The sequence below is a fragment of the Taudactylus pleione genome, unplaced genomic scaffold (genome assembly GCF_031769625.1).
Source record: "Taudactylus pleione unplaced genomic scaffold, aTauple2 ptg000086l, whole genome shotgun sequence".
Lineage (NCBI taxonomy): Eukaryota > Metazoa > Chordata > Amphibia > Anura > Myobatrachidae > Taudactylus > Taudactylus pleione.
Window position 1 is genome coordinate 28,909,638 of NW_028284488.1, and position 288,358 is coordinate 29,197,995.

Sequence of the window (288,358 nt, forward strand, 5' to 3'; positions counted from 1 at the left end):
GTTGCAGGGTAAATTTTAGTGCAACCTTTCTTATGTAATGTTATTTTGATCTTGCCTGTTTAAAAGATAACAGGTAAAACCCTACTTTATGTGAACAGTGGCATTTCATATTCATGTACAAGCATGTTTGTTAAATTAACCAATTAGCAGGGGCGTATCTATAATGGGTGCAGGGTGTGCGGGGAACACGGGCCCCAGGGTCCAGGGGGGGCCCGCACTGCACACCCTGCACCCATAATATTACTTACCTCTCCGGAGTGGTGGTCCAGCGCTGTAAAACGACTGGAAAATGGCTGTGGCGTCCATTTTCTTGTCGTTTGCGCATGCGCAGTACAGAGAAAATGGCTGCTGCGGCCATTTTCCCGGTGACCTGTGTATACATTATAGATTCTGGGCACACTCTAGTGCCCAGAGTCTATAACTCCGGCGCTGGCCGCGCACAGCTCGGTGCGCTGCCGGCCGCCGGACGGAGAGGAGGGGGCACGTGTCGGAGACTGCACACGGGCCCCCTCCTCTCTAGAAACGCCCCTGCCAATTAGTATCCACAGTTTCCATGATTGCTGTTCACTTGGATGCAAGGAGTATACAACTTGTTCCAGTAAAATAAAACTAAGAGGCACTGTACGTCTAACATAAGCTAATATGAAGGGAAGCTAAAATAAATAGTACTGTCAATATGCTCCTCCTGGCATCAACACCAATAGAAATGACTATGTTGGACACACTTTTTAAATTATTGCAGATACATTTTTAATTTCAGAAACACATGGGCTGTGTTATAAAAGCCAGACAGTAAGATACTTTACTCCTGTAACTACTGTATGTGTCTCTACAGTGTCAGAATGTTGAAATTGAGTGGTTTAAAATTAAGGGGTCAATTTACTAAGCAGTGTAAGGAGACAAAGTGAAAAGTGATAAGGTGCCAGCCAATCAGCTCCCAACTGTCATTTTTCAAACACAGCCTGTGAGATGGCATTTGGGAGCTGATTGGCTGGCACCTTATCACTGACATCACTTTTCACTCTGTCTCCTAACATGGCTTAGTAAATAGACCCCTAAGTTTTAATTTCCCACAATGCAAAGCTACATTTAATAATGAGTTGCAAAACATGTGAACATTTAGTGTACATTTTTATTGCAGAATTTCCTAAAGATTGATCAACTGTAGTTTTATACCGTTTTTAAACACATCTATCTAGCTGCCATGAGACTATTTCTATCTTCACATTCATGCCAATAGTAATATGAGTTTTGGAAGCAAATAGTTATTACAGACAACCCTGTCTATTCACCAGAAACATATTGCAACATCATTATATATTCTTGTGCATCCAGCCATAAAGATGAGAGTTTATTAGTCAGGTATAATGTAATGTTTGTTCTTTATATATACTACTATTGTGCTTTGTATGTTTGAATACCCTTGAAAAGAACGTTTTTTCGTTGCAGAATTCTGAGGTAACCGCTGGTTTGTTCTTGGAGTCAGAACTGCACCTATTGCTATTCAATGCCCAATGTTTTAATGTACAGGGAACTTGGCTATATTTCAAGTCATTCAGCATAAAAGACCTAGATTATGTGATTGTAACCAAACCTTAATTACTTAGTAATAGTAGTACAGGTTAATACATTCACTTTTGTATGTATATTTGTCTTTTCAGAAGTGTTTTGTTAATAACTGTTTGACTTTTAATCCAATTGTATTAGTTGTTTATTCATTATAAACCTCAAGGTCTATGAAAGGACTGAACAGAGTAAAATGTAAAAATAATCAAATACCCATGTACTATGCTTAAGTGACCATGGCAACTTCAGAGCAGCATCATATACAGCATCTACCACAAACAAATTGCTTATTGTCCTTGGTTTTAGGAAATGAGCAACAATCATCAAACACACAATCATATGGTCAGTCATCCTATTACAATAACATTTTGTAAGGAAATGTTATTATATATAATAGATTGGCTCTTCAATTTTTAAAGGTCACAATGAGGAGGAGTATAGGTAATGTAACAAGTCAGCGGACAAAGGCCCTCATTCAGACCCACTCGCAAGCGGGCGCACGTACGTTAGGCGTACGTACAAAAATATTTAAATTCAATGGCTCGCTCGTATTTTCGTTCGCATCTAAAATTCCTCCCTAAACTCTGACGACCCCTCCTCTAACTAACGAGCGTACGAAATAGCGAGCGTACATCCCCGAAATGGCTTGAAAGGAACGCACGCACAAGTATAAACAGGAAGTGGCCTTGTCAGATGTCGATTACCTGCTCCTTTATTCTGCCTACCTCCCTCAATCGTATCATGCCAATCAATGTATCAATTAGCTTAATTGTTTGTTTTTTTCAACACAATGCAAGAAACTTTACTCTTGTCCGTGTTTGTGTTTACCCGCAGAATACGTACGGATGAAACATTCGCTTTTATTGTTCAAAAAACATGTGAACCACAATTAAACAATTGTACTATTGCTGTGGATCCCCGCATATTTCCCTGGGTTCATTTCTTTATTTAAATTTGCTTACGCATGTCACTGCATCAAGCCTATCATAACTCTCCAGAGATTTCTGGCCCTGTCGAACACATGACTCATACACTAACCAATAAAATTGCTCCTGTTAATTTCCAAAATAAATTAGCCAATCAGTAAATTTTTACACACTTTATCAAAAATGATTTTTAAGAAAAACACCATTGCCATCATGAGAGCCTCCGCATTCACCAGGCGCGAGCTGCTGGTGCTTACGGAGGTCATGGATCGCCGGATCACCAGCCAACCTCAACCCATGACCAACCGGCAGAAGCGCTCCGCGTATGCGGAGGCACGGTCCCGCCTGCGGTCCTTCGGCTCACGCCGCAACATCGGGCAGCTGGAGCGCAGGTGGTCCGACCTGCAACGGCGAACGCCCCGCTTGCTGGCATGCTTTCGCATGGAGATCCTGGAAAGTAAGTGTTATGTATTGTGGTTTTAATGTTTGTGTTTGTGGGGCAAACTGCGTGTGCATGTTTTCCTGTCTGTCCTATTTCTTATTTGTACTCATATCTGCGTGTGCATGTTTTCCTGTCTGTCCTATTTCTTATTTGTACTCATATCTGCGTGTGCATGTTTTCCTGTCTGTCCTATTTCTTATTTGTACTCATATCTGCGTGTGCATGTTTTCCTGTCTGTCCTATTTCTTATTTGTACTCATATCTGCGTGTGCATGTTTTCCTGTCTGTCCTATTTCTTATTTGTACTCATATCTGCGTGTGCATGTTTTCCTGTCTGTCCTATTTCTTATTTGTACTCATATCTGCGTGTGCATGTTTTCCTGTCTGTCCTATGTTTTATTTGTACTCATATCTGCGTGTGCATGTTTTCCCTCTATTTCTGATTTATTCATTCTACTCCTATTTGGCTTATTTTTTGTTTTTGTTTTTTTTTTTAGTTTTGGTCCCCGGATTTGTCCATAAACTAACCGCAATTTCTTTGTCATATTTTAGGGGGACAGCCAAGACTCCGCCGTCACCGTCCGTCCAGACGGCGTTCCCGGCCACTATCCCCAACCCCCAGCCAACACTCCACCCCAAATCTTTCCCCTATTCCCCACTCCTCCCCATCCTTCCCAGACCCTCTCCCGGAAATGTCGGGCCTCCTTCCCCTCCGTCCCACTTCCCCCTCTCCTCCACCCACCCCTCTTCCAATTACCCCCTCCCCGGAGTCCATCATAACTCCTCCCCATTCTTTGGGGAATGACGGATCCTCCGAGGAGGATCATGGAGGCATTTCCGGAGCTCCCGTTTTGGCTCCCGGTATGTTTTTATTTTGTTTTTTTTTAAAGCACAAACTGTTTGTATGTAATCATGTGTCGTGCCTTTCTTCGTGTTTTTGTGGCTTGACTTTTGGTGATTTTGCAGTTTGCCTTTACCTCTTCCTGGTGATTTCAACATACACATATCACACCTGTGGGAATTTGTACATAGGCCTTGTATTTTTGCCAGCACCCCCTTTTTTTTTTTTTTTTTTTTAGGTTTAGGAGTGATTTCGTTGTGTTTTTGTTTTTTTAATGTGGATTCCCTATTGTTGTATTAACCCACACACTTTTCTCACCCACAGAGGAACAGAGGCGTCGGCAAGAGGTGGCAACATGTAATCGGCATTCTGGTGGCCCTCGACCGGCTGTCTGGCCTCCTTCGCCAGTAGTTTTTTTTTTTTATGTTCACGTTTATAAATAAATTTATTCCGACAAATATACGTTCTGGCTCATTTTTAAAATCCAAAACCAAGATAGTTTAGCATGACATAAGTAGACTGTTCCTGCAAGGATTTCCCTTTTTTAAAAGTTAGATTGTGTTTTGTCTTTGTATGTCAAACAGACACAAGAAACACAGAACAGTAACAATGTCATTTCCCTTTTTGGGTGTAGTGTCAATTACATATTTCTACATTTTACAGGTTCCTAGTTGGTGCGCAAGCTGCTTAGGCCAATCTTACAAATCCCAAGGTTGGGCCAGGCTTCCTTTTGGTGTGGGTTGGGAAGCTGAAAACATATTTCAGTTTAGCTCAACTGGCGTCAGTACTGGATTACCCCTTAGTCAAATGTAACTTGTGTTAACCTGGTTACACTTGCTGTTAACGTCCCAAAAAAGGAAGACCATTTCACTCTCCAAACATTTATTCACAACATAACAGAGAAAACAAAGTGGTCACTCCCAAAAAAAGAACACAGTGATAAATTCAAATACAACACATACCAAGAAATAATTAAATTAAAACAAAAAATCAAGAACTGGTTGACGAAGGACCATGCCAACATGATTCCACAAACATGGCGTTGCAATATGGGTTCCAGAATATATGCCCAAAAGGACCAGATCCAGGTTTGGTAAGGGTAGCAGGAAGTAGTGAGCGTTGGAGTGCCAAAGATTATGTGACCAAACAGAAGATGGTGAGAAAAAAAACACAAAATTAGATGTTCGCAAACAAACACAAACACATTAGGTATAAACACTGTAGTTTTGTTACAACTTACCTAAAAAATCTGGCCACCACATCATCGCGTATGGCCCCCCCACATACTGACCTACGACCAACCTCGGGGGGGCCATCCTCAGGTAAGGCATCCTCTGGCTGCATTGGGACACCACTCCTTATGGCAATGTTGTGAAATATCCCACACAGGACCACAATTTTAGACACCATATCCGGCACATACATGAGCTCGCCACCAGAGTGGTGGAGGCATCTGAATCGACCTTTTAAAAGGCCGATACAGCGCTCCACCACTTGCCTGGTGGCTGTAAGTGCGGAATTATACGCACTTTGTGGCCCTGGTGTGGGAGCCAAATAAGGAGTGAGCAGCCAGGACATGCAAGGGTATCCACTGTCTCCTGTGAAAAAATATAGCCAACATCAGGAACACTGTATCAAGCGTAACATTGTTATGTACTAAAGGTCTCCACTTACCCAGAAGCCACGCATCACCAGCTTGTAGGTTGGTTAATTTCTGCCATATCCCTGATTGCCGGATGACGAAGGAGTCATGAGCACTTCCTGGTAATTTAGCATTCAGGGACAGGATCTGGAGGGAGGCATCACATACCACCATTACATTCAGGGAGTGATAGTGTTTACGGTTTCTAAATATTGCCTCCAGCCGTGCTGGAGGCTGAAGTGGTATGTGAGTACCATCCACAACCCCTATGATGTGTGGGAAGCCAGCTATTTGGTAAAAATTGGCCTTGGCCACACTAAGGGCACCCATATCCAAAGGCATTTTAATAAAATGATGGAGGTGCTTGAAAAGTGCCTCCATCACTGCCCTCAGGATCCGGGAAAAGGAGGATTGGGAGATGCCCGCCACTATTCCCACCGTTGTTTGAAACGATCCTGAGGCACAGAAATGTAACACCGCCATAAATTGCGTCAGTGGTGGTATTGCTGTTGGACTGTCAATTTGCCGCTCAAGATCACTTTCTATTAATGAGAGAGTGTCTATGATGATTTTGGGAGGTAGACGGTAGCGTCTTAAAACCTCATCATCGGGCATTCCAAAAAGGGTGACACGTGTTCGAAATATCTGGGGCCTTGCATGCCTACGATGCCTACGCCTGGGACGAGTTTGAGGTTGGTCGTCTTCCGGGAGCAGGGCCAGAACAATTCGCCCCAGATCTACCTGAAATTCAAAGTTTACAATGTAAGGCTTTTGAGCCACCCCAAAAGTAACATAAAACAACTTAGCTTTATGATACCATCCATAGCTGCTTACATGCCGGGGTATTGTCATGATACGTATAAACTGTAAAAAAGCCAAAAATGAGACATCAAAAATTTAGAGGGTGATTTTTTGTTTGTCAAATTGGTGCAAGCCAACACATAAAATAGGCGAAACACACATTTGGCCATCGATGAAAACGACATTGCACACCGTACGTCAAATAGGTGTCAAATGGACCCCAAAAATGGAAAAGGGAAAAGCAAAACTGGTTTACATGATGAATAAGCCTCGAAAAATGCGTTAATTATTTCGCAAATGCAAGTCACTACACCAACAGTCAAAAATGCGTTAATTAGTTCGCAAATGCAAGTCACTACACCAACTGTCCAAAATGCGTTAATTAGTTCGCAAATGCAAGTCACTACACCAACTGTCCAAAATGCGTTAATTAGTTTGCAAATGCAAGTCACTACACCAACTGTCCAAAATGCGTTAATTAGTTCGCAAATGCAAGTCACTACACCAACTGTCCAAAATGCGTTAATTAGTTCGCAAATGCAAGTCACTACACCAACTGTCCAAAATGCGTTAATTAGTTCGCAAATGCAAGTCACTACACCAACTGTCCAAAATGCGTTAATTAGTTCGCAAATGCAAGTCACTACACCAACTGTCCAAAATGCGTTAATTAGTTCACAAATGCAAGTCACTACACCAACTGTCCAAAATGCGTTAATTAGTTCGCAAATGCAAGAAAAAAAATGGACTTACCCAACTCGAATATATAAGATTTCCAACAAAAAGGTCTTTGGGTCCGAAAGCCAAAACAAACTAAAATAGATGAAATTAGTGTCAAAAAAAAAATATAAAACCAAAAACCAGAAGTAGACACCAATTGGCCACAAATTAGACTGCACAAAACTTACCAAATCAGGAAACGATGGAAAAAAATCAACCAAAAAAATGCGAACGGAAAACCAAAACAACTGTAGCAAAACCAAAAAAAAACAAACTCCGCCAAATCCTCCAACCGCAAACAACCAAATCCAACCACCTTAACCGCCAACAAACCAACAACGCAACCTCGACTCCACACACACCAAGCCATAAATAGTGTTTATTTTCCCGCACAAATTAAGGATGAATCATAGGGACGCACAATCAATGACGCGGCCGCAAACCAAGGACGCATGTATAAATACGTCACGAAATCACATTGAATTTCTGGTTGATTTCATTCTGGAAGCAGAGACATGGCTTCAGACCAGGGAAACAATGGCCAAAAATCCGGCGGTAAGGCCTTCATGCATTTTGTCTCAATGATTCTTTTTAAACATAATATTGGGCAAGTTGTGAAGTGGCTAAATCTGCATATTTACCCAAATAGGTGAGGAGGATGACATGGAAGAGACTGCTGGCCCCAGTCAACCCGCCAAAGCTGCCAAAAAAAAAAGGCAGCCACATTTCACAAGCAAGGAGATGGAGGTTTTGATCCAGAAGTGCGTTGACATCCTGCCCCAGGCAGCCAGGAATATGAGCCAAAGCCAGAAGTGGAGAATGTGGGAGGAGGTCGCCGTTGCTGTCAATAGGGTGGGTGATTATGTCCGTCTAGCCCGGGATGTCAAACGGCGGTAAGTAAACACTTTCCCATCCTATAAACAAACCCCATTGTAAAAAAAAGGATAATGGTTCCAATTTCATTCCACAGATGGGCAGACTTCAAATATCGTCTCAAGCAAAAACTTGCCGACAGGGCTAGGCATGCAAGGGGGACAGGTGGGGGTCCCACCCCTGTGTCATTGGAGTTGACAGACTTAGAAGAGCTGGCACAGGGGTGTGTGCAGGCTGTGGAGGTGTTTGGCGTGTCCAACATGGATACGGACATGCCAGACTTTGCGGCTCCTCATGTTGGCCAAGGTAAGTCTTGTGATGTCACCAACTCTGAAATGCTATTGTGCCAATATGTAGATTCTAATGTGAGTCTGTTCGCATTTTTCCTAACAGAGACAGAGGCGGATGAGTCTGCTCCAGAGGGGAGCCTTGGCCGCAGAATTTCTGCTGGCTCTGCAGGGGAGGAACCAGTACATCCGGCTGAGGACCCTGCAGAAGCCAGTCCAGGGCGTGCCCCCTCGCAGGCAGTGGGCCTCCTCACAGAACTCAATTTTAAATCGGATTTCCATACGGAGATTCTGCAGAGGATGGACGCCAGTCTGATACGGGTGGCTGAGGCCCTGGAGCAAAATGCTGCGGCCAACGTGACCATTGCTCAGGCCCTGGCGGAAAATACCAGGGCCAACATCCGCATCGCCGATGCCCTGGAGCAGCTCGTTCGCCAGCACATGGTGGAGCCGACCTCCCTTCCTGCCGGAACATCCGGATCCTCCACCTCTGGCACAACATCAGCCAATCCTCCAAATGTGCCTAGCCCTGTGCCTAGTCCAGAGGCCACAACATCTGCCTCTGGACAGGCCAGCCCGATGGCATCCCGGACCCGGTCTGGCGCCCACCCTCACCCAGCCAAACGGGCGAGAAAACGGTGACAGCAATGGCGACTTTTCCCACACTCCTTCTGTGCTTGGCTCATATTCCTTTCTGGTCAAAACTTCCCTCTCCTTTCTTGTGAAATTTTTTTACATTTGGTATTTACGTTTATGTTACCAGTTATGGCTTTTTTTTTTTTTTTAACAAATATCTTTGCCACAAAAAAAAGGCAACAAAATATTAGGCCAATTTGTTTGTGTTTAAACAATAAATTTAAAACAAAAAACTGACATTGTATTGTGACATTATTGTACAAATGGGTTACATTTAATCCTGGCCCTAAAGGCAAAAACTGACCCTCTTAAAAAAAAAAAAAGGCCTCTTTAAGGAACGTTTAAAAAATCACATAGCGATGCAAATTCCACAGTAAACCAAAAAAAAGGGGAGCTAATTAAAACATGATGACATTATTGTTACAATAGGCCATAACCAACAAATTGTGGCCAAAATAAAACACCAAAAATGTACGCTAATTGATTGTGTAATCATGACATTAGCAGCTCTGATTTCCACCTGCGTACGCTTTTGTGCTATCCCAATAAACTGCTTTCCAAACACATACCAAGCCGGTTTTCAATCCAACACTAATTACTTTACTGACCAGCCGCGATTAATCGCAGCACCATCCTTGAGTCCAGGGACGGAGGAGAAGGCCATCGCCAATGTGGTCGAGTAATCCTGACCCTAAGCTGTGCGAGCATTTTGAAGGGAAAGCGGATGTTCCAGTGACGTATGAGACGGTCCGAACACATTTGACGTTCGCATCTGCTAATGTATGTACGCCCCAAAAACGCCTCGCCACGCCTGCGTTTTTTCATCTCCACCCCCGTCAACACCCAAAAACGCCCTGTTCTGTCAATCACATTTGACATGTCACTTCCTGTACGCTATTTTAGGAACGAGAGAAAAAAAACTCGCAATCTGCCGTACGCACATGCGCAGTGTAACACCGACGCATGCGCGGTTAGTCAACATCGGAACGCAACGAGCGTACTGTTGTTAACGTGCGGCTCTGAATGAGGGCCAAAGTTGCAAGGTGTCTTATTTATTCATAAGTAAAACAACCAAACAACACACGAAAATGTAAGTAATACACAACAAACACCAATAATCACATTTCCCTTAACAGCTACATTGTGAATGGGAAGGTTGGAATAGACAAGTTGTTGAAAGTAATATAAACAGATTGATTTAGTTCATAGGATTTTTAATATTTATTTTATTACTAACTGGGATACCTGAGTTGAAGACTGGACCTTGAAGTACACCTGCAGCCTTTATTTCTTTACATTGTCCTCACATATAACCCCACTCCATTAATCCTGGAAAGGACCCCACTGTTTGTTAACATGCATGCAAACAGTGGTGTAACTACCGAGGGTTTGAGGGGTGCAACTGCTATGGTGCCCAAGCTGCCTCTGTGGCCTGCTGCTCCCCCTGCACCCAGTCACGCACACAAGGTTAGCTGGTCCAGTCAGGGCCACCGAGGGAGCGCCAGTTGTCAGCAGTGTTGATTTGGTGCTGGCCCGCCAGCTGATTACAGCTGGCGCACTGGCAGGCAGACACAGAGAGACAGTGACGCCGGTTGTGAGGCAGTCGGAGCTTGCGGACCAGCAGCCAATCAGCAGTGGCAGCTCCTGATTAGGTGATGGACCGCAAGCTCCGATTGGCTCACGACCGGCGCCAGATTCAAATTGAGCTGGTGCTGTCTGTCCATGTGTGCCACTGCCTGCTGGTACGCCAGCTGTAATTAGCTGGCAGCCCGGTACCAAATCCACACCTGCTGGCTGCTGATGGCACACAGGGCGATAGGCTGCCTGATAGACATGGGGAGGTGAGTTGCGGGGGGGGGGCATAATGTGTAATAGGCATTACTGTATGGCATAATGTTATAAGGGGTATTACTGTGTGGTATAATGTGTAAGAGGCACTACTATTGTGTGGAATAATGTGTTATATATGGCACTACTTCTATGTGGTATAATCTGTAAGGGGCTTTACTGTGTGGTATTATGTATAAGGGGCACTACTACTGCGTATTATAATGTGTATAATGGGTACTACTGTGTGGCATAAGCTGAATGGGCTCTGTGTGGCATAAAATGAATTACCTCTGGGGTCCCTTTTAAGATCTTGCTATGCGGCCCACAAAGTTCTAGTTATGCCCTATCATGCAAACCAGATGGCTGACTAATATACAGGTACATGGTCACTTTAAATAGAATTAAGTCTGGATTTAATATGAACTTGCATGAGTCATAAAGTTTGACACTTGCTCAGACTGAAGTTAAAAGGATACTTTTGTAGCTTTCACACAGGTTTTTGGCAGACTGCCAATTTCAACTGGAGCCAGCCTTGAAACCTGTGTAATTTAAGTGTCTACATTTTAAGGGATTGTGTGACAGTGTGTGGCCATGATGAAGTTCAAACTTAGGCAAAAACCTAATCCTGGTCAAACTACACCGCCATGCCAAATTTGGTAGAGCTAGGTCTAAAATTCTGGCCATGCATAAAAGACAAACAGACAGACAGACAAGCTTTCTCTTATTATTATTATTATTATTATTATTATTATTATTATTATTATTATTATTATTATTATTACTGGGACTGGCTGTTTTTGTTCACCATCCAGACCTTAATAAATCTCTTTTGTGGTCAGTACCCCATACAAGACTTTGTTGTGTCCCAGTTGTCCCAGTTTTAGAATGTCCTAATAGCAAAAAGTGCAGGACATGCTGGGATTTGTAGTTACACAGCAGCTGGAGTGTCACAGGTTGCCTACCCCTGATTTGACAGATAGTAACAAATATTAAGCTGGGTACACGTTTAACTGACACAATGGCTGACTTGCTGTCACGCCGACCGAGTGGTCAATTTGGTAAGCTATACACACTTATCAATCATCTGTTCTATATGTCTGGTCAGAAATCACAACTGGGTGAACATTTACATTTTCCTGCCCAGTTGTTATGTCAGTGTTGGCGGTCCCTGCAGCCAATGTATGAGCGGTCAGTGGGTCGCCCGTACACATATGGACATACACCAATATATCTGCATGATATATCTACATCGGTTGTGCTGCAGGTCCGACTTGATATGTCTGTGAATGATGTTGTTCACAAACATATCGGGTGTGTACAGAATGGGATTGAAATGCCGGTGTCTGTTTAGCCACCGGTTCAAATCCCGACAGCGTCAGCCCGAGAGGATGAACTCCCGACAGTGTCAGGTAAGTAACCTAACCCTCCCCTCTCCCCCTAACCCTAACCCTCCCTTAGGGGTGCTTAACCCTAAACTCCCAGGGTGGTGCCTAACCCTAAGTCCACCCTAGGGGTGCCTAAACCTAACCCCCCCTCCCCACACCCTAAGCCTAACCCTCCTGTGGGGGGGCCTAACCCTAACCTCCCCCCAGTGGTGCCTAACCCTAGCCCTCCCCCTAGGGATGCCTAACCCTAATTCCCCCTCCCCAAACCTAACGCTTACCCCGCTAGAGTCCCTAATCCTGACCCTTCCACCCCCCTGCGGCTAACGCTAAGGGTGCCCTGGACTTACCTTAGTTTGGGCTGGCGTCCTCGGCATTCTGGCATTGTGATTAACATAGGCATCAGTATTTCGATGCCTATGTTAAATCCCTTGCTGGGATTCCGCCGTCGGGATTGAGACCAGCGGGTCTCATAACTACATCCTGTGTATACACCCACCGATGTGCTACCGATATCATTTATCATTCGAATGAATGATATATCTGCAAATGTGTACCCAGCTTTAGAAAGGAAGAAGAGAGCTACAGCAATTGTTATCTTGCTACTTGCTACGTTATTGCTAGAGAGCACTTTTGCAATCTTACTAGCTGCTTCCAACAGTTCTATTGACGTTTTTGTTTTCTCTGTTTCAGAGAGGAGTAAGATTAGAGTTAGGCTGCTGTGGTGGTACAGTATTTAGGGAATGAGCTCCTGTAGTATGTCAGAGTCAGCTGAGCGAGGGATTTACCTGTTAAGAGTCAGATGTGAGTTCCACCATCTTCAAGCAATTGCTTACCATGAAATGAGCTGTTTTTTCAAGGGAATTGCCTAAACTCATGATAGCTACATGCCCGTGTATATTTTGTCACATATTTCATACTTAGATATCAGGAAGAGCCACAAAACTAAATAAATTTGACCCATTATTGACCGAGAATCTACACTCTTTACATGCAATTCTGATAACTGGTAACTGGTTTGTTGTAGGGACCAGGCTTCACCTTATCTGCAACATTTATTTCTTCAAAGAAGTACATTTGATTTATTTGTATTGGTATCAATAAAGCATGTGGGCATGTGTGACAAGAAAAGAGCAAAGTTCAACAACAAAAAATAAACTTTGTTAGTAGATTAGTGAAGGTGATAAGGAATAATATTAGAATATGACAGGCTAGGTAGAGTGCAGTAATGTGTGACAGCAGCTTGGACATGAAAGCAATGCTGTAGAGAAAGGATCAGAGCAAAAAATTGTAAGCACAACAAGCATCTTTTAAATGCAAAGCAACATCTATGATGGTAGCAATATTACTTATTATCACCATAATTGTAAACACATGTAACCTTTTTCAATATTAATAACCCATGAAGCATCATAGCAACAAGCTTTGTGTATGCTGAGATGCCAACGAGTAATCAAAAAATTGGAGTGTTGTCTTTGTCAGAATATTTCCAAACCTCATTTAATGATTTTGGTAAATACTTGTTCAGCTGTGTTGGCTGGTTTAATAGATGCAAATGGATTAAGTTAATTTCATTGAATCTGTCATGCTCTATGTGTATCAGTTGTGAAATATGAATATTATTTTCTCCCAAAAACAAACAAAAAACAAAATAGTACTATTGGGTATGCTTAATTACTTTCAGTATATACATTGTTACATAGAGCCTTATTATATCAGAGGAGCACTCTACACCTCTTCATACTTTATAGGATGATAAATATTTGATAAGGTTTTAATGTAATAGTTATGTTAAACCTGAGATGAAAATAGTTGTGTAATGTTTGCAATTCTACTTTACACCTTAGCTTGTTTCTATACTACATTATATACTTTATTGGACTACTGTACATTGAATAACACTTTTTAATTATTTATATTCTGTCTTTGTCTGAAATGCTTTACTTGTACAGAATGAAATATGTGAATATGTGCTAAAATGAAATAGTGACCTACTCACCTAAACATGGATAGTTGTTACATGTAGTTTGTCTATGCTTGTGCTCTACAAACATTTCTTATTTCTCTAGATGAAGCACCAAACATTGAATGTTTATTATATATTTTAGATAATTTAATATGTCAGCAATGTTTCCATTATAGATTGTGGATATGTAAGGGAAACACATACGGTATTCATGAAAATGGCTACTGCTGGTTTTCAAATTCATCTCCAAACCATTTTGTGATAGAAGCCCCACTGTAACAAAAAATGAACAAAAGTAAACTGAAATACTGTATTGTAACATACAGTAATGATACATTATGAATATATATTAATAACCATTTTAATTAAACAATTGGCAAAAACATTATAATACTTAAGATGACTTGCATTGAAAGTTTGATATACCACACCATAAACAGGTAATAAAGTAGTTTATAATTCTTTCATGTTACACTGTTGCTCTCTTTCATTACAGATCTGCCTGGAAATGGGCATGGTGTAAAAAGGAACATTATTATTTAAAGTTTTGCATGCTACTGTCAGTTTTGCCCAATGTTTGCCTTAAATGAATCATTAGAGTAAGAAAATATTGTGACTACTGTATCTACTTCTTGTTTTGCACATTTTGTTTTAATTGTGAGAAACAATTTTTGCACCTTTGGAAATAAAACTTTGGGGCATATTTATTAAACACACAATACAATCTGGTAAAGCGCAACTAGTTGTTGGGGTTATAGTTAGACCAATCTTCGTGGTTTCAAGTTCAATCTGCAGAAAACAAACCACAGATAAATGACAAAAGCAGATAAAGAACACACTTCTGTGTAGTAACCACTGCACTCAATAGAGATATATCTTAGATATATCTATATCTTAGATCCTATTCAGAAAAGTATCTTTCATCTCAGCATATCAAAGGCCTTTAAGGGTCTTAAATTTTCAGTCCCCTTACCGGTAGTTTCAACTAAAACAGAGTGTACTCCTCATAGTGCAGTAAGATCAGTGGCGTAACTAGGGCAGGGTGAACAGGGTGTGTGCCCTGGGTGCCGTGGGACCGGCAGCGTAGGGGGGCACCACCGGCAACGGTCCGGCCCGCCCTAGTTAGCCACCAGTGAAGCGCCGACCGCAGTGAGTGCGGTCAGCGCTACACATTTACACAGGACTGGCGCTAGGATTCCAGTGCCGGTCCTGTGCAGCACAGCTGAGCCCGTTCCCTCCCCCTGATGGCTTGCCCAATAGCGCCAGGAGGCGGGCTCAGGCTGTGCATAACACACACATCGCCGCCAGCGCTGGCGGCGATGCGTGTGTTAAACAGCAGCCAATGAGAGTCAGATAGACTTCCGTCCGGCTCCTGCAGTGGGTAATGGGACAGACATCATGACATCATGATGTCTCTCCCATTATGCTGAGTGCGCCAGCCCGGGAGGACTGGCTGGCGGCAGCGGCGGTGACGGGAGCGGTGTCGAGCAGCAGCGTGGATTCCAGTAAATATGTTTTTATATATATATATATATATATATATATATAAAAAAAAAAAAAACCTGTCAGCACTACTGGGGGCACAATGGGGGAGGGGGGTGGCTACTACTGGGGGGACCTCTACTGGGGTGGGGGCACAACAGGGGGGGTGGCTACTACTGGGGACACCATTATTGGGAGGACCTCTACTGGGGGGGCTATTACTGGGGCATCATTATTGGGAGGACCTCTACTGGGGGGGGCTATTACAGGGGGCACTTAATTGGGAGGGGAAACCTCAACTGGGGACTACTACTGGGGGCATTATAAAAGGGGCCTACTACTAGGGGCACTGCACTGGGGGGACCACAACTGGGGGCAATAACAGGAAGGACCACTACAGGGACCACTGGATGGGGGGGTCACTACTGGGGGCCTGCATCAGGGGGACCACTACTGGGGGCACTGCATGGGAGGGGGGACACTACTGCTGGTGGCACTATATAAGGGGCTTACTGCTAGGGGCACTGCGGGGACCACTACAGGGGGCACTAGATAGGGGGGATCACTACTGGGTGCCTGCATAAGGGGGACCACTACTGGGAAAACTGCATGGGGGGAGTACTGCTGGGGGCACTATATAAAGGGCACTGCATAGGGGGGACTACTACTGGGGGCACTATATAAAGGGCACTGCATAAGGGGATACCACTACTGGGTTCACTGCATTGTGGGGACTGCTACTGGGGTCACTGCATAAGGGGGAACATTACTGGGGGCACTGTGTAAGGGGAACTAATTGGGGGCTGTATAAGGGGGACCACTACTGGGGATACTGTATAAGGGGCACTACTATGGGCCTGCATAAGAGGGACCACAACTGCTTACTGGGGGTACTGTATAAGGGGTACTACTGGGGTTAAGGTGCATATGGATATTAATGTTCAGCGTGAAAATAAAGAGGTGTGTCTTGTTGACACGCCCCATTTTTAAGTGATCACGCCCATTTTTTTCCGCGCGCGCCGAAGGCTAATTTTTGTACATGCAGCACAGCACTAATTTTGCCTGATGTGGATGTAAAACATACCCTGCTCTCCCAGTGGCATTATAGAAGCATTATAATAAACAGATGGTGTATTTTCAGGTGGATTATATATGACTTATGATTTAAATGCTAATAGAGACACATACAATCTACCATATTTATTTAATTTATTTTTAAGTTTGTAATGATGATATTGACAGCATATTTCACTTCATTAAAGTTTTATTTTTTTAACAACTGAAATAAAAGTTACATTTTATAAGGATTTATTAGTGCACCAACAAAGAGGACATCCTCGTTCTCTTTTTTCCTGTTAGTTAAACTTGGAACCTAAGTCCCTGGTATTGGACTCCTTTCCCGGGTTTAAATAAGGTGGACCACAAAGAAGGGAGGTCTCTGGATCACTTGGTCATGGATGCAGTCCACAGCCCTTTCCACCAATGCGTTTCAACGGATTCCCAGTCTTTCTCAAGGTGTAAGTGCATGGTGGGTGTCCCCAATTTTTATACTCAGGGGACTTAGCAAGGGGTGTTTATTTTTTGCTAAGTCATATCCTTAATGGATATAAAATAATATAAAATATCAAACACATGGAAAATATCATTACAATGATCCAAAATATACATTAAAAAGCTTTTGATAGAAATAACAAAGTGAAAATGAAAACAAAGATTTCAAATCAGAAGTTGTGTCATGCGTTCTGCATCTTGGAATGCAAGATTTCCGCTTTCTGGTTTATATAAACCTATAACTGAGTCCTCCACTTGACTAAAAGTAACATACATATGAGACAATATTAGGCACCCCTTAATTGATTGGGAAAACACAAATGTATATGGAAGATCTGCAGCTGGGTGCTCCTGCCAGTGGGAATGCTGGTCCATGCACCCAGGGCCGGCCCTAGGCATAGGCATAATAGGCAAATGCCTAGGGGCACCTGGAATGCCTAGGGGCATCCCAAGCCTAGGGTGGTAGATTTTCTTTTCCTTTGGTTGGCTCTGTCAGTGATCGCTAGCATAGCGATCCCAGCCACCCAGGAGGAGATGTCAGGACGCTGCAGCAGCAGCACACAGAGCGGTGCTCCGACTCACACAGGCAGAGAGTTTTACTTTCATTTCTGCCTGATTTGATGCTGAGCACTGTGAGCATCTGCAAGATAAGACAGGCAACGCTCCTGGAGCTGCAAGACCCTGCCCTGCTCCAGTTATTTAGAATAAAGGTAAGAGCTGGGTGAGGGGAAGGTAGATGCAGATGGGAAGTAGGGGCTCATGACAATGCAATGGGAGTGGGATGCAGATACATATGGGGAGTGGGGACTCAGAGGGACATGGGGGTTATGGAGCTCAGGGTTGATGACAGTCCTATTGGGGTGGTGGTACATGAGGCAGAGACACATGGGTAATCAGGGTTGGTTCTATAATTATCTAGAAAAGGGGGCCCTAGACTGCACACCCTGAATATATATATAATGTGAGGTGCTACCTGTGGAGACTATTGTTGCAAACACAAGAAGAGAAAGTACAAGTGCACAACTCCAACAATACTAATTATATATATAATACATTCATTATGCAATAGAATTTTGCAATACATAGAGGTTTTAGCATAATCATGGCCATGGTTATGGGCCTACCCACTACTCCCAGGTAACCTCTGAGGGTAGGTCCCTAACCTACTAGGGTTGAAATCCAGAGCACAGGACACTCCCAAACAGGCCCAGCTGAGCCACCCCAGGGCATCCCTCTAATGAGAGAAGGTGAAGTGTAAGAAAGTGTAAGATAGATAACTGCAGCTAATGCTGCATATATAAGAAGGTAAAAAATAGAGGTTTAAAAATAATACATATATATTAAACAAACAATAAAGGTGCTAAAAGTGCAAAAAGGAAAATGTGTTTATAATGTGATGCCCTGAAGCAGCCCAACCAAAGCAATCCAGGGGACCCATGCCCCAAAAATCAACCCATAGCTGCACTGCAGTATAAACATTTTTAGGACTTACCTAGGATTGTGCCTTGTACTAAGGTGCAGTCAAAATGCCAGAATCCCTGCTTAAAACCAATGGGGGAGGGGTGCTAATCTAGGCTGAAAGGATCTCAAACCTTCAGGTGTGCATGGGAGCACACTAAATAGAGTATCTAGAAAAGGGGGCCCTAGACTGCACACCCTGAATATATATATAATGGGATTTATATAACTGGATTTCAACCCTAGTAGGTTAGGGACCTACCCTCAGAGGTTACCTGGGCGCGGTGGGTAGGCCCATAACAATGGCCATGATTATTCTAAAACCTCTATGTATTGCAAAATTCTATTGAATAATGAATGTATTATATATAATTAGTAATGTTGGAGTTGTGCACATGTACTTTCTCTTCTTGGTTCTATAATTACGCATGGTATGCAGCGGAGGAGGGAGCGCTAGCTGCAACCATGTTAATTTATTATGTAAGCCACAACAAAGCAGCCAGCAACTGAGGTGGGCCACGGGCAAACTGTCACTGTGTCACAGCTGCACTGCACTTGTAATGAACCCTTTGTTTGTAGGGAGCGACGTGATGTCATGCTGTCACGTGGCAGCACAGCACACAAACAGTGTTGGGGCTGGACAATGTAGTATGAGAGAGGGGGACAGGAGCCACCACCCTTGTCTGGGAAAGGATCATTGGTGCTGGCGGCCATCTTCATGTTGTCAGTGCGGCAGGCTGACACAGCAGCACCACCCTCCTGGGCTGCCCATCACCGTCAGTAATAAAGTCCCTCCTAGCCCTGGGATGGCTGAAAGGCTGAAAAGTTGTTAGCACACAGTGTGTCAGTGACAAACGTGTCTGAGGAGTCTGACTCAGAGGCACTGGGCTTATAATGATAATGGTGTGTTTTTACTATATATTACCCCTGTGTGACAATGTCAGACTACTGTGTGTGAGAGAGAATGGGTGACTACTGTGTGTGAGAGAGAATGGGTGACTACTGTGTGTGAGAGAGAATGGGTGACTGCTGTGTATGAGAGAGAATGGGTGACTGCTGTGTGAGAGAGAGAATGGGTGACTGCTGTGTGTGAAAGACAATGGGTGATTGCTTTGTGTGAGAGAGAATGGGTGACTGCTGTGTGTGAGAGAGAATGGGTGACTGCTGTGTGTGAGAGAGAATGGGTGACTGCTGTGTGTGAGAGAGAATTGGAGACTGCTGTGTGTGAGAGAGAATGGGTGACTGCTGTGTGTGAGAGAGAATTGGGGACTGCTGTGTGTGAGAGAGAATGGGTGACTGCTGTGTGTGAGAGAGAATTGGGGACTGCTGTGTGTGAGAGAGAATGGGTGACTGCTGTGTGTGAGAGACAATGGGTGACTGCTGTGTATGAGAGAGAATGGGTGACTGCTGTGTGTGAGAGAGAATGGGTGACTGCTGTGTGTGAGAGAGAATGGGTGACTGCTGTGTGTGAGAGAGCATGGGTGACTGTGGGTATGTGAGACAATTAATGATCTGTGTGTATGTGTGTGTGACAATGGGTGACTTGCATACACCTGCATAGTAGCCATATCAATCCTCACTAGAAAAAAAAGCTGGGTAGCTGCATTGAGCAAGCGGCGAATAAATGCTGCGCCGCATTTATTCACTGGAGAGAGGGACTGGGAGCATGGGCAGCAGCTCCCGGAGTGCTGGGCATGCATCCAGCATGTCAAAAATGGGGTGTGGTTCGTGGGTACGGCTTTACTCACGAGATCATGCCCCCTAAATTTTTTTGGGTGCACGCCTTAGGCATGCGCAACAATACACCTAGTGGTACCAGTAAATATATTTGCTTACCAAATAAACTTGGCTAGGGCCGACCCTGGAGGTGGTGGCTCAGGGTGCTAATGACACTGCTATGGGGGGAAAGGAAGACATATTGGTTTTGGATCCCAGGGGGATATGACACTGCTATGAGCATGGTGCTGTGCTGGGATAGGAGTGCTGTGCTGGGAGAGGAGTGCTGGGTGGGGTTCGCTGGGCTGTAATCTGTGCTATGAAGGGTACTGTGAGAGGGGTGCTAGTTGAGGGGTGATGTGCTTGGCGAGGTGTACTGTGTTAGGAGAGGGGTGCTGGGTGAGAAGTGACGTGTTGGGTGAGGGGAGCAGTGAGGGAAGCATGTGCCCTACAGAGTGCATTCTGAGGTGGGGGTATAAACCACTTTCCTCCTAAAACCTGTCCCTTTTTTCTTTAGTTACAGCAGCATGCTGTGCAGGAGAGCCTGGTATTATCTGCTGGGGCACCAGCCAAAATCTTGCCTAGGGCACCAAATTGGTTAGGGCCGGCTCTGCATGCACCTCCACCAGTGTCACTTCCTGTTCCCCAAACTTCTGGTCTCTGGCTTGAGTTCCAGTCAATTGGAATGCAAGCCACTTCTGGTGCATCACTGGATGAAGGAGCAATGTTTGGGGTTTTGGTTAGCAGCCACGCTAGTCTAATCACCCCTGCCCACCTCACTCTCAATTCTAACATACATGTGGTATGCGTACCACCATTTGGAATGTACCCTACTTCCGGATAAAAGTAACAATGGGTACATATGAGTAAAATATGAGAAAAAAGTAAATAAATACAAAATAGTTATACTATAACTTGGCATTGGTAGAAGGAAATGATCATGGCAGATATATGGGAATATTGTACGTAGAAGTAAAAGATCATAGTAAAGTCAGAAAAGACCATAATAGTATTAATTAAAATAATATCAATATAGGGCAAAAAATAAATAAATATAAATACATCAGCAACAAGGCTAAAAAGGTATTAAGACTGGTTATGTACATATAATATTAAATTATAAAAACAAGGATAAAAAAATGACATTACGGCTAGTTACGCACATAAAATCCTTCATTATTAAAACCATTTCAATTTGAAGTCACAGTTCAGGCCATATGGAGAAAGGGTTCTGGCTTTGTGCATGAATTCCATTTCTGATCTTGCTACGGCTGTTTCAATCCCTTCCTTTCTCCGATTAAATTCCACTTTCTTAATACCGATGGCAAATTTAATGGAGTTCAAAGTGCATTTATATATTTCTCCAAAATGATTCAACAAGGAGTGCTTGTCATAACCTTTTTTTTATATTTCTTATGTTCAGATCATCATCTTTTAATGACATGGAGGTTCTTCCAATGTACTAAAGGATACACTTACATTCAATCAAAATTATACAGTTTCTGCTGTTGCAAGTGATAAATTATTAGCTCTTAGCTATCTGTTTTGTTGTTGAAAAGGTGCAGGAAGCTGATGTCTATGCTATATAGTGAAATGTGTGTCCCTGAAACAAATAGGGGACAGCAGAAGTGATCACACTGCCCTTAATTTTGTTCATATTACTTTAAACTTATAGCGGTTGACAACATTGTCAAATATATGGTTACTCACAAATAATACCTTAGATCATAAATAATAAATATAAAAATACTGGTCTGTGATGTGACTAATTTTATTAAGTGTATTTGTTCACATTTACACATTTTTCACCTTTTAGTCATATTTCGCCACTTTGTTTTCACTTTAGCACAAAGTTTGTTGATATCTTATGTTGGTCTTGTTTTCTGTATACTTCTTATTACAGAGGTGGTAGAGGTGGTAGTTATATACTAATAAAATTTATATTTTAACCTAATAATAATTGCAAATTAAGTGTGCCCTGAAAAGTGAGTACTTTGGTTCTCCTCCTAAAAACAACTCACAAGGAGCACCAACAGACATTTATATTAACAAATATTTTCTTATCTTTTGAATGTGGTTTTATACCAATAGTCCAGGGATGAAGGGATGGGGGAATATTTGCTCCCTTCCTGGTGTCCATAAATTGAGGGGCGCTAATAATTCTGAGAGTGGTGTCTACTCTTTGAAATTATATATAGCGGGGACCACTACTGGGGGCACTGTATAAGAGGAACTACTGGGGGCACTGCAGAGGGGGGCACTTATGGGACATAATTGTTTGAGGATGGGGGCAACTATCTGACAAAATTAATGGAGGAGGAGGGACAGTTATGGGGCGTAATTATAATTGTGGGAGGAGGGGTCCATTCTGGAACCAAATTAAAACTGTAGGAGGGGGCAGTTATGGAACATAATTGTGTGAGGAGGGGACAGAGTCTAAATACTGCAGTATAGCTGAGTGGCCCTCGGGCTTCTTTGAATTTTTAATGTGTCCCACACTGTCTTAAAGGTTGAAGACCCCTGCCTTAGATAATAAAAATAAATATAAAAATACCGCTATGTGGTGTGACTAATTTTATTAAGTGTATTTGTTCACATTTACACATTCTTCACCTTTTCTCCATATTTTGCCGCTTTTTTTTCACTTTAGCACAAAGTTTGTTGATATCTTATGTTGGTTTTGTTTTCTGTATATTTCTTATTACAGAGGTGGTATTTTTTTTTAAAGTTATATACTAATAAAATTTATATTTTACCCTAATAATAATTGCAAATTAAGTGTGCCCTGAAAAGTGAGTACTTTGGTTCTTCTCCTAAAAACAACTCATACTGAGCATCAACAGACATTTACAGTATATTATCAAATTTTTTCTTGTCTTTTGAATCTAGTTTTATACCAATACTCAATCAATCATCTCATTAAATTGTTGCTTTCATATTCTATGCGGAAATCTATATTTTGTCTCTACTAATTAATAAATATAGTCCTTAGTACCATTTAGCAATTTGCTTTCTTCAGATTAACTTTGTTCTTGAAACAGTCATTCTGATTTATTTTCAAGTGTGATTTTAGAATATACAAATTAGTAAAAGCTAGTTTTTATATTTTTGTTTTGTGCTTCCTTCCAAAACAAGCTCCTTCTAAATATTTAAATGTTTTAAATGTAGCTATCTAATAGCTTCTTCAAAGACTGGGACCTGTAGAATACATGAAAATAGACAAGTAAAGGAACACTTTATTTACAAAAAGAAATAAAATGCTTAGTTACAGAAACTACATAATTAAAAATTTTACAGATTACATAGACAAACGTGTGTTGCAATTTCAAAATAAAAAGGTAAAACTTACACAGAATTACACTCCGCTTATTCTTGGGGGCACAGCAGGAAATTCAGGTCCCCTAGCTGTGGCATTACACCACAGCTGGATTTGAATCCAGTGCTATTTTTAAAAATAGGGGGACCCCTACACAATTTTCCCCCCAGATTTTTAAAACCAGTACTGGTCAGCAGCCATTACCCTATTTGTTTCCCCCCATATTTTTAGGGACCAGAACAGTCGCAGGAGCCCAGGGCTGGTTATGCTTTTTTTGGGGGGGGACCCTATGTATTTTTTTTAAATATAAACCCTTTAGATAGTTTACATGCAGAAACATACACAAATCACACTGATCTGTGTATGTTTCTGCCAAACTCGCAGCTCAGGAGGTGATCTATTTGAAACTTCTAATTAGCTGCGAGGTTGATACAATTACATTGTAATCTCGTTTATTAGTAAATTCTCAAGTTGTATCTTTTTTGTGAAAAGTACTGTACTTCAGAGTTTGGCCGATGGTGAGTGTATTTGAGTTACCGATCTCACCTGAATTTATCAGTGAAAAGAGAGAAATCTCACTTGAGTTTGCCTTTAGTAAATTTGCGAATTGAAAAAAATGCCTAAATTTACCTGAGATTGCAATCTTGATCAAACTCGAATTTTTGTAAATTCAACCCTAAGGGGTATATTTACTAAAGTGCAGGTTTTTAGAAGTGGAGATGTTGCCCATAGCAACCAATGAGCTTCTACTTCACATTTATTTAGCAGCTTCTAGAAGATAATAGCTAGAATCTGATTGGTTGCTACTGGCAACATCTCCACTTCTAAAAACCTGCACTTTAGTAAATATTCCCCTAAGTGTTTAAATCAAGATGGCAAAAAATAGCAAATGAAATGCTTCATCATTTTCAAGTGCAGATTTTGTTGTGAAAATATACATATAGAATCCTGCTGTTTGAAATTCTAGAACAGTGGATTAGTTTTGAATCACAAAATATTTCTATGTGGTGTCTATAAAAATAAATCAAAAAGAAAATCACAAAAATGGGTGGTTTTGTGATTGCGATTGGTAAAAAAAACAAAAAAAAACAGGGATCCACAAAGTACTGTATGTTTGTTTATTTACTAATCGCTGTGGGATGCCGGCGCTTGGGATCCTGGTGATCAATATCCTGACGCCGGCATCCCGACAGAGTTAGGATACTGGCACCTCCCCACACCCTAAACCTAATTAGAAGCATTCTATATTTATGGAAAGTTACTGTTGCAGGCTTGGATTAGGTGATCCACTGGAAAGCATTACAATATTCTGATAAATGGCTGATAACCAGGCATTCCAAAACAATTTATCACAGCAGTGCAAAAGTCTGACAAGCAGTAGGCAAAGTGGTGGCATTTAATCACTATAGTTATGCATATATTTTTAATTTACCGTTAACTTAGAACTACATTGATTATTTAACGTTAACTTGTTTTCTCTAAATAACAAGAGAACACTGCACCTAGGGAACATAGCAACTACAGAGTAAACAAGAATGAGCCAAGTGTTAAGTATATATTTTCTAATTGGATGCTATCAGTAATCATGTACACACTTATATGTTTGCTTTGGCTCAATGTGAAAATATCAGCAGTGTGTCTCACAAAAGGGAGAGGAAGAGTAAGGAATCTCCATCATTAGATATACTGTACTGGATGTGCAGCTTGCTATCTACAGGATGAAAATGGTGACTTCAAAGAAGATTGCTACTGCTGTTTTCTTTTTTGCAGGTAAATTGTTGTCTACTAACATGTATCTTAAATCTACTGACATTGTGCATACCTGTAATTTGTAAACACATCTGTACACACATACATTATACATAAACTACTACTTAGCGACATGCAGGGGTACATAGACATTTGGTGGTTCAGCAAAAGCATTACTGGAATCTGCTTATGCCTTTGCTGTAAAAGTCTAATTTAACAATTACTACATTTCAAACAAGAAGATCTGCAATATGTAGTGTACACTACACTTACACAAATCGCTATTTGGAGTTGAATAAGCAATGAAAGGGGGTATATTCAGCTGTGACATTGCTCCCCTGAAAGGCTACAAAATGATTATAATCAGAAATCATTAGTTTAATTTAACATACCAGACAAACATTGTGGTGTCAGGCGCACAGCTCATACTGTAGTTCGCTATATTAGTGGCACACCTATGTAGATATTGCATTAAGTGGACAGGAGGAGTAGAGCATTTTCTCCACATCATGCAGTTTGTATAAAACAAACTTACAGCTACTGTAGCTTATAAACATAATCATTGTATACATCTGCAAAGTCTGTCAATTGATGACCAAAAACAAAAACTATTCATGGAAACATGGAAGATTGAGTTTTCAGAGACAGGAAAATAATAAATAATATACCGTAAGTTGCAGGAATATATGCCATTTACAGCAGTTCATTATACATTGGAAATATTCAGTGCTTTTTATTCTGGGGGTAGTCAGAGGTAAGCTGCCGAGATCTTTTTTTGGGTACGTTTTTAACTATTATAACTAGTTCTAGAAACAATGAGAAATCAGTGAAATCATTTAATAAATTAAATAAGCATCTGAACAATTATGGAAGCTACTATAAATCTTGTATCAACTTGTAAAGTTAGGAGAGTTCCAGCTCCTTTTTCAGATTAATGGTACCTTTTTTCAAAGGAAAAAAAATCATTTATGTAATATGAGAAACAACAGTCATCACTAATTTAAATTGATTCTCTCTCTTAAGGTGCGTATCCACTACGCGATTAAACAGGCCGATTGAATGATAACGACATCGTTATCGTTCAATCAATTGTTAATCGTCCGTAAATTGGGCAGTTTAAATTAAAAAATGACAAGTGATGCTCGTGCTCGCTAATTGACATCTATCATCGCCCGAACATGCTGGTCAACCTGACGATATCGTCAGGCTCAGCATGTACGGGGATGATTGATGTGCCTACACTGACTGACTGATTGTTCAGTGTAGGCACATCACAGACTGTGAAACGACTGCACGATTACAATGTTATAATCATTCTCTCGTTTCACAGTCGGCAAGTGGATGTGCGGCTTTAGTTAAAAAAATGTTTCTTACTTTTTGTCACAAGAGTGAATATAGATATATCTAATTGTATTTTCTATGCTGAATTCAAGCATTGTTTTAGAATGTCTCTATCACGTAAGGATTTTGAGTGACACCCAATTAAATTTTACAATATTACATTTATTAACAATACATAGTAAATTATGAACTCACTTAAAATGTAGAAGTGTATAATTTTTTACTGTACAGTATTTTGCATCAGGAGCATCCCTTTAAGAGTCCAATAATAGTCAGCAAGCATACTTGGACTCCACTTACTCCGATAATACTTTTCCAATATGGAAATATCCTGGTGGAACCGTTCACCATGTTCATCGCTGACTGCTCCAAGATTTGCTGGGAAGAAATCCAGGTGCGAGTCCAAGAAATAGATTTTCAAAGGCAGGTTACATCCCATGGTCTTATCAGATTTTAAAAGGTAATTATTTGCCTTATGTTTCTCTAAGAAGTTCTGGCAAATGCTCTTGAAGTTGACCTTTTCAGCCTGATTCAACTGACCATTGAAGCTCTCATCTTGAATCAATTCTCTTATTTGAGGTCCTACATAGATCCCATATTTGATCTCTAAATCACTGATCCTCTGGATTTTTTGTGTTAAGGGCCTGATTCAGACCCGGTCGCTAAGCTGTGCTCGCTCACTAGGGGCGATTATTGCACATCTGCGTATGCATATGCTTCAAAGTACGCATGCGCGAACCAGTCACTGTGGCCGGGAATCGTGCACTCGTAGTACACAGACTGGATGCTACTTTGAGCGCCGTTTGTGGGTGGTGACAAGGGAAAGTGCTTGTGAACGGGAGAGTGGTTGTGTTAACACAGGCGTGTCTGAGCGTCAAAACGGAGTTTAATGGGTGTGCATAATTAGCAAAGTAGCGTCATTGAACATGTCACTTCGTTGTATTTGAGCCTGAACTGATCGCACTGCTTGCGGTGGGGTAGGGGCTACCTCAAGGGCTGCGAGCAGCTCCGATGGCTCTCGATGTTACCGATTAATCAGACACTTCATGGAGAGAAAGGTGGACAGCTTTATATACCTGCGTGTGCTAACTGCCATCGCTCACTAAGACATAGAGGGCGTCCTTGAGCCACACAGTGCGATCGCGGAATTTGCATACCCGGCCCCTTTTGGCAGCGAGCGATCACGGCTTAGCGAGCAAGCCTGAATCAGGCCCTAAGTACAGATGTGTCTTTGCTCATCTATCCTCAAAGTGACATGCAGCGAGATATACCTGGCATGAGTGAACCACCAGGTCCCATGCAACTCTGCTTTTTGTCAAAACGTGTCTAAGTTGCAATATGATGTGACAAGGATGCACCAGAAGTCTGTGATAATTAAGTTGATATGCAACACTTGTATATCTGTGTGAGACTGTTTCTGTAAACAGAACTTGAGGCCTGATTCAGAGATGGATGGAATTGCACAGCTGCACACAAGTGGCTGTGCAATTCCATCCATTTAAAATGCAACTGCAAAAGGAGGTGTCACACACCTCCTTGCTGCATTTGCGTGATCTGAGCGCTGCGACCCAGGTCACAGCCTGGGGTCACCATCGAAACAATCACGACCATCGGTTGCGATTGTTGTCGATATTCCATTGGCCAGGCTGCGGGACCTAGGGCTTCCCACAGCCTGCCCAGGTCCTGGCAGCTTGCGACGCCAGGAAGTCTGCGTGCACCCATGGACACCCTGGCCTCGTCCCTCCCAGAAAATGGGGGCAACACGCCCCCGTTTCCAGGAATGCTGCCTTCCAAATGCAGCTGGGACACACTGCGAGTGGGCTCACAGTTGGAGGGCTGCACATGCGCAGTCCTCCAAACATCGGAGATGTACGCTAACCATCAGGTTAGAGTACATCTCTGAATCAGGCCCTTGGTGTGGAATAAAGCTGCGACCATTGCATCGTAACACTTTGCATGCTGATTCAGAGACTCAGTCGCACACATATATACAAGTGTCACATATCAAATTAATCAGCACAGTCTCCTGGTACGTCCCAGTCACATCACATTGTGACTTAGATGCATTTTTGGCAATCAAAAATGCCCGGTGCTAGCAGAGTCTCACGGGATCAGGCACGCCTAAAGAGGCTGTTTGGAGCAATAGCAACAAAGATGAGTGAGTACACATGTGTATGTAAATCTAAGTCCACTTCAACTCATTGCCTTAATAAAGTTCTTCATAAGATCAAGCTTTATATTGAGTGGAGGTTCAGTAGATATACCTTTTCTGGATCAACAAGTGGTGTATTGCCAACATTCTTCTTTCCTGGGGTTAGTGATGTTTGCTTTGACCCCTTCTTCTGAGCGTAATGATTTCTCCAGTCTCTGCTTTCTCACTCACAAAGAAAACAACCATACTTTGTGAAACCAAGTTGTAGTAAAATAGAAGAGCAATGACTTTTAAGTCACAACAGATAATTCATTTGTGTCCTTCATACTTGATTTTATCCAGCAGGACTTCGTACTCTCATATATTTCTTTCATATCAGCAGCATGAACTAGTGGTACTGATGGAAACTTATTTCCATTGTGGAGAAGACCAGCTTTCAAGTGAATGTTAGAGGAATTGATAAACAAATGCCAATCCTCTGTTTTCTACTCATGACCAAGTGCTTCCATAACAGAATTAACATCATTGCAAAGTCCATCTTCAGGAGAAAATAAATCCTTAAAGACACTATGCCTACTGTATATCTAAAAACACATACTTTTGTTTCGTTGTGGAGGAGATTTCAGCCTTTCAATCTGTAGCCTAAAAACTCCTCCTAGCCTAAAAACTCCTTGGATAGGTAAATGTGGTTTAGAAGACAAACAGGAGGCTTCAAAGGTTGGATCAAGCCTTACATGATAATCACCATGCTCTACAGGCTCTATTTCTTTTTCATTATAATGAAGTATGACATTTTCTGGAGGCTTTGGCACAGGCAGTTCTTCACTATGAGGCACAGGCCTTATCACAGATGGTAAATTAGGGTCAGTGTGCTTTGACTTAGAACTGATGCCTGGAATGTTTGACAAAACAATCTGTACAGTGATCTTTTGGTTCCCACTAATAATTGGAACAGCAAAATTCATGTGCTGTGAACCCTTTGACAAACCTGTGAGGAGTCTGACACAAGTGATTCAACAATTATGAGGGGTCCAAATTTTATCTTGGTCTCTAACTTTGCATCCAAAGTAAAGCTTATAACACTTCTTAATCCCTTACCTGACAACGTGGCATGTGATGCGACCGAAGCCAGCGGTGCTTCAGCTGCCACGGTCACATCACATGTGACCGCGCTACCCTGCTCTGGGCCCTGGCTTTAGAAGAGAAGATCTGTTCTGCACAACTGCTGTATGGATCTCCTCTGACTCCCCAGACCTACAAGAGTTGATGCGGTAGTCTGTGACCATTGACATCACTTCTTGAATCGCACCCCAGAATGCAATGCGAACGGCACTCTGGGGACATGAACCAGTGATCACAGTGCAAGGAGAGGCACTGCCTCCTAGCACTATTTGACTGACCAGAGATCAGTTTCAGCAAGGGGGACTGATCATCACTCCCCCCTGACACATAGTCTGCTGCACTCTACTCATAGGGGAGATGGGGAATCTAGTATAAGTTGGGCTGGGAGAGGGATAAAATAAAGTATTATGAGGTTGGAAGGGGGTAAATTAATTGTAAAAAAAAACTGGTCACAGGGTAGGAAAAGGAGGGGAGGTGCAAAAAAGTTTTTTTTTTTTTTTACAGGGTGGTGGTTTATAAAAAAGGGATTTATTTTAATATTAAGAGTGTGTATGTGCGTCTGTGGGGGGTAATGATTCTAGGATTTATTACCACTGTGGGGTCTATTACCAAAGGGGCTGGGAATTTATTTTATAATGGTTACCTATGAACATGTAGGGTTGGGTAGGTGGGTGCAAAGCACCATTTAGATACAAAAAAATTAAATAAAATATTTGAATATATTATTAAAAATAATTTTTAAACTTTATTAAATATTAAAAAAACCTGACAATTTCTGAGTGGTCGTGTGGGAAATAAATTGTCAGTTAAATGGTTTGGTTTGGGACCGATGATGATGAATTGCAGTACTTTGTCGGTTTGGAACCAATGATGGAAGTATTGGATAGTTGGAGGTATCGTCTGGAACCGATATTGGTTAATGTTACCAAGTCTCTGTGGTAAAATCAGACTGGAATGTTAGATGGAAAAGGAGACTTGATAATCAGACTTGGAACTGGAACCATTCAGATACAAAGTACCTGGGAGCTCTGGGCCTGTTTCAGAGCCGCTCGTAAGCGGCCGCTCGTTCGCTCCGAGCGATGTTCGCACAACTGCGCATGCGTATGGGTTGTAATACGCATGCACAAACCATTCATTGCGGTCGGAAATTGTGTGCTCGCAAAATAGCGAATGCCTGCTAATTTGAGTGACAGGATGAGGCGTTTGTGGGTGGTAACAGGGGAAGGTGCTTGAAAACAGGGAGTGGAGATCTGAACGCAGGCGTGCCAAAAGGTCAAAATGGGCATTTTAAGGGTGTGCATAATTAACAAAGCAGCGTCATCGACCACGTCACTTGGTTGTTTCTTAGCCTGAACTGTTCGCATGATTGCGGTAGGAAAATCCAACCACAAGCACTGCGAGCAGTTCAGATGCCTTTCGATGTACTCGATTAATCTAATAAATAGCGGAGATGACATAGGATGCGAGCGGCCAGGGGGCGTCTTTACAAAATAGCGAGCGCATATTTCATTCGCTCACTCAGACATAGAGGCATCAACAGACCGCAAAGAGCGAGCGCTCAATTTAAATAGCCGGCCCCTTTTTCTGAACGAGCGAGCGCAAAAAGCGTCAGGCCCTCAGTACAGAGCTGTAACTTCAGCAGAAGTGACTTTGTACTGGCAACAGAGGCCAGTCAGGAAATGGAATTTATCGGGAAGGATCCCCAGGGATTAGATGCTGCGATCGGCTTGTCTGGGAACAGCGTTTTGAGTGGAGGAAAAGCATCAGGTTACAGAGTCCAACATGGATGTGCCTATACTGTAGTTTAGGAAGGAACTCTGGCATGCAGCTTGTGTGCCATCATGCTGGGAAGACACTCTGTGAGCAAGGGCTGTAGAGAGCCATCTCCATGCTCAGTGACAGGACACTGAGCGGACAGGACAGGAGCAGCACAGACAGACCTCAGCACCAGCCAGGAGTGATGTTCAGCATGAGTGGACCTTTTTAAGGGCCAAAGCTTGACACTAATCCTGGTCAAACTACACAACCATGCCAAATTTGGTGCAACTACCGTAAGTCCAAAATTCTGGCCCGTGCATAAAGGACAGACAGATAGACAGACATGCTTTCTCGCTTGTTATAAAGACCCCTGAGGAAAGTTGATGGAGATCAATTGAAACAGCTGTTGGGTATCTGCCCTCCTGTCATTGCCTGTATCATAATGTTATACTGAAAAAAGCCTTCCATTATCTACTGAAACTGTGAGTGCTTGTCATGCAGTTTGTCTGTGAGGGATTGTTATGATGTGAGGCAATCACCAACAGTGGTAAAAGTCCTGAGGAAATATTTGGGAACTTGGAGAAGGTTTGACAGCAGAACTATGGTCCAAAGTACAGGAGCAGCCTTGGGGGCTCGAGATGCTCAGCAAGGTGTGGCCTTTGGGCCATGTAGAAGCCTAGAAGGCAGGAAGTGCTTAGGCAGATTAGCTTTTGGACACTGTAGCAACCTTGAGGGCTGGAAGTGCTAGGCAGGATGGGGCCGTAGGCCAAGTAGCTGCCTTGAGGGCAATAGGTGTTAAAGGCAGATTGGCCCTAGGGACCCATAGCAGCCTTCAGGGCTGGAAGTGCTTGGCAAGATTTGGCCATAGGCCAAGGGGCTGCCTGGAGGGCTAGAGGTTTTGAGACAGATTGGCCTTTAGGCCCTGTAGCAGAATTGAGGGCTTGAAGTGCTTGGCAAGATGTGGCCATAGGCCAAGTAGCAGCCTGGGGGGCTGGAAGTTTTGAGGTAGATTGGCCTTTAGGCCCTGTAGCAGCCTTGAGGGCTGGAAGTGCTTGGCAAGATGTGGATTGTGCCACCGAGATGTCACAAGAGACAGTATGCTGGATATTGTAGGCAGGAAGCACGATAGTGCGGCCTATGCCGCCGAGATGACACAGGTGGCAGTACACTGGATTGCGTAGGCAGGAGGCACTGAGGTGCGGCAATACACTGGACACAACACTGGAAAGGATGCAAACCACCGGAACCAGAAACACATAGCAACACTATCACCGGCACCTGAGCATCCTTCATGCAAAATAGAAGACCACAGGAGCCAATCCGGTCACAGCAGGAATGACGGACAGCAGGTAGGAGGAGTTCAGAGATTGATCGCCTGGCATTCGCATCTCCCAGCAAATTGGTAGCTTGTGACAAGGATGAGGTAAGTGTTGCCGTACTTTTGCTTATAGACCGTGCATCACTTTTATCACACTACTGTGAGTTCTGTCTCAGACTATATATATATATATATATATATATATATATATATATAGTCTGAGTACTATGTAACTCATTCCAAAAGCTGGTGCCTCTGCATTGACAAAGATAAACTGTTTATCCAATGATTTTGGCAGGCTAATTCCATGATTATCTATGGCATATATACAGTATAACATAATGAAGGCCAAGCATGTGATTTCTCATAATTTCCTGATACGAAGCAGATGATAATTTGAAGAAAAGTGTTTGCTGCAGGGTCTGGTGACAATTGGTCACTATCGTCCTACTGAATAAACGAGGGACCAGAAGTGTTTTTCTCCCTAAAGATCCCATACTACATGCCTACATATTAGGGCAATACAGTATGCATAATGTATTCATGTGGTGCGTGTCACATATCTCTTAACAATATTACACTATTGGGCGCTTGTTTCCATCTTTTGTATTTTCATGTTTTATGAGGACCATACAGCAAAGGTCACATCTGGGAAACTTGGAGCAGCCACCTTCAGAACTGGGGATATAGGGCCTGATTCAGACCCACTCGCGAGCGGCTGTCTGCTCGCAAGTGGGTCGATGTTGTGCACTGCGCATGCGCACGATGGCGGGAGCTCCGTCATGCGCATGCGCCAGACGCGACGAGCGAAGGACTTTCCTTTGCTCGTTGTGTCTGATCACAGGGGGCGTGCTGTCGATGTTGATTGACAGCACGCCCCCTTTGGTGGGCGTGCCGGGGGCATGCCTCCCTGAGGGGGCATTCCCAAGGGAACGCCTACCGTCAGAAGCCGGCCCACTGACATCACTAGTGATGTCAGTGGGAGTGATTTTGGCTCTGATAGAGCCAAAATCACTCCGGGCCTTGCGGTTGAAAACCTCAACCGCAGGCTCCGGCTCGCAGTGGCGATGGTCGCGATGGTTAAGACCATCGCGGCCATCAAACTGCACGCTCGTATAGGCTGTGGGTGGTGACCCACAGCTATACGAGCGTCCAGGAGGACGCTCCATAATTATGGAGGGCGGCCCTCATTCAGAGCGTGCGCTCTGCTCAGAGCGTACGGCTCTGAATGACTGAATGAAGGCCATAGTGTATCAAAGAGGATGTGTGTTATCAGAGATGGTTCTCTGGATTGAATACCCTATTTCGGACAGCGCCGTGATCTGTATTTGTACTATATATATATATATATATATATATATATATATATAGCATGTAAATCAGGCGGCACTCAGTGCAGACATATCACAGGAGACAGGTCTTGCCAACGTTTCAATGTTTATGTAAACATTTTCGTCAGGGCTCAAAAGTACAAAAAAACAACTCACCTATATTCCCCCACCGGACCGTCCATGCTGCCGTCTGCACGCGGAGTCCCACGAGTAAATGTGACGTCACTGGGAGCGCCTGCATCAGCATCACGGAGGGGCCGGACCACGTGACCACTAAACACCAATGGAAAGCACAAGCCATTAGATCACCTAGCAACCGGCAAACAATATCGTACATGCCACTGCCGGACAGAGTAAATACTTAACAGCATTTCTTACAATATAAGACAAACAAACATATACACAAACATGGAAAAAATAGCAGCCATAAAATGTGAAGCATTACAAATATAACTATTATCATGGAATAGAACAAATGCAATGACAGCAAGTCAATCCTATCTAATACTCATGTATATTACCAAGTATTAAGAGCTCAATATAAATGCGCCAGAAAGGGCTAAATTACTTAAGACTACAATCATAGATATGCTTGGTATGTCAGGGATATCAGAAAAAGAGTTATCGCTCAAATGGACATAGATACAAGTGAAAAAAATGCTGATGTCACATCTATTTTCATAACATAGTTTCTTATGTTGCGACCACGTTTATAAGCCGACATCAAGCGCGTTCCAGACAATTGGCTTAGTTGGGTATCTGATTGTATAATAGGCCAATATGATTTACTAATACAATTAGTTTGGCTACTATTAGTGTCAAAAGTATTAACCAAAATAAATCGATTCTCTTTGTTCTTATGGTCTTTACTTGAAGATTCCAGCGCTTGTGATCTAGGTATTTTGAGAACTCGCTGTTTGATCTTATTAAGAGAGGCTCTATCATATCCTCTAACAACAAACTTATTGATCATAGTGTCTAAGGCTTGATTCAGGGACAAATCATCACTAATGATGCGGCGTACCCGCAGCATCTGTGAGTATGGAAGCCCACTTTTAAGGGCCACAGGATGATGACTTGTTGCCAAAAGGATATTATTACGATCCGTTGGTTTAGTAAACATTGTAGTGTGGATCTAGTTATTACAAACTGTAATGGTGACATCCAAATAATTTGCAGTCAATGTATCCATGTGATATGTGAATTTAACCGGAGAGTTGCAAGAATTGTGGGCTAGGTTCAGATTTTCAAGCACATAGCGAGTTCCATTCCAAAACAGCAGTAGATCGTAGATATAGCGTAAACAAAGTAGGATATTAGAGCTGATTTCAGGTTTGCCAAAAAATAGTTCATCCTCCACGCCATACATAAAGCAGTTTGCAAAGGATGACGCTACATTCGATCCCATGGCACAACCTTTCTGTTGCAGGTAAAAGGAACCATTTAACATAAAATAGTTGTGCTGTAACATTAATTGTAGTAGAGTTAAAAAGAACTCGATATCGAGACCTTTATATAATGCATTGTTGGTAACTACAGACCTCACAGCAGCCAATCCCTGTTGATGGGGTATGCATGTATACAGATTTTGTACAACTATAGTAGCTATAATGCAGCCTGTAGGGACAAAATCAATCTCCGCTAATTTGCTAAGTAAAGTTGTAGTGTCCTTTAGATAACTGGATTTTGCCTGTACGCAAGGCTGCAGAATGGAATCCAAAAAAATAGATATTGGTTGATAAATAGATCCCCTGCAGGAGATGATTGGCCTCGCAGGTGGATTATGACAATCTTTATGTATCTTAGGTATAGAATACATCAAAGGAGTGACAGGAGATGTAGTATTGAGGGATTCAGATATTGTTATAGGGAGAACACCATCATTGACCGCCTGTGATAAAATACCATCCAATTCTTGTTTATAAAGAGTTGTAGGGTCTTTAGACAGATGGCAATATGTATCTGTGTCATTTAGTAGTTGGTTTATCCCTGATACATAATCGGATAAATTTTGAATTACAATGGCCCCGCCTTTATCAGCGGGCCGTATTACTATATCACGATATGTACTTAAGGACTTCAAAACTTGCCATTCATCTTTAGTAAGGTTAGAACGTGCATATGTCTGTTTTGTAGCTGATTATAAAACATCATGGTCCACCATACGACAAAATGTCACAGATGACACAGATACATATTGCCATCTGTCTAAAGACCCTACTACTCTTTATAAACAAGAATTGGATGGTATTTTATCACAGGCGGTCAATGATGGTGTTCTCCCTATAACAATATCTGAATCCCTCAATACTACATCTCCTGTCACTCTTTTGATGTATTCTATACCTAAGATACATAAAGATTGTCATAATCCACCTGCAAGGCAAATCATCTCCGCCAGGGGATCTATTTATCAACCAATATCTATTTTTTTGGATTCCATTCTGCAGCCTTGCGTACAGGCAAAATCCAGTTATCTAAACTACAACTTTACTTAACAAATTAGCTGAGATTGATTTTGTCCCTACAGGCTGCATTATAGCTACTATAGATGTACAAAATCTATATACATGCATACCCCATCAACAGGGATTGGCTGCTGTGAGGTCTGTAGTTACCAACAATGCATTATATAAAGGTCCCGATATCGAGTTCTTTTTAACTCTACTACAATTAACGTTACAGCGCAACTATTTTATGTTTAATGGTTCCTTTTACCTGCAACAGAAAGGTTGCGCCATGGGATCGAATGTAGCGCCATCCTTTGCAAACTGCTTTATGTATGGCGTGGAGGATGAACTATTTTTTGGCAAACTTGAAATCAGCTCTAATATCCTACTTTATTTACGCTATATCGATGATCTACTGCTGTTTTGGAATGGACCTCACTATGTACTTGAAAATCTGATCCTAGCCCACAATTCTTGCAACTCTCCGGTTAAATTCACATATCACATGGATACATCGACTGCGAATTATTTGGATGTCACCATTACAGTTTGTAATAACAAGATCCACACTACAATGTTTACTAAACCAACGGATCATAATAATATCCTTTTGGCAACAAGTCATCATCCTGTGGCCCTTAAAAGTGGACTTCCATACTCACAGATGCTGCGGGTACGCCGCATCATTAGTGATGATTTGTCCCTGAATCAAGCCTTAGACACTATGATCAATAAGTTCGTTGTTAGAGGATATGATAGAGCCTCTCTTAATAAGATCAAACAGCGAGTTCTCAAAATACCTAGATCACAAGAGCTGGAATCTTCAAGTAAAGACCATAAGAACAAAGAGAATCGATTTATTTGGGTTAACACCTTTGACACTAATAGTAGCCAAACTAATCATATTAGTAAATCATATTGGCCTATTATACAATCAGATACCCAACTAAGCCAATTGTCTGGAACGCGCTTGATGTCGGCTTATAAACGTGGTTGCAACATAAGAGACTATGTTATGAAAACAGATGTGACATCAGCTGCACCTGTACAACAGGGACCTGCACAATCCATATTTTTGAATGCTGGACGTAATGGATGCTTCCGATGTCTTGGATGCACCACCTGCAGCTATTTGATATGCGGAGATTCGTTTTATCATCCATATTCGGGGAAGAAATATCAAATTCGACATCGAGTGACATGTTCCACGAAATATGTGGTGTATTTAATTAGTTGCCCTTGCGGTAAACATTATGTGGGTAAAACAGAGAGGGCTTTCAAGGAAAGGATGGCAGCTCATAAATCTTCCATCAGGTCTGCTTTACAAACTGGCAGATCTGATCAACCTGTGGCCCGCCATTTCTTAGAGGCCAAACATAGTTTGGCTGTATTACGGTATCGGATTATAGATCATATCAAAATCCCGATACGAGGGGGAGACCGTGGCCTGCTATTATTACAGGCAGAATGTAGATGGATTTTCCGCTTGGACACTCTGGCTCCAAGGGGGTTAAACGAACATCTGGGACTTAGTTGTTACTTGTGATTCATCTGATTCTTAGAATTACGGATAGTTTTTGCTATTTGCATTTGTTTTATCTGCATTTTTTTCACTTGTATCTATGTCCATTTGAGCGATAACTCTTTTTCTGATATCCCTGACATACCAAGCATATCTATGATTGTAGTCTTAAGTAATTTAGCGCTTTCTGGCGCATTTATATTGAGCTCTTAATACTTGGTAATATACATGAGTATTAGATAGGATTGACTTGCTGTCATTGCATTTGTTCTATTCCATGATAATAGTTATATTTGTAATGCTTCACATTTTATGGCTGCTATTTTTTCCATGTTTGTGTATATGTTTGTTTGTCTTATATTGTAAGAAATGCTGTTAAGTATTTACTCTGTCCGGCAGTGGCATGTACGATATTGTTTGCTGGTTGCTAGGTGATCTAATGGCTTGTGCTTTCCATTGGTGTTTAGTGGTCACGTGGTCCGGCCCCTCCGTGATGCTGATGCAGGCGCTCCCAGTGACGTCACATTTACGCATGGGACTCCGCGTGCAGACGGCGGCATGGACGGTCCGGTGGGGGTATATAGGTGAGTTGTTTTTTTGTACTTTTGAGCCCTGACCAAAATGTTTACATTGAAACGTTGGCAAGACCTGTCTCCTGTGATATGTTTGCATTGAGTGCCGCCTGATTTACATGCTGTACTAACGTATCCCAACGTGCTTGGTTTATGTGAGGAAGGCACCTGCGTTGTTCTCAATAAGTATTAGTGAGGAGTGCTGTGAGAGTGAATTATTTATATATATATATATATATATATAAATATATAAACCTAACCTCCCCCTCCCCACACCATAAACCTAACCCTTCCCCACTAGTGCCTAACCCTAACCCCTGACTTTAATCCTCCCCAACCCCACTACTTACCATCAGGATGTCGGCGGTCAGGATGGTGGCACCGGAATTCCAACAGGCGTTGGGATTCCGGCACTGGTATTCTAAGTGTCGGCATCCACTGCGCTGGGATACTGAACATATACCATCACAATATATATATATATATATATATATATATACAAGCATACCTGGTATTGCCCGGATTGAAGACTGGACCCTGAAGTATACCTGCAGCCTTTATTTGTTTAAATTATCCTCTTCTATATCCCCATTTCATTAATCCTGAAAAGCACCCTACTATATGCTCACATGCATGTAAACAGTGACGTAATTACCGTGGGTGCAAAGGGTGTGGCTGCTATGGTTCCCGCACTGCCTCTGTGGCCCACTACTCCCCTTGCACCCAATAATGCACACAAGGTGGGCCGGTCCAGTCAGGGCCATCGAGGGGGGGCACAGGTTTTAGCAATGTTGATTTGGTGCCGGTACGCCAGCTGATTACAACTGGTGCACTGGCAGGCAGTAGTGGAGAAACAGTTCTGCCTGTAGTGAGGCAATTAGAGCTCGCAGTCCAGCGTCAGATTCACTGTGCGCCAGTGCTGTCTTTCTGTCTGCCACTGCATGACAATGTGCCAGCTGTAATTAGCTGTTGGCTCAGCCCCAAATCCACACCAACTGGCTGCTGATGGCACACAGAGGAAGGTGAGAGGCTTCTGGAGGGACACTGGGAGCAGTCACTGGGTGGGGCATAATGTGTAAAGGGCACCACTATTGTGTGGAATAGTGTGTTATATGGAACACTACTACTATGTGGCATAATCTGTAAAGTGATTACTGTGTGGTATAATGTGTAAGGGGCAGTACTGTGCAGTGTAAGGGGCATTACTGTGTGGCATAATGTATAAGGTTAACTACTACTGCATGGCATAATGTGTATAAGGGGTACTACAGTATGGCATAACCTGAATGGGCTTAGTTAGTTTTAGGTAGTCTGCTTTCATTGAAGTGACGACCCTTAGCTTTGATAAGCGCTTTGCATATTCTTGGCATCCTATTTACTAATTTTTCCAGCTTTTGGTGATCCATTCAACTTTAGCAGCTTTGAAGAGCCTCTGGCATCTGTTTTTGGACTTCCCTGTCTAGTTCTTCCCACAAAAGCTTGATGGGTGAAACATCTGGTGATTGAGGTGGCCGTTCAATTTTTGTTACGACTTGAGCATCTTCTTTCTTTTGCAAATAATTAGTACACAACTTGGACATATGTTTGGGATTGTTATCTTGTTGGAAAACGAAGTTCTGATCCACAAGTCGCCTTCCGGAGGGAATCACATGACGCACTAATATGTTGTTGATCCATTATTCCGTCTATTCTGACTAAGTCACCAACTTAGTTGCCCGCGAAACATCCCAAACCATCACATTGCCTTCTCCATGCTTAACTGTTGGTGCTACACAGTCTGGGAGAAAGCGCACACCTGGACGATAGATGCACAAAAGACCGGTGATGCGAGCCAAAAAGTACAAATTTCAATTTGTCAAACCCAAATCACCCTCTTCCACTGTTCCTCAATCCAATTCTTATGCTTCTTAGCCCATGTGTACCTTTTTGCTACGTTTGTAGCACGTAGAAGTGGTTTTCTTACTGCAACCGTACCACTAAGGCCATATTCCTGCAAGCGCCTGGCCACCGTCCTATCGGACACACGTGAATATAAAAAGCAGCTGGTAAATCAAGTACTGTGTACAATGTACCAAGGTTCGGTAGTTTAAAATGATATTTTAATTATCAATAGCAGAACAATGAATCATATACCTCTGATTGTACATATATTATAAAATGAACATTGTAACATAGCAAAATCTTGACATTTAGTTCTGTGTCTCACACAAACAGTATCCTCAGTATATTTAGTGGGTGTAATTCCAAACAAGTTCAAAATGTATAGCTATATGCACAAGGTTACCATATACACATAAATAGACATAACAGTTTAGGACAATCCATGGTCCGTCTATAGAGTGTGATTTTTTTATTTCATTTAATGATAACAAAATGTATAAAAAATGTTAAAAAATTATTTTTCTTATGTGCATAAAGGAATGCTGGGAGAGCCTTTTTCTGTGATTTTAAAAATACCATATTTAAACTTGAGTTTCAAAAAGAGTGCCCCCACAAAGGAGTCCTTCTTTCTCTCTCTTTTATGTCCTTTCTTATACTAATCTTTCCAGAACAGTGTAATTAAAGAAACAATGGAATTTTACTGAAGGAAAAAAATCTCCTAAACGTTCTATAAATGGGTTATATATCATAATATGTATTCTTAAAAGGGCATAACTTTAAAACTATGAGTGATTCTAAAATCTAAGATGATTTTTGAAATCAGCATAGAAAACATATATATATAATACCACCTTAGGTGCCATGTGACAACATCTTTGTTTCCAAGTGTAATCTTCCATTTTTTGTTATCTCAAGCCTTACATTTTTTGACTGTAGCTTATAGTGAACATTAATGCTGTTTTCTATTTTCAGGGATATATCAAATTACAGCTGTGATCACATTTAACAGAGAATCTCCTGTTCGCATAAATGAAAGCAAAACGGCAAATATAGAAATTGCTACAGCTACTGGAGCTGGTAGTAGAACATACCGTATTCGTGACACTACTCTACCTTTTATAATTGATCCAAGTAAGCATAAATTTGACCTTCTTTTGATATTTATTGACACATTTGCTACAAGTTATTGACACTATTTACAATTATTGTGCAACTTCAAATATAATGTTTTGATGCAGCCAGAGTGTAAGGTTGTTTCCACAGCAAAAATAGATCAGTCAACATCATAGTGAGGACTGTAATATGTTTGCACTACAGCTTGTGGTTGGCTCCCACTAAAGCAAAGAGACAACAAGTGTGGGGCCCCCTGCTAAATAGATAACCAACACCAGGCTTCACAGACTTGGCAATATCACACTGTAACAGACAAGCCCACCGTGTACCAGCTTCAGCTTGTTTGAATGGGGCTGTAACTTTTGGGGAGACCTGACAAAATGTGCGATTAATCCCATCAATAATCTTCAGGTGCTTCAAGTAAATTTTTATTAAATTGTATGCCCCTCTGTTGTGATAAAATGTCCTCTATCAATATGTTGGCTCCTACACTAATAATGCTATCTACTTACTTCTCTCTTGAACCTGCTTAATAATGCAGGATAAGAATGTAAGAGCACACTTGACACTTAAAATATACTAATTACAATAACAAACAACTATCCTTTCAATTTCTTAAAAATAGCCTAATTATAGATAATATTTCAGTACATAGCCAATTATTGAATCGCGTGATAATGCTTATTATTTCCACTCCTAACACTGAGGGTCCTAACAGTGACACAAAATAGTAATAACTGTTCTAGTTCATTATTGGGATATGATGCAATATTTTTCTCTTTATTCTTTACATTTGTTATAGCGACACCTGTAACTGCTCTTCTGATCTTAAGGGGCCAATTCAATTAGCTTAGGGTTCCATGCCCTATGCTTGCGGGTTAACATTACATGCATTTCTCTGGGTATTTTTATGATGCTCCCAATTCCCTTGCAATTCAATTAGTAATGGCAAGTCACGGTTATCACATATTAATTCTGCAGTGTGCAAACTATGTGAAGTGCATGAAAGTGGGGAATCATCCTGAACCCCCCAAAAATGACAAAAAATCTAGGACAGTGCAGAAGAATGTTAGTGGCCATAAGCAAAGTATTGCAGGTAGTTAAATAGTGTAAAATGGTTTATTTTTGCAACTTGGAAAAATAATAGCCAATAAGTATAATTCAGCAAATAAAAGTGTCTAGACTAGTGTTTTGGTGTACATTAAAGTGTCTTTATAGTGATTTTTTTTTAAATACAGTAAATTCTTTATTTTCAAAAGTTTACAATAGACTATAAACAGCAAATGTCAATAAAGGAGGGGAAAAGGCAATATAAAGTAATCAATAGATTCACAAGAGGCAAACACAAATGTCCCCGGTATAACATCACAATGTTTTGCAATACACACATAGAAGGCAAACAGAACAAGAACAGGAGACAGGAGTAGAGAAAGGTAAGAGAGGAATAGAAATAGAGGAAGGAATAGTGATCCAGAACAGGCAAGATTTCTATGCGATTCAGGAAAGAGCATCAGCCAGGCTAAGTGACCTGGAGAGAAAAAGATGACCTAATGCTACAGTCGAAGAGAAAGGTGGGTGCCCAAAGTAATAATAAAAATGTAGTTTGTGGACTTGAGAGATAAATACTATGAAGTTAAAGTAAATCGCCATGACCATCGAATATCTATCTGATGCTGATAGAAAAATGTTATCCATAGTAATGCAAAAGTCTAGGCCCTGACACTTATCTTGTGCCAAGGGAGAGGGGAAGATATGGGAGTACCAGTGAACCCCCAAAACTGCCCTTTTGTACAAACCTCTGGCCGCATATAAGCAACAATTATAAGCAACAATTTTTTATTATGTAGCCAAAGGTATGTACGAAAGTAGCCAAAATTTGGGACCCTACGGCGCAGGGTAACTTGAAATCTCTGAAGCCAACCATGATTTTAGTCCTAAAGAGGAGCCCCACAAAATATGAAATAGAGAGCCTGATTTCCCTGAATATCTGATTCCCTCCAGCAGAGAGGGGGCACCATGTGAATGTATTTGTGCATTATGTCAGGGCAACTATACCATTTAGTTAGCACCTTATAATGGGTCTTAATCTCAAACCTCAAATCTAGAGGAGCAGATGTTGGTTGTTATCCTTAAAAAACTAGTCTCAAACCATCTTCCCTCCTCAAAGATAGGTCTCTGTCCCATAATCACGTATTGTAAGGAGAAATAGTAAATGGGGTTTGCATGAGGATTATGTCAATATCAGAAATCATGTGAGTAGGAGCCATCTTATGTGTACACATGATTACAAATGAAGTCAAATCATTGCCAGCTGCAGGTAAGCCACCTATAGAAACAAAAAATATAGATCTAGAGAATTCCTAATAGTCCTTCTTTTGTAAGGAGTGTTCAACTTGTTTTTCCACAAAGGTTTACATTTTTAACAACTAGGTGTACCACTATGTCCAAATCTGCAGCTGACCAAGTACTGGTATGAAAAGGGGTTTGTAAAGAAAGGGAGTGAGTGGTGAGACTACAGAAGAAATTACATTCTTATAACCCTACTAAGTGTTATAGCCTGATAATATGTCAATATCATGGGAAACTGCTTACCACCCTGAAGCTTATGGATTTCCTACCTCCCCACACAAAGTGTCGAATGAGTTTGAGTATCATCCAGAAAACTGGAAGGAGGCCATACAGGCATTGTTTGTAGTCGATAAAATATGCACAGGAGAACATTCATTTGTTAAATTTCATTCTACCCATCCAAGAAAATTAATGTGAGGACCACACTTCCAGCTCCCTGAAAATATTGCATTTGCATAATAGTGGGGCATGGTTAAGGGGAAAAAGTTGGTTAATGTGGTGTGTCTGAAAAATTACCAAATATTTTATTCAAGAAGAGGCCATCTGAAGGGGAAACACAAGACAGTAACAACTATCTGAGGAAGTAATGTTTAAGGCTGGTGGGATTAGCGATCAAAGTGGGAAGCCCTATTTGGACCCCGGAAATGTTCGGGTTTAATCTGGCCTCTATGCATAAAATAGTAATGGTGAAAGAGGAAGAGTCTCATATGATATATATTCTATCCAACAAATTGTTATTTAACTTCACATGAGCTAAAGAGGCCCGATAAAAGGGCTAGGATTATGTGGAGGTGGCAATTGCCCTGACCCAGTTGCTTCAGAAGAGCCCTCATGAAACTCCAAAAACTGTATCTGATTGAAAGCCTTCTCAACATCAGTGGAGAGGAGTATCATGAGAACAGATTATTTGGATACATGATGCAGTAAATTGATAACCTTCACTTGCCTCCCCAGCATAAAGCTCAACTGATTGGAGTGAACCAATGCTGGGAGGAGAGACTTGAAGCAATTAGTTATGAGTTTAGCAAATAACTTTACATCTACATTGAGTTGAGGTATGGGGCAGCAACTGGAGAAAACTGTCTGATCCTTTCTTTCTTTCAGAATGACTGATATATGGGCGAAAAGGGACTGGTCTGAAAATGTCTTCCCCTCTGCAATAGTATTAAAATCCTGAAGTAGAATCGGGAGGGGTGTAGTCTGAAATGTTTTGTAATATGTGAGGAAAAAACCCATCTGGCCCTGGGCTTTTGACCAAAAGGGATGACTAAAGAGCATCTCAGAGCTCTGGGGGTGATTCAGCTTAGGATGGAATTGCAAAGCTGCAAGCAGGCAGCTTTGCAATTCCGTCCTTGCTAATATGCAAATGCAGCAGGAGGTATATAACACCCCATGCTGCATTTGCAAACCCAGCACTGTGACCGAGGTTGCAAGCTGGGATCACCATCACGACCATCAGTCGCAAAATGCCATAACTTGTGGGTCAATGGGGAGGAGTGAGAGCCAATATGATGCATTTCTATTAGAATTGCATCATTTTGGCTGCACCCCCACCCGATTAACATGTGAATCATGGCATTTTACAGCTAGGGATAGGGGACTAATGATCTGGTGCCTAGTCCTGCCCCCATTTACAACCGACAGCAGCTGCAAAGTAAGTGTTTGTAATATATGTGTGATATGTACGTATGTGTGTATTAGAGATGAGCGGGTTCTCTGTGTACCGGACCCACCTGAACTTTGCGATCCAGGCAGGGATCAGAGTCCGGCTCAGGTTTTCCCACCTAACTCTGATCCCAAAATGAGGCAAAACAAAATGTCATCATCCCGCTGTCAGATTCTCACGGGTTTTGGATTGTATATAGCTCCCTCCCCATGGTGATAGGTGCCATTTGCTTGCTGAGTCCTGGGCTGTCAGGACTGTGCTTCATCTAAGGGGGGCTGTGTTGTCCAATGCAGGGGTGCACAGTGCTGGGCTGTATAGTCCAATACAGAGATCTGCTGTGCTGGGCTTTATTGTCCAATCCAGGTAGGGTGTGTTGTGCTCTGTCCAAGGAGCTGTGATATTTATCATTGCTTTCCTAATCCAGGGGTGTGCTGTGCTGTCCATCAAGGTGTGTGCTGTCCAGGGTTGTGCTGTCCATCTAGTGTGCTGTCCATTAAGTGTGCTGTCCATGTATGGGCTGTAAAAAAATTAGTAACTAAAAGTTTTTAAAAATGTAAAATATAATAAACAAATATTTTTTTTGTCCTGTACCCCACACTGTGACGCTGTATGCCGTACTTTCCCCCAGTGTATCCAAAACACTGTGACGCTGCTGGTCATATTGTGAGTGATACTGTGGGTTCATCATACTGCAGTGTATAATTCATAAAGTATTGTGAGTGACGCTATCTGTCAATAATACCGCAGTGTAATATTATTCATAGAAGTATTGTGACACTGTTTGTCAGTAATATCGCAGTGTAATATATTCATAAAAAATATTGTGACACTGTAAGTGGATACGCAGTGTAATATTCAACACATATTGTGACACTAAGTGGTAGTGCAGTGTATTCATAATTTTTTTTTGTCACACTGTAAGTGGTAGCGCAATGAATTCATAAAAAATATTGTGACACCGTAAGTGGAAACGCAGTGTAATATTCAACATGAATTGTGAGACTGTAAGTGGTAGCGCAGTGTATTCATAAAAAATATTGTGACACTAAGTGGAAACACAGTGTATTATTCATAAAAAATATTGTGACACTGTAAGTGGAAACACAGTTTAATATTCAACACATATTTTGACAATGTAAGTGGTAGCGCAGTGTATTCATAAAAAATATTGTGACACTAAGTGGAAACGCAATATAATATTCAACATGTATTGTGACACTGTAAGTCATAGCACAGTGTATTCATAAAATATATTATGACATTTGTACTGCCCCGCACTAAGGGGGTCATTCAGACCCGCTCGCGAGTGGCAGTATGCTCGCAAGCGGGTCGATGTTCCCCACTGCGCATGCGCAGGACGGAGGGAGCTCCGTCGTGCGCATGTGCGAGAAACCTGACTGCGACAGCCAAGCTGTCACTCCGGGTCTCGCACCAAAGGGGGCGTGCTGTCAATGTTGATTGACAGCACGCCCCCTTTGGTGGGCGTGCCGGGGGCGTGCCTGCCAGACGGAGGCATTCCCATGGGAACGCCAACCGTCTGAAGCCGGCCCCACTAACATCACTAGTGATGTCAGTGGGAGTGATTTTGGCTCTGATAGAGCCAAAATCACTACAGGGCTTGCGGCAGCGAGACCCTACCGCAGGGTCTCCATCGCAAGCCCGATGGTCACGATGGTCTAGACCATCGCGACCATCATCATGGACGCTCGCTATAGCTGTGGGTGGTAACCCACAGCTATGCGAGCGTCCATGAGGACGCTCCGAAAAAAGGTAGGAGGGCCCTGATTCAGAGTGAGCACTCTGGTCAGAGCGTTCAGCTCTGAATCAGGCCCTAAGTGTCTGACAAATTTGGAGCAGCCAGCATAACCAATACTCTATCTTCCAATAATCCAGTCAGATGTGATCTGAAGAACTGAGTTTATTATTCGATAGAGGAACTTGCGTGGATGTACACAGATCGATGCGTATAAACAAGTGTGCACGTGTGTGCGCATGTGTGATGTGATGAGTGATTATAAGTAATGATAAGTGATGGTAAAACTGTAAACAAACAATGAAAAACAATAACTATATGTACATGGGAATGCAAGACAAACATATACATAATATGGGATATGCAAACAACATAAAATATAACAGTATGCAAAGTATAGACTGTAGTGTCACATAGTACAGCTAACATGCATAACATAACTGGCTAAGCAGATCTACAATATGATGGCAAAATTGAAGCTTAGAACTCACCATCGGATGCTGTACCAGGTTGAGCATATGTAATGATGACTGTCTGGGACCATGTGAAAAGAAAAATGGCTGCTTACAGCTCCTTCGGCCCAGAATGCATTGCTAGACTGCTATGGAATGTTGAGAAGGACAAAATAGATCAGATTTAAACTGCTGCTGTCCTGACCACTAGGTGGGGTTGCTAATGTGAATTAGTGTAACATAACAAACCCTATGCTGAAGGCATGACAACACTGTAAGTGAAAACTCAGTGTAATATTCAACACGTATTGTGAGTCACTGTAAGTGGTAGCACAGTGTATTCATAAAAAAGTTTGTGACACTGTAAGTGGTAGCACAGTGTATTCATAAAAAAAATTGTGATACTGTAAGTGGTAGGAAAGTTTGTGACACTGTAGGTCATTGATACCGCAGCTTAATATTTAAAATTGATACAAATTTACGTGTGCTATACCCCACTTTGTTTGTGTTTGTTGATATGGAGAATGATCAGTTGAGAGCAGAGCAGGAACCACAACAAAAAAACATCAAAGGAAAAGCTATCTGCAGAAAGATATAATATTGTCAATATGCCTTTCACCACATGAAGTGGCAAGGAAAGGCATAAAACAAAAAAAGCTGCTTCTTGGAATCAACTCTACCCAAATACAGACAACAATTGTCAAGCCATCTTTACACATTGTCATGCCAAAGTAAGTAGAGGTAGGGACTTTAACCATCTAGGAACCTCCTCCCTGTTACATCATCTACAGCGCATCAATCCAACGTGTTTGCAAAACTTTGGCTAAAAATGAAACAACAATCATCTTCACCACCAATACCTTCATCAAAAATATCCTCAATTATGATCGGAACTAGTCCTGCATCCTTTTTAATAAGGCTAACTCAGTCCTCCCCTATCCTGAATTCCTCAGAAGAATCCTTGAGTACTATGGGCCTGATTCAGAGCTGAACGCTCTGACCAGAGCGCTCGCTCTGAATCAGTGCCCTCCTCCATGAAAATGGAGCGGCCTCCTGGCCGCTCGCATAGCTGTGGGTGACCACCCACAGCATATGCGAGCGTCCATTATGATGGTCGTGATGGTCTTGACCATCATGACCATCGGGCTTGGGACGGAGACCCTGCGGTAGGGTCTCGCTGCCGCAAGCCCTGCAGTGATTTTGGCTCTATCAGAGCCAAAATCACTCCCACTGACATCACTACTGATGTCAGTGGGGCCAGCTTCAGACGGTAGGCGTTCCCATGGGAACGCCTCCGTCTAGCAGGCACGCCCACCAAAGGGGGCGTGCTGTCAATCAACATCGACAGCACGCATCCTTTGGTGCGAGACCCAGAGCGATGGAGAGCCCATCGCTTGCCGGGTCTCGCGCATGCGCACGACGGAGCTCCCTCCGTCGTGCGCATGCGCAGTGGGGGAACATCGACCCGCTTGCGAGTATCCTGCGCTCGCGAGCGGGTCTGAATGACCCCCTATGTTTGTTGCTGCTGCTGGGAGTGGATCTTTATCCTAGAAGGGGACCAGGAAGACTACTAGTAGTAGTTAAAAAAAATAACTATCTGTTAAAGAATCCTTTGCACAGGGGAGCAAGTATGACAGCAGTCACCCAGTTGCACAGCGGATCGCTGATGCCATAACATCTATGCTGGTATTAGATGTGCGTCCGATATCTGTCATTTGTGCAGTGGGTTTTAGACAGTTAATTGAGGTCCTGTGTCCCTACTACCAAATCCCATCTCGGTTCCACTTTAATTAGTGTCCTCCAAAATGCCATTGTACCCACTGTCCACTTAACCACAGATATGTGGACAAGTGGAACAGGACAAATGCAAGATTATATATCACATAAAAATAAGCAGTGCTTGAGGCATTCAATCAATGGGGAAAAATCTATTTTATTCATAAATTGATCAAATATTTTGTATAAAATGACAGATAAAGTTTCTGAAGCACATATAAAAAGAGGAAAAGTCCCCACATTTAAGAAAATAAATAAATAAATTAAAAATCACAGCCTATGCTTGTAAATATAGCACTGAAGGGTGTATGCTGTTTAGAAAGAAGTTTGCATTTGTTCAGTTTAAAGTAACATTTGTGACAAATTTATGTCCAAAAAGTTTCAGAAGTAATTGTATCAATCTCTGTTTGGCAACAATAGTTGTAGTGAGATTAGGTGGAATAAACTCAAACAAATGTTCCGATATTAGTAAGGACCAGATGGAATGAGATATAAGTAGATGGGATCACTGTAGTTTGCCCCGTACCAGCTCTCTATTTTACAGGTTATTGCTGTCTCATATCCAGGTGAGGGGGTAATCCCCTGGGGTAAATACCTGTATGGTCCCTGATGTTGTCACCGGGTGGAGTGGGTGGGTGAAAGTCCTAGGGTGCTTTACAGTCAATTATGGTGGTCTCTGCCGTGGGGGACAGTCTCTCGTGCTGGGAGATTCCGCCTGCCCCTGGACTCCGTGAACTTGTGGCGGCAATCAACTCCGGGTTGGACCCAGATCACGTGTCTCACGGTGCAGCAAGGCTGGGTGCAGGGTAGTGTTCAGCAGCTGCAGTCTGCGGAATGACCTACCTGGAAGGAAAGTCTGGTGGTGTGCGGCTGGAAGCACCACATGGACAGCAGGCTCCCCACTCCAATTGCTCCACTTGGACTCTGGATTTGTGATTTCTGACAACGTCACCAATATTGTGAGCATTACAGCTGGTTGAATTCCAACATGTACTATGTTTGCTTACACAATCAACTTGGTGGTACAAGTTTTATATAAAAATTACAGGGCCTTGTAGGAGATGCTCTCTGTGACCCGCAAAATTTCTGGACATTTTCGCCTTTCAGCAGGTGCATGTAGAAGATTGCAGCAACTGCACTAATTGTTGAATTTGCCCTGTCACCAGCTGAAGCAAGAGGTAGTTACAAGGTGGAACTCCACCCTTTATATGCTTCAGCAGATGGAGGAACAGCAAAAGCCAACAAAAGCTACACAATGCACTATGACATAGGAAGGAAAGGGGGAATGTACATTACTGAAGTCAGTGGAAAATACTTTCTGCATTGTGCAAAGTGGTGAAAACCTTCGAAGTAGTCACCTGTGAACTGAGTTCGACACTGCCAGCTTGAGTCAGGTAATTCCCCTAATTAGACTGTTGGAAAAGCAGCTTGAGAAACTGAAGGAGTAGCTCAAATGAAGTGATTGGAATGTCGGACTTGTAGATCAATTACTTTATTTGCTTCGCCAGAATCCAAGGTTTGCCAGGATCTTACAATCGGATCAATACATTTTGGTGACTGTGCTGGATCCTAGGTTTAAGTCATATGTCGTGTCTTTCTTTCCAACAGACACAGATCTGAAGAGATGCAAAGAGCTGTTCATAAGGAAATTGTCAGCTCAAGCAGCATATTAGGCTTCGATGGCTCCTCCTTCAAATTTTCCTGCAAGTGTGGCTGCCAGAAAAAAACTAAAACCAAGTTTTGACATCTTGTTTGGTCTAAAAGTATTGCTTACAATTAATGAGACTACTATCGTGAATCCATCTGATATAGTCACCATTCAAAGAATGGTTGAGGACTATTAGATAGCATCCAAATAGGCATGTCAGACAGTCAGTTTCACTACTGGCAGGGAAAAAAAGGCAATTTGGAGACCCTTGCAAACACTGTCTTTGCTTTAATTGAGCTGCCCACCCTTCAGTGTGTACTCTGAAAGTGTTTTCAGCACAGCCGGGAACCTTGTCAGCGATTGGTGTAGGAGGATACTTCCTCAAAATATGGAAAAGATGATCATCAAAATTAACTACAAATTTCTAGAGGAAGACCTTTACCGTTAATTACATCCAAAAATTACAGAGGCACCTGAGGCTGTAATGGTGGATTCCAGTGGGAACTAATTAATATTGCGTGAATATGATGTACACACTAATGAGCATGAGGAATCGGATGATGATGGCCACAATATCTTGCCTCTGTAAAGCCAGTTTGTGCAAACAATGTCAGCTGCCCAGTGGTAGCTTGTTTTGTGGGGGCCCAAACAAACCAATCACTTCAGCCACAATTGGCAGTCCCTGATTGGTTTGTTAAACTGTACATGTCCTGTTTACTATATACAACATACAGTAAGGGTGGGTGGATGGGCCCAAGGACAATTCCATCTTGTACCTATTTTCTTTGCGTTATGTGCTGTTTGGTGCATTGCTGCCTGACATTTTTAATTTTATAGTTTATTAAACCACCATCTGTCTGCCACTGCAGTGCCACTCTGTGCCATGTTGGAAGATGAAATTCCACATGTTAGTGCTGCCCACTGCTGTTGCTTAGCTTATTCTGCCAGCTAACTCAATGCAACCTTTGGGCCTAAACTGGATGAAATCAATATTGTGAGCTGTGAGGTGGTCAAATTTGACTGGAAATTACTGGAAATAAATGTTATTGAGGTTAGTAATACTGTAGGAACAAAAACATAAAAAAATTATGTGATTTCAGCTGTTTTTATGATTTTTTAGAAAAAATACAGATCCAAAACCAAAACACACTGGGATGGTTTTGTAAAACCAAATCCAGATCCAAAATCTTGAAGGAGATACCGATCCAAAACCGGGGGTCAGTGCACATCCCTAGTGTGGATACATGTATGTGTGTGTGTAATGTTTATGTGTATATATGCAAGTGTATATATGTATGTACAGTATGTGTGTAGGTAATGTGTAATGTATGTGTGGCATGTATACGTGTGTGTATTTATGTGTAGATATGCATGTGTGTAGATATGTATCTATATATATGTATATATATAATATTATATATATATGTGTGTTTGTGTATGTGTATATACGTGGCAGTATCACCAGAGATGGTGCTGGTGAGCATCAGATTCTGTGTGGGGCAGGAGAGATCCACCCACACAGGGTAGAAATACTGCCACACCTTATGGCTGCCTTTTGGAGAGAGCTCAACTGATGGCTAATGAGGCAGACCTAAAGTCAGGCTACATGTGGAAGAAGTACAAGGAGGACTGGCCGCTACAGAGCCCAGTGTGCCTGGAGGCCATTGGGGGCCCAGGGTGCCTGAGTCCAGACTTGCAGGAGTCAGGGAGGACTGAAATACTCCAAAGACTGTAAAAACAATAGTTGTGCCTGTGCTTGAAAGATGGTGAGGTGGTAATGAGATAAATGAATAGAGATAACTAAGTACAAATGGTGAGTATTTTTTTTATTTATAAGTTGCAGAGTTATTAGCTCCTTGTCTGCTAAACACTTCTGATGCAGGGTGGGAAGGGGGGAAGGTATAGGGAAGGGGGATGATGAATGATGCCGGATGGAACACGAAGGTGTCTAGTGCCAAAATGGTTGGGACTATTAATTTTTGTTAGAGGGGGTTGTGTGCGTATAGCACACTGTATATGATCATTGAGGGTGGGTAATTGTCACATGGAGCATCCCAATAGATAGTGGAAAAAAAGAAAAAAAAATTGGAAAACATTAGGATGAAAGATAGATAAAAATGATAGAAAAAAATTCTAGGTAATGGCGCTCTGGAGGGGCAGCATCCCGTGCCCTCCGGTCCGTCAGCTTACCCTATTTCCTGTGAAACACCATGATCCTCCATTGTCCTTGGTGGTAATAGACCCACTGCCTGCTGCTTGAGTGTGTGCCGCGTTACACACTCGCTGTGGTTCCTTCCTGTTAGCCGGCCACGGGTACATCTGACAGAGCCCATGCTTCCTTGCGGTAATGTGGTCCTGGCTGACTGATGACGCGGCCGGCTTCTCGACCCACCAGCCATTGTGGAGACTCAGGAATTGTAGTTCTATTATGCAGCTCCGGGTGTGCACATATGCTGTGTGCTGGACGAATTCAGTGGGTTCGTTGGTGGATTTGCTGGCAATAAATCAATAAAGATGATGGTGTGTGTAAGACTGTCTCTGTCCAATGCATAGCAGCTGGTTAGCCTTCTGCAGGGACTTGAAGTAAGTGAGTTGGTAGTTCCTTTATAAGGGGAGTGCTCATGATGTGAGACACGCACACAACCCCCTCTAACAACAATTACTAGTCCCAACCATTTTGGCACCAGACACCTCCGTGTTCCATCCGGCATCCATCATCATCCCCCTTCGCAGATAAGGAGTACTGTGACTCCATAATAACTCTGCAACTTATAAATAAATAAAATACTCACCATTTGTACTTAGTTATCTCTATTCATTTATCTCATTTACCACCTCATCATCTTTCAAGCGCAGGCACAACTATTGTTTTTACTTATGCTAATTAGGAGTGGGGATTACTCCTAGTGCCTGCTGCTCATACTACTACCCCAAGAGTAAGCGCAGGTAGTATTCTATTTCTAGCCATCCTAATTTTTAAATCCCGACTACCCGCAGCAATTCTCAAATGCAACTGACAGATATTAGACTCAACAGAAATGTTAGGGCACAACAAATGTTCCTAGATCTCGACACATCAACAAATGCACAAATCAAGGGTGGGAAGTTTTGTGATACTTTCTTAAAACTAGAGAAACTCATACAAAAGGAAACTAAAACGTGGTGGGATAAAAGAACACTAGAATGGTATCTTGCAAACAATCTAGTACCCAAGGGTTTGAAAATTAAGAAACATTCCACCAACAATAAAAACAACACCAACTCTATGCAAAAATGGGAAACCATACTACATGAATGCTCCAAACAACTCACCCGTGCACGCAGGGGGGTTTCTGAGTACCTAGAAACCCCCCCTGCCCGTTGCTCCATCGCCGACGGCCCGGCGAGCAGCTGAACTCTATTACTTTTTTTTTTTGTAAGGAGACACTGCCTGGGCTGGCTGTAGGGGGAGCTGCAGCACGCAAGCCCCTCCCGGTCAGTTCCTACAGGGGCCCTGTGACCGGCAATGTGAGAGAGCGCCTGCCGCCGGGACACTATGAACTAGTGCCAGCGCAGCGAGTCCCAGAGCCGCACGACGTAGGTGGGGGTGCAGGGGGGATAATATTTGCTAGAACGACTGCTGTATGTACATGCCGACGGGGGGGGGGGGGTGCAGGGGGGATAATATTTGCTAGAACGACTGCTGTATGTACATGCCGACGGGGGGGGGGGGGGGGTGTCGGGGAGGGAAGGAAAGGGAAGGAAGAGGATCTCATGACTGCTGTCTGTATATGCCAGGGGAGGGGGAAGATAATATTTATGAAATGATGCCAGATCAACTGCTGCATGTATTTGCTGAGGGGTGGGTGGGATAATATTTATGAAATTATGCCAGATCAAATGCTGCATGCATTTGCCGGGGGGGGGAGGTAATATTTATTAAATGCTGCTGTTTGTATTTAATTACTTGTATTTTGGCTCTGCATTCGTGTTTTTTAGGTGAGCGCTGCGTTGTGTGTAGTCTTTGTAAGTTTGTGTGTGTCAGTGTGCAGTCTTTGTCAGTGTGTGTGCGATGTGTAGTCTTTGTCAGTTTGTGTGTGTCAGTATGTAGTCTTTGGCAGTGTGTGTGCGTGTCTGTGTCATTGTGTGTACATTGCTGAGCTGTCCATAAAAAATATATATATATATAATCTCTCGATCAGTTTGGAAACCCCCGTTTCAAAATCCTGCATTTGCCACTGCAACTGATGCATTTAATTATTGACACACATACTGAAACACTTACACAGCTAGAAGGGGAGTTAGACCTAATTAATAGCCAATTAGATGAGTACAAGAAAGATAAGGAATAACTACAACTTGAAACAATTGCTCTGAATAAACTGGCTAAAAACGAAGGCTCTATAATTACTACTAAACAGTCAAAATTATTAGTATCTTGCGTAAATTTCATTAGTTGGTTCACGCTCTAAAGGGTATTGATCAACCTCTAGCAGCTTATCACACGGTAGGTACCCCCAACCTACCACAATTGTACAATAGTGAAAAAATATTGTGTAAGCGCTCTGATGTATTCTTACTTTTTATATATATTTTACTATGTGTTGTTATCAATCTCTAATTTTTATATATATATATATATATATATATATTAATATAATCCTGGTGTTATCCACCTAGATGTTTCTGTGGGATGGGTGTTCTTTGAGAATAAATGTCCAAATTTATACCAACATGTCCAGACTCTATTTTATCAGTGTGCAAAAACTGTAGGCTGGATATTCATCTGTATAGATAGTCTCTTATGGAACAATCACTAATCTCTGTGTGCCAAAACGTAGTGTTTCCTTATGTCCATTTGTAACCAAGTGTTGATAGACGTCACTCCACCTCAAATCACAACAAAGAAACCAAGTATCAGGTGCTAGAAGACACTATATTGCAGTGTTTTAGGTAAGATGTGCCAACTTACACGGATGTAGATATCCACTGCTGGTCCTCCTGAACAACCTCGTATCTGTTGTTGATGTGTGTAAGTATGTGGTGCGGTCAAAAATATTAAGAGACCGATTAGGCAGGAATAATCCCCAAAAAACAATAGATACAAATAAGAATTCCAAAAGGAACAAACATACCCATCAGCTACACAAGGAATACACAATGAATACACTAGATATAAACTTCCTAAACAAGACCAAGCAAGACCTACAACTAGTACAAACAGGGGCACAAGTAGTGCCCCAATTTATAAAAAACTTAACCTCACATACCAGCAGTTCAGTACTTACATAACAGAGACCATAGCAGAGAGAATATACAAACAAGGAAATAGAACAACCAACACAGGAAGACCAGACATTCAATACCAGTATGACTTCATCCTTCTCTACATATTGTATAAAACATGAACCTGCTTACAAGCAATTAGCTAGACTCTCAATATATGCAGGTCTACAGACATACATAGACACCTCCTTAGCAGTCCCCACCATCAATCTCTGTAACACAAACAGTGACGATGCACAAGAATGGGGCCAAGTTTTTTTAGACATAGCGGCAGGCCTACAAGCCTGCCAGAGATCACACACCCCAGGAAAGAGAAAACTAGAAACTTTAGAAGGGGGGGTAGAGGAGGCAAACACTCCAATAACAAAAAAAAACCAACACAATACAGATACAGCAAGAATCGAAGGGATCTTTAATCTAAGTACAAACACTCTGAATGAAACTCACATACAAGTACTCAATAAAGGCCTCAAATTTGCTCCACATAAACATATGAACAAGTTCGAAACGTATCTAGATTTAAACAGATTCATTAGGAAACTCACACTACAGAAGTACTTTAGAAATGACAACAGACTAGAATACAAACCCAAAACAGATACCCTCGACTACCAGCACTCAGAAATAAAACCAGCCTCGAAGTTCTACCCACAACATCTACGTGGTCCATTTATTGACACATTTGCAGCATTGGTGACCAAAGGCCTGGACAATCATAAAAGCAAAAACAACAATAAAGTAAATCTTATTCAGCTCTACATGAACTGATGAACAACACAAATCTCATAATCAAACCAGCAGATAAGGGAGGTGGAATTGTCATTTTGGACAAATCAGATTATTTGGAGAAATGCAATCGCATTTTAGGAGACACAGACACATACACAGTCATGGATGCAGATCCCACAAAACAATACCTAATGCAACTACAAAACCTACTTAGGGCTGGCCATGATAGAGGCATCTTAACCAAAGCAGAACATCAATACCTAGACATTCAATACCCCATAATACCTGTATTTTATTACCTCCCCAAAGTCCATAAAAACATAAACAAACCACCAGGTAGGCCCATCATCTCAGGGATTAATTCCCTGACAGCCAATCTATCTCAATATCTCGATAGGTTTCTACAACCATATGTCAAGCAACAAAAGTCATATCTAAAAGACACATCAGATGTACTCAAAACCGTCAAAGACATACAATGGGAACCCGAATACTGGCTATGCACTAGTGACATTACATCACTATGCACAGTGATCCAGCACGAATAAGGTCTACTAGCCATAGAACAAATCCTAAAAGCAGACAAAGACTTACAGATAGATCAGACAGACTTCATAGTAGAGGTAGTCAGATTCATATTACAACACAACTACATTTGGTTCAATAACAAAGTCTACAAACAAACCAGCAGTACAGCCATGGGGACTAGATTTGCGCCAAGCTGCGCAAACATCTTCATGAGCATTTGGGAGGACAGTACCATCTGGTTCCAAGACAATGAATTTGGTGAAAATCTAGTCCTCTGGTGACAATATATCGATGATATCCTCTTTATTTGGAAAGGGACGAATCTTCCCTAAACACATTTTTGATCTACATCAACAAAAACGACAAAAACCTAGCATTCACCACAGACTATAGTCGCAATAAAGTTAACTTCTTAGACCTTACAATATTCATTCAAGATAATCAACTACTAATGAAAACATACCACAAGACAGTAGATGTCAATAGCTATATTGTATCAACTAGTGGCCACCACCCCAACTGGTTAGGGAGCATTCCCATGGGACAATTCCAGCAAATAAGATGAAACTGTACATTAACACAAGACTACATTGAACAGGGCAATGAAATGAAGAAACAATTCAGATCTAACCAATATGATTCCAGAGTAATAGAGGAAGCTTAGAACAAAGCTCTACTAACAGATAGAAACAAGCTCATCATGCACAAACCAGAACTGCCTACTAGCAATGACAAATTTAAATCATGTATTGTGACACAATTCAGTCGTGATGCACCATCTCTTCAAAGGATCATGAAAAATCACTGGAACATCCTCCTTTTCAAAAAAGCCCTGGACCTCAACTCTAAGCTTAACAAAAACCATATTGCACCCACCAGTCTAACACAAAGAACACTGACCAACCACAAATTGGGAGGTTTTCTGTTCTGTGGACACTGCTCCTACTGCCGTTTGCACAATAGTACCACTAAACGCACAACATCCTTTAAGTCCAACCAAACCAAACAAGAATACCAGATCAAGGAACAAATCACCTGTGACAATACAGGACTCATATATCTAGCAGAGTGCCTTTGTGGCCTACAATATGTGGGAAGAACTATGAGGAAACTATGTGTAAGGACTGCAGAACACATATGTAACATCAGAAAAGGCCTAGATACCCACAGCCTCTCAATTGTGAGAACATCTGTGAGATTGGAACAGACACAGTAAATAGGAGAATACACAAGGATACACCTTGACATACAGTGTATGATGAACAGGATGGACTTTTGATACATTACTCCATAAGGAATGTGATTTTTTTCCTTTGAACTCTAATTGATACAGGTCTTTGTTTGCGCTAGTGGATTGGCACACCTTTTTTTTTCTTGCATTGTTTATTATTTTCTGTTTTCTGTTCATTTTTGATTCTTGCTGAGACATAAAGCTCCATTTATTATATTTTACAACAGAAGTTGTGTGTTGACCCTCATTAACAGGGCTGGCAACAGAAATTGTACCCTGTGCAATCAGTTTTTTAGGGGCCCCCATCCCCAGGTATATTGTGCCAATGTACTATCAGGTGTCGCATTGACAGGTTGCCTAATGTGTACCCAGCCTTAGGGCCTATCAATTTTCCTTTTTATTATCATTCTCACATGTAGCTACCTCTTCTTTTATCCCCAGCATCTCCTGGCTGCCCCAGGAGTACCCGATGCTCTCTCTGGCACAGGGCACCAAAAATTCTAGTTACGGCTCTGCTTTCACCGTAGTGCCTAACCTTAACTCCCCCTAGTGCCTAACCCTAACCCCTAACACTAATCCTCCACCTAACCCCATTACTTACAGTTGGGATGCCAGCACCAGGACTCGCCACCATTCTGCACGCTGGCATCCTGACAGCCAGGATTTCAACTACATACTGTCCACACACATAACAGTAATACTCATACATTCACCCACATTCCATCAATACTCCTACATACACACATAACAGCAATACTCCTACACTCACCTACATTCCATCAATACCCCTACATACACACATTACAGCAATACTCATACATTCACCCACATTCCATCAATACCCCTACATACACACATAACAGCAATACTCCTACACTCACCAACGTTCCATCATTACCCCTATATACACACATAACCACAACAGAAACTCTCCACACATATACATTACTACATTACCACCCCCACACACAAAACCACACACACACACACACATTACAGTTATTTGTGTAACTATTACATACACAAAATTTGTACTTTGGAACATTGTTGATCACTATATTTTATTCAATACGCTACCTGGTAAAACTTTTGTCATGCTGCTCTGAGGTGAAATTGTGCCAAAACTCACCTGCCAGGGGCAACCCTTCTTTGCAAGTGAAGCAGCAGAAGAGCAGACTCGTCCCTCAGCAATTTTGGGTATTTAGCCCACTTCTTACTCCTCCACAATGTGCGCAGCCTGTAATATTGTGGAGGAAGTATCCCACGGACTGCATGGCTTCCGCCGGCATTTCTCCTTCTCTGCACCACCCCAGCCACCGGGTACCAGATTACATTTCTGAGGCACATCAGAGGTGGAGCTATGAAGGTAGTCATTGGGATGACAAAAGAAGAGGCATGCAATGGGTGGGGAGGGAGAGGAATAGATAGATGTAGCGCGGTCATTGGAGCTAGCCAGGAGGCTTCCTGTGGGCTGCTGAGGCAGAGTCGCACTAACTGATGCATGCTGAGGCTGTCAGAACAACTCTGCTCAGCCTCTGCAATGCTCCAGTCCTGATTAATGAAAGAATCCACTCCCCCTCTTGACAGCCAGCTACATCAGTAATAGGCAAACTATTCACAGCGTGTGTGTGACCCAGGGGCACATGGCAGCCTGGTGCTCCTTCCCCCCGTCCAGCCTGTCCCTGCACTCTTTGGTCCCTAGGCCCCCCTGTCACCGGGCCTGCTCATTAAAGCACCTAAACAACACACCAATCCACCCTCTACTGAACTAATTACCCCTGTGTCATCACAATATATTATCATTTATTTATATGGCGCCACAAGTGTTCCGCAGTGCCTTACAAAGTACATAGGCAAATAGGTTGACTTACAGTGACTTACAGTACAAAACAATACAGGACATGGATAATATACATTGCTAAATTCACGACCATAACACCCAGATAAGCAACAGAGCAAAGCAACCAAGTGTTAGGTGCCCTAGTGGGGAGTAAGAAGTAGATGAAAGTAGAGTTAGGAGAAGCACAAGAGGGTAGAGAGCCCTGCTCATAGGAGCTTACATTCTAAAGGGGAAGGGCAGACAAACAGGTGTGACACAGATGGGGTAGGCAGGGAGTATGTAGCAGCAAGTTAAGATGAGAGCTAGAAGGTTTTGATGAAATAGTGGGTCTTGAGAACCCGTTTGAAGGATTTTAGAGAGGTGGAGAGTTTGATGGGAAGAGGGAGAGAGTTCCAAAGGTGGGGAGCAGCGCGGGCAAAATCTTGGAGGCGGGAATGGGAGGAAGTAATCAATTGGCATGAGAGGGAACGTGAATTTGTTGAACGAAGAGGGCGGACAGGAGAGTGAAGGGAGAAGAGATCTGAGATTTAAATGGGAGAGGAATGGGTGAGGGCTTTGTAAGTGAGTGTGAGAACCTTAAATTGGGTTCTGAAAGGGAAGGGGAGCCAGTGGAGAGCTTGTAAGAGAGGGTAGGCAGATGCAAAGCATTTTGAGAGGAAGATGAGCCGAGCAGCAGCATTGAGGACAGACTAAAGAAGGGAGAGAAGGGATTTGGGAAGGCCAGATAGGAAGAAGTTACAGTAGTCCAATCTGGAGATGACCAATGACTGTATGAGGGCTTTAGTGGCATCCTGGGTGAGAGAGGGTCTAATCTTGGAAATATTTTTAAGATGAAAATGACAGGACTGCGAGAGATTCTGGATATGTGGTTTGAGAGGGAGGAGTCCAGGATAACTCCAAGAAAGCACACTTTGGGGCTAGAGGAGATAGTTGTGCCATCAATTGATATATATATATATATATATATATATATATATATAGCAAGATCGAGAAAGCGGCACTACAAATTTGATGGAACTTGTTTGAAATCTTTTTATTAACCTGTGGAGTGTCGCTTTCTTGATCTTGCTATTTTAACTCATGTCTGGCACCTCAGTATTTGCATTATGTGAATGGGAGTGCCAACTCTATGGACAGAAAAAAAAAATAAAAATAAAATATATATATATATATATATATACACTGTATATAGAGCCCCTCCCGGCGTTTGCGGAGTGAAAGCAGAAGAAAATACATAGAAGAGAGAGAAAAAGAACAAGAACAAAGCACGGGGAAAAGAACAAACTAATAACATAGGCTGTGCCTAACATCTCGGCTTTGAAGATTACAGCCTCCAGGTAAAACTACTGCACAAAGTCCTGCATTACCCAATAGCAGGTATTATTACAACACCAAACTTGGCAAACATCAGATACACAATTTAAGGGGTTACAATAGGCAGTTTTTCTTCTGGGAATAAGTATACTCCCCGGACATGGGTAGAGCCACGTCCCTTATAACATCACAGTTTTGAACACCTATATATGGGTCAACTCTTGAAAAGGACTTACCAGGTATATACCTATTACAGCATTTACATATACTAATATGTTGGAGAAAGAAACAGATTTTTCTGTGAATATATATGTTGCTAATATTTATGTGTTTTATAATTGTGCCAGTCACCATAGATAGAGGATTAAAGTGTAAATGAGTCATATATCATCTAATGCTACTGATTGTATGATATTTTAATTAGATTTTATAGTAATAAATTATCTGATGCTTATACAAATAAAATGTATTTGGTAAACTTGTCAATTGTATCCGCTCCCTGATCCATAAGCTGCCTTTATACATTGACAGGAGAGTCAGGCTGACCGGAGGTGGTCAGGAACAACTGGGAGTGAAGAGGGAGGGTAGAGATTTCCATATCCTCACAATGACTGTTATGTCGGGGCAAGCACAGGTGTAGCCCCTTCCTTTGTCACTAAAAAGCCCTAACAGGCAAAAGTTGCCACTGAGCAGGGAATCCTGTCCAGTTGGCACAGAAGCTCTTGGCTGTTGGACCCCCTACATGGATGGCAGCCAAATACATGTTGGGGTGGGAAGGCCCCCTAGCAGTGTCTGTAAAAAAGCAAGGCTGCAGGATCTCATTTAAAAGCATGCCCACTATGGCTGCCAGCCAGGCCATGCCCCCCACTGTAGTGTTTTTAAGAGTGTATATACAAGTTTGTAAAAAGATGAAAAATAGACATTTTGCATCTACAAGTGCAAAACCGCTTTCCCATCAATATAATACCAACATCATTTAACCCAATGTTATGCTTTTTAGGTTTTTAAAAAGGAAAATATGGCAAAGACATTGTGTGTCCCAACATTTTGTGCCTTAAAATAGAGATGTTTCACTACTTTTCAAGTTTGCTGGAGCTTTGAACTAAAATCTGTGTTAACTCCCATTGAGACCCACATTAACTGATTTCTAATAAAATTGCAAAAAGTCACGGCAAACAATTTTTGTGAAACTCACTGCTAATTGAACCAGGCCCTTTGTCTTGTACCACTACAAATCTAGATAGCGGATCACAGCTTTTATGCAAAATGTGTCTCAACTAGAGTTGCTTGTGAACTACATATGTGAACAGGGCCGAGTTATGGGTAACAAGGGCCTGGGACAAAATGATCAAGGGCCTATTGTGAGAAGCTGAGGAGGATGTGTAGGTGTGGCCAGTGCCATGTGGTCATGTACAGCCCCTACACTATCAGCTGCAATTTCTCCCTAAATACGTAAGAGTAGAAGAATTGCAAAAGAGAAATATAATTGCTACACTTTGCTTTATGGACAACCATGTACTATGATGTCATTATGGGCCTATTTTTATGTGGAGGACTGGAACTAAGTGTGATGGTGTATCTGAGAGAAAATTTGGCTGACACATAAAGGCCAACAAAAAAGCATGATGGGACAAAGACAAAGTAGGACATAAGCATGGCAAACATGTAATGGTGGACAGAAAGCATAGAGAAATTTGGAGGGAGACATGCTAATGCAGGGTTAAGTTAGAGTTAGGTAAAGTGGACTGCATACTGTATGGATGAATACATTGTATGGACAGCATCCTCTGAATGGCAGACTTATTGATCTAACCAGAGTAAATCAGTGAGAAATAGTATTGCCGTCTTTATATGGCAATTATTGTGGTTACAAATTACACAGTTATATTATATAATTAGATTTATTATAGATTGCTATTGTCAGAGCCGTAACTAGACTATTTGGTGCCGTGTGCCAGAGAGAGCATTGGTGCTGCCCACCCCTTCCCATTTTTTAAATATGGACCTAAGATAGTGCACTTGAAAAAAGGCCATGGCCTCATGGGGAAGGGCCAGGGAGGAGATAGGGGCGGCCAGGAGATGTTGGGGATAAAAGAAGAGGAAGCTATAAGTGAGAACGATAATAAACAGGAAAATTGACAGGCCCAAACAGCGCCCTCTGCCCTGCGTTGCCCTGTGCCATGGCACTGTCGCACCACCCTAGTTACAGAGCTGGTTATTATAGTTAGTCAGTAGGCTTAATATGTATATATTGCAGATGTATATCAGTGAGAAACAGCAGGTATAGATATAGGTAGACAATAGCAGGCTTATTGTTAGAAAAGATATTTCAGAGCATTATCAGTGCATAGATAGTGCCATATTACAGGGACAATCCAGTTAATATTGCAGATTACTTGGCTTGGTAATGTGTTGCAGAGGATCTCAGGAATTTGGTGTTTTCTGTAGTGTAGTGGCATAGCAGAGAGCATAAAGCCCTCCTTGTGTATCCCCAGCTCTCCCTACAACCACATGTTGGCAGTGACATATGGTGTAATGGTTAGCGTTACTGCCTCACAGCACTGAAGTCGTGGGTTCGATTCCCACCATGGCCCTAACTGTGCGGAATTTGTATATTCTCCCTGTGCTTGCGTGGGTGTACTCCGGTTTCCTCCCACACTCCAAAAATATACTGGTAAGTTAATTGGCTCCCAACAAAAATTAACCCTAGTGTGTATGTGTGTGTACATGTGGTAGGGAATATAGCTCCACTGGGGCAGGGACTGATGTGAATGGCCAGATCTTCTCTGTAAAGCGCTGCAGAATATGTGTGCGCTATATAAATAACTGATAATAAATAAATAATAATAAAAAAAGTCTCCCTGTTTCATCCACACTCCTACTTCAGCTGGTCCCAAGGGTCCCAAAATGGATCTCAAACAATAGGTTCCCATGAATCATGGGGGATTTCTAAACATGATTCATTTTTATATTGATAATAATGTTTACTTGTCATTTTTATATATACTGTATATTGTAATAAAATAAGAATATATATTAATACTTGTATGAACTGAATATAATAAAGATATATAATAAAAAAGTAGAAATATAGGGCTAATTAACAGGAACCAATTGTATGAATACACCCAAGGATTAGTAGATGACATATTTAATGGCAGCATAGTACTGCATATATAGCAGATCTATTAGAAACATATCTCATAATAATGAGAAGACAAAATATCGGGACAAAGTTAATGATACATACTATGGACCTGTAATACTAGACTATAGTGTATTTCAAAAGCTGACAGAATAACACCAATTTCCAACCATATATCAAACACAAGGGGGTACATTTACTTGTGTTTGACTTATAAAAGAGTTTGTTGGACTTTGCAGGAATGTTTTACACTCAGTGTTGTGTGATGGCGTGTGTGATTTCAGTTGATTTGCCCCTGCTGACAAATACAAGAATGATTATTTTGTGTTAAAACAAATAAATAATGGGTTTATTTTGAAATATAAAATTTTGTGGGGTCCCCCACCAAAATCATAACAAGCCCCAGACTTCTGAGCCCAGTCTGGTACTGGAAAATCAAAGGAAAAACTAACATGAGTTTATCCCTGATCTTCCAATAACCGTCATTGGGCTGAACCATCTATAGCAGGGAGATATACAGTGTGGGGTCCCGTCGCCATTATGAAAAACCAGTCCCAAACTGCTCATCCCAGGGCTGAAAATCCTCAGAAAGTTGGGACCCCATAAATAAAATGGGGTTCCCTCTCCAGAAGATCAACCACCCTTGGGCTGAAAGCCCAGGACTCTACCCTGGACACTTTAAGCCAGGGGTGGGGAACCTTTTTTCTGCCAAAAACCATTTGGATATTTATAACATCATTCGCAGCTCTAAGATTTATTGAATTTCCAGTCCCACCTGTGGTTGCCTTGCAGGGCCAGACCAAATGATTTTGCTGGATGGACGTTCCCCACCCCTGCTCTAAGCCAATCAGCGGATGCCGCCATATAAACTATCCACTTAAAAAACAATGAATTAGCTATTGGTTGAATTAAAAACAACAAATGGTATCCAAAGTCCATAACCCATCTTGGCAGTCGTCTGTAAGTATAAAAATGCTGTGGATAGGATACCTGGACCACAGAATGTTCTGTGATATAAAATCACATGAATCCAGCTATATATATATATTACTAGGTCCATGTGGCAATTGTGGAATCATTTTAGCGAAGAAAGCACAACACAATGAAGTAAGATCCCTTTATGCATGGTGTAGTCGTTGGAGATGTCCAGGCACAGGCTTAAGGTCCAAATAGGAGATGCCACAGGAGCACTTTAAGATGTTGAGACTGATGTATCAAGTCACCTGATGCATTTTGCTGTTGTCAAATCAAAGCTTTCTCAAAGGTAACTCAGGTGGCCAATGGTCACGTTGCTGTGTCCTCGGATGCAGCAGCAGATCACAGAAGCCGACAAGAGGCGTCTATTTTCATTAGCATAATTTTGCATTGCCGCTGCATACAAAGCATTGATGTGATTAGAGTACAACTCTGAATCAGGCCCAAATACTATTATTGCTGAAATGAGTGGCTGTTCATTAAGGGTATAATTATCTTTAATATGCTAGTCTATTATTTTCTTACAATCTAGCCATTGCTTACACACTGTGCTCCAATACATTTGTGAACGTGGGACTGTATCTGATATCGGATATTTTGGTTAGGGATGGTCATCGACCATTGATGGCCAGAAACCATTGATGGTTGCCCACCAATACTGATGAGTTTACCATCAATAGTGGTAAGTCAGATGGTTTTACGCAGTCAATAGGCTTACAATATATATGGTACATCCACATAGAAGTGTATCAGATGCTGTATTCCAATATACCTGGAGCAATCCTATGTTACATTTTAATTTGCTTCTGCATCACCCCATACTGCCCTCCCACCTTCATACCTTTACTGTCACATTACTGTCACATTTCTACACATCCCAACCACCATCACAGGCTGCCACATATTTAACTAATTGCATTCTGACCCTGCACCATACACAGCCCCCTGCATACCACCTCCACTAGTACTCTGACTGACACTGCTCCCCAACTCTCACCTACTGACAATCACTACAGTGTCATCCACCTAGACAGCCATACCACCATCGCAGACAAACCTACAATTCACATTCACATACCTATTTCCATCCACTGACTATCTCTTGTTCCCACACATCACTAGCTCTACTGATCAACACACCTCACATTATATAGTGCCACCAATCCTACATACTACCCCTATTCACCTAACACCACACCCCTTAATCATATGCATATGAATGATGAAAGACAGTTTTCCATAATGTCCAGATTTTACTCTGTAGAGGACATTTATGCCTACACTCCTCAGCAGTTCCTCAGTCCCTACACCCCGCACTCCCACCATACTGTACATACCAGGTCCCTAAGGACAATTTTCTAATATGTGTACATATTTATTAATACTATTCAATGAGAGTAAGTGTCCTCCATTGGCAAAATATGCCCCTCTAATGGCTGGCCATGCCTTTCTGGTCATACTCCCCTTTGGTGACTGAGATGGGCCACATCTCTTCAATGCACTTAATTTTTCAGGGACCCCTACAATTGCATTACCGGTGGGCCTTATATGCCTCACCTGTCACAATGACAGAGTGTGGGAGTCCGTACAGTCTACAGTATTAGTGATTACAGTGTATCAGCATAACTCTATGCTGTATTCAGCAGAGATGAGACGCACTGGCAGTGTTACATTACATTTCATAGAAAACTTTACAATCATTGCAGGGCACTGTATGTGATAAATTACAGGATTTATCATAGTATTTCTAACTTTAATCTTGTGTAAGATTATCACAGGGAATGCACCAGAGTTTCACAGAGTATCACAAAGTAAAGCATAAACACAGACTAAGATACTGTAGCAGTTCAAGGGGTCTATTCATCAAAACTAAAATTCATGCAGTGTTAATTAAGTTTAGAACACGCTTTGAGTTCTAAATAAATAAGTCCTGCTCCCCCTGTGCATCCTGTGTCCCTGCAACCTACCCACATTCTGTCATCCCCACCCCTGCTCCATCATCTTTGCATTGCCAGCATTGTGCAGGCTGTCACCCTAGTGTTCCCCAGGTAAATGGGGGTCCAGGTAGGCGGGGGTAATGATTTAGCACCAGCAGGTCCTAAAGTGTATTTTTTAGATTGGAGAGGTCTATAATGGAAGGATGGAGGTGGACCTGGAGAGGTGCAGGCATTAAGGACACACCAGGGAGGGTAATCCCTTTTCTGCACAAGCTGCCATGTAAACGACAGCTTGGGAACACTATTGGGGGCTGTACACCATCTCAGGATGGGGTATAGTTACACACTCAAGTTACAGACAAAATGCTTTTCAGAAATTATTGAATTATGTACAGTAAAGTATGGAGACTGTGGAAATTATCACGGCAGGACTGTAACCAGGAGGTATCAGTGATATCTCCTGCATTACTAGATGTATGAGGCTGAAACTTAAAATTCACATAAATATGTAAAATCAAGCTCTAGCAGTATTAAGTGATATAAGTGGCACCTAGAAATCTAAAAAGCATATTAATAATACACAAAACATGAATATCTTTATGGCTCTTTTGAGATTAGGTTGTGGGGTCAGGTAGTAACTGACTCTATGCCAGTGATGGTCCTGGAAGGACGTGTCTCAACCTGTGCTAGCCCTAACTTGCCCTACGTTGTTCCAGCCAGTGATGGTATACAGCAGAATTTGTTTCCGGTGGTGCAGTGGTGGAGCCTGAGCTAACTAGCCCTGGTCATGGCTATCGGTATTCTGATCTGCGGCATCCCGACAGCCTGGATTTCATACCCAACCCATTTGCAGAGGACTTCCTTAAATAATAAGAAACATTATTATAAATTAATTAAAAGACAGGAAGTACCGGACGAAAATGTTTAAAAAGCGGTAACCATGTGCTCCGGAAGCCATCTTGAATAAAAGTAAATGAATAAGATTATATCTAATAGATGAAATGTTTTAAAAAGGTTAGGTTGAAGGTGTGTAAAAACCATTTAGGATATAAAATTTATATAATAGATACCATATAAAAAGGTTATACTAAAACATTTTAGAAAAGGGTAAAAATAGGTAATAAGCTTTTATAAAAATGTGTTCAGTTCGATATCAATGTTTAATCCTTGGGGTTGCTAGTTTTTTTATTCATAGATCCATCTGTTTTTTATTTTTATTTGGGTGGCCACATCTCCTCCTATCCAAGTCTATTTTATTTTTTGGATGGGCATGAATTTGAGACCAGAGGCATTTTTGTTATGGGCTTCTGTGGAGTGGTTGGCAACACTGAGGAGCCTATATTATATGCTGTGTTAGGAGATAAAGTGAACAGAGGTAAGGTACCAGCCAATCAGCTCCTAACTGCCATTTCACAGGCTGTGTTTTAAAAATGACAGTTAGGAGATGATTGGCTGGGACCTTATCTCTGTTCAGTTTATCTCCTAACACAGCTTAGTAAATAGGCCCCTATGTGTTTTGAGTCCTTTCTGAATATTTTATATATATGTTCAGCTAATCCTGTCTTCGCCTTTCTTTTAGTCAGGCCAATATATTGGATCCCACAGGGTTATTTTATCACATACATCACTTCTTCCATTTCACAAGTTATGTGATCTTTAATCTGATAAACTTTACTGGTGATGTTTGATTTGAATTCTTCTACTGGTTTTGTAGTAAATTTTCCATAATTTTTGCACACCTTACAGTTTAAGCAATAATGAGAGCCTTTACTTTTTTGGAATGTCTTTTGTTCTCTGGTGGGGCAAAGATTTTAACAAGTTGTTGTTTGATATTTTGTGCCCTTATTTAATCAGTGCATGCATTATCTGGAATAAGATATGTAGGGATGTATTTATCAAAGTTCGATTTTGCTCATTATGTGATTTGCAAGTTCGATTTTCATTCGATTTTCATCCAATTTTGCATTTGGAGATTTACTAAAGGTAACATCCCACTCAAAATCGAATACAGGTTGAGTCTCCCATATCCAAATATTACAAAATATGGAATGTTCCGAAATATGGAATATTTTTAGCATGAGAAAGATGGTGAAACCTTTGCTTTTTGATGGTTCAATGTACACAAACTTTGTTTAAGGCACAACATTATTAAAAATATTGTATAACATTACCTTCATGCTGTGTGTATAAGGTGAACTCCAATGCGTTTCTGCCTGGATGGCCTTTATCAAGGAATAATTGGTGTTATTCCTGCAGGAGTTGGAGTTCATCCCACACATCATTCACCTGCTGTGTCTATCGTGGCTGACACACCAGCATGCACTTTTGCTTACCAAGAGTATCCGGACTGAATCATCGTCACAGTCACGTGACAGACACCGGTCATGTGACTGCATCGTGTGTAGGACTACAAGCAACATAGCCGTTTGGAAGAACAGAGCCGGCAGGGGAAGGAGCGGTGCCTCCCAGGTTGAGACAGGTAAGTCCCCGGTACAAGGGGAGACACACGGCGCGCTACTCTAGCGAGCGGTGGTGCCGGGCTGTCTCCCGTTTACACACAGGGTCATCCCCGGTGGCAGAGGTCGGAGGCGGCCTGGTCATTCAGGTAGCCTCTGACACTCACACTGTGAGCGGATCACGCTGCACCAGGAGGCCACATCTCCCCGGCAATCCACCGTACTCCTATCCACGTGAAGACCACCCCGGGCACCTCAATTAATGCCAACAATCAACTGTCTCTATCTCATATAGTGGGACACCGCTTTAAGAATCATAAAGACTATTGCACAGAACTCAGACTTATTTGGGACTGTGCACTATTAGTGCAAAACTTCAATTAACCCTTTTTAAACAATATATTTGTTTGTTCTTCTATGTGCACAAGACTTTGCTTACTTATACATATCCCATGCAATTCTGAGATATCACAGATTCCACATGTGATACTTTGGTAGGCGATCTATTTGTGTGCGTGTGCAGTTTTTCTGCTTTTTATGGTTCAGCCTATTTAGAATAAATTGACTTTTTATTTTGCAGTATTGACATTGTTATATTTTACTACATTGCATACTTGGTGCATGTTACCCTGTATAGGTGGGTACAATTTGAGTTTCTTTATTCCACCAACACAGTATATATATATTTTTTAGTTGTTGTCAGATGCAAGCTGAGCGCAGTATATTTTCTCTTTTTCTAAAAATTCCAGCATGAAGCAGGTCTATTATTTTAGTTTTTTAAGTTCGATTTTGTGTTTGATGTGGTATTCAATTTGGACATGAGCATCCAAAATTGAAAAATAAATCACTATTCAAAATTTAACCCAATCGAATTTGATTTAGAAAAGGCTTCCAAAATCGAATTTAGTAAATGAGGGATTTTGACAGTGATTTCTACATTCAATGTGATTCGATTTTAGATGAGTTAAATCAAACTTAAAATGGAATGCAAAATCGAACCTTGATAAATATACCCCTTTAATTCTTCATCAAGTTTTAAAATATTCCAATTTTTTTTATAATATTTTCGATCAGATTTCAAATTGCTGTAAATTATGTACTGAATAATAGATTGGAATTATCTTTTTGGTTTGGTTTGTATTGAATCAATTAATTTCTCTCCATCTGTCCAACTTTTTCTAATTGTTTTGCAAGTTTTCCCTATATCCTTTTTTGATGAAATTTCATTTAATTTCTTAGCTTTTTTGTATAAAGGTATCTTCCTCTGTGCAATATAATTTGATCCGTCTGAATTGGCCAATCAGGATATTACTAATCCATTTACAGTGATGGTTGTTGGAAGTCGGTTGCATATTGTTTCCATTCACCACTTTTATTGGCGGTTTGGTTTGTACTTGATTGTCTTTAATGTAAATTTCAAGGTCCAAGAATATCACTGTGTTTTACTGTGTAGTGAATTCCAAGTTGATAGAGTTGTTATTCATGTATTGAACAAAGTTTTGAAGATCTTTTTCTGAGCCATCCCAAATGAAGAAGATATTGTCAATATATATTTTCCAGCAAATAATGTTATTTGCATAGGCCTTACTATACCAGATACATTCGTTTTCCCATCTTGACGCAAACAAGTTTACGTAACTAGGCACAACGATGTGCCATGGCATTTTTGAAGGGAAAACCTAACTTCATACCAAAAATAATTATCTTTTAAAATAAAATCAATATTTGTCATGATAAAATGTATTTGTTGGTTGGAAATATCTGTGGTGGTTGACAAATACTGATGAGTGTATCCACAGCCTACTGTATGTCATGTTACATTCATGTGTACAGTGACTTAGCGTCACTAGTACACAGTATATAGCTTTCCAAGAAAATTTGTCCAGCAATTGTAAGATGCTACTTAAGATGCTAATAGTATCTTTGAGGTGAAATTTCTTGTTGAGACACCAGAGGTTGTAAGAAATAAGCTATACATTTAGAAGTTCACCATGATGGAGTTAAGACTTCAAATTATTAGAAATCCAAAATAATTATAAAGAACTTTATGGATTTTAGGGAGCAAGTAGAAAGTTGGGATTATTTCTCCACGATGAAATCGTATTCCTTTTTGTTGATGATACCCATTGTGAAACCTTCATCTTCCATTATAACTACTCTGAAATGTTGTATTTGATTTTTTGCTTTTCCGGCAGGCTGAGAATTTCCTATTCAATCAGGTTTTGAAATGTCTCTATACTGTATGTGATCCTTTACAGTGAATATGATGGAAAGTTGAAGTTTAAATTCTGTGTGTAAATATTGTCGGTCTGGTACTGTTGTTGTTCTTGTGATTGGATCTTTTAAAAAATATTTTTGATGCAGAATTTTCTAATAAATTTGTGAACATCTATGTATAGATTGAATTTGTTTGAGTTCGATTGATGTGTCAACTTAAGTCCTTTTTGCAGTACTGTGGTTTGTGCTGGTGTTAACATTTTCTTGCTCAAGTTGAAAATGGTTGTTTTCAGTTCTGTTGTTACATTCTTCTTTTTGACCCATGTGTCTCCTCTTGTTCCTCTTTTTCTTGTCTTGTGCACCTTCTTGTTCTCTTGTAATGTGGTGTCAGGATATAGTCTGGGGGATTCTCTATTCCATGTGTGACTTCTAAAAACTCTTCTTAATTGGAGTCTATTTCTGTTTCTTCACAGTGATTTCGTTTGGTGAAATACTTGCTTTGAGTCTGGTTCTGTTCTTCTCTCAGGTTTTTTGCGTGCAATATCCTGTAATAGGGAGTTGAATTTTTCTTTTCTTCTCTTAAGGCTGTTTCTCATGGCTTTCTTTACCGGATCTAAAAGATTATGTGATCATTTTATATGGATTATTTTCATATGTGCAGTTCCTTTGATTATGTGGTTGATAATGACGTTTCCCGCTTGTTTTTGGAATAGTTTTGATGAGTGGTTCCTAGCTTTTTTGTTGTTGTTTTGATTGTGGTTTGTTACCATATATAACATATATATTGCTTTGTCTGTATGTTACTTGAGTAGGTGAAGTCTTTTGTCTTTTTTTCCGTTAGTTTTGTCCAATTGTGGGGGTTGATTTTAATGTTTTTCTTTTTTCAACTTTTGTGAAAACCAGTACAAGTATTCAAGTCAAACATCACCGGTAAAGTTTATCAGATTAAAGATCACATAACTTGTGAAATGGAAGAAGTGATTTATATGCTAGAGTGTCCCTGTGGGCTCCATTGTATTGGCCTGACTAAAAGAAAGGCGAAGACAAGATTAGCTGAACATATATATAATATTCAGAAAGGACTCACAACACATAGGACCATATTCAATTTGAGGCGAAAAGTCTGAGGTCGGACTTTTCGCCATCATCGCCATTTTTGCTGGGATAAACTGTCGGACGCGTGCCCGCTTTATCCCAGTACTCAATTAGGATCCGGCGAAAACAGGACCCGGTGGAGAGGTAAGAATGGAAAAGTCATGGGAATTTTCGGGAAATCATCCTGGAACCCCCTAAAGATCACTATGGGTACCCCTGTTTTGGCCCGTGGAAGGTGTCGAGTATTTAAATAGCCGCGGGAGGCGCATAAATGCGCCTATGAAGAAGGGGTGAAGAAGAGCATTTATTTATTTTATTTTTTTAAATAACTATGGCCATCAAATTTGGGGTACATGAAAATGGATGCAAGCATAATTTTAAGTCCCTAAAATGAATTTTAAAAGTTCTTTAAAAATGCACCACCGCTACCAGCCGCATTCTAGAAAACACCTGCCGCATATATGGGGACACCCCCCGGATCGATTTAGCTAGTTTAGAAGTTTGACCCCAATATTTTTTTTTACCCCTAAAATTAAAGTACCTTTTTTTTTTACCCCTAAATTTAAAGTACCTAAGAAACTTTTTCAATTGTTTTTGACACAGAATACTTTAAGGGGACATTGCAAAGGCTGCAGGCTATTTTTTTTTAAGCCTGCACCCCTAAACCCCAATTCTGCACTTCTTTTCCCCATGTATAACATGGTGAAAACTTATCCCTTTTTTTTTAACAAAGACTTTTTGCACCTGCGAAAAGTCTTTGAAATTGAATATGGGGATAAGTGAGACACGCGAAAATGACGTCATAGGCGATAAATTATCGGCGATAGATTATCGCCGATAATGGCTTTTCGCAGACTAATTGAATACCGCCCATGGTTTTGCCAACCACTTTGCAGAATCCCATAATAAAAATCCCTCTTGTCTCAAATTGATGGCCATCCAAAAAAATAAAACAGAATTAGGGGGGAGGAGATGTGGTCCCCCACTTAAAAAAAAATTAAACCGGTGGATCTTCAAATTAAAAACATTGCTACCCCAAGGATTAAACATTGATATCTTACTGAACACATTTTTCATAAAAAGCTTATTAAATATTTTTGCTTTTTTCTAAAATGTTTTAGTATAACCTTTTTATATGGCATCTATTATATACTGTACATTTTATATCCTATATGGTTTTTACACACCTTGAACATAACTTTTTTTAAATGTGGCACCTATTAGATATAATCTTATATATTAACTCTTATTCAAGATGGCTTCTGGAGCACATGGTTACTACTTTTTAAGTATTTTCATTCGGAATTTCCTGTCTTTTAATCAATGAACAATAAAGTTTGTTATTATTTAAGAAAGCCCTTTGCAGACTTCTACTATCCTTGATAAAGAGCAATTAATGCACGAAATGCATTGGAAGCTAACTGTGGGAGGCATCGCCACATTTATCTACTTGGCTGCACATATGGACTGACCACCCACTGCCTGCCCCAATTGACGGCGTCATCCAAAACCAGTATTGGCCACATGCAGCGGGACATGTGCTGCGGTGAGCCACGAGCAGGGATAGTTAGCCCCAGCACTCCACCACATATCTGCCTGGAAACAAATTCTGCTGGATACCATTACCAGCTTCTAACAAGGTAGGGCAAGTTAGGGCTAGCACAGGTTGAGACACATCCTTCTATTAAGGGTATAGAGTCAGCTACTACCTGACCCCACAACCTAATCTCGAAAGAGCTATAAACAGACATATTTTTTGTATTATTCATATGCTTTTTATATTTCTAGGTGCCACTTATATCACTTAATACTATATATGATTATTATTTTATTTGAGCTGCTCCACATTTTTCATTAGTGCGGCCATATTTTTTTATCTAATGTAAAATGGGGGTTAAAAATGTTAATTATAGGATGATGAATGGGCCCCCAAGTGACACTTTAAATACTACAGACCTCCAATATAAACATTGTAGACACTTATTCGTTATCTGGCTGGTAGGAGGCTCCACCAGTGGTAGCTCAGAGACCCCACTAAGTGCACCACTGAGTTCCCTGAACTTCATAAGAGTCATTTAATGTGTTGTGATAACACTTCAGCTGAATAATCTTAATAAAACTGCTTTTAAAGTTTTTTCATAACATTGTTGTGACTCTTCTTTTGTCAATAAAGTGGTACTTTTATTTGCTTTTACATATTGTCATATCATATTGTTAAATATTGATATTGTGCACTATTTTACAGTAAATATACTGTATGTAGTACATTATTATTATCTTGTTATCATTTTGTGTTTACATTACTCTTCACTTGAAGTTACCCCTTTACCTGTCAGAATGTGTGCTAATTTACGCAAGGTATCTTTAGAGAGTTGGTTTCCCGATCTAGGCACAACATACAGTAATAAAATGACAGACTAGGTCAGACGAGAACTTGGGGAAAGGGTAGGGTTGTAAGTCACATTGAACCTAATTCAGAGTAGTATGCAAACCCGATGGTTTGTGCACTACTCTGTTGTTAGAAGATCGACGCATATACTGGTCTTCTACTGCACAATTTCTGCCAGTTCCCCAAAGCCTGATTGACATTGTTTTGGGGTGGGGAGAAGAAATGGGGCTGGCCACTGTTCTGGAAAATTGGGGAGTGTCTCCCTAATGTTTTGGGAGTGCTTAGGTCAGACTTCCTGGCCTCAGTTACGGAGCTGTGAAGGGCAATCTCAGTAACCTCCGGGTTACACAGATGGCCTCGCAGAAGATCCAATGCTGTGTTTCAGGACACAGTACATAAGATCTGCGATGCTGTTAGGAGGAGTCTATTTACACCAGATGCATCTTGCTGCATTAGCATATTAGTTATACGGTATTGCACAACAGCTTCCCTGCGGCTGTACAATACCGTACAACTCTGAATAAGACCCATTGTATGAAAGACAGTTCTCAGTTAGCCTGTATGCAAGGTAGAGGTTAGCATGCACTAAGCCCTGGAGAGTGATAGAGTGGAGAGTGATGAAGTACCAACCAATCAGCTCCTGTCAGTTTACAGGCTGTGATTGAAAAAAAACAGTTAGGAGCTGATTGGTCGGTACTTTATCACTCTCTACTTAATCACTCTCCAAGCCTTAGTGCATCTCCCCCAAGTTGTTGAACATATTTTTATCGCAACTGCTAAAAAATGTAGTTATGTGATGACTATGATTGCATAGCATGAGACAATGCTAATTGTACATCACAATCTCTTGGTATCCAGCTGACGCACATGCAAACATTTTTTAGAAAAATGTAACATATATTTGGCTGCTTCATAGGACCTAAACACATAAAAAGTCACATATACAATAACTCTGAAATTATAATTATTTTCACAAAGTATAATCTGCAAAACTAAAGCACCCTTTACAGATCATACAGTATGTTATAATTATAGTGCACTAGAAATAAAATCTAAACTCATGACTATGCTTTATCCACACATTTGGTATAAACTTAATTTACAGTGGCTGTAAAATTTATTCAACAGCATTTATTTACATTATGAATTCGAACTGGATTTATATGGATTAATTCAAACCCATGTTTTGCAGATTCTGGAATAATTACCTCTATTAAAGGTTTTGATTTTGAAGATGCAGAGCCAAACAGATTTACTATCACAGTTTCTGCAGATGGCCTTCTCCATTCTGACAGTGCTACTTTAACTGTAATTATTGAAAATGTCAATGAACCCCCAGTGTGTGAACCTCAATTTAGGCTAAAAAGAGGTAAGTGTATTATATAGTGCTACTTTGGGTAGCTAAACAGATGATTTCACAATTTGTGTTTTTATAACAATAGTATTCTGTGAATTCCAATGACAGATAAGTACAATAGGGACATTAGATCTTGTTTAACAGAACTTCCATGAAACCCATGGCTACCCAGTGCTGCGAAGGAAAAGGTGGCAGCTTTAGACCGGCGTGCGTTCACTCTGCCGTCGCTTTCTAAGACATAGAGGACATCCTTAAGCCTTGCCGTGCGATGGAGGAAATTGCATACCCTGCCCCTGATGGCAGCGAAAGTGCGCAGCTTTGCGTCCGGGTCTGAATCACCCCCTAAGTGCTGTAGCACAACACATCAGGCATGCCCAAACATTGAAACAATATTACTCTGTGCAATCTATGTCACAGCATACTTGTATGCATTATTCTACAGCAGCAGCTTATTGTACAGTAATAGAGCACTACTAACACCCAAGAAAATGATGCTAGTACAAATATGTAATATGAGTATTGCTATGTTACTCACCAATAGGGGCCAGGTTTGGAGGTCTGTCTGTATCCTCAATCTGAGTTCTGGGTAGGATCTCTGGCGGAATGATCTGTTTGAGCTCTTGTTCATAAGATGTATAGTGTATGGGGATGCGACGCCCACCACCGGTCTTGCGGGACTGCTTAACTTCATCCACCATTTTCCCCTTTAACACACGTTTGATATCATTGTAACATTTTTTTAACATTATAAATGTCCCATCTGCAGCTACTGACAGCATTAACAGCTTCTGTGATGCCAACCCACATTCGTTTCTTTCTGGCCAGGGGGTACAGTGTGCGCGTTCTACCAGGAGACATATAAACAGTGGTACCATTGCATGTACCAGTGCAGAATTTTCTTCATAGGTGAAGTGAATATTGCGCCCAGAGCGCGTCTTCCCGGGCAAAGGACCAGCAGACTCAGCCTTCTCCTCTTCATCCTCCTCTTCATTCCCCCCCCTCATCTTCATTTTCTTCTGCCTCCTCCTTCACCTGCGTGTCTTCATCCTCCTCCTGTGCTTCCTTCCTGGTCAGACAAACCTTCCTCCTCCTGATGACTGTGACTCTGCCTGACAATCACCTCCGGATCCTCCTCCTCCTCCAGCCTCTGCTGAGCTCCCCCAGCTCTCCTGCTTGCCATGCTGCGTCACTGTCTCTGCAGACCACACCACCCCTCTCATTGAATCAGCTCCTCACTCCCTATCAAAGCACAAAATGGTGGCTCAGGGGTTTATATAATGTGTATGATGCCTAAGTCATGGGACTTTGCCCTGCCAATAGGTGATTCTCTTTGTGTCAGTATGCTTGCTGAAATTAAGCTCGCATTCCGGTTGGTCTAAAATTTGCGGCTTTTATTGGCAGTTATCTCGCAAGACGTCGCATGCATATGTGGCTGAAATATCGTTACTTATTACATACGCAAATTGAGAGTGATACTCGCAACTTTAAAACCTGCGATGAGGTGCGAATCCATATGTGCGAATAAACTCACGCCCTATTACATTTGAATAGAATAGTTAACTTATCAGACTGTTATTCCAAATGCAAAACCTCCAATTGCTTGTGCATCCATGAGTCATTGATATCCACAAATCCATATGAGTTACGGAAGCCCTGTTGTTCGACAGTATGTGCTATTGCCCCAATATGAGTATTCCCAATATACCTCCAGATATGTTGGCCTATTGTATCATAGTAATGCTACACCATAATGTAAATTACTATGCAATCCTAAAATTTTACATCAAGCAAATAAAGCTTTGTGTTGCTTATTGTGATCCTTATCAGATGGTGTAATGGTTAGCGTTACTGCCTCACAGCACTGAGGTCGTTGGTTCGATACCCACTTTGGCCCTAACTGTGTGGAGTTTGTATATTCTCCCTGTGCTTGCGTGGGTTTCCTCCGGGTACTCCGGTTTCCTCCCACACTCCAAAAATATACTAGTAGGTTAATTGGCTCCTAACAAAATGACCCCTAGTGTGTATGTGTGTATGTGTGTGTGTGTGATAGGGAATATAGAGTGTAAGCTCCACTGGGGCAGGGACTGATGTGAATGGCCAAATATTATCTGTAAAGCGCTGCGGAAAATGTGTGCGCTATATAAATAACTGGTAATAATAATAATAATAATAATAATCCTTGTGTATATTTAATTAAAAATAAAAATGAATGTGGAAATTAAGTGAATGTTTATTTTTTTTAAGCAAATAAGACGATTGACGAGAATTACCCAATGTTTATACCATTTTATCAAGTGCTTGCAAATGATGATGATGGTGATCCACTAAAGGTAAGAACCACAATTGCTAGTTATTGCCTTGGAGGTTGGATCTAAATATTACGTAGGAAACCCAAATTAGACTTGTATTGGCTGGAATACTATTATGATTTTTTGTAAAGTCTACTAATTACTAAAATAAATATTAAAACACTATGGGGGAGAAGAACTAAGCTCCAGAAAGTGATAAATTGGAAAGTGATAAACTACAAGCCACTCGGCTCCTGTCATCTTACAGGCTTTGTTTGAAAAATGACAGGAGCTGATTGGTTGTTAGTTTATCAGTTTCCAATTTATCACTTTCCAAAGCTTAGTACCTCTGCTCCTATATTATAATAGCAATGCACAAATTCAGAATACTCCAAAGAAGAAATGTTTAAAATATATTTTTCGGTCAATTGATGTTTCTGCTTTCAAACAAACACCAATACTACTTTCTGATAACTATAGTACTAACTGGTAAACTTAAACATGTAAATGTTTTAACAGTATTCAGTACAGTCACAGTCATCTGGACCAACCCCAAATGGATGGTTTTTTGGTGTGGACGAAGGCATAGGATTTGTTTACAGAAATTCATCTACACCATTGGATTATGATGCAGGATATGAGGTGATATATTTATTGCACTTTTATTGTGTTGTTGATAACTTGTGTCTTAGACATATGTACACGCTTCTTTTTACAATAATAATGACTATCTCTGCTCTGGGTGTCAAACAATCCAATAGAAAAAAATGTAGATGACAAACTAGATTGCAAGTTACCATTTCCTGTTGGAAATATTTAATATGTGAATAATTTTATTGAGTGTGTTGTAATAGTTTATTTCAAACTTTGCCTTGTTTACGGCTATACAGAAGGATGGGAATCCAGTATCGCAGATAAAAAAAATTGTCTACAAAATAAACCATAGGAGCACAGGCCATACAACATTAAAATATTATAAACTGGCTATTGAAAATACAGGTTGAGTATCCCATATCCAAATATTCCGAAATACGGAATATTCAGAAATACATAATAATTTTGGCATGACTGAGATAATGAAACCTTTGATTTTTGATGGTTCATTGTACACAAATTTTGTCTAAGGCACACATTTTTAAAAATATTGTACAAAATGACCTATAGGCTGTGTGTATAAGGTGTATATGAACATAAATTAATTTCATTACTGTACACAGACTTTGCTTGAGCGACAAAATTATTGAATATATTGTATAAAATTACCTGCAGGCTGTGTGTATAAGGTGTATATAACACATAAATGCATTATGTGTGTATATTGGGGCCCCATTCCCAAGATATCTCATTATGATATGCAATTATTCCAAAATATGGAATATTCCGTTATCCAAAATACCCCTGGTCCCAAGCATTTTGGATATGGGAGACTCAACCTGTAACTGCGCATAGGGACTGTTTCAATCTCTGTGCATGGAGCTAAGGACAGCTAAACTCCATGTGTACTGAGTTACAGTATACTTATATAGAGTATGCTACCGCACTTACCCTATCCATACACTTGGTTTCATAGCCATCGTAATGATCAGTGTGCACTTGGACCAGCCTTAACCTTGGTGCAAGAGATCAGTCTGAAATCAGATGGTTCCCTGAATAAGCACAACTGTACATTGGGTCTGATTCAGCTTCAGATGGAATTGCAAAGCTGCACGCAAGCAGCTTTGTAAATCTGCATCAGCCTCATAGTGTACAGATGGATGGGGAACAGTTCTGTACAGAACTGAACTGCTGGTGTATTTTGGTATCTGTACCCCTGCTGAGTGATTAACTTTGTTCACATATACTATGGTCAACAAACTGACATAGGTATAAATGGAAAAAAGTGTAGAGAATCTCTAGGACAATATACAGCGAATGAAGGTAAAAATGCTTTTACAGAAATGTGAGGAACAATTACTTTCTAGTAGAGATGTGCACCGACCCTCCGTGTTTTGGTTTTGGAATTGTATCTCCTCGTGTTTTGGATCTGGATTGGTTTTTGCAAAAACCGCCCTGCATGATTTGTTTTTGATTTTGGATCTGTAATTTTTCTAAAAAAATCATAAAAACAGCAAAAATCACATAATTTGGGCCTGTTTTTTTTCCTACAGTATTTTTATCCTCAATAACATTTATTTCCAGTAGTTTCCAGTCAATTTTGACCACCCCACAGCTCACAATATTGATATTTTCATCTAGTTTAGGGACAAAAGGCTCTATCCAGCTAGCTGGCTGACTAAGCTAAGCAACAGCAGTGGGCAGCACTAACATGTGGCAGTTCATCTTCGAACATTGCACAGAGTGGCTTTGCAGTATTAGAGAGGATGGCAGTTTAATAAACTATACCACCCCTAGGAATTTTAAATACCAAGAATGTTTTCCTTAACTAGGTCAGAGGCCCTACGAAGTTGGAATATGTTTATGGACTGAAGACAGGGAAAGGATGGAAAGAATGATTCGTTTTTAATTTATTTAATTTAATGTTTTGATTCTTCAATTTTTTTCTGAGGGAAGATCAATCTCGGATCAAGTTATTCAGGACCTCATTCAGAGTCAGTCGTTGCGGCCGCACGGTCGTAAGGGAAAAGGGGCCGAATATGCAAATGATGCACTCGCAAGTTGCGTCCTTAAGATCGGATCGTTAGCTGGCTGACCAAGGGGAGGATGCGGCCGTAAGACAAAAAATACGCCGTCTTCTCGTACGCATTACACATCATCTCCGGTCATATAAGGATTAATCGAGACCATCGGTAACCATCGGAACTGGTCGTAGAGCTTAAGGTTGTCCATACCCTCTCTTAAGCACTACGATCAGGTCAGTGTACAAACCACCCATGTCACGTGTGCCATGACACTACTTTATTAATTATGCATTGCCATAAAACGCCGTTCGCATAATTAGGCACGCCTGCATTCGAATCTCCACTCCCCCGTTTTCAAGCACCTTCCCCTGTTATCTTCCCCTGTCACCCACAAACGCCTCATTCTGTCACTCAAACTACCGACCTGGCTGTGTTGAAGGAGAGAGAAATTTCTGATCATAGCAGGCTAGTTTGTGCACGCGCATTGCGAACTTTACGCATGTGCAGTTTAGCAAACATCGGTGGTGTATGACCGTGCGGCCGCAATGACCGACTCTGAATGAGGTCCTCAGTTCCTATAAGACACCTTTGATCTGGAGGAGGTTTTTACATTTTTTATACATCATGATCTAATAAAAAAATTAGATGGCCTTGCTTGTGGATGTGCTGCTAGAACATACTGTAAACAGATGTTTACTAGTACTCAGGGAGGTTGTTAGGGATAATGGAACCAAGACTTGCTGTTTACATCAAAGGAAAGCAAAACCAAAAGAGTGATTGTGCTTATCAAACCTTATAATGGCAGAAATTGACTCAAAACACTATAGATATAATGAAAATGATTTTATATAATCAGACAATTCTTAAAACATTTACACATATAGATATAAAAAAGCAATAGAAAGCAGTATAATAATTACTGACAATTGTGTATAGTTAGACTTGCTAAATCGTGTCAACACAAATATTAAAAAATCAATGTGCACTATATCATTATAAATGACGGAGTAAGGTTAGTTCCGTTTGCAATATGGTAATCCTTAATGTATTCGCTTATTTGGTAATGTCAGTATAATAAAGAGCTTGCAGAAAATTGTATCAAAATCACTGTGTATACACGTGAGTAGAATGGTGTAAAACTTTCAAGGCACCTGCTGTGAGAGAGGACTCTTTGCTCCAAATGTAATCAGAGACTTGGAACGCACTCCGCTCTCTGTGCCTCCTGTATAAGATCCCGTGAGGAGTCTTTCCGACCAGGTTATACTCACAGTCCTTGCCAATATGAGAGCCCCACCTTTCACTGTTATGTGCTTATGAGGTCAATTGTCCTGGGTCAGTGCCAGCATGGGAGTTTTGACTGGATGTCACCCTCTTGGTCTACCTCTGCACATCAGCAGGTGAGGATTCAGAGCAAGTTGCCAAATATCAGCTGAAAACACCATCTCCAGAATGGGAATGGCAAAAAGCCGACATTAGCGTAATAGTCACAAATTAACCAGGTAATATCTTTGAGATCTCTTAGTTATTTCCTGGCAGCCACAGAGGAGTTGCTGCCGGGTCATGTGCCACTTGAGCTGACAATTTTTTTCACCAACAGCTCTTTGCATTAGATTTCTGTCCGTCAAAAATAAAGACACAAGTTATGACTTAAACCTAAGATCAAGTATGGTCGCCAAAATATAGTTATGTGATTTCAAGAGATTGATGACCCTTGGATCCTGGCGTAATGAATGATGGGCTTGATCTACAAGTCCGACATACTTAGCAGAATCACTCCTTTTCAGCTCCTCCTTCAGTTTCTCCTGCTGCTTTTGCAAAAGTCTGATTAGGGGAATGACCTGACTCAAGCTGGGAGTGTCTGAACTATCTTCACATGTGCAAGTTCAAAGGGTTTGAGAACCTTGCCCAACATGGAAATTATTCTCCATTGCCCTTGACTAAGGTGCATTCCAGCTCCTATCCCTATGTCATAGGGCATAGTGTAGCCTTGGATGGCCTTTTGCAAATCCTCCATCTGCTGAAGCATATAGAGGATAAAATTCCACCTTGTGTAGTTACTACCTCTTGCAGCTGATGGCAGGGCAAATACAACAGTACTGGCTGGTGCTGCAATCTTCGACATGCAGTTGCTGAATGACAAAAATGTCCCAAAAATATTTAAGAACACTGACAGCATCTCCTGCTGCCCCTGTAATTTTGAAAAAAATGTTGCACCACCAAATTCATTGTGTGAGCAAAACATGGGATGTGTTCGAATTCGTCCACATGTAATGCTCGCACAATATTGGTGGCATTGTCAGAAATCACAAATCCCGAGGAGAGTCCAAGTGGGGTAAGCCATTTTGCAATGATTTCCTTGAGTTTTTCTAAGAGGTTCTTAGCAGTATGCCTCTAAGTTAAACCGGTGATACACAGAGTAACCTGCCTCTGAATGAGCTGGCATTTGTTAGATGCTGCTGCTGCTATTTGCACTGTTGGAGGCAATACGCCTACCCAGTGGGCTGTCACAGTCAAGTAATCTTTAGTTTGCCCTGTCCCACTTGTCCACATATCTGTGGTTAAGTGGAAAGGGGGCACAATGGCATTTCAGAGGACATTAATAAGGTATTTTCTAAATGTCCTTGTATAGATTGGGAATTGTTATTCTAGAGAAGTGGAATCTAGAAGGGACATGGTAGCAGGGACACAGGATCTCAATTAACTGTCTAAACCCCACTGCATTAATGGTGGACACTGGATGCACAGCATAGCTGTTATGGCATTAGTAATCTGCTGTGCAACTGGGTGACTGCTATCATACTTGTTCCCCATTGCGAAGGATTGTTTGACAGTCAATTGTCAATTGGTTAAACTACTAAAAGTAGTCTTCTTCCTGGTCCCCTTCTGGGATGAGTAACCATGGATAGGAGTAAGTCATTCTTATGAAATTGGATGCAGGACTATTTCTGATCACAATTGATGATGTTGATGATGATGCGGGTGTTGGTGGTGGAGATTGTAGGTGCTTGGATCCAGGGAGAAGGGAGCAGCTAGGTGACACTGGACTGATTGTTACATTTTTTTAGCCAAAGTTTCTGAATTTGAAAAACACTTTTCAATTTGATGAATACGCTGCAAGTGACGTGACAGGGAGGAGGTTCCTAGATGGTTAAGGTCCTTACCTCTACTCACCCTTGCTTGGCAAACATTACAGATGGCTTGACAACTGTTGTCCGGATTTGGGTGGAAATGATTCCACACATGAGAAGTGGATTTTTTGCCCAGGCATGACAACAATGGGCTTTTCCTACCATAGGCAACAACTGTTGCCTGATTTACAGTTTTTACACAAACATCCTCAGCATCAACATCCTCATCACCCTTGTTAGCACCAACTACAGAAATATCCTCCTCATCCTCCAGGTGCAATTCCACAGAAGCATCCTCGATTTCTACATCAGCATATTGGCTTGTGCTGCTCATCCCCACATTTGCAGAGGGCACACAAGTAGTGGAAGGATGATCCTCTTCAAGTACAGTATTAGAAAGGTCAGGCCTATGGTGTGACAATATTTTTTACAAATACACTGCGTTTCCACTTACAGTGTCAATATTTTTTACGAATACACTGTGTTTTCCACTTACAGTGAGACAATGTTTGTTCTGAATACACTGCGTTTTCCACTTACAGTGTCACAACATTTTTTATGAATACACTGCGTTTTCCACTTACAGTGTGAATATTTTTTATGAATACACTGCACTTTCCACTTAGTATGACAATATTTTTTACAAATAAACTGTGTTTCACTAGCAGTGTCAATATTTTTTTACAAATACACTGCGTTTTCCACTTACAGTGTGACAATATTTTTTACGAATACACCCCTGCAGCCCCTGCCCCTGGATGGACACAGAAACCCCTAGATGGACACAGCAGCCCCTGCTCTGGATGGACACAGCAGCCTCTGGATAGTCCAGCAGTCCCTGCCATAGATGGACACAACAACCCCTGGATGGACACAGCAACCCCTGGATAGACACAGAAGCCCCTGCCCTTAAAGGACACAGCAACCCCTGGATGGAAACAGCTGCCCCTGGATGGGCACAGCAACCCCTGGATAGGCACAACAGCCCCTGCCCTAGATGGACACAACAATCCCTGGATGGACACAGCAGACCCTGGATAGACACAGAAGCCCATGCCCTTGATGGACACAGCAGCCCCTGGATGGACATAGCAGCCCCTGGATGGATACAGCAGCCCCTGTATGGACACAGCAGCCCTTCTTTGATGTAGCCCTGACAGCCGGGACTCAGCAAGCAAATGGCGCCGATCACCGTGGGGGAGGGACTTTTATACAATCCAAAACCCACAATAATCTGACAGCGGGATGATGACATTTTTCCTCACTTTGAGATCCGAGTCAGACGGGAAACCCTGAGCCAGACTCTGATCTCACTTCGGATCTACAAGTTCGGGTGGGCCAGGTTCTCGGAGAACCGGACCTGCTCATCTCAACTTCCTAGCATCTCTACTTCCTAGCTATAAAGCTTTCTTTTCTATTGTACCACTTCTCATGTAACATAGATATAAATTGATAATACAGACTAAAATAAACTAGAAATCACAATTTAGTAATTATAGGCGATAGGTACTGAATAAATAAAAGAGGAATCTGGTGATATGTTGAACCCCAATAATTTCTTTTACATATTTTAAATTTTATCTTTTCTACCTTTAATCATTTATTATTTCAATATTTACGTAATATATTTTATCTCTTAAATTCAGTAGGACGAGTCTAGAAAAGGCATATAAAATGTAGAGAAAAACAAATATTGCTATGCTGTTGAAAAGCTACTTAACATTTTTTTTGTTTAAATCAGGAATTCAGGCTCATATTAAGAGCAACAGATCCAGGTAATCTTTTCTGTGAAGGAGGACTAATAATCCGTATTAAAGACACAAATGACGAGGAGCCAATATTTGAGTAAGTTTTTATATATTTATTTTAAGTTATGCATGAACTGTATATCATTTAAATGACTGAGTTTCTGTATACCTTTATGTGTGATTTTATAGTGTATGTAATATGTATGTTGAATGTTGAAAGTCTGTTTCACCGTTCTCATTCTTTCAATGTATGGTGGCTAGGATTTGCATGTTGATAATAAACTGTGTGAGTTTTGTTATGTGATCTGTATGGTCCCCACCTAACAGCTTTATGTTAGTTAAAATCTACAAAAATTTACAGCTTGGCCTGAAGTAAAGCTGAGCTCATATTGGGCCTGATTCATTACGGATTGCAACTGTGATTGCAATAGCGATTACACAAGCAGTTCCACTGCGATAGTATGCTAATCCATTCCGATTGCTATGCTGCTGCAGCACAACATAAGGACGCCCACTTTACATTACACACATCCGTAATCCGTAGTAAGACTGCGAAACCATTGGTAACATCGAGTACCATCGCAGCCTCACGCACACTTGCACATGGTCTGATCTTACTCAGGAATTGCTAACCTCATCGCATGCTATGAGTACTCAGACAGCATAAGGTATCGCAGTGGATCATTTATGCATGTCCATGCAATGGCGTTCAAATGCACTGGCACATCTGCGTTTGGCGACCACCCGTCTGTCACCTCCCACAAACAACACTTCCTGTCAATCACTCTGCGATGGGTCTGCATAGTCACTGCGATCGCAGTCCTGATCACAGTGGCCGGTTCATGCACGTGCACTGCAATGCATACTACAACGCAACAATCGACCAATTGCATGTGTAATAGCAGTTGCGATCGGTAATGAATAAGGCCCATTGGCTGCTGTAGCTACTAACAAAAGTATGGAGCAATGGGATCACTGTTTGTCAGTCATGAATATGGACAGCGACTTCTGGAACACATATGGCCTTGTCAGAATATCAAAACACCAAGGGGCATATTTATTATTATTTGCGGCTTGTCAATGAAATAAAAAATTAATTATCCTTGCAATAAGGAATCTTTATTCACCAGGATGTATCAATTCTGAGTTGCTGGGATAGGGGGTCCTATTGGAGAGTGTCCTGGCAGTCAGTGAGAAGTAATGTGATCACATTTCAATCAGATTCCTTCCTGATTTACCCCCTCAGCTGTGAGAATCACATTCATTGGTGTAGTCCACATGGAAATAAAATAAAAAACCTTCATAACATTGATATACTTCACTTTGTGTAGTTGGGAGCTGAATATAACAGAATGTAATCTTTTTTTTGCTATTATATATACAGTATATTTGAAGATAAAGAAACACCCTTGACAACAGTTGTCCTGGTCAGATGGCTTTTCACTACTGATGCCAAATGTTATATCAGCACATTCACATCACATATATGGCTCCCTTACATTAAGCTAACAGCAGCTCACAATCACCTGGCCGACTGGTTCAGCATCAGGAGCACCTCCCCCTTAAATCCCAGAACCCTTAATGCCGCTCACACACACACACACAAACACCAATCAGACCCGTGTAGTGCAGCTGTGTTTTAAAGGTATCCAGTAGGGAACAACTACACATTTGCCCCTGTTTACTCTTTGTTCTAAGGAGTGAGTCATATTCTTTATAGCAAAACATGCCAAAGAACCCTCTTTGCTACATACCTTTCCCCTCAAATTTTTCCCCTCACAGTCACATGAAGACAGACACAGTCATATTTCTCATTGTACCTGTGGCAGGGACACTTTACTGGTGGCAGCCAGTCCATCAGTCCTTCTGGACTGATGGTGGCAGCCAGCCCATCAGTTCTTCTGGAACCAGAGTGTTGGACAACAGGGTGACTTCATTGCCCAAATCCATCAAAGCCAACACTGCCTGTTGCTCTATCAGGACTGACACTCAGAACAGCTATCCAGGGATGAGGATACAGACAGTGAATGTGAGGCCCCATTGCCCCACTGAACAATAAGTTCCTGACAATTTGGACAATTTCTCTGAAAGTGCCCTGATTCGCCACACTTAAAGCACCCTTCTGGGGTCACACTCCACTCTGTGCCCATATTTTGTGCTGATTGTTTTCTGAATATCAGCCTGACAACCTCCTCTGCTGTCTGGGCCATATTTCCCAGGATGTAATAACAGTAATTAGCTACTGCAAGTTCCTCAAATTACTGCAGATTGCTTTTCAGAACCCATATTTGCAGCTCCTGCTTTAGGTTCCACACACAACGGTCAATTGCCAGCATTTCCAAATTCTTGTCTGGCAAGTTTCATTTGGGCTCTAACCAACTTTGGGTTAACTTTGCCAGATTGACTAGCTGAGCATGCATTGCGAACCCTGTCCTAATTGCCAGTTATAGAAAAGCTGTGCTTTCCCAGCCCCTGTCTCCCCTACTCACACCAGAATTGCAGTCTTTATATGATAATTCACCATCTGGGCATTGGGCATTTCCACATAAGCCTGCTGTGCTTCACCCGTCAAATAAGGAGCCAATTGTGCCACCCACTCCTCTATTGGTCATTTAAGCCGAGTTGCCTTGCTCTCAAAGGACAACAGGATTGCCTCAACATTTTCTGATGTGGTCATCTTCTGTATCATGGCAGGCCTGTATTCATCCAGTCGCAGCTGACTGAGCTCTGCCCGCAACAGGTTGTTGCTCTCCACCTGGACCTCAGTGACTGCTAGCATTTGGGCTTGCTGAGTCTGTTGTGCTGCAGCTACATTAGTAAAGATTCAGAGGATATCCTACATCTTGCTCTCTGAGCTAACTGAGTAGTGAAATTGGGCCTCTCTTATTATACACCATCCAGCCAGTGTATTGATGCTGATATAATCTAGCTGCCAGTGGCCACTGCATATTAGCTTTTATAGAGGCACAACACACAACAAACTTCCTCTTTAGGTGGGATTAAACAGTCTTTAAAATTAATCCTTTTTTCACAATACACACAGGAACATTGTGTTTTCAATACAGACAAAATATTTCTTCATGTGGCACTACAATAACCAGAAATAATCAAAGCCATGTGTCTTTAATTGAGTGCATAAAGTCTAACACAGATACAGTACACCTTTCCTTAGCAGCCTGTGCTTTGATATCTGTACCACACCGAAACTTAACCTGGCCAAGGAAACAAACAGACTTTTTTCCTGCTGCAACAAATCTCCTAAAAAGTTTATTTGGAAGTAAACACTTTGTGCATACACTTGTTTCTCTTTACAAATAACACAGCATACACTTTATACATTTGCATTCAGCACAACTCCACTTGTGCAAATACAGGTATGCCAAGCTACATCCTTGTCACTGGCATGGCAAATCGCACCAGGCATGATGCGAGGCACATGCCCACGAGTGGATATGTGCACTGTGATTGCAGTGCACATCATAGCGTACCATATCATATGCAGATGCGGGGAATCACATGGCGCGATGTGTGCACATGTTTGGGACTCGATCAGCCACAATGTAACAGGGCGCATCTGTAAAACAACTTTTATAGGCCGGTAAAACTTTGCTTACTGACCCAACAAGACAGCGTCTGGTCTCTGCCACTAGTATAAGTATCCCACTTCTGACACCACTTTCTAAGATTCTCCTTACTTTTACTGAAAAAATGCTATATCAGCACATTTACATCCTGCATATGGCTCTCTTACACTAACATTAGCAGCTCACTATCAGCTGGCCGACTAGTTCAGCATCAGGAGCACCCCCCCTTGAATTCCAAAACCCTTTATGCTTCACACACACACGCGTGCACACACACAACATGGTAAAGAACCCTCTTTGCCACTACCTATATTTTATATATATATATATATATATATATATATTTACAGTCAGGTGCATAAATATTGGGACATTGACAGAATTTTCCTATTTTGGCCTCTATTCACCTCCACAATGGCTTTGAAATGAAACAAACAAGATGTTCTTTAAATGCAGACTTTCAGATTTAATTTGAGGGTAATTACATCCAAATCAGGTGAACGGTGTAGGAATTACAACGGTTTCTATATGTGCCTCCCACTTTTTAAGGGGCCAAAAGTAATGGGACAAACTAAACAATTCTAAATCTAACTTTCACTTTTTAATACTTTGTTGCAAATCCTTTGCAGGCAATGACAGCCTGAAGTCTGGAATGCATAGACATCACCAGACGCTGGGTTTCATCCCTGATGATGCTCTGCCAGGCCTCTACTGCAAATGTCTTCAGTTCCTGCTTGTTCTTGGGGCATTTTCCCTTCAGTTTTGTCTTCATCAAGTGAAATGCATGCTCAATCGGATTCAGGTCAAGGGATTGACTTGGCCATTGCATAACATTCCACTTTTTAGCCTAAAAACAGTCTTTGGTTGCTTTTGCAGTATGCTTTGGGTCATTGTCCAGCTGCACTGTGAAGTGCCGTCCACTGAGTTCTGAAGCATTTGACTGAATATGAGCATATAATATTGCCCGAAACACTTTACAATTCATTCTGCTGCTTTTGTCAGCAGTCACATCATCAATAAATACAAGGGAACCAGTTCCATTGGCAGCCATACATGCCCATGCCATGACACTACCACCACCATGCTTCACTGATGAGGTGGTATGTTTTGGATCATGAGCAGTTCCTTTCCTTCTCCATAGTCTTCTCTTCCCATCACTCTGGTACAAGTTGATCTTTGTCTCATCTGTCCATAGGATGTTGTTTCAGAACTGTAATGGCTTTTTTTAGATGTTGTTTGGCAAACTCTAATCTGGTCTTCCTGTTTTTGAGGCTCACCAATGGTTTACATCTTGTGGTGAACCCTCTATATTCACTCTTCTGAAGTCTTCTCTTGATTGTTGACTTTGACACATATACACCTACCTCCTGGAGAGTGTTCTTGACTTGGCCAACTGTTCTGAAGGGGTTTTTCTTCACAAGGGAAATAATTCTTCTGTCATCTACCACAGTTGTTTTCCATGGTCTTCCGAGTCTTTTGGTGTTGCTGAGCTCTCCGGTGCTTTCTTTCTTTTTAAGAATGTTCGAAACAGTTGATTTGGCCACACCTAATGTTTTTGCTATCTCTCTGATGGGTTTGTTTTGATTTTTCAGCCTAATAATGGCTTGCTTCACTGATAGTGACAGCTCCTTGGATCTCATATTGAGAGTCGACAGCAACTGATTCCAAATGCAAATGTCACACCTAGAATCAACTCCAGACCTTTTACCTGCTTAATTGATAATGAAATAATGAGGGAATAGCCCACACCTGTCCATGAAATGGCTTTTGAGTTGATAGTCCCATTACTTTTGTCCCCTTAAAAAGTGGGAGGCACATATAGAAACCGTTGTAATTCCTACACCGTTCACCTGATTTGGATGTAATTACCCTCAAATTAAATCTGAAAGTCTGCAGATAAAGCACATCATGTTTGTTTAATTTCAAAGCCATTGTGGTGGTGAATAGAGGCCAAAATATGAAAATTCTGTCAATGTCCCAATATTTATGCACCTGACTATATATATATATATATATATATATAATATATGAGAGAGGGCGCTAATAGAGATATTAATTTTATAGATTTTTCAACACAAGAACAATGTCCTTTTTTTAAGTAACATACAGTATGGAGAACAAACAGTTCCTATTTGGTGAAACACAGTGATATCCCCCGTATCCTGAAGAGAGAACTTCTATATTTATAAATAATCTTCATAGACAATATTGGAAACTTCAGATGTAGGTCAGTAATTTTAACCCAAAGTTTCCTGTGGATAAACACTTGCACCAAAAAGACACCCAAGAAATAAATCAATAGATCATATAAAACATATGTGAATTTATTAGAATATAAAAGATCTTTTCATAAAACAATCTCTAGAAATAAATTCCAGGTATATACCATCATAATTCATATAACATTTTAATAAAACGCAGCTTTGTTTATGGGTATGTTACATAAATCTCCCCCACCTTATATTTCTATACTCCACATCTGTGGGGACCCAACAAACGTGCCCAGTAAGTACCCAACGCATTTCGTCCTTATAAGGACTTCTTCAGGGGTAGCTTCTACACACATAGAATTACGCCACACCAGGCGAATTAATGGGATTCTCTGAAATCCTACACAACACTTTTAAAAGAGTACAGATTATGCCCACGAGACTAAAACCACCTTTCATTGATAGGCGATCTATCAAGACACATATAAACCAATAAGCGCAACCTAAAGGCAACTCTTTTTCTTTGTATATATATATATATATATATATATATAAACAGATGTGTCCTCTTCCATCCTTGCCAATCACGGTACACACACATCACGCCATGCAATTACTCACAGTAGCATACGCTATGGTACATTATGGTACGCACTGCGATTGCACATGCAGTCCTATGGAATTGCGTAAGCAAACGTAATGAGCATATCCACTCACGGGTGTACACCTTGTTCCATGCATTGCGTGATTTGCCACGTACGCAGCAAAACTGCAAGAGGACATATCTATATATACTGTATATCTATTATTATGTATAGAATATTTGCCTATATTGATAATGTTTCTGTATTAATTTTTTCTGTAGTAGAAAATAAGGAGGGAGATGCAGATGCACACTATAAGCACTAAAATGTCTATTTTCTAAGCTATGGATGGAGATAAAGTGAACAGAGATAAGGTACCAGCCTATCAGCTCCTAACTGTCATTTTTCAAACACAACCTGTGACATGACAGTTAGGAGCTGATTGGCTGGTACCTTATCTCTGTTCACTTTATATCCATCCAAGGCTTAGTAAATAGACCCCTATGAATTCAAATGATAAAAATATTTATTATAAATTCAAACAATTAACATGGTGTTTTAAGTAAGGTTTTTTTAGTACATGTTTGCCAAAAGAAGTTTGTCCACCTACCACGTCACGGTGAACCTCTTAAGGTGGGTCTCTAACATCCCTAATACTGACACATTAAATAATTTTTCTAGGACTTTAATAGAGCCCATTAAATGTGTGTACTGCAATGCAAAGGACCCATACCAATTAAAATTACCTGGGGCAGGTAGGAGGAGTACCTTAAATACACACATAGAGCCCGATTCATTACAGATTGCTATTGCGATTGCAGCTGCGATTACACACACAGGTTTGCTGCGAAAATATGCTAATGAATGCAATCACAAAGCCATCATACAGCCAGCATAGAGATGCCCACTAACGCCATCTCACATCTGTAATACCTTGCAGTCCTGCATATACATCGGGAACATCGAGTAACATCGGCCCCTCCTGCACAATTACAACAGGTCTGACCTTACTCAGAAATTGTTAACCTCGTCGCACACAGTGAGTACTCAAGCTGCGTATGCCTTCGCAGTGGGCAATTTATGCCCGGCCATGCAACGGCATTCAAAAGGACAGGCACGCCTGCGTTTCTCCAACCACTCCCCCGTCACCACTCCCAAACACTGACATACCGTCCCTTGATGTGCCATGGCTTTGAAGTGATCAGAGTGCGATCGCAATGCCAACTCACGCATGCACAGTGCGATGCATACGGCTGATCTGCGTACGCTGTTGCAGTTGCGATCCTTAATGAATAAGGCCTTTCTAGTCTTAAACATAATACTTTTCATTTTTTCTGTGCAGGAAAATTGCAAATGACACCATTTATGTACATGAAAATACTCTGGTTGGATCCGTCATAGAAAAATTTCAAGCAACAGACCGAGATGCAAGCGATAGTATTATTACCTACTCCTTTCCAGGGACATCACTCAGGTTTAATATAACCTCGGGTATGATCACACTTACATTTCCTGATTTCCTGACCTTAGTCAATAATTCAGTTGCACATTACTGTACTATACGTCTACTGTAGTGACTGCAGGAAGAAGTGCAGGTGATCTGTGTGATACATGTAACTAGCATATATTGTAAGGCATAATAAAGGCAAAAGACACCTTTCTATAAATTTGGCACTTTTGTGTTACAGTGATTAAAGAAAGAAAAAAATGTGTGAGACTAATTGGTGCACTCTTGGGTGAATAAGGGAAAAAGAGCTAGGCTCCAATCTATGTTTGTATCACAAAAAACATTATTATGTTAAAAATTAACTTTTATTAGTCCATTAAAAAATAAACAAACACTTGTAACATATCATTAATAAAAATTAAAGAAGTGGGTGGCCTGACCATCAAGCGCAGTGGATGTGTTTTCCCATAGCTCCTCAAACACCCACAAAACACGGCTTGTTTCTATGGACCCCTGCTGCCCTAGAGGGTTCACTCACACCCGCTGTCGGCCTGCGTTATTGCTGTCCCCTTTCCTGTACTCCGGGGGTGAATTTGAGCTCCGGGGCCGTTGCAGCCTATCACACGTCCGGAAGCACCGGCCTCGGTTTTGGCACCCAGGCTGAGGCGGCCGCGATCACCGCCGATCGTGACAGCCGGACACAGCCACTCCACCTGTAGCCTCCACACCTTGCCCAAACCCCCATTACCTGATGGAGATCTTGGGCCCTGCGGATACTCAGCACTGGAGGCTCCAGTAAAAGGTTGGTGGCTGAGGGACGTGACCTGCTAATCCAAGCAGACGTGCTTCCCCGGAGCCCCTGTAACTCCCTGGGATCCCTCATCTTTACCGGGGTCTGCCGCCCCTATCTGGGTCCCTGGTGACTGCTCCTCTCTCCTTCGTGCTCTGGGCCAGTTCCCCCTGCAAATAGCACTCTTCTAGCAACACTCCCGGTGTCGCGGCCTACCCGCCCACCTGAAGCCGTGGTCTTTCCTAGACGCCGGAGTCATCCAGACGTCCAGAGCAGCTTTTCTGGTCATAAAATCCCATCTCTGGAGCCTGGGCGGCTGGATTGGTGAATCCATGTACACCTGTGCCTCCTATCCTGACATGCCCATTGTTTTTCCAGGATAGTGGCTGTAACAACAACCCAGCCATCTTGCTTTTCTGGAGTCTGGTAGTTACATAGGGGACTCTCCTCACTTGCTTGGTCACCTCCTCTCATTCGGCAGAAGACGGAGCCCAGTACCTGTGTGTTACACCATCCTTGCAAGCAGACAATACTCTAATAGGTACTTACCAGAGTCAACTGTGTAGACGATGTGAAGAAACCTATCTAGAGAATGTTGTCCCTATCAGGGTAATGCTTTACCTACCCATGCAGTAATTTTCTGAGTCGCTTCCCCCAAAACACTCCTCTGGTCCATTTCAAATTGGGAATTCTACTCATTTATCCGACTATGCCATCAAAGAAAATAAGACAACAAAAACTTCCAGCACCGATCCGATTTCCTACTGCCCCTATATCTAAAGTCGGGCAGATGCCTTCTCCAACATCTGAAGCGTCATCTATGTCCACTTCACGGGATTCGATTTCACCAGCTGACCTGGGACTAGACCTGGATGTTAATGCACCGCTAACCACACAGGCAATGTTTCAGGTTTTTGCAGCGTTTCGGTCTGATGTGTTAAAGGGTGTGGATACTTCTATACAATCTATCCGAGCTGATATTCTGGGGCTGGGCGATCGCACAGACCATCTAGAGGTGAAGATGCAGGAATTGGTCTTATCTCATAACGAACTCCTCTCAGCCCATGCAGAACTCCAATCGGAGGTTACATCTATGAGAGATAAAATGGCGGATTTGGAGGATCGCTCACGAAGAAACAATCTGAAGATTCGTGGTATCCCAGATTCTGTATCTAACGCAGAGTTACCAGATTACGTTTCAAAGTTGTTTCTTAAATTGGTGCCTACGGCTACTCAGCAAGACTTGTTAATTGATCGGGTACATCGTCTTCCCAAACCGAGATAAGGATCTGGAAATTACCTGCGAGACACTTTAATGCGTGTCCATTTCTTTCATTTCAAAGAGCAAATCTTGCGTGCTGCACGTCAAGCTGAAGGCACGGACACCTTAGGGGGTCTTCAAATCTTTCCTGATCTGTCTGCTGCTACTCTGTCCAAAAGACGCTCTTTCCAGCCCATTACTACAGCTCTAAGAGATAATGACATCACTTATCGATGGGGGTTCCCCGTAAAGCTGCTGGTCAGCTACGAGGCTTCCTCATACGTAATCTCTACTGTGGAGGCTGGAATTAAGCTTCTGGCGGAATGGGACATCCAAGTGTCTACTCGAGCTTCTGGTCCCAGCGGTCAAGTATCTCAAGACTGGTCTAAAGCTGCGTGAGAATTCTACATACATACAGCTACTGTGTTAATTATGTTATATTGTTGTCAGTCCTGTTTTCTCGATAGGATCAGAGATATTAGATTTATATTTTACATGAGATAGTCATCTCTTATGTATGTTTTTCCTTGTGTTTTTTTTTTATTTTGTCTGATTGCACTAAATTAGAAAGCAATAATATGTTTACTTGTATTTTTGTCAGTTTAAGAGCCTTATTTACCATTAGGAAATCAGGGGAGGGAACCCTTAAGAGTTTTCCACCTTCTTAATATTGCAAAAAGTCTAATTTTGAGCCTCCTTTCTAGTACATCTGTAGTTAAATAAACATGTTTTTAGCATCTTGATTATGATATCCTGTGTAATTCAGATTCCAAAATTCTCATGTTATCACTGCTATTTATGTTGTTTTGTGGGTTTAGCGACTCCACATTTATATTGTTCACAAAGTGGATGAGTTTATGTTAGTTCATTCTTGGAATTAGCTATAGTGCGTTTCGGACTTCTAGTGAGACTTGAATAGCTCTTACGCACCTTGCTTTATTGAATATCATTTTTGCTATACTCCCATATCAATGTTGTTCACTTTCTTTTTATTTTGTTACCAATATACTGCATGGGTGGCTTTTGTCTCAGGCCACGTTCCTCCATGTTCTTGGTTTTGCCGTTTTTTTTTTCTATACGTCAAACATTTTAACCCTAATTTTTTGGGTTATCTCAGTTTCCCCTATGTGTTCCCCTTTTTATTATTTATAATGCTATATGTGTCTTTTTTTTTTTTTCTCTGGTTTCATTTGTATTTTGGGTACCATAGTTCACATTATTCTGTATTCGCTAGAACCTTGGGTATTTTTGTCAAACCAACGTCTCTTATATATGGATTATAGACTATGGTTCAATTTTTTTCTTTAAATGTTCATGATCTAAACTCCCCTAACAAACGCAGGCTTGCTTTGTCCACCTTCCATAGACATAGAGCCCAAGTTGTAGCACTACAAGAGACTCATTTTTCATCTTTGGCTCCACCGATTTTGAGAGACGCGAGATATAACGTTGCATATTATGCCAACGGTCCTCTCAAAGGGAATGCCGTAGCTGTGCTGTTCCATAATTCAGTGTCTTTCACTTTATCTAAAAAGGTAGAAGATAAGAACGGCCGGTATTTAATATTAGTAGGTCAGCTAGACGGTAGAGAGGTCACGCTAGTCTCTCTCTACGCCCCTAATACGCTTCAAATCCCATTTCTTAGACGAGTGTTTGAGGAAGTCCACCAGATTAGATGTGGTCATACGATTATAATGGGTGATTTTAATTTGGTCGGCAGAATTTAATTTATATGACGTGTGGCGGGTTCATTCGCCCAATGTGAAGGACTATACGTTTTTCTCACATGTACATAATACTTATTCATGTATCGATCTGATTCTTTTAGACAAACATTCACTCCAACATACTCGCCAATCCAGTATCAAACCCATAGTTTGGTCGGACCATGCTGCGGTAACGTGGACTTGGGATGGTCATATTACAAGTATTCCCCCTAGACCATGGCGTTTACCAGATCACTTATTATCTTCTCCGGAAGGTGTTAAATCGCTAGCAGATGCCCTGGAATCTTATTTGGAAACTAACGACACACAAGACACTTCTCGCACAACACACTGGTGCGCTCTCAAAGCTGTCCTTAGAGGAGTGGTCATTCAAACAAGTTCTCGACTTAAGAGACATTACTTACTCAATCAATCTGAGCTGGAATTACGTTTAGCTCAGGTTGAGACTCTAAATAGGGCACGTCCTTCCTGTACTCTTAAGAGAGAACTAGTGTCTATCCGAAATCAACTTCAGAAATAGTTTTTGGTGCGTATGAAATCATCCCTAATTAAACTTCAGCAAAAGTTCTACAATTCAGGGAATAAGGCAGGCAAGTTTCTAGCTCGTAAACTGCGCAAACGTCAGGCCAGAAATAGGATTGAATATTTAATTACATCTAATAATAAGAAACTACTTAACCCTGCTGAGATTGCAAATGCCTTTGCTGAGTATTGCGCAGGACTGTATAACCTCCATACTGACAGTACTATAACACAACCGTCTGGCGCTTCTATTTCTGCTTTTCTATGAGACGTTACTTTTCCTCAGTTAGGAGAGGATGCTTTGGCAGTTTTAAACGCCCCTTGGACCGAACAAGAAACTTTGAGTGTAATCAAAGCATTGCCTATGGGGAAGTCCCCTGGTCCGGATGGGTTTACCAATTCATTCTATAAACATTTTGCGAATTCGATCTCCCCCATACTTACTTCTGTATTTAATTTTGTTTCCGGTCAGGGCAACTTTTCAACAGAGATGTTGGAAGCTCAAATTATCACCTTACCTAAACCAGGTAAACCTCCTTCCTCCTGTCCGAATTTTCGCCCAATAGCCCTACTCAATTCAGACATCAAAATTTATGCCAAGATAGTAGCTAATCGGTTGGCCCCTTTTATTCCCCTTTTGATTCATCCGGACCAGGTGGGCTTTGTCAGCGGCAGACAAGCATCAGATAACACTCGCAGGGTCTTTGATTTAGCTGAGCTGATGTTGAGGCGAAGTAAGGAGTTAATTCTCCTTTCCCTAGATGCCGAGAAGGCGTTTGATCGCCTTCATTGGCTGTTTCTCTACGAATCACTAAGTCATTTTGGTTTTCAGGGTGCTATTTTGAAGTCTATCAAGGCACTCTACAGTAATCCCACAGCTAGAGTGTTCTGTAATGGCTTGCTTTCATCCCCATTTAACATTAGGAACGGTACAAAACAGGGGTGCCCTCTATCCCCACTTATGTACGTTTTAGCCATTGAACCATTAGCTTCAGCAATTACAAATTCCCCTTTATTTCCTGGAGTGACAGTTGGTTCAACTTCACATAAATTATGTTTGTTCGCAGACGATATTCTTTTGTTTGTAACCAACCCTGTTGCTTCATTACCAACCCTTCATGGAATACTAGATAAATTTAGTGCAGCTTCCCTATACAAACTTAACACTACCAAGACTGAGGCCCTACCTTTTAACATATCTGATCTTGTTTTGTCTCGTCTACAGGCCAAATACAGGTATAATTGGAAAGCGGATTATCTTCTTTATCTTGGTATTAACATACCGAACAGACTAGATGACTTCGCTAAGATAAATTTTGATCCAACGATAAAACATATAGCCGAACTGTTACATAATTGGTTAGGTTTTGAGGTTTCCTGGCTGGGTCGTCTTGCGGCATTTAAAATTATGATTTTGCCAAAGTTAATGTATCTATTTTGTACCATTCCCTTTTCGGTCCCGAAACATTTCCTAATTAAGGCTCGTAAATTAATTGTGTCTTATATATGGAAAGGTAAAACACCACGGCTAGCTTACCAGCGTTTGACTAAATCTAAAACCCAGGGGGGGTTGCAAATCCCAGACTTAGAGCTATATCAGTCAGCGTGTCTAGTTTCACAAATTAGTGACTGGTTTCTTCCCCCTAACACTAAACCGTGGATTGACTTAGAAAGGGCATTATTGATAGAGTATTCTTTAGTGGAATTAATATGGACTCCCAAATAAATGCGCCCTTTATCAAATAATACCCTTAGAGCCATAATCGACTCCTTTAAAAGGTGGGACAACATGATACTTCAATCTAAATGTATCAAACTACCGGCTAAAACCTTATCTTTAGCCGCTATAGCTCGCTTAGTCCCAGACGTATCAGTGGCGATTTGGCGTTCATGTGGGATTGAAACCATCGCTGACATTTCGAGCTCTTCCTCTCTAATCCCGTTTTCTCAAATTCAATCCCAATTTCAGTTGCCGCCTGGAGAGCTTTTCTCCTATCTTCGAATTCAGCATTGGGTGGTTACTATACTAAAAGTATGTGGTTCCTTGGAATTACCTTCGGCTGATATCTTGGCTAAATTAAAAAGAGGTCATTCTAAAGGTACTATTGGTTTTTGGTACTCCATGTGTCTCGAGGCTAGCCCTCCAGTTAAATCTAAGTCCCAAGAGCAATGGGAGTCTGATCTTCAGGAGGCCTATACTCCCCAGCAATGGGAATCTATTTTCACTACTGCCCACAAATTGTCCAAATGTTATAATCATTTAGAATTACAGTATAAAATACTACATAGGCTATATTTCACTCCAGCCAAATTACACGTAATATGGCCAACGCAATCAAAATACTGTTGGAGATGCAATATGAGTGTTGGAGACATATTTCATATTTTTTGGAGTTGCTCTCATATCCAGGCTTTCTGGAAAGATTTATTTGATTTGATTTCCAAGGTATTGAAAGTGAATATCCAGCCATCCCCCTCTCTGGCGCTACTACACGTTTACCCTTTAGGTATGCCCAAAACTGACTTTTATTTAGTGGGTCATGTTCTTATAGCAGCCAAGACAGCAATAGCACAATTATGGAAATCATCTACTCTTCCTTCTATTCATAAAATTATGCATAAGGTACAATTTGCATTTTTGATGGAAACTGTGGATGTCGCATACTCCATGTCTGCTTTTTCACCATTGAGGTTATGGTTTAAATGGCAGGAATTTGTAACTGTTGGTGAAGGTGTAGACCTTCTGCTTAGGGATACGCCTTCTGTATGAAAATATTTTGATTATTAGACTCTACTCTGAGTTAGGCATTTTGAATGTGATACAACTTATATGTACTATATATTCTTGTGAACTGTGGTACCTTCTCCTTCTCCTTTTCATTTCGGCTTTATATTTATTTTCTCCCCTTGTTTTATTTCATTTTTATTTTTATGTTACTTACTTATTTAGTGTTACTTATTTGCGACTATTATGACTGTAAGTACTGTGTTTTTCTTTGTATTTTACTACTGTATTTGTGTTTTTTCTTGTTAAAAAATCAATAAAAATTTATTGAAAAAAAAATAAAAATTAAAGAAGTGGTATATAAAGTAGGAAAAGTGTTTAAAAAAATCCTGATAAGATAAGGTATTACTTATACAATATAAGAGCACTTTGATGATTATTCACTAACATATAACTTTTTACACTTCATAGTTTTTATTCAACCTAGTTTCACTCAAAATATGAATTTAATTTCACTTATATTATATTTTTTACACCCTATTATTCACTACTTCTCACTCACATTTTTTTCATCAAGGTACACAAGTACATTAATATTCACAATCATAATACCTATCACTTAATTTATAATAAATATTACTTGCTATCACTTTTGGATTAAAATATACACAATAAACAAACACAAATATTCATTAGGAATTATTGATCATAATATTTCACACATCACCTAATTTGTTTACACAATATATATTTACATTTATTTGATTGTATATGATAAATAATTATATAATATAATAAAAGTATAAAAGGAGTATTCAACACTAATTAGATTATTAATTAAATCCAATATATGTATTAAAGGGGAGACTATATTGTATGCTATATCCGAATATGGTATAAAATGTAGTAGAACAGCTCCACCATTTATGACTCAAAATGGAGCAAAATATCAAATAATGAACTATGCAATAACCAGCAATTTGAAGGTTCACAATGGGATGTACTATCTTCCCATAAAAATGTAGAAAAGGATAATAATATGACTATACTTTAGAATTAAACAAGAATGCCACATATTTTCCTTATGGTTATTGAAGATAGGGTGGACACGCCCCCTAACAACAGTTGTCTAGGAACAGCTATTTAAACTGAAAGAGGTTAGCGCTTGGCCATCCCTGAGGAAGCCGGACATCCGGCAAATGTGCATCGGCACCTGAGACCGCTGGGTCAGAAGGACACACATGTCCACTCTGAAATGCTTTGATCAAAAGTTAAATAATGGACCCCTCATATATTAAAACACAGCACTGATATGAACTCAAGGAGTTAGCTGCAATAAAGCTAACTCCAGAGATCACCAGTGATTTAGGAAAATACGTGCTTGTTTAACACTGTATGAAATAAGCACTTAATGCACTGCTTAATATCAATGAATTGCTGATATCTGCACCTCTATGATCGATTAATGTCAATATAGATCTGTCGTGAGTCTGTAATTATTCATTAACAGAGAATCGGGAACTAGCCGACACAATGAACGGCTCCACAGACAGACATTAGAAAGGCAGACTCAGCTTCATTCTGTGTAACACTGAGCAGGAATAACTAAGGTGTAGTGAAAGCATTCTGCTGTGCCCATCTAACACCAAGCACACAGTGATTTAACAGGTCCATATTAAACTGGGTCTGTGACTTGTCTGTATCAATATATTAACAGAGAAGTCTCTAATCGAACTGCATAAAGAACAGCAGAACAGATATATGCAAGAGACACAGACATAGCCTCATGATTAACACTGTGGAGACAAATATTCTGTAAGAGTCACAGACAACACTAATAAAATATCATTGCCTGGTAACATACTCAACTAATATACCAGACAACACAGCAATTACAGTGGTCTAGTTTAATAATAAAATTACATGCATAATTAATGAATCATAATTAATGATTCATAAGGGATCTATTAACTGTAAAAAATGCAAAGCATATTTTTCAACAACAGTGATTAATCACAAGCTAATGCATTTTACACAGGGTAAATTGTGTGTAGTAGCCAACAACAGGGAATAGAATACAGAATAATACACTGTATCAATTAAGAGAGAACTGTGGTGACTGTTTGCAACAATTGTTGCCACTGACTCATGGTAGTCATTTAATTCTGCTCTACTAAACAGAAATAATTTATTTTTAGAATAAATGAGCAGATACACACACTCTGTGTCTTTATTCAATTTAGAATAATTATTCAGAACACAAGCAAAGGACCCAGGGGTCTTATCAGGATTTTTTTAAACACTTTTCCTACTTTATATACCACTTCTTTAATTTTTATTAATGATATGTTACAAGTGTTTATGTTTATTTTTTAATGGACTAATAAAAGTAAATTTTTAACATAATTATGTTTTTTGTGATACAAACATAGATTGGAGCCTAGCTCTTTTTCCCTTATTCACCCAAGAGTGCACCCATTAGTCTCTTTTTTTCTTTCTTTAATCAGTATATATATAGTGAGAGGGGTAGCACCTCTTCCTGCACTCTTTCCAATTAATAATGGAAAGATAAATATGATTATGATCTGGTGAATACTCGTACCTAAAACAGATAAGGTAAAGGAAAGTTGAAGAATTTAAGAAATAGCAGATTCCGAGAGAGAAAAGCAAGAGTTAGACAGGAACGTGGACAAATTCCGGGAAGAACATCCAGATCTAATGGAGAGCACCATGAAATCCCAAATCCCCAAAAAACGGAAGTACCTTCAGCAGGAAGAGGAGGCTTGTCTTGCTTTAGAGCCTGATGTAAAAGCAAGAAATAGTTATTAGGATCAGTACGGATTCATCTCACATTTTTAAGTTACACTTTTGTGTTATATATACTTTATGAATGTACAAAATCTGTATGTTTTTATACGATCTCTAAAATATTTAGGGGGGAATTAAATTAGCCATGATAAGCAGCTTTTTCGGCAAAAAAAGTCTTATTGTGCTAATACATACTTATTGCACAATCCTATTAACTGTGGCTTTTCGCAGGTGCAAATTCTCCATAGCATTAATCATGAATTAGTTTCCACCACATCCGGAGCAGGGTGGGGAAAATCCCTATTTAACATTAAAAATGTCGGGACTTGGTTCAGAACCACTGGAACCACTGGAACACCCTCCTTAATGACTAATTAGGTCAAAATAATTTTTAATTAGCTTAATTTGGACAATCATGACATGTCATTTTTGAGTGAGAGTACAAAGTGCAGGAAAATGGGTTAATTGATGTGGGACAGGTATATGGAGGTGCTATATGAATGGGACAGGTGTTTTTAAGATTGCAGGTGGGTGCTAGAGGTATATTCTGAAGGTTTTGTAAAAGTGTGTTTAAATTACACAAATATATACTTATAGGCATTTTTATACACCACCATTTTAAGTAGAACAATTATTTAAAAAAAAAAAAAAAACCACTTGCTTTCTATCATTATTTGAATGTTTTAGAAAAATACATTTAACAGCCATTTTACACAATTTGGGAACCCCAAAACCTTTATTAGGGCCACTAATACACTTCTATGTTGTTATCCTATATGGCTTTCCCTTTTTTGGGGTAGAGGCTGATTTCACAATTTTAAACCCATTTCCACCTATACTTACGGGTAAAACCTGCAAGAATTATCTCGTGAATGCTGCTTTTTGACTTTTGCGATTGAATTGAGCGAAAAACGTGAGCACACATAGACATACTAAGCAAAATTATCACGTGAATGGTGCTAAAACTTAACGTGTGACAAGTTATAGCTTTATCGTGGCTGATTAAATTAACCTCTTTAGTCTCATCCTGGTGTGGTAGGTTCCAGGGTGATAGTAATGTGAAATAATTGTCTACAGTCTATTACAGGACTACATTTCCCGGTAAACACTGGTAGACATGTATAAATATTTTTTCAGAGAACATAAGCTCAGATACTTTATGAAAACCCATCAATTCCCTGTGTGGCAAATCTATTTTGGCATTAGTAAGTTTGAGTTACAGTATGGTCTGGGCACACAATCATTTTTATGTATGTGTTTTTTACTTACTTATGTTATGTTTATACTTGTTTTGCATTTTGTGCTGTTTTTACACTTTTTTAATTTTTAGTTTGCTTTATTTTAACTTAGATTTAAATTAAAATACATAATTGTAATAACAAAAAAAGCAATACTGTATGCTTATATCGACCATGGTGTTTGGTGCTGTAATACAAGTTACAGTAGAGATGAGTGGTTCAGTTTCTCTGGAAACCAAACACATCCGAACATAAGGGAAATGAGTGGATCCAACTTCGGATCCCAAAACAAGGCAAAATATCATCTTCTCAGTTTCGGATTAGGCATTTTTTTGGATTGCATATAAAAGTCCTTCCCTCATGATTAGGCGCCATTTCACACAGAAGAGTGAAGGTGTGGGAGTGTGAGCTGGAGCACTGTGAGGCACTGTATTAAAAAAAGAAAGTGCTTTAGCAAACCATCAGGACACCATTATGGTGCAATTATGTTAGGAGGAGTTAGATAAGTTAGGTTTTATAGTTTAATAGGTAAATCTAGAGACAGGAGTAGGTATGATTGCAGTGCAGGCATTATCATTTGTCACTCAGTGTATGTGTGTTTGTCACACACACTGCACACTCACACACTGCAGTGCAAACAAATAGGCTACTGTCTTGTCTGTGTTGCTGTTAATTGTTATTTTGTTTCTTAAAGTGAACCTGCAAGTTGTTTTTTCTCACTGCAGTATACTATATTGTTTATCTGTCCAAAAAATACTCTATTGTGTTTGAGGCTGCTACACCCAAAGAAGACCTCTTGGCCCTGATTCAGACCCACTCGCAAGTGGGCGTACGCACGTTCGGCGTACGTAAAAAAATATTTAAATTCAAGCACTCGTTCGTATTTTCGTACGCAGCTAAAAATCCGCCCCAAACTCAACAGATCCCTCCTCTAACTAACGAGCGTGCCAAATAGCGAGCGTACATCCCCGAAATGGCTTGAAGGGAATGCACGCACAAGTACAAACCGGAAGTGGGACTGTCAGATTCCGATTACCTGCTCGTTTTTTCGGCCTACCTCCCTCAATCGTATCATGCCAATCAATGTATCAATTAGCTTTTTTTTATTTTTTTTTTCAACACAATGCAATAAACTTTAATCTTGTCCGTGTTTGTATTTGCTTGCAGAATATGTACGGCTGAAACCTTCGCTTTTATTGTTCAAAAGACATGTTAGCCCCAATTAAACAATTGTTCTATTTGTTTGTCTCCCCACAATTTTTCTGTGGTTTATTTTTTTATTTAAATTTGATTACGCATGTCACTGCATCAAGCCTATCATAACTCTCAAGAGATTTGTGGCCCTGTCGAACACGACTCATACACTAACCAATAGAATTTGTCCTGTTAATTTCCCAAATACATTAGCCAATCAAATTTTTTTGTGGTGCTTTATTAAAATTATTTTGTCAAAAAAACACCATTGCCATCATGAGATCCGCCGCATTCACCAGGCGCGAACTGCTGGTGCTGACGGAGGTGATGGACAGGAGGATCACCAGTCAGCCTCCACCCATCTCCAATAGGCGCAAGCGTTCTGCATATGCGGAGGTACATCGACGCCTGCGCTCCTTCGGCTCATGCCGACATATTGGCCAGCTGGAGCGCAGGTGGTCGGACCTGCACCGGCAGACGCCCCGCTTGCTGGCATGCTTTCGCATGCAGATTGCGGAAAGTAAGTGTTCTGGACTGTGGTTTTCAAGTTTATCTTGTGGGCCCTAACTGCGTGTGCATGTTTTCATGTCTGTCCTATTGAGTCATTGTAGTCATATCTGCATGTGCATGTTTTCATGTCTGTCCTATTGAGTCATTGTAGTCATATCTGCATGTGCATGTTTTCATGTCTGTCCTATTGAGTCATTGTAGTCATATCTGCATGTGCATGTTTTCATGTCTGTCCTATTGAGTCATTGTAGTCATATCTGCATGTGCATGTTTTCATGTCTGTCCTATTGAGTCATTGTAGTCATATCTGCATGTGCATGTTTTCATGTCTGTCCTATTGAGTCATTGTAGTCATATCTGCATGTGCATGTTTTCATGTCTGTCCTATTGAGTCATTGTAGTCATATCTGCATGTGCATGTTTTCATGTCTGTCCTATTGTGTTTTTTTTTTTTTTTTTTTTTGGTTTCCTGTTGAAACTAACCACAATATTTTTGTCATTTTTTAGGGGCACAGCAAACACTACGGCGGCATCGCCACACAAGACGCCGGTCCCAGCCCCTCTCTCCAACCCCCAATTCCTCTATTACCCCCTCCTCCCCTGACCCTGTGGCCGAAATTTCAGGCCTACTTCCCCTCCAGCCCAATTCCCCCTCTCCTCCATCCGTCCCTCCTCCAAATACCCCCTCCCAGGATTCCGAAAACACCTTGCCCCTAGGGTTGGGGAATGTAGCCACCTCCAAGGTGGTCCAGGGAGTGGCTTCTGGCTCTGTCGTTTTGGAGAACGGTATGTTTTTAAAGTTTATTTTGGACACCACAAACTGTTTGTATGTAATCATGTGTTGTCCCCATTTTTTTGGACTTTTTGTCGCCTTAGGGTATTTTTGGGGGTTGTCTTTACCTGTTCCTGCTGATGTCACCATACACATATCACACCTGTGTGCCTTTTTTTAGGCCCCTTGTATTTTTGCCCTTAGACATTTTGGGGTGCTGGGTTTTATCCGTGTAATGTTTTTTTGGCCCACAAGCTTGTAAGTTTTGGTTTGCTTGTTTTGTGTTTTTTTAGAATGTTGCTTCATTATCGATTTATTAATCCCCAAACTTTTGTCACCCACAGAGGAACAGAGGCGTCGGGAAGAGATAGTGAATTGTGTGGGCCGTATGCGGGAGCAGGTCACCGGGCTTATGCAGGGCCTTGACCATCTGTTGGTCCTCCTTAGGAATTATTATTATTTTTTTTTTTTTTTCAAATTGTTTCTTAATAAATCAGTTTTAAATCAAGCTCGGTCTCATGCGTTTGGAGTAAATCCAAGATTCTTTACACTGACATAAGTAGACTCTTCAAGCAAGGTTTGCCACAGAATCTCACTACAGATTGTGTGTTGTATTTTGAATGCAAACAGGCACAAGAAACACCTCCCAGTACCAATGTCATTTTCCTTTTTTGTGGTGGTCAACATGATAGTTTACACCATTTTTCAGGTTCCTATTTGGTGGCCAAACTGCTTCGGACAATCTTACAAAGGCAACTGATTGTACACGATTCCTTGTTGTGTTGGTTAGTACCCCGAAAACATATTAAATGTTAGCTCCACTTGCTTCATTACTGGGTTACCCCTTAGGTAAAATTAACGTTTGGGAGTTTGTTTACACTTGCTTCTAACGTGCCCAAAAAGGAAACAAATTACACTCTCCAAATATTTATTCACAACAGAAATCAAAATACAAAGTGGTCACTCACAAACAAAACACACAGTGATAATCAGAAAAACACCACATACCAAAAACACTAAACAAACACACAACAAATCAAGAACTGGTTGACGAAGGTCCATGCACACATGATTTCAAAAATATGGCGTTGCAATATTGGTGTCAGAATATATTCCCGAAGTTTCAACATAAAGGTTTTTGAAGGGTAGCAGGAAGTAGTCATCGTGGGAGTGCCAAAGATTATGCAAACAAACAGAAGATGGTGCAAGAATTAATATCAAAAAAGATGAACGTTAAAAAACCGTAACACATTGGGTATACACACTGTTGTTTGGTCAATAATTACCTAAAATATCGGGCCACCACATCATCGCGTATGGCCCCCCCACATACTGACCTCCGACCAACCTCGGGGGGGCCATCCTCAGGTAAGGCATCCACTGGCTGCATTGGAACACCACTCCTTATGGCGATGTTGTGAAAGATCCCACACAGGACCACAATTTTCGAAACCATATCCGGCAAATACATGAGCTCGCCACCAGAGCGGTGGAGGCATCTGAATCGGCCTTTTAAAAGGCCGATACAGTGCTCCACCACTTGCCTGGTGGCTGTAAGTGCGGTATTAAACTCACTTTGTGGACCTGGTGTGGGAGCCAAATAAGGAGTGAGCAGCCAGGGCATGCAAGGGTATCCACTGTCTCCTGTGAAAAAGAATAGACAACATCAGGATCACTGTGTATCAAGCTTAATATTGTTATGTACTAAAGGTCTACACTTACGCAGAAGCCACGCATCACCAGCTTGTAGGTTGGTTAATTTGTGCCATATCCCTGATTGCCGGATGACGAAGGAGTCATGTGCACTTCCTGGTAATTTTGCATTCAGGGACAGGATCTGGAGGGAGGCATCACATACCACCATTACATTCAGGGAGTGATAGTGTTTCCTGTTTTGAAATATGGCCTCCAGCCGTGCTGGAGGCTGAAGTGGTATGTGAGTACCATCCACAACCCCTATGATGTGTGGGAAGCCAGCTATTTGGTAAAAATTGGCCTTGGCCACACTAAGGGCACCCATATCCAAAGGTGTTTGAAAAGTGCCTCCATCACTGCCCTCAGGATCCGGGAAAAGGAGGATTGTGAGATGCCCACCACTATTCCCACCGTTGTTTGAAACGATCCTGAGGCACAGAAATGTAACACCGCCATAATTTGCGTAAGTGGTGGTATTGCTGTTGGACTGTCAATTTGCCGCTCAAGATCACTCTCTATTAATGAGAGAGTGTCTATGATGATTTTGGGAGGAAGACGGTAGCATCTTAAAACCTCATCATCGGGCATTCCAAAAAGGGTGACACGTGTTCGAAATATCTGGGGCCTTGCACGCCTACGATGCCTACGCCTGGGACGAGATTGAGGTTGGTCGGCTTCAGGGAGCATGGCCAGAACAATCCGCCCAAGATCAACCTGAAATGGCAAGATTGGAATGTAAGGCTTTGGACCCATCCCAAAAGAAAATTAAAAGCAACTTAGCTTGATGATACCATCCATTGCTGCTTACATGCCGGGGTATTGTCATGATACGTCCAAACTGAAATTAATCACAAAAATAATTTGACAAATTTCACTCTGTGCATTTATGTTTCTAAATTTTGTGCTAGACAAAACTTAAAATATGCGAAACACACATTTGGCAAAAGAGCAAAACGACATTGCACACAGTACATCAAAATGGGTAGAAATGTTTGCCAAAAAAGCGAAAGGGCAACCACAAAAAAATGTACAGGATTAATAAGCATTTAAAAATGCGCGAATTAGTTCGCAAATACAAGTTAATAAACAAACTGAGAAAAATGCGCTAATTAGTTCGCAAATACAAGTCACAATAGTAAGTAGTAAAAATGCGCTAATTAGGTCGCAAAAACAAGTCTCTATACAAACTGAGAAAATAGCGCTAATTAGTTCACAAATACAAGATAAAAAATGGACTTACCAAGAGCAAATATATAAGAGTCCAAATCAAAAGGTCTTTGGGTCCGAAATTAATAAAAAGCTAAAATATATGAAATTATGGATCCAAAAATTAAAAACAAGAAGAAACACAATGAGACAACAATTGAACAAAAGTTAGACTTCACAAAACTTACCAAATCAAGAAACGAGGCCAAAAAAAATATACCAAAAAAGAGAACGGAAAATAAAAACGCAAATCTAGCAAACAAAATAAACTCCAAACGCCAACTCCTTTATCCGCAAACAAGAAACTCCAACCAAGGTAACCTCCAACAATCCAAAAACGCCACCTCGACTCGAGACACACCAAGCCATAAATAGTGTTTCGTTTCCCGCACAAATTAAGGAGGGATCATAGGAACGCACAATCAATGATGCGGCCGCAAAATAAGGACGCATGTATAAATACGTCACGAAAACACATTAAAATTCTGGTGTATTTCTTGTTTGGACCTCAGACATGGCGACAGACCAGGGAAACAATGCCCAAGAGTCAGGCGGTAAGTCTTTCATGCATTTTGTATCAATGATTAATTTGAAACATAAGATTGGGCAAGTTGTGAATTTGTGAAATCTGAATATTTACACAAATAGGTGAGGAGGATGACATGGAAGAGGCTGCTGGGCCCAGTATTCCGGCCAAAGCTGCCCAAAAAAAAAGGCAGCCACATTTCACAAGAAAGGAGATGGAGGTTTTGATACAGAAGTGTGTGGACATCCTGCCACAGGCAGACAGGAATATGAGTCTAAGCCAGAAGGGGAGAATGTGGGAAGAGGTAGCCGTTGCTGTCAATAGGGTGGGTGATTATGTCCGTCTAGCCCGGGATGTCAAACGGGGGTAAGTAAACACTTGCCCCCCCTAAAAACAAACACCATTTTAAACAAAAGGATAATGGCTTCCATTTTTTCCCACAGATGGGGCGACTTCAAATATCGCCTAAAGCAAAAACTCGCGGACAGGGCTAGGCATGCAAGGGGGACAGGTGGGGGTCCCACCCCTGTGTCATTGGAGTTGACGGATTTAGAAGAGCTGGCACAGGGGTGTGTGCAGCCTGTGGAGGTGTTTGGCGTGTCCAACATGGATACGGACATGCCAGACTTTGCGGCTCCTCATGTTGTCCCAGGTAAATCTTTTGATGTCACCAACTCTGAAATGTTATTGTGCCAATATGTAGATTCTAATGTGAGTCTTTTCTCTTTTTTCCTAACAGAGACACAGGCGGATGAGTCTGCTCCAGAGGGGAGCCTTGGCCGCCGAATTTCTGCTGGCTCGGCAGGGGAGGAACCAGTACATCCGGCTGAGGACCCTGCAGAAGCCAGTCCAGGGCAATCCCCCTCGCAGGCAGTGTCCCTCCTCACAGAACTCAATTTCAAATCGGATTTCCATACGGAGATTCTGCAGAGGATGGACGCCAGTCTGCTACGGGTGGCTGAGGCCCTAGAGCAAAATGCTGCGGCCAACGTGACCATTGGTCAGGCCCTGGCGGAAAATACCAGGGCCAACATCCGCATCGCCAATGCCTTGGAGCAGCTCGTTCGCCAGCACATGGTGGAGCTGACCTCCCTTCCTGCCGGAACATCAGGATCCTCCACCTCTGGCACAACATCAGCCAATCCTCCAAATGTGCCTAGCCCTGTGCCTAGTCCAGAGGCCACAACATCTGCCTCTGGACAGGCCAGCCCGATGACATCCCGGACCCGGTCTGGCGCCCTCCCTCTCCCATCCAAACGGGTGAAAAAACGGTGACAGCAATGGCGACTTTTCCCACAATCCTTCTGTGCTTGGCTCATATTCCTTTCTGGTCAAAACTTCCCTCTCCTTTCTTGTGAAATGTTTTTAATTTTTTGTTGTATGTTTATGTCAACAGTTATGTTGGGCCAATTTGTTTGATTTTGGGACTGATCTTTGCCAAAAAAAGATGTCCCCAAATTTTTCATAAATTTTTTTTTTGTTTGACCAATAAATTGACACCAAAAATCTGACATTGTATTGTGAAATTATTGTACAAATGGGTTACATTTAATCCTGGACCAAAAGGCAAAAACTTGCCAAAAAAAATATAAATTTTTTTTAAAAAAAGGGCTCTTTAAGGAACGTTTAAAAATTCATATAACGAGGCAAATTCAAGAGGCAAAAATAAAATGGTGAGAAAATTAAAACATGATGACATTATTGTTACAATAGGTCTTAACCACCAAATTGAGGCCAAAATAAACCCCAACAAATGTACGCAAATTGATTGTGTCATCCTGACATTAGCAGCTCTGATTTCCACCTGCGTACGGTTTTGTGCTATCCCAAAAAACTGATTTCAAAACACATACCAAGCCGGTTTTCAATCCAACACTAATTGCTTTTCAGACCTCCAGCGATTAATCGCAACACCATCGTGGAGTCCCGGACAGAGGAGAAGGCCATCGCCAATGTGGTCGAGTAATCCAGACCCTAAGCTGTGCGAGCATTTTGAAGGGAAAGAGGATCATCCAGTGACGTATGAGTCGGTCCGAACACATTTTACGCTCGCATCTGCTAATGTATGTACGCCCAAAAAATGCCTCGCCACGCCTGCGTTTTTCCATCTCCACCCCCGTCAACACCCAAAAACGCCCTGTTCTGTCAATCACATTTGACATGTCACTTCCTGTACGCTATTTGATGAACGAGACCAAAAAAGCTCGCAATCTGCCGTACGCACATGCGCAGTGTTACACCGACGCATGCGCGGTTATTCAACATCGGAACGCAACGAGCGTACTGCTGTTTGCGAGTGGCTCTGAATGAGGGCCCTTGTTTTGAGGTTTTTCCCAGTTATATATAAAAAAATTGCAAAAAATTAAATTTTGTCCTGTTTATAACAGAAAACTGCAGTCTCTTCTAATTGAATTTAAAAATTATATTCTGTATTTCAAGAAGTTTGATCAGACAAGTGGGGATTTATGAGAGTCTCCCATTTTTTTTAAAGTGGCAATCATTTTAAAGTTTAAAGCAGCTTGGTTTAGCCTTTAAAATGATTGCCACTTTAAAAAAATCAGGGAGACTCGCATAAATCCCAGCAGCATCGAAAACTCGGAGGCTATTACATTTAGCCCATTATATCCCAAAAATGTGCATAGTGTGTTAAAACACCATTATTACATCTGGTCAGGCTTAAAAGAATTGCCCAAAATTATAGGCACCTCTACCGTGATATAGTAAGCATGAATAGAATGGTGGAGTATTATTTTAATGACAATGTACAAATCAGCATGTCACACAGTCCCTTTGAATACTTGGAGGAAAAAATGCAATTTTGAGCCCTTTGTACAAACTAGCTTTGCTTTACCTAAGCTGCCCACTCTCCAGTGTGTACTCAGAAAGAGTGTTTAGCACAGCGGGGACCCATGAGAGTGATCAGTGTAGCAGGCTATTTCCTACAAATATGGAAAAATTAATGTTCATAAAATTGAATTACAAATTCTGTGAGGAAAACCTTTGCCGCCAATTACTTCAAAGTACAGATACTTCTGTAACGGTGGATTCCAGTGGGTTTAAGCTGATATTATGTGATGATAATATTAACAACACTGAGGAAGATGAAGATGATAATGAAATCATCTTTCAACTGTAGACATGATTAACAATACTGTTAGCCACCTTAAGCCCATCGGTTGCTTATTTTGAGGGGGCCCAAACAAACCAAGCACTTCAGCCACAGAAGTGGCAGTCCCTGTAATTAAACTGCTTAGTTTCTTAAGCTGTGCATGTTCTTTTCAATATACAACATAAGGGTGGATGGGAAAGCCCAAGGACAATTCCACTGTGCACCACTCTTCATTATGGGCTTTGCCAAGATAGCGTGTGTTTATAGGCAGTGTACTGTACATTATATTACTGTACTTTACTGGGGCATTCATGCTTTTTGTATCTTGCAATGCCATCCATCACCAGCTTCTCATTCAGGCATATGAGCCATGTTTCTTGCAGCTTAACAGCAGACATAGACTAGTATCATCAAATCATATAATTAATGATTAAACTTGACTAGGTTGTTATTCAATCTAATTGGAATTTTGGATGCTTGCTTTTTGGTAGTGTTTTCTTTTCCATTTCTGTAATTAACTTTTTTTTAGAGTTACAATATTAACACAAATCAATCAATCAATCAATCAATCAATCAGTCTGCAATCCAGGGGTGTGTGTGGGGGCTGGAGGGCAGCAGTCTGCAATCCAGCTGTGTGTGGGGGAGCTGGAGGGCAGCAGTCTGCAATCCAGCTGTGTGTGGGGGAGCTGGAGGGCAGCAGTCTGCAGTACAGGTGTGTGTGGTGGGGAATGCCTGCAGTCCAAGTGTGTGGGGGGAGGGTTGTAAGGTAGTAGTCTGTAGCCCAAGTGTGGGGGAGGGGGAGGAGAGGGCTTTGTGTGTGTGGGTATCTGTCTGCAGTCCAAGTGTGTGTCGACCTGCCAGGCAGATTATAGGTCCATGTATATACCCACATTAGGTGACACTCACTGCAAAGCAGAAACACAAGCAGCAAGGTGATCTATATATCACATATGCAGAACCCCCATCCCCTACCTCCTCTCAAACATGAGTTTGCCCCTTGAGTGTCATGAGAGGACTCACTCCAGCACATGCTGTCGGTCAATGAGTTGCTGCAGCCAGGTATTGGTTCAGCTTTGGGCCCCAATCTCCAACGGGGTTGTGAGTTAATGTGGATAACCCTGACTCAGGAGCGGATTGGGATGAAAAACCAGCCTGAGAAATTTCAGGAAGCAGCCATAATGGGGGTGGGTCTGTTGAGGGGGCAGGGTCTGTGGAGGAGGGCAGGATACTCCCTCCTCTTAGGGCCTGGAGGGACTTTTGGAAGCCACTGAGGAAAGCAGGGTCAGCAACATAAATCTTGGTGATAGATACACACTTTTTGTGGTACCCCAACTCACTACACTAGGTACAGGTCAGTCAGTTTGAAAGTCTTTGTTTACCTATATGGTGGTTTCTCTGCAATGGGGACTCTCTAAAGAATTTGAGCCTCACTGGGAAGCGTCTTCAGTCGGTATTCACTATTCATGTAGGAGATCACATTTTCTGGAAGATGCCTGTTTACAGATATTATATAGTAACAGAAGTTTTTGTGCAGGGCAAAATGTGAATTTCCCTGATCAAACAATTTCTGTGTCTCCAGGCCCCCCTGTGTTAATCCAGACCCTCCTATGTCTCCATCCCCAGGCCCCCTGTGGTTCTCCAGACTCCCTGTGTCTCTTCATCTCCAGGCCTCCATGTCTCTCCATCTCAAGGCCCCTCTGTCTTTCTTCAGGACCCCCTGCATCTCTCCATCCCCAGGACCCCCTGTGCCTCTCTAGGCCCCATGTCCCTCCATCCCCAGCCCCAGTATGTCTCAGACTCACTCTCCCAACCCCAATGCGTGTCTCTCAGCTCAACACCCCCAGACCCAGTATTTGTCTCTCAGCCCCATTGCCCCAGACCCAGTGCGCGTCTCTCAGCCCCATTCCCCCAGACCCAGTTTGTGCCTCTCAGCCTCATTGCCACAAACTTGATGTTTCCCTCATACAATTAAGAGAAAAAAGAATATATAGTGTAAACCCATAAATACTAGCAGATAAAAATAGCGATATATGAATCACACTCACCCTTTTTCCGTGAGTTTGTGGCATTGGACCTATTAATCACCGTGGTCCTCCGGCAGTTGCCAATAGCAACAGTGATGTCACCAATGGTCTAGCTTGATATCTTCAAATGGTCAGAGGAGAAAAAATAGAAAGCACTTCCATGGTGCAGATCAATGTGTTTGAAAAAGCCAGGTTATATCCAGTACAATATTGTACTCACCTTTTATAATATATAAAAGATGAGGGTGATTCATAGATCGCTATTTGTATCTGCTAGTAATTACGGGTTTACACTATATATTCTTTTCTCTCTTAATTATATGAGGAAAGCTTAGTTTAATGAGTCAGCTTGCTTCAGCCTTTGGCCACTTAGGGTGAAAACCATATTGAAAGCTGTGAAGTGGTCAAAATTGATGGGAAATGACTGGAAATTAATGTTATTGAGGCTAATAATACTGTAGGAACAAAAACAGGCTTTTGGCTGTTTTTATACATTTTTAAAGAAATACAGATCCAAAACCAAAACACAGGGGTGTGCGCACATCTCTAATACAGTACTAGTTGATTGCACCTTTTTTTCACATTCAATGATGATGGTACAGTATTATCTGGACTTAAAAGACTCAAGCCTCATTCAGTGCCGCTCACTAGATGTGATCGCTCGCATGATGTGTATGCAAATTGCGTAGGCAGTGCTATCGCACAGCAATGCATTAGCACACCCAGTATTTCAGAGAGCGATTGCATAGTGTATGCAGACACCCACCAGCCTGTTTTAAGATACCCACTTGTGCACGTCATGTCGAGGAAGTGTATGCAACCATCGGTACATCGGATGCTATAGCAGCGATTGAGGTTGCTCATACCCTGCCACAAGCACTGCGAGCACTTCAGTGTAAAAACAAGCCAGGTGACGTGTACTATGATGCTCTTAATTATGCACACCTCTAAAACGCCGTTGAGATGCTTAGGCACACTTGCGTTTGCACTTCCACTCCCCCATTTTTAATGGCCAGCCCTGTTACCACCTACAAACGGCTTCCCCTGTCACTCACTGTGCTGGGCTGTCTATGCGCAGTGAGCAAATGCATTGTGAACTTTTGCTAAGGTATGCACATGCGCACTGCAATACATATGCATGTGTACAATGCATATACACTGCACACCATCGGCAGCAGTGAGAGTATGTATCTTAGCGATCGAGTCTGAATCAGGCCCTCAGTGCACACAAAGGGTCTCATTCAGACCTGGTCGCAAGTGCCGATGTGCTCGCAACCGGGTCAATGGTTAGCCCTGCTCACGTGCAGCGGTCGCACTGTGCGTGCGCAAGCCTGAGAGCGAGAGAGAAACTTTGTCACTCCGGAGCTCTCTACAAAAGGGGAGGCTGTCAATGTTGATCGACAGCTCGCCCCGTTTTGTAGGTGGGCCGGGGGGGTGGTTTCCAAAATGGAGGCGTTCCTTAAGGAATGCCTACCATTTTGTGGGCGGCCGCACTGTCATCATCAGTGATGTCAGTGGGGAGCTTCCTGCTCGATCAGAGCAGGAAGCTCCCTGGAGCTTGCGGTTGCCGAGACCCAACCTTAGGGTCTCGTCGCAAGCTCCGATTGTCGCGATGGTGTTCACCATCGCGACCATCAACCTGTTCAGTCGCTAAGCTGTGGGTGGTAACCACAGCTTAGCTAGCGACCAGGAAGCCGCACTAAAAAAAAGGAAGCGACTGCCCTCATTCAGAGAGAGCGATCGCTTCTTGTGAACGCCTCTGAATGAGGGCCAAAGTCTTCAGACACAATGGCCCTCATTCAGAAGCGCTCGCAAGAAGCGAGCACTCGTTCTGAATGAGGGCGGTCGCTTGTATTTTTTAGTGCAGCCTCCTGGTCGCTAGCTAAGCTGTGAGTTACCACCCACAGCTTTAGCGACCGACCAGGTTGATGGTCGCGATGGTCAAGACCATCGTGACCATCGGGGCTTGCGACGAGACCCTAAGGTTGGGTCTCAGCAACCACAAGCCCCAGAGAACTTCACGCTCTGATCGAGCAGGAAGCTCCCCACTGACATCACTGATGATGTCAGTGCGGACGCCCACAAAACGGCAAGCGTTCCGTCAGGAACGCCACTGTTTGTGAAACCACCCCTCCGCCACGCCTACAAAATGGGCCGAGCTGTCGATCAACATCGACAGCTGGCCCTTTTGTAGTGAGCTCCGGAGCGAGAGAATTTCTCTCTCGCTCCGGGTCTTGCGCACGCACAGTGTGGCCACTGCGCGTGCCCAGGGCCTAAACATTGACCCGGTTGCGAGCACTCAGCACTTGCGACTGGGTCTGAATGAGGGCCTATGCCTCCTTGGCTGATTCTGTGTGCGCCATATATTCAGCATTGGTAGCAGACAAGGTAACAGTAGGCTGTTTTCTGCTAGCCTAGCTGACAGCTGCACTTGCTAAGGTTAACAGGTATCTGGTTTAGGAACACCTGTTGTCTTCATCTCATCATCAGTCGGCATCACAGATAGCTTGTAGATGCACACTTCCAGTTTTCTTAAACTTAAGTTTCAAGGAACCTGTACAAATTAGGTATCTCAGGATACACTTAACAGCAATTCAATGCTCTTTTCACAGGATTGATAGCGAATTGGCTGACATGGCTGGCTGCATGTGTAATGTCTGGATGTTTACTAATGCTAACAAACTTTAAAGTTCCAATGGTACATTGATAAGGAACGCCTCTCATTTTCTCAGTTTCTGTTTCTGAAGTTGGACACATAGCTTAGATATTTTTGTACTTCTACTGGTGTACTGACTGCAAATATCAACAGAGCCCCATTTTCCATTAGCGGCGCGAAAAGTCGGAATCCACAATAAAGTATCACGGATGACGTAATTTCGCCAGGCGGAAAAGTATCGCCGTATTCAATTGCAAACACTTTTCGCGTACGCGAAAACGCAATTCAGTGTAATAGGCGAAAAAGATTTTTGAGGGGTCTGCAAGTTGGAGTAAGGTGATTTTTTGATTGCAGGTGCTTGCAGAAGGGCCGTTTTTAACATGTTTGGAAACAACAAATTAGCGACTTTTAACTATGCTTTCTCCCCATTTACTGTATAAGAACACCAAATTTGACTGGATTACTTACAGTATTTTCACGTTAAAAATAATCAAAAAGCTATTCTTCACCACTTCATCAAAGACGCTAATATAAAGCAATTGACAGCACTTAAGTACCCCAAATAGCTTCAGTAGGACTAATTGGGGTTATCTATATTGATCCCCAATGCTAGTGCATCTTTTGGGGGGCGTCAGGCTGATTTCCCTATTTTTGACAGCACTTTCCGCCTGTTTAAGTTTCGCCGGGTTGCATTATCGCATCCTTTGGAATTGAATACGGTGAATCATGGGGACGCGTGTAAAAAGTTTCCACACCTAAAACTGGAGAAGTAGGTGGAAGGTCCACCAGGTGAAAAAGTATCGCAGGTGCGAAACTAATTGAATACCGCCCAAAGTGTAGAGAGTTACAGCGGACTCTAGGAGCTGCAATGTAGACAGAGTATTTAGTGTGTCACCTACCACACAATGAAGCATAAGTACATATAGAAAAGATATACACAGCTAAATTATTGCGCTCACTAAGAAATGAAAGATAATACATAAATAAAGAAAGTTGGTAATAGGTAGTGGACAGACTGTGAATTTAACTTTAACTACCCCTGCCTGTAGGACTTTGAGGAGGCTGATTCCCTGTTATGTGACGGTCCGGACATACACATCACATCTCAGATTATTAGACTTATTTCATCTCCCTCTACTACAAGAGCAGTGTTTTTGTATTTGTATTTAAGCTGTTTGTAATAAACCAAGTGAATATTTTACTCATTTGGATACTTTCTGTGTTTCTTTACACCCATCTCTTTGAGATATAATGGGGTGAAAGAAGACAACTAACGGGAGTCCTTACAAGGGTGGATACAAAAGAAACCTTGATATATATCATCATACCAGTTCCAGTGTAAGTAGGGTATGCTCTCTTTGTTGATCTCCACACTTCTGGGTGTTTCCTGCCTCATTATACAGGTTGAGTTTCCCATATCCAAATATTCCGAAATACGGAAGTTTTTGGACTTGACTGAGAAAATTAAACCTTTGATTTTTGATGGTTCAATGTATGCAAACTTTGTCTAAGGCACAAATTATTACAAATATTGTATAAAATTACCTTCACGCTGTGTGTATAGGGTGTATATGAAACATAAATGAATATTATGTTAGTACACAAACTTTGTTTGAGCCACAAAATTATTGACTATATTGTATAAAATTACCTGCAGGCTGTGTGTATAAGGTGTATATAACACATAAATGCACGCTGTATGTATATCGGGGACCCATTCCCAAGATATTTCATTATGATATGCAAATATTCCAAAATACAGAATATTCTGTTATCCAAAATACCTCTAGTTCCAAGCATTTTGGATATCGGAGACTCAACCTGTATATGCTCTAAAGGGAGGTGGTTTGAAAGATACCTTTACAGGAGCAGTCTGTGCTCAAGTGAGTATGGTACGCATTGTTTCATCTGTCCTATATTTTAAATAAACCCCTATTATTCCTACACCAACCTGTATATTTGACACAACTTTGGGTGATCTTAATTGATCAGACTTATTACACCATTGGAATCTTCCATCTCTTTTTTGTGTTATATGTTTGATGAGCATACCAACAACTATCCAGCCCCCTCCAACTCATAAAGATTTGAGGAAAAGACAACAAAGATACTTTGATGTGTAATTATACACCACCTCTACTGTGAGTAAGGGTATGCCCACTTCACTACATTTATTCATTTGTATCCGTCATAAGGCTAACCTAAAACATATTACACTTTTGGGATTCTATTTTTCTTCTTTTTTATGACTACGAAGCAACGAGCAAAAAAAGGAGAAAAGTAGACCAAGCTGAAAATTTACCCTTGGACCTAGATAAAGAGACTATTTAAGTTGTATTTGAGATTACTACCAGATATCTCATACTGTGGACTATTTATTTACTCTTCTGGACTTTCTTTTTTTATGTATTATCTTGGATTTCTTAGTGAGCGCAATCATTTAACTGGTGTACTGACTGGTTTAGCATCTGTCATACTAAATTTGTTTAGAATCACCTCAATGAACCCTTGTTGGTCAATTGTAGCAGTCTCAGTATTGAGATTTTCCATGATGCTGACCTAGTAGTTGGTACACTTGAAATATGGAGTGTGCTGCTACGCTGCATCCATGAATGCTCCATAACTGAAGCATTCTCCTTTACCAAGATGGCCATCGTTTGGTCTACTGCACATGTGCAGCACCATCTTGCCATTGTGTTTGACAGCCACAGTGGGGCATGGATGGGTTCAGACTAGCTCCGGTGACCCTGGTATACTGTATATCCTGCATATATGTGGGGGTCCAGATTACATCAAATATCTCACAGCAATATTTGGCAAATTATCCCTGCATATTCCACTCTTGGGTAACTTGGCCTTCCCTCCAACTCTCACCAATTTCAATTTCATCTGGTGTGATAAGGGGCTTAGTACCACATACAAGGTATTTGACCCAGGTGGAATGCTAAATTTTTTCTCAGCCATACAACAACTGTTCCAAATTCCACAACGTGATTTTTATACAGTATGTATTTACAAATGAGACATTATATTCAATCTCTTCCATCAGCAATGTCCTCACTTCTTTCCTTACTGAGTCACATATGCCATAATCCCTATAGAACAACATTTTTATACTCGGGTGGAGGGTCCCTCGTATTTTCTTCAATCAGCACCAGGCTTTTGACCCGGTCCTGGTTGTAAAAATATGGGGCTATAAAGATGTAGGGTTCCCTCGTATTTTACACAGCCAGCACTGGACTCTTTCAAGCAGGGGTCTAATGTCACAGCAGGGGGACACACCACTGGGTCCCCCTGCCATAGCATTCGGCACCCACCAATAAACAGCCAAGGCCAGGGAATCCCCAGGAAGTAGGAACCCCTCCAATAAAGGTTGTCTCCCCTCTGGGGAACACTCCAGATCCAGACTGAAAGCCCGGGGCTATTCCCCACACCCCTGGTATGGGGTTAATAATTGTTTTGAAAAATATAATGAAAACTGGATGGATTTTTAAATTACAGCAATCGGTATGCTACAAGGACTCAGTAAAGCGTGTCCCCCTGCTGTGGCATTACATCTTTCCCCCCCCCATATTTTTACAACCAGGACTGGCTCAAGAGCCTGGTGCTGGTTGAAGGAAATACATGTGTCCCTCATGCCATTTTCTCCCTTATATTCCTGAACCAGCACCAAATCAAAAAGCACGGTGCTGGTTATACTTAGGGGGTGGGGACCCAACGCCATTTTTTTTTCTATTTTTAACACATTGTTACACTGACACATACAGAAGCACTGTAAATATCTCACTGATTTGTGCGGTGGTCCTACAAACAAGCATCTGAGGAGGTAGTGTATTTGAAAAGTGTGTTTTGGTGCGAGTTTGCTAATTTTATAGTTGAGATTCAAAACACGATTCTTGCTAAATTCCTGTATTTATTGTTTCCTATGGAAAGTTCTTAGGAGTTTTTTCCGATGGTGTATTTTTTTTTTCTGTGTTTGGGTGAGTGTTGCTGTTTGATTCCTGCATGTTTAGCCATGTTTGGTGTTAGTAAAATTGTGAGTCAGAAAAACAGGCCAAACACACCTGTGAATGCAATCTCGCCAAAACTCGATTCTTTTTAATTTACCTCTATGTTCCTGAAACACCTAAATATTTGTCCAAGCTGGAATAATGTTATACAGGACAATACACTACCTGTATATCAGGTTGGGGAACTCATCATCCAAGACACAGTAAACACTGCCACGGGAGCTGTTGTAAAGCAGGAACCTATTGTTCTATTTGCCCTCACACCATTGTCATTTTGCTCAGGTGTGTAGGCAACTGTTGACTGGTGTTGTATGCCATTCTTTTTTTTTAGAAACGTAGCAAGATCTATGCTTTCATCATCCTCATAGAGATGTGCACAGACCCCTGAGTTTTGGTTTTGGCTTTAATTCATCGTCATGTTTTGGTTTTACAAAAACCACCCTCAAGTGTTTTGGTTTTGGGTCTGGAATTTTTTTATTTGCCAAAAACAGCTAAAATCATATAACTTCTGCCTATTTCTGTTCCTACAGTTTTAATAGCCACAATAACATTCATTTTCAGCCATTTCCCATCATATTTGACCACTTCTCAGCTTACAATATGGTTTTCACCCATATTGGCCAAAGGCTGCAGTAACCTGACTGGCTAAACTAAGCAACAGAGAAGCGGCACAAACACATGGCAGTTTAAACAAGAATATAGCACATCTAGGAAACCAAGTGGCACAGCAGTGGCAGACAGGATGGCAGTTCAGTATAAACTATACAATGCTATAGAATGTTTTCATTAATCAAGAACTAGACCCCGAGGCCAGCACAGGTAAAAAGAGGAGGAGTATTAAAGCAGTCAAATAATTAAAATTAAAACACAACGTGGGCTCCCCTCATAATACCATAACCAGCCCTGGACCTTTTAGCCTGGTCATGGAAAATTAGGAGAAAAAGTTACCATGGATGCAGGGAAGAGCCCAGGGCTCTTTAATGCTCGGGAGGGGAAACCCCTTTTTTTTAGGGGGTTATCAACTATTTGAGAATTGTCAGCCCTGGGCTGACCAGTTTGGGGCTGATTTAATGATTTTGCTGGAGGACCCCATGCTTTGTGTCCTCCTGCTGTGGCATTGCCACGCTGGCCTGTTCAGCCTGGTGCAGGTAAATGGAAAATAGGGGGAACCCCATGCCAGTTTTTACCCCAATTTTCTATTAACAGACCAGGCTGAAAGGACCAGGGCTGGTTATGGATTATGGGGGTGTGGGGGTGGTGGCACGCTGGTTTTTTACAAATAAAAATGTAACTCTTTCTTTATTTGTAACCCTAGAAGCCTGCACAGATTATAGTGATATGTGCAGTGTTTCTCCCATACTCACTTGCCACAGGCAGGTCTATTGTTTGGGTGGGTTAGGCATTATTATTCCTTCATGTTTTGGTTGGTTCTAAAACCAACTGTTAGTAAATCTCCATTACTAAATAATGGGTTTTCACACCCTTTTCACATTATTTTAGTATCACATACATTTCTTAAAGGGCAATTTGAATAGTTTTCGTGAAAAACTACCAATCCCTTCAATTCACATATTTTTAGTAAACAGATCGCAATTCCCATACTTGTAATGGGAAATGTGATCTGCTCAGATTTGCTAAAAATATATTGTGAAAAAATACTGGTGGAAGCCCTGTTATAATAACGCCACCTTCAGATGGCATTATTGGTGCTTTCCCCCGGTTTCCCGACTCCTGCTCTGCTCTAACATTTAGAGCAGAGCCGGGAGCCAGCCCCAGTGATCAGCTGTGTGATCTAAATAGACCACAAGCTGATGACTGTAAAAAATAAAAAACAAAGTAAAAAAAAACAAACATCCAGGAACCAGTGAGATCCTCTGGGGCTCTGTTCAGCTGGTCTCTGGGCACCTGCACTGTGACCCTGGCCAGCTGCTGCATAAAGCAGCTGAGCATAGAGCAGCTGAACGGAGTCACAGTGCAGGAGCCCGGAGACCAGCTGACCGGAGTCCCAGAGAGGACCTCACTGGAGCAACGATCACCAGGCAGGTAAGTTTAAGCTAGGGAAGGGGATCCCGGGGGGTTTGCAGTGGGGAGCCAGGGGTGGGGGTTAGTGGCAGCCGGAGGCAGCACATGCGCGGACACATACTTACTGTATTTTTGGTGACAGATACAGTGAAAAGTATGTGAAGTGGATTCACAGGAACAGAGCTTTACAGCAAGCTCTGGGCCTGATTCAGAGCCGCTCGTAAGCGGCCACACGTTCGCTCTGAGCGATGTTCGCACAACTGTGCATGCATATGGGTCGTAATGCGCATGCGCAAAACAGTCATTGCGATCGGAAATCGTTCGCTCGCAAAACAGCGAGGGGCTGCTAATTTGATTGACAGAATGTACCGTTTGTGGGTGGTAACAGGGGAAGGTGATTGAAAACGGGGGAGTGGAGATTCGAACGCAGGCGTGCCTAACGGTCAAAAGGGCGTTTAATGGGAGTGCATAATTAGTAAAGGAGCATCATCGACCACGTCACTTGGTTGTCTTTTAGCCTAAACTGCTCGCAGTGATAGCGGTAAGAAAAACCTACCACAAGCACTGCGAGTAGTTCTGATGCCTTTCGATGTACCTGATTAATCAAATAAATACCGGAGATGACGTGTGATGTGAACGGCAAAGGGGCGTCTTTACAAAATAGCGAGCGCATTTTTCGTTTGCTCGCTCAGACATAGAGGTGTCAACAAACCGCAAAGAGCGAGTGCTCAATTTAAATAGCTGGCTCCTTTTTTTGGAACGACCGTCCGCAAATAGCGTCCGGCTCTGAATCAGGCCCTCTGTCCCTGCATGCGATTTTTGATAATTCCTTGTGTTGTATTCAAATATCGCATTGTGATATTGGAAGAATTTATCGGATTGGGTATGAAATCCCAGCTGTCAGGATGCTGTTGGTCAGAATACCAACAGCGGCATCCCGACAGTCAGAATCCCGACACTCATAGGGAAGACGGGTAAGTTGCTTCCTAACCCTAACCCTCCCTGCCCAGTGCCTAACCCTAACCTACCCCCCTAGTGCCTAAACCTAACCTCCCCCTCCACGCACCCTAATCCTAGCCCTCCCCAGTGCCTAACCCTAACCCTCCCCCTAGTGCCTAACCCTAACCCCTACTACCTAACCCTAACCTCTCCCTAACACCCAGATACTTACCTTCGGGATGCCGACGGTCGGGATACTGAGGATAAGGATTGTAATTTTTTACAGTGATTAAATTGAGGCCCCTAAAATCAATGCATGGCCAAAGACACATGTCTTTCTTTTTCACAATCTGGCTCCTGCTGAAGAAGAGGATATACAACTGAAGGTTTTCTTTGATATATTCAGACATTAACTCGCTTTCTGGATGAGGGAGAGGATAAACTCTTCCTCTGAGAGGAGTCTTACTGGGAAGTAAGTCCACGGGGCAGTCCTATTTGCAATGAAAAGGGAGAACCTCAGCTCTTATTTTGCTAAAGAAATCCTTTAAGCTTTGGTATTGTCATGGAATATCTGGTGTAACATTCCCATTATTTAAAGTAGATAAGCAGAATGGTATAAGACATTGTACAAAACAAGCTGAACCCCAAGAGAAGTCCTGTAGTGTGTCCTTATCTAAATGAGTTTAGTGCAGTCAGGGCCGAAACTAGGATTATTGTCACCAGGGGCAAGACAGTAATTTCCCCCCCCCTGGTAATTCCCCCTGCAGCAGTGCCCCTATAGTAATGTCCCCTGGGGTACTGCCCCTGTAGTAGTGCCCCTTTAGTAATGCCCCTGTAGTAGTGCCCATATGATAATGCCCCCATAGTAATGCCCCATAGCAATGCCCCTGTAGTAGTGCCCATATTGTAATGCCCCCATAGTAATGCACATATGTTAATACCCCATAGTAATGCCCCTGTAGAGCCCATGCTCCCATATTAATGCCCTTGTGGTAATGCCCATGCCCCATTATAATGCCCCTGTGGTAATGCCCATGCCCCCATAATAATGCCCCTGTTGTAATGCCTCTGTAGTGCCCATGCCCCAATAGTAATGCCCCTGTAGTGCTCATGCCCCTGTAGTGCTCATGCCCCAATAGTAATGCTCCTGTAGTGCTCATGCCCCTGTAGTGCCCATGCCTTCATAGTAATGCCCCTGTGGTAATGCCCATGCCCCCATAGTAATGCCCCTGTGGTAATGCCCATGCCCCCATAGTAATGCCCCTGTGGTAATGCCCATGCCCCCATAGTAATGCCCCTGTGCTAATGCCCATGCCCCTGTAGTGCAGCTTATTAAAAAAAAATACTTACCTTGAACCCTGCTCCTGCATCCAGCGTCGCGTCCGGTCCGCCGGCTGCTCCTCGGAACTATGAGGGAGACGTCATGACGTCTCCCCCACAGTGCCCATGGGGAGAGCTGGAAGCTGGAGTTCGGGAGAGAACTCCAACCCCCGGCTACTCCGCGTCGCTGCAGAGAAGGAGCCGGACGCCCACTGGTAATAAATATTACCAGTGGACACCCGGCTTGGAGCCTCGCTGCGGCGTCAGGCTGGAGATCACTGGCACTGGGTACAGCGGTGCACCCGGTGCAAGTGCACCTCCAGGCCCCCCTAGTTGCAGCCCTGGTGCAGTTAAAGCTAAGGTGACGCTAAAATAAGTTGGAAGGAGGCTTTTGGGATACAGATGTGTCCTTTTACACTATTGACACAGTAGCGCCAAACTGCCCTTCTCAGCGCGCCAGGTTCAGCATGACTCGGCTTGCACTGAACATCTTTTTTGCAACTTTTTCGCATAAATAAGCATCTTAGTGACAATGCAGTGTAACAAAACCACTTAATCAGATTGCACTGGGTAATATGATATCTGACACTTGTACATCTGTGCGTGAATAAGTCTGAAGCTGTATACACAGTGCTACGATGCAGCAGCTGTGGCTTTTTTTCATGCCAAGTTCCGATGTGCTTTATCTGTGACTTTCGACATGTTTAAAACTAATTCCTGTCCAGTTAAAGTTGGAGCCCGGCATCTCTGGTATTGATTGAGTGGTGTTGTACTTTGTCTGTTGTGCGAATAAGATGCAAATTTAAAGAAAAAGATGCTATGCTACACCGCTCGGAGCAGCTCACTAATGCCAGGTATGTCATTCTGCATGGCATATTGAGGCTAGGTGTACGAGAATACATTTGTAATTAGAAAACACACCAACTTTCAACTGTATACAGTATGAATTTTATCAGTAGCCATCACGTAAATTGGTTTATTAACTCTTTGAAGGGATGGCTAGTTTGGAACCCAAAGCTACCACAATAAAGTTGCCAGCAGCTCCACAACCAACCAAATCTGACAGGCAAACAGAAACAGTACAAGGTCAAAGGAATGGAATAATTTTGCTTAGAAAAGTTGTTAGGAGAGTGAGTAACTATTCCTTATATGACTTCTCATGAATCAAACATGAATGGGCATTTCCCAAATGATCAGCGCATGTTGGCAGTAAATGATAAAAAACAGCACATTATAAGCAGAGCTTCTCTCAAAATCTTCTATCCTGCTTCTCGGCAGTCATGCAAATGAATCCTAATTGCATGGGTTCCTCAGAAGGAGAAAGAACATGGAATTAAGGAACCAACCTGAACATGGAATGATCCTGCTTTTTCACCCCTTTCTCTGAAGTGCATGTCAAGCTTATTACAAAGAGAGATCAACTTGTCAAGAGAAGTTGGAACTTCACGAGCAGAGATCTTATCTCTAATCCTGTGAGTAAGGCCATACCAAAACACCAACACAAAGCCTCATTGTTCCACTGTAACTTGGAGGACAGGGTGCAAAATTGAATTATATACTGTCCAACAGTCTGAGGTCCTTGGCAGAGACAAAAATGTCAGTACCTGAATAAGTAGCCTGATCTGACTCATCAAAGATTCATTGGATGGTGATAAGAAATTAGGACAGTACTGTAGTAATGGATCAAATTTTTCCACAAAAAAGAGAGGCCTATGCCAGGGCTGAACCAGAAAGGAGGCATATTATATAGGCAATCTTAGTCCAATCAGTACAGAAATTCACCAGTAATAACTCAATTTTGGATGCCACAATGATTGAGAAATCCTTGACAAGTTTTAGGATCACTGTTATATTTCATAGGCATAGGTGTGTGGAGGGAGGATGATACCAATTAAGTTGTAAGTTACTTAGTATTCAAAGAAGAAGAACAAGAAGTGGATTGGTTAGCAAGAGTAACCTGCAAATTATCCATGCGAGATGATGTGTATAGTGCATTTAATGGGCTTTATTGGCCTCCTGCTTCTCCAGACAACCAGCCAGTAATTTGAACTGAATCTACATGTTGGTCCATGTGGAGTCCATTTGTATGGCCTGGACTTACTGTTATGGCACTAGGATTACTAGTGAACTGTTGTCTCAATCTACCCTGATTTGGTACTACTAGTCTGGAGGTACAGAGTCCAACAAGCTCCCTGATGTTCTCCAAGAACGACTGAAAGGCAGGATGGACTGTGCAGCAGATATTGCTCAAGTCACGCTCTCCTCCCCCAGACTAAGATGAAATTGGTAAGGGATGTAGGAAAACTTCAGATTGTAATAGAAGGTTTAATCGTATAGGAGAGGCACTGTTGAGGAATATAGAGAGGTTTGCACAAGTAATGCAGTAGGACTGCTGGAGTAGTGTAGTGTAGAGAGATTATGCACAGGAGACATTGCAAGACTTCTGGAGTAGTGTAAGAGATTATACACAGGTGATGCTGCAGGACTCCTGGAGCACTGTAGCTGGACTATGAAAAGGGGAGATGCTTCAGGACTGCAGGAACAAAGATAATGCACATGTAATGCTGCAGCGAAGGCACTGGGAGCTCCCACAAGAAGATTTCAGTAGGACACCCAGGTAAAACTGAAGCTTCCAAAAAGTCAGGAAGCCAATTCCGCAGCAAAGACACTAGGAGGATTCTACAAAGAGAGGCAAGTATAACTGGAGCTAAGAAGATATCCAGGAACCAGGAGCTGTAGATACACGGACCACTGAGGTTTAGAAGAAGTCCATGATAGGAGGGAGTGAATAGCTCACCTGGAATACAAGCGCGCAGTGGACCTCTTTTGGTAAGCAGAACTGGTGCTGTGGGATTATCTGATGCCAATCAGCTGACTGCATATCCAGAGGAGCTGCAGCTCATCAAGCACTGCTGTGGGAGGAGGAGAGACCAGTGACCATTTAGACCCTGTAAATAAGAGCCATGGTTCATTGGTTTTGACATACTGTAACATCGTGTCATCAAACAAAATAAGCTGCAATAACTATGGACAGTAGCATCCATTAAGACAAAGGGGGAGATGTAGCAAAATCTTCTAAAGAGAACAAGTGGAGAAGTTGCCCATAGCAACCAGTCTGATTCCATCTATCATTTAGCTAATACATTCAATAAAATGATAGGTTAAATCAGATTGGTCGGTATGGGCAACTTCTCGGTCAGTCCTTTTTAGAAGTTTTTATACATCTCCCCCTAGTCTTTTATGTAGGGGAAATGTCATTGCTGTCTAAATTACCTCTTTCTGAAGGTTCCCTATTATGGAAATAGAATTAATTCTGGCCATTTGATATACTGTACTGTGATTATTAACGAATAAATGTCATCAGTGCAGGTAGCTAGGAGCTGTGTATCAGTAAAGTTTTGTAAGATAGAGGAGACTTTTAACCCCCTTAGATATTTCTCTTACACTTAAATTGTTTTCACAAAAGCGTCGAAATATAGATAATGGACAATCTTCTAACTCCACTCATTCACAGATAGATAGGGAGACAAAATAAGAAGCCATCAATAGTGCATTCATCTTAAGAAAATCTTCTGTTTAATACAAACTTAAAAACAAACAGATTGGCTGCATACTGAAATACAGATGATATGAAGCAAACAAAGAGAGGTACAAGCCAGTGTACCTTAGGCCCAAATAACGTTCTCCCTCAGGAGTTTTCACTGATACCGGCACTTCCTATCTACGCTCTGTCAAGGTGTATCAGCGCCACTACACCAACGCGTTTTGATGTAAAAATCTTAATCAAGGCATTTTGATAAAGATTTCAAATTGAACCCCGATGCGCGGTGATGCACTGACATGCCTTAACAGAAAGCAGACAGGAAGTGCCATGTGTTTTAGATTTTCAACAATTCGTACTTTACGTTATTCACTTGATCTATGGTCTGGTGGTTGAATCCTCTTTTTCTTCCCTATTTCTTGACTTTTCTGGTGAGGGTTTACACACACCAGGTCCTTATTGTTGACAAATAAATATGAGGGCTAATTGATGAGTAATGAGACTGTCTCTGTATTTCTGTCCCATAGATAGACGTGGCAATGCTATGCTGGTTATTGTAAAGCTTATACACCGATGTGTCTGAATCTGCCCTTGGACTGCCGTAGTCTTCTTTGTTTGGTCACAGTGATCTTTGTAAGTTTCATCATGGCGGTTGAGGAAGACGTGTCTGTGAGATTACGTCAGAGATGTGTGATTGAATTTTGTGTTACACTTGGAAAAAGTGGAAATGAAACTCATGAAATGTTACTACAAGCATACGGTGGAGAAACAATTAGCCGTGCTGCAGTATTTCTGTAGTGGAAGCACTTCAAAGAGGGAAATACGCGAGTGACTGATAAAGCACGTTCTGGGAGACCATCCACCTCGGTTACTGATGTCATTGCCAAAGCTGCGGAGATGTTGCAAAATGACAAAAGGTTAACTTTACGTGAACTTTCAGTGTCACTTGGCATCTCATTTGAACGGGTTCAGCATATTGTGACAAAGGGACTGAAAATGCATCGTGTGTGCCAGGTGGGTACCCAGAAATCTCACAGAAGAGCAGATGTGACGACAAGTAGAATTGTGTAAGAACACCGTTCGATTGTCAGAGAGGATACACAATTTCCTGATATTGATTGTGAAGTGTGACAAATCATGGATTGTCAAGTGAAGCCGAAAGTTTACGTAAAGTTAACCTCCTGTCATTATGCAACATCTCCGCAGGTTTGGAAATGTGTTACCGCAGTGGATGGTCTCCCAGAACGAACTTCATCAGTCACTCATGTATTACCCTCTCTGAAGTTCATCCACCACAGAAATACTGCAGTGTTTCTCCACAGTATGCTTATCATAACATTTCATGAGTTTCATTTCCATTTTTGCCAAATTTAATACAAAATTCAATCACACATCTCTGACGTAATCTCACAGACACATCTTCCTCATGATGAAACATACTAAGATCTTCCACTTGCTGTGACCAAACAAAGAAGACTATGGCAGCCCAACCGCAGGTTCAGACACATCAATGTATGATCTTCACAATAACCAGCATAGTTTTGCCACAAAAACAGACAAATCTCAGTTGCACAACTCCAAATTATTAATAATATATGAATGCAATACAATTTTGCAATCAATAGAGGTTTTTAGCATAATCTTGGCCAAGGTTATGGGCCTAACCACCATATCCAGGTAACCTCTGTAGGGTAGGTCCCTAACATACTACGATTCAAATCCAGAGTGCAGGACACCCCAAACTAGCCCAGCTAAGCTGCCCCAGGGCACCGCCATAGTAAGAAAAGTGCAGTGTGAAAGATAGTTAGGAACAGCTACTGCTGCATATAAAGAATGAAAAAAAGTGAGGTACATATATAATAAACAAACAGTGAAGGGTTAAAATGTGTCATAAAAGAAAAATGTGTTATAATGCGGTGCCCTGAAACAGATCAACAAAGGCAATCCAGGGGGCCCCATGCCCCAAAAATGAACCAAAGTTGCACTACAGTATATAAAACTTGTAGGACTTACCTAGAATTGTGCCTAATACCAGTGTGCATATTCATTACAAGACTCCATGCTTTTAAACCAATAAGGTAGGGGTGCTAATCCAGACTGAGGGTGTCTCCTTTCCCTCAGGTGTGCAATAAAGCACATTAAATGGAGTATATGGGAAGGTTTCTGGACTGCACACCCTGAATATATATAATGGGAGGTGCTACCTGATGAGACTAATTGTAGGCACAAAAACAGACAAATCTCAGGTGCACAACTCCAAATTATTAATAATATATAAATATATAAATGCAATACAATTTTGCAATCAATAGAGATTTTTAGCATAATCTTGGCCAAGGTTATGGGCCTACCCACCATATCCAAGTAACCTCTGTAGGGTAGGTCTCTAACATACTACGATTCAAATCCAGAGTGCAGGACACCCCAAACTAGCCAAGCTAAGCTGCCCCAGGGCACCGCCATAGTGTTGCCACGTCTACATATGGTACAGAAAAACAGAGGCAGTCTCATTACTTTTTAATTAGCCCTCATACATGTACCTAATGAATGTAATAATATTTTCTGTATTGTTCAAATAAAAACAAGAAAGTTTCACAAAATGTGTATTCTAATTACAGTTAGTGGAGCATTAACTCTCCTTCAGCCGCTGGATTATGATGACCCTGATGTTCATAAAGCCTTTACTATCATTGTTCTTGCCTCTGACGGTTTACACAGAACCCCCTATCCAGTCACTGTTATTGTACTAGATGTGGATGAGCCTCCAGTATGTGATCCAGCAATTTCTACTGGAACAGGTACAAGCTTTTATTATTTCACAGTAGACTACATGAGATTATAGACCAAGTTTTTAAAATACACAAATACACAAATTGTACAGTATGTGCTAAAATTATTGGGAAGAACTTAAATGTTTGCATTACACTAAAGGATATAACTATGTAAGTATATATACATATATATACATATATATATATATATTTATATATATATATACATATATATATTTATATATATATATATATATATATATATATATACTGACTGCATATGTCTAAAAAAACATTGCTTTAAGACTATGGTAAATAATAGAAGTTTCCATAGCCTAAGCAGATTATCAGTTTTATCTAGCAATTTCATATCAAGCAATTATCAGATGAATAGTTTATTTACAGTTAACCACTAGGAAACCAATAAGAATACAAAATAACCATGACATGGTAGTTGATTATCTACCACTAATTTGCTTTCACCTACTATTCTGACAGATAAGCATTGTGATACATTGTTAGATAGCGATGACGCTAGCACTGACCGAGTATAGCAGCTGCAAAAGATATGTCTACAACAAACTGTATATGCAGAATTTCTGGCTTGCTTTAGTGCATTTGCATTTAAGAATTGTTGATTGTTTAACCCAGTCTCTATTAAAGCTGGTATTATAACCTGTTAGAGATTGGTTTATAATGGCGTGCACTCAAATATGTTTAATAATAACAAGACATTTGATAATGTATCAACAGATTAGCAGATGCATAATGGGCTATGATGTACATGTTAGAAGGCAGCTCTCTAATCAACTTACATATAGGGCGTGGGGTTGCCGGGGGTATATATGGAAAATCAGGCCCATAGATGGGTAAAGGATGACCCTACAATTATGATAAATAAAAGTGGAGGCTGAAATGTTATGGATATTTGAGGCTACCTGGGTTGATAAGACCACTTATGATTTTTTTTTCTTACCAGGGACTATCCAGTTTGTCCATTGATATACACACTACCAAATATGAACAAGCTGTTAGGAGCCCCCCATGTTGCCCTATAATGTTGGCCAGGCGATCCATATTACAACCATAAGCTCAGTATCTGGATTTACTTCTGCAAACTTGTGTTGTGTGATACCAAAGGGTTGATATATCAAGAAGTTAAAACAGTGGATAAGTGGACCAGTAGAGATACCATAGCAATTAATCAGCTTTGAGGTAGCATTTATCAAGTACATTCTATAAAATGATAATGCTAGTGTATAACAATGTCCATGTTAGTAAAGTTTAGTAGTTGTAGAAATTCAATTAAATTCTGTCAAAGGTCTTGTAAGCGGCATTCCACTATATTCCAGTCGGTGGAATAACCTACTTCGTGTACACTGCATAATACACACCATGAATGCAGTGAGCTCAACGCAACAATTGTTTCTGAACTTATTAAGGATATGTACAAGGTGTGGCTATTAAATAACGAGATTGTACTTGTTTAAAAAAATAAACCTTACTGCATGAGTTAAAAGGGAATGGGGGAACATTGACCTTGGACTATCAGAAAATAGTTTTGCAAGTTTCACCCTTCTCGCACAGATAGTTTGTTATCACACAACGTTTGAAGAAGTTGTGCTTTTCCAGTGCATCATAAAAATGTTTAGTTCAAAAGTATAGCAATGTGTTAGCTTCGAATTTTTAGTTATATTGAACAAAACACCCACCAAAAACTTCCGGATGCTAACTGAGACTTGCATGTGTGTTTGAGTGGCACAAAAGATTTAATGATGGTCATGAGGATGTCGAAGATGATGAACATCTCTGTAGGTCTTGCACATCAAAAACAAATAAAAATGTGGAACAAATTGAGAAAAATGTTTGAATTGACCACCAACTCAGCATGTAAATGATAGCAAAAATGGTAAACATCAACCAAAAAACTGTTAGGCAAGTTTTGCATCAAGATCTTAACATGACAAAAGTTTGTTCTAATATGGCAACAAGGCTTTTACTGCAGAGCAGAAAGAAAATCAAAGCAAATTTGTACAGACATTTTGGAACAAATTCAAGTGGATTTGCATATTTTAGATAAAGTTGATCTTCTAGTACGATTCGGTGGCAAAACGCCTGCCCCTGGAAAACACCATCATCACCAAGAAGAAAGCACATCAAAGAAAATCCAAATTCAAATTTGAATTGTTTTCTTTGATATGAAGGGTGTTATTTTGAAAGACTGCATGCCAGAAAGCAGTGAATCAACATAACTACAAATATGTTCTAGCAACTGTGCGGGAAAGAATCAGAAGAAAGAGGTCAGAGTTGTTGAAAGTGGATTTATCCTCCATCAGGACAATGCACCAGCCCAACAGCTCTCTCTGTAAAGCAGGTTTTGGCAGAGAAACAGATTGCAGTGCAAGAACACCCTCCATACTCACCAAACCTAGCACCATATGTTCTTTTCCCTAAAGTCAAATCAGCACTCAAGGGAACCCGTTTTACATCAGTTACTGAGGTAAAGAAGAAAACGATGGAGCTGTTGAGACTGCTGACAGATAATGAGCTATAGCATGGCTCTGACCAATGGAAAATAAGAATGCGGCTGTGTGTGGATGCAGAAGGGGAGTACACAGAAAGGGACCAGAGTTAAAATGTACTCAATATAATTAAACATAAATTATAGCATCAGTCTCATTATTTAATAGCCAAATCTAGTATTAATAAACAAAATGACTTGGATGTAGGGTGTTCATGGTGAGTTTGATGCCTGAATGTGAACAGTAATGTTTGTGGTAGATGTGTGCTTGTTTACATGTTGAGTGAGTGTAATGAGTAGTCTGGGTTATTAGGTTATGAGTTTATGTCATTAAAAACTGAAGCAAATTATTATATGGAGTTTCTTTTAGGGTATATAATTCTTAATATGATCTGTTTTATGGATATGATTAATGAATGGCTGAATGACAGTTTGCTTATATGAGATGGATATGAACTGGGTATTAAGCTTTTAAAAGTATTGGTGGAATGGATTGTTCAGAGCTGAACACAAAGCCATCATTTTGATGAAGATGATTATTATTTAGTATATATTGATGGGTGAAATGAATTAACTGGCTTTAACTTCAAAACCATGATTAGACACTATATCATCAGATGGATGTCATGTTGCAAGAATAATTGTGAAAGCCTGTTAACGTATGAATGTACGAGCAGAAAGTTTTTCATGAGTAGTTAGGTTGGCTATTGTTTTTATAGTGGTGAATGTTTAGAAGTAGGATATTGATTGTGCAACTTTGAGCAACTGTGATAGGCTACTGTACTGTAAGTTAGAATGCACATGACCAGAAATGATATGATGCATTCAGCAGAGGAGAAGTTTAAATGACATACTGTATATACACCAGTGCATAAGGAGTTTAGGAAGTCTATTCGTTATATTAATTATCGAGGTCTGAACGGATCCCGATAATTATTATACTAACTCGACGTGAGCACCGGAGCAATTCATAATTGCTCCGGCATGGAGACAGCTAATTTTCGGATCACATGTCTCTCTCAAGCGCTTCCTTTAGGAGCAGTGACACTAGTGCACATGCATGACCTACAGGTCACGCATGCGCACAAAGGCTCTGACGTCTGGCGGAAGGAGCCGACAGGGATGGAGGGATTGGTAAGGATCCCTCTTCGCAACCCGGGACTCCTTTCCTTAGTAACAGGAGCAAATGCCATCTGAAGATGGTGAATGCTCCTGCAGTCAAGCTCTGAAAAATTTGTATTTTCAGAGCTTGATGAATTCTTACCACATACTAGTGTATGGGGACATCAGGCCATTCCATGAGAGATAAAAGTGAGCAGTAGATATCTGTGATATCTCCTGCATTACCTTTTTGATGAATGGCCCGGACACTTAATTTCTACAATTGCAGGTAAAAATGGTAATTTTCACCTGCTTTTGTTAAAAGTAAGTGATAATAAACAGATCCCTATATGAGATATTTATCTCCATACTGTATACTGGTGCACAAACTGAAGTTGTATTTTTAAGGGAAAACCAAAAAAGATACAATAGTTCATCATTTATTGTTTCACTGATGTTTTATATAAGATAAAAAGACACCCATAGTGCATTACATAATACAAAATAATTGCAGTCTACAGTATATACAGTAATACAAGTTTTAGTGTACTTCAACTACAGATGAAATCATATTATATCACAAAGTTGTGTACTTCCTCTATTCACCAGTGTCTGACTATATTTCACACACAAACCAAGGGGCATACATATTAAAGATCGACAGTGTCTAGATAGACACTCAATAGGTCGACATGGAATAGGTTGACAGGGAAAAAAGTTGACAGGTACAAAAGGTCGTCTGGCAAGTGGTCGATAGTGCAAAAGGTCAACTGTGACAAATGGTTGACATGGATACATTTTTGACACTCAAATTGTTGACACATGTTTATAAACTTTTTAAGGTTAGGATTAGGAGTTAGGGTTAGGGACCTGCAGGAGGGGTAAGGTTAGACTACGGTAGGGGATGGTTAGGGGATAGGGAATAGGGGAGAGTTAAGATAAGTTTAGATTGAAGTACTTGAAGGAGGGTTAGGGTTAGGTATCAGGGGAGTGTTAGGGTTAGGCACTATGGGAAGTGGTAGGATGAAAATTAGGATTAGATTTAAATTACAAAAAATAGTGCTAACCATTTTTGTGGTGACCATATGTGTGTTGACCATTTGTCCCTGTTGACCTTTTGTACCTGTCGACCATTTGCACTGTCTACCATACTGTATGTGTGTTGACCATTTGTACCTGTTGACCTTTTGTCCCTGTTGACCTATTGTCTTTCTACTATCTATTGAGTGTCTAGCTATACACTATCGATCTTCTATACCACACTCAATCCAAGGAGACTCTAAATTAGTCAGAAAGGGATTTCCATGGTGAAACAGTAGGAAAAAAAATTATTCATACACATAAAACTGTCTTGTGGTGATGCACAGATAATAAAACATAACTTGCATTAGACATTATATAAAATAATGTAATAATAAACAAACCCACAAAAAATATGTTAAAAATAAAGATGTGAAAAAAGTGTACAGAATATTAGAGTGATATGTAAAACAAAAGTACTGTGCACTTGCTTAATGCCAAATCAAACTTGCTGTTATCCTGTAATTAGTAGTGTAGTATAGTGTTTAAACCATTTCATGCGTCCAAATATATGGGTGTAGGATGCTTTGTAACCTGCCAGTGGAACTTAAGTATGAATGTATATTGTTTCTCACTCTGCTACAATTGTTGCAAGATAGTATCTGATAATCCCCATATACAAACAGGTAGACCTTTAGTTAGTAACACAGTTGTAGTTAATATGTTGTAGCTTTTTTGGAAGGAGATCAGCAACACTCTGTGCTCTCTCCTTCTTGTCTTCCTGAGCCGGCGGGCACTAGGGCTCGCAACAGCTCTCTCTGGAGATCTCTTCAATATGCTCTACCACATGTCTTCCTCCATTAGAGACCTGGGTGCACGGACGTGCCCCACAAGCTCCAGATCCTGCTGCAACCCAAATGGCTGAGGACCTATGCTGTACCACCACCACTTAGGTGCCCTATAATCCCATTGGCCCCACTGTGAGTACATAGTCTGATGCCCTCCTTGCTCAAGGTTGACACCTCAATACCATTACTGCTATTATCCCCTGCATATACTGCTAATGCCATGTATTTGCTGTATTCTACAATAAACACAGCTACTTGGTTAAGGGACTCTCAGCCTGATTCAGAGCCGGACGCTCTGACCAGAGCGCTCGCTCTGAATCAGGGCCCTCCGACCTAAACTTGGAGTGGCCTCTTGGACGCTCGCATAGCTGTGGGTTACCACCCACAGCTTATGCGAGCATCCATGATGATGGTCGCGATGGTCAAGACCATCACGACCATCGGCCTTGCGACGAGACCCTGCGGTAGGATCTTGGTGACCGCAAGCCCTGGAGTGATTTTGGCTCTATCAGAGCCAAAATCACTCCCACTGACATCACTAGTGATGTCAGTGGGGCCGGACCCAGACGGTAGGCGTTCCCATGGGAATGCCTCCGTCTGGCAGCCACGCCCCCGGCACGCCCACCAAAGGGGGCGTGCTGTCAATCAACATTGACAGCACGTCCCCTTTGGTGCGAGACCTGGAGCGACGGCTTCTCCGTCGCTCCCGGGTCTCGCACATGCGCACGACGGAGCTCCCTCCGTTGTGCGCATGCGCACTAGGGCACCATCGACCCGCTTGCGAGCGCTCAGCACTCGCGAGCGGGTCTGAATCAGGCCCTCTGGACCTTACTCAGAGTCGATCGCAAACGCCGATGCACTCGTAACCGACTCGATGGTTACTCCTACCCTGCTCTAAAATCGCATATGCACTAACATATGAAATCAGTAGCACAACGTACAGCTCTTCCAATAAGAGCTGTCGTTTGTGATCTGCGCTGTGTAGTGGACCCAGGAGTCCATCAGCGCATGCGCAGAGTGACGCGGCGGCCACGGGGCATGCTGGGAGGGATCCGATCGGATCCCTCATAGAAGCGCGATGCAGTAGAAGCCCAAATGCTTCCCCTCCGCATTAGAGCCCTGGCGGCCAGGTGATGATACATACAGAAAATGCGGTAAAACCCAGAAAACGGGGTTTTTACTGCATTTTCCGATTAGTACTTCCCGGCCTATGTCTCTTTGAACAAGCTGCCAGGCTGCCAGTCTATGACCTCCGCTGTGATACAAGTGCAGACGACCATTCCCGGCTCTCCTCCCCTGCTCTCTCCTCCTGTCCTCTAGGAGCCAGCTGCTGGGCATTCTGAGACTGTGGTATGTTTTTTAATGCAAATGTGTAACTGTATATGAATATATGTATACCTACTGATATGTGTGTATGTGTGTATATATTTAGCTATGTATATGTGTATTTGGTATTTGTATTTGAGTATATGCGTCTCTGTATGTACCAACAGTATGTATGTGTATCTTGTTATCGTTTCTAGATATTTGTGTACCTGTGATGAATGGGGGTGTTCCACATGGACACGCCTCCTTTTATTTTTGTTTGGGGGGGCGCAGCTAAGAACTTTTGCCCTGGGCTCCACAATGTCTAGAACCGGCCCTGCATACAATAATGCTATCAGAACACTTTGCTTTGGGATATCACAGCGGCTAATTATTATATACAGTATCTATGCCATAACACACTTTGATATTCCCCTGTAGGTGACCGAGTGTGCAACTTCTATCTTACACAATGTCAAATGAACTAAGAGCTTGTGGTTAATAAATATGACTGATACATGAAACTTTGCACTACTGCTAGAAGACACCGGGCCTGATTCAGATGCGGACGCAATGCTGATATTTATGCACTTGAGCAATTATCAGCTGACTGCGCATGCGGCAAGATACCTTAGCAATGCAAGTCATAGTGAGGATTTCTTTGCAAAGTGATTGACATTCAGAGACTATTTGGGGCGGTAATGGGGAGTGGTGGCCAAAATGCAGACGTGACGCAGGTGTTTTTGGGGTGTGTCTCAGCACACTGCTGCGATTCAGTATACTGCAAACTTAGCGCCAGTGTCTCAGGTCCCATGGCAATTCTATGCTACCATAGGGTTACTGAGTTGGCTGATTATTGAAGGATCTGTGACCACTGCTGCGTGTTTGTACTCACTTGCTGCCACTGTGGGCATCTCAATACATTTCCAGGCGGCTGCATACATTAGCATATTTTCGCAGAGCAGCTGCATATGGGATCACAGCTCTGATTGCATTAGCTTACATATCTGAACCAGGCCCACTAATTAGTGTATACCAATATACTGTATATATATCATTAAACCTTTTGGGTCAATATCATGTATTGTACCTTGTACTACAATTAGATGTAACTTGTCCAGACTATAAAACTGCAACATATTATTAACTGCAACTGTATTACTAACTAAAGGTCTACCCATTTGTATACAGAGGATTATCAGACATCATGGGCCTGACCCTGTGGACGCACGGATTATATCTATGCATCTTGAATTACTATTAGCCATTGCGAATGCATGTAAGCCGCACTGAACACACTCAGCTTTTGAATTGTGACTACGCTCACACAGTGGATTCACTCGCAAAGTGAGTGACAGGTAGTCAGCATTTGGGGTAGGTAAATTAGCTACTGCATCCTTGTTCGCAGCAGGAGAGCCCTCTCTGTGACTGGAGACCGGCTATGTCTGCGTCAGCTTAGACTTACTCAGAAGGCTGATGGCCACCTGGTCTGTGTTCAATGTTTCTGATGTTTCTAGTTTTGTACGTGAGTGGAGGATGTGAGATGCTTTCAGTGGGCGTCTCTAAGCACTGGATGGTGAGATCGAAGCTCTAATGGCATTTGTGTCCACATCTGAAGCAGGCCCTATCTTGCAACAATTGTAGCAGAGTGAGAAACAATATACTGTACATTCTTACATCAGATCCCCTGGCAAGCTTGCAAAGCACCCTAAACCCTTATACATTATATGGATGTATGAAATAAGATTTAAACACTATACTACAAGGCTAATTGTTTGTTCATTGTAACATTATTTTATATAAGGTGTAATAAAAGTTACATTTTATTATCTGTGCATCACCACAAGACAGTTTATTTTTATTTATATTGTATCTTTAAATTGTCAGCGATAGTACCACATACAGTACCTCTCATAATACTCTATGGGCTCTATGCATCATGTTAATTATTGGGGTCTGAACGGACACTGATAGCTAACATTCCTACTCACCACGTCAGCAGAGCAATTCATCATTCTTTCAGCGCAGAGACAGCTGAATCGAAAATCAGCTGTCTCCCTGGAACTTTTCACTGCTCCTTTCGGAGCAGTGTAACTAGTGCGCATGTGTGACCTACAGTTCTGATAGGCTCTGAAAGGATCCCTTTTCCTGACCCAGGACTCCTTGCCATAGGGATGGAGTCGTTGAGGGAGCTCTCACCATCTGAATATGGCGAATGCTCCCGCAGTCAAACTCCTAAAATATTGTATTTTCGGAGCTTGATTAATACTTTCCCCATACTAGTGTATTGGGGACAGCGGCCATTCAGGGAGAAAAATGTAAGCATGAGATATCTGTGATATCTCCTGCTTTATCCTTTTGATGAATGGCCTGAAAACTTAAATTCTACAATTGCATTTTCACCTGCTTTTGTCGAAATTAAGTGATGGTGGATAGAGCCCTATATGTGTAATGAATATCTACATAAGGATTCCTCTTAATACATTTTCTGTTAAAGTATGTACCAGTGCAGATGGTTCTTTCTTTTTGATCCAAAAAGTTCCCTTCTGAAGCATAGTAACTACAGTATATCAAATAGGAGGCTTTTCATATCATCCACCACAGCAGGATATGTTTTTGACTGCTGTATAGTGCAGAAGGGTGTGATATGTATTACCGCCGTCCGCATGGACAGAGGAGGAAATCCCAATCATCCTAAAGGTAAGTATTTACTAACCTAACCCCCCTAACCCTAACCCTCCCTTAGGGGTGCCTAACCCTAACCTCCCCCCTGTGCCTAACCCTAATCCCCCCTCTAAGTGCCTAAACCTAACCCCCCTTCCCCGCTGCCTAAACCTAAGTCCCCCGGGGGGGTGCCTAACCCTAAGTCCCCCCGGGGGTGCCTAACCCTAACCCTCCCTCCTCCTAGCCTAACCCTAACCTCCCGAGGGGTGCCTTACCCTAAGCCCCCCTGGAGCCCTAAACCTAACCCTCCCCCCCCCCGTGGCTGTCCGCTGCAGCGCCCGGCATCCACTCGATTGGGATGCTGGGCGCCGGTCTCCAGACATCGGGGAAATGACAGGCGTCTAGATTTAGTCATGCAGTCAAATTGCAGTCGGCATTTAGACCGTCAGGTTCCAGACTACATCGCATGCAGAACAAGCAATTAAGAGGCCAAGTGGAAGCTGTGCAATTTGGCAACTCCATAGTACAGTTGCGCCCCCTCATTAGACAATTACTTTTTGGAGCACAGATCAATGACAGGACATCTTAATGATATTATTATTATAGCACTCAAAGACATGATTATTGTATTCTAGCTGACCCAGCTATGTATAATACAAGTCATCCTCTATCTTCGCAATCTGCGTCAAGCACTTTCTATGTCGCCCCTCTAGTACAAATCTCTAGGAAACAAAAACAGTTCTAATCCAAATCAGGTCATACAGTTTACATATCTTTAAATCATATTGATAACTGTATAAATAAGAAAAATCATATATGTATATTATGTAAAACGTTAAACATTTTGTTTCCAGGTATCACATTAACTGTTTCTGAATCGTTTCCTATATTGACAACACTTTACACTGTTCTTGCTAAGGATCCAGATGAAGATGATGGTGTAAAGGTATGTTTTTTTATGTACTGTTGGTATTTAATAGCAAATGAAAATAAAACAGCTAGGGGTATAGGTAGCAATTCAGTTGTGGATGAAAATGCAGAGCATTTCAACTTATCCCTCAACAACTACATTTGGATGGCGCTTTGCATAGCTGTCTGTCTGGGTTTTGGACAGGAAATTCTTTCTATGTCACTTCCTTTTGAAATTAGCAGAAGGAATTAATGCATAGATATTAGGGTCCTCTGTAGTCGGTATGCGTAGCTGCAAAATCCTAAATGGTGTAGAGATGATGAAAGTTCACTTGTATATGAAGATGGCAAACATTTCAAGGTCTTGTTCAGGCTTTGATAAAATTGTTTTGTATCCTAATAGGTCAGAGAATTTAGGGGTATAGATCCACCTACTGTATGACATTTCGGTGTGTCCTCCACACTTTTAACAATTCTATGGGGGTCACACCAAAACCCATTAGGTGGACCTACACCCCTAAAGGGTGTACAAGGGGGGACTACAAGGGACCCTCATATCTATGCGTGAATTTCTTCTGCTAATTTTAAAGGACCCCATCCATTCAAGTTGGTACTGTAACTATGATCTTGCTGGATGCCTATAATTCTTAAAGGAACAATCTACTTTTTATTTGGAGGTTGTTATAGGAACAGGACTAATATCAAAAGTGTTCATCCATTTAGAAACAATCATTGAGACACTGACAAAAGGGGTGTATGAATTGTGTTTATCTTTTTCATTTAACTTTATCATTTCTTTAAATCATGAATTTGCATTTTAGTATTTGAATTTATCTATTATTAAACTTGTATGCTTAAAATCAATTCCTATCTTGTGTATGTGAATATATTTATTCTTTACTCAAAAAGAGCTGTTTTTAATATATAATTGCTATACTATGAGAGAATGGCTAAGTGATTTGTGTTAAATACTTTTAATAAAATTGCCCACACCCTGAGAAGAGAGTAGACTAATGCTGCATACACACAGTCAGATTTCTTATCAGTTATGAACGATAACGATTGTAAAGGACCGTTCAATCGTTCATATCTTTGACATGTAGGGCATGCATCAACCAACGATGCACGTTCCTGCATGTCAGATAACGATATCTGACATCGTCTGTCTTTGCAGTCAGATTTGGACAATTTCATTCATTGAAATGCTGTCAGAAATCGTTCCTCGCTCATGAAATCGTTGGTAAAATCATTCAAATCGTTCATCGTTCATCTAGCAAGACTGACCATGTGTATGCACCATTATATCCCTAGCTTTTTGTAAATCAAATTGCACATGTGCAGATTGCAACCAGTCTGTTGTAGCATCGGATATCCGACTCATAGCGCTACAATACAGGATCAGACCAAGCTTTTATTGATAGGTGATTTACAGGTTTCCTTTGTTACTGCACACCACACTCCTGTTTTGGTCCTATATGTGTCCTGATTTTGGCTGTAATTTTTGATCTCTTCCTTTTGCTGTTGATTCTTTGTATCAGACTTATAATACTTGAACTTTCTATTGCCTCAACTTGGTTATCTGTAGTGTACAGTGCCAGACCAAAGAACTTAGGTCTTGTCTGCCAGTACCTATGCCCATTAGTGTCCCAAATACAGGACTTTTCAATCTTGCATCCAGGGTTGCTTAAACATCTTGCAGGCCAAATGCTATAGGCAGGGCTTGGGCAAGCATGGGGTTATGGCCATGCCCCACTTCGAATATGAGGCCCTGTCACAATTGTGTGCATTGCTTTGCTCCATTACTTGGTCCCTGTCAGGCACACATAACAAGCATGGGCACGTGTAATCTGTATCCATCCCCTATTGGGGCCCAGCCTTATCTGTCCTATTACAATTGCTAAACTAGCAATTTAATTATTAAATATACCAGTGCAATTTATCATACAGTATGTTCAAACAATAACGTGCTAATATACCTGCATTGTTGGTTGCTCACACCCTCTGCCATATATCTCATAAGCTCTCACACTGTGTTTTCCTATTTGTAATACCTAAATTTTATATATTGAACCAATCTGCTCCCAAATTGGAACTCTGGAGATCTACTGTATCTTCAGGGAAGAATTGCAAGTGCAAGGGTCAAAGAATAAGGTTCTGTGAAGTATCATGAAACAAAAAAAGTACAGAGTTTGTGGCTGTACAGTTTAGATGTAATTCTCTGAAAAAAAAATAATGATTGATACTAAAAGGCTTCACTTAAGAAATTAGGAAGATGTTAAGTATTTTAAAACAAGATAGTCTCTGGATTCACTTGGCTAAAAATTAGAGATGTGTGCAGACCCTTGTGTTCTGGTTTTAAATCTCCGTCATGTTTTGGTTTTGTACATGAATTAATTTAAAAATTGTTAAAAATAGCTAGAATCGTGTCGTTTAAACCTTTTATTGTTCCTACAGTATTATTAGCATCAATAACATTAATTTTCAGTGAATTTTGATCACTTCACAGCTGACAATATTGATTTTACTGATATTGGTTAAAGGCCGCAGCAAGCTGGCTGGCTAAACTAAGTGACAGAGCAGAGCAGAGCCGTAACTAGACTTTTTGGTGCCCTGTGCCAGAAAGAGCATTGGCACCCCCTCATTTTTCAAAGGGACATAATGCACCCAAAAAAGGGCCATGGCTTCTTGGGAAAGGGCCAGGGAAGAGATAGGAGAGGCCACGAGATGCTGGGGATGAAATAAGAGGAAGCTACAAGCAAGAATGATAATAAACAGAAATTTGACATGCCCAAGCAGCGCCCCCTGACCTGTGGTGCCCTGTGCGACTGGCCGCACTACCCTAGCTACGGCCTTGGAGCAGAGGCACAAACATATGGCAGTTTGAAAGACTATAGCACATCTATGATACATAGGACCTGATTCAGACCTGCCCGCTAGGATGCCTTTGCTCGTAACTGGCTGATTTTTGCATTTTGCGCATGTGTAGGCATCACAGTGCGTGAACCAGTGTGAGAGATTGGAAAGCATTTGCTCGCTGCACATAGAACAGCCCAGCAGAGTGAGTGACAGGAGAAGCCGTTTGTGGGTGTTGACACGGGCTGGCTGCTAGAAATGGGGGAGTGGAGATGCAAACGCATCTAAACACCTTTTCAGAGGCATACATAATTTAGAGGCAGCATCATTGTAAATGTCAATTGGCTGGATTTTACACTGAAGTGCTCGCAGTTCTTGCGGCAGGGTATGGTCAACCACAAGTGTTGCGATTGCATCCGGTGGTACCCAATGTGCCGATGGTTGCATACACAGAGATGATGTGCACATGATGTGCAATGATGTGGGCACCTGCCTACCCCATATTTGCATACGCTGGGTGCGAGTGTACGTATCTAGTGAGCGGGTCTGAATCAGGTCCATATTGCCACTGCAGTGGCAGACAGAATGTGATCCTGTAGAAAATTTTCATTAATCAAGAACTAAAATCCTAAAATTAAAAGCCTTTTAGAAAAAAATATATTATAATACCAACACGCTTCTCCAAACAGCAAATCACAGGCCTGTATAGGTAACTGGAGATGGAGTAACAGGCTAGTAGTCTTTACACCAATATACAGTAGCAAGGTGTGCAAAATTCATAATGAAAAGTAGTGTACAATGGAATACTTGGGCCCTCCTACCTACCCTTACGTTCTATGTTATAAAGAACATGCACAGTTAAACAAAGCAAGCACTTTATTGATGGTGACTGCCCCTTTTGTGGCAGAAGTGCTTTGGGCCCCACAAAAGTGGTGGTTTGATTAAACCAAGCTACAAAGGATCGTGCTTGCATGCAGCTTTGCAATTCTGTCCAGTGCTGAATCAACCTCATAAACCTAGGATCAAACATTTTTGCCAAAATGTAGTGATCCAATTGCAAGATGCTGCAAACTCCTTGGTCCTGGCAAAGCAAAAAAAGTACTTGATCTACAAGTCTAAAATACTTGGCATAATCACTTAGTTTTATCTCCTTTAGCTTCTCTAGTGGCTTTTTCAATAGTTTAATTAAGGGTATGACCTACTTCAGGCTGGCAATATCTGTCTCATTTAATTCATTATACTTTCAAATGATTTCAGTAGCTTACATAAAACTGAGAGTATTCTCCAGTGTGCTGGACTAAGCTAACATGCCCCTCCTCTCCCTTTGTCAAGGCCTGCTTTGCTTGTTTGGATGGAAGTTGCTGAATCATATAAAGAGTGGAGTTCCACCTTGTTACTACCTCTTACTTCAGTTGATGGCAATGGCTAATTTAAGTATTATTGCAGCTTCTCTAATGTTTTACATGCAGTTGCTAAATGCCAAAAATGCCCAGAAATTTTATGGGCCATAGCCAGCATGACCTGCACGCACTTGTCAGTCGTTAAGAGATTCTGAACCATCAAGTTTATAGTGTGTGAAAAACATGTTAAATGTTACTTGAGCTATCAGAAATGATGGGGTAAGTCATTTTACTATCACATGCCTGAGTTTTTCCAACAGATTGACAATGATATCTGTATACCTCTTAGCGAAACCGATGATACAGAGAATAGCCTGCCTATGAATGAGTTGCCATTTTTTGTTAGATACTGCTGCTGTTGAAGGTGATACACCCATTCAGTGGGCTGTCACAGTCATGTAATCTTTAGCTTGACCAGTAATGCTTGTCCACGTATCTATAGTAAAGTGGATTGTTGGTACAATGGCATTTTTTAGGCAAAATTGAACTTTTTGTTTAGCATCCTGGAACAGGTGAGGAATTGCTGTTCTAGTAACATATAATTGAGATGGAATTTGGAAGCATGGGCACATGACCTCAAATAATTGTCTAAAACCAGATACATTAATGGAAGCTATTGGACATAGATCTAAAGCTAACATAGCCATCATGTCTTCAGTGATCAGATGTGCAAAAGGATAGCAGAAGTGATACTTGGTTCCACTTGTAATGAACTGTTTCACAGTCAATTGTTGTTTGAAACTACTAGTCATTTTATTGCCCCTTGCGTGATGAAGGCAGCAGCCCTAGGGCACAATGATTCTTCTTGTGAATTCTGGATATGGGGGGAGTTAGTTTCCATTTTCAAATTTGATGCAGGACTATATGTGATCATTAAAGAGGAGGTTGATGATTAAGGTCTTGGTAGTGGAGATTTCATGTGCTGGTATCCATCCGTTCTTCTAGTAACTGATGCTGAGCTGCTTGTTATTATTTTACATGATTTTCCTAGATTTTGTTAAATAATTAGCATGAACTCAATGGAAGGGTGTTTTGGCTCACCCGAGAAATCACATAAGCCCCTAGAATCACAATACAGAGGTATTCACTTATAACAGCCACCTTTTTTCCATATAAATAAAAAATTGTAACTGGTGCTTGGATGCCAACAGGACTTAACTCAGGATAGTAGGAGCTTATGTTAATAAACTGGTGGCAGCAGGGAGTAAGGCTGGAGTAGGTATAACTGCAGGCTCATTTTCCAAAATGGAACAGGACTAGAGTTTAGTGTAATTAATATATATTGGATTGCAAAAGCAACAGGACTGAAGTTGGTATGGTAATGCAGGCTGGATTGCTAATGTAGCAGGACAAAAAGCAGTTCAGAATCTCTGTGAACTGAGCTGAAGGTTCACACAGGCAGATCAGTGTGTACAGCAGGCAGACTGCTAGACCAGGACAGAAATGGTAAATAACAGCCAGGGACCAACAGGGACACAGGGTATTAACCAGAACATGAGGACCAGGTACCAGACAACAAGAACAATAAGCTATAATCAGCAGGGAGGCTAAGCACTCCCTGCCTTTTACCAACAGCGGCCAATAAGATTGTTTCATCAGATACAAGACCCCTAATGAATCTTATCTGCAGCTGTGTGGCTGTACATACAGGGACAGACAGGGAAGCATCCCGATTGCTTAGTAACAGCTGGGACTATAAGCCAGTGTGCGTGCTCTTGACCCAGGTGCCATGGTAACTGCCAGGACCAAAATCCCTGGAGCCTGGGATGACTCAATGTCCTGATTTCTTAGCAATGTCTGGGACCCACTGGAGGATGTGAGCTGCTGTAGATAGCATGGTGGCTCATGACAAAGGGACATAGTGCCTAGATGGTTAACATCCCTACCACTACTTACTTATGCATCACAAATGCTACAGATGTTTTGAAAAATGTTGTTAAGGTTGAGTAAAAATATGTCCACAGGGAAGAGGTGGCTTTTTTGGTCTTATGCCCAGGCATGAAAATGTCTGTATTCTTATCACTGGCAAGTACTTTTGTGGCTGACTTACTTTGACACAAACAACATTATCCTCCTAAATTTTATCAACATCCTCATTAGTGTCAGATATACAAATACGCCCTTTCACAGTAGTATCCTAAAGTTCATCATCATTACTTTTACTACCACTCATCCTCAAATTTGCAGAGGGTTCAGAAATGGTGGAATGAGGCTTCTGTACAATTACAGTGTCAGAAATTTCACACTTGTGGACACTCTTAAGGGTACATTCACTAAGAATTGTGGACATTGCTGTAACATTTTACAATCAAAAACCCAAATTTAATAATTAGCATATTTGACTGTCTATTTACATTCAGTGGTGATACTCAGCGATTTCTGTCATGTGCAAGATCAGTCGATTTGTCCAAATTATAATAAACTCAGCTGACAAATCAAAGCATGATTCAACTGACAGAGAGCAGCAGATTCAATTCAATGCATAGATCAGCATGATCTGTGTAGACTTTGGTGTTTAAAAGCTGAAATAAAGGGTTCATTTAAAAAAAAAGTGATTGCCCCCTGTCCCACCAAATAAAAAGCATAACCAGTCCTGGACCTCTTAGCCCAGTCTTATACTAGAAAATTGAGGGGAAAAATGGAGTGGGGTCTTCCTATTTTCCAGTGACCAGCACTGGACTAAACCAGCCAGGTGGCTTACACTATAGCAGGGAGACACACAGCAAGGGGTCCTCCTGCCATAATGTAAAACAAGTCTCAAACTGGTTAGCCTAGAGCTGGAAATCTTCAGAAAGTGGGTACTTCAAAAATAAAATGGGGTTTACCTTCCTGAGGATCTTGGGGTCCCCCTTCAGACTTGATCTCTTCCCTGCATCCCTGGAGGTAGTGAGTGTGGGGTAATGTGTAAACCTTAGATTTAATATTGTTCTTTATAATGGAACTACAGGTCCCAGGAAGCCTGCACCGGAATGCCGGCACTTTGAGAACCAGCATGCTTGGACATTAAGGGCACACTGGCACCTAAAGTTCTACTATAAAGAAAATATTACAAAAACTACAGGACACACACACACACTGAATGTTATACACCTGTAATACACACATTCATACTTACCTTGTCCTTGGATGGGCTTGGTCCCCTTTTCCATGTAGAAGTCCATCGTGCAAAAATGCAAACACGAAAGCCCATGGACATGCTGTACATTATACCACTTACCCAAGATCTGACAGTTCCTACTTGGGTCCCTGCACTAGACAATGGTGACAAGCTTTTTGGTTAAGAGTTGGATATTCTCAGCCAATCAGCAGACTGTTTCTTTTGCAGCATCCTCTGTTTGGCTTAGAGTGTCAATAATAATAATAATAATAATAATAATAATAATAATAGTTTTATTTAGTTTAAAAGACTGGAGAATTTTGTTGACACCAAAAGAATAAAATGCCTTGTTCCCACATTTTTATTTTTAGGGTACAGCTGCCAGGGGCACATCTACACCCAGCCACTAAGTACAGTAATCACATATTCTGCCTTTAGAAAACACATACAAAAATATAAATGTAATTGTATTCTAATCAAAGACTTGAAATCACACTTTCTCTGTCCTCATACACAAGTGACTGATGCAATATAAATTGATTGTATACTGCAGTTTAGAGATACTGATATATCCTTGTGAAAAACAAGTGCAAACTCACTTTCACAAAGTAACCCCCCCCCCCACACGACAGCCTGTTTGCTTTGCAGCACTACATTGCATGTGCTACTATGTTTGACAAAATCACAGTAGTCTGTTTGTACCGCAGCGCACTGGATTACAGTTCTTGCTAGCTAGTGTGTCTGCCAAATACATCTACAGTACACACTTAGGGGTATATTTACTAAAGTGTGGGATTTTAGAAGTGAAGATGTGGGCCATAGCAATCAATCACATTCTAGCCTTTATCTTCTAGAAGTTGCTAGATAAATGTTAAGTAGAATCTGATTGGTTGTTATGGCCAACTTCTCCACTTCTAAACTTCTGCACTTTAGTAAATATTCTATACCTCTCACAGTGAGAAAGATGCCTGAAAGCAGTCACCCTTCCCCATACTCCCAATCTATGTACTACTTACTCTCTCTGGGCCTGATTCATATCCGGTCGCAAGCGCTGAGCGCTCAGAACCGGGTCAATGGTGGCCCAGAGCGCATGCGCATGACGGAGCCGGCTCCATCGTGCGCATACGTGAGACTCAGATAGCGATGGGCAATCCGTCGCTCCGGGTTTTGTACCAAAGGGGGCATGTTGTCGATGTTGAGTGACAGCACGCCCCCTTTGGTGGGCGGGCCGGGGGGGTGGCTGCCCAGATGGAGGTGTTCCCATGAGAACTCCTACCATTTGGGGGCGGCCCCACTGACATTGCAAGTGATGTCAGTGGGAGAGCTTTCGGCTCTGTTGAGCCAAAAGCTCTCTGGGGCTTGCGGCCACGAGACCCTACCACAAGGGTCTCATCGCAAGCCCGATGGTCGTGATGGTCTTGACCATCGCGACCATCATCCTGGCCGCTCGCATTAGCTGTGGGTGGCAACCCAGGAGGCCGCTCCATAAAAAAAAAAGATGCTCTGATTCAGAGCAAGCGCTCTTTCAAAGCATCCAGCTCTGAATCAGGGCCACTGTCCTTCTAATGGCGTTCTAACTTCTAATGGTGTTTTTTTTAAGAACATCAAGCCCACACCCAATCCCTTAACTCTCCTGTGTGGAATTGTGCTTGGTCATGAGGGAGGGACTGTTATATGCAATTCAAAGCATGTGATATCTGACATTTCCAGGAAAATAACTTTTTGCCTCATTCTGAGATCCAAGCTTGGTGGGAAGACCCATCGGAACTCAGATTGCATTTGTAACTCTCAAGTTTGGGTATGTTTTGTTTTCCAAAAAAACGAATCGGTCATCTCTACAAAAAACTTAAAGTATTAATGAAAGTACAGGTAAATGTGTAAATGTTACATATTAGTTTTATATTCCTAGTAGAAATCAAATATTTGTTTGCCTACTACAGATGGGCTTGTTGCTAAAAGATTGGTAATGTATAGGCTGGGAGGGGAGACACACCTCATCAGCACTAGTTGATACATCTCATGTAGTGCTTCCTGCTGAGCCTTAGTAGCAGGTAGAGTTATAGCAGCATGATGCATGCCGCTATAATACATCTAACCCCTAGGTACCTCAGAAATGTGCGTTTATGTGCTGCCATGCGCAGTAAACAATCATTTCCTTTTATTTTTTTTGGACATCACTAAAGACTTGCAGCTGTAATCAAATTGGTTACTATGGGCTACAGTATATATTGTGTATTGCACCATGTCATGGAAATATTTATTTTCTGGACCGCACCATATTTTACTCATTTAATTTCCTAATTATTATTTTATTTTTTTATACAGTTCAATGTTTCCCATTCAAGTCTGAAATCTGACATCTTTTTCGTTTTGAATGAAGATACTGGCATTATTTCTACCACTGACCAACCTTTGGACTATGAATCAGACACAAAGGTATGAGATAATGTTGAAATTGGTATTAAATGTGTAAAGTATACATACAGTAGATGTTTACATTACTTTATTAACTTTCACATTGGAGTAAAGTGCTGTAGTAAAAAAGATTCACATTTAATTATTTAAAGGGGAAAAAAATATATTTATTGGTATTTAGTATCATTTCATTTAATTGAAATTTAGTTGAACATGATTTATTTGTATTTAATTAAATTTTATATTTGTATTCACATTTATTAATAACTGCCAACACAATATTCACTTACATACTGTAACACTTCACTACATTATTATTTTGTGTAAAAACAGGGTAAGGCAACGTTTACATTCACTAATAACATTGTCAAGTTGCTACAATTCCTTTAACTATCTTGGGGTATAATTAAAGTATACATATATGTGTGCATGACATACATCTTGCACACAAATACGTATTGCACAAATCCTTCTGCTAATGTTTTGAAAATGTTTGCAGCTAGAAATGCATCTGACTGAAATATGCACATATATGCACATTTTCTTGTATAAATCTATTCTTGCTTTTGAGTGCAAATGCATCCAATTCTACATGAGTCCCTAATGTCAAAACAGTCTGTTAATTAATTGTTAATTAATTGTGTACCCAATAGTAAAATCTAAAATTCAAGAGACCTACTGTACACATCCCTTCATTTTAGTTAGAGGCTAGGAGGTTTAGCAATCCTCACAAATCTGTAAAATGAGGAGTGTACTAGCCTTAAACGGTAAATGGAATATACATTGGGAAGTCTACAGAAGGTAGAGCAGCTTGGACAAAATGTTCATTTCAGTAATATTACAGCAGCCAAACCAGACAAAAGTCTGAGTACTGTACATATCTGCAGATTAGCTTTGCTTCTGTGTAATGCATAGGGAATTCTCTTCACCAGCTCTCCTCTTGGGGAAGAAACAAGCCGCAAAACAGTTTCATATATAACAAAACTATTGAACTACATTGCCTGGTCCCGTGTCAACTACATCCAAAAGTTATCAGCAGAAGGAAGTCCATTATAGTGGGATGGTAATAGGGGACTTCCACATAAATAGATCATCAATGACTATATATACTGAGGTTACTGTAAGGGGAGCATCCTAGTAAACAAATATCTGCATATGAGGCATATTTTCCCTTATATGCAGAGTTCTATATGTAACCACCTCTATACATACACATCTCTATAAGTAACCACCTCTGCACAGGCAGCATGAGCACCTGGTATTCTAGTCATCAGCATGTATTTCTGTCTGCCCTGTAACAGATGCAAAAGATTTATTCACGCAAGATACATGTAATGAGCCATCATTTATTATCTCTTTTCTGCATGAAGATTTTTTATCACATTTTCCAAATATACTATCCTTTCTTTTCATGTGGAGCATTGAATCTAGGACCTGACTCAGACGAGCTCGCTAAGATGCATTCGCTCGTAGCTGCCGACGGTTCGCATTGCAGTGCAAGTGCGTAAACCAGTGCGAGAGATTGGGAAGTGTTCGCTTGCTGTGCATAGACTGCCAAGCAGAGTGAATGACAGGAGAAGCCGTTTGTGGGTGGTGACAGGGGCTGGCAGCTAGAAATGGGGGAGTGGAGGTGCGATCGCAGGCGTGCCAGAGCGTCTCAACAACGTTTCAGAGGCGTGCATAATTAAGAGGCAGTGTCATAGTACATGTCACCTGGCTGGATTTTACACTGAAGTGCTCGCAGTGCTTGTGGCAGGGTATGGTCAACCATAAGCACTGCGATTACATCCGATGGTACTCCATGTTACCGATGGTTGCATACACTTCTTGGAGATGATGTGCGCAAGTGGGCATCTTAAGACAGGCTGGTCAGCATCTGCATACACAATGCGATCGCACACCAAGACATAGTGGAAGTGCTAATGCTTTACCGTGCGATCGCCTGCCTTGCAGAATTTGCATTCGCATCGAGCGAGCGGGTCTGAATCAGTTCCCTAGCTCCATCACATCCAGGTTTTCTACCTGTGTCCTGCTAACTGTGGGCCTGATTCAACAAAGATCAATATTATGCTTATAAGCTAATATCAGTGGTGATGTCTGCATTCGCATTGCGATCGCAGCCTAACATAAGGACGCCCACTTCCCCATACTCAGATCCGTATACTATGGCAACTCAGCAAAATAATCGGTAACATCGGACACATATGGCAGGTCAGACTTCACTCAGGAATTGCTTACTACAGTGCACGCTATGAGACCTCAGACTGCGTATGGGATTGCTGTGGCTAATTTGTACATGCTCCTGCAATGGTGTGTGAACACACTGGAACGTCTGCGTTTCTCCACAACCACCCCCCCCCCCGGTAACACCCACAAATGGAACTTCCTGTCAATCACTCTGTGATGGTTTTGAGTAGCCGCTGCATCCTCAGTGCCCATCGCAACGTCCGGTTTGCGTGTTTTGTGGTGTTATGGAAACCACAACACTCCCTAATAACAAATGTTATAAGCTGCACTTCGGGGTTTAGGTAGACTCTCCTGATGTAAAGGAACAAGTACAATGCAACCAAATTTTCAAGCAAAATAGGAGTGTGCATATTGTGTGTGAATATTGATTTAAACATATTTGAGATCATTATCAACTTGATGATAATGACAGCGACAGACCACGAGATTCAATGCATTTTCACTTGAATAACTCCTGTCTTCTGTATTGTAGTGATATAAAAAAGAATATTATAGTATCTAAATACTTTTCCTTATGGAGTAGCAACACAAAATTAAACTAATCAGTTTTAAGTTGGAGGAACACTATCTGCCTTAGCCAGTGTGGAAAAACCTCTCTGACCTGGAACTAGCACAGTGCCTATGGGGGAGATGTATCAAGCCTCCTAAAGAGTAGAGAAGTGGAGAAGTTGCCCATAGCAACCAATCAGCTTCTAGCTACTATTCATTAAGTATATATGATAAAATTATAGGTAGAAGCTGATTGGGTGCTATGGACAACTTCTCCAATCTTTAGACGGCTTGAGGTACCTCCCCCATATTCTCCAACTGCCCAGAGTGAGGAACAAGCACTGTTAGTGTGGTTTTAACTGCCCAGAGTACTTGACAATGACTAATTATAGCATTACTCCTTGGCTTTGTTATATATATTTTTACTGGTACTCCAATAAAAAATATATTTAAAATAAAATCAACTGCTCAGAGCCAGGAACAAGTGCTGTGACTATTGTTATCAACTGTCCAGAGAAAAGAAAACTAGAACATTGCCTGTATAAATGAACATACACTGAAGTACCAAAAGTAATGAGATAGATGCCTAGTATCGTGTAGGACCCCCTCTAGCCTGGCCAAGGGCAGCAACACGACATGGCATCAGTTCCACAAGTGAATAGAAGACCTCTGGAGAGATGTTGACCCATGCCGTCTGGATAGCTTTCCGCAGCTCCCTAATATTTGTAGATGCAGGATCTTGGGTGCGAATAGACCTCTCCTCCATGTCCCAGAATGCTCCTCGAACCAATTCTGGACAACTTGAGAACGATGACACAGGGTCTGATTCACTACGGATCACAATTCTGCTTATACACACGCAACGCAGTTGTTAATATCAGCTGTTTTATTTAAATGTGTGCGATCGCAGCCTGACATAAGGACGCCCATTTACCCTTACTCACATACGTATACTTGGCCAACATAGAGAAACAATCGGTAACATTGAGTAACATCGGACCCATACACACAGTTAATGAAGCCCAGACCTCACTCAGGAATTGCTTATTTCAGTGCATGCTATGAGGCCTCAGGTGGCGTCTGGTTTTGCAGTGGATAATTTATGCATACCCATGCAACAGCAATGAAACGCACTGGCATTCACCTGACCACCCCCTGTCACCACCAACAAATGGCACATCCTGTAAATCACTCTGCCATGGGTCTGCATATCCTTTGCATTCGCAGTTCTGAGCGCATACGAATGTGCAGTATGCAAGAATTGGCTGATGGCATGCGTTTAAGCAACTGCGTTCCTTGCTGAATCAGGTCCACAGTGCATTATCTTTCTGGAATATTCCATCATTGTGGGGGTACATGAAGTCCATAAAGGGCTGCAAATGTTCATCAAGCAATGCAACATAGCAGTTACCGGTCAATGATGTGTTCAGGAGAATCAGCAGACCCAACCCATGCCACGTGGACACACCCTACACCATTATGGAACCCCCACCAACCTGCTCTGTGCCTTGTTGACAACTGGGGTCAATGTCCTCATAGGGTCTGTGCTACACCCAAACCCTATTATTAGTCTGCAACAACTGAAACCATGACTCACCGGACCACATGTTGCCAGTCCTCCAAGGTCCAATTAATGATGTCACGAACCCAGGTGAGGCACTATGTCCAGTGTCATAGTGTTAATTGGGACACTCTGCCGAGTCTTTTGCTCACATATCCCTTGGAAGCTAAAGAACGCTGCACTGACCTGCTGGATATATGAATCTGGTGCCTCCTGCATTGAATGTGTATGTAATTTGAGCCAGTGTCACTATTCTGTTACCATGGACAATCCTGACCTGAGACACAGCTGATCATGATTATTTGGCACCCGTGATACCGGCATGGGGTATTCTTGGCATACATGTGACACTGTAGATCGAGGAATTTTGAATGTCATTTAAATGGAATGTCCCATCCGTTGGGGTTCCACTATAATGACCTGTTTGAACTTTGATAATTCACATCACTGAATTGTGGTCTTAGCCGCCCATACAGAGTTAAAGATTCATTCATTGCTGTGTCTAAAACTTCCAACAGACTTTCCCAGTTATTACCGCTCATCTGGTTTCTCACCTGGTCAGCCTGACCAATTACCTGTTACCATTCCCTATATATTTCCAGGCCTAGGAAAGACACATTGCCTGAACAACTGTGTTCCTTCCTGAGGATCATTCCAGGCTCAGTGTCTCCAGTGTTTCCAGAGCTTTCTCCTGTGGATACGTTTCTTGTTGAAACTCAACTTGTACCATTACTGTTTGCCTCTCAGCACTGTGGCTTCCATGCCACATATAGATAACCACTGGGACTGTTTATCAATGCATTTTTTTATTTTGTCAAGTCCCGGGGAGTCTGCTGGAGAAGAGGATCGATTCTGCTCCAGGAGGTAGGTGAGTATGGGATTTTTTTTCAGGAAAACCCTGGGAATTCTACTGGAGAAAGGGACTGAACATCTGGCAGAAGGTAGGTATGTGTGAGTGTGTTTTTTATGTAATAAAATTTTACTTTCTGTGGTGTGTGAGTTCTGTGGTTATTTTTATATTTTTTTTTACAGTGGGGGTATGGGTGCCGACCACTTGCTGGTACTTGTAGTTCCACAAATGCCAAAGGTCAGGCACACTGGCACCTGTAGTTCCACTGTAAAAACAATAGTATCAATCTATTTTTCACACTATTACTCCTGCACCCACCGGTCAATGGGGCAGGGAGGAGCCCCGGGCTTCAGCCTAAGCCTGGTGTGCTCGGAAGAGAGGGATCCCTTTATTGGAGGTCCCTACCTCCCCTGAGATCCCTAGCTTGGGCTGACTAGCTTGAGGTGTTAATAATTCGGTCAGGGTGACCCGGTGAAAGGGTCCACTGGCTGTGGCATTACACCCCGACTAAGTTTGAGTCTGGTGCTGGTTTTAAAATAGGGGGAACCTCACACCATTTTTTTCCCCTATTTTTAAAACCAAGACTGGCTCTCAGAGCCCACTGCTGGTTGCTAAAGTACACGGGAACCCTACATGTATTTCCACTTGTATTCTTAGAACCAGGTATGGATCAGAAGCCTGAAGCTGGTTATGATTTCAATATTGACCCCTTTTTTTTTTTTAAAGGGCGGAAAGATGCATAGATCATCCTGATCTGTGTATGTTTCTGTGTAACACGCTGCTCAGGAGGGGGTCTATTTGTAACTTGTATATTTACACAATGTTTGCTTTTACACCCATGATTATAATCACGATTTTTGGTAAATTCCTGTGTTGTATTCCTGTCTATGGAAAGTACTGCCGTGTTCAGATGATGATGTATTCATTTCTAGTTGTATTTATGGGTGCATTTTAACTTCTAAAACGGCCATGTTCACCTCTGAATATACAGAAAATACCTACATTTTTTCCAAAGTAAATCCCTTTGTGTAAAAATGGCAAATTACTCCAGTGATTGCAATCTCTGATCAACACGATTGTTAGTAAATGTACCCCTAAGAGTAAAGAGTTGTAAGTGCAAGATGTGAATGGATATGCATGAGCATGGAGGCGCAATGCTATTTTGGTATGTTATTTGTTTAATATCCACTAATACACAGCAAGGTAATAAAAGGTAATAATTAGCAATTTGTTTGACATATTACTATTATCCAGGAACTCAACACATTAGGGTGCCAGGATCCCATTTATGCTATGCTGGTAGTATAAGTAAATACATATATGAAATGATAAAGGAAAATGTCAATTCATTATTTATTTTTTTGCACTTCTAGAAATTTGTGCTCTCGATCATGGTGAGAAACGTGAAGAGTAACCCAATGTCCTGCACAGGATTAATCACAATCAGTCTGCAAAATGAAAATGACGAACATCCTGTTTATATGTAAGAATTGTCATTTTTTTTCTATTATCTAAGATGTCATGAAGAGTTTTATACACAAGTATTATAACAAAGAACAGTGACTTGGTAATTATTAATAAATATGATCATATTAATTACAGTAAATACAAACATCTCCACATCTATTGTTTTACTCTTTAAAGATGCAATTGGAATATTCTTTCTTGCAGAAGACCAAATGGAATTGATAAATAAGTAGTTTGAATAGACAGCTGTGACTTGATAAGACTGCCATGCTATTCATTTGAGTGCTAACAGCTGGAAGAGGGGTCGGTAGGGAATCAGATATTCAGTAGCTACTAGAAAGTGCTACTGATAGTCATAATCATCATTCTTATCATTGCACCAGCCCTCCAGTAGCTGCAAGAGCTATGCATCCTAAAAGAGGTATCTTGGGATGTGCCCATGTCTATTTCTGCTGCAATTATGTAAACATGCCCTTACTGTAGTCAGCTTACACTTGCCCTAGCTAGTCTGCTCCTTGCCATCTCTACATGTGTATGGGAATGCAAGTCAATAATAAGCAAATATCTACATAGAGACAAAGATGTATACATTTTATTTGTCAATGTGCAGTACGGGAATGCCTATCTTATTTACCATACGTCACTATGTTAGTGGCCTCACTAGGGGGGTGCGGGCTACATCGGGTGACACCATCCGAGAGGGATGACACCCATACAGCAGAGCTGCTCTGCTATTTGGGTGTCACCGCCACCATTGATGTCACTCTACAGCTAGCAGAAGTGATGGATGATGTGCGCATGCGGGCAACATCCATTACACACTCCCATGTGTCTGGAGAGGCTGGGGGATTTCCTGCTGCTCCTTTCAGCATGACAACAGGGGCGTGACATGCAGTCATGCCACCATAACGGCACAACTCAGAGGGCATGAGCCAGTGTGACGCCTCCACACTATGGGAACTATTTATAAATCTGTAGTGATAAAGCTGCTCATAATGATGATAGAAAAATCAGTCATTGCAGCAATTTATTAAATAAAGTTTGCTCAGACAGCTTTTGCAGTTTTATTAAAAAATAAAAAATAGAAGATGGCTATAAAACAAAGTACAAAAAAGTCAAGGGGAAAAATTAATTTTAAAAGCATTTTTTTCTGTTAAGGGTCCTCTGCTATCTACATGATATAACGATATATCAATACTTCTCCGCCGATAGCTATTGTCAGCCAGCAGGCAAGCTAAGGGCCGTATTTAATTAGACGCGAAAAGCCAAGATCCATGGAAAAGTATCATGGATCGGGGCTTTTTGCGTGGTGGAAACTTATCTCCGTATTCAATTCCACCCGGCTTTTTGCGTACGCGGAAAATCAATTCAACATCATCAGCGAAAAAGATTCACCTCTGAATTGCAAGAGAAAATAAGTGCAAAATTTTTATTTTGGGGTGCAAAGGTGGGGAAACTGCTCAGAACCCTTGAGACAGCCCCCCAAAGGATAACTGTGTCAAAAAATTCAAGGAAAAAACTTAAGAACACCCCAAAAAAGTACTATCATTTTGGGGGCAAAAAAGCACAAAGTGGGGGGACAACTTCAAAAACTAGCGAAATAAGGTTCTGGGGGTGTTCTAAGAAGGGATCAAGTTTTTTTAGGATTGCAGGTGCTTGTATGACGGAGGAATTTCACTTTTATTAAATCTTCACTTTAGAGACATTAAAATATGCTAGCACCCATTTTCAAGTACCCAAAATATGTCAGTACTACTTATTTTCACCAAAAAATACTGCTTAATGCCATTCTTCGCCACTTGTGCAAAGACGCTAATAAGAAGCTATTGAAACAACTTTTAGTAAGTACCCTAAATAGTTTTATTAGGGCTATTCGGGCATATCTACATTGATCCCCAATGTTAGTGCATCTTTTTGGGAGGTTCAGGCTGATTTCCCCATTTCTGACAGGACAGCACTTTCCGCCTGTTCCGACTTTGCAGCTTGCTGTTTTTGTGTGGTTTGGAATTTAATAGGGCTAATAGCGGGGGCTCACACTATAAGTTTCCGCATCCAAAACACGCGATGTAGGCGGAAAGTCGGGAAGGAGAAACTTTATCGCGGACGCAAAACTAATTGAATACAGCCCTAAGTAGGAAGAAGCCGGGAAGGCGAAACTTTATTGCGGATGCAAAACTAATTGAATACGGCCCTAAGTAGGAAGAAGCCGCAGGTGTTCTTGCCGAAAATAGATCTTATCTCCTTTAACCTTCTCCTCTAAAAAGAATAAATAAACTGGAGTTTTCCAGTAATAATGGTGCCTAAATTTGTTCCAAACTTTTTTTTCAGAATTTATTTAATTGAATACAGTATAATGTATAAAAAACTTTTCATATGCTACAGGTTAGTATCCAAATTGACACTTCTATTTAATCTAATTTTTTTAAAAGCATCTAAAAGGTTATTTTCAAAAATAATATAATTTGCATTTAGAACACGTGATACAATAATGTGCTAGTATTTATTTGCATGACCTAAAATAATGGGAAAAAAAAATGATAAACAGAGTTTCATGAACAAAGGAGCTCATTCAGACCTGCTCGCTAGATGCGTACGCTCGCTCCCAGCGTATGCAAATTCTGCTAAGTGACGGCATGTCAGGCGATCGCACGGCAAGGCATAAGCACACCCACTTTGTCTTGGCGTGCGATCTCTTTGTGTATGTAGAAGCCCACCAGCCATTCATAAGACGCCACTTGCGCACATCATCTCCAGGAAGTACATGTAACCATTGGTACATCGAGCACTATCGGATGTGATTGCAGCGCTTAAGGTTGCCTTTACCCTGCAGCAAGCACAGCGATCACTTCAGAGTGAAATCCCACCAAGTGATGTGTACTATGATGCTGCCTTTTAATTATGCATGCCTCTGAAATGGCGTTGAGGCACTCAGACACGCCGTTGTTCGCACCTCCACTCCCCCGTTTACAATTGTCACCCCCTGTCACCACCCACAAACGGCCTCTTCTGTCAATCACTCTACTGAGCAGTCTATACGCAGCCAGCGAACGCATCCCAATCTCTCGCATTGTTTTGCGCACGTGCATTGCGATGCGTACGCATGCGCAGTTAGCGACTTTCGGCCAGCTACGAGCGTTCGCATCATAACGAATGGGTCATAATCACCCCCAAAGTTCCCCAATGGATTGTACTGATGATGGGGCCCTGGGGGACAAAGCTTTCTGCTGAATAGCAAACTGATTTAAGGTCTCCTGTACTTTAAAACAATTTTGCCTTAACTTGTGCAAAATGTTGAAACTTGCAACTTATATAATCTTCTATAGAAATTGAATAGTGGGCTCAATCCAATGATTAGATGCGAGTTTGCAAATGCGAGTTTGTTTCATGAAATTCACATACTGTACATTGCATGAATGTGTGCACCCAAGAAATGCAAGTTCCAATTAGAAGTGCTAATTTGTGGTAGTTGCGGTAAAGTTGCATAATTTTTCTGCAAAATGCAACCTGGGAGAAGTGCATGAAACACTGGGGAAACCATCCTAGAACCCAAAAAAGAGGCGACTGAGATAGCTGGACCCAGGGCCGGCTCGAGGCATGTTCGACCAGTGTGGTTGAACAGGGGCACCACCCTTTAGAGGGTGCACCCCTCCACACCATTCCCGATTTTAGCGGGACAGTCCCATTTTTGGGGCATTGCCCCGCTGTTCTGCCCGCGGGAGGTTGGTGCCAGCCTCGGGGAAGAGAAATGGATGTTGCGCGCATGCACGTGGCAACCATTCACTGCAGGAAGAGGGCTGGGGGAAGCCCAGCTGGTGACATAATGCTGGGCTTGCCCCCAGCCTGACGTTTACGAGACAGCGGCTGCCCGACAGGATCAATATCCCTACAGAGGCAGGTAAGTACCTTACCCTCCCCTGCCCCCCCTAACACTCCCTTAGTGGTGCTTAACCCTAACCTACCCCCTGGGGTGCCTAACCCTAACCCCCTTACCGCTTCCTAAACCTAACCCTCCCGAGGGGGGGTGCCTCACCCTAACCTCTCTCTGGGGGTGTCTAGCCCAAACCCTCCCCCCTAGGGGTGCCTAACCCTAATCTCCCCCCCAAACCTAACCCTAACCCCCGCTAGACTCCCTAATCCTAATCCTGACCATCCCCCACGGCTTATGCTAAGGGTGCCCCCGGATTTGCCTTAGTTCGGGATGTTGTCCTCGGCATTCCGGCATCAGGATTATGATAGGCGTCAGTATTTCGATGCATATCATAACTCCCTAGCCGGCGTTCCGCTGTAGGGATTGTCACTTGACTACATCCCGACTTGGCAATGTATAGTAAATATACATATTACACTTTTGAACAGTGTGTCTATGGATATTTTATCATCTCTCTCAGCACACATAGGTGTCCTTCTAAGATTAGGGTTTATTTACTAAGCAGTGTTAGGAGACAGAGTGAAATGTGATAAGGTGCCAGCTAATCAGCTCCCAACTGCCATCTCACAGCTGTGTTTGAAAAATGACAGTTGGGAGCTGATTGGCTGGCACCTTATCACTTTTCACTCTGTCTCCTAACAATGCTTAGTAAATAGACCCCTATGGCCTTTTGCATTGGGTGCGTCAGTGTTTATCTGTTGAAATATATATTTTTATTTTATAGAGATTTACCCAGTAAACCTATTGAATTCCCTGAAAATCTTCCCACTGGAACAGTTCTTCATAAAGTACAGGCAACCGATCGAGATGTTGGGGACAGTGTGCATTATGAATTCTTTACAACTTACCCTGGATTTTTCATAGATGAAGGTAAGTGAAATAATATAAATAATATATACATAATATATACGTATATATTATATATACGTAATATATACGTACATGAAAGCTTCTGTTACCGGAGGTGTAGAGGATACTGACAGGGCCGATCCCCTTGCATTGTTCACACAACAACATTTGTGTTATCAGCAATGTGACCAATTAACACTCTATGCCAGAGATTTCCAAACGTGGTTCTCAAGGTATTCAATCGGGATTCTGGCAGCCGGCTTCCCAACTGCTTTATCCCGCCGTGGGATAAATGACCGGCATCTATATCCAGCGCTATCGGGCTTCCGCTGCCGGGCTCTGCTGTTTTGTCGGGCTGCTGCAGCCAGGATTCGAACTCCCGGCCATGTGGCAGCCGGGATATCATACCGATTCCGGTTCTCAAGGCTTTCCAACAGTTCAGGTTTTAGAGATATCCATGGATTAGCACAGGTGATTTAATTAGTACTTCAGTCAGTTTAATTTAACGACCTGTGCTCAACCATGGAGATCAACCTGAACTGTTGGGGGCCTTGAGAACCGCATTTGGGAACCTCTGCTCTATGCAATATGTAACTGCAACAGAGTAGTTGCTTTTGTTTGGCTTGCTTTTCTTCCAGTGAAATTCAACGACCAATCATAGGGCCTGATTCAGAGCTGAACGCTCTGACCAGAGCGCTCGCTCTGAATCAGGGCCCTCCTCCATGAAAATGGAGCGGCCTCCTGGACGCTCGTATAGCTGTGGGTGACCACCCATAGCTATAGCGAGCGTCCATGATGATGGTCGCGATGGTCTTGACCATCGCGACCATCGGACTTGCTACGGAGACTCTGCGGTAGGGTCTCCCTGCCACAAGCCCTGGAGTGATTTTGGCTCTATCAGAGCCAAAATCACTCCCACTGACATCACTAGTGATGTCAGTGGGGCCGGCTTCAGACGGTAGGCGTTCCCATGGGAACGCCTCCGTCTGGCAGGCACGCCCCCGGCATGCCCGCCAAAGGGGGCGTGCTGTCAATCAACATCGACAGCATGCCCCCTTTGGTGCGAGACCCGGAGCGATGGAAAGCCCGTCGCTCCCCGGGTCTCGCGCATGCGCACGACAGAGCTCCCTCCGTCGTGCGCATGCGCAGTGGGGAACATCGACCCGCTTGCGAGCGTACTGCCGCTCGCGAGCGGGTCTGAATGAACCCCATAGTTCACTGGAGTTCTTTGAACTGCAGTTAATTGAGGTAATAAAAAACAGCAACTGATAATGGAGGGTGAAAAGTGTGGTAATACTGTATGCAAAACAGGCTTCAAGATGCAATATTGTATACTGAACAGATATGATGCAATACTGTATACTGAACAAGCATAATGATATAGTATAGTATAACAAACAGGCATTCTGGCATTCTGTAAACTGTACAGATGTGTTGGGTCTATGCTGAGCAGACATACTGGGGTTATTTATTAGAGAATTATATTGTATGCTGGTCATGGGACTATATTATGCTAGACTGTAGACATGTTGAAATGGGCATAATACTACCTAAATACAAGTTGGTAGTGTGTGTGTGTGTTTGTGTGTGTATGTATATATGTACACTGTAGTTTATACAGATTGGTGATAGAGCTCTTTATGTGTGTCAGAACCCCTGTGCTGAGCACTCAGTGGACAGGACAGCTGGAAGAAATAACACAAGACTACCACCAGGGGGTAAATTTACTAAAGTGAGAGTTTATAGCAGAGAGTTTTAAAAGTGATGTTGCCCATAGCAACCAATCAGATTCTGCTTAACATTTCACTAGCACCTTCTAGAAGATAATAGCTAGAATCTGATTGGTTGCTATAGGCAACATCACTTTTAAAACTCACTTCTAAAAACTCTCACTTTAGTAAATTTACCCCCAGGTCTGTTTTCTGTATTCTCTCACTATAATTTGGCACATAGTTTTTATAAGCATAGTAATTAACATATATGATTATTCAAAGTATAAACACTCATTAATTCTAGACAGCTCATTATTGAGAGCTCATTAATCATACAATCATACCTTGTTATTTCTTATCTATGGTCTAAGGAGTAAAGGAACATTCTAAGGAGTATAGCATTCTTATTTCGCAAAATACATTTATCTCTGGTACAATCCAGTCTCATGAGTATATGAAGCTACTAAAATCTGTCTCTATTTCAAAGTATATAAACTTATGAATAACTGTTAAAGGCATACACCATCTTGTCACAAAATAGAGTCTCATGTAGGTAGCCTATTGGGCAAGTTACTATTATTTTACTGCAGACACATAGTGAAACAGTGTTATATTCATACACTTCAGACAAAACATAGCATACATAACTAAAAGCCTAATTCAGAGATTTATTGACTTCCGTAAGTACATCTCCAATGGTTTCAGAGCTGCTCATGCACAGAATCCGCTCTGTGCATGTGCATATCTTGTCCTGTCATGGGTGCAACAGCATGGCTGCAGGCATTCTGGGGTGGAGCCAAGGACTGTTTCCCAAAACGAAGGCATGTCACCTTTGTTTTATGGAAGTGCAGAGGAACAGTGGCCAATGATATGACCGATGGTCACAATGGAGATCCAATGCTGCGTCTTCGGATGCAGCCCTCAGATCTGAGTGAGATGCTGGTAGTAGCATCTTTTTACACTAGACCCCTACTGTGGCATTTTCATATTTTAGCACAGCTACTGCGTGCAAAGACAGCGAATTTGGCATACCATCCATCTCTGAATCAGGCCCTAAATTTTCACACAATTCATAGATAAAATAATTCATATGAAAGGAAATACAGCGGGCACTTTGCAAAGGAATAGGTGCAAAATTTTTGTCCGAGTGTATAAACTAAATCAGATTTTTGTTTACTTTGCACCTAACCAATTTTTTTAGAATGTTAATTGTCATATTTATGTGACATGTAGTTTTCATACTATGAATATTAATATAATTTAACACTTAAGTATACTGTATGTTGCAGAAAATTAACTATAAACCTATATGCTGACAGATTCTGGTGAAATAAAAGTTGCTTACCCCATGGACTATGAAGACCCTCATGTTGTTTATGAACAGCGATTAATTGTCCATGCATTCGATAATGACAGAGTCCATACTACAGTAGCAGAAATAATAGTGAGACTAACTGATGTCAATGATAACTATCCACTATGTGAAGGCTATCCAAACATGTAAGTACTATTGTTTTTGAAAAATGAAAGACACCTTTGAACATCTAGTTATATATTGTACACCACAATCTTGCGACACATCTGACAACATAACAGACAGCATCATTTGAACATATAAGGGGGCAGCTGGTTGTCACACAATGGATTGTTTTGTGTCCCAAGGATGAAAATACCTGATTATTATTGTATTTTTTTTGTGCTGAATTCAAATATGTGTGTAACATTTCACTATCAGGTAAGGTTCTTGAGTGACATGTAATTTTTGTTTATTAAATAAAAACAAATATATTTATTTATATATTTATACTTCTTAAAATCTGATCAAAAAGACCCAAGAGACCAACTTGAAATACAAATTATATATTTTTTATCCTGAAATAATATAACACAACAGCAACCTATAACAGGGCACATAATTATTATATTTCATTAGCACACTGGGCATGGAATTACTATTATTTAGCAGCAACCTTATTTAACAAATAGGTACTGATTCAAGATAACAAAGGCATGTACAGCACAGGGTGCTGAATTACTATATTTATCATCACATTGGGCACTGAATTGATATAAAACAAAAGCAGCCAGGGCCGTAACTAGGGTGGTGTGACCTGTGCCATGGCACAGGGCACCGCAGGGCAGGGGGCGCTGTTTGGGCCTGTCAATTTTCCTGTTTATTATCATTCTTGCTTGTAGCTTCCTCTTCTTTTATCCCCAGCATCTCCAGGCCTCCCCTATCTCTTCCCTGGCCCTTCCCCATGAGGCCATGGCCCTTTTTCAGGTGCACTATCTTATGTTCCTATTTATAAAATGGGAGGGGGGATGCCAATGCTCTCTCTAGCACAGGGCACAAAAAAAAGTCTAGTTACGGCTCTGAAAGCAGCCTATAACAGTAACAGTGCACTGATATAATTAACTGCAGGGCACTGCGAGTGACTGAATTGATTAATATAATAATTATTATGACACTAATTAGCCGCGAAAAGTCAGAATCTGTGAAAAAGTATCGCTGATTGCAACTTTTCGCCAGGCGGAAACTTATCTCCGCATTCAATTGCAAACACTTTTCGCGTATGCGAAAACGCAATGCAATGTAATAGACAAAAAAGAATCGCCTTTAAATAGGTTAAGAAAAAAAGTGCAAAATCGCTATTTAGGGGTGTAAATGTGGAGAAACCACTTAGCACCCTTGGGACAGACCCCCAAAGGATAACTGCATCAGTTAACCCCTAAAAAAAAGTGAGGAACACCCCAAAAAAGCTCTAGCGAATTAGACTTTTGTGGGGTCTGCAAGTATGGGTGAGGTGTTTTTTTTTTATTGCAGGTACTTGCTTCATGTGCATTTTTACTTTTTTAAAAACTTTACTTTAGCAAATTTAAACCATGCTTGCACCCATTTTCAAGTACCCCAAATTTGACAGAACTACTTATTTTCACCAGAAAAAAACAGCTTAATGCAAAGCTTCACCACTTGTGCAAAGATGCTAATTAGAAGAAATTGACACACCATAAGTACCCCAAATAGCTTTATTAGGGCTATTCGGGGGCATGTACATTGATCTCCAATGTTAGTTCATCTTTTAGGGGGTGTCAGGCTGATTTCCCCAATTCTGACAGAACTTTTTGCCTAGTTTGCATTCTCCGGCTTGCGTTTTCGTGTCTTTTTTTGCAATTGAATACGGCGAATAGCAGGGGCGCGCACGAAAAGTTTTCGCGGCCAAAACACGCAATGTCAGCAAAAAGTACAGCATGCGAAAAAATATTGCGGCTGCGAAACTAATTGAATACGGGCATGAGGGGTAAATTTACTAATGTTATGTTCGTCTAGTCGCTGCTCAATGATTGCTTTCCAATCTCAATAGTGTGGTTCCAAAGCACAAAGTGATTTAATAATGAAAGATAGCAGGTTAATAATATATATACAATAAGTACAGCCGATACATACGCATGCACTCTGGATCCAGCAAACAGCCATTCAATCCTGAAAGCTGTGGTCACACAAAGGAGACCCCTTGCTAGTCCCAGAGCTCAATAATATATACAGTTCATGTTACATAGAAAACAAAGGAGGCGATTTGGCATGTTTCCATTGGTTCAGGCTTCAGGTCAGTCTGGTGTAATGCAGGACATTGGTCAATTCAAAGGGTGCCAACAAAGGGTGGGGGTCAGATCTCCAACTGCTGCAGACATGATTTCCCTCCGAAAAACCTAGTTCAAGCTGGTCTATTTATATTACACAAACAATAGCATTCTGATCATTAATTCCCTATCATCCATAACTTGCATACGCAAAGTGCGATCTCTTTGCCGATTGGAACGGATGTCTGAGAATAAATAGGGAATTAGAATGATACCAAACATGATATTTCCTCTGTATCCTGAACCTTAGATCTCTATAAGGTATATCTTACATTATTATTAATAACTAAAAATAACTCTATTAACCCTGGTTATAAAGACAGTGTGTAGGAACCATTTTATAAGTGAATGTGAATGTGTGCAAATGTATAAATATGCATATGTATAAAAATACCTTCGCATGTGATGTGCAAATAAATGCTAGCACGCCGTAGCGTGCTAGTCGCATGTTTTCATACAAAGACCAAATTATCGATAGATAATAATTGCAAACAACTTCATCCAATTATTTTACTTTAACTCTAGCAGTAGAGTTAGCAATCTCTAGAATTAGCAGCCGCTGATTGAATGGCGGGTCTGACATTTTACACGTGGGGTCTCCTGACATTTTACACGTGGGGTCTCACGTCAGAAGCCGGGTAGCCATCTATGTGACACATAGACAGCTACAGTCTGCTGTGCTAGGGACTTACCGGGGATGCTACAGAGACAAGCAGAGCTGAGTATAGGATCTTTGTACACAGGTACTCCCATTGGATTTCTACTAGAGAAAATGACAGATCACCTGGCAGTAGGTAAGTATGTGTGAGTGTGGTAAAGTGTATGTAATAAACTTATACTTTCTATGGTGTGTGTGTGTACTGTGTTTATTCAACTATTTATTTTACAGTGGGAGCACGGGTGCCGGCCGCCTGCTGGCACTTGTAGTTCCACAAGTGCCAAAGGACAGACATTCTGGTACCTGTTGTTCCACTGTAAAAAACAATAGTTTCTAATTTTTGACACTACTATTACCACTGTACCCAATGCTCCAGGGGTGCGGGAAGAGCCCCGGGCTTCAGACTAAGCCTAAGGAGCTCGGGAGAGGGGGGACCTATTCATTGGGGGGGGTCCCCATCTCCCCTGAGATCCCTGGCTTGGGCTGATTGGCTTGGGGTGTTAATGCTTTGGCCGGACAGACTCTGCTGTATTTGAGTATGGTGCTGGTTTTAAAAGTAGGGGGACCCCTACACAATTATTCCCCCTATTTTTAAAACCAGGACTTATCAGCAGCCAGGTGCTGGTTCCTAAATATGTGGGGAACTCTACACGTTTTTTTCCCTGTATTTTTAGGAACCAGGACTGGCTGAGTGGTTAGGGGCTGGTTATGCTTTTTTGGGGAGGACCATACGTAATTTTTTAATAAATATTAACCCTTTTTTAAACAGGAAGAACACACAAGCAGCCTTCACATATCTCACTGATATGTGCGGGCTGCTTGTTCGGGAGAAGACACTTGCTACTCTGGTGAGTAATGTGCTACTCAGGTGAGAAATCTCGATCTGCTTCACCATCAACCAACTCGATCTCAGCTAAACTCACATCTTAGTAGATTTGGGAGTTTCAGAAGCCTCAAATCACCCAAGTTTCGGCAATGCAAATCGAGTTTAAAAAAAAAAAAACTCGATCAGACTCGATTCTTAGTAAATTTACCCCTAACTGTTGTCTATTACTCTGAGTGAGTGACTCCTGTCACTGTGTGGACAGGCCAGGTCACTTTCTGGTATGAGTTACAATGTGACAGGACAGTGTTGTAGTGTTACGTTATGTTAGTCAGTGTATATAAAATTGATATATAGTAGACAGCGTTTGTGGAGGAGCTGCTGCCTGTCACTACTAATAGTTGATGTAGCAGTAGCAACAAAGAAGTGTGTGCGTGTTCCAGTCACTGGGTACATTGAATTCAGGCTGGCTGGGTCTTTGCAAATCTGATGGAGTAACTCTTCCAGTCCAACAGCAGAGTCAGAATTGATGCACGGCAGATAGGAAGAAAATAATGGGCATCCACAGTTAACATCATCACATGCAGCTGACCACCAGGGACCATGGGTACACATGACGCTCATGCATCACCTGACCATGCAGACCCCAGCCTCACTTCCCAGTCTTCCGCTCTCACTGATGATTGCCAGGCCGGCCCATCTTCTGCCCTCACACCGTGGCCCCTCTTCAGCCTCCCTCCTCAAAATCCGGGACACTTGGGTGACTAGAGAACAATTTTCGGGATGCCAGGATACACACCCTAAAACCAGTATGTTCCCGGGAGATCCGGGATATATAGCACATATAGACGTATAGCATGCCTAAACCAATCTACTGCCATTTCTAAATGACACCAAAACCCCTCTTAGCACATTAAGCACTCAAAACACTTACCTAGCCTATTTGTACTGTATATTGAAATAACGTGTGTACTATATGATGAACATACTTTATCACTGTAATATGTAATTGTTCCTTTAGGATTCAAGTTGCTGAAACAACACCCATTAACATCCAATTGCTACAAATCAAATGTGTGGATAAAGACATAGACAAAACAAATAATGTTTTGCAATATAGTATGAATCCTCTTGATGACTTTTCAGCAAATAAATTTAAACTCACCGACAATATAATTACTGTGAGTATGGTATTTACTGTGTTCATACTTTCAATGTCTCATAAACATTATTGCAGCTGATAAGTGTAACATAAGTAACTTCAAATCAGAAATTTCATTCATTAATTTTTTAATAGATCTTTTGAGTTGTAGTCAAATTGTGATTGTGTGGTTGGTGTTAATTCATCTTAACGATATATTCTTTCCCAGTACAGCTTAAAGTCTAAATTCACTACCACACAACCACACAGACACTAGGGCCAATTTTGTAAAAAGCCAGTTTACCTACCAGTATGTTTTAGATTGTGGGAAGAAAGTAAAGTACCCATAGGAAATCCTTGCAAACACGTGTAGAACAAAGAAACTACTGTACACCAAGATATTGCCAATTGCTTAATCAAACTCATGGCTCCAAAGCTGTAGAGCAGTGATTGCTAACCAATGAGCCACCTTGAAATAAGCTTTAAAACTAATATCATACAGTATAATCTATCCCTGCACAAGAAAGCAATAGAAAAAACTACATTAAATACAGTAGTATACTCTTACGTGTGTTTATTTATTGTCAGTGCTTATTTACAGTGCTGATCCGGAAATAGACTCAGTATACTAGAGATGAGCGGTTGGGATTACCTTGAATCCGGATGGCTCTGAACTTCTTATTCCGAGCTGCGGCTGAGTCCTGGCTCGAGGTTTTCCATCAGACTCGGATGTCAGATCGAGGCCGGACATTATCCTCCTGGTGTTGCATTCTTGCGGGGTTTGGATTTCATATAAGGAGCTGAGACTTGGCGCCAGTCCAGTCACACTTCTGCATGCTGCGCTCTGCTCTGCAATTTACAAGTGGGGCTGTGTCCATCTCTAAGGGGCTGTGTCCATCTCTAAGGGGTTGTTCTGCTGGGGCTCTGTCCATCTATAAGGGGCTGTGCTGCTTGGGCTGTGTCCATCTCTAAGAGGCTGGTTCCTTCTCTAAGGGGCTGTACTGCTGGGGCTATGACCATCTCTATGGAGCTGTGCTGTCACTATGTCCATCTAAGTGGAAATCTGTGTCCAGTCCCCTTAGTCTAATTAATTTCCATCACAGTGGTGCTGCACTGACTCCACAGGCCACACCCACTGTGTTCACATTGTGACTATTTGTCCAGCAAAAACTTTAAAATAATAAAAAACTAAAAAAAATGTAAAAAAATTATTCGGACTGTTGTATGCGGACTGTTCTGTGCACTGCAGCCCAGTAAGCTGTATTACCCCTGAGCATGTGTGTAAAGCAGTCTGACTCTACGTAGAGTGAACCAAGCTGCCAGCTTTAAATAATAATAATTGTTGTATTTGTACTGTGCACTGCACCCCAGTATGCTGTATTACCCCAGAGCGTGTGTGTAAAAGCAATCTGACTCTATTCAATGTGAGCAGCTTTAAAAAATAAAAACTCTTATATCTGTGGTGTGCACTTCACCTCAGTACGCTGTATTACCCCAGAGCATCTGCAAATTGAAAAATGGATAATGATCTGTTTAGAGAGGAGCAAGCAAATATTAGCACTCCAGCTGCTGCCACCAGTAATGATGATGATACTAGTCCTTCAATGTCATCTACTAAAACTGATGCTTAGGGGCATAGAGGGTCTAAGTCAAGGCATCTTAAATAAAAAAAACAATATACAGTGTTAGAAAAAAGCACCTCTAACAAAGGGAAAGTTTGCTGCAGAACAACATAAAATTGGCAACATACCATTCACCACATGCAGTGGCAAGGAAAGACTCAGGCCTTGGCTTTTATTTCTGAGTGGTGGTTCTGCAACATTCAGTGAGGCATCTTTTTCTGTCTCTCATGATGATACAAGACCTTTTCACTTAGAGTCTAGAAGAGGTATTTAAAAAGAATTAAAACCACAAAGGCAATAGAGCAAACTGTGCATTCAGAAACACAAATTCCTGAGGAGAGTCTAAGTGTGTCCATGAGTGCTATGTGTGAGCCTGACCTTTCTGATACTGTTGTACACACAGAGATGCCACCTTCCACCATTTCTGCTCCCTCTGCAAATGTGGGGATGAGCAGCAGAAGTATAGCTGATGACATAGAAATTGAGGATGCCACCGAGGAAGTGCAAGAGGATGAGGGAGATATTTGTGTAGCTGATGCGGGCACTAATGAGGATGCTGAGGATGAGGATGTTGTTTGTGTAAGTCAGGCACCAGTGGTAGCAGCTTTTGGCCATGATAAGAAGAAAGCCATTGTCATGACTGGGCATAGGACCAACAAATCCACCTCTTATGTGTAGAATTATTTTTACCCGAATCCTGACAACTTTTGTCAAGCCATCTGTAGCCTTTGTGGAACTACAGTAAGTAGAGGTAGGGACATTAAGCATCTAGGAACCTCCACCCTGTTACCTCATTTGCAGTGAGCCCATGACAAGTTTTTGATAACATCAGAAACTGGTGCTAAAAAAATAACAAGAAGCAGTCCAGCATCAGCTAGCTCCCTTCTCTCAACTAGATTCCAGCACCTGCAATCTCTACCGCCAACACCTTCATCCATAATATCCACAGAAATGATCGGAGGTAGTCCTGCATCCAATTTGTAAAGGTTATGAGACTCCTCCCCTATCCAGGATTCCTCAGAAGAATCCTTGAGTTCTAGGCCTGCTGCTGCTGCTGGGGGTGGATCTTCAACCCAGAAGACTACTAGTAGTAGTTTCACAAAACAATTGACTGTTAAACAATCCTTTGAAAGAGCAACCAAGTACGACAGCTCTCATCCAATCACACAGCGAATCACTGATGCCATGACAGCTATGCTAGTAATAGATCTGCTTCCAATAGTCACCATTATTGCAGTGGATTTCACACAGTTAATTGACATCCTGTGTCCCTGGTACCAAATTCCATCTCAGTTTCATTTACCCGAAAAGTCATTCGTCAACTGTACTAAGACATTAAAAAAACTATTGGCCTACAATATGTCATTGTACTACCACAAATATGTGGATCAGTTTTAGTGGGCAAACTAAAGATTACATGACTGTGACAACCCACTGGGTGGGTGAATCGTCTTCAGTAGCAGCAGAAGCAGTATCTAACAAACAACACCAGCTCATTCAGAGACAGGCTACTCTGTGTATCACCGGCTTCATTAAGAGGCATACCACTGACAATCTCTTCGAAAAACTAAGGGATGTCATAGTAATATGGCTTACACCACTTGGACTCTCCTCAGGATTTGTGATTTTTGATAATGCCACAAATATTGTGAAAGCATTACAGCTGGGTGAATTCCAACACATCCCCTGCTTTGCTCACACGATCAACTTAGTGGTGCAAGGTTTTTTTTAAAAAATGGCAGGAGCATGCAGGAGATGCTGTCTGTGGCCAAAAAAAGTTTGGGACATTTTCGCCATTCAGCCACAGCATGCAGGAGATTGCAGCAGCTACAAGAATGTTTGAATTTGCCCTGCCACCAACTGAAGCAAGAGGTGGTAACCAGGTGCAATTCCACTTTTCATATGCTTCATAGAATGGATGAACAGAAAAAACCCATCCACAGATATACAACAAGCCATGACATTGGGACAGGAGGGGAAGTGTTCCTTAGTCCAGCGCAGTTAAGAATGCTTTCTGTCTTGTACAAGGTGCTCATACCCTTCAAAGTAACCACCTGTGAAGTGAGTTCAGACACTGCTAGCTTGATACAGGTGATTCCCCTATTTAGGCTTTTGGAAAATCAGCCGAGAAAGGAGGAGATTAAACAAAGTGATTTCACTAAATATGTCGGACTTGTAGATCAAGTCCTTTGCTCGCTTTGCCAGGATCCAAGGGTTACCAATATTGAAATCGGATCACTACATTTTGACAACCATGCTTGATCCTAGGTTTAAGTAGTATGTTGTGTCTTTCTTTCCAACTGACCCTGATCTTAAAAGATGCACAGAGCTCCTGGTGAGCAAGTTGGCAGCTCAAGTGGTACACAACAGAAAGACATCTCCACCTTCAGTTTCTCCGGCAGCTGCCAGGAAAAAACTCAGCTTTTCCAAAAGATCCAGTAGTGGTGCAGAGGAGTCAATTTGTGAGATCTGGTCGGGTCTAAAAAAATTGCCAAAAAATAGTTTCACTGCTAGTGCCATTCCATCTGATAGGATCACCATCCAAAGAATGGTGAAGGATTATTTTCAAGACACTATACACATAGTCATGTCACAAAGTCCCTTGGACTACTGGAAAGACAAAGGGCCATATTCAACTGCCGGCAAAAAGATGAGATCGGCGAAAAGTTCTCGCCAGTGACGTAATTTCGCCAGGCGAGAACTTTTCCCCATATTCAATTCCATCGACTTTCCGCCGGTGTGAAAAGTCTGCACCTTTTTACCAGCGGGAAAGATTCACCTACGAAAGGAGGCAGATTTGGGGGTTTGGGGTGCAAAGTTGTGGCAACACCCCTGCAGCCTTGGTACAGTTCCCCAAAGGTAAACTGCCTCAAAAAAAGTGTAAAAATTACTTTAGATCACCCCACAACAGTTTTCGTTTTTGAAAAAAACAAAGTTGGGGGACAAACTTAAAAACTAGCGAAATCGAATCCAGGGGGTCCCCCAAGTATGCCCATGATTTTTTTTAGATTGCAGGTGCATGCTGAAGGTGTGTTTTTTAAGTTTTTAAAAATGCACTTTAGGAAATTTTAACTATGCTTGCACCCATGTTCATGTACCCCAAATTTGCTGGGACATTTTATTTTTGCAAAAAAAAACCCTCCTAAATGCTATTCTTCACCACTTGTGCAAAGACGCTAAATAGCACCAACTGAGAGCCTTTAAGCACCGAAATACCTCCAGCAGGACTATTTGGGGGTATCCATAGTGATCCCCCATGTCGGTGATCCCCCATGTCGGTGCATCTTTTGGGGGTGTCAGGCTGATTTCCCCAAATCTAATAGGTCTTTTCACCTGTTTGAGTTTCGCTGGGACACATTTTCCCGTCCTTTGCAATTGAATAGGGTGAATAGCGGTGACGAGCGCGATACTTTTGCGGAGCCAAAACTGGCGATGACGGCAAAAACTGTGGCATGCAAAAAGTCCGGGAATTTTCGCTGGCAATTGAATACAGCCCAAAAATGTAATTTGGAGACTTGTACAGACTAGCTTTGCATTCCCTAAGCTTCCCACCCTCCAGTGTGTATTCAGAAAGAGTTTTCAGCACAGCTGGCATAGGAGGCTACTTCCTCCTAATGTGGAAAAGATGATGTTCATCAAAATGAACTGAAAATTCCACGAGGAAGACCTTTACCGCCAACTATGTCAAAAAAATACAGAGGTACCTGTAATGGTGGATTCCAGCTGGGATGAATTAATATTGTGTTAGGATGATGTACATACACACTGATGGGGATGAGGATGACAATAACGATGAAATCTTGCCACAATAGAGCTGTTAGCTTGGCTGCCTTAAACCCATTGGTAGCTTGTTTTGTGGGGCTCAAACAAACCAAGTACTTCACCGACAAAAGTGACAGTCCCTGTCACTGAAGTGCTTGGTTTGTTAAACTGTGCATGTCCTTTTTAATATCCAACATAAGGGTGTTGGGAGGGCCCAAGGACAATTTCATCTTCTACCACTTTTCTTTTCTACTGTGTGGCAATGATGTGCTATAAACTATAAATGTGCTATAAACTGCCGGGTGTTTGTGCCGCTGCGCTGTCGCTTAGTAACCAGCCAGCTCGCTGCAGCCTTTGCCAAATTATTGGTGAAAACAATATTGTGAGCTGAGCCTGAAAGGTGGTCAAAATTGACTGGAGATGACTGGAAAATTAATGTTATTGAGGTTAATATAATAATACTCTAGGAACAAAAAAAGGCCCAAATTATGTGATTTTAGCTTTTTGTCAATTTTTGTAAAAAATGCAAATCCAAGTCCAAAACCAGTCACAGTTGTTTGGCAAATCCAAATCCAAAACCGGACGATGAATCAGAGCCAAATCCAAATCCAGCAAAAATGGTCTCTAAGTAGTACAACCTCTGCGTCTTTGGGCCTGATTCAGAGATGAACACAACTGCAAATCGTACGCAGATCGAGCGATTGTTTGCCATTGTGCATGCGTATGCATCGCAGTGCGCAAAAGCAGCAGTGCGATCGCCCTGCATTCACGCAGACCACGGAGGCCCATTGCAGATTGATTGACAGGAAGTGACCATTTGGGGGTGTTGACAGGGGGTGGCTAGCGAAACGCAGGCATGCCTGGCCGTTTGAACACCGTTACGTTGGCGTGCATAAATTAGTCACTACAATTGCATACACAGCTCTGCATGGCAGAAGAGCTCCCTGGCCTGCGGCAGGTCTAGGTAAAATGGGCGCCGATGAACTTCGATGTTACCGATGTTTACGTAGGTATGTGTAGTCTCACGCAGGCGAGAAGGCAGTAGTGGGCGTATTTATGCTCTTGTGATCTTTGCTAACGTTTGCATATTTTTGCAACTGCGTTTCATACAGAAACGCAGTTGCGATCGCATAGCGTCCGTCTCTGAGTAAGGCCCTTTGTACGCAGCGACTGTTCTAAAATCTGCAACAGCCGCAGGAGGCATCTTAAGTAAAAAGACTCTCACTGTCGGCTTCTCTGATGAACTGCATGACCATTGGACATCCGAGTAACCCTCAGGTTACTCAGAATGTCCGGGAAAATCACACTGCTGGGCCAGTGAAGCTGCGTCCAAGGATGCATCCACTGGCTTCGTCACACCCAGAAATTGTGTCTGTCACACCCCAGTTTTCTGGAATGCTCCATGTTGCCGCCTCCAAATGCAGAATTTGTGGGCAAACTGTGAGCAATATCGCAGCCCCAGATCTGCACGTGCGCAGTACATTTGTGGTACTTAATTGAGTAACTGTAATTTAGTTACACTGCAGGTATAATATTGCCTCTCTCTGCACACTGCTAAATCCACTTACTGTATTTGCAATAATAAAGCTCACCTTTATTTTAGATATGGTACAATCATGTGATCATTAGTTAAATCATTATCTCATATGACTGTACCATGCAGACTCTCAACTGGATATATTTTGAACTTTGAATTTTCTATGCTAGACACCAGATTAGATTACTTTGTATACGCTAGCCTAATTAAGTCACTGTTTACTGCCAATCATCTTCATGTTTAAACTCCCCACTGAACAATGGTAACCACTGCTTAGTAAACTACTGCTGCAATTGGTGAGAATCTATTAATGCTATAGTAACTTTCAATGCTCATTACAAAGAGAATACCATATTAATTTTATAAAGGCAATTGAATCCATACATGTGCTATCTGTACAGAGTTTATTTTCAATGTGTGCTTTGATATACTCCCATGGTCTAAACAAACATACTAATACATTGGGCCAAATGTAATAGGTAGTCTGTTTTAGTAACAGTACAAACTCACACTTTCTCGCACTTTTAAAAAGTGTGAGTTTGTACTGAAACTCGCAAATTCAATAGCCTGCGAACTTTTCAGCTTGAGGCTACTGCATTTGCGAGTTTAGGCGAGCTTAGGACTATGTAAACTGACACCTTTTAATGCAAGTAGCATTAAAAGGTGCGAGTTTTAGAGAAGCAATCACAGATCAGTGAGATCCGTGATGGCTTCTGTGTGTGTGTGTAAAAAAAAAAACGTGCACCCCCTCCCCAAAAGCATAACCAGAGCCGGGCTTTATAAAGTCTGTTCTGGTTCTAAAAATACAGGGCCCAAAATGCGTAGGGGGCCCCTGTATATTAAGAACCAGCACAGGGCTTTGTTGAGCTGGTCCTGGTTCTGGAAAATCAGGGGACAAAACCAGTAGGGGTCCCCTGAAAATTCCAGAACCAGCACCGAACTCTTTCTAGCGGGGGGATAATGCCACAGCCAGGGAAAACCTTTCACCGGTTTTCCCGGCCAAAGCATTATCCCTGACCGCTAGTCAGTCCCCCCAATAAAGGCGTACCCCTCTCCCGGGCACCCCAGGCCTAGACTGATAGCCCGGTGCTATCCCCGGCACCCTAGGGCGGTGGCTGCACTTGTAGTTCCACAACTAAAGAAATACGTAAATAAACAAACATACACTGTGAAAGTTAAATTTTAATTAAACATACATGCACACTCACACTCACACATACTCACCTAGTATCCGAAGTAATCCATAGGGGTGTACCTGAAAAAAAAAACCATACTCACCTCTCCTATGCGTAGATCGCGTCCACTTCTCCAAGTAGGCAATCCAGGGGTTAAAATAGAAAAACGCAAAAAACCCGATCCATGTCGGTCTGAGCAAAGGTATGTGTCATTGATGTAACCACAAGATTAACCTCAAATAATCTTGCAGCTACGATGTAGCGGTTCCCACCATAGACTTCAATGGGGATTTCTCACCATGGACGTCTATGGGAGACACAGGCTGGCCACATTCAGCTAATCAGGGAGCTGCTCCGACGGAGATGCTCCCTGATTGGCTGGCGGCCCCTTCACTGACGGGGCACACGTGTGCCCCGGTCATTTACGTGGAGCAAAGGTATGTGTACACACATACCTTTGCTCAGTCCGGCATGGATCGGGTTTTTTGCGTTTCTTTATTTGAACCCCTGGATTGCCAGTGTACGTGATCGACGCATAGGAGAGGTGAGTATGGATTTTTTTTTTCAGGTACCCCTATGGATTGCTTCAGATACTAGGTGAGTATGTGTGAGTGTGAGTGTGCATGTATGTTTTATTAAAATTATACTTTCACGGTGTATGTTTGTTTATTACGTATTTCTTTAGTTGTGGAACTACAAGTATTTCTTTAGTTGTGGAACTACAAGTGCCAGCGGGCCCGTAATGCCCCGCATGCTGGTATTTGTGGTTCTCCAAATACCAGCATGCAGGGGAGGCTTGCTGGTACTTGTGGTTCTACAACTAAAGACAATATGGAAACTATTTTTACACTTTACACTAACACTATCAACCCGGGACCCACGGGCATAGGGTGCCGGGGATAGCCCCGGGCTATCAGTTTAGGCCTGGGGTGCCCTGGAGAGGGGGACCCCTTTATTGGGGGGGGGGTCCTCAACTCCCCAGGGATCCCCGGACTGGACTGACTAGCGGTTAGGGATAATGCTTTGGCCGGGGAAACCGGTGAAAGGTTTTCCCTGGCTGTGGCATTATCCCCCCGCTAGACAGAGTTCGGTGCTGGTTCTGGAATTTTCAGGGGACCCCTACTGGTTTTGTCCCCTGATTTTCCAGAATAGGGACCAGCTCAACAAAGCCCTGTGCTGGTTCTTAATATACAGGGGCCCCCTACGCATTTTGTCCCCTGTATTTTTAGAACCAGAACAGGCTTTATAAAGCCCGGGGCTGGTTATGCTTTTGGGGAGGGGGTGCACATAATTTTTTTTTTATTTAAAAACATTTTACATAAGTACACACAGAAACATGTACATATCTCATGATGTACTCGCTAGCCTGAAGCAGGTCTAGTATTTGGGGACTTTTGGTAATCTTTTTTTTGCGAGTCTGAAACAGACATTCTATTACATTGGGCGAGTTGATTGTTTTCAATGTGAAAACATCTGGATGCGAGTTTGAGAATGGAGAGTTTTAGTAACTCTGAAAAATGCGAGTTTTAGTGAACTGACCCCTATTACATTGGAGAGTTGTGAAAAATTGCGAGTTTAGCACCAAACTCGCAATTTACAAAAACAGACACCCTATTACATTTGGCCCTTTGTCTTTTAGCTGAATTGGCCTTATTGTGCTTGCATGTGTATATAGGGTATTTGGGTTTGTGTGCTTATGGTATGGAAACTGGTTAGCAAACTCCACTGAGATCTAGGAGAATGTGCAGAGCTACTTAATATATTGGTGTTAAATAAAAAGTAATAATATAAATATAATATGCATTAGCGTTACCTTGTGTTGTGCTGCATTACACTATTGAACCACACCTGATGCTCACTGCAAAGCTGCTACCCTCTGCTCCCAGGAGATGCCTCCACTACCAAGAGATGTGTCTAAGGTCCTGATTCAGCTTGGATCACAACTGCCAATACGCACGCAACTGGCCGATTGTTGCGTACTGTGCATGCATATGCATCACAGTGCGCGTGCGCGAACTGGGCACTGCGATCCGGACTGCGATCTCAGCGACTACACAGACCTATCGCAGAGTGATTGACAGGAAGTACCATTTGTGGGTGGTGGTCAGCGAAACGCAGGCGTGCCAGTGCATTTGAACGCCATTACAGGGGCATGCATAAATTATCCACTGCGATGCCATACCTAGCCTGAGGACTCATGGCGTGCGCTGAAGTTAGCAATTTCTGAGTAAGGTTTGACCTTGAGCAAGTGTGGGTGAGGCTGCGATGTGCTCAATTGTACCGATGGTTTCGCAGTCTTGCTAAACATTACGGATGTGTGTCAGGTAAAGTAGGCATCCTTATGTTGTGTCGGCATAGCTATCGCCGCCACAGAGTGGAATTTTCCACATGACATGGGACACCTCTCAGACTGCACCCTCTCTGCCCCTTCTTCTCATGTTAATTGTCTTGCTCCACAAAAGGAAACCTAATTCCTGCACATCTGTACAAAATGAGGGACCCGCTCTACTTTGCTAGGAAACCCTTAACTCTGTTTTGCTTTGTAAATGAACTGATATGTCAGCCTATATGATTAGTAAGATTACAGCAAGTAGTACAAAAATATATTTTCAAAGACATCACATCATTAATAATTAAGTTTATTTTAATTTAAAACTCAAAAATGAGAAAACAGTATTATAATAACTTGGCTTATTCTGCTACATTTTTATTCTAAGCAGACTGGACCTGAAGGTTTAGAATATGATGATGTGGAATTTGCTGGGATGCAGTTCAGGCATATACTGCTCATTGAAGTCTCTGACTCAGGGACACCTTCCCTAACAAGTAAGACTTTGCTACTACAGTACATGTGCCAACAATCTATTCTATACTTCAGTGAGAATGTAGAAGTATGATACAATGCAAACTGAAAGATTACATTTAAATGTGGTTACACCTTAATTAAATCGATTTAGCCTGTTCTGTAATGTAGTGAAGAAAAACAAAACTGACATTTAGGATATGTTATTAGATATTTCCTACATGCCCTTGTACAAGGCCGGATTAAGGGGGGGGGGGGGGGTGACAAGGGAGGTCATCCTGGTGCCCCCACACACAGAGGGGCCCCCACTTCTAGTACACCTGCCGAAGTGGGGGTGGAGCCAATATGGCAAGCGGGGCCTAATTATGTAAGCTGTCCGCTTTCATTAGCAACCAGCAGCTCCTGCATGCAAGTGTGTATGTGTACTGTTTGTGTATGTATGTGTTAGTGTGTATATATGTGTATATATGTGTTTTTGTGTGTATATATGTGTTATTGTATATGCAGAATGTATACTTCCCAACCTTTGTGTTCCACAGAGAGGGACACTTTGCGCGCCCTCGGCGCGCATGCCCGAAAAGGGGGTGGGGCTTCACTGAAGGGGCGTGCCTATTGGAAATGGAAACCCCCGTTTATATCATTATAGGGGGCATGCCCAGCACTCTCCGAGATGCTGGCCAGCCTCCAGGCTCTCCCTACATGCGCACGGCATTAGTTCTCCTTCTGCACACCCGCTGCTCTGCTATGCAGAGCAGCGGTATGTGCTCTCCCCAACTTCCCCCCCACCGCGGGACACTGCGGCCCACGGGTGGGACAGTGGGACAGTCCCAGAAAAGCGGGACTGTCCCGCTGAATGCGGGACAGTTGGGAGGTATGAGTATGTGTTAGTGTGGGTGTGGTACCCCAGACCCTGGGTGTCCCTATCCATGCTGGTACTTATGTCAAATATATGTATATACATGTCTACTATATACTCTTTGAGTCTGTCTGCATGTTAATCTTAAATGTATTTCTAGTTCACATATATTTGACCCCCTTCCCCCTCACAGAAGAGAGGAGGAGTGAGCAATGGAGAGGTTAGCCAGAAGGAGGTCACATGACATAGAACCGGCTGGAACCAGCTGCAGGTGGCCGCTCCATTTTAGGTAGGAGGGCCCTGATTCAGAGCGAGCGCTCTGGTCAGAGCGTTCGGCTCTCAATCAGGCCCTATGTGTATACACTGTTATGCATTGAGATTGGAACTGAATAATTTCAAGAAAGTGTAATGAGAGATATGATTGTAATGTGTTTATGTTATATGTTGCAGTAGAGGAAAAGGAATTTTATTCGGATTGCTGCATTTGTAAAATACTAACCTTTCAATTCATATAGCTCCAGATCTGGAGTTCCAGCACAATAAACAGGTTTATTTATTGTTGGAATGTTTTATAAATATATAAACATATTTTTGAGAAATTGTTGTTGTAACTGTGGTTACCCAAACTTTACTGAAGAACCAAATTTTAAAATAAATTGAAAGTTATTTGGTAACAACAGAAATACTTATTTGTGTCTGAAGCAATCCTCCTTACCTCCCTGGTAATTCTAAAGAATAATGAGAACCAACCCAAATTGTTGTGGTGCATACACATGGGACGATCGTCAGCGATAACGATATCGCTGAACGGTCTCCCTGTACCTTCCTGGTGTGCTGGGTGATCGATATCGATCATCCAGCACACCAGCAACCCACCAACGACGGCCAGTGACCCGCAATCAACGATCGCGGGTCCTTATAGTAACCTGGTCGATATCAACCAGGTTGGCCTGCATGCACGGTCGATGGACGTTATCTTTATCGTCCGTACGTGCCCGCACATCACAGGTCATTGGTGGGTTGGATGCACCGAAAAATGCATGATGTGAACGATAACGATATGATATGATCAATATCATTATTGTTCATAACGTGCATTTTTTCGTACCATGTGTACACACCATAACAATCCATCCTTACTCAGTAAGGTTCCAGAACACCCTAACACACTCTGACATCATCTAGCAAGGTGCTGCATGTGTATACTGTGTATGTGTTAGTGTGTATATATGTGTATGTATTAGGGGTGTGCACCGGCCACTTTTCGTGTTTTGTGTTTTGGTTTTGGATCTGGATCTTTCTTCGTGTTTTGGATCTGGATTGGTTTTGCCAAAACCACCCATCCGTATTTTGGGTTCTGGGTTTTGTGTTTTGGATCTGTATTTTTTTTTCAAAAAGCATAAAAACAGCTAAAATCACGAATGTGTTGGTTTTTCTGCTCCTATGCTATTATTAACCTCAATAACCTTAATTTCCACAAATTTCCAGTCTATTCTGAACACTTCACACCTCACAATAGTGTTTTTATGTCCAAAAGGTTGCACCGAGGTAGCTGGATGACTATGCTGAGCGACACGAGTGGGCGGCACAAACACGTGACCCATCTAGGAGTGATACTGCAGTGGCAGACAGGATGGCAGTTTGAAAAACTAGGCCCCAAACTGTACATTATGCAAAGAAAAAAAAGAGGTGCAAGATGGAATTGTCCTTGGGCCCTCCCACCCACCCTTATGTTGTATAAACAGGACATGCACACTTTAACAAACCAATCATTTCAGCGCCAGGGTCTGCCACACGACTATGGCTGAAATGATTGGTTCGTTTGGGCCCCCACAAAACAAGCTGGCAATTAATCTGTCCCTGCACAAACTGGCTCTACGGAGGCAAGATGTCATCCTCATCCTCCTCATCCACCGATTCCTCACCCTCTTCAGTGTTGTGTACATCCTCATCCTCACAGAGTATTAACTCGTCCCCCCTGGAATCCACCACAGGTACCTCTGTACGTTCTGGAGGCTGGTCTCCCTGGAAGAGTTGATAATTCATTTTTATGAACATCATCTTATCCACATTTTGTGGAAGCAACCTCCTACGCCTTTCGCTGACAAGGTTCCCGGCTGCACTAAACACTCTTTCGGAGTACACACTGGAGGGGGGGCAACTCAGGTAAAATAGAGCCAGTTTGTACAGGGGCCTCTAAATTGCCTCTTTTTCCTGCCAGTACAGGTATGGACTGTCTGACATGACTACTTGGATGCTGTCACCGATGTAATCCTCCACCATTCTGTCAATGGTGACAGTGTATCATATGTAGTGACAGTAGACATGTCAGAAATTGTTGCCAGGTCCTTCAGTCCGGACCAGATGTCCAAACTTGGTCCTGCCTGCCCTGCATCACTGCCAGCGGGTTGCTTAGGATACCTAAGTTTTTTCCTGGCAGCCCCAGTTGCGGGAGAAAATGAAGAAGGAGCTGTTGACGTGTCACGTTCCGCTTCAGCTGACAGTGTGTTCACCAGCAGGTCTTTGCACCTCTGCAGACTTGTGTCGGCCGGACAGAGAGACACCACATAGGCTTTAAACCTAGGATTGAGCACGGTGGCCAAAATGTAGTGGTCTGATTTCAACAGATTGACCACCATGGAATCCTGGCAAAGCGAATGAAGGGCTTCATCCACAAGTCCCACATGCCGAGCGGAATCGCTCCATCTTAGCTCCTCCTTCACTTTCTCCAGCTGCTTCTGCAAAAGCCTGATGAGGGGAATGACCTGACTCAAGCTGGCAGTGTCTGAACTGACTTCACGCGTGGCAAGTTCGAAGGGCTGGAGAACCTTGCACAACACGGAAATCATTCTCCACTGCGCTTGAGTCAGGTGCATACCCCCTCCTTTGCCTATGTCATAGGTGGATGTATAGGCTTGAATGGCCTTTTGCTGCTCCTCCATCCTCTGAAGCATATAGAGGGTTGAGTTCCACCGCGTCACAACCTCTTGCTTCAGGTGATGGCGGGGCAGGTTCAAGAGTGTTTGCTGGCGCTCCAGTCTTCGGCACGCAGTCGCCGAATGGCAAAAGTGGCCAGAAATTTTTCGGGCCACCCAAAGTGTCTCCTGCACGCCCCTGTCGCTTTTCAGAAAATTCTGCACCACCAAGTTTATTGTGTGAGCAAAACATGGGACATGCTGGAATTTGCCCAGATGTAATGCCCGCACAATATTGGTGGCGTTGTCAGATATCACAAATCTCCAGGAGAGTCTAAGTGGGGTAAGCCACTGGGCGATGATTTCCCTCAGTTTCTCTAAGAGGTTGTCGGCGGTGTGCCTCTTACTGAAACCGGTGATACACAGCATAGCCTGCCTTGGAACGAGCTGGCGTTTCTGAGATGCTGCTACTGGTGACGCTGCTGCTGTTGCTGCGTAAGGTGATACATCTACCCAGTGGGCTGTCACAGTCATATAGTCCTTAGTCTGCCCTGTTCCACTTGTCCACCTGTCCGTGGTTAAGTGGACATTGGGTACAACGGCATTTTTTAGGATACTGAGGACACTTTTTCTGACGTTTCTGTACAGTCTCTGTATCGCCTGCCTAGTGAAGTGGAACCTAGATGGGATTTGGAACCGGGGACACACTACCTCCATCAATTGTCTAAATCCCACTGCACTAATGGTGGATACCGGACGCACGTCTAATACCAACATAGCAGTCAAGGCCTCAGTTATACGTTTTGCTTCAGGATGACTGCTGTCGTACTTCATCCTCCTCGCTAAGGACTGTTGGAGGGTCAATTGTTTAGTAAAAGTAGTGGTGTTCCTACTTCCTCTCTGGGATGATGAATGACTCCCAGTAGCAGCAACAGCAGCAGCAGCGGCAGCAGGAGGCGTAGCAATGCAGGATCCTCTGGAGGAATCCCGGATAGGAGAGTCAGTCGTGCCAGTGACATGGCCTGCAGGACTACTTCCGATCCTGACTAAGGAGGAAATTGATGAGGAGGGAGTTGATGGTGTGGTTTGCAGGCGCTTGGACACAACAGGACAACGGGATTTAGGTGTCCCTGGACTGCTTACAGTCTTAGCCAAAGTTTCTGAACTTGACAGTAACTTTTTATGAACGCGCTGCAGGTGACGTATAAAGGAGGATGTTCCTAGGTGGTTAATGTCCCTACCCCTACTTATTTCACCTTTACATATGGTATATATGGCAAGACAGTTGTTGTCCGGATTTGGATAGAAATATTGCCAGACCAAAGAGGTGGAAGGTTTGGTCTTCTGCCCAGGCATGACCGTGATGGGCTTTTTCATCCCACGGACAACAACTGTCTCCCCCGGAGCCTGATTTAAACAAACCACATCACCATCAGAATCCTCCTCGCCACCTTCCTCCGCAGCGCCAGCTACACCAGTATCCTCATCCTGTTGTACTTCAACACTGACATCTTCAATTTGCATATCAGCAAGTGGACTGTGGGTGCTCCTTTCAGCACTTGCAGGGGGCGTGCAAATGGTGGAAAGAGCCACCTCTTCCCATCCAGTGCTGGGAAGGTCAGGCATCGCAACCGCCACCATACTTGGACTCTCCTTGGGGATTTGTGATATCTTCTTAGAACGCACAGTTCTTTGCTGTGCTTTTGCCAGCTTAACTCGTTTGATTTTTTTAGCAGGAGGAGGGCTTCCATCGTCATGTGAAGCTGAACCACTAGTCATGAACATACTAGTCATACTAGTATGACACACACTAGTCATAGGGAAAGACCTTAGCCGTTCCTTGCCACTCCGTGTCATAAATGGCATATTGGAAAGTTTATGTTTCTCTTCAGATGATTTAAATGTTTTTTTTAAGGTCATTTTCCTGAACTTTGTCATTTGGGATTGTATGTGGCCTCTACTATGACATTGGGCATCGGCCTTGGCAGACGACGTTGATGGCATGTTATCGTCTATGTCATGACTAGTGGCAGCAGCTTCAGTACTAGGAGGAAGGGGTTCTTGATCTTTCTCTATTTTATTTTTATCGGAGAAAGTTTGGTCCTCCATTTATGTTATAACGATTTGATATATACGTGCGGCTAAGGCGCACACAAACACAGAAAATATTTTTTTATTTTTGCTGGAGAGTAGTGCACTTTGTGGGTTACACCACCCTTTAAGAAATGAGCCAGCCGGCTCTTTACTTAGGGGACACAGGCGCACGCTTGGCGCTGCTCCTTTGTTGATACACGTGCAGCCACAGTGCACACAATTCACAAACACAGAAAATATTTTTTTCTTTTGTTTGGAGTGTACTTTGGGGGTTACAGCACCCATTAATGGTCAAGCCAGCCGGCCCTTTACTTATGACACAGGCGCACGCTTGGCACTACTTTGTTGATGCACGTGCGGCTACTGCGCACACAATTCACAAACACAGAAAATATTTATTTGGTTTGGAGTGTACTTTGGGGGTTACAGCACCGTTTAACGGCCAAGCCAGCCGGACCTTTACTTATGACACAGGCGCACGCTTTGCACTACTTTGTTGAAGAACGTGTGGCTACTGCGCACACAATTCACAAACACAAAAAAATATATTTTTTTATTTTGTTTGGAGTGCCCTTTGGGGGTTACAGCACCCTTTAACGGACAAGCCAGCCGGCCTTTTACTTATGGGACACAGGTGCACGCTTGGCGCTGCTCCTTCGTTGATGCACGTGCAGCCACAGTGCACACAATTCACAAACACAGAAAAAAATTTTTTATTTTGTTTGGAGTGCCCTTTGGGGGTACCAGAACCCTTTAGCGGTCAATCCAGCCGGCCCTTTATTTATGGGACACAGGCGCACGCTTGGCACTACTTTGTTGATGCACTTGCGGCTACTGCGCACACAATTCACAAACACAGAAAATATTTTTTTATTTTGTTTGGAGTGTACTTTGGGGGTTACAGCACCCTTTAACGGACAAGCCAGCCGGCCCTTTACTTATGACACAGGCGCACGCTTGGCACTACTTTGTTGATGCACGTGCGGCTACTGCGCACACAATTCACAAACACAGAAAATATTTTTTTATTTGGTTTGGAGTGTACTTTGGGGGTTACAGCACCCTTTAATGGTCAAGCCAGCCGGCCCTTTACTTATGACACAGGTGCACGCTTGGCACTACTTTGTTTATGCACGTGCGGCTACTGCTCACACAATTCACAAACACAGAAAATATTTTTTTATTTGGTTTGGAGTGTACTTTGGGGGTTACAGCACCCTTTAACAGTCAAGCCAGCCGGTCCTTTACTTATGACACAGGCGCACGCTTGGCACTACTTTGTTGATGCATGTGCAGCTACTGCGCACACAATTCACAAACACAGAAAAAATATATTTTGTTTTAGCACTTGGGGGGAGCACCCCTGATGGACAGAGCACCCCCTGGACAACACTACAGCACCCCTTTAGGACTGGGACACTGCACAGGACTTTGGAGTGGACACAGCCCCTATGGACAACTGACTGCACAACACAGTCCAGCCAGCCCCTATGGACTTTGAAGTAGTGGACACAGCCCCTGTTAACAACAGCAGCACAGCAAAACACAGTCCAGCCCCTATGGACTTTGAAGTAGTGGACACAGCCCCTATGGACAACAACAGCACAGCACAACACTACTCTGCACTACACTACACTACACTACACAGCCCAGCCAGCCCTAACTTCCACCCTCCCTCTTCACTGTCTACAGCCGAGTGAGAAAATGGCGCCGACACGGGTACCTTATATAGGATCCAAAACCCGCGAGACCCGGAAGGCGGGATGATGACGTTTTGCCTCGATTTCAGATCCGAGTCAGGCGGGAAAAGTCGAGCCTGACTCGGATCGGCCTCGGATCGGGGGGGCTCGGGGGGGTTCGGATTTCAGAAATCCGAACCCGCTCACCCCTAGTATGTATGTGTTAATGTGTATATATGTGTTAGTGTGTGTATACTGTGTATGTATAAATGTTAGTCTGTTTGTACTGTATGTGTTCATATGTGTGTATACTGCATATGTGTGTTAGTGTTAGTTACATATAAAATATATACGTTTGCTGTATATATATTATTATATTGCGTGTTTTTCCGTGTGGCACGGAAGTGGGGTATTCTCCATGTGGCTTGGTGGGGGCCCCCACAAGCCTTAATCAAGGCATGCCGTTGTACAACTGATACAGATGTGCTAATGATTACTGAATTGCTTGAGTCATTTATTTTACAAAAACTCTAATAAATATGTATTAGTTTATCTAACACAATTATTAAGAAGAATTAAACAGTAATTCATTATTTTTAAATGAATATATCACATATCTCTATTTTTATAGGTACAGTCACTGCTATCGTAAGAGTGACACGTGTGAACGAATTCAAACCAGACCCATTGCCAAATATGTTTCATGTAGCTGAAAACAGTCCTATGGATTCGCTGGTTGGAAAAGTCACCTTTACAGATGCTGACTGGCCATTCAATAACATCAAGTTCACTATGGTTGGTGGTGATTATGGTAATCCACCAAAGTTCTACATAGAGCCGAACACAGGTGATACAATTACCTATCAACCTTCGTTTATCAATTACAAAGCTGTTATTCAGTCTTTATAACATTCATTACAGCTATATTTAGTACATCAGGACAACTACAGATGGAAGTTATTGTATGGAAGTTAAATTTTATTAAAACTAGAGATGTGGACAGACCCCCGTGATTTGGTTTTGGTTCTAAATCTATTTTTGTGTTTTGGTTTTGGCAAACCACACTGAAATGTTTTGGATCTGGATTTTCTTAAAAATGGGTACATTAGTACAGAGTGTTTCACTCATAGGAGGCCCCAAACTGGGAACTGAGCTTATAAGAGAGTGGGGAAAAGGGGGGACTGGGATGCACATCTTAATTTAAACATAATAAGAGGTGATACCATGCTGAAACCTGTAGTTCTATTACAGAACACAAAGGGGAAAATGCAGATGCACACTTTAAGCACTAAGAATACTGATTATCAAAACAATAAACTTCAACAATTAACATGTTTTTTTTAAATAAGGTTCTGAGTACATGTTTGGCCAAAGATGTTTGCCCACCTACCACGTCACAATGAACCTCATCAGGTGGGTCCCTACCATCACTAATACTGGCACAGTATGTGGGGAATGCAACATCTGAAGTCGGTGCCAAACATGCGAGACATGCCGGAGCCGTTTTGCATTTAAACACGCAGCTGTGGTGGGTGGTAGCTCTGGGCCTCCTACGAATGGAACATGCTGTATTTCTAACACTGACATTTAAGTAAATTAAAGTCAATTAATCAATCACCACCTCACAACTGGCCAAAGGCTGCAGTGAGCTGGCTGGCCAAAATATAGTGATAGAGCATACATGTGGCAGTTTAATAATATTTACAACACCTAAGAAACATGGTGACACATTTCAGTTTACTAAATTATGACACTTTGGGCCTGATTCTTACCCGCTCGCGAGTGCTGAGCGCTTGGAAGCAGGTCGATGCTGCTCAAGTGCGCATGACGGAGCCAGCTCTGTCGTGCGCATGCGCGAGACCCGAATAACGATGGCCAAGCCGTCGTTAAGGGTCTCGCACCAAAGGGGGCGTGCTGTCGATGGTGATTGAACGCCTACTGTCTGGGTCCGGCCCCTTGGGAACGCCTACCGTCTGTGGGAACGCCTACCGTCATGGGAACGCCTACCGTCTGGGTCCGGCCCCACTGACATCACTAGTGATGTCAGTGGGAGTGCTTTTGGCTCTGATAGAGCCAAAAGCACTCCAGGGCTTGTGGCAGCGAGACCCTACCGCAGGGTCTCGTCGCAAGCCCGATGGTCGAGATGGTCTTGACCATCGCGACCATCATTTTGGCCGCTCGCTATAGCTGTGGGTGGTCACCCACAGCTATGCGAGCGGCCAGGAGGCCGCTCCAAAAGGGAGCAGGGACGGCCCTGATTCAGAGCGAGTGCTCTGTCAGAGCGTCCGGCTCTGAATCAGGGCCTTTGTTTGCTGCGTTTGAACAAATTCTGCCACTGATCATATAATGACTGCACAGCCAATAACCTTCAATAACCTTGATATAGTAATACTTGGATTTTTAAAGAGAAAGGGGTCTATTTACTAAGCCTTGGAGAGAGATAAAATGGGAGAAAGATAAGTCCCAGCCAATCAGCTCCTAACTGCCATTTTTAAACACAACCTGTAAACTGACCATTAGGAGCTGATTAGCTGGGACTTATCTTTCTCCATTTTATCTCTCTCCAAGACTTAGTGAATAGACCCCCAAAATGTTTCTTTTGAGGTGGACTGCTGTGTAATATATAGCAGAAGTGAAGATGCTGCCTTTGTACAAATGCTGCCACTATGCAGATATTGACAGAGAGAATACCTTTGGCAGTATAACACTTGTATTTGGACAGGAAAAAATACTTAGGGCCCTATTTAACAATGATACAGCCCTGTTTAGCACTCGCTAAAAGGGTTATGTTGTGAGCCTCACAAAACTTTTCCTAGAGCTTACTGAGTCACAACTTTGATCACAGTGACAAGTGGTAAAGTTATCAGGAGTAAGATTCTTTTCTCTGTCATTGCATTAGATGGGTTTAAGTTGCAAACACACCATTATAGAGGTTGGAATTCTGCCATTGTTGTTTTGAAAAACACTCCAATCTGTGGACAATCATTGGTGATTATATCATCCTATTTCAATAATGTACTGAGCATTGAGACAACCCCTGATGAAGTCTCATAAGGAGATGAAATGTATAGGATAAAGAGGCTTTTAGATCCACTATGAGGATACACAACTGAACTCTGAACCATAGAATAAGGGTGGAAAATTCTTATACCTTGAGACTGGAATGTCTGCAACTAACTGTGATGTAATTTATATTGTGAAAAGTGTGTTTTATACAAATACATTAAAAAATATATATTTCAAATTGTAGTTATGGGTTTACTGTATTTTGGGTATAGCACCAATGGTATTTTGGTTTGCTGGGGCAGGTTTGTAACTTGCAGATATTAGATGCCCCCTAGAACAATTTAATCCTTGTCAGCCACCAGAAAATCTTAAGATAATCAGCTAGGAAACAGAGAATACTTGTTTTAGTTTATTGTATATGTGCCCTCTAGTGGTTAGGCCTCACAGGGGTCTCACAGAGGAGCAGCTGACTTGTACATATACTGTAGGTGCAGGATAAAGGTATATTGTGTGTGTGTGTATGTATTAGAAATGAGCGGGCCCGGTTCTCAGAGAACCGGACCCACATGAACTTTGCGATCCGGGCCAGGGTCAGAGTCCAGCTGGGATTTTCCTGCCAGACTCGGATCCCAAAACGAGGCAAAATTTCATCATCCCAGTGGCGGATTCTCGTGGGTTTTGGATACTATAAAGGTACTCGGGCATTGGCGCCATTTTACTCCAGCTGTGGAGAGTGAAATGAGCAGATGTGCTGTGTCTATCCAGTGGTGCTGTGCATATCCAGGGGTGCTGTATCTGTCCAGGGGTGCTGTGTCTGTCCTGGGGTGCTGTGTCCATCCAGGGGCAGTGCTGCTGTGTCCATTCGGGGGCTGCTGCATTCTTCCAGGGTCAGTGGCTGCTGTGTCCATCCAGGGCAGGGCTTTCTGTGTCCATCTAGGGCAGGGGTGCTGTGTCCATCCAGGGGCTGCTGTGTCCATCCAGGGGCAGTGGCTGCTGTGTCCATACAGGGCAGGGGCTGCTGTGTCCATCCAGGGGTTGCTGTGTCCAGGGTTGCTGTGTCCATCCAGGGGTTCTCTGTCTGTCCAATGGTGCCTAGTGTAAAAAAAAATATAAAAGCTAATAAAAGCTAAATAATATATTTTTTTGTGCTGTACCCCAGTGTACTATATTATTATATTTTTTTTAACTGTGTCGCTGCTGGTCAGAACACAGTGTAATACAGTATTGTAGTCATACACATATTGTGACAATATAAGTCATAGCGCAGTGCAATATTCATACACGTATTGTTACACTGTAAGTGTAACTGCAGTGTAATATACACATATTTTGACACTAAGTGGAAATGCAGTGTAATATTCAACACATATTGTGACACTGTAAAGGATAGCGCAGTGTATTTATAAAAATATTTTGACACTGTAAGTGTAATATTCAACACGTATTGTGAGTCACTGTAAGTGTTAGCGCAGTGTATTCATAAAAATATTTTGACACTGTAAGTGGAAACGCAGTGTAATATTCAACACGTATTGTGAGTCACTGTAAGTGGTAGCACAGTGTATTCATAAAAAATATTGTGACACTAACTAGTAGCACAGTATATTCATAAAAAATATCGTGACAATGTAAGTGGTAGCGCAGTGTGTTATTCTTTTCTTATTCATAAAAAATCTTGTAATGCTGTAAGTGGTAGCGCAGTGTGTTATTCTTTTCTTATTCATAAAAAGTCTTGTGACACTAAGTGGTAGTGCAGTGTGTTATTATTTTCTTATTCATAAAAAATCTTGTGACACTAAGTGGTAGCGCAGTGTGTTATTCTTTTCTCATAAAAAATCTTGTGACACTGTAAGTGGTAGCACAGTGTGTTATTCTTTTCCTATTCATAAAAAATATTCTGACACTGTAACTGGTAGCACAGTGTTTTACTCATAAAAAATCTTGTGACTCTATAAGTGGTAGCACAGTGTGTTATTCTTTTCTTATTCATAAAAAATCTTGTGACACTGTAAGTGGTAGCACAGTGTGTTATTCTTTTCTTATTCATAAAAAATATTGTGACACTGTAGGTCATTGATACCATAGTGTAATATTTAAAATTGGTACAAATTGACGTGTGTGCTGTACCCTACTTCATTCAAATTTGTTGATATGGAGAACGATCGGTTGAGAGGAGAGCAGGAACCACATACTAGTGCTGGAGCTGCTGCCAGTGCCACCAGTCATGATGATACTAGTCCATCTAGATCATCTACTAAAGCCAATGCCCAAGGGCAAACAGCGCTTAAGTCAGGGCATCTAAGATCAAAGAACCAATCTTTTACAGTAGTAAAAAAAACATCAAAGGGAAAGTTACCTGCAGAAAGACATAAAATTGGCAATATGTATTTCACCACATGCAGTGACAAGGAAAGGCTAAGGCCTTGGCCTTTATTTATGACTGGTGGTTCTGCCTCTTATGATGATGTAAGCCCTTCTCTCTGTAGATGTTTCAAAAACAAGAAAATTGTTAAGGCACAGGAACCAACTGTGTGCTCAGAAATGTCACAAATCCCTGAGGAGAGTCTAAATGTGTTGGCGGGTGCCATGTGTGAGTCTAACCTTTCATAAACTGTACTCAAAGAGGAGCCTCCTTCCACCACTTGTGCATCCTCTGCAAATGTGTGGATGAGCAGCATGCTGATATAGAAATTAAGGATGCTTCTGTGGAAGTGCACAAGGATGAGGAGGATATTTGTGTAGCTGATGCTAATAATAAGAATGTCGCTGATGAGGATGCTGATGATGAGGATGTTGTTGATGAGGATGTTGTTTGTGTAAATAAGGCCTCACTGGAAACAGTGTTTTCCCATGATAAGGAAAAGATTATTGTCATGCATGGGCATAAAATATAAAAATCCACTTCTTATGTTTGGAATAATTTCTACCCAAATCCGGACAACAATGGTCAAGCCACCTGTACCTGCATTTCTGTGGTACAGGGTGTGGCTGTTCAGTGGGACAATTCAGTGGGACTGTGGATTTTCCAGACCCCCCAGTGGCCCAGTCCATGCCTGCCCACTTGTCCCTTCTCTCTTTACCCTCTCCCCCCCTGCATGTCCATCTCTCACTCTTTTCTCTCTTCCTTGCTGTCTGTTTTCTTAGTTAGATATATCATCCCTGACTAATATATTGACCCAGGTGCACTAAGGTGGTGATTTTTTCGATATATGAAGCTGTCCTACCTGCTATTAAACGGGTGAATGGGAGTGGGCGGACATGCAGTTGAATGTGCAGGTGTGCCTACTAAAGCTTGTATATGCTATTTAAGTGGCTGCCAGTATTCATGGAGTTGAGTAATTTCTTTGCTACTGTACATGGGCAAAAATGTTAGGCTTTCCTGGTACATTTTGTGGTGTACACCTTGCCCGTTTTAGTTGCCCTTCTTTGTACAGTTTCTAATATATTAATATCCTTTGGAGATATGGCCTCCAGAACTGAACACAGTATTTGAGATGAGGACGTACCAATGACCTATACAGTGGTATTATCACTTCTTTCTTTCTTTCTACTACTGATTCCTCTCCCTATGTAACCAAGCATCTGACTTGCCTTCCTCATTGCTTTGTTACAATGTTTGCCTGCCTTTAAGTCACCTGAAATAGTGACTCCTAGATCCCTTTCCTCTTCAGTAGTTTCCAGTATAGTGCCATTAATACTATATTTAGCCTTTGGATTTTTGAGACCCAAGTGCATGATCTTGCATTTTTTGGCATCAAACTGTAGTTGCCACGATCTTGACCATTCCTCTAGTCTACCTAGATCATCAATCTTTTGTTTTACCCCTCCTGGTGTGTCTACCCTGTTGCATACCTTTGTGTCATCTGCAAAAAGGCATAGTTTCCCTTCAATACCATTTGCGATGTCACAAATAAAGATATTAAAAAGCACTGGTTCAAGCACAGATCCCTGAGGTACCACTGTTACCACTGGTAACATTTCCCTCTTGAGACTGCACTCCGTTTACTACAACTCTCTGTTTCCTGTCCTGCAGCCATGATCTTATCCATTCAACTATATTTGTATCCAATCCCATGCTTTCCAGTTTATTTAACAGTCTGTGATGTACAACAGTGTCAAAAGCCTTACTAAAGTCTAGATAAGCTATATCTAGGCCCTCCCTTTATCTATTTCCTTAGTCACCCAGTCAAAAAAGTCAATAAGATTTGTTTGACATGATCTTCCCCCAGTAAATCCATGCTGTTTGGGATCCTGCAAATTGCTGGATTTCCCTACTACTGATGTAAGGCTCATTGGTTGGTAGTTGCTTGCCTCTTCCTTGCTTCCACTTTTTTGCAGTGGGACAACATTTGCTCTTTTCCAGTCCTCTGGAATTACTCCAGTAGCTAGTGACTGGTTGAATAATTCTGTTAATGGTGTTACCAATACCCCTTTAAGCTCATTTAGTATCCTTGGATGTATCCCATCAGACCCCATTGATTTACCCACTTTCAGTTTTGAGAGTTCTGTTAGGATCTTCTCCTCTGTAAATGTGCTTTTTCCTACCTCATTTTTCTGATCACGCCTGTAACTTACAGGTTTAGGCACAAAGGGGGGGTTTAGGTTTAGGCACTAATGGGGCGGGTTAGGGTGCAGTGTGGGGAGGGTTAGGGTTCTGGCTACAAGAAGAGAGGTTTAGGTTTCAGGGGGGGGGAGGGTAAGTATACTTATCTGACCCCTGTCGGGATATCAACCATTGAGATGCCGCAGTCGGTATTCTGACAGGAGGCATCCCGACAGCTGGTATAACATACCGATTCCGTCTTTAATATTACATCAACTCCAGATATTAAATAAATAGCAATAGAGAAGCATCCAGCAAAATCCATAGTCTTGTTCCATGGACATATTAACACCCTCAAGGGGCCCATGTGCATCAGACCCCCCCACTTTGCAACAACCCTGCATATTTCATTGCTCCGGCAAGTGAAGCGGGTCTCTCCAGTGCAGTGCCATCTTCCCAGTAACATTCATTGAAAAAGTCCAGAAGACTGGACAAATGCGTTGCTGTGTGCCTTTGAACTTTTATTTATTCAATGTGAGCAAATAATCTATAATTCACCAACTCCTGATTGACTGGTAAGTACAGCTTGCATCCACAGCCCCTCTACTAGCAGCCAACAAGTGAGACTGTGAGATCCTGCTCACTCCCTGTTTACCAGGGATCATCTTTCACTGGGTCTCTATTCACTCCGGAACTCGGATAGTGCCACACCCAGCAGCCGGCATTTGGATATCTGCGAGCGTGCTGCTTGATCGGCCAGGAGTGGTAGTGATTGTGAGTACCAGCTACCCCAGATCCTTGTTTGTGTCATGCAGATTAGCCTATGGACGGCTCTATTACCGAGCTACAGGACGACATGGAAAGAGGGATTTTATTTAGTCAGTGTGCCTGGTCTCCCGACAAATAAGACTTATTGTGGTTCTTTGTGACTATTTGATACGGACATAGATCACTGGAACTTTTATTAAAATTGTTTCCTCTGGTCAATTACTAAACTAGTTCTTCTCAATTGGCAAACTGTTAGTATAACAACTGGATAGTGCCAAATTGTATTAGTATTGGCACATTTTAGCTGTGACTGTGAATGTATATATTTGCCTGAATACTTAAGTATCCAATGCTATCTGATTGGTAATTATATACTGGTATATATTTAGACACTTTTTAGAAACATAACTGTTTCTATTTGTTGAGACTTATGTCTTTTACTATCTATTTTAATAAATATGTATATTACTGCTGAACCTTGATTGCGGTTCATGTTATATGTTTACCTGCACTTTCACTCAAAATTGGTTCTAGTTTATTACATTCGGGAAGATGGTGCATCCGCACAAGAGAGCAAAGTCTCTGGCACAGTGCCAGTGTCATTGTTTTCACTGTGCAGCACCATCTTCCCGAATAAGTCACTAGGAAAATGGCGCCATGGAGGGGGAGGAACTCACTTGCTGGAGCAAGCTGAGTATACTTTGGGTGCAGGGTGTTCAGTGGGGGCCCCCCTGGACCCATGCCGCAAACCCTGCACCCATTATAAATACACATATGCCTTGTTTCAGTTACAGTAACAGTCTAAAAATATAGAATCCTCTGTATGTTTATTAAACTATTAAGGGATATAAACAACATTAAAACTATTCAGTAACAAAAAGTTTTTGCTGTTGCAGGTACAGTATGCACAAAAAAATAAATGTATATAATATTCTAGGTATTATCAAGGTGCGTGATACACTGGATTTTGAAGAGAAAAATAGGTATACAGTAACTGTACAAGCAATGGACATGAACAATGACTTGGAGCCAGATCCAAAGAACCAGCTAAACAATGTTACAGTTGTTACAATCCATATTCTTGTGAGTATACTATAGCATACAGAAAATAATGTATGTTAATATTTAAATAAATGCTTCCATAAGAATTTACGCCTTGAATTGAGCATTTTTAAGGATAGTTAACACAGTTTATTTTTAACTTCATTAAAAAAGTGAAAGTTGAGGGTCTCATCTTTTTTGCAACAAGCCCTTACTTTTTTGTCAGCTTTATACAATATCTAAATTTGATACAATTGTATAATAAAGTATAGTACAGTATATAGAATAAATATATAATTCTTTGTGCTTATCCAGGATTGGGCATTGGTATGTCAAGATGGTGATGTGGTCGTGTCACAACTGGGACATAGGCTACTCCTTAGCTACCTCCCCTATGAACACCCATTCAATGTTGTTCATACCAGTAATAGGGGATGTAGCTATGAGACTGGAGGCCGCGATGCCGCAGCCCATCACCCCTTGTGTCCATTCAGCAGCCTCTCACCTCACTTGTGTCCCTTCAGCAGTGTCTCACATTTTACTGTGTCCATCCAGCAGCCTTTCTCTACCCCATGTCCCAGCAGCAGCAAAGCTCTCCCTGTGTCACTTCAGCAGTCTCTCACCTCCACTTGTGTCCATGTACCATGGTCTCACTTCCCCCCGTGATCATATGGCATCCTTCCACCTCCCCCTGAGTTTCTTCAGCAGCCTCTCACCTCCTCCTAAAGACCCTCCATCAGCCTCACACCCCCCCTTGTAACCCTCCAGCAGCCTCTTACCCTCTGCCGTGTCCCTCCAGTAGCTTTTCAACTCCATGTCCCTCTAGCAGCTTCTCACCTCTGTGTCCCTCCAGCAGCTTCTCACTTCCCCCTGTAATAATCTTGAAGCCTCACACCTCCTACCATGTCTCCCAAGCAGCCCCTCACCTTCCCATGTCCCACCAGCAGTTTTTCACCTCCCCAAGTCTTTTCAGCAGCCTCTCCCCTTTCCCTGTGTTACTGCAGCCATCTAGTATCTCCCAATGTGCCCCAGTCCATCTCCCTGTGTCCCTCCAGCAGCCTCTCACCTCCACTTGTGTCCGTTCAGCAGCCTCTCACCTTTCTCTGTGTCCCAACAGCAGCCTCTCACCTCCTCCTATGTTGCTCCAGCAGCCTCCCACCTCCCCCTCTGTCCATTCAGCAGCCTCCTACCTCCCCCTGTGTCCCACCAGCAGCCTCTCACCTTCTCCTGTGTTCCAGCAGGAGCTCTCCTTTCCCTGAGTCACTCCAGCAGATGCTAACCTCCCCCTGTGTCCCACCAGCAGCTTACCTCCCTTTTTCTACCACGAGCAGGTCACCTCTCCATGTGTTCATCCAACAGCCTCTCATCTCCTGCTGTTTCCCTCCAGTAATCTCTCATTTCACCATGTCCCCAAGCAGTCATTCACTCTCCCATGTCCCTTTAGCAGCTCAACACACTGTGGGCCTAATTCAGAGTTGGGAATAGAGAGAGAGATAGCACTTAACTGTGTACCTGGACAAACCATGTTGCAATGCAAGGGGTGTAAATACATTATTTTGTTTTGCATGTAGGGTAAATACTGGCTACTTTTACATGTAGCCCACAAAATACTGCACAGCTTTTTTATTACTCTACAATTTAGATGTCAGTTTGGACACCTCACTCCCAAATCTAAATCTCTCTGCACATTTTAAATCTGCCCCACCTGCAGTGCAGTATGGTTTCACCAAGATGATCAGTTGAGAGAGATATCTCTCTCTATTCCCAACTCTGAATCAGGCCCTGTGTCTCACCAGCAGCTTCTTATCTCTCCCTCGCCCCTATTCATTACAATCAGCATATCAGCAGAGGCACAACCTGCACTCACAGGTCAGACGCGTGCAGACAGACTATCACCTGTCATCTCCTCCTGGAGCTCACTTACTGCCTGAAGCATTCCCCACACGGACCCCTGCACCTCCACCCCAGTGTGACCAGGAGCCGCTGGAGCGGCATGACCCAGCTTCACAACACTGCTGGTGCGAATATTCCTTCGGAACCCACGACGGGGAAGGACGTTTGCAGTTGAGATCAGAGAAGCTCCGTGGTACTGGACAAGTCTCCTATCCTTTTTCTTCACACTCCGGCTGAGGGGCTCATTCCAACGTATGGTGACTGCCTATTTCAAATGTGATATTGAAACTTATTGTGCATCTATACTTACCAGCTCAAATCCATTCACACAGATGGTTAGATCACTCAATTAGATTGTCTCCACTTATAGCCAGTGTGTTGTTGGGACCTTTTTGGATACATATTCCAATTCAGTCAGTAAAGCAACTTTTATTATATCGATTTGCCTCAATGGCATAAGTTGGACATTGAGATCATTTGGTTACATTATTCACAGTCAGTTACCAATGCAAATTGGTTTATTTAATCTGTTTTATTGGTTACAAGCCTGCCAATTGCTTATTTATCATATTGCCATGCATGTGTGTCAATTTTAATTATTATTTTTTGAACTGCAGTTCATATTACATGTTTACGAAATAATTTTTGTATTCACATATATTATATTTTATATATGGATAATATTTAGGGAAGTGTATGTGGACATATCTGTATGTTTGGTGTATACTTCCAGGTATATATGGATAAACTCTTGTGTTTAGATGTTATTTATTCAGAAAGGATTGTCACTGTAATATAGGTAGGAAATATATACATATATCGAATATATAAGAATATATAACTGCATAAGATAAAATCTATGTAATGGAGTGCATTATATGTATTGTGTATATTAACATTGTAAGCATAGACTACCTAGGAAAGTGCTAGAAATGGCATGAGCAGCTAGGTAGTCTATTAGTAATGCAGGGACAGGAGAGAAGGGTTTGTGCTGCTGGCAGTTAGGGACTGGTTGCACGGCTGTAGAGTGGGGACATATAGGCACTGGGGTAGCAGTTAAGTCAGTCTGCAGTTCCCCCTTGAGTGCTCAGGTCAGATAGTCTCTCTGGTACCGCTTGCCTATTAGCGACGGTTGGTGGCGGCGCCGGAGAGCCTCTGGCACTGAAGTCAGTGAGGGCTCTTACCGTGAGCTGGGAGAAGTCACCGCAGGACCTGCTGAGTTCCGGCGGGCCACGGACTTTGTATCTGCGGAAGTGCGGCAGTGAAAAGGGGAGGTGGCCATTCCGGAAGATCCGGATGCTGGTTGTAAACAAGCTGCTCTATTAGAAGGGTGAAGGAGTGGAGAGTCACCTGAGAGGCAGTTAGAGGCGGAGAGCAGCGACGGCAGCTACAGAGGCAGTGGGCGTGGCCTACATTCGCTCTCCCTGTACATCAGCTAAACAGTGTAACAGAGTTGCAGTTACAGGCAACTGTAGCTCTAGTCCACCCTTCATGGTCAGCTGAGTCGCAGCGCAGGACGGAGCAAGTGAGTAGATAAAGAAAAGTACACTGCCCTGCAAGCAGCATTAAGTAGCCACAGTAGTCCACTAATTGCTCTGAAATCAGAGAGAAATGTATATAGTATAGAAGCTGACACCCATACTGCGGACACAGTTTCAGACTAACAGGGAAAGGAAAGGATAAGACTATAAGACTAAAGCAGTCAGTTGTATGGAGACAGAAGCTAATTATTGGTCTTACATTATCATTTATAAAGGATTTGGGGGAGGAAAAGGTAGTTTGAGGAAGGATCACTTCAGGAATGCTTTTGGCTCTCAGCCAGCTTATATAAGAAAGAAAGACAGCATAATTTAGCTGTGTATAGAGAGAGAGAGAGAGAGAGAGAGAGAGAGAGAGAGAGAGAGAGAGAGAGAGAGAGAGAGAGCGTGCTCTGGCTTACCTCTACTGACTTATATGTAATTCTTCTATATTTGTCAGTGTATATGGATATACATTTGCAGCTATATTACTAAGGAAGACTGTGCTGAACTTTAATGGACTTTGAACTTCCTTTTGTGCTGCCAAGTGATACTAGGATTTATGCTCAGGTGGTTCTGGACATATTAAGGACCTTTATCTGCTACATTAATGAACTTCATAGGCAGAGACTAAAATACTGAGCAACATTTTATGTGTAAAGGTATTAAACTTTATAATAGTTTATAATAGTGTAAAAGGTATTCCATTTGCATATGGAATTAAAATTGGTGTTATATATGTAGTGAATCTTGTATCAATATGTTTTTCCTCTGAATATATGACATATGTAAATACAAAGTGTTAACCTACTATAAGCAGTGTGCAATACTTACCTCTAGGAATTGGAGGAGCGTCATCGAGGGAAGCCTGTGGAGAAAAGTAACAGGTGGTCAATTCATTATAGGAAAGCGTTAATGCACCAGTATTGTATGAATTACATGTCACATTAAATTCATCATATTACCATTTAACTCAAACAGGGCATTCCTAGGCTAGCCCTATAACCCCAGCCTAGGTGGTGGCACATATATTGTTAAGTATAGTACAGTATCTGGTAACCTAGGGTCTCTTTATAAGGTATGGGAGAGAGGGTTACATTTTTATTTTAATCCTTTGAAATTCCAGCACATTGAAATGTTGGCCATATAGGGGTTCATTTCAAAATATGCAAATAAATATTACTTCAACCTTTAGTTGTAGTAAACATTGCCATTGTGCACTTCTAATTATGGTAAGAGATAAATCAGCCACTTACGCAAGTCATTTCCCCTTAATTAAAGCCAGAATGTGCACAGTATGTTTAGTAGCTGAAATAAGCACCACATTAATAGTTCAGTCTGTGCTTTCCAATTGCAATTTACCTTTCTCTCTTTATTGCCTCCTTTTGCTCCCTCACACACTAGAGGCATTTTCCACTAATCTAGCAGCAAGTATGGTGCCAAAGACTCATATCAGTCTCAGCGGATATCCACAGGAGGATTGCCCATAGAAAAAGTCTTCTCTAGAGCCAGATGAAAAAGAAGTTTCAATAAATATACTGTAAATGGTGAAAAAATTTCTGACACAAACTGATCGTTTTAACATTCCCGCAATGACTAGTTATTCATGTCTCCACCATCAACTGTCTCTCCTCATTCCAGCTGTACTATACCACCAGTACAGCAGCTGCACAGGAATGCCGTTCACCAATAAATCATTGGCACATCTATAATGGGTGCAGGGTCCTGGGTCCTTGGGGCCCACCCTGCACCCATATAATAATGCTGACCTCTGCAGAATCCTGCATTTCCCTGGTAATTTGTGCATGCACAATAGTGAGAAGTAGGGGAACATAGCATTGGTGCCAAGTTCTTGGAGACATGCGCAGTAGACTCTGGCAAAAAGCCATAGTCTACAGCACTGTTGGAAAGGGGGAGGGAGCCCGGTGGGTGTACATGAGCCCCCTCCTCTTTTAAATCACCCCTGCAATGGGTCCTTTAATACTGGTGGCTGATAATGATTCTGCCTTACAGTAGGCACAGGGACATCTTAACGTATAAGCACAATGGCAGCTGCCCAGGGCGCCATGATTATAGGGCCTTCAAGCAGGAGCAGGCTAGGCTGGGGGGCAGTGGCATCACAAGGGTAGAGCGGGCCGCACCCAGGTGTCGCCAACCGAGGGGTGACACCAACATGCCGACTCTTCCTCAGTGAGAGGAGCTGGATGCTACACTGTAGCATTACGTGCAGAACTCGGCTCCTGACACAGTAAGGGAGCCGTAACTGCACACAGAGTGGTCCCCGGGGCAGTCCGCACTTCCGGGACCCCTGGAGTGACAAAACGTGGGTTCGGCCCGCAAGGCCCTGGCGCCTACCCACAAAGCCCCGTCCCTACCTGTGAGGCCCCACCCCTTTTTTGCCAGTGCACAGCCTCCCCGCACCAGGTGGTAGGTATGCCACTGATAGGGGGGGTGGCATCTTCATGCAGTGTGCGGCTGCTCGTTTCGTTCATAGGGCAACCGGCTGAGATGCAGGCAGAGAAAGATGCTCCCTGGCTACTCTGATTGTGAATTGCACACAGAGTGCCAGACAGTATTCTCTACCTGCCTCCTAGTTTACAGCCACAGAGCTGGATTAAGGGGGGCACAGCGGGCATGTACCCCCAGACACCCCTTTCTCAGGGTGCCCCCTATAATTAGAGCTGCATTGCAGAGCAGGAGAAGAAAAGAGAAGAGGGATGTGGAGTCCGTAATCCACGCTTTGCATCATGTTTTTTTTTAAATAAAAATTACTTTCACACTTTGCTATTGTCATTAGGACTTTTCTCACCAACCAATAAGCATCTATAACAATGAATACACAACATCATCATTGTTTATTAGTGAGGCGCAACAAGATTCCACAGTGCCACACAGCCGGAGCTATCAGACCTACATCTCTGTACTTGGAAAGCCAAACAAGCACAAGGGGGTGCAGACATGCGACAGAGGGCAGAGAGCTTACAATCTATCATCCCTTCATTATACATATTATCAAGTAATAATACTGTATTATCAACATTTCACATATCATTTAGTTACAATCAGCCACAAATATTTTTATCTGAATGTAAGAGAGAATTGTGATGGTATAATGTGCCACTCTGTAAATTCTGTGAAGTGTTTTCCTCCTGTAAAGTGTCGGCTTTTCAAGCATTTGGTTAGCATAATTAGCATCATTAATGTCAAACATTTTTTTTCTGTAAATGTAACATAATGAATTGTTAAAGTTGACCTACATGGTCTCAAAAGACAAGATGAAGGTGGATGCCGTAATGTAAAGCAAAGTCATTTATAATCTGTGGTACAATGTAAATACGCCCATCCTTAGAGAAGTCTGTAATGTTCATTCTCAGTCACAAAATGTAAAATAACATATGATACATTATCCATGTTGTATCAGTTGTCAATGTAAATACTAGTAAAGTGGTTGCTGTTTACACATAGATTTGCACTGTACAGTGCCAGATAAAACTCTATGGTTTCTAAGGACTATTTACTTTGAAAAATGATCACAGATTTTGTTCTGCAGAATGTGAATGACGAGCCTCCAGTCTGCTCTCCTGCCTTCTATGAGACCATTATTTATTCTACAAGAAAGATACCGGTACTACAACTGCAATGCTCAGACAAAGACTCACCTGACTCTCAACTTGATTATGCTATAGTATCAGGTATCAATTTTCAATTTGCAGTTATCATATGTGCATGTATAGCATGCGCTTGCAATTGGTAGTCACTGTTAGTTACAGTGTATCCAGCGCAGTCACGGGCTGCAACTAGGTCACTGGAGGTGGTGAATTTTACTGGGGGGCTCGCAGTCCTGCAGCCACAAGGTACTAGACGCCACTGCCAATAACCATTATAAGTTAATATCTCACTAATAAATAAAATGCAAATTGTAAACAATGTTTACAAGTTAATCAGTTCTGCACTGGACGTTGGGTGGTGCAAATACAGTATTGGGGCTGATTAAGAGGTGAATACAGAACCGATGACATCGGCATCTATTGGCGGTCACCTATCTGTGACTTTCTGCAAATGCAGCTACAAAATCCTTCCTTTGTGTACATGTGTGTGTCTGATGCAAGTACTGAAACACCCGCTTTATATGTTCGTACACACTGTAATACTGATTGATGCATCTTTAGATGCACCATTGGACACCCAATGGCATGTGCAGTTTCTCTGTTCGAAAATGGCCTCAGGTATGGATGAGCATCTGTGTGCACAACTACTTTCACCAACACACTCGCAACACTCCCATAGCGCGCTCATATGGTGTAACGGTCTCTGTATGCACTAAACCACCACCTGTCACCGCTGAGGAACGCCCACTACATTTGAAATTGAAACTAAGGGGTAAATTGACTAAAGTGAGAGTTTTTAGAAGTGAGTTTTAAAAGTGATGTTGCCCATAGCAACCAATCAGATTCTACATAACATTTAACTAGCACCTTCTAGAAGATAATAGCTAGAATCTGACTGGTTGCTATGGGCAGCATCACTTTTAAAACTCACTTGTAAAAACTCTCACTTTAGTAAATTTACCCCTAAGACTCTGGGCCTGATTCAGACCCGGTCACAAGCGCTGAGTGCTCGCAACCGGGTCGATGGTGGCCCAGAGCGCATGCACACGACGGAGCAGGCTCTGTCGTGCGCATGCGCGAGACCCGGATAGAGACGGGCAAACCGTCGCTCCAGGTCTCGCACCATAGGGGGCGTGCTGTCGATGTTGAGTGACAGCACGCCCCCTTCTGCCAGGAGGCCGTTCTAAAAAAACAAAAAAAAGACCGGCCCTGATTCAGAGCGAGCGCTCTGTCAGAGCGTCCAGCTCTGAATCAGGGCCACTGTACAAACACAATTGGGATACATGCACGGTACTACGTAGATGCATGTGCAGTAGCAAAACATTGCTACGCTACATCTGACATTGGCAGTGCATCTGCTTCTGAATGAGGCCCATTGTCATTTTAATGCAGCCATTCACTGGATTCTTAGACAAACACTGTTTCTGTAGTGTAAACAGTAGCTCATGCAAAAAAACCCTGCTGATTGAGTACTGTAATGGAGTCCCCTGCGAAAGGGCTAATTGCAATGCAATTCTCTTTTTTCTCTTTTCAACCATGCATAAACAGTGCTGTGTAACACTAAGGGTAGTGATCTGCTGGTGGGGCAAGGGATGAGCCTACCCTTTTATATAGAACCTCATTTCTCTATTGCCAGTCTCTGAAGGGAAAATAGCTCAGCATCTATGCCTATTCTATATGACCTGTACCAGGTACCACTACAATGGTTAAAGTGCAGAACAAGGTGGCAGAACACTGGGCCTGATTCAGAGCCGCCCGTAAGCGGCCGCTCGTTCGTTCCGAGCGATGTTCGCACAACTGCGCATGCGAACGGCTGGTAATACGCATGCGCAATAATTTAAGTGACAGAATTAGGCGTTTGTGGGTGGTAACAGGGGAAGGTGCTTGAAAACGTGTAGTGGAGATCCGAACGCAGGCGTGCCAAAAGGTCAAAACGGGCGTTTTAAGGGTGTGCATAATTAACAAAGCAGCGTCATCAGCCACGTCACTTTGTTGTTCCTTAGCCTGAACTGCTCACATGATTGCGATAGGAAAATCCAACCACAAGCACTGCGAGCAGTTCAGATGCCTTTCGATGTACTCGATTAATCAAATAAATAACGAAGATGACGTAGGATGCGAGCGGCCAGGGGGCGTTTTTTACAAAATAGCGAGCGCATGTTTCGTTCGCTCGTTCAGACATAGAGGCGTCAACAGACCGCAAAGAGCGAGCGCTTAATTTAAAAAGCCAGCCCCTTTTTCTGAACGAGTGGCCGCAAATAGCGTCCGGCTCTGAATCAGGCCCACTGTCTTATAAGTAGGCTGTAGCGTGATGTGCAGTGTCAGATGTTATCGCACACTATGGGCTCTATTTATTAACATTATTTTGACTAAAATAAAGTGAAAAAGGGTGTTTTCACACCCTTTTCACATTATTTTAGTATCACCTACAGTTATTACAGGGCAATTGGAGTAGAATTCGTAAAATTCTACTCCAACCCCTAAGTATCACTTATTTTTAGTAAAGCAGATCACATTTCCCATAACTGTAATGGGAAATGTGATCTGACCAGAGTTACTAAAAATAAAATGTGAAAAAATATCGGGGAAAACCCTGTGATAATAACGCCACCTGGAGGTGGCGTTATCCAGGGTCTCCCCCGGTTACCGGACTCCTGCTCCCCTCTAACGGGGAAAGCAGAGCTGGGAGTCGGTCCCAGTAATCAGCTGTGTGGTCTAAGCAGACCGCAAGCTGATTACTGTAAAAAAAAAAGAAAAAAAAATAGTAAAAAAAAAAATTTACTTACCTGACTCCAGGGACCAGTGATCGGGCCTCCGGTGATGACTCCCCTCCGGTCAGCTGGTCTCCCATAGTGCACTGCTGCCCGGTCATCAGGTGATCGGGTCCCAGTGTAGAATGGGAGATCACCTGACCGGAGGCATGGAGAACATCACCGGAGGCCTGGATCATGCAGGTAAGTGTAATTAGTCACAGTATTATTTGCGAAAATACCATGATAAGGCTCCGAAGGGGATTCGCAGGGACAGAGCTTTATCGCAAGCTCTGTCCCTGCAAGGGATTTGTAGTAAATCCCTGTGATATTGCCTGAATTCGCAATGCGAATTTAGTCGTTAATATCACACTACAATCTGCATTCAATAGAGCCCTATGTGAGGGATTACATTGTACACAATACTATTGTACAGGAATGTCAAGTGCAAAAATGTGGCATTGCTTATTAATTTAAATACATTTATATGTATCTACTGTATGTCTTTTCCCATATGTCTGGGATATAATTTTTTTAAACTTGACATGTTTTATTATACTGTACTCTTGGTGTAACTGAATTTCACACATTTATATGCAATAATTTATGCTACATTGATTGATTGAACATTACACATTCTTTGTTTCAGAAAATAAAGCTAACCGGTTTTGGCTTTGGAGGAACGCTTTAGACAGTCCTCCTTCCATAGTTTCAAAAGAAAACTTCCAGTATAATGTCTTTGAGGGCATTAAGGACCCAACAGTGTTTCAACTGCTGATTAAAGTCACTGATGAACTGGGTGGAAACAAAGCTCTACAGTTGTCTACCACAGCTACGGTAATAATACATGTGGTTCCTTGGACTACTACAATGCCAACAACAACTACAAAAGCTACAACAGCACAAGTAAGGATGCGTATTTCATTCTCCAGCTATAATTTTTTGAATGTTGTGTTTGCTGGAGTTTGACACCCCTGCACATTGCTATCTGCTTGAAGCATCAAATCACTGAAATTACTAATTAGTGGTTTTGAATGGGTTTAGTTTTTTATGACAGGGCAAGCATTTATTAATTTATATAGCAATAAAATAATAAATGCTTCCCTTGTCGTTAAAAATGTTTTGTAAACACCAATTAAAAATTCATTAATGGCACCCCTTTAATAAAATTATAAATATGAGGGTATTTTAATAAGTAAGGTTACAAGACCTCTCACATGTGTAATGTTCTCTATTTCATTCTAATTTCCCATCAGACCAGAGCAGGTAGACCACTGCTTCCCCTCACAGCCATTATACTGCGCCTCATATCAGTCATACTGTCTCAACATCAGTTGAAAGATGGCAGGGCTAATAGAAACATGGTCACATTGAGGTTTGTAGTGTGATCAGATTTCTGTGACTAAAGAATACATCAGCAGCTGAAATTCATTGCCAACTTGTCAAAGTGTACAGTAATAACGTCATGTCACATATTGCATTGTATTGCTGAACAATAACGCCAGGCCACACTCAACCGACTAAATGCATGAGCTGTTACGGCTCTACCATTGGGAGGTACTGGACCATCCTCCCTACAGCCTTGACCTGGCACAGAGTTATTTCCATCTCATTGAAGAAGCACCTGGGTGAAAAGCGATTCACAACCGACGGTGAAGTTCAGCAAGCCGTCATGTCCTGGCTTCAGGCACTTGATGCTGATTTCTTCTATGCCAAGATAGATACCTTGATGTACTGTTGGAACAAATGCTTAGACAAGTATGGGGACTGTGTGGAAAAATAATCTGTACCAAGGCCATACTATTGATTATATCTATATGTACGTGTTGAATAAACTTACGCAATGAGAGGTCTGATACCTTATTTATCGAACCACCCACATAATATTACTACAAAAATTATAATTTTCTCACTGTTATATAAATAAGATAGTATTCACCTTATAAAATAATAATCCATGTTGCAGTATCTGGATCCTTACTCAATACATACAGCAATAATTGCCTTAGTTAAGTGTGAAAACACCTTTAGTTTGGATTCATACTAGGGGTGTGCACCGGCCACTTTTCGTGTTTTGTGTTTTGGTTTTGGATCTGGATCTTTCTTCGTGTTTTGGATCTGGATTGGTTTTGCCAAAACCACCCTTCCGTGTTTTGGGTTCTGGGTTTTGTGTTTTGGATCTGTATTTTTTTTTTAAAAAGCATAAAAACAGCTAAAATCACAGAATTTGTAGGTTTTTCTGCTCCTATGCTATTATTAACCTCAATAACCTTAATTTCCACTCATTTCCAGTCTATTCTGAACACCTCACACCTCACAATAGTGTTTTTATGTCCAAAACGTTGCACCGAGGTAGCTGGATGACTATGCTAAGCGACACGAGTGGGCGGCACAAACACGTGACCCATCTAGGCGTGAAACTGCAGTGGCAGACAGGATGGCAGTTTGAAAAACTAGGCCCCAAACTGTACATAATGCAAAGAAAAAAAAGAGGTGCAAGATGGAATTGTCCTTGGGCCCTCCCACCCACCCTTATGTTGTATAAACAGGACATGCACACTTTAACAAACCAATCATTTCAGCGCCAGGGTCTGCCACACAACTGTGGCTGAAATGATTGGTTCGTTTGGGCCCCCACAAAACAAGCTGGCAATTAATGTGTCCCTGCACAAACTGGCTCTATGGAGGCAAGATGTCATCCTCATCCTCCTCATCCACCGATTCCTCACCCTCTTCAGTGTGTACATCCTCATCCTCACAAAGTATTAACTCGTCCCCACTTGAATCCACCACCACAGGTCCCTCTGTACCTTCTGGAGGCTGGTCTCCCTGGAAGAGCTGATAATTCATTTTGATGAACATCATCTTCTCCACATTCTGTGGAAGCAACCTCCTACGCCTTTCGCTGACAAGGTTCCCGGCTGCACTAAACACTCTTTCGGAGTACACACTGGAGGGGGGGCAACTCAGGTAAAATAGAGCCAGTTTGTACAGGGGCCTCCAAATTGCCTCTTTTTCCTGCCAGTACAGGTATGGACTGTCTGCCATGCCTACTTGGATGCTGTCACCGATGTAATCCTCCACCATTCTGTCAATGGTGACAGTATCATATGCAGTGACAGTAGACATGTCAGAAATTGTTGCCAGGTCCTTCAGTCCGGACCAGATGTCCAAACTTGGTCCTGCCTGTCCTGCATCACCGCCAGCGGGTTGCTTAGGATACCTAAGTTTTTTCCTGGCAGCCCCAGTTGCAGGAGAAAATGAAGAAGGAGCTGTTGACGTGTCACGTTCCGCTTCAGCTGACAGTGTGTTCACCAGCAGGTCTTTGCACCTCTGCAGGCTTGTGTCGGCCGGAAAGAGAGACACCACATAGGCTTTAAACCTAGGATCGAGCACGGTGGCCAAAATGTAGTGGTCTGATTTCAACAGATTGACCACCCTGGAATCCTGGCAAAGCGAATGAAGGGCTTCATCCACAAGTCCCACATGCCGAGCGGAATCGCTCCGTCTTAGCTCCTCCTTCACTTTCTCCAGCTGCTTCTGCAAAAGCCTGATGAGGGGAATGACCTGACTCAAGCTGGCAGTGTCTGAACTGACTTCACGTGTGGCAAGTTCGAAGGGCTGGAGAACCTTGCACAACACGGAAATCATTCTCCACTGCGCTTGAGTCAGGTGCATACCCCCTCCTTTGCCTATGTCATAGGTGGATGTATAGGCTTGTATGGCCTTTTGCTGCTCCTCCATCCTCTGAAGCATATAGAGGGTTGAGTTCCACCGTGTCACAACCTCTTGCTTCAGGTGATGGCGGGGCAGGTTCAAGAGTGTTTGCTGGCGCTCCAGTCTTCGGCACGCAGTCGCTGAATGGCGAAAGTGGCCAGAAATTTTTCGGGCCACCCAAAGCGTCTCCTGCACGCCCCTGTCGCTTTTCAGAAAATTCTGCACCACCAAGTTTATTGTGTGAGCAAAACATGGGACGTGCTGGAATTTGCCCAGATGTAATGCCCGCACAATATTGGTGGCGTTGTCAGATATCACAAATCCCCAGGAGAGTCTAAGTGGGGTAAGCCACTGGGCGATGATTTCCCTCAGTTTCTCTAAGAGGTTGTCGGCGGTGTGCCTCTTACTGAAACCGGTGATACACAGCGTAGCCTGCCTTGTAACGAGCTGGCGTTTCTGAGATGCTGCTACTGGTGACGCTGCTGCTGTTGCTGCGTAAGGTGATACATCTACCCAGTGGGCTGTCACAGTCATATAGTCCTTAGTCTGCCCTGTTCCACTTGTCCACATGTCCGTGGTTAAGTGGACATTGTGTACAACGGCATTTTTCAGGACACTGAGGACACTTTTTCTGACGTTTCTGTACAGTCTCGGTATCGCCTGCCTAGTGAAGTGGAATCTAGACGGGATTTGGAACCGGGGACACACTACCTCCATCAATTGTCTAAATCCCACTGCACTAATGGCGGATACCGGACGCACGTCTAACACCAACATAGCAGTCAAGGCCTCAGTTATACGTTTTGCTTCAGGATGACTGCTGTCGTACTTCATCCTCCTCGCTAAGGACTGTTGGAGGGTCAATTGTTTAGTAAAAGTAGTGGTGTTCCTACTTCCTCTCTGGGATGATGAACGACTCCCAGCAGCAGCAACAGCAGCAGCGGCAGCAGTAGGCGTAGCAATGCAGGATCCTCCAGAGGAATCCCGGATAGGAGAGTCAGTCATGCCAGTGACATGGCCTGCAGGACTACTTCCGATCCTGACTAAGGAGGAAATTGACGAGGAGGGAGTTGACGGTGTGGTTTGCAGGCGCTTGGATACAACAGGACAACGGGATTTAGGTGTCCCTGGACTGCTTACGGTCTTAGCCAAAGTTTCTGAACTTGACAGTAACTTTTTATGAACGCGCTGCAGGTGCCGTATAAGGGAGGATGTTCCTAGGTGGTTGACGTCCCTACCCCTACTTATTTCACCTTTACATATGGTACATATGGCAAGACAGTTGTTGTCCGGATTTGGATAGAAATATTGCCAGACCAAAGAGGTGGAATGTTTGGTCTTCTGCCCAGGCATGACCGTGATGGGCTTTTTCATCCCACGGACAACAACTGTCTCCCCCGGAGCCTGATTTAAACAAACCACATCACCATCAGAATCCTCCTCGCCAACTTCCTCCTCAGCGCCAGCTACACCAGTATCCTCATCCTGTTGTACTTCAACAGTGACATCTTCAATTTGCATATCAGCAAGTGGACTGTGGGTGCTCCTTTCAGCACTTGCAGGGGGCATGCAAATGGTGGAAAGAGCCACCTCTTCCCGTCCAGTGCTGGGAAGGTCAGGCATCGCAACCACCACCACACTTGTACTCTCCTTGGGGATTTGTGATATCTTCTTAGAAAGCACAGTTCTTCGCTGTGCTTTTGCCAGCTTAACTCTTTTGATTTTTTTAGTGGGAGGAGGGCTTCCATCGTCATGTGAAGCTGAACCACTAGTCATGAACATACTAGGGATCGACCTTAGCCGTTCCTTGCCACTCCGTGTCGTAAATGGCATATTGGCAAGTTTACGTTTCTCTTCAGCTGATTTAAATGTCTTTTTCAAGGTCATTTTCCTGAACTTTGCCATTTGGGATTGTATGTGCCCTCTACTATGACATTGGGCATCGGCCTTGGCAGACGACGTTGATGGCATGTTATCGTCTATGTCATGACTAGTGGCAGCAGCTTCAGCACTAGGAGGAAGTGGTTCTTGATCTTTCTCTATTTTATTTTTATCGGAGAAAGTTTGGTCCTCCATTTATGTTATATCGATTTGATATATACGTGCGGCTAAACACAGAAAATAATTTTTTTTTTGGTTTGGACTGGAGTGTACTTTGTGGGTTACAGCACCCTTTAACGGTCAAGCCAGCCGGCCCTTTACTTATGACACAGGCGCACTCTTGGCACTACTTTGTTGATGCACGTGCGGCTACTGCGCACACAATTCACAAACACAGAAAATAATTTTTTTTTGGTTTGGCCTGGAGTGTACTTTCGGGGGTTACAGCACCCTTTAACGGTCAAGCCAGCCGGCCCTTTACTTATGACACAGGCGCACTCTTGGCACTACTTTGTTGATGCACGTGCGGCTACTGCGCACACAATGCACAAACACAGAAAATAATTTTTTTTTGGTTTGGACTGGAGTGTACTTTCGGGGGTTACAGCACCCTTTAACGGTCAAGCCAGCCGGCCCTTTACTTATGACACAGGCGCACGCTTGGCACTACTTTGTTGATGCACGTGTGGCTACTGCGCACACAATTCACAAACACAGAAAATAATTTTTTTTTTGGTTTGGACTGGAGTGTACTTTTGGGGGTTACAGCACCCTTAACGGTCAAGCCAGCCGGCCCTTTACTTATGACACAGGCGCACGCTTGGCACTACTTTGTTGATGCACGTGCGGCTACTGCGCACACAATTCACAAACACAGAAAATAATTTTTTTTTTGGTTTGGACTGGAGTGTACTTTCGGGGGTTACAGCACCCTTAACGGTCAAGCCAGCCGGCCCTTTACTTATGACACAGGCGCACGCTTGGCACTACTTTGTTGATGCACGTGTGGCTACTGCGCACACAATTCACAAACACAGAAAATAATTTTTTTTTTGGTTTGGACTGGAGTGTACTTTCGGGGGTTACAGCACCCTTAACGGTCAAGCCAGCCGGCCCTTTACTTATGACACAGGCGCACGCTTGGCACTACTTTGTTGATGCACGTGCGGCTACTGCGCACACAATTCACAAACACAGAAAATAATTTTTTTTTTGGTTTGGACTGGAGTGTACTTTCGGGGGTTACAGCACCCTTAACGGTCAAGCCAGCCGGCCCTTTACTTATGACACAGGCGCACGCTTGGCACTACTTTGTTGATGCACGTGTGGCTACTGCGCACACAATTCACAAACACAGAAAATAATTTTTTTTTTGGTTTGGACTGGAGTGTACTTTCGGGGGTTACAGCACCCTTAACGGTCAAGCCAGCCGGCCCTTTACTTATGACACAGGCGCACGCTTGGCACTACTTTGTTGATGCACGTGCGGCTACTGCGCACACAATTCACAAACACAGAAAATAATTTTTTTTTGGTTTGGACTGGAGTGTACTTTGGGGGTTACAGCACCCTTTAACGGTCAAGCCAGCCGGCCCTTTACTTATGACACAGGCGCACGCTTGGCACTACTTTGTTGATGCACGTGCGGCTACTGCGCACACAATTCACAAACACAGAAAATAATTTTTTTTTTGGTTTGGACTGGAGTGTACTTTCGGGGGTTACAGCACCCTTAACGGTCAAGCCAGCCGGCCCTTTACTTATGACACAGGCGCACGCTTGGCACTACTTTGTTGATGCACGTGCGGCTACTGCGCACACAATTCACAAACACAGAAAATAATTTTTTTTTTGGTTTGGACTGGAGTGTACTTTCGGGGGTTACAGCACCCTTAACGGTCAAGCCAGCCGGCCCTTTACTTATGACACAGGCGCACTCTTGGCACTACTTTGTTGATGCACGTGCGGCTACTGCGCACACAATTCACAAACACAGAAAATAATTTTTTTTTGGTTAGGACTGGAGTGTACTTTCGGGGGTTACAGCACCCTTTAACGGTCAAGCCAGCCGGCCCTTTACTTATGACACAGGCGCACGCTTGGCACTACTTTGTTGATGCACGTGCGGCTACTGCGCACACAATTCACAAACACAGAAAATAATTTTTTTTTTGGTTTGGACTGGAGTGTACTTTCGGGGGTTACAGCACCCTTAACGGTCAAGCCAGCCGGCCCTTTACTTATGACACAGGCGCACTCTTGGCACTACTTTGTTGATGCACGTGCGGCTACTGCGCACACAATTCACAAACACAGAAAATAATTTTTTTTTGGTTAGGACTGGAGTGTACTTTCGGGGGTTACAGCACCCTTTAACGGTCAAGCCAGCCGGCCCTTTACTTATGACACAGGCGCACGCTTGGCACTACTTTGTTGATGCACGTGCGGCTACTGCGCACACAATTCACAAACACAGAAAATAATTTTTTTTTGGGTTTGGACTGGAGTGTACTTTCGGGGGTTACAGCACCCTTAACGGTCAAGCCAGCCGGCCCTTTACTTATGACACAGGCGCACGCTTGGCACTACTTTGTTGATGCACGTGCGGCTACTGCGCACACAATTCACAAACACAGAAAATAATTTTTTTTTGGGTTTGGACTGGAGTGTACTTTGGGGGTTACAGCACCCTTTAACGGTCAAGCCAGCCGGCCCTTTACTTATGACACAGGCGCACGCTTGGCACTACTTTGTTGATGCACGTGCGACTACTGCGCACACAATTCACAAACACAGAAAATAATATTTTTTTTGGTTTGGACTGGAGTGTACTTTCGGGGGTTACAGCACCCTTAACGGTCAAGCCAGCCGGCCCTTTACTTATGACACAGGCGCACGCTTGGCACTACTTTGTTGATGCACGTGCGGCTACTGCGCACACAATTCACAAACACAGAAAATAATTTTTTTTTTGGTTTGGACTGGAGTGTACTTTCGGGGGTTACAGCACCCTTAACGGTCAAGCCAGCCGGCCCTTTACTTATGACACAGGCGCACGCTTGGCACTACTTTGTTGATGCACGTGCGGCTACTGCGCACACAATTCACAAACACAGAAAATAATTTTTTTTTTGGTTTGGACTGGAGTGTACTTTCGGGGGTTACAGCACCCTTAACGGTCAAGCCAGCCGGCCCTTTACTTATGACACAGGCGCACGCTTGGCACTACTTTGTTGATGCACGTGCGGCTACTGCGCACACAATTCACAAACACAGAAAATATATTATTTTTTTAGCACTTGGGGGGAGCACCCCTGATGGACAGAGCACCCCCTGGACAACACTACAGCACTCCTTTAGGACTGGGACACTGCACAGGACTTTGGAGTGGACACAGCCCCTATGGAGAACTGACTGCACAACACAGTCCAGCCAGCCCCTATGGACTTTGAAGTAGTGGACACAGCCCCTATTAACAACAGCAGCACAGCACAACACAGCCAGCCCCTATGGACTTTGAAGTAGTGGACAACAGCAGCACTACACTACACTACACTACACAGCCCTAACTCCCACCCTCCCTCTTCACTGTCCACAGCCGAGTGAGAAAATGGCGCCGACGTGTGTACCTTATATAGGATCCAAAACCCGCGAGACTCGGAAGGCGGGAAGATGACGTTTTGCCTCGATTTCAGATCCGAGTCAGGCGGGAAAAGTCGAGCCTGACTCGGATCGGACTCGGATCGGGGGGGCTCGGGGGGGTTCGGATTTCAGAAATCCGAACCCGCTCACCCCTAATTCATACAGTACTTGCAAGGTTTTTCTTTGATAATAAATTATATCACAGTTTCAAAAAACAATACAACAGACAATATTATTTACAAAATGTCTTACACATCAAAATTAAAAAAACTCAATAACATTAACATACATAACACTTTATACTATATATTATTTTACTATTAAGACCACTGGTACAAATTAACTAGCTCTCCACAAAATACTGGTACAGCATCCCGGCGGTGAGGATGCCCCTGGTCAGAACACTGACGGCGGCATCCCGACTAAATCCCAATGCCCAAAGGGAAGTGTCACGCCTGAGGGTTAGTTTGGGTAGGAACAGGCGTAGGAGGCTGTAGGGGAGATAGAGATATGGCAGTGGATGATGGGCACGGTTGCAATTGTGATCCATGATGAATACCTGATACCGATGTGGAAGAATTGAAGAACTTAATTGATATGAGTCTGATATAAATGAATTGATGAACTTGATTGATTGGGACCCATATTGATGAATAGAGGAACTTAATTGATAAAAGTCAGATGTTGGAAATATTGGATGAGACCGATGGTTGGAGATATCGGCTGGAACCGATGGTGGCTGTAAGGAAAAGTCTCAGTGATAAAAACTAGACTAGTGTGCAAGATGGTATAGGAGACTTGTTTACCAGATATAGGAACTGGATATAACGGACTGGGACCGTTCAGATACAGAATACATGGGAACTCAGCACTAAGCTGTAACTTCAGCAAGAAGCGACGTTGTACTGACAACAGGGGCTAGTCAGGAAATTGAATTTATAAGGGAGGATCCCCAGGGATTGGATGCTGTTATCAGCTGGTCTGGGAGCAGCACACTGAGTGGAGGAAGAGCGTCAGGTGACAGAGCGCAACATGGCTGCGCCCATACTGTTGTTTAGGAGGGAATCCTGGTGTCCAGCCTGTGTGCCATCATGCTATGAAGACACGCTGTGAGCAAGGGGCTGCAGAAAGCCATCTCCATGCTCAGTAACAGGACACTGAGTGGATGGGGCAGGAGCAGTACAGACAGACCTCAGCAACAGCCGGGAGCATTGTGCAGTATGAGCGGACCTTTGTGCTTTCCTGCGCATGCACCTGAGAGGTAATAAAGCGGTTTTAATAGTCCAGAGCGTGACAGTAAGTAGCCTAACCCCTAACCCACCTTTCCTGCAGCATAACTCTCCCCCACCCAGAGCCTGACCCTACCCCCCCTCACAGCCTAACCCCTAACCATAAACCTAACCCTCCCCCTAACCATAATACTTACCGTCGGGATGCTGGCAGTCGGGATTCTGGCTGCTGGTATTCTGGTCGCCGGCATCCCAACTGCCAGGATGTCAACTACATCCCCCACATACTACTAACAGTGAAAGCAAGAATCCTAAAGACCCATCATTTAAGCAATAATAAACAAACTACAGCCCTATTACATCAAGATGAGGTATGAATCCCAACTGAATTGTCCCAGACACTCTGAAGTAATAATCACTTTTAATTTTTGCAATAAATGGATGTCCCTCATTAAATCAGAAGACACCAGACTGGATGATGCATCCCTTCTAACAACTTGGTACAGCAGGCATTGGGATACAGGAACTATGGGCCTGATTCAGAGCCGGACGCTCTGACAGAGAGCTCGCTCTGAATCAGGGCCGGCCTTCTGTTTTTTTAGAGCGGCCTCCTGGCCGCTCGCACAGCTGTGGGTTACTACCCACAGCTATAGCGAGCGGCCATGATGATGGTCGCGACCATCGGGCTTGCGACGAGACCCTTGTGGTAGGGTCTTATTGCCGCAAGCCCCAGAGTGCTTTCGGCTCTAACAGAGCCGAAAGCACTCACACTGACATCACTTGTGATGTCAGTGGGGCCGGCCCCAGACGGAAGGCGTTCCCATGGGAACACCTCCGTCTGGGCAGCCACGCCCCCGGCCCACCCACCAAAGGGGGCGTGCTGTCACTCAACATCGACAGCACGCCCCCTTTGGTACGAGACCCGGAGCGACGGTTTGCCCGTCGCTATCCGGGTCTCGCGCATACGCACGACGTAGTCGCGTCTCTGTTGCGCGCATGCGCACTGGGCCACCATCGACCCGCTTGCAAGCGCATAGCGCTCGCGAGTGGGTCTGAATCCGGCCTTATGTGCTGAAATACACCAGCTGGCTGTGGCACTACAGGTCTAAGCAATCTCTGTTTAAGGATATCTGTATTGTGCCTTTTCCTTAGGAAAGCTCCATTTGGATCTCACTAGACACTGCATGCAGCTGTATCTCTGTTTGCTCAATTCTATCTTTTTTTCCTTGCTGCATACATTCTGTAACAGCCCACTGCCCATCTGGCTGTCATTCATACCGATCCCCACTCTGCAACTTCTCACAGGCGGCTTCATCTCCAATTTACTCTGTACTAATGCTGACTTCTTCTCTCTCACGCTCTCTGTCATCACACAACACTCTCCTGCTATGCTCACTCATTCCTCTCACAAGCATCCATTGCACCTTGTACTCAACTCTCTATTCCCTTCTACACTGACATACACCCATGCATTCTTTGCAGCACTCTCCTGAACTCAATTACACACATCAGGGTCTCTCTACCTTGTTATTCACCCTGGATCTCTTGTCAACTCGACAGTTCACAATGTCATTCGTTTCACTTCCACAAACTCTCTGAATATGCCGAGTTTTCCTTGGCATTACGTTCTACCTCCTCAATCCTCCTAGGCTTTTCTTCACATGCTAGGGATGGCCATTGGTGGGTTAACAATGGATGGTCAATGATACCATTGGTGGCTAACCTTGATCGTATGAAACATGGACAGGGAACCATCAGTTCTTTCACCCACTGATGGTCACCAATGCTCTATTTCTCACCAGGCAGTGGGTCAATCAGAGGTGGGTGTGGGACTTTGTGGTTCACTTTGGGAGTGGAGCTAGACTCTGTGTCCCCGGCACCAAGTAGAAAGAAAAAAATCCATCAGGGGGCACTCTACCATGACGGCCATCTCTATCATGTGCATGCTCTCCACTGCCCCAATGGATTATAGGACTTGTGGTCTAAGGCAGCCATGGCTCCTCTGTAGCTGTGAGTAAGAGGCTTTGTCAAACCCAGTGTTGTGCCAACTTGCAATGGTGGGGTATTACACATATGCACAGCGGCATTTAATTAATTTTACCTGTTGATAGGGGTGCACAGATGGGAGTTACTTGGCAGCTGGGCTCTGGTCCAACAAAGTCTCATTCACCCACTCAAGAAAGGTTCACTACACACACCATCAGGATAGAGACAGTGCCCAATGATTGCACCATAGTGTGCACATGCTTCCACATGAATGGCCATGCCTCCTAGAGTGCTAAGGCAAGATTATTCTCCTTGCAACATTGATATATAGGCAATAGATGCTTGTCCCAAAGAAACTACATATCCACCTAATCAAAGTACAGTTATTGCACCATTAGTTATATAGGAAAAGCTTTTACATTTTTTTTAGCTACTATTGACTCTTAAGTTACAATGACAGTATTATTATTATTATTATTATTATTATTATTATCATTTATTTTTATATGGCGCCACAGGTATTCCGCATTGCCTTACAAAGTACATAAACAAATAGGTGACCAGTGACTTACAGAACAATACAATACAGGACAAGGACATGGATAATATACATAGCTACATTAGCAACCATAACACCCACATAAGCAGCCAAGCATAAGCAACCAAGTGTTAGGTGCCCTAGTGGTGAGTAAGAAGTAGATGAAAGTAAAGTAGAGAGAAGCACAAGAGGGTAGAGGGTATTAACAAACTGAATGAAGTTGTTTAGGAGATAAGTGACTAATGACAGGAGACCAGAACAAATATAGCTGCTGTGGTTTATTATTACCCCGATAATTTGGTCACAGTTGCAAAATTATCACTTTTGATTATCTGCCATCCTCATTAGCTCAACTTGCTAAATGGATGTATACTGTAGGAAACTCTGTGCAATCCCATCCATTTAAAATGCAAATGCAGAAGGAGGTGTCATACACCTCCTTGCTGCATTTGTGCTATCCCAATGTTGCGACAAAGGTCACAGCCTGGGGTCACCATCGGTTATCATCGAAACACTCGGTCGGGATTGTTGACGATGTTTCAATGGCCTGGCTGCGGGAGCGAAAGCTTCCCGCAGCCTGGCCGGGTCCTGGCAGCTTGTGAGGCCAGGAAGTCTGCGTGCACCCACGCAGACCCTGGCCTCGTCCCTCCTGGAAAACGGGGGTGATACGTTGCCAGGGAATGCCCCCGCTCCGCCTCCCAAATGCTGCAGCCTGTCAATCAGGCTGCGGCTGGGACACACTGCGAACGGGCTCGCAGTCGGAGGGCTGCACATGCGCAGTATACCTGCTGCGCCTGCACAGTCCTTCAAACATCTCTGAATCAGGCCCTCTGCCAACAAACATGCTATGTTTCATGTTTCAGGGCTAGACAGGGAAAGTTATTTTTTATTGTTGTATTATTTATTTATTTATTTATTTATTGTTGTTATTATTAGATAGATACAGTTTGAATAGGATAGGGTATCACAGATACATTTGAGGAATCATAGTATATTTTAACCACTATTGTTCACTGTGGTACAATGCTTAAACTCACCACTGATTTTGTTCATTTTTTTAATACTATTGTTTTGTAGACTGAATATCATACCTGAATTGAGACTCAAGAAAAGATTGCACTCCTTACCACTGTTTACCAAAAAAACACCAGACATAGAAGAACATTAGCTCAAATTTAGCATCTAAAACTATCAACCAGTTGAGAGATATTTTCAAAAATGTTATTGTGTTTTGTGATATTGCACCAGGGTGTGTAATCAACTCACTTTCATAGAGACATCTTCATAAATGCCCAATATTTCAGTTTGGGTACGATAGTATTGTAAAACCTTTATAGGCCTTACCCGTGAGGTGCAAAACCCTGTCTAAGCTCTGCCACATGTGTTAAGTTACCTCACCCTCTTTAAAACAATTTCACCTGATGTATAACTGTGTCTACCACTTTTAGTGGTTAATTCAATGATAAATGGTGCTCAAGCCAATCAGCTCCCAACTGTCATTTTTCAAACAGATGACAGTTGTGAGCTGATTGGCTGAAGCACAATTATCATATGCAACAAGTTTTATCACTCACTCATAATGATAAAACTTGTTGATAAATCAGGCCCTGTATGTGGGTAACAGTGCAGGTTGCAAGTGGTATCAGCGGTTGGAGCACTGGCAGTAGAAGTGGCACTCTAACACAGTGACAAGATGTGCAGAAGTACAGACGGTGGCCATCTTGGTTGGGGATCAAAACCTCCCTAAAACAGCCAATATGAAGTATGCGCAGTGGTTCTCTCTGGCTTCAACCCCTTCCCTCGAGCTTCTCCATGTTACACAAACGTTTACTTTCAGCTTTCTTGTAGTAACTTGCAAAAAAACTGAGGGTTAGTCAAAGATCTAGACTTCTAATGGTTCTAGTCAACATTCCTTGACTGTACGACCATATCAACAGTCTATCTCTTCCTCAAAATGAGGAGCCAGCACAGAGTATGTGCAGTAATGCTCTCTAGCTTCAACAGAGCTGTGCTGCCTATTGATTTACGCTGGACCATGTAACCATCATCATTAGTATCACCACTTGCACCAGCCCCATGTTAGGTGCCAGAGATCCATCAGAAACAGGCTTGCCTTACCTGTACGCAAGACTCAGAATTGCACTGATCTTCTGATACCCGCCCACGACACTCCCATAATACTCCCACAAGAAAGGGTGTTGACGGTTCCATGAGCTCGCATTGTACCCGCCCACAATTTAACTGAAAGACAGATCCAACTGAGTTCAGACAGACATACACGGAAATGCATAAACCTGCATCTGTGCATGCGCTGTAGAAGAACCCATCGCTTGCATCCATGCACAGAGATCCGTCCAACTCAGAATCAGGTCTCTGATGCTTAATTGAAGTTATGCCAGTTTGTATATCGCAAATTGTGCCAAATCCCACTATAAGAGGATGGAAAGTAGAGTACAGAAAAGGTGCAAACCTGATAGTAGGCATAGTTTTTGCATCTGCTACATGGTAGGGACAAACGCTATGTGGATGACATACTGTAACTAAGTCCCACATTTGTATATTACTCAAAATCTGCAGCTGTGTAGACTTTGGATATATTATTGGCAGAGCTGGATTTAGACCTCATGGGGCCCTAGGCAAGACACTGGTTTTGGGGCCCCCCTCCCTCACTATACTTTTTCATTCCTATATATATATATATATATATATATATATATAAATAGGTAATGTTGCCTTGACAAAAGGACCTGAGTGCCCTGAAACGTTAGCTAGATGAATGCATAATATAAGTATTGTTTTCTAAAGACTCAGAGTGTCACCGTTATTTTCACCTGCTTGTGTGTATATATATATATATATATATATATACATTTATACATATATACATACAATACGGAATATTCCGAAATACTGAATTATTTTGGCAGGACTGACATAATGAAACCCTTGATTTTTGATGGTTTAATGTACACAAACATTGTCTAAGGCACAAATTATTAAAAATATTGTATAAAATTACCTTCAGGCTGTGTGTATAAGGTGTATATAACATATAAATCCATTCTATGTATATATTTGGGTCCCATTCCCAAGATATTTCATTATGATATGCAAATATTCCAAATTACGGAATATCCTGTTATCCAAAATACCCCTGGTCCCAAACATTTTGGATACGGTATGATAGCCTGCTGGATGTAAGCCCGACGGATGTCATACCAGTGCCGGAAGCTAAACAGAAGAAAATCCTGACACAGTGAGTATTCTAGCTATCACTAACCCTCACCCCCCTAACCCTCCCTTAGGGGTGCCTAACCCAAACCTCCCTCCTAGTGCCTAACCATAACCTCCCCCCATGGGTGCCTAAACCTAACCCTCCCGGAGGGGTGCATAACCCTAACCTCCCCCCAGGGTGCCTAACCCTAATCCCCCCCTTCCCTCTAGCCTAACCCTCCCGGTGGGGTGCCTAATCATATGTCCCCCTCGGGAGCCCCTAACCTACCCCCCCCTGCGGCTGTCCGCTCCCGGCGCCCGGCTTACCTTCATTCGGTATGCCGGGCGTCAGGCTCCTGGCTTAGGGATAATGATAGCTGTCGGGATTTCGACACCCACCCTGGGACCGCCAGGCCCTATGCGGCAGCCTAGGTTGCGTGGCGGAAAATCCGGCCCTGATTGTTGGACATTATAAATTAAGTATGAAATGGTTTGTACCCAGGGGTGTAGAAATGGGTATGGGACAGCAAAAAATATTCTTGGTCCACAGTTGGGAATGATCACGGTGGCTAGGTAGTCGAGCTCTGGAGCCAGGTGCACCAGATCACAGAATGGGCAAAGTGCAGCACATTATCTTCCTATTGGTCCATGCAGTCAAATCCCTCCTAGGCTTTGTGTGTAGCAACTATTAGGAGAATTGCTAAACAACTTATTTATCAGCATAATATTGAAAATAGAGTTTGCCATTTTTATTATTACAACATTTTTATTTAAACAATGCAATTGAAGTATAATACATTTTATACACCCTGCATCCCACAATACCAGTGTGAAATCACCAGCTATTAATTAATAAGGGCCTGATTCTGAGTTACACACAATTCTGTCTGTGTACAGGGTGTGAGATATTTAGCAAGCTGTGCATGTGCCAGAGCCTGCACGTGTACCTTACAGCAATTACAGGCATTCCGTAGATCCCAGCTGTATCTCCACTTGTGACAGAGTGGGTGTAACTGGGCAGCAGCAGGCGCTAATCTGCACTTATTTCCATTATTTTTGTAAAGCAACCGCAATTGCCGACCACTTTATACGCAAGTCTCAATCAGGCCCTAAGTGCATTACAGACGTATGGGTATAATCATATATAAACAAATATTCACAGGAAATTAAAGGTATTAAATATATTTAATATACCATTTGCATAAAGCAAAGACATTATTGCATAATTTAAAGATCACAATGTAACAAAGTGATAGATCCTACCAACTTGAAAACTGTTAAATACATGAAAATATCTAAATAATTATAAGGAACTGTTTCATAGCAGCACATACTTTTGTTAATGGTAAGTCAGAAAATGGGTTATGTCTTCTGTATTTTGATACTTATTATTATTATTATTATCCTTTATTTATATGGCGCCACAAGGGTTCCGCAGCGCCTTACATAGTACAGAAACATAGTACATAAACAGTTGAACAGAACAAGAAAACAGTGTCATACAGTTTAAGACACTACAAGACAAGTACATCGTATATAAACACTGCTGCAACAGAAGCAGGATGGCAAAAGTCACGGGTTAGGTGCTTTTGAGTATAGAGCAGATAGTATAAGTAAAGAAAGGATAAGCACAAGATGATAGAGGGCCCTGCTCGTGAGAGCTTACATTCTAAAGGGGATGGGCAGACAGACAGGGGTGACACAGATGGGGTAGACAGTGAGCGTGGGACAGAGGGTTAGGATGACAGATGGCTGGATTCCTATTTTACAGTATGTGTGGAAGTAATTTGAATTAAGATTTACGCCACTGACATTCTACTTTAAGAGGCAGTTTTTGTAGGTGTTTGTGGAGAGCCATGGCTGTTATATCAGTTTACGTGAAGTCTGACGGGTGGCAGAAGCCACTTCATGTGGGGCTATTTAGAGAGTGTGGTTAACGTGTGAACCAGCAGTCTCAGGTAAATGTCGAAATTGGTGAAAGCAGTTATTGTAAAGAGATGTTCAGATGTAAAATAATAAGTTGTGATCAAGTGTGAATTCTATAAGGCACATTTATTGATTTGGAGGGTGATGGGAGACATGTGAGGTTTGCAGGATATATATTCCATAGTAAATCCGCTGTATGTGTAAGGGGCCTGGATTTGGTGATATGTCACCAGATAATAAAAGCAGAAGGATGGAGAAGTAGATATAGTTGTAGGTGTGTAAAAGTTTTTTATAGTGACACAATGAGGCTGTAATTGTCAATTTTTGATGAAAAGAAAGCTCATTAGTTTTTAGAGGAGGTGAGTGACTCAATAGGGCGGCAGTGTGCCCAGAGAGGTGAGATGCAGGGAAAGTTAGGGATGTTATATCCTTATAGAAAATACAAAGGAGAGAGTTGATAAAAAGAAATGTGTAGTACATGGTGAGTTTTAGGTTTGTTATTTATAGACAAATTTTAAAGCAATCAGTATCTTAATCTGAAATTACCTTAGATGTTGGTCAATGTTTGTTCAACTGTTTGATTAACTGTTATGTAATCACACTTGGTGCGTTTAACCCCAGCTGCAAACAGCCCCAGCTGCCCCTAGACTGAATATAAAGGAGTGGTATCCTTGATTAAGACAGGCTACAACTGACTCAATTGCTCTGCTGATCAAAGGAGATAACTTGCTCTGAATTGGAGCAAAAGCCAGGCCAGATATATACCATAAACTATGCTTCACTGAACAATATAGACTATACATGTAAAAACAATTCTATGCGAGAGATGAAATATCGCATACATTTAAAAACTGCACATGATTGCATGAAGGTCTATGCAGAGTATATATGCAGTAGGCAGGATGAGAGATGAAATATCACATACCTGAGGGATGAAATGAAATAAACAGATGATTAGTCCATATTCATGCAGGGTAACTGTTTGATTAACTGTTATGTAATCACACTTTGTGCATTTAACACTTGGTGCGTTTAACCCCAGCTATGTATTCCTGCCTATTAAGTCAGCAATAACAAATTTAAATGTGCATTATTTATTTCCAGTTAACAACAGCCGTTCTTATTCGAACTTCATATTTTTGGCGTCCTGATAAATGGTTTCCTGCTGTTATAACAATCACAGCCGCCCTCTTTATCTTGTGCCTGTACGCACTGGCATGGGGTTTCCTGAAAGAGTAAGAATTTAATCTAATATTATGTTTTCTCTATTGTATTCTAATTTACACAATGTATTCATCAAAAACAATCATCATTGAGAATTTTATTTTTACCTTCACTACAATATAAATAAAACACAAACATTTAACACCATTTATCTGTTCCTACAATATAGACAAAAACCTTACTAGTTACAGTATGCTGTGATTAGGTAAAAATCTTTAGAGGTCTGCATGGTACAATCTCCTGTAGTAGAGTGCCAGGTATCTCTTACATATACAACAGGGGTGTCTTTAGAGAGGAGGGGGCCCGTGTGCACTCCCGATCACAGGCCCCTTCCTCTCACCCCGGTGGACGGCAGCTGACTGACACAGCTGGCCGGCCACCGCAGAATCAGTAGACTCTGGGCACTAGAGTTTGCCCAGAGTCTACTGCGCATGTGCAGATCGCCAGGGAAATGGTGCCATGCACTCTGATCTGTCACACACAGGATCCTTGACAGGGATAAAATTCTGCACATACTCTTCTTTCCCACTAAGCTCCCAGAGACCATAAACCGATTAAGCATAATAAGAGTTGGTGATTTGAGTGGAAGGGGGGGAACCTAACTGTGGCCAGACCCAGTCCCGCAGCCAGCATCCTCGCTCCCCCCGAGGGGCTGTTGGCTGTTGCAGCACTAAAGGGGTTAACCCCCATGCTGCGGCGCCACCTCTGAAATTTTATAGGTGCCATGCGCTCATTTTTAATGTGTGCTCGGTGCTAGGCATGGAATGTTTACAAAGAAATGTATTGGTAATGTGTTAATGTGTTAGAACTGCCGCGGCAATGGGGTATGTTAACCCCCTGGTGCGCTGCAGCTCCTAACTGCCATTTCACAGGCTGTGTTTGAAAAATAACAGTTTGAAGCTGATTGGTTGGGACTTTATTTCCATTCACTTTATCTCCATCCAAGCCTTAGTAAATAGACTCCTAAGTGCCACAGCCGCGGACCTCTCCCGTGGCTGCAGTAATGAAGGATGTTAACTCCTGGGTTCAAGGAACCACTGCAGCTGGGACTTGGTCCTGGGTGCTCTCAGTGGGCTGCTGGATCTTCCAGCCCCTTTCAGAGAAAACCTAAATGCCTTGCCATGCAGCCTAATGCCTGAAAGAGGTTTGAAGAGGTGCATGGTGAACTGACCAGTGCAGCCAGCTAATTATTTTCAGGGAGCTCCAAAGAACTCCCCTCAGTGGCCAGTAGACTGCTAGATGGGGATCTTGTCTGCCTTGTCATGGAGTCCAGATTTGGGTAGAGGAGGTAGCCAAGTCCCCCTCAGCAGAATCCTAGGAGTATGTTTTTTGGGTACATTTTTTAAATTCAAGACATACTGGCACTTGGACATTGACGTTCATGCCAGGTGGGCTCATGAACAGAGGAGTGACCACTCCCCACTGTCCTTTAGGGACAATGTTAAAGGTGAGCATGTCTTGTGCATGCTGGGCACATGCACTTAATTTGGTTGGGTAAAATCCACAGGTGGGACTTACCCCCTGTGGTAATGTTTATTGGAGTAAGATTAAAGAAGACCTGCGAGCCTGGTTTGGGTGTATCATTTTGAACACCAAGGATTGTACTGCTATGGACATCTGTATGATGTACCCCCTAAGCCAGGGGTTCCCAACCATGGTCCTCAAGGCACACTAACAGTCCAGGTTTTAAGGATAGCCATTCTTGAGCACAGGTGTCTTAATTAGTACCTCAGTTATTTTGATTTAACCATCTGTGCTCAAGCATGGATATCACTAAAACCTGGACTGTTATTGTGCTTTGAGGACCAAGGTTGGGAAAGACTGCCCTAAGACAAGGAGAAGACTATTTGAGCAATAAACATCTTGCCTTTTCAACAACTGCATCTAAATCCTGCAATAACAGAATTGCACCAAACGCTATTCCGTTCTCATGGTGTTCTGGATTGAGCCCAGTGTCTCAAAGCTCAAGCCCTCTGCCAGCTACCATGCAGAGCCTGGTCCATTGCGAGGAATCACTGGGTATCAGCTGACACAAAGTAGGAGGTGTGGTTGCAGCTTGTCTACACATACACAGCAATGGCGGTTCCAGGTGCTGACATAGGAGCCTGGGAGAAGTGGTTCCAGGTGGTGGTGGTAAAATCCTGGGTGTAAATAAGTGGTTCAGAGCACCGATTGTAGGAGTTTGGTGATGGCAGCATGTTTCCCATCCACGGCGCAGAAGGCGGAGTCAGTAATAGGCAGTTACTGACAGTAAGAGGGAATCCCTAATACCCCAAGATCCAGTGGGATCAATGTAATCTGTGGTCGTTTGGCGAGAGCAAGGTCATCCGTTCACACTAGCCAACTGGAAAATCCCTGTAACTGTATTTCTAGAGCACAATTGGAATCGTAGGACAAAGGGGACAGACATATCCATAATGGGGAGGGAAAAAAGGGACAGAGACCCATAATTTGGTGATAGATAGTAGACTGAGGCACAGGTAGGAAGACAGAGTGATACACACGCAAAAATAAAGAGACAAATACAAAGGAGTAACAGAGATGGTGGGAGATGACAGAAACATAAGCAAGTTGGGGGGATGAAAGACAGACACACACATAAAAGAAGGAAGGAATCAGAGGTGGTCTGGGGAAAAAGTAAAAGTCAACACCATGTGCCACTCATATGAGTAGAGATGGGGGTCAGACAAGTGCTGTTTAATGTACATTCCCTCTGGTAATAGACACGCATGGCCCATGGTGTGGAGGAAGAGTTCCCCTTTCTTTGAAAATACTTTCTCCCTTCTTCCATTTTCCTGCTCTTATACCTATTTCATTCCATTTATACACTCCTTTTTTATCTAATTTATCTGACTCGGTGTTGCTTAATTCCCATTCTAAATCTCTTTACTGGCCCTCCCTGTCTTTTTTTGTTACTCTCTTCCTGTCCATTTTTTCTTGTCCATCTTCTTTCCTGTAGCACATTGGGGCAACCACAATCTGACAATTCTGTTTCTGCAGGGCTATTAGGAAAGATGTAGGGGCTGTGCATTGCGGTGATAAACTGCACATGGCCCTACCCTTGCAACAAAGTGAGAGACGTGTGATACATTTAGAATCCGCCCACCTTTTAGTTTTGTAATATTTAAAAAATGCCTTCTGAAGGTGGACTATGTAGTAACTCTGGCTGTTGAACTATAGGAAGTGGTGGCGGTGATTGGAGGATAGGGGAGCTACTGGAAACCCCTCTAAGGGCCTGATTCATCACAGATCGCTACTATAATCACGGCTGTGGTTACACATGCAGGTCTGCTGCAAAAATATGAAAATTAATGCAATCGTAAAGCCGTCACACATCCAACATAGAGACGCCCACTGCCGCCCAATACCGCTATCTCACATCTGTTATACCTCACAGTCCTGAGTATACATTGGGAACATAAAGTAACATCGGCCCGGCACGCACAATTGCAACAGGCCTGACCTTACTCAGAAATTGCTAACCTCGTCACACACAGTGAGTACACAAGCTGTGTATGCCACAGTGGCTAATTTTTGCACGCATGTGCAGAACAGGTCCTGCAAGATCACTCTTAGTGTTCTCAAAACCACCGCCTAATTGACAGGCTGTAGTCGATTTGGGGCCGAAGGGGGTTTTACAAAATGGGTATGTGTCTTCCCCATTTTGGGGTGTGGATTGAAAAATCTACAGTATTTAGATAGACAGTCAAAATATACACACCAATTAGTAGACAGGCAATAAGTAGATAGGGTCAAATGGTTGAGAGGGTCAAAAGGTCAACTGTTAAATGGTCGACATGGACTAAGGTCAACAGTGTCCTATGGTTGACATGGTCAAAAGGTCAACACAGAAAAGGTAGACACATTTTTTTTAGTTATTTTAACACTAATCCACATCCTAACTCTAACCCTCCCCCCCAGTGCCTAACTCCTAACCTAACCCTCCTCCTAGTGCTTAACTCTTACTGTCCCCTTCTGCAGCCTACCCTATCCTTTCACTATGTGCCTAACCTAACCCTAATCCTAACCCTAATCCTAAATATCATGAAAAATCATGTGGCAACCTTTATTGTCGACTATTTATGTGTCTACCTCTTGACTATTTCGACCTTTTCACCCTGTCGAGCTAAGTCCATGTTTACCTATTAACTGTTGACCATTTGACCCTGTCGACCATTAAACCTGTTGACTATTTGCACGTTGATCATCTAGTGTTGATCTTTTGACTGTCTATCTACAGTGTAGCTAATTTATCCCTTTACCCCTGTTTTGTAGGCATGCCGAGGTCAAGGTCGGCATCTTCCGACACAGATTTCTTGACACCAGCAGGGCAGTTCCAGCAGCCAGTATGAGTAAGCGAAGGCTTATTCAGATGGACAATGGCTGTGACCATCACGATCTGAGTGCTGCTTCTTTGAACACAGCACCGTGATCTGCAATGTTGCATCCAAAGATGCACCAGCGATGCGATTAGCGTTCATCTCTGAATCACCCCATTGTTTTTTCTTTGGGTCCTGGAAAATGTTGTATATACATTTGTAAGAGTTACAATGCTTTTTCTTATTGAACTATTTTTATTTTATGGTAAGTGAACCATTTAGATCCACTATTCTGTAGTTAAAAACTCAGCTATGTTTAACAGCAAATGTGTAGTAACTATTAAAATGTTTTTATTTTCCTCTATTCTGCCCTATATAATGTCTTCATTACTTTTTAACAGTGTCCCAAAATATGCCAAATTTTTTCCTTTGTGTCGAGGATACCAAAACCCTAAACCATCCAATTTTTCTGACAAGATATTAAACAATGAAAGGTAAGCAATACATATATTTACATACATAGTTCCTGGGTATAAATATACAGTATTGTACAGTTGTACTTAACATTTAACAATCAACATTTAAACATGAAGACTATATACAGTATTAACAAGATTGATGCAGTATCACATCTCTCATCTGCTTTCTCATATTAGAAACAAAGGATAATGATCAGCACCATAATTAACAGATAATATTTTACAATGAGCAGGGAAAATGGAAAGCAGAATATAAGATAGTTGCTTTGGAGACCCATGCAGAGGAAAGTCTTAGTGAATAAACCATAGGGAATGCATGACATGCCAAGTTCTAAGCTTGGGGTTATTACAGTATTATATCTAACATATCACTGCTGGAGAGACATACTGTATATCTGTTTTTAAAACAGAACATATAAATTCCATGAGTTTAAGTCATTAACTTACTTGTACATTTATACTGTATATCAATTGCAAAATGTGCACTTGAGCAATTCTCCTTTATGAGTACAAGTACACAGTCATACTGTGGATGTTTATTAAAATGATCATGTGGGAAACAGTAAACTTAAATTCTCTTTAGTACCACCCCCTTCTTTTTTTATGTACACACTTACATTTGAAAAATAAAAAACTGTTAGGTTTAGCCTTATCCTTCTACAAAAAACTGTACCCGAATCAGTAGATTAGTAGATGTATATTTTCAATCCCTTCCAAGTACCATTTGGAAATGCTATAGAACAAAATTTCAATCATTTAGGAATAGAATAGTATCAGACAAAAGAAGACAGTATTCTATGTGGAGGCATTCATGGTATTGTTTACATTTAAATGTATACATTTTATTTATATGCATTAAAATTGTGTTCCCAATATAACTGATTCATTATTCTTTTGTTTTTCACTAGCACCAATAAACAAGATTTGACTAACAATAATAACCACTCTAATGAAAATTCAAACCTTTTACCAGGACACCCCACTGTAAGTCTGCCTTTAGTTTGCATGGAAAAAAATATTTGTTGACAGCTCAAAGAAATAAAAGGACCTACAATGGTGCAAATGACATGTTCCGTACTACAATAGTGTATTAAAATTGTTTCACTTACTTAAAAAAATGATATGCAAATTGGCCATGGTGCTTCCCTAACACCCTAGGCATGGGACTATGTGGCATATCAACAAATCCTTTTTTGGAAGCTTGGCAGCAGCAACTTCGCCCCCAGGCTAATGATTGGTACCTATTATATATATATTGGGCTTAAATTCTGTCTCCACAATTGTGCAGTAACAGACAGGAAGGAGGCTACTACCCCTCCCTCCCCTCAAAGCTCTCACTAGCTGCAAGGACACAATTTGCCCTCTGCCAAGGTATGGCCATAGATGGGTTAACCATCGATGATCACCATCAATGGTACCATTGGTGGTTAACCCTGATAGTATGAAAGCATTGAATGGGAAACCATTGATGGTTCCACACAATGATGGTCATCCCTGCTCTAATACTCACCAGGCAGTGGGCTAATCAGAGGTGGGGCATTGAGGGTCTCATTGGGGTGTTGCTAGGCTCCTATTCCTGGTGCCAAGTATAAAAAAAACATTAGGGAGCTCTGTACCATTGAGGGCAGAGAAAAATTAGATCTTTGCCATTAATAGCAAAACCATTGATGGCTGTTAACCTTCAATGATCAGTTCCAATCCCTACTTTGCACCTTCTTATCATAAGAGGAAGGTGAAGGTACTTCTCCACCCCCACACTTAACTACCGCCCAGCCCCTCTCCCCATGTGACACAGACAGAGCCTCCTCATTATGAGATTAACAGTGCCAGTCCTGAGATTACCCCCACCAGAGCCAGGCACCCAACAAGCTCTCGATGCAACACAGTACACAGTTCCTGCAGCTGCCTTCAGCCTGGCCTGCTTCAAATGCCAGGGACACATAACACTACTGTGCTGACTTCTGGATGGGAACGTACAGTGTGGAGTGGTCTCTACACCATGATGTTCCTTTACTTCATTAAGTACCAGAAACCCCTTGGCCTCCCATTACTAGGCAGTTTCTGCAGCCACTGCCAACCTGGGCTGTGCTGAATAGCAGGAAACATGTCATACTTTCGTGCTGCCTTTTGGGAGGGAACCTACAGTGTGGGGGCATGACTGCACCATGATGTCATTGGGAACACCCTCTGTGGTAACTTGTAACACAGGTAATAAAATAAGGTCATAGAATGAGGGGACAAAGACAGAAGGGGGAAGGTAGAAGAAGGAGAGAGAGAAACATGGGTCCAGTGAGATGGGGAGGAAGAGGAGAAAGCCAGGGAGAAAGGGGGAGGTAGACAAAAAGGCCTTAGGGGGGAATGAAACAGACTGGATAAGAGAAGTAAAGAAAGAGACAGGTGGAAAGTGGAAGAAACAGGTAAGAAGTGAGGGAGGAAGAAGAGAAAAAAACAGATGGGAGGAACAGGGGAATGAATAGGCCATAACGGGAGGAATAGGGAGAGACTGGAGGGGAAGAATAGGGGGAGGCAGTAGGAATAGGGAGAGATCAAAGCAATAGGGAAGAGAGATGGCACCCTGTAAGCCAAATTCAAGTCTTGCAGGGTGGCAGTGGTGCCACCCCCAGGGCCCTGGGGTGAAGGCTCTGCTTGCATACCCCTAGTTACGGCATTGCCATGTGCAACTTCACCACGGTTCCACTTTTTTCACTTCTTTATACATCAACCTATTAGACACAAAATCCATCAAATTCTACATGAGCCACAATATGCTGTATATATTGCTTAAAAAGGAGTATAAAAAGCACCAAAGAGACATACTGTATACCAGCAATTCTCAACTCTAGTCCTTAAGTACCCCCAACAAGTGATGTATTGTGGATTTCTTTAGACATGCACAGGTAAATTAATCTATTTTGCTGGGTCAGTAATTATCTCACCTGCATCCACAGACAGAAATCCTCAACACATGGCCTGTTGGGAAAACATGAGGGTTGAGGATGAGAACCGCTGCTGTAAACACAAACTTAAATCTAATTATTGTATCCATCAACATACCTGTAAATTTCGGTCTAATAATGCCTAAACTTACAATTTAATGAATGCAGCAGAAGACTTAATCTAAATATGAATCTGACATCACTTTTCTTACTTTACATAGGCTTCAAATTTTTTTGATGGCCGTGCTGTTGACCCAGGTATGTAAAGAATGAATAAAATATTGTATAAAAAGAAGAGTTCACTAAGAGATGGAACTAATATTTACCCCAAAACCCATTGAAAATCAGTGATCAACACTAATGTAGTAGTGTTGTGAATAACATGGATAAGCTATGACACTGGCATATGTTATTTTCTTAACATCGGAGGGGAGATACAATTAAGTGATACTCTGAGCACATTTCCTCAACTGTTTTACTTCTGTCTGTGACAGGTCAAGCTTAGAGAATGTCTTGATTATTCAAAGAGAATGGCTCTTATTGGAGAAGTTATCCCACCTGTTACCAATATGGGAATTCCTAACCGAATAGCCTATTAAAGAGACCTGCAGTGAAATCATGCCCTAGATAACTTTAGCATAAAACCAGGATTTAAAATTTATTGTTCAAAGTAATTATGAGCAGTATTAGACAGTGACATAACAAGGCTTTTTGGTGCCCTGTGCCAGCCACACGCCCTGAAAGTATGATGCCATGATGTCATGATTGGGGGGTGGGGCCACCAGCGCTGGAAAGAACAGCTCTTCCCGGAGCATCCAGGTGCTGTACAGGTTGCAGTGTGCATGTCTGGAGAGTGATTATGGCAGAGACGGTGCTGCCCACAGGGTTCTCAGCTCTGTGTGGTGACTCACACACCCCTAGTTATACAGCCCTGGTCATAGAAGATACCAAGTTTTGGAGAAACATTGGGAGTTGTTTTTTTAAGCCAATTAAGAACACATCCTTTCATGGCTTTTCACTCATTTAAGTGGCAAATGTGTGGTATATAATGTTTAGTAGTTAACTGTATTAAGTTAAATAATTTGGTTTATAGTCTTTGTTAACCACTTTAAGTGTATGTGCACCAGATGGTTTCCTATAAGTTTGTCAACCTGACTAGCAGAGAGCTAGATGTACCATCAGAGGGCACCACAATGGTACTTGGTAACCTAGATACTGTACCCTTTAGGGGATCTATGCCACCACTCAGGAGATGCCACCTCCCCACTTCTTACCTTTTGGGGGGTAAAAGAGTTGTGGATGTCAGTCAGTGGTGCCTGTGATATTGCTCCTCCTCCTGTGTCAGCAATGGACTGGGAGTGTGCTGAAATGACATCAGACTGGATAATTTCACTAACATGGAGGAGCAGTAGCCAGGCAACATCACAAAATGAGGCAGATATTGAAGAGAAACTCAAATGGAAGTTAATTTAAATAAACATTTTGCCTACTGTCAGCCAGTGAGGATAGGGTTTTTAGCTTAGAGCATCCAACACTCAATCCAGTCACATAAAGCCATTTATTCAGTGTTTTATGTGACCCTGAAAAGCCTCAGTCACAAAATATTAGTGTTGCCCTATAAACCATATAGATCTCTCACCCCTTGTTCTTTTCACAGCCTATGAAGTTTCTGTTAAATGCAAAATAAGGTACACGGCCCAGGCATTAGGCAATCACTGGTAATATCAGCTATCCAACTGGTTCCAGACAACTATCAAATGTATTACAGTTAATTTCTAAACATTCACTGTAATATATATAGTAATATATATATATATATATATATATATATATATAAAAGCAGGTTATTCGGCACTCATTTGGTTCCCTCATACTTTGCTTGCCCGGGTGCCCTCCGTGAAATCAGCTGCTAAAGCTGACACAATGTATAAGGAGATGATCGGCGGCACTCCAGGTCCCTTTGATAAATAATGGCAGTAGCATTGGTATAATTCAACGTTTCAGCGCTCTATTGCACCTTTGTCAGGAAACAGCATCAACATGTATATTATATATATATATATATATATAAAATACCAGCTGGGATAACCAGCATTGCCTGGGTTGAAGACTGTACCCTGATGTACTCCTGCAGCCTTTATTTGTTTATAACCCCATTCCATTGATCCTGTAAAGGACCCCACTCTTTGCTAACATACGTGCAAACAGTAGCATAACTACCATGGGTGCAAGGGCTGTGGCTGCTATGGTGCCTGAACTGCCTCTGTGGACCGCCACTCCCCTTGCACCCACTCATGCACACAAAGTGAGCTGATCTAGTCAGGGCCGCTGAGGGGGGCCTGGGTGTCAGCTGTGTTGATTTGGTGCTGGGTCACCAGCTGATTACAGCTTGTGCACTGGCAGGCAGACATGGAGAGACAGCACTGCCATTCACCGGTCCGGTTAGCACCGCCAAAAGGGGCCCAGGTGTCAGTGGTGTTGATTGGTGCCGGCTCGCCAGCTGATTACAACTAGCACACCGGTAGGTAGACATGGAGCGACAGCACCGCCAGTAACGAAGCAATCAGAGCTTGAGGAAAGTTAGCCACTCAGCAGTGGCGGCTTCTGCTTGGCTGCCAGTCTGCAGGCTTTGATTGGCTCGCAATCAGCACCAGATTCAATTTACACTGATGATGTCTGTCCATGTCTGCTACTGCCTGCCAGTACACCAGCTGTAATTAGCAGGTGGCCCGGCACCAAATTCAAACCTTCTGGATGCTGATGGCACTAAGGGGGAGGTGAGAGGCTGCTGGAGGGACATGGGAAGAGGAGTTGCTTGGTAATGTGTAAGGGGCATTACTGTGTGGCATAATGTTATAAGGGGCATTACTGTGTGGTTTAATGTGTAAGGGACATTACTAATGTATGGAATAATGTGTTATTTGGGGCACTACTACTATGTGACATAATTTGTCAATTTATGTGTGGTATAATGTGTAAAGGGCATTACTATGTGGCATAATGTATAAAGGGCACTACTACTGCGTGGCATAATGTGTATAAAGGGTACTAATGTGTGGCATAAGCTGAATTGGCTGTATGTGGCATAACATGAATTGGCTCTGTGTGGAGACAAATGGATGTTTTTTTTTACCTCTTGGTGGGCCCTTTTATGATCCTGCTATGTGGCCCACAAAATTCTAGTTTACGACCTTGCATGCAAACACAGAGGGTTGACTAATATATATGGTCACTTTAAAAAGGACTAACTATGGATTTAATATGAACTTGCATGAGTCATAACGTTTGCTCAGCCTGTGAGCTTAAAAGTACACTTTTGTAGCTTTTACACAGGTTTTTGACAGACTGCCAATTTCCACTGGAGCCATCTTGGAAACTTAAGTGTCACCCCTTTTATTGATTGTGTGAGCGTGTGTGGCCCTGATGAAGTTCAAACCTAGGCAAAGACCTAATCCTTGTCAAACTTGGTGGAACTAGGTCCAAAACTCTGGCCATACAAAAAGGACAAACAGACAGGCAGACAGACAGACAGGCACACACACTTCCTCTCTTATTATACAGATTATTGCCACCACTGGATGAGAAGATTGTTGTGAGATTATACTGTTTGCATATTTAAATTGTCACTACTGTGTTTCATCCAAGTGTGTAATACATAAAACAAACAAAAAAGCATTTCTGGTAAATTACCTAATGATTCTTATGTCTTTTCTAGCTTCAGGGAACCATTTTCTGTTTAACAGCTACACGGGAGAAACAAAGTGGATTAAATGAAAAGACAACAGCCACAGAGCTCCATGTATTGTTGGACCCTGTTTTTTTTCTACTGGAGCTGTTTTATACTGTCCTAGGGCCTGATTCAGAATGGATTGCAATTGCAGCTGGCTAATCGCATGCAATGCAGCTGCAAATATATGGTAATGCCTGCCACAGCTCAGCCAGCATATAGACACCTACTACTGCTTTCTCACATCCGCAGTACCTAGCATGCGTCTACATCGGTAACATCGAGGCACATCAGCCCCTCATGCACACTTACAGCAGCTCTGACCTCTCAAGCTGCATAAGCAATCACAGCGGTTAATTTATGCACGCCCATGATAGAGCATTCAAAAGGACAGGCACGCCTACGTTTCTGCAACCATTCCCCTTAACCACTCACGAACACTAATGGCCTGTCACTCACTCTTCAATCGATTATTATCTGCGTGCGTAATTGCAGTGCGATCACTGCGCGCACAGTGTGGCGCATATGCCTGCGCAAGGGCTAACAATCGCTCGATCTAGGTACATAGGACCTGATTCAGACCCACTCGCGAGCGGCTGTCCGCTCGCAAGTGGGTCGATGTTCTGGACTGAGCATGCGCACGACGGAGGGAGCTCCGTCGTGCGCATGCGCCAGACGCGACGAGCGAAGGAAAGTCCTTCGCTCGTTGTGTCTGATCAAAGGGGGCGTGCTGTCGATGTTGATTGACAGCACGCCCCCTTTGGTAGGCGTGCCGGGGGCGTGCCTCCCTGACGGGGGCGTTCCCACGGGAACGCCTCCCGTCAGAAGCCGGCCCACTGACATCACTAGTGATGTCAGTGGGAGTGATTTTGGCTCTGATAGAGCCAAAATCACTCCGGAGCTTGCGGTTGAAAACCTCAACCGCAGGCTCCGGCTCGCAGTTTCGATGGTCGCGATGGTCAAGACCATCGCGGCCATCAAACTGCACGCTCGTATAGCCTGTGGGTGGTGACCCACAGCTATACGAGCATCCAGGAGGACGCTCCATTTTCATGGAGGCCGGCCCTCATTCAGAGAGTGCGCTCTGCTCAGAGCGTACGGCTCTGAATGAGGGCCATAGTTGCAACTGTAGTCACTACTGAATCAGGCCCCTATTCTCAATGTTTTTGGATATACATGCAATGCTTACTGATGCTATAACTATTTCCATGGTTTTTATAATCCAAATGATAACAAAGTTTACATAATTGAAGACAATTTTAAACACAGCAGAATGTTTTCCGTTTAGCTTAGATAAATATCTCCACAGAAGCCTATGTTTGTATCTGTTTGTTTTATTGCTTCTGAACTATTTCCATAGAGGAACTTATTCTGACAACTCTCTCACTGATTTTACATTAGTTACTGTGCTGGAATCAATAATTAGTAGCGCCTGGCCATTAACCATTCACTGCATAGTCAGTGTTAAAGCCATCTCTTATATTGAAGGCAATGGACTAGAAAGAACATAAAAGGAAAGATAGTAAAGGGAAAGAAAAAGGAAGGGTGGTCTCTCTGCGATTGGCGGCTGCTGAAAGATTATCTTCTGTCAACCACCCAGTGAGCGTTTCTGTCCAATTGAATTGTTTGCGAAAGTGTCAGGAATCAAATAGCCTGGCATGGTGATGATGAGTGGTAAGCAATGAGAGCATGCGAGGGAAAAGGTTAATGCTGTCTTTGCAACAGAGGGGAATCTATGGAATTATGGAATATCCTGTCTAGACTAAGGGTCAAAACTGTTTAAGTGTATCACAATTATAAGAAAGTTACAATAAACAAAATTAAAATTCTAGAGCACTGATTACTTCAATATGTACCAATATAATAGTGTGTGTGTGTGTATATATATACTGTATATCATAAAACAATGACATTAGTGAGGCAGTTTTAATGTGTCCAATAAAGAACATAGGACATAATTGTAATTTGCTTCTGTGTTAAAACAAATACATGCTGCAGTGGCGTATCTACAATGGGTGCAGTGTGTGCGGGGCACATGGGCCCCCGGGTGCAGGGGGGTCCCCGCACCACATGTCCTGCACCCATATTATTTTAAACTGACCTGTCCGTGGTCCCGTGTCGGGTGTCAGCACTGCTCAGAACACTGGAATATGGCAGCTGCGGCCATTTTTCCAGTGTTCTACGCATGCGCAGTAGACTCCGGGCACACTCTAGTGCCCAGAGTCTACTGCGCATGCACAGAACGCCGGAAAATGGCCACTGCGGCTATTTTTACGGCGTTTTGTGCATGCACGGTAGACTCTGGGCACACTCTAGTGCCCGGAGTGTACTAAGGCTCCGGTGGCTGGCCAGTCGCGTCAGTCGGCTGCTGGCCACCGGGGAGAGAGGAGGTAGTCCCGCACGGAGAGTGCACACAGGCCCCCTCCTCTCTTAAGACGCCCCTGACATGCTTGTCATGGCCTTTGCTGTCCTTCATATAAAACACAAGGACATCTACTGAATATTTTTGTAATGCAGCAATATTTGCTTTATATAACCAGATAGGGATGTAGTCAGCATCCCGGCGTGCAGGATGCTGATGGTCTAAATACAGACTATTGGGATATACCAATATCCCAATAGTCGGCATCCCGAAGGTAAGTATCGGGGTGTTAGGGGGAGGTTAGCATTAGGGTGCGGGGTTAGGGTTAGGCATTAGGGGGAGGGTTAGGGTTAAGCCCTGGGGAGGGAGTGTTAGGATTAGGGTGCGGGGAGGGGGAGATTAGGTTTAGGCACTAGGGAGGAGGATTAGGCTTAGGCACTAGGGATGAGGGGTTAGGGTAGGGGTTAGGTTAGGAGTTGGGAAAATACCAGCCATTCTTATGGGTGTCTGGATTCTGGGTGTCGGGATGCCGCTGTCGGTATTTTGAACAGCGGCATCCCGACAGCCGGGATTTCACACCCAACCCGACCATATATATATATATGCATTTTATTTATGCAGATGATGAAAGAGGAATGAATAAACATTTAAGTAACTATAGCTGAGGGGGTAATTTATTAAAGATTTAATAGCGATAAAGTACCAACCAATCAGCTTCAAATGTCATGCTGTGTTTGAAATTAGAAGTTAGAAGCTGACTGGTTTGTACTTTATCTCTTTGCTTTTTAACTTTCTCCAAGCTTTGGCAAATCTCCCCCTAAACATTTCTGGTACAATAAAATGTTCTTATACCATTGAATCAAAGAATGTTATTTCCTTGGAATAGATGGATTTTAACATAATATCCAATTTTGCACTCATTATTTTAACATAATTTGCCATAAATGAGCTGATTTTACAATAATGAATGTTTAACAAAGTTACAATAAACAATTATAAAATAATATAGACATATTTTTTTGGACTGTAGAGACATACTGTAGTCTCCTTTAAATATCTTAGGGCCTGATTCAGAGCCGCTTGCTCGCGCTGTGCGCTCGCACGCGGCCCAATGTTTGGCGTATGCGCATGCATATGCTTTGTTGTGCGCGTGCGCGAACTACACAATGCGTTTGCAACCCTCTCGCTCGCTCAGCAAAGGCAGCCCAGGGTAATGAGTGACAGGAGAGGCCGTTTGTGGGTGGTAACAGGGGCAGCACACTAATAACGGTGGGTTGGAGATGCGAACGCAGGTGTGCCAGAGTGTTTCAATGTCGTTTTCAGAGGCATGCATAATTAACAGGCAGCATCATAGTACACGTCACTTGCCATTTTTTTAACCTTATTTCCATGCAATGCTTGCGGTAGGGTAAAGCTCCCGCAAGCACTGTGTTAGCATATGATGGTTCTCGATGTACCAATGTTTTAATACAAATCCAGGAGATGACGTGTGCTGGTGGGCGGCTTTGCTTTTGCGATTGGGCATACGCTCAAACAAAGTGACCGCTCGTTAAGACATGGTGGGCGTGCTTATGCCTTGGCAAGCGATCGTTTCCCGTGGCGTCACTCTGAAAATTTTGCATACGCATCTAGCGAGCGTACGCAGATAGCGACTTGGTCTGAAACACGCCCACCATGTCTTAACACAAGAGCCAGTCAGAGACATACCGTATGTATAAATATTTTTATATGAAGTATATAATTGTTAGAACTAGTATTGATAATTTTGGCCTTTAGTGATAAGGCAACAAGACTTGTACTGTAAGCCTGACATAATATATTTGCAGATATATATGTTGCATATAAGATATATATAGAATTCTAAACATAAATTATATATATATATATATATATATTGTGATAGGATCATTGGTAAAGTGGTCTGTGGCAGGTACATTTGTCCCAGATTCCTGTCTTATGTGTTTTAAACCCCCAGGAGAAAGTCTGCAGTGTAGCAGGCTTGAGTTTTGGCTTTTTGAAAAGCCTTTTTGGGACCTGGGGGTTGTGGGTGAGAGGAGAGGGAGGGCTCCACCCACGGCCACTCCAGGTTTTGGTTCTCGCAGCCTGGTAACAGGTTGTTAGGGTTTCCACCTGAGAGTGGCCAATATAAGCCTAGTGTGTTGAGGGCTGATTGTCTCACCTGGGAGAGCAGACAGGGAGTTTGCTCAGAGACACTTGAAAACCTAACTGCAAGTGTTGTGCTGTACCCTTGTTGCTGGTGAGGGCATTAGGCCCTGCCAGGTTCGGGTAGTGAGGGAACTACCTGTGAAGTTAGTGCCCCGACAGGGCTAGGATTTATGTTTATGTTTTCTTTATGTTTGTTTCTGACATTGTACAATAAAGACTGGCGCCGACCAGCTTGTACTTGCATCCAGACTGGTGTGCTGCTTCCCTGCTGCTGTTTGTGTGTAAGGAAGGAGTCCTCTACCCAGGAGAGGGACCCCCTAACCTGACTGTGTCACAATATGGTGGAGAATGCGGGCAACCACACACACTGAAGTTGCAGCAAGAGGAAAACTTTCCATTTAAAAATTAAAGGGACAGACACCCAATTTGTGAGTGTGGAAATAACACTGTGTCCTTGGAGTCCCATAGAGGAGGCATCAGCCAATGCTCAGAGAGGCAAGGTTCAGCTTCCAATCTACACCCCAGGACAAAATGGAGGAAATTATTAAGGCCTTGCTCCAAGCTACAGCAGCTCAGCAGGAATCTACCAGAGCTCAGCAGGAATCTACCAGAGCTCAGCAGGAGACTAACAGACTTCAACAGGTCGCCATTGAGGAAACCCGCCAGGCCTTAGCGGAAAACAGCCAGGCCATAAGAGAGGTGGTACAGCACGTGGTTGCCCGGCCCAGAGATGTTAATACTGGTCCTCCCACCACCACTCACTCCGTACGAGCCAGTCACTTCCTCCAAAACATGACTTCGGGCGATGATGTGGAGGCCTATCTCGCCGCATTTGAAAGAACGGCCGAAAGGAAGACTTGGCCCAAGGAGCAGTGGGCAAGTCTGGTGGCACCTTTTTTGTCTGGGGAGCCACAAAAAGCATATTTCGACTTATGCCTGGCTGATGCCAAGGACTATAAAAAACTAAAACAGGAGATCCTAACTCGCTTGGGAGTCACCACCTTTGTTCGTGCCCAACGGGTCCACTGCTGGGAGTTCCATAAGGACAAGCCTCCACGTTCACAGATGCATGACCTCGTCCATCTGTCCTCAAAATGGCTACAGCCCGAGACGCTGACGAGACCACAGATCGTGGAAAGGGTCGTGATGGACCGGTACCTGCGATCATTACCTGTGACTCTGCGCAAGTGGGTGAGCCATGCAGACCCTAAGTCCGCGGACCAGTTGGTCGAGCTGGTGGAGAGGTACGTGGCGGCTGAGGAGCTGATGAGTATGCCCCACCGAGCCCCGATGGCGCACCGGCGAACTCCCACAGACACTGGTAAGACTGTTCCAGGGGAGAAGGGTGCTGGGCGGTGGAATGTACCTAAGACTGAGGGTGTAGAACCTGGAGACAGGCCTGCCAGGCCAGGAAGGTTCTTGCCCCGTAAACGACTAGACATTAATATGACTCAGTGTTTCCGATGTGGTGGCTTCGGCCGTATTGCCGCTAATTGTTCACTTACAACTGAACCTATGCAATGTGATACTGCTCATGTCTCCCGCAGGGGGTCTTTCTTTGCACAGACAGCCTGTACGGCTGACCGGCAGGATGAGACTGATAAGCACATGTGTGTACTCACTGTAGATGGCAACCGAGTAGAGGCACTGTTAGACTCTGGTAGCTTGGTAACACTTATAAAAGCTGAGCTGGTGAAGCCCTTGAGGCATACAGGGAAAACTGTTGGTGTGACCTGCATACATGGGGATACTCGATATTATGTTACGGCAGAGGTGAACATCGAGACACCATGTGGCTCTGCTATAGTTTTTGGGGGTTTGGTGCATGGTCTGGTGTACGATGCAATATTGGGGAGAGACTTTGCTCACTTCTGAAAGTTGTGGGAAAGCCGTTTTGTTCCAGAGGTGAACAACCCCGATCCTTTCGAGAAGGTTGTCGATGTAGTGGAGGAGGGAGTTTCTTCTGAGTCAGAGTTATTCCCTTTTCCACTATAGTTGGCGAACTAGAGAATGCGGAATGTGACGGTGGCCCGCCAACTGATGTGCCTCCCATTGAGGTGGGAAGTGTTGTTGGGCCAGGTGATCGTCTGCCTGATTTAGAGGTCAGAAGAGAGGTCTTTGCCGTGGAGCAGTTGAATGACCCTACTTTGGTAAAAGCCAGGGAGAATGTAAAAGTAGTTGATGGTAAACCCGTAGACCCTGATAGTCCTTTGTCCTATCCCCACATGGCAATGTGTCAGGATTTGTTATATCAGGTGACTAAGAAGGGGGAAGATATTGTGGAACAACTAATAGTTCCCAAAGCCTACAGAAGAACAGTGTTGGATCTGGCCCATGGTCATATAACGGCAGGCCATCTAGGGGTAGAGAAAACCACTGAGCGAATAATGCAGAGGTTTTTCTGGCCCGGGCTTCATAAAGAGGTGTCTGACTTTTGTGCATCCTGCCCTGAGTGTCAGTATCATGCTCCCAGGCCACATTTTAAGGGTCCACTAGTTCCATTGCCTATTATAGAGGTGCCGTTTGAAAGAATAGCGATGGATTTGGTTGGACCCTTAATGAAGTCTGCCAGGGGACACCAGTATATTCTGGTCATAATGGATTACGCTACCAGGTACCCAGAAGCGATTCCGTTGCGCAATACGTCAACCAAGACCATTGCCAGAGAGCTAGTTCATGTCTTTAGCAGGCTGGGTATACACAAGGAGATACTAACTGACCAGGGTACACCGTTTATGTCAAAAGTCATGAAAGAGTTATGTCGCCTGTTCAAAATTGAACAGTTAAGAACTTCGGTTTATCACCCCCAAACCGATGGGCTGGTCGAGAGGTTTAACAAGACGTTAAAACACATGCTTAGGAAAGTGGTCGACAAGGATGGTAGGGATTGGGATTACTTATTGCCGTATTTATTGTTGGCCATAAGAGAAGTTCCCCAGTCCTCCACCGGGTTTTCACCCTTCGACTTGTTGTATGGGAGACACCCAAGGGGGTTACTAGACATTGCCAAAGAGACATGGGAGGGGCAATGCCCTTACAAAACCGTGATTGAGTATGTTTCTCAAATGCAGGAGAGAATTGCTGCGGTAGTGCCGATAGTGAGAGAGCACCTGGAACAGGCTCAACAGGCACAGCAGAGGGTATACAACCGCAATGCTAGGTCACGCAGCTTTGCTCCTGGGGACAGAGTGTTAGTATTGGCTCCCACTGTGGAAAATAAACTTTTGGCTAAATGGCAAGGGCCCTTTGAAATCTTAGAAAGAGTGGGGCAAGTCAATTACAAAGTTTACCAGCCGGGGAAAAGAAAGCCGGAACAGATATACCATATAAATCTGTTAAGCCCTGGAAAGATAGAACGGCACTGTCGGCCGTCCGAACCCCTCTAGTAAATCCAGGGCCCTTAGTTCCCGAAGTGACAGTGGCAAAAACCCTGTCGGCAATTCAACAACAAGAGGTCAAGGAGTTTTTGATCAGAAATAGGGTGCTGTTCTCTGACGTACCCGGGAAAACCTCGGTCATTAAACATGACACTGACCCAGGGGTCAAAGTTAATCTAAAGCCCTATAGGTTGCCAGAATCACAAAGAGAATCGGTGTCGAAAGAAATTAAAAATATGCTAGAGTTAGGGGTTATTGAAGAATCACATAGTGAATGGTCAAGTCCCATTGTGTTGATTCCAAAGCCCGACGGGAGTGTGCGTTTGTGCAATGACTTCCGAAAGTTGAACAGTGTTTCAAAATTCGATGCCTACCCGATGCCAAGAGTGGATGAGTTGATTGAGAGACTAGGGACGGCAAGGTATTTAACCACTCTTGACCTAACCAAAGGGTATTGGCAAGTACCGTTAACCGAGAGCGCCAAACAAAAGACAGCTTTTTCAGCGCCAGAGGGCTTGTTTCAGTACAAGATGTTGCCCTTCGGGCTACATGGGGCACCTGCTACCTTCCAAAGAATTATGGACAGGATTCTAAGGCCCCATAGACGGTATGCGGCTGCTTATCTGGATGACGTGGTCATTCATAGTCCTGAATGGCAGTCTCACTTACCCAGGGTACAAGCAGTTTTGGACTCCATCTATAAGGCAGGTTTGACAGCCAACCCAAAAAAGTGTTGTCTAGGCATGGAGGAAGTAAAATATCTGGGATACACCATTGGCAGAGGCCTGATAAAGCCTCAGCTCAATAAAGTTGATGCCATACAAAACTGGCCAAGGTCTCTGAATAAGAAGCAGGTGAGAGCCTTCTTGGGAATTATGGGGTACTACAGGAGGTTTATACCCAACTTTGCCACCATGGCAGTCCCACTGACTGACCTGACCAAAGGCAAACAAAAAGTCATGGTAGAATGGAGTCCTGAGGCAGAAAAAGCTTTTCAGGAGTTGAAAGTAGCGTTGTGTTCCCAACCAGTCCTGATGACTCCTAATTTTGAAAGGGAATTCATAGTTCAAACCGATGCATCAGAAGTAGGTATAGGAGCGGTCCTGTCCCAGAACAAGGAGGGTGAGGAACACCCTATTTTCTATCTAAGCAGAAAGTTGAATGTACATGAGAGAAACTATGCCACAGTGGAGAAGGAGGCATTGGCCATAAAGTGGGCGTTAGAGGCTCTCAGGTACTACTTGGTTGGAAGAAAGTTCAATTGATCACTGACCATGCCCCTTTGAAGTGGATGTCCGAAAATAAGGACAGTAATGCGAGAATTCCGAGATGGTTCTTGGCGTTACAAACTTTAAAATTTTCAGTGGAACACAGGCCAGGAAGCCAGCTGGCCAATGCTGACACGTTGTCACACGCTCATTGTTTGGGGGCTTCAGTTGTTCCGCCCCACAGGTCAAACAAAGGGGGGGGATATGTGATAGGATCATTGGTAAAGTGGTCTGTGCAGGTACATTTGTCCCAGATTCCTGTCTTATGTGTTTTAAACCCCCAGGAGAAAGTCTGCAGTGTAGCAGGCTTGAGTTTCGGCTTTTTGAAAAGCCGGTTTTGGACCTGGGGGTTGTGGGTGAGAGGAGAGGGAAGCCTCCACCCACAGCCACTCCAGGTTTTGGTTCTCGCAGCCTGGTAACAGGTTGTTAGGGTTTCCACCTGAGAGTGGCCAATATAAGCCTAGTGTGTTGAGGGCTGATTGTCTCACCTGGGAGAGTAGACAGGGAGTTTGCTCAGAGACACTTGAAAACCTAACTGTAAGTGTTGTGCTGTACCCTTGTTGCTGGTGAGGGCATTAGGCCCTGCCAGGTTCGGGTAGTGAGGGAACTACCTGTGAAGTTAGTGCCCCGACAGGGCTAGGATTTATGTTTATGTTTTCTTTATGTTTGTTTCTGACATTGTACAATAAAGACTGGCGCCGACCAGCTTGTACTTGCATCCAGACTGGTGTGCTGCTTCCCTGCTGCTGTGTGTGTGTGTAAGGAAGGAGTCCTCTACCCAGGAGAGGGACCCCCTAACCTGACTGTGTCACAATATATAAATAAAAACAGAAAACCCAGCACTCACCATGTTTAAACACTCACAATGAGGTATAAATAAGTAAATAAATAATGGGGATTTAGTTCATGGATTGATCAATGCATTTAAGCCCGCAGCCCACATCACGGGACCCCACTTTCTGCAGGTCCTACACTATCCGTCACACTGATGGAAACCTGTTAGCTGCTATCACATAGTTTAGACTGAAAAAATGTTACCTGGTTTAAAGCTCACCTGCCAGCTAATGACTTTTAAAGGTAAGGCAGTCACCTGACATAGCTTCTATCACACTACCAAAAAGACAGCTGACACAGGTTAATATAAGCGAGTTTGCACATGGGGTGCATGAGAAAGCTATGATCACAAAAGGTTAATAAAAATTAACCGCATAAACAAAGTCAGAAATCCACTGCACTCGCCACTCCTAGATTGGGGGGGCAGACCTGCACTCGCCATTCCCAGGACTGGGGTGCAAGTGGCCTATGACCACATTGCTTAAATAAATAAAAACAGAAAACCCAGCACTCACCATGTTTAAACACTCACAATGATGTATAAATAAGTAAATAAATAATGGGGATTTAGTTCATGGATTGATCAATGCATTTAAGCCCGCAGCCCACATCACGGGACCCCACTTTCTGCAGGTCCTACACTATCCATCACACTGAAGTCAGTACTGTAAGCCTGACATAATATATTTGCAGATATATATGTTGCATATAAGATATGTATAGAATTCTAAACATAAATTTTATATATATATATATATATTGTGACATAGTCGGGATAGGGGTCCCTCTCCTGGGATAGATGGACTCCTTCTTTACACACACAGCAGCTGAAGAAACAGGACACAGTTCTGGGGTTCTCGTGCAAACTGGACGGAGCCAGTCTTTATTGTACCAGACACATAAACAAAATAAAACAAAAACAATATCCTAGCCCGTCTGGGCTCTAACTAGATAGTAGGTTCCCTCACTATCAGACCACTAAAACAAGTTCACGTCCACAGTACTTACAGGTTTGTATCAACCACTGTCTCAGAGCAAGATAACCTGCAGGCCTGCTCTCTCAGGTGTGAGACACCCAGCCATACCAAACCCAGCTTATATCAGCCATTTCCAGGTGCAAGCCCTAATGAGCCTGCTACCAGGCTGAAAGGCCCAACACCTGGAGTGGCCTGTGGATGGAGCCCTCCCTCTCTTCACATCCACACCCCCAGGACCCATTCCGGCTTTTCACAAAAGCTGACATTACCAGTCTGTTTTGTCAAACAGACTTCTCCTGGAGGTTTCAAAACATATAGGACAGGAATCTGGGATAGACATAGGAGCCATTCCAAACTTTTCCAGTGCTTCTATCACTATATATATATATATATATATATATATATATATCAGAGAAGATTCTGCAACAAACACATACAGTTAATGAATAAATGATAGAATAAACGTTTAATATTTCATCTAACAACAAATAAAGCAGTTAGGTACAAGTGACGATACAACTGATATGGTATATTAAAGTCTAACATACAGCACATAAGCATACAACATAATAAGCAGCATATTTGTTAATAAATGCACTCAGCCCTTGTCTCAGCTCCTAAGTCGCTGGGACAAGGCCTTTGATAAGAGTTGCCCCGGCAATCAGTAAGAAGTGAGCTAGTGCGCATTTGCAGCTATCCATCTGCGCATGCGCAATGTGAGTAAGAGGCAATCAGCATGATATTGTCCAGCCCATCGGAGAGGGATCGCAAGGGGATGCGGTCAGAATCCTGACTGCGGTGATTACGGCGCTCATAATGCTGGCACCGGAATTCTGACATCTGTTGGAATCCTGACACCAGCATCCTGACCACCAAAATTCCAAAAGTCGCAGGGTTAGGGGGAGGGTTAGTTTTAAGGTTAGGCACTACGAGGAGGATTATGGTTAGGCACTAAAGAGGAAGGGTAGGGTTTAGGGTGAGGGGAGGGGGAGGTTAGGTTTAGGCACTGGGGGGGTTAGGTTCAGGCATCGGGGAGGGAGGGTTATGGTAGGGAGGGTTAGGATACCTACCTTAGGTGTCAGTATCGTAACCCTGGCGGGATGCTGGCATTGGGATTCTGACCACTGGGATCACGAGCGCCGGCATCTCATACCCATCACAAGACCCCTCTCTGGCAGGACTGCCCTATTTATGCCATGCATGCAAAATCCAAAAAGCTATGTTCTCAGTTCTGTCAGGACTGGGGGCTCTGGACTTCCCGGGAGAGAGCTAGATACCTGCTCACAAATAGCTCGGGAGGTTTGGAGTAGGGAATGGCATATGTAAATTTTCCTCATAGGTGTAACCTGTAATAAATGTTATGCAGCACTGGGAGAAAGGTGCACTGGGGATAGACTCTGGGACTAGAACCAGATAGTGGCACACACTGTGACCGTATTGGAACTGTGAGCCAGATTGGGACTGGACTATAGCACATACCGGAGCCGGAGTGGAACTGGATTGTAGAACAAACTGGAGCCGGAGTGGGATCACCGCTGGAACAGACAAGTAAACTGTAGACAGTTAACCAGGGACCTGGAGCCCAGGCACAGATTGCTTTCAGTGGAGGGTATTTATACCCTGGGTCACACAGTGATTGGCCGGTGTGGTGAGGTGGACATTAGCCTTGCTGCCATTGGGGGATTAGCGGTCAGCTGATGAGGACCATCATGGCAGTGCCCAGTGTCCTGAGACCACCATCACACTGGGAGCCCATCAAAAGGTCACTCTCCTGAGAGCCTCCAGGCCGGGACCCCCACCAGGGAAGAGCAGCATGGCGCTGGCACGGGGGGTGAGGATGATTTCTAACAAGTTCTTGTTAAATATTGTACCTAAAGACAACTATGGGGGTGGCTACTATGAGTGTTGGTGGCTGGAAGCAGGAGATATTGGAGATATCTATGTTTTAATGTTATTACAATCTAGTGAAACTTAATTCTGCCCTTGCATGCGGAAACAACAGTTTCCATACATTTTAACATCAGAATTGCTGTATAAATAGTCCCCTAAGTCTTCATTAACACAGAACATAGAAAGTAGTACAGTAGCAATTTATAATAAGATAATAAACATAATTAAAAACATTCAGGCCCAGGAAGAAGCCAATTAACCTACCAATATGTTTTTGGAGTGTTGGAGGAAACCCACACAAACACTGGAAGAACATACTAATGCCACACAAATGGGCCATGACTAGGAATTGAACTCATGACCTCAGCGCTGTGAGGCAGTAATACTAACCACTACACCATCCATGCTGTCTAAAGAAAATACTTGCTCGCTTCTTTACTTATTTATAAGAAGCATTGTGGCAGCAGGAGTGTTCTCTGGGAGGAGCATGCGGGTGGCTGGTTGAGTGCGGGAAAAGCAGGGAAATCATGAAGCCTCCGCTACTCCACAATCCCAAACTATACCTAACATTGTACCACCTTAATTAAGGTGCCTACTACACTCCACATAAAAAAGTTCCAAAATATTCCAAAATTTACTGTATCTTGGAATCTTGACATTTGCTGTAATAATACTTATCACTTATTACTCCACCAAACCTATATTTACAAACCTCCACATGCACAACATTCTACATGCAAATTGTTGCAATCTCCAGTTGAGAATCTTCTATAACTTTTCCTGTAGATTGTAAGCTTGTGTCACAGCACTCCAGCTCTGGCACGCCCTTACCGTGTCCGTCAGTGCTGGCCAGCAGCAGGGCAGTGGGTACAAAGTCCCCAGGCCCACTTCTGTGTCCACCAGCTTCCTCCCCAGTATCCGGCCGCAGTGTGCAAATGACCGTGGCTCCCCTGGGACAGAACGCGCCACCCAATGTAAAATTTAAAGGGATAGGCGCGCCAAATGTGAAGTCACGTTTGGCGCAAGATTTCAACTCCTCCCTATAAGAGGTAGTCTCTGGGCACTAAACTAGAGTATAGGCTCCCAAACCATACTCCAGCATTCCTATCACTATTGATCCCTACTGCTCATTCCTGACCTTGGCTTTGCTTGTGACCTCATTATGTCTCCTCCCTGGTACTGTGCTTGGTTATTCTGGTTTCGACCTTGGCTATTCTCCATGACCTGTTTCTATCTGATCCTTGGTACTGCCTTGTCTGTCTGATTCTGACCCGGCTTTTTGACTATGAGTACACTTACGATGTACCCTACTACGCTCCAGTGTTCACCGGCACCTGTACTAGGGAACCAAGTCAGAGGACCATGATCTGCGTGTCGGATACGGCCAAGTCCAAACCTTTTTGTGGGGGTCCCTGGTGAATACCGCCAGCATGTTAGAGTCCACATTTTGGTCAATCCCAAAGTACAAGCAAGCATCTGCTATCCATCCAAGAGTTTGTGACAACTTGTGAGCAAGGCCCTCTAACTTCTCTGTCTGTTATCACCCAGCCTTATAGATTATTATGGCACTATATAGATAATGGTAATAAGTAAATAAATAAATAAATGAAAGGAACAATTTTCACTGCTTAGCTCATCATTAATGGAAGAATGTTCTTGTTTTCACGCTCCGGTAACAGTGGGCTCAGCGTTTTTAAACTTTGCAGTTTAGATGGCTATTAGTAAGCTGTTGTACCATCAAAACATGCTGCTGTGAACTCACCCATAGCACTTGTACATAAAGGGCTGCACAAAGAGTTGGACAAATTTGACCCCAAAACTTACATGTTCCTCATTTCACTGAATTTCCCCAAGACTCATTGCCTTTTTCAAAGCACTGTGGCCTTCATTCAGAGGCAGCCATACGGTCTACGACCGCATGGCCGCCTCGATGTTTGTCAAGTGCGCATGCGCACGAGGGAGCCGGCTCCTTTGTGCGCATGCGTGAGACCCGCTACGACCGACAGCGCCGGTCGTAGCAGGTTTCTTTCCAAAGTGGGCGAGCTGTCGATGTTGATTGACAGCTCGCCCCGTTTGGAAGGCGGGCTGGGGGGGTGGCAGCCCAAACGGAGGCGTTCCCATGGGAACTAGTGATGTCAGTGGAGAGCTTCCGGCTCTGACGGAGCCAAAAGCTCTCCGGGGCTTACGACAAGTGAGACCCTACCCTAGGGTCTCGTCGTAAGTCCCGATGGTCGCGATGGTCTCTGACCATCGCGACCATCACCCTAGCGGTTGTTAGAGCTGTGGGTGTAAACCCACAGCCTAACGACCGAAACAGAGGTGGGCGGTCAGGATGCAAGCGGCCACCCAGTTTCTGAGCGACCACTTGCATCCTCCGACCGCCTCTGAATGAGGCCCTGTGTGCCTTACTTCATCTGATCATACCACTTCCTTGCCTAACCCCTTCTTGTCGGTCACATCTGGTGCCTTATCGGGTGGTCATAACCTGCGGGGTGTCAGCTGCAAATCTCACAGCTCCTTTTAGGGTGGTTGGTGCACTACATTAGACTCCATACCTCTGAAGTAAGCATTACCAAACCAGCACTGACCAAGCCAGATTAAAAAACTTCCAGACAAGAGCCATAAAGTGTTTAAAATGCCAACAGAAGTTTCAATATTATGTTTAATCAAAATCATTTTAATAAATGTTGGTGTTAATACCTTCATAATTGAGTTTTTCAAAAAGTAAAGAAAAATGTTTTACAAAGGTAAAACTATATTACTGGGGATGGGAGCGTAGACCCTAAATTCTCAGAAATCATGTAAAAAATATTCTCTAATGATTATTAAACTGGCCAGAAACAGGGCCTGATTCAGAGTTGGGATCTCTCTCTCAACTGATCATCTTGGTGAAACCATGCTGCACAGCAGGTGGGGCAGATTTTAAATGTGCACAGAGATTTAGATTTGGAAGGGAGGTGTCCAAACTGACATCTAAAGTGCAGTGTAATAATAAAGCTATGCAGTATTTGTGAGCTACATGCAAAAGCAGCCAGTATTTACACTACATGCAAAAAAATGTATGTATTTTCACCCCTTGCATTGCAACATGGTTTGCCCAGGTACACAGTTAAGTGCTATCTCTCTCTCTATTCCCAACTACGAATCAGGCCCACAGTGCCTTTAGTAAGGACTAAGCCTAATTTAGGATATGGGCATGCTTGTATCTAGATGTGGACGAGGTGTACATACAGTGTGCCTGCCAGAAACTGTTGTGTGTCCTGCAAATGGTCCTGTTTACGTATTTTTTGCCGTTGGCATAAATATGTCTGCACATGCAGAGTGGGGTAGATCTCAGAGATGTGTGACTATACAGCACATTTCCATTAGCGTTTTTTGGACACAAGTTGTGCCCATTTTACTACCAACTCTGAATAGTTGATATATTCACTAATCAGGGCTATCTGTTAATTTTAATATACTGTATAGTAATGGACAAAACAATGTTTCTAGACCTGATTATCATTACCTAACTTCTAATACCTCTTATGGGGTGGTTATCAAACAAACATTATTGGAGTCTTGAAATTTAAAATTTATAGGGCTCTATTTATTAACATTATTTTTACTAAAATAAAGTGAAAAAAGGTGTTTTCACACCCTTTTCACATTATTTTAGTATCACCTTTAGTTATTACAGGGCAATTGGAGTAGAATTCGTAAAATTCTACTCCAACCCCTAAGTATCACTTATTTTTAGTAATCATATCGCATTTCCCATAATTGTAATGGGAAATGTGATCTGGCCAAAGTTACTCCCCTGGTTACCGGACTCCTGCCCTGCTCTAACGGGGACAGCAGAGCTGGGAGTTGGTCCCAGTAATCAGCTGTGTGGTCTAAACAGACCGCAAGCTGATTTACTGCAAAAAAAAAAAATGTACTTACCTGACTCCAGGGACCGGTGATCAGGCCTCCGGAGATGACTCCCCTCTGGTCAGCTGGTCTCCCATAGTGCACTGCTGCCCGGTCATCAGGTGATCGGGTCCCAGTGCAGTATGGGAGATCACCTGACCGGAGGTATGGAGAACATCACAGGAGGCCCGGATCATGCAGGTAAGTGTAATTAAGGGGGGGGAGGCCGAGGGGGGATCGCGGGGGGTCCGCGATCATGGGGGGTGGGGCTTAACACCGGGGGTGGGGCTTAGAGCCAGGGGGGGTAGCAGCGGCGGCCGGTCGCCACATGCGCGGGCACTTTGTCACCGTGATATGGCTCAGAAGGGGATTTGCAGGGACAGAGCTTTATCGCAAGCTCTGTCCCTGCAAGGGAATTGTAGGAAATCCCTGTGATATGCGATGCAATGCGAATTCAGTCATTAATATCACACTACAATCTGCATTCAATTTGCGGATTGTAGTAAATAGAGCCCATAGTGTTTCAGGGATTATCACACAGTGTTGCAGCAGAGCTAATGGAATTTAACAGGTCATGTATCACATCACATAATAAAAGTGATTTTCACACCTGGTGGTAAATTTACTAAGGTGAGAGTTTTTAGAAGTGGCCCATAGCAACCAATCAGATTCTACTTAACATGTAACAAGCACCTTCTAGAAGACAATAGCTAGAATCAGATCTCCACTTCTAAAAACTCTCACTTTAGTAAATTTACCCCATGAACTACTACTCCCTCTATATTGGCTTTAAACTCCACCCTATTATTCTGGGGACTTTGTTTGTGTGTTACTAAATTTGCTGAACATTTGCATATGCCTCAGATGATGATAAATCAGCTACTATTTAGTAAAAACAAAGCATATGTTCCTCCAATCACCTGAAACTTTCCCCTCCACTTTTACATCAACCAAGAACACATTTCTGATTTCCTTATCAAAATATTTTAAGGAAAACTAATAATCAGCAAATATTATGATGACATAGATAGTTTAATATTTATCATATTACTTACCTACATCTATGAGGATCATGTCACCAGCTTCATTTCATCTTTTTTTTCTTGATTGTCATTTGTGCTGCAGTTAACGATAAAACCACTAGAGAACACTGTAGTATAGAAGAATCTGTATTGAAAAGTGAACAATGCCAGCCAGCATATGTTAACGAAGGAATAAATAATTAGTGTAGGATCTGAAATATCTTTCTCTGCTCCTTTGAGGAGGTCCATTGTTATTAAGTACTTAGAACAGTTTAAAATTAATGGTGGTGCTGTTTAATGAAAGCTTACTGGTAATTGTAATTCTCTTTTGTTGAAGGGTTTGAGGAATAATAATAAAATAAAAAATTAAATAAAATCGTTTTATGATCTTTAGGATTATTGCTCATTTAACCCTATATCTATGCTAAGGGTACTAAATGATTAATCTCTTACATTCCTCCCAACTTTTGAACGAATGAAAGGTAAACAGAGCATCGTGGACAGAGGTTTGCACTACTGTGAGAACTGTATATCAATAAGACAAAAAACAATATTTTTGAATAAATCTTTATTTTTTAATTTAAAAGTGAAATTAGTACAAAATGAACAAGGGATACAGGAGACTTACCAGGCTTAGGAAGGGTAACAACTGTCATGTCATACATTTCTTAATGAAAAGCTTTTCTAGAGGTTGCATAGTAAATATTTCCCATAAGTGAAAATAAAATAGTTTTAAAGATGTTTTTACTTATGCCGTTATTATTCTTTAACCATTTGCCAGGCATTAGAAGTGATCACACTAAGATGGGCTTTCCCTGATCTCTACTGTGGACACATATAAGTATATAAGTCACAGGACTTCCACTCATATAAATGATTTAACGCTTAGATCATGATACTGCCAACATTTCAATCTCCTTTATTGGAGATTTTCCTCAGGGATCAACAAAGTACAAAACAAACACAACTACAGTATATATTGGAGGAGATATAAACACTCACCCATGTGTTGCACAACCAGAGGCTGGCGCCGGGGGAGGTAACGTCATCATGCCGCGTCCCACTGCAGAGACATGAGACGTCCTCTCACCGCAGGCCGCGTCTGGTAACCTTGGTGACAAGCCTGTTCAACAATAAAAGACAACTAACACATAAAAATAATCACATAAACACAAACCAATACAATCAAATGATGACCAAGCTAATTAAGGTAAATATAATAGTTAATAGACTTCAAAAGCAACAAAAACACCTATGTGATACTGAAGGACTGGCCTGCCCATGTTAGAATAATGGCCTGGTGTGTGCTCCCAAATGTTCGTGTCTATGGGATTATACAGTTTCTGGGCACTGGTTCGATCTAACCATATGTGTATATTTATAGCATTTCTGCTAGGCTGTTTCAGTGGGGTGCTCGCCCTGCCCTATTTCTGAAGGACAGAAAGCACCCTGCCCTCCAGCGCGGCGCCCCACTGAAACAGCTTGCGAATTCTGTACTCCACCCACGGGCCGCAGTGTCCCGTGGGTGGGGAAAACAGCAGAGCAGCGGTCAATGCTGGTGAATTGATGCCGGGCGCATGCGCTTGGGGGGCTGCCCGGCATGTCCATAAGAGCAGAGCACGCCCCCAAGAGTGACAAAAAGGTAATGTGTCATAAAGACACGCCCCCTTTTCATTGGCCATGCCCCCTTTTGGGGCGCGTGCGCGCCTTAGGCGCACCCAGAAGTGCCCTTCCTCTAGGTCTGGTGCCCTGACTGCCGCCAGACCTAAAGTGAACACTAGTATATGGTCTAATAATATTGGTTTCCTATTGTATCGATGCGTCATCATGTGTAATAAATAGCAAACAATATGGCTACAATGTCAAGATAAAAGATATTTTAGTTCCTGAGTAATTTTCTTTACTAGACAAATATTCTGACATCGCTACAAGGCCTTCTTGATTTGGAATGCTTGTGTAGAGGTTAACCACATCTATGGTGTATAATAGAAGTGTAGATAGTAAACTGGTTTATTATTGTAGCTTGACAAGTAGGGAAGTTGTATCTTTTAAGAACGAATATTCCATTTGGATTTTTATCAAACATATACTTACCTGCACTAGCACTTTTGTCATCTATGCGATTAAATGCCCATGCGGCTTGGTTTATTTTGACAAGACCATATGCCAATTTTATAAGAGAATAGCACAACATCGCTCCGCTATTCGGTTTGCTCTGAACGGCAGAGAGTCGGACCAACCTGTGGCCTGCCACTTTAAAGAATTTAAACATTCCCTTGCCACTTTGAGTTATAAATTGGTGGAGAGCTGTACCTGCGTCATCAAGAGGAGGTTATAGAGAGAAAGCACTTCTCAAATTGGAAGCGAGATGGATTTACTTGATGAACAGTGTGGCCCTGTATGGCCTCAATGAGAATCTGCATTTGTCTTGCTTTCTGTAATTTACTAACCTTGAGGTGGTTCTAGGAACACATTTAATTTGGAACTGGTCATACTTCGATGTTTTTATACAATGAGCTGGATACATTGTAACTATATTGCTCGTAATCCAGCACATTTTTGAATTCTTGACATTGTAAACATATTGGGCCTGATTCAGACCCACTCGCGAGCGGCTGTACGCTCGCAAGTGGGTCGATGGTCTGCACTGAGCATGCGCACGATGGAGGGAGCTCCGTCGTGCGCATGCGCCAGACACGACGAGCGAAGGACTTTCCTTCGCTCGTTGTGTCCGATCAAAGGGGGCGTGCTGTCAATGTTGATTGACAGCACGCCCCCTTTGGTGGGCGTGCCGGGGGCGTGCCTCCCTGACGGGGGCGTTCCCACGGGAACGCCTCCCGTCAGAAGCCGGCCCACTGACATCACTAGTGATGTCAGTGGGAGTGATTTTGGCTCTGATAGAGCCAAAATCACTCCGGAGCTTGCGGTTGAAAACCTCAACCGCAGGCTCCGGCTCGCAATTTCGATGGTCGCGATGGTCACGACCATCGCGGCCATCAAAATGCACGCTCGTATAGCCTGTGGGTGGTGACCCACAGCTATACGAGCGTCCAGGAGGACGCTCCATGAAAAAGGAGCCCGGCCCTCATGCAGAGCGTGCGCTCTGCTCAGAGCGTACGGCTCTGAATGAGGGCCATTGTTCGCTATTTTTTGCACATAATGACTCATCAATACAATAGGTAACAACCTAACATCATTAGACAATGTTCACATATTGTTAGATCAAATCAGTGCCCACAAATTATACAATCCCATTGATACGAACATAAGGGAGCACACATCAAGCCATTATTCTGACATGAGCAGGCCAGTCCTTCAGGTTCGCACATCTTTTTTTGTTGCGCTTGAAGTCTATCAACATGGGCGCCATGCTCCTTTAAAGTAACTGTCATATTTACCTTAACTACCTTTGGTCATCATTTAATTGCATTGGATTGTGTTTATGTGATTGTTTTTTATGTGTTATTATTATTATTATTACATTTTATTTATAGGGCGCCACAAGTGGCCGCAGCGCCGTACATAGAGTAAAGGGTACACAGAACATTACATTATAATACAGTAACCAAATTATAAACAGAGCACAAGTAACAATTAGCAACACAATTCTCCATACACAATACAGCTGGGAAGGTGAAGGCTGTCATAGAAGTGCTTGAGGAGAAGGCTGTGAGACAGTGGGGATGGAGGACCCAGTTCCTAGGAGCTTACAATCTAGGGGGGGTTAATGAACCATACAGTCAATTATCTAATGAAGAACAATGATGATGTATTTGGTAAATACTGTAACAGGACTATGAACCTTATTTAGAGATGTAGAGTCCATTTGAGACTGTTTTTCAGTCTCAACTTGCAATTTTTCATATTACGCATACGCAACCTTTCGGAAACTGCGTCTTTTTTTGTCTAAAGTTTGACTTTTGACTCACATTAACTAGGGGGCTTAAACTGGTACTGAAACTTGTTAGTATACAGTACATCTGAATACTAGTCAGATGTATGCTAACAAACTAGGAGACTATCATGTCTCACTTTTTTAATGTGGTATAACAAAACTGCAAGGCGAAATAAGATTTTTTTTATTTTTTGCTGGAATTCAGTAATATTCTCTTGTTAGGACATGGACACTGACAAGAGGCCATCCTGGTGAAGAATTTTTATAGTAGAGTGATAGCTTACCCTATTATGCTGCTTCAGGGCTTGGGCAGTTTCCCGTGCATGCGCAGTCTTTGGAGTCACAATATATCAGATCCGATAGAAATCTATGGGACTATTGCAATTGGACCCTGTCCTGGTGAAGAACAAGAAGCAGAGTTATAGCTTCCACACTGCCCGAGAGATAACTAATGAATACAAGCTGTGCAATGTTAATAGTAAGTAGCATGGCAACTTGCAGCACAAGCATGTGGTATGCAGTCATAATATTCACATTTATTGTTGACATTCATAATTTCGGCACCAAAATAGAGACAATTATGATGTTGACATGGTTAAATTATCGACATCATAACTGTTGACACCTGAATATATTGACATATGACATGTAGATATAGTCAAAATATAGACATTAGTGTTAGTGAGAAGTTAGGGTTAGCTTTAGGGTAAGGTATACTTCAAAACTACATGTCAACATTTCATCAGTGTCATTATGGCAATGTCGATATTATGACCATGCTAAGATTATCTGTGGGCATTGTCACTGCCATTCTAATATATTAACAACAAGCAAGGATCATGCTTCACACAAGCAGGGCCAAAACTAGGATTTTTGTCACCCGTGGCAAGGCAGCAATTTGGCGTCCCCCCCCCCCCACACCATACCCCCCCCACACCATACCTATTGACTCCTCAAATCTGGCACTCGGCCCTGCCCTACACAATAAAATGGTTTTCAGGATACACACGTCAATGTGCATGGACAGGTTTAACTGCTTTAAATTGTTAGTGAATACAAGATTACTCTCATCATGGCTATGACACAGTATACATCATTTTAGTTAACACTGAATCATCAGAACTAGACATATGCAGGGTTGCCAAGATGGGGGGGAGCGGGTACTATTTAGCCAGGCCCGGGCTAGCACAGGTCGCAGTATTCAAAAGCGGCCACATCCTGAAACTTGGCCCCTGGGGTCTGAGGTTGGGGATGGTCTGTAAACCCAGACCCTGCGCCTAACACCACCCGTGGCCAGGAGTCAGGACTGTGAACAGAGGGATTCCTCTTGTCAGCCAGCAGGGAGAGCACAGCACGGGATCCTGGGGATGGAGTGAGGCAGACAACGAAGTTACAGATCCAGGAGGCACCTGTAACAGTGACAGCATCGGGGCAATACACTGTATGCAGCAATATATGGAACCAGGACAGTGAGTGTGACTAGAACACATATTACCTCATCATCAGACCAGACATCTCCGTGCTCCCTCAAATTCGGTGCCCAGAGCATGTGCCCCTTTAGTGTCCCCCCTATCTAGTTTTCTTTTGTAAATGTTAAATTGAGTGGTTTAAAATTATATTTTAATTTTTCACAATGCAAAGCTACATTTAATAATGTGTCTCTGCCATAAAACATCAGTGTGCAAAACATTTGCTGGATATTGTACATCAAGGGCACATTTTATTGCAGAATTCTCCTTTTAAAGAACTGTTGTAGTTTTTTACCCTTTTTAAAACCCTTCTATCTAGCTGCCTTGAGATTATTTATTTCTTCACATGCATGCCAATAGTAAATATGAGTTTTGGAAACAAATAGTTATTACTAGACATGTGTGGAGAACCGGACAAAAATGAGTTAGAAACAGACAAAAATTAGTCACGGTTCTGATCTTCCTGTGGTTTAGAATTTGGATTGCAAACATGACGTAATTTTAGCTGTTTTTAAAAAGTATCAATTTTGTTTAAAAAAAAATCCAAATCTAAAACCAAAACACTAAGATAATACCAGATACAAAACTACGGGGGTCAGCGCACATCTCTAGTTACTACAGAAAACCCTGTCTAATCACCAGAAATATATTGCAAAATCGTTATATATTCTTGTGCATCCAGCCATAAAGATGAGTTTATTAGTCAGGCAGGGTGCTCCTAATGGAATGTTTGTTCTTTATATATACTACTATTGTACTTTGTATGTTTGAATGCACTTGAATAGAACAATGTTTTTCATTGCAGCATTCTGAGGTAACCTTTGTTTTGTTCTTGGAGTCAGCACTGCACCTATTGCTATTCAATGCCCAATGTTTTAATTTACAGGAAACTTGGCTATATTTCAAGTCATTTAGCATAAAAGACCTGTAACCAAACCTTAATTACATAGTAATATTAGTACAGTTTAGTACAGTCACTTTTGCATGTATATTTGTCTTTTCAGAAGTGTTTTGTTAATTATTGATTCACTTTTAATCCAACTGTATTAGTTTATTCATTATAATCCTCAAGGTCTATGAAAGGACTAAACAGAGTAAAATGTAAAAATAAATCAAATACCCATGTATTATGCTTAAGTCACCATGACAACTTCAGAGCAGCCTCATATACAGTATCTACCACAAACTAATTACATTTTATCTTTGTTTTTAAAGAAATTTTATTTATTTATTTTATATAATCGACCAGCTGATGTACCCAGTTTCACCTGGGTAGACCTTAGATATTTACTGTTTCCATTTACATCTCACCACTACAGTAACACATTATTCCTTCACCTCTATAGTAATGCATCTCCTCCCTCACTACTATAGTAAGACATTAACCTCTCTCACATTCTACTCCCTCACCTCTGTAGAAACACATTCGACATTTCCCTCCCTCACCTGTGTAGAAATACACGCCCTCCCATTAGTAACACATTACCCTCACTCACACATGTAGTAACTTATTCCCCTCCCTCAACTCTGGAGTAACACACTACTCCCCTTCACCCCTGTATTAACACATTCCCGTCCCTTCTCCATGTTGTAACACATTCCTTTTCTTCACCCCATAGTATCAAATTCAACATTCCCCTCCCACACATGTGTAGTAACACATTCCCTCCTGTCACCTCTATAGTAACACATTCCCCTCCCTCATCTGTGCAGTAACACATTCCCCTCCCTTACCTCTATAGTAACACATTCCCCTCTCACTGCTGTTGTAACATATTTTTCTCTCTCACCTCTGTAGTAACACATTCCCTTCCCTTACTTTTCAAATAGGGGAGCCACTCCAACTGGCAGTGCTGTTTGGCAGCACTTAGGATGACAGTTGCTGTTTAAGGGGTCTATTTACTAAGCAGTGTAAGGAGACAGAGTGAAAAGTGATAAGAAAGTGATAAGGTGCCAGCCAATCAGCTCCCAACTGTCATCTCACAGGCTGTGTTTGAAAAATGACAGTTGGGAACTGATTGGCTGGAACCTTATCACTTTCTTATCACTTTACACTCTGTCTCCTTACACTGCTTAGTAAATAGGCCCCTAAATCTTAAACTGTGCTGCAGTCACAATAAGACAGTCAGGAAATTGCATAGGGGAAGGAAATCTTTTGGCTCTGTTAACCCCCTTAGGAGTCTAGTATACACCCCAATTTTCATGTATCTAGGTCCAGGGTCTTGGGCTGGGTGTTGAGGAGTCAGTCAGGACATTTGATTTTATACATATATATATATATCTATATATATATATATATATATATATATATATATTGCACCAAAAACATAGGCGGCACTCGGAGACTGAAAAACAATGTCACCCCCTCGGCAGAGGGACTTTATTAGGTCAACGTTTCGGGGTCTTCCGCCCCTTCCTCAGGACAACATTCTGTTGTCCTGAGGAAGGGGCGGAAGACCTCGAAACGTCAACCTAATAAAGTCCCTCTGCCGAGGGGGTGACATTGTTTTTCAGTCTCCGAGTGCCGCCTATGTTTTTGGTGCAGTGTGCGTTGGGGGTGCTGTCCTCCTAAGGAGGGCACCGGAGCAAGGATTGACTACGTGTCTGGAGACACAGTGTGGAGGAGTGCCGGAGGATTGTGTTTCTTTATATATATATATATATATATATATTAATCAAGAAGCCAAGAAGAAGAGGTCCTTACAGAGGAATGCATCTATAGTTGCATGAACGTAATGCTAATAATAAAACTTAACCTTTAATAATAAATATTAATAAACATATAATTACAAACAAATCCAGTGAATTAAAATGGGTATAGATAAGTAAAGAAAGTAATCAAGTAAGGAAACAAGTATTAAAATATGTGCTGTAATTATCACTATGTCCCAATAATTAGCTGCTGTTGTAGAGAAGATATAGTGCAGTACAAATATATCAGGTTCTGTATTGAAGAATGTGTCAGTCTACCAGGGAATTGTGGCAAGATATAAAGAGAAACAATGTCTCATACTTCACACCCCACTGACACAATATATCTATTTATACAGAACTATATAATTGATACATTCATTCAGCTACATGCGATAGATTCACAGTGCTGAATATATTCAATACAATAAAGTAGTCAATAACTGTATTAATTCTAATCTAAACGCTCTCATACAAAATAAATTAATAGATGAGGGAACTCAATTTATCATCTAAGTTGATGGATCGTTTAATATGAATAAACAGTTATAATATATAGGATAGACAAGACCGTTTCCTATATAGAGAACACTATACCATAACTATTTATAAACTGCGGAGGGTGCTATAATAATCCTGCTGGTAATAAATGCTTCACAAATTGTAATAAAATACTGTCATGATCTATCAGCAGTATGCGTGTAAATCAGAGGAATTCACTGCTGTGGTAAATATAATGACAACATTCTGATGTCAGTTTCTTAATACTTAGAAAATAGCAGGGATCCCGCAACCATAATGAATTGCAGCGTGTTTTATTAGTACTGTCCCAATTTAACAATATCTTGCCCCACTTATGGTCAGTATTATATGCGCTATTATGCACTCACGTTTACAAGTCAGTGTGTAATGGCAAAAGTAGCAGGGATCCTACACGTGCACTACATGACAGCATGTGATAGCATAATAACTATTGCATTGAACATCTTGACAATATTCAGCCCCGCTCACGGTGAATATAACATGCGCTACTGTGCGCTATCATATCACAGACCAACAGTAAACACAAGCAGCATGTACATTTAAACAGGCATAGTATTGATAATAACAGCTAGACGCCGATGCGCGTTTCGCAGTAGCTTTATCTTTTTGTATTATTGTGTATATATATATATATCATCATTATATATATATATATATATATATATATAAAATTTGCTCTTCAGTTTTTAAAGATCACAATGAGGAGAAGTATATTTAATTCGGAACATGTCAGCAGACAAGGTTACAAGTTGCCACATTTAATTATAAGTAACACAACCAAACATCACATACAGTAATAATGTAGGTAATACGAAACAAACACCAATAATCACATTTCCCTTAAACAGTTGCATTCTGATTGGGAAGGTAGAAAAAGACAAATGACATTGTTGAAAGCTATATGAACAGATCGATTTGGCTCATACAGTGCCACAGTGCGCCGGACACCGGAGGTTATTTACCGGGTCCGGCGGCACTGGGGTTCCGGCCAGTGGCAGGCAGCAGAAGGGGAGTCCCTGGCGCATGCTGCTGGTGTCTCTGCTCTCAGCTCCTCTCTGCCTCCTGACGAAGCTGTAAATTGCAGGTGGCCACAACTCTCTAAGGGGTGCGTGCCTGACCTGCAGAGAAATTCAAAGTGACAGGTTTGAACTCCTATCTATAAGACAGGTGCTACTAGACAGGTGCCAGTGTATAGGCACCCAATTTACTCCAACGTTCCATAATGCTGTAATCTCCTGGTCATTCCTGACCTTTGGTTTGGCTGTGACCTGATTCTGTCTCCTCCATGGTACTGCGCTTGGTATTCCGGTTCTGACCTTGGCTTTGTTCTTGACACTGATATTCTCTGGTTCCTGGTACCATCTTGTCCGTTTGGTTCTGACCTGGCCTGTCGACTATATTTGTACCCCTTCATTGTACACCACTAATCCAGAGTACACCAGCACCTGTACTAGGGAACCAAGTCTGAGGGCGCGACCTGTCCAATTCTCCTTGCAGTGGTCCCCAGTGAATACCGCTGGCACATTAGAATTCGCACCTCAGTACTGGGTTTTGCTAATCCAGTACAGGCTAGCATCTACTAACTACCCGTGAGATGCGACAGAATACTCTGGCCCAAAACATGGATGCTGCTGGTAATCCCTCGCAATGAAAAAAATCTCTTTACTAGAGTTGAGAAGCAAGAATGTGATCAGGCCCAGTTCATGCAGTGCCTACAGACACGGATGCAGCAAGTCAGTACTAATCAGCCAGCTCTGGTACAGTCAGCACCATCTCCTGTGGTGTCAGTTTCAAGTGCCAGAGTTTTCAATCCACTATGGATTCTGAATCCTTTGAAATTTGACAGGGATCCCAAAGGTTGTTGGGGATTCCTGAATCAGTGATCTATCTAGTTCGAGGTCCAAGCTGCAAAATATTTCCTCTGAGAACACTAAGGTGGCTTATGTCATCTCTCTGCTGTCCAGACAGACCCTATCTTGGGCTTCCCCACTATGGGAGAGAAATGATCCACTGGTTAACAGAATTTTTGGAAGCCTTCAGGAAGGTTTTTGATGAACCCAGTTGAGTGTCTTCTGCAGCATCAAGTATCCTGTAGCTAAGACAAAGCAACCAGTCTGCAGGACAGTATGCAGTGCAGTTCAGAAATCTAGCCTCAAAACTGGGATGGAATAACAAAGCTCTGGTGGTCGCATTTATGCAAGAACTTTTTGAGCAAATTAAGGATGTCCTGGCATCCAGAAAAACAGCCAATATTCTTAGATGACCAAATATCCATGTGCATCTGAGTAGTTCTTTGCCATAGGGAGAGAGCACAAGAGAAGGAACAGTCTTGTTGCTTCATTTTCAAACTCACTCCTTGATTCTCTCTATGTTTCTATGTAACTGTGTATGTACTATGGTGAATCAGGTCATGTCCGAACTAGCTATCCAAATTGTCTGAGAAATTAGAGAGTGTAACTGATCAAGGGGTGGTCAAATTGGGTGCATTTCAGCCCACCCCAATAGAAAATGGTTCTAACCAGTTCTTGATTGAAGTGAAACTGCTACTTAAAAAGTCTTCAGAAACTTTCAAGACCTTTTTGGCAACTTCTTTACAGCCCACAAAGTTCAGGAGTTAGGAATTCCCAGTGTGCCTTTGCAGGTTCCACTCTGCATTATTGGAGTGGATGGAAATAAACTTCTTATGGCAACCATCCAAGCCAGGACTTCAAAGTCACCATGCAAGTTTGCGCTCTTCATAAGGAGTTAATCTTGTTCTATACACTCGCTTTAGCCGAGAGTGTGATTATCCTGGGTCTTCCATGGCTATCATAAGCAAACTCCCACTAGATTTGCGTGAACCTCAAATCCTGGCGTGAGGATCCCAGTGCCATCAGACCTGCTTGCCGTCTTTCAAACCTCCACATCGTGTCATCAGAAGTTTAGTCATCTCCTAACAGGATCCTTTTCCAGTTCTGTATAAGTCCTTCAGGGATGTAGTAAGTAAAAAGGCCACTGGAACACTTTCAGCTCATCGGGAGTGGGACTGCTCTATTGACTTGTTGCCTGGGAAAATGCCCCCACATGGAAGAGTGTTCCCTCTCTCATTTCCTGAGACCCAGGCAGTGTCAGAATACATCAAGAAGAATCTTGAGCACAGGTTCATCAGAGAGTCCAACAGGAGCTGGCCTATTCTTTGTTAAGAAAAAAGATGGAGGTCTGAGACTGTGCATTAATTATCGGGGTCTGAACACCATTACCATTAAGGACTGGTTCCCCTTACTCCTGATTCAGAGCTATTCAATCAAATAAAATGGGCAAAGATCAAATTAGACCTTCGTGGAGCTTATAATCTAATCAAGCTAGAGAAATGTTCCTTCGAGAGAAAGGAGCTGACACTCCTGTGTTACATCATTTCGGGCTCTTGGTTTTGGTGGATCCAGAGAAACTCACTGTCATTGTTAACTGGCCTCATCTGATTGGGTTAAAAGCAATGCTTCCTGGGTGTATGCAACTTTTATCATCAGTTCATCAGCAATTACTGTACTTGTCTATTGTAGCTTCCAACACTGCCCTTACCAAGAAGGATCAAGACACTTGCGTGTGGCCTCCTGAGGCAGAGGAAGCTTTCATCCTTCTAAAACAGTGTTTTATTTCAGAACCCATTCTAAGACAACCTAATTTTCACCAGCCATTTTTCCTGAAGGTGGACGCTTCCACAGTTGTAGTTGGGGCAGTGCTGTATAAGAAAGGCAAAGATGTCAAGTGGTATTCCTGTGGGCTATTTTCCCATAAGTTCTCTGCTCTGGAGAAGAATTATGCCATTAGGGATAAAGAACTATTAGCCATCAATTTGATCGGTTCAATCTGGCGATTACCTACCGTCCAGGTAACAAAAACATTAAAGCTGATGCTTTGTCCCAAGCATTCAGATCTGCTGAGATAGAAAAGGTACGGGATGACAAGCCCATGCTGAACCCTGCTTGGTTTTTGGCAACCACCAGCTAGGTCAAGATTTCACCAGGGAAGATATTCATAGCACCCAAACTCCGGCCCAAACTACTTCAGTGGGCACATAAATTATGCTTCACCAGTCATGCAGGTGTGATAAGAACTCTGGAACTAATTCTCTGGAACTATTGGTGGCCAACTGTGCATGGTGATGTCAAAGACTTTGTGGCAGCCTTTACTACCTGCGCTCAACAAAGGTTCCACCTCATTCTCCCTCGGGACCTTTATATCCACTATCAATGCCTAATCGCCTGTGGTCCCATATATTTATGGACTTTGTCATTGATCTACCATCCTGTCAAGGCTTCAATACCATATGGGTGGTGGTGGACATATTCTCCAAGGTTGCTCATTTCATTCCATTGAAAGGATTACCTCGGCTCTGGAGCTAGCTGATGAATTCATAAAGGAATCTTCAGGCTACACGGGTTCCCCAAGGATATTGTCTTGGACCGTGGGGTGCAATTTACCTCTAATATCTAGAGGTCATTATGTAAGTGTCTTGGGGTCAAACTAAGCTTCTCATCAGCTTACCACTCTCAGAGTAACAGTCGGGTGGATCGAGTACACCAGGACCTGAAAAAGTTTATTTGTATGTTTGTGTCTGCCAATTAGGATGATTGGGTCTCTCTTTTGCCATGGGCCGAATTCGCACACAATAATCTGTTTCATGATACATCGGGTCATTCTCCATTTTTCATTTAGCGTGGCCTGCATCCTTTTCTACTGGAATTACGTCCTTGGGTCAGAATTATTTCTAGCCGTCTTCGGTATGGTGAACCGTTTTTTCAAGATCTGGAAGGTGGTAAAAAAGAATCTGTGCAAAGCCTCCTCAAGGTATCAACAGTCTGCGGACAAAAAGAGGAGGAGATTGCAATCGATATTGCAATTGCAGTTGCGATCGGTAGTGAATCGGGCCCAATTTATCCAACCAGCGTTGAGATAGGAGGAGGACGGTTACCTGTGTGCTGCCTGGAGTTGCAGTTTGTCGTGGGCTTTTTTGCTTATCATTACAGTGCAATGAACCTTGCTCTAGGACTACAGAGACCATCATGCAATGCAAGTTTGCCATGAGAATTGCTCACAGGACCATACTCGCACCTTATAGGATTGAGCTTAGTGTATGCACCCTGCTGTTCCCTGTACTATACACACACCACTGCAAATATTCTGTATGTATAAGACGAGAAAATAATTCAAGGATTAAAAACAAATATACCTATCAAATGCCAAAAACTTTGATCTATCTGGGCATCCTATGTACAGACATGAACACGCACATATAGTGAATACAATGTCAGACTCCACTCAAATACAGATCCAGCAAGGATCGCAACTGCGATTATGCATGTAATCAGCCGATTGTTGCGTTCTGCGCATGCATATGCATCGCAGTTCGTGTGCACGAACCAGCCACTGCGATTGCAGTGACTACACAGACCCATCGCAGAGTGATTGACAGAAAAGTGCTGTTTGAAGATGGTAATGAGGGGTAGGGTCAACGAAACACAGGTGTGCCAGTGTGTTTGAACGCTGTTGCATGGGAGTGAATAAATTAGCCACTGCGATGCCATACGAAGCTTGAGTACTCATAGCATACGACAAGGTTAGCAATTTCTGAGTAAGGTCAGAGCTTGTGCAAGTGTGCGTGAAGCTGCGATGGTACTCAATGGTATCGATGGTTTCGCAGTCTTGCTAAACATTACGGATGTGTGTAAAGTAAGATGGGCTTCCTTATGTAGTGCTGCAACCAGTGGCGCCACGAGGAGGGTGTGGGCCGCACCCTGGTGTCACCCGCCGAGGGTGCAGACTTCCCCTCAGTGACAGGAGCCGGGCACTGCACTGTATAATTAAGTGCAGCACTCGGCTCCTGCCACTGTAAGGGAGCCAGCCGATACTGCACGCAACTCCTGCACCCCCCCTGCCTCTCAGTGATAACGGGACCATGGGGGTTCTGCTGAGAGGGAGTGCCCCCTCTCACGAGGCCATACCCCTTTTGGCACCAGCGGCTTAGCCGCTCAAAACACCTTCGCCCCTCGCACCGGGTGACACCATGGGGTGGGACGCCACTGGTTGCAACAACTTAGCGATCACAATGGATTAGCATATCTTTGCAGTGAGACTGCTTGCGTAATCGTATTGCAATCGCAGTTGCGATCCTTAATGAATCAGGCACATAGGGACTCCCAATCCCTCCAATCTGGTAATTCATGCATCAACTAATAATGCATTAAGTTTAGCACAATAGGAGCAGTACACATTGCATTCATGCCACACATGGAAATTATTACCAGACACCACTACACTATGCTGGGCTGGTTACATCCAGAGGAGGAAGACATGCTCAGACTTCATTTTATAATGACCAAAAAGCAAAAACAAAAAAAAATTGTAATAAAAAAGAAAAAAATCCCACAGATTTCAGTAGGATATAAAAGCTGCATATTTAAGTTGGTTTTGTTTAGCCTTTTCTATAGGAGGTGTCAATAGTATGTATTGTGAGTTGCCAAATACTGTTAAAAAAAAAATGTACAAACGCATTTCCCCTAAACTTTATCCTCTAAAAAGTCAGACTTGTTACATACAGCTGTGTATCCAACAAAGGGCCCGTATTCTATTTGGAGCGAAACGCCGGAATTGTCGAAAAAGTTTTGCCGATGACGTCATTTCGCCAGGCAGAAAAGTATCGCCGTATTCAATTTCAAAGACTTTCCGCCTAGGCAGAAAGTCGATGCAATGTAATAGGCAAATAGCAGGCGGAAAAAAGTGCAGAATTGGGGTTTGGGGGTACAACGTTGCGGGAACCCCCGTGCAGCCTTAAGACAGTCCCCTAAAGGTAAACTGCATCAAAACATTTTTTTAAAAGACTTAAGAACACCCCAAAAAATCACTTTCATTCTGGGGTCGAAAAAAAATAAATTTGAGGGACAAAGTTAAAAAGTAGCGAAGTAGACTGCAGGGGGTCCCAAAGTATGCCCCAGGTGTCTTTTTCATTGCAGGTGCTTGCGGAAGGTGGATTTTTAAAATATGCTGGCCCCCATTTTCAAGTACCCCAAATTTGATGGGATAAGTTATTTATTCTGCACCACTTATACAAAAATGCTATTTAGCAGCTATTGAGCCCATTTAAAAAAACCAAATACCATCAGCAAACCAAATCGGGGGTACCCATAGCTAACCCCCATGTCAGAGCATCTTTTGGGGGGTGTCAGGCTGATTCCCCCAAATCTGACAGGACTTTCCGCTTGTTTCAATTTCACCAGATCTCGTTTTCGCGTACTTTCAAATTGAATACGGAGATACGCGGGCACGCACACTATATATTTCCGCCTGCAAAAAAGGTGAAGCATGCGAAAAGTCCAGGAGGCGGATAAGTATCGCGGGTTCGCTCAAATTGAATACGGGCCATAGTGTCTGATTCAGCATGGATCGCAAATTGCAACCGCGTGCGCCGATTGTCCAATGGTGCGTATTGCGCATGCACCGCAGTGCACGTGCGCAGGATAGCATTGTGATCACGCATGCAGATAGAAACCCATCACAGAGTGATTGACAGGACGTCAGTGTTTGGGGGTGGTGACAGTGGAGTGGTCGTTGAAACGCAGGCGTGCCAGTCCATTTGAATGTAGTTACATGGGCGTGCATAAATTAGCCTCTGTGACATACTTGCAATTTCTGAGACAGGTCAGGGCTGCTGTAATTGTGTGTGATGGGCCGATGTTACTCAATGTTACTGATGTATATGCAGGACTGCGAGGGCTTACGGATGTGAGAAAGCGGTAGTGGGCATCTATGCTGTCTGAGCAGTTGCAAACATTAGCATATTTTTGCAGCAGAACTACATGCGATTACAAATCTATGATTGCAATAGCGATCCATGCTGAATCAGGCCCATAGTACATACAGTACCTCACTGCTTTTGCTCATTGTTGTTGGTAGGGGCTCGATTCTTTCTCAGCACTGCTGTCTGGTTTTGATAAATACATCTCATAAGAATGATGTTTATCTCTTCCTAGGGTCAGAAAAGCATGTGATAAGCTCCAACAATCAGAGCTCAGCACATGCCTCTCTGACCTTTTGTGCGAATTCTCATCTGACATACTCAGCTCCCAATAATGCATAGGACTAGTAATGCATTTAGTGAAACTCCAAGTAATGCACTCAGTGTACCCCTTGCACCTCTCTCAAATGTTGGGTGGGGGTGAGTTGACCCCCTGCCCTCCCCCTATTTCAGTGCCAATGAGCTGATGTGGAACAACACATCACAGCATACGCTGCCACAGTTTTAGCATATCCTAACAGCAAAACTATGACACGACATGCCTGGATTTGTAGTTACATATCTGACCTACAGTAAGTCTCACATCTGCAATTAACATAGTATAAGGGAAATGGGTTCCCATTGCAATAAAAACTGGGGCCACAGCCTGACGATGGTTGGCTGCTGTCCAGTCCACTCCAAGTCACTCACTGCTGTGACTAGTTGTGGTGCTCGGTGTTATGATTCCTGGAGAGAATCGACAGTATTAATGTAGAGCCAACTGATGACAGCCTTGAGGGCTGGTTGTGGCCTTTATAGTGGTGGCCAAGGGACTGGTGATGTGAAGCAGCCTTGGGGCTGTTGGAGCAGGCTTGGAGGCTGATTGTGACCTTTATAGTCATGGCCAAGGGACTTATGGTGTGAAGCAGCCTTTGGGCTGTTGGAGCAGCCTTGGGGGCTAATTGTGCTTTATAGTCGTGGCCAAGGGACTGAGTAGGATAACAGGGTACTTAGCGCTCACTGCCAGGTGGCAGCAAATACCTTTTATTGAGGTCCCCACCTCTTTTCAGTGATATATAAACAACAATAGGATTGCACCTGGAATAGAAAGTGTTGTTGTTGCTTATATTCTGAGTAGTGGGAAAGAAAAAAGCAGATAAATAATATGGTGCGTAAAACTTTTATTTGGTTTGGTAGTCACAATGCTCCAGGTGTCTAGCTAATTTTGTGTAGAAGTGTAGAGTGGTTTGAAAGCAAATGTTCTAGTTCCTTAAATAAGGGATGGTGTCAGTATATGACTGTCACTAGCTCCCCTCTAAAGCACAGGGGAATGAGGGGGGGAAAGGTGGGTTTATTCAGTCTGGGTCTTCCTTAGTCTAGATCTTATATGGTAGGTGGGCATCCCGCACCTCCACTATAAGGCGTGTGGACCACTTGGTGGCATCATGTTGAAATAGGGCTGATAAAAGTACCAAATAAAAAGTATCGCTACTTATGTACACTTGGTGAGGCCTCACCTGTTGTTCCGTGTTCTGTCTTCTTCCTCCTATCTTCGGTTCACCTGAATGTGCTTGGACTACTGCCCGGACTTGCTGTCGTCTTTGCTGGCTGGGTCCCCGCAGTGATAGTGCGCTTCCGGGTGCCCGCAATTGGCCTTCCTGGAGTCACGTGGACGCGGTCTGGTGATGGCGGGTTCTAGAGGCTACACTGCACGCTCGACTCGCCGGGTGCCTCGTGGCGAGGAGACTTAAGGATATCCGTGATAGTTGATGGTCAGTGGGTGTGCTCCAATTCGTGCCGGCTATTATCACCTTCCTCAGGGAGAGTGTGTGTGGTGGCCATGTTTGATGTGGTTTTTTAAGTCCTAGTTGCCATGATGTCACCTCCCCTATGATTGGGCCATACGTTGTTATGTATAATGGTAGTTAGGGGGTGTGTTTTGTGGTCAGTCTCACTTAATTATGATTGGCAAGTTGATTGTAAAGCTTTTAAAAGTTAGATTGTGTTATGAATGTACCTGCACTATTTGCATGAGACCCCTAGAGCTCGCTGATGGGGCTCATGCAATAGGCAGGGATCCACAGAGAATAATTTACCTGGAGTAAAGCAGCAAGCAAGGTAGGGCTTAATATCTGATGCAGGCGTGTGCTGGAGACTGCTGCTGGAAGTAATCAACTGGCACAGGTGGATAAGCACAGAAACAGACATGATGTAGAACTGAATAGTAGCAGGCCAGCTACTCAGGATGCAGGTAGGAATTGTGTTGAAGCTGCAATGCTGGATATGGATTTGATTATGGCAGGCCAGCTACTCAGGATGCAGGTATGAATATTGTAGAACCTGCAATGCTGGAAATGGATTTGATTATGGCAGGCCAGTTACGCAGGATGCAGGTGGGTGTTTGTAACAGAACCAGTACTTGATTGCTGAACTGACAGGTGAATGCAGGTTGGAGATTGTAACAGTACCAGTACTTGATATGGATAAACTGACAGGTGAACGCAGGTTGGAGTTTGTAGCTGAATCTGTACTTGAAATGGTTGAACTGGCAGGCAGATGCAGGTTGGAGTTTGTAGCAGAACCAGTACTTGATATTGTTGAACAGGCAGGATAAATCCACAGGTACATGCTCGACTAGATACAAACTGGAGGTGACACAAAAGGTAAGCTGGAGTGTCTTGGCAAGATACAGGCACAGAGTAAGGATGGACGCAGGAACAAGGCAGAATCCAGCAGGATACAGTGGACTGAGACTGGGAGCAAAGGTATACAACGGCAGGATACTGGACACAGGAACAAAGGTAAGGAAGCGAGGAACTGCACAGTGTGCAGCGACCACGTGAACATCCACTAGGAAAGAAACTTAGTAATATCACCGACAGGCAGGAACTTACTTGAATCACTAATTAAGGGAGAGATCTCCTTTGATTAGTCCATCAGGCTGAGGTCAGGTAACAAGACTACCAACAGGTGAGTAGCTGCACATAGCAACCAGAGTCCAGGTAGCTAGGATAGCAACTGAGAGCCAATCAGGTAGAGAGCCGCAGAAGCACATGTAACAGATTGTGCTTTCATAGGATTTAGATCTGGAGATAAAGATCAGCAGGGGTTGCTTAATGTATTCTCCCATGCATATGTCATTTTTTTCCCCTCCTAAAGTTGGAGGTGCCTTAGATGTTTATTTTGGTGCAGGCTCTGTAAAGGGTTTTAATACTCATAGTTCCTCTAGGTTGTAAGAATAACACGCACACATAATAGGGGATATTTTTGTATATGGTTTCTTTGGCGGTGGGCGGTAGTTTCTAACCTTATGTGGTTCTGTTAGTATGCCTACATTGGTATTCCATGGGATTGGTACTTCCTTTTCCTATTTCTAATTTTAGATCATAGGTATCATGTCAAGGTGTGTCTGGGTGTTTATGGGTGAGTCACCCTGTAATTGCTGCTTTCACCTAATTGTCTAGATTTAGGCCGTGGAGTGTGATGGTTTTGAGTATAACCATCCATCTCAATTTTTCTTTATTGATTTATTTGTTGAAGTCCCCCCCCCCTCCAGTTGGTCAGTACTACCTGTATCCCTATAAGATGAAGGCTACTGGGGTCTCTGTTCTGCTTCTCCATATAATGTCTAGATAGGTTATGTGTTCCTAGGCCTCTGTGTATATTTCTAATGTGCTCAGAAATTCGCACTTTGAGTTGTCTCGTGGTTCTGCCTACGTATTGGAGTTGGCATGGGCATCCTAAGAGGTAGATGACCCCTGTACTGTTGCATGTTATGTGTTCCCTTATGTTAAATTCTTGTTGTGTTCTGGTGGATATGAAGGAGATGGTTTTTTTTTGTAGTTTTGGGTTTTAGTTTGCAATATTGGCAATTTCCACAGTTGAAAAAGCCAGTGCTAAGTCTCTTACCGGTGAGTGTTGTTTGTACTTGTCCCTCACTTTTAATGTAGCTATGTACCAGATGTTGTTTGATATCTGGAGCTTTTCTGTAAATGACTGTGGGGTTTGCTGGTAGAATGTCATTCAGCGACTCATCCTGTAGCAGGATGTGCCAATGTTTTCTTAGGATTCCTCGTATATGTTTGTTATTTCTATTGTATTGTGTAATGAAGGCTGTCCTGAAGTTCTTCTGTTCTTCTTTATTTTTTTCTTTGTATTCTAGCAGTGTGTTCCTTTCTTCCCTTTCTACTTTTTGAAAGCTATTTCTACCTGATTTTCTGGGTACCCCTTTCAAAAAATAGTTTTTTCAGTTCGGTCCCTTGTTTTTGGTAGTCTTCCAAACTGCTGCAATTCCTCCTAACCCTTTTGAACTGTCCTAGTGGAATGCATTTTAGCCAATTTTCATGGTGCCCACTGCTTGATAATATAAAACTATTAATGTCCACTTGCTTGTGGTATGTCTTGGAGCAGAGTTTATTATTGTTGATGAAAATGGTGATGTCCAAAAAATTGACCTGGTTCCTACTATGGTCTGTAGTGAATACTATATTGTTTTGATTGTGGTTGATGTGTTCTATGAATTTTTGTAGGCTAGTCTCATCCCCCTTCCATATGAATATGACATCATCAATTAATCGATGCCAGAGGACCAAGTTTGCCCTGAAGTCATGCCCTGACCAGATGTTGAGGTCCTCCCACCTACTCATGAAGAGGTTGGTATAAGTCGGGGCAAACTTGGTCCCTATAGCAATCCCTGTTTCTTGTTTGAAGTATGTTTCCTCATACCAGAAGAAATTGTGTTGTAGGATGAATGTTATGCAGTCAGATATGAATTTAATTTGCTCTGTATTCATCTCGTTGTCTTGTTGTAGGCAGTGTGTTACAGCTTATACTCCTTGTATGTGGTTAATCACTGTATAAAGTGATGTGACATCGCTAGTGCATAGCCATAAATTTTCTGACCAGTTGATGCCCTCTAGACTTTTTAGGATATCAGTTGTGTCACGTATATATGACTTCTGTTTGCATACGTATGTTTGTAAAAAGCTATATATGTATTCTGATAAGTTGGATGTCAGCAAGTCAATTTCTGATATAATGGGATGTCCTGGTGGCTTCTCTGGGTGTTTGTGTACTTTGGGCAAGCAGTAGAAGACTGGCATGATTGAGTGGGTATTGTCTAAGAATTGGTGTTCTTTCTTTGTGAGGATCCCTTTCTCTAAACCTTCATGTAGCAGTGCCCTTAATTCTTTCTGATATTCTATTGTGGGGTATTTGGTGATTTTGTTTTATGTTTTGGTGTCATTTAAGATCATGTTGCATTCATGTAGGTAGTCTGTTTTGTTCCAAATTACAATCCCCCCTCCCTTATCTGCCAGTTTGATCACGATGTTTGTAGTCTTGGTGAGTTCTTTAAGAGCTTGATGTTCTTTTTTTGTCAAATTCATATGTTTTGGTGCCATGTGTGTTTGGATTGATTCTATATCTTTGGTGACCAGTTTTTCAAAAGTTTCTATCAAATGTCCCTTCATTTGTGTAGGGTAGAAGACTGATGGTGGCTTCTTGTCAGTATGTTTATATGTTCAAGTTTATTGATTACCTTGTTGATGTTGGATTGGGTTTTTCATAAAGTATTTAGCCAAAGTCAGTTTTCTATAAAATTTATGAAAGTCGAGGTATGTCTCGAATTTGATCAGGCTTTTTGTCGGGGCGAATTTCAGGCCTTTATTAAGTAAAGTTATATGTTCTGGTTCCAGGATGGTGTTGCTGAGGTTAAAGATCCCTGTGTTCTCTACTGTTGTTCATTTTGTTTTCTGTGTTTTGCCTTTGTTTCCTTTGCATCCTCTAGTGTGTTTAATTTCCTTTTGCTTGTGGTGGTATTTTGGCAGGCCTGTAGGCCTGCATCCAGATCTAAAAAATGGTCCTCCCATGCTTTTTGTATTGGTATTTGATCAGGTTCTATTGTAATATGTTCTTCTAAAGTGTTAGTCTGTCTTGGAATTTGGAATCCTCTCTCTATTAATTGTCTTGCTAATTGGTCATATTCTGGTTCTTCTTCTATACTGGATGTTGAAAAAAGGTTATTAACTGATGTTTCTGCTTCTGATACAGATTTGTTTATTGATATATTAGGTCCTTGTGGTAGATTGGTTATCTGTCTGTTTGTGTGTAGCTTAGTCATATATTGTTGATAGGTTAATTGGAGTTTTTTGTATATTGGGTTTTTTTTTCACTGTGTTTTGATCACCTCGGGTTTTGTTCTTAAGTGGGGAGGATATGTCTCATCTGGTTTTTTGTGTTTTCCTAAGACTCTGGGGGTCATTCAGACCCGGTCGTTAGCGCCGATGCGCTCGGACCGGGTCGATGGCCCCCCACAGAGCATGCGCACGACGGCGCCGGCGCCGTCGTGCGCATGCGTGAGACCCGCTACGACCGACAGCACCGGTCGTAGCGGGTCTCAATCCAAAGGGGGCGAGCTGTCGATGTTGATTGACAGCTCGCCCCGTTTGGAAGGTGGGCCGGGGGGGTGGCAGCTCAAATGGAGGCGTTCCCATGGGAACGCCTACCGTTTGGGGGAGGCCCCACTGACATCACTAGTGATGTCAGTGGAGAGCTTCCGGCTCAGACAGAGCCAGAAGCTCTCCGGGGCTTACGACAAGGGAGACCCTACCCTAGGGTCTCGTCGTAAGCCCCGATGGTCGTGATGGTCTCTAACCATCGCGACCATCACCGGAGCGGTCGTTAGAGCTGTGGGTGTTAACCCACAGCCTAACGACCACAATAGAGGCGGGCGGTCAGGATGCAAGCGGAGGCTCCGGTTTCTGAGCGACCGCTTGCATCCTCCGACCGCCTCTGAATGAGGCCCACTGTCTTTTATTTTTTGGGGAGTGTTTTTTCCCTATTTTGTCTCTAATTATTTTGGATTTTTTTCCTCGCTACAATTGCTTCCTCATTTTTATTCAACCTGTTGCATGTCAATGTTTCTAATTATTGGAATTCTTTGCCTGACCTGTATTGATCTAGTTTCTCATCTAGTATTTGGATTTCTTTCCCTAGTTCATTAAGATCTGCAAGATGTGTATCTATGATTAGTTGAATTAAATTAGATGAACAAGTGTTTAATATGGATTCCCATTTGTTCATAAAGTCCCTGTCTTCCGTTTTGAATGTGGGATTTTTCTTAAATTTCAGACCCTCTGAGATTAAGGGACTGATGGTGTCACTGGCAACAGTGAGCTTAATAGCACACCTGGAATGCAGAGTTGCGACCAGTGCCTCCGGGATGACACTGGCGACAGTGTGCTAAGTTGTGCATCTGGAACGCAGAGCTGCTACCAGTGCTGCCGGGATGACACTGGCGACGGTGTGCTAGGTTGCGCACCTGGAACGCAGAGTAGCTACCAGTGCCGCCTAGATGACACTGCCAATGGTGTGCTAGATTGCGCATCTGGAACGCTTAACTGCGACTGGTGCCACCAGGTTGACACAAGCCACCGGATGGTGACAGACGCTTCTGGGGTAGGAAGCACTCCATGCTGCCCAGATGATACAAGCAGCACGTGTGGATGAGATGCAGGTGGAGCCACCTGGATGGAATAAACAGCACACACGAAACATAGCTAGACTTACTCAGGAACTCAACTGACAAGCAGGAGACTGGAAACCGGAAGTACAAAAAACTCTTTATTAGCTGCAGATCCTGACACTCGGTTACCCCTGTTACCAGAAACTGATCTTTGAGTGATTGAAACCTTCTTGACACTGGCACATGGAAGCCGGAAGAGGGATTAGGCTGATAGGTGATCAAGCCCCACGTGGTATAGTGATGGGCAAAAGCAATACACTGTGGAATGTCTTTAGACAGTGTCTCGGAACATGGCTCTTTGGATTCTGCAGACTGCACACACTGCAGTGTATGAGTGCAGAGACTGGGGCAGTGCTGGACATCAGGGAGGGACTGACTCAGACCTCTGGGAGTGGGTCGGCTCTCGAGTCTCTGTCTACAGCAGCAGCCCTGAGCAACATCATTCACTGCTCCCTCCCAGAGGGGTGTCACCCAGAGCATCACCACCCAATCACAATGTTCACAGTGAGTGAGACTGACTGAGAGATGATAGAGAAGTGGCTGTCTCGACATACCAAAGTTTGTGTGACTCAAATCATTCAAATAGCTAAATCATTTGAGTCATTGTGTTGATACATTCACTTACTAGCCAACTATAATGTGTTGAAATGTGCATTCTGCTATTAGCTAAGCTCCTGACCAGAGGAGCACTTGCATAGAAGCAGGAGACCATACTGTGGTGTCAGATACTATTTACCTTCTGTATGGCATCTCTCTTGTGGAGCATTTCTCTCCCTGCAATATATTATATATACCAGGGTAATCTAACTCCTGGCACAAGAGCAGACACAATATACCTCTCTTTTTATTTTGCTATCAACAGGGCACTCCTGATGTTGTACTTAACTTTAAGTATATATTTAGTGACTATCTAAGACTGCTTTAGCAATAAGCTGTATACCTGAGAGGTGTATTAACACTTTGTGGTATACTGCAAATGTTAATATCCCTTTTATTTGAGCCATCTGACTGTTATATGATTAACACTGTGCGTAAGGCCATGGTCGGCAACAGAAATCATGGGGCCCTGTGCACTCATTTTTTAGGGGCCCCCTTCCCTGGGTCCCTGGCAGGTACATCCCCCTTGTGTCTATCCTTCTGTCCCTTCAGATCTCACACTTACTTAGCTTATTCTATTTCTTCTGGTTGCCTGCCACGGTTCCCCTGTTCGGTCTTTCACTGTTGGTGCCGGCAGGGGCTTGTTGGCAACATTCAGGCTGGGGGGAAAACATAAGCAAGTGGCCCTTGCTTTTCTATGAAAGAGAACTGCAACGGAAAACAATATCAATAGATCAATACAGTATAAATGTATATATATATATATATATGTTATATACATTTGCTTTACATTTATTCCCTTCCCCATCCACAGCTCACACTGCTCTCCCCTTCCCCCATCCGCATCTCACACTACGTTCCCCTTTACCCATCCATATCTCACACTGCACCCCCCTTCCACTATCCACATCGCATACTGCGCTCCCCTTTCCCATCCCACACTGCACTCCCCTTCCCCATCCACATCTCACACTGCACTCCCCTTCTCCCATCCACATCTCACACTACACTTCCCTTCTCCCATCTATATCTGACACTGCTTTCCCCTTCAAATATCCACTTTACACACTGCACTTCCCTTCTCCCATCCACATTTTACACTGCGCTTCCCTGCCTCTCCTCCTAATCCCACCAATATAGTATCAGCACCCCCACCATCAGCGGCTGCCCCCCCTCACCATGCACCCACTTACCATATATAGAACGTCACCAGATGGAAAGTGAAAGTTGCCCCGCGGTGCTTCTGGCTGCTGGGCGGTACTGGTGGAGACACTGCATGATGCATTCTCAGATCTCTCAGTCAGCCAGTGATCCGAAGAGATAGTTCAATTGATATCAGACTCCTCGGACCACTGGCTGAGAGATCTGATGAGTCATCATGTAGCTCTGCCCCCACCATGCTCAGCATCTCCAGGTGGTCCTGGCAACTCCACAACAGTGAGTTTCACTGTCAGTCAGATTGAAGAGCGATACATGCCAGTCGGTTCCGGGGGTTGCCTATGCCAGGGGCTGGCCCTGCATGTCTATGTAGCATGTGGCTGCAGGAAACTGGCAGCCCCCCATGCTTAATTCATACTGGCCTGGTAGGGCAATTGGCACCCTGTTTGGGCATGTCAATTTTCTGTTTATAATCATTCTCCCTTAAAGCTTACTCTTTTTTATCCCTGGCATCTCCTTGCGCCCTTATCTCCTCCCTGGCTGACTCCCCCTCCATCTGGCCACCCCCCCAAAGACCCATACTGGACATCGAAACGTTTCACAATTAAAAACTTAACTAATCGGCGTATTTAATTATTTACATTCGGTGGTGATACTCAGCAATTTCTCTTGTGAGAGAGACTAGTTGATTTGCCCCATTTACAACATAATCTGATGACAAATCAGGACATGAATCTGATGACACTTGGCTGTGGATTCCATGCAAAGGAAAAGAAAGTACAAGTGCACAACTCCAACATTACTAATTATATATAATAAATTATGCAATAGAATTTTGCAATACATAGAGGTTTTAGCATAATCATGGCCATGGTTATGGGCCTACCCACCACGCCCAGGTAACCTCTGAGGGTAGGTCCCTAACCTACTGAGGTTGAAATCCAGAGCACAGGACACCCCCAAACAGGCCCAGCTGAGCCACCCCAGGGTATCACTATAATGAGAGAAGGTGAAGTGTAAGAAAGTGTAAGATAGATAAGAGCAGCTACTGCTGCATATATAAGAAGGTGAAAAATACATATATATTAAACAAACAATAAAGGTGCTAAAAGTGCAAAAAGGAAAATGTGTTTATAATGCGATGCCCTGAAGCAGCCCAAACAAAGCAATCCAGGGAACCCATGCCCCAAAACTCAACCCATAGCTGCACTGCAGTATAACATTTTTTAGGACTTACCTAGGATTGTGCCTTGTACTAAGGTGCAGTCAAAATGCCTGAATCCCTGCTTAAAACCAATGGGGGAGAGGTGCTAATCTAGGCTGAAGGCGTCTCAACCCTTCATGTGTGCATGGGAGCACACTAAATAGAGTATATAGAAAGGGGGGCCCTAGACTGCACACCCTGAATATATATATAATGGTAGGTGCTACCTGTGGAGACTATTGTTGCAAACACAAGAAAAGAAAGTACAAGTGCACAACTCCAACATTACTAATTATATATAATAAATTATGCAATAGAATTTTGCAATACATAGAGGTTTTAGCATAATCATGGCCATGGTTATGGGCCTACCCACCACGCCCAGGTAACCTCCGAGGGTAGGTCCCTAACCTACTGAGGTTGAAATCCAGAGCACAGGACACCCCCAAACAGTCCCAGCTGAGCCACCCCACTCATTATAGTGATGCCCTGGGGTGGCTCAGCTGGGCCTGTTTGGGGGTGTCCTGTGCTCTGGATTTCAACCTCAGTAGGTTAGGGACCTACCCTCAGAGGTTATACTGGGCCCTCCTGCTCCGACATTGATGCTGCATCCACCTCTGAATCATGCCAATTATATAGTATGTGTATGGGAATGTAGTGCTGACCATAAAGGTACTGAGGGGAAAGGCTGCTTATCATCACTATCTGGAGATGGAGGTAAAATTTGATAAAAATCCAGTTCTCCAGTTTATATAAATACCACCAGGAGAAATCCCCCTTTAGATACTCTGGGGGAGGCAGCGTGTTCAGGAAACAGTGAAAAGTATGTGACATCAGTGATTTCTCCATACTTATCACTACACTTAAATATGGAGAAAACATGGAAAAATTAGATAATTATGTTTATTAAATAGCCCCCTAAGTCATGTGTGACAAGACTGCAATGTTCAACAGCAAGAGAGAAACTTTGATCGTAGATTAGTGAAAGTGATAAAGATTAATATGACAGGCCAGATA

General features: G+C 42.5%; 1 protein-coding gene across 1 annotated transcript; it reads left to right on the forward strand.

Moving 5' to 3' along the window:
* Positions 1-25,034: 25,034 nt before the first annotated feature.
* LOC148529241 (cadherin-related family member 4-like) lies at positions 25,035-242,769 on the forward strand. The gene is given in 25 exon segments (XM_088468649.1): positions 25,035-25,127; positions 25,130-25,205; positions 41,604-41,762; positions 77,702-77,878; positions 80,111-80,196; positions 80,674-80,796; positions 87,642-87,745; positions 95,369-95,517; positions 134,687-134,866; positions 145,153-145,244; positions 154,883-154,993; positions 161,493-161,602; positions 166,239-166,384; positions 169,395-169,575; positions 174,217-174,376; positions 185,153-185,258; positions 193,411-193,626; positions 202,034-202,179; positions 209,098-209,239; positions 212,555-212,811; positions 231,142-231,272; positions 235,982-236,074; positions 236,968-237,043; positions 239,217-239,253; positions 242,711-242,769. Coding segments are annotated over 25 exon segments (3,210 nt in total).
* Positions 242,770-288,358: the final 45,589 nt, after the last annotated feature.